The sequence below is a fragment of the Drosophila persimilis genome, unplaced genomic scaffold (assembly GCF_003286085.1).
Source record: "Drosophila persimilis strain 14011-0111.01,24,50 unplaced genomic scaffold, DperRS2 tig00000856-arrow-arrow-pilon, whole genome shotgun sequence".
Taxonomy (NCBI): Eukaryota; Metazoa; Arthropoda; class Insecta; order Diptera; family Drosophilidae; genus Drosophila; species Drosophila persimilis.
Window position 1 is genome coordinate 1 of NW_020825362.1, and position 241786 is coordinate 241786.

Genomic DNA, 241786 nt, shown 5'->3' on the forward strand with positions numbered 1-241786 from the left:
TTAAACCCATTACAAGGGTCCTTACCAGACAGAAGTTTCTCTTTGGCGACGGCGGCGGCGGCGGCGGTTGCCTTTTGCGGTTCTTCTAGATACTTTTGACAAATTTTCATGCTTTAATTTCTTCCTTTTACCTTTGCACTTGAATTTGCATATGTGTGGGAAAGAGACAGAGAGCTAGAGAGAGAGTCCTGGGCTAATCCTTGGTGAGCAACAGATTATCCCTGGCAATTGTTTGTCTTTTGATTTGTTTGTTATGGGTGCAGGACTTAAGGAAAACCATAGATATGTATGGCTTTTCACGAAAATGTGCCGCTGCTTGGATGATGCTCGAGGGGTTTCCTCGTTGCCTTGCCTTTCTTTTCCTTTCTTTTCCTTTCTTTTCGCCGGGTCCTGGGCCCCGGGCCCCGGGCCTCGCCCCTTTCTGGTTACAGTTTAATGCGTTCTAATGTATGTGACTTTTGGCAGGATTTTCAACATTTGCCGCCGCCAAAAACTCAAGTGACTTGCAGAATATCCTGTGACAATCAACGATCATCAATCACCGCCGCAAGAGGCCCCGCTCATGTCGGGCTACAAATATAAATATTTTCTGCTGAAATTAGGTTAAAGGCAGAATACCATCTCCATCTCCATCTCCAGCTCCAGCCAGCTCCAGTTTTTGGTTTTTACTTATGTCATGCCATCGGATCTGCAGATCTTTAGATCTGAATATCCGTAAGATCCATACAATAAATTAATTATAAATGCATTAATCAATGCCAAACGGACGCTGGGGATTTCTTTGACAAAATACTGACATGAGTTGGTCGTTCGTTTGCTTTGGATTTCAGTGGAGTGGATCGTCGATCGTTTTCGCGTCTCATTCTTTGAGGCGTTTGCGTGAAATGAAAACAAAAATTTAAAACACGTTTTCGCGGTGTAATTTATGCGTTCGATTTTCGACAGAAATATCCATACTCTGGAATGACGAGAGATGTGACTGTAGGGGAAATATACTGATGGGCTTTTAACTGAATGAAATGCGGCATTTCGATGGCCCAACTTTGACTTTTAAACAGTTTTCGAACTCTCTGCGGAGAGCATCTAAAATTCGTTCTAAATTTTGTGGCATCTTTTCCTTAAACATTTCTCAAATCGAACTTTGATTTTGATTGAAAGCCAACGAAAAACGAAACAGAAACGAAACAGAAACGAAACGAAACAGAAATTAATTTCCACCTTGCGGGCAACACAGATTCGATATCGAGTTCGATATCGAGTTCCAGTTCGAGTTCGTTTCGATTCGATTCGATTGTGTGTGGCGGCATGCAAATGAGATCATTGATCTGTTTTTGGGAAATCATATTTGACCCTTAGGGGTCGTCATGCCAAAACCACGAAACGAAAACAGAAATGTTAATTTTTCGTTTTTTTTTTCTTCTGTTTTTTTCGGTCACATGAAAAATGTGATTTTATTTTGTTCGGTTTTTTTTTGGTTTGTTAAGCGCGAATTTGAATTTAATCAAATTAATTATTGGATTGTCAATGGATTCCGATACGAAACTCACAAGAGTTTTGGATGTGATCAATTTTGGAAGAGAGTTACGAGTATGGATGGATGGATGGATGGGGGGGGGACGGACAGTGATAAATTGACAGATCAAATGACAGACCAAAGCCATATCAATCAGGCCTTTGATGCTCCACAAAGCTTCGGCTCCATGGCTCTAGGGCTAAAACCGCTCTTTATGGTCGAAACAGATCTAAATATAAATATTTTCAAACACACACAACAAAATACGGTCCCATCCCGTCCCATCCCGTCCCATTCCGTTCCGTCCCAGAACAGCTTCCGTTTACCATTTCCCCTTTGTGGCTGTGTCCCCTTTTCGAGTGGACAAAAGCCTCCGTTTGTTATAATTTCGTTTTGATTCTCCCTCTCTCTCTCTCTCTCTCTCTAGCTATAAAATTAGCTCTAAAAATGCCATATTTAACAATTGTTTGGTTCGGTTCGGTTCGGTTCGGTGGGAACCTGCCCAAAGTTGACATCACACATCCCAGCATCCCAGCATCCCAACATCCCACAGAGAAGACCCCAAAATACCGAAAAAACCGAACCGATTTCAATGTGTAATTGTAACGTCTTTGTCTGTGGTGTTATTAACACCTTTAAGCGCTCCAACCAAATGGACTACGAAATTGTTTAGAGTGTAGACTGTCGTCTTTTTGTTGTTGGGTGCCAAAGGTTTTTGACCGAAAGAAACCACCGAAAAGTAAAGAAAGGAAAAGAAAAGAAAACGGTGTTCTACAAAAAACAAAGCTTTCGGTTCACTCGTTCGTTTTTTTCGGAACACTCTCGGAATTTCGTGAATTTATGCATAATGGACATACATTAAATCCATAACATCACGCGGTTGGTGATGGGGGAGGGGGACGGGGGAGGGGGAGGGGGTAGATGGTGCTCCTCTGAAGATGCGCTGTGCTCTGGCATATTTTAGTGGGTCATAAATGGCGGCAAAGGTAAGGCAAAGATTTTTCACAGCTGATTGCGAGAAGCATGGAATAATGCCCGATGTCTGTGGGCCGAATGGGAGCCACAGTTAACGCGTTCGAGCTCGAGGGTCAATATGGGGATCGCTAAGAGCAGCGTCGAGACCCTTCTGAGTCTAAGAACAGTACCCATGTAGCCATGTAGCCATGTGGCCATGTGGCACCATCTAGGAACCAAAGTTCTGGGCATAGTAGTGCCCCTTCTGTGGAATTTAGAATATTTCCATCTTTAGACTAAATACATTTTTTTTTTATATTTAAATACATTTTATTATATATTTAAATATATTTCCCATTTTTGTATTACTTAAATATATTTTATTATATAATTAAATATATTTGCCATTCAAATTTCATATTTTTCACAAGAATAAAATTCAAATATTAACGACATACAACAAATATTTAACAAATTAAAAAAAAAATATTTTGAAATTTATAAATAATTATATTATAATTATTATATTTAATTTAAAAAAAATTCTTTAAATTTAGAAAAAATTATTTTATTATTATTATAATTAGATTTTAAAAAAATATTTTGAAATTTAGAAATAATTATATAATTAATATAAATATAAAATAGATTCAGTTATCGACTTAGGCTGGCCAGAATACAGTCGACCTGCCCAACAGACCTCCACCCCAGAGACCTGGACAGATAATTCCACCAAGTAATACCCCCCTCAAAATTCTTCGACCTTTATGACACGCATTTATTTATTTTTTTTTTTTTGTAATTGTATCTGTAGCATTATTTTATAATAAAAAATAAAAAATCCAATCCTAATTATAATAAAATTAAAAATCTCAGAACACAGTAGAAAAAACAAAAAATCGAATAGAAATTACATACAAAATTATTTATATTTAATTTAATTGATTAATTATTTAATATATATTTAATTTAATTTATATATTATTTTATTTATATTTTTATGGTGGTATCTATCACTCATTAGAGCATCTCCTAGTCGCTGAGGGGTCCCTCCTTTTTGCCCCCCTCCAACATGGCTATGTGAGAAAGCAGTAACCGTTCCGTTCCGATCTGTTCCGTTCCGTTGGGCTATAAAAAAAATACTAAGCACATCCCGACCCAGGAGGACTTCAGAGAACTTCAAAGTGGGGCGATGGTTGTGGCACCTGCACTCCCTCACTCCCTGAAATGAATCATACGAGTGTGTCTCTCTCTCTCTCTCTCCCCCCTCTCCCTCTCTCTATCACTCCATTTGAAACCATGACACGAAGACCCACAGATGAACTTCAGTCCGGGGCTGGCTTTTCCCCGAGTGCTGGAAAGAGGCGGTTCCACTGCGTGCCGACAATAAAATTATGAAAATGTATAAATCAAATGCACACGGACCCGCGCGCGCATTTGTAAAATATGTTTTCAATTTTCCATCCAGCTGGAATCCAATTTAATAGATAGATTGTTTCTCCTTTTGGCCAAGAGTGCGGGGCAGCAGGGGCGGCGGGGCGGCGGGGCGGCGGGGCAGCAGGGGCTGTGGGGCTGTGGGGCTGTGGTGCTGAACTTGACCCAATGATATTTAGTTACGAGTAGACGACACCAAACCCAAAGACAATGTCGGTTAAGAAAGTGCCAAAGTCAAAGGCAGTTTCCCAGGTTGCTGCCGGCTGCTGCTGGCTGCTGCTGGCTGCCACTTGCTAGATGGAGCTGACAAATGACTAAGGTCGCACCGATGCACCGAGTTTTGTGGATGCAACACACCCGTTGCTGCAGTCATAGCCCCATACCGAATGGGGCGGTTTCTGTTTGGACCGGGGCGGTAAGAAGGTCGTTGAAGTCGTAGCTGGTTCCAAAACTCTGAGAGATGCATCACACACAGCTGCTGCTGCTGCTGCTGGACGTCATCAGAGCCCGCTTGGAGCTTGGAGCTTGGAGCTTCAGCTTCAACTTCAACTTCATATCGAAGCAGGTGTTCCTCCGCTAACAGACGGACAGACGGACAGACAAAAGATACACAAAACCTCAACTGAAGCTGTTTGATGCGCACGAATTCCGTTTTTAGCTGAAGCTCAGAGTCCGTTCGAGGCTTTAGATTTTTTTTTTTTTCTACTGCTTCTTCTTCTTTTGTTGCAATAAAATTTTAATAAGATTTTTTTTTTCTTCTAGAATAACTCGTACACATAGCCATAGCTGCCACAGATCGTGATGCAGCTCAACCAATGCCCCACAGTGTGTGTGTGTGTGTGTGTGTGTGTGTGTGGCAATCAGCAGCTCCATTTTTGTATGCCACAAAACTCCGCCGCACTTTTGAAGGCTTTCCATTTTGATATTGTTTATCGAGTACGTGTGTGTGTGTGTCTCTTTCTTTCAGTGTATTGCTAATGCAAATTGTGCTAAAAACAAAACAAAAACAAAACGTTAAACGTTGTTAATGACAGTCCACGTCGTCGTTGTTGAGTTTTTCGAGCTGAAAAGATGGCGATGGCGATGGCGATGCACTTTGGGTGTGTCGATTGTTTGTCTAATAGATAGACAGAGGTATACAAAATACAACAAAAAAAAGTGCAAAAATATATATATATGTATGTATATATGTACTTTTGTTGGCATATTATATCGATAATAATTGCAAAATAAACGTTCAATCGAACGCCTGTGCGGTTAATTGTTGAATGTCATTAAATTTCCATATATTGTACACGTACAGGGTTTAATTTTCATATTTTTCGTCTGGCAGAGACGCCAGAGCGAAGCTAAGCTAAGCCACTCTGTGAGAGAGGCAGTCTAGTCAGTCTATGGGTCACAGTTTTCTTTATTCTACCCAAAATATAGAGCATTCCTTATGATTCCAGAACTATACCCCATACACTTTTGCTTGGGATTTTCTGTGGATCGCTCGAAGTATCTTTTGCAGTACAGGTCCCTAGAACAGATCATCTACAGAGTCCCCCTACCAACTACCATCTACCATCTAGCATTTAGCATGGTATTCTGTCTATCCCCAAACCCCATATGCTGCCGCTATGCCCAGGGCCCTTTTTGGGTAGCCAACTAAATCTTGTTGCTGTCAAAATTTGTTAGTTTTTCCCAAAACGTAAGCCTGTAATTAAGATACATTTGAGCCGGCCAGCGCTGGAGTCCTCCTCCGTTCGGATCTGTCCAAGCTGTTGACCCTCACGCTTGATCACTCAATTAGCCCTTGGTCCTGACCGCACACATAGCCAGAGGGGTCTCGTCTCCAGATGTTGCAGCGCCCTCAGCCGTCAACACTGGAGTATTAAAAATTTATTGAGCGATTGAACGACTGAACGACTGAACGACTGAACGACTGAAGGGTGTAGCACGGAAAAATTAAAAGAAAGGAAAGAAAAAAAAATACAAAAACCTGACTAAGCCGCAAAAGCGGTACAGGACTCGCACTGGCACTGCCACTGCCACAGCCACAGCCACCGCCACTCCGGATGATGGAAAGAGCGTGTGTCGCAGATTAAAAAACACAAATTGTTGAAAAAATAATAATACCGATACCAAAAATCATTGTCCAGTGGGATCTCGGGCCCTAAATAAGCAATAATATTTGCCCTTAAACATTTTGCACATTTAGAGCGCTCACGCATGTAATTAGGAAATAGGGAAAACGATCTATACAATCCATGCATGCAGCATGCCACAGATGCCAGAAAGAGAGAGCAAGAGAGAGTGAGGAGAGAGTTTATCCTTAAGCCCTTGTGCGTGCGTGTGTACTTAGCAAAGTCGTTGGATTTGGAAAATACGAGAGTGTACGAGAGTGCTGGAAAAAAGCCAACAAAAGGCTTATTTAAATATGCATTATTATCTCTATGCGGTTCTCGTCTCTCGTCTGCCGTCTCCCGTCTGCCGTCCATCCTGTATATCCTTAACCCTAAGTCGTGTCACATGTCAAACAATTAACCAGAGTTACGGGGCCCTGTGGAAACTTCCTGTGTCCAGCGATTAAAAGGAAGTTCTATCGTTCTCCTCGATTCGGTTTGGTTTGGTTTTTGGGAAATTTTCCTTCAAGAGAAACATATGGTCAGGGTCGGGTCAGTGGGATACGGCAATTTCATGCTCACTTTGAAGGGTACAGATACAGATACAGATACATCTACAGATACTCGTAAATTGTGTAGTTGTAGATGGATTCCTTTCGGTTTATTGATACAGTCATTAGGCTACCGATGATCATCCCTTGGGCTCCGCTGGCTCTTAATTGCCCTGAAATTAGGCTGTCATCGTCATTTAGTATAGACAGGCAACAAAACCAACAAAAAGATACCAAAGGAGTACGTACAGGAAACAACGCTGTGGGTCTCCCAAGGTCTTAGTTCCGTTTCGTATCGTTTCGTATCGTCAGCTGTTGTTCTCGTCTAGTAATCCCTAATAGTGCGATCATTATAATAGCATCATCGTCTATTTGCAATCAAACAAACTCACACAATTTTTCGTTGATTAATAAACTTGAGGGATTATTCATAAAATATAACCACAAAGCACTGGCACTGGCAGGGGGACTGGCAGTGGCAGTGGCAGTGGCACTGGCTGTGGCTGTGGCACCCAGCGAGAGAGTCGAGCTTCTTGTTAATGAGCTCCATCGTGATGAGTTTCTCGAGTGTCGAAGTTTGATGTCTGAGGTCATGCCATGAATTTATTTCCATCGCTCATAGATCATATCTCTGGCGGTGCCCCCAACACCTGCGTATCATCAGACGAGAACTCAAATTTCCGCATTCCGCTGACCCACAAACAAAACCTCCTCATGCTTCACTGGCACCTACCCAAATCAAAAATCAAAAATCCGAAAATCCAAAAAATTGTTGATATATTTTCCCTCTTTTTTTGTGCATAATAAATCACAGACTTTTTCTTTCTTTCGCGCGCTCCCGCGAGAAATGAGATGAGATGAGATGTGGATGAGATGAGATGAGATGTGGATGATCCCCGAGATGTGGATGTGGATGTGGATGTGGCTGTGGCTGTGGATGTGGATGCGGATGAGATGATGACTTGCGTGGCGTGGGAATTGAAAGCCAGCGAGAAATGGTTTCAATAATCAACGGAAAAACAAAAACCTAATCAATTAAAGTCTCTCTTATCATTGTGGTGCATCTGTCTATCTCTCTCTCTGTCTCTCTCTCTCTCTCTCTCTCCCTCACTGTCTGTGGCCCTGCGCTAACGAATTATATTTGATTTCTCGGTTGTTTTCTCGGTTCTCCTCTTGTTATTGAAAGTGTTTTGTTGTCCCTCACGAATTGCTTGTAAAACAAATCGAAATTTTGGAGTGAGATTTATTGAGAGAGAGAGAGAGAGAGAGAGAGAGAGATAGACAAAGACATACAAGGGGAAGAGTCGTCCAAAGGTATACCCTGTACAGTTTATTCAAATATTATTTTATGTGTCGCAAAAATAAAGGACATCAATAATCAAAGCTTGAAAATAAAAAAAAAAACAATAAAAAATAATAATATATTATCAAAAATATATCCAACGGCGCAACCCAGATTTTTTTGGAAGGGGGGATTCAGCAACCAAATTCGAAATTAAATTCATTCCTTAGAAAAATAAATAATTTTTACATATTATTTATAATATAATATTCCAAATAATTAAATTACATTAATTTTTATATCATATTTAGTCTTTTTAAATCGAGAAAAACAAAAATATATTAACGCAGGTGCACAATAAAAACAATAAAAAATAAATATTAAAAAAAAAAAAACAAATTAATAAGTAAAATAAATTAAATTTTCTTTTGAAATATAATTTTTATTTAACAAACGCTGATACAAAATAAATACAGTAAAAATAAATAATAATAAATAAACAATAAATTACATTTATTTTAAAATAAAATGTTTTTTTTTTTAATTATTTTCATTTTCCTTTACATTACTTTTAAACTATTATTTAAAATATTTTCTCTTTAAAAAAGGTTTAGTTTGGACACAGATTGAATGGAGGGGAACGGGCAGAACGGGCATGCCCGTGTGCTTCTTGCAATGAAGGACTGGGAGAGGGAACTGCGAGAATATGCAATGCGTGCCTCCCGAGGTGCCAAGGTCGAGGCCAGAGCGAAGCTCGTGGGTGAAAGCGGGAGGGAGACTTAGGAGGGCATCTCCTGCATAGAATTGTGTAGGCAATGCACTACCCCTCACAGGCCAGCGCCCATGGTCCAGGGTAGCAAACCTTTTTGTGTGCGTTGAGGCCATTCGAAAGGAGTTTTGTTTGATTGAAAATCCAATTACAAATCATTGACAGTTGCGTTGAGTTTGTTGTACTAATTTCAAGATCAGGGGGAGAGTTCGGATGGATGGATGGGAGATTGGTGGAGAGGAGAGGAGTGCAGAGGAGAGGAGAGACACTCATCAATCAAGAGCCCATAGCCGACAATCCATGCAAAATTATATCATGTGTTAAAAGTTATGACGGATCATCGGAGGTGTAAAGTGTCGTTGGTGCTGGCTCTGGGGATGGGCAGGGGCAGGGGCAAGGGGAAGGGCAAGGGGACGGGGACGGGGACGCCCGCCTCTTCCTTTTTGTGTTTTGCACAGCTTGAGTTTTCGGGGTACTCTTCGTCCACTTTTCCATCCATTACTCATCGCATTCAACGATTTCCGACTCACTCGCACTCGCACTCTCTCGCTCTCCCTCTCCCTCTCTCTCTCTCTCTGTCGACTGCAATCAAACCGATTTTTTCGATCTTTCGACAGACAGACAAAAGGATCGCTCAAGATTTTTATACATTTTTTTGATTCCATATTGACAGGCGGCATACAAATCGGCCGATTGTTGTTATAAATTAGCTCAAAAAGCCATGCACAATGCCCTCGGGCCATCCATCAATCATGCCCCAAGAGGAAGCAGGAGGAGAGCAGGAGGAGAGCATGAGGAGAGCAGGAGGAGAGCAGGAGGAGAGCATGAGGAGAGCAGGAGGAGAGCAGGAGGAGAGCAGGGCAGAGCCTTCATTCAGTTCAAAGACAGTTCGTTAAACTGGACTCCGAAATAAAACTGGAAAACTGGACTCTTTGGATCTGAGGAGGATATCTCTGCTCAAAGAAAGATCCTCCTGGCCCGAATCCGAACCCGAATCCGAACCTTAATTGACTTGGCTTGAACAAAATATTATCTGGCTTTGTCTATCGCAGTTTTTGTATGCTGTCAAAGCTCAATATCTGTGACTATCAATTGTTTTCGCATCTGAGTTATCTTTTTTAATTTCAAGCCACAGCTTGCTCTCTGACCCGGGTCAAAGTTGAGCCTCCCATACGAGTCTCCACTCTTGTGGCTCTGGCTCGGGCTCTGGCCATGTCGCGTGTTTCATTAGAGGCGACAAACAAACACAGTCCGCGCCTGCGTCCGCGTCCGCGTCCGAGGCTCTGCGCACAGATTTCCAGCAATGATCAGGCCAGGCAGCACATAGCATATTGTGACCTCAAAAATAACGAACGTGCGGTAAAAGCGTCGCCAACCTCTCAGAGAGGCTCTAACCTGGCCAAAAGCAACAAACACACACACACACACACACACACACACACACGGGTCTTGGTCCAGTCAGCAGCAGCAGGGGCTGCAGCATCAGAGGCAGACTCTTCCACTCCTCCTCTTGGGCTTTTTGTTTTTGCTTTTGCGACGTGCCACACCTGTTTCATGTAGTCAGGCGCTCTTCTCCAGCCAAGAACCAGCCACTGCGACTTGCACTGAGAGAAAAGATAGACAAGGGGAATCGTGAGACCGAATTTCGACGCATATCTCGGGTAATCTATGGATTCAGTGTCGGATTTCGGGTGTTTAATCCCATGCTAGGGCGACTTTTAGTGTGCTAAATATGAGACTGCGAATTGGTGACCCCGACAATGTGGGTAACCTTTAAATTTCAATCGAAATACATGAAATTTAATGAGATAAATAAAGAAAAAATCGTATCTCTACTTTCGATTGTCTCTACTTTGGTGAAAAAAAAATATTGGTGACCCCGAGATAATTTCCAAAGAATTTCCACAATTTATTTTCTGTCCGTGTAGCCATCGCCTTGTGAGAATTTCTTCGCTGTTGTTGTTTTTCGTTTTTTTTTTTTTGAGATTTTTGTAGGCAACAATTTTTGTTGGTCTCTAAAGTGACCTTAGAGCGAGGAGATCTGGCTCTGGCTTTGGCTCTGGCTCTGTGCTGGGAGCTCCTCTCTGTGCAAACGCATTTCTGATAATGATGGACTGTATTAACCGTTAGCCAAAACGCTGAAGCCGAAGACGGGGACGGGCCTGTGCCTCCACATGGCACAAGCATGTTGCAACAAGCCACGGCAATCAGTGGACATTTTCAGATATTTCCTTGGTGGGAAATTGCTTTGGAGATTTTTACTTACTCTCCAAAAAAAAAAAAAGAAAATCAAATGAAAAAAGAAAAAAACAAAAAACTTTGACAATCCGTTGAGGCTTTCACTCTCGGTCTTTAGTGTCGCGTCTGTCCCTGTCCCAGTCCCAGTCCCAGTCGCAGTCCTGTCCCTATGCCACAAGACGGACAGCCGGACAGACACAATGTTGAACTTGTCAAATGTAATCAGTTTTCCTTTCATTTAGTCTGACAATTACCGCCGCCAACGATGACGTTGACACATGGCCGCCGGCCCCGCCGGCCCCGCCGGCCCCTCCACAAGTCTCGACGCTAGAGGAATCAAAGAGACGTCGCAGACGATGTCCCCGCAGTTTTGTTGCAATTATCCAAAAAGCGCGCAACTTTTCACACGCAGACGATCATTGTCCGGACGTATGGCATTGCTCGAATGCTGGAGTCGATCGATGGCTCGGTGTCTGTCACTAATTACGGCTCATTATAGTGACCAAAGTGTAACATGTTGTCAGCTTTCGAGGACAACAGCAAACGCAACAAAACACTAAAATACCCAACTGCCGGACCAGCGACGAGTGGCAACAATTACAAGCGGCAAAACACCAGCGAGATTTGTGGCAGGATGGCTACAGAGGGTAGTCGTATACCCTAACCCGCTAGAAGGAATATTTCGAGGAAAACTCTTAGATATTAGGGCGATATTTGTGGAAAACAAAGGGGCAAAAACGTTTCGAGACGCGGCAAGGGCAGAGGCTCGACATGCACAACCGATATTCCCTCCGTAGCGCCGAAGACTGTGGCGTACGTGAAGTATTGTATCCTTCTTCTACTTAAATGTCGAGAGAAAGTCGAAGAAAATCCTTCGTTCAACCTATTTGACACCACATCCATTCCATATGAATCCATATCATTGGTTAATCCAATTTATGATATTTTCTTTCTGAATCGCTGGCTAATTGAGTTCCCACATTTGGAAAACTTTCTCATTTGTTTATGTCTCTGGCGTTTTATCGTAGAACATTCATTCTCTTCTATTTGCCATTACAAAAGTAATCACAAAGTTATCATGCCCCACAGACACACACACACCTAAGGCCCCAAGCTCCTGCGATGCGACGACTCGCGTGGCTCCTCCAAACATGCAAGCGGACTCGGAGTCGGAGAGGGAGATGGCGATGGCTTTTGAGGCACATCCAAACACCTGACAGTTGTTCGTTGGCGCTAGTCTCTGTCTGCCGTTTTGGTGTCTTGTTTGAGTGACCATTTTTGGGCACAATGACACAAAAGCAACAACAACAACGACGACAGAGGACAGAGGACAGACGCCAGGTCTGTGGAATCGAAAGTGCACAACAAAATAATTCTATAAAAATTCTATGTACGAATATGTGGAGTACGTGAAAGATCTTCGAGAGTCCACATAACAATTAAATTCTTCAAACTATGTCTCGAAAATTAGCTCCGATCGTTGGATCATTGGATCGTTGGATCGTTGGTTCCAATTGGAGTGTTTTTCAGCCGATACTCTCACTTGAAGGCACTTCAAGTCGTTGCCTACACGAATCACTTATCGAAAATCGCTCTGAACAAAAAAACCCTTGAGAGATCAGAGCGAACCCAACGATCCATTCAGAGTCGTTCAAAGTTCGTGTCAACATCATCAATTTTGATCAATATGGTATGGCTATATCTTTGCCGCTCTGCACCACTCGATAGCCCTCGCTAGTCCCCCACTGCCCCCCCCCCCCCCCCCCCCCCCCCCTCTCTGTATCTGTATGTGTCTGCCATTTAAACGACTCCTTTTGGCTTTGGGGTACGATCGTGTTTGGGTTCATCGTCATCGTCATCGTCTCGTATCGGATCGTATAGTCGACAAAAATATGGAAAATTACAATTATTAGGCATTTTGGCTTGTTTGTTTATTGGTAGGTGGTGTATTGAGGTTATCCGTACACTAAATGATACATCGATCGTTTGAATAGAGCGATCCACAGAGATCCAGAGAGCCAGCCATACAGCGATCGGGGGATCGAGAGACCGAGAGATCGGTGATCGTTCAATTGATTGCTGCCTGAGAGCGGCGCGCGGACAAGTGAAAATCTTTGGAGAAGATGAATGAAAATTGCTGCCTAAATGGTCATTGGACATGATCTTGGACATGGGATCATCCTATGATCACTTTCTTTTGGGGGGGAAAACCAGCAAACGTGAATTGCTACATGCAGTGGTGACATGTGAGCCGAGATGTGGGTCCAGGCTCTTGACCTAGCTGCATAAGCAATTATGATCTTGATCCCCTCCCCGCCACCGCCACCGCTCCAACTGGATCGAAGGTTGCCCCAAAGAGGGGGCAGGCACAGGCAGAAGTCTAGTTAAGTGACGCCCTAAGGCTGCAGCGAGAGACGACCCTGTTTTAAGTTTTATAAAAACTCATTATAATGTCTTATAAATGCACTTTTGGGATATCAAGTGGGATTTCTTCTTGATTGCCATGTGGGGCCATAGCCAGAGCTCTGCTACGATCTGCTGCGATCTGCTGCGATCTGCTGCGATCTGCTGCTCCTTTTTTTTTTTGCTCTGTGTGACTGGGATCTCGCTGGGGTCTTGGGTCTCCCATGCTCTTTCTTCAGCTCCATCGGTCCGGCTCTTCTCTGCTGCCCCTCGACTTAGACACATAGTTCGCTCAAGATCATAACATGACCTTTTGACTGGCAGTGATTTCAACGCCCACGCGTATAAAAACATTTCAGACAAATCCGAACGGAGAGGAGCCCGAGCAGGCCCAGACCTTGGGCTCTGCTTCATTTTTTTTTTGTTTCTTTTGTGTGTGTGTGTGTTTGTGTTTGTGGCTGGAAAATGGGTTATGAGAGCCATGGCTATCTGTTGGCTATCTGTTGGCCATTTCTTGACCATGGGAAATAAATTTTGTGAGGCTGAAAGGAATGAAGGACGTTCCAAGTGCCACATTTTAACACCTACGCAATGGCCAGGGGGTTAGACTTGTTGCACCCCCCCCCCAAGCCACCCCATCATGCCCCTCTTGGCGGAGGAATGCGTGCGGCTATAAATCGATAAACGGGTTGATGTGCCTTAGCCCCCCACCGCCACCTCCCCCCCCAAGCAGGAACTTCTTCCTTGTTTTTGGACGAAATGTTCTTTTAATTTACTTTGAGAATAGACAAGGCACACGCGATTGTTGCCACCCAACTGCAGCAGTAACCCACTGACAGAGCACCCCCTCCCCCCCCAAATTCAAAGGGGAAAAACGTGGCTTTGTTTGTTGCCAGGACAACGGCTGGTCGAGGGCATTCCAATGCAAAACAAACCGAACAAACCTGTGCAGCCCCAAAGGAATTTCAGTGTGCGGCCAGCAGTAGCCTTGGAGTGTTTGGAAAAGCTGACCTCTGAGCCATGAACTGAACCCAAAGACCAGCAACAACAAGCGATTGAAGAGGGGCAGGACCGGAGAGAGGGCAAGAGACATGATTACGGGTCCGGAATCGAGGCAAACACATAGGTTGTTGGACCTGAAGAAGCAGCAATGGGCCAAGGAGCGAGGTAGGGGCTTAAAGGGTCTGTGTTTGCTGTGTGTATCTATAGCCGTGTCCCTTGTCCTTTGCAGAGGAAATCGCACGCATGGATGAGATGTACCATCATCAGCACACATCGCACCACAAGATCGAACGCACCTCGATACGCACCTACTACTCGAATCTCGATCTGAGTCAGACCTCGACATCCAGCCAGTCGACGAGACAACGACGACGATTACCGCCCCAGCAGCAGCAGCAGCAGCAGCAGCAGCAGGATATGCACTTGATCCTGCGACAGGCACAGGCACTGGCACCAGCACCAGCACCAGCACCGGCACCGCCAGCGGACTACCGCGACAACGGAGGATATCTGAATCAATTGGAGCGCTATATCGAGGATCTCGATGCGGATGCCGATGCCGACTTTGAGGACGATGAGGAGTCCCTGTACAGGCGCACCAGAAGGGGCAGCTATGCCCCTGGGATGGCCAGCATGCGGCAGATGCAGATGGCACCGGCCCGGTATGTGGAAATGATGCCGCCCACGTCCCTGCAGACGGCCAAGGGAAGGATGCAACATGCCCAGCCGCAGCAGCAGCAGCAGCAGCAGCAGGGATACCATTTGCAACAGCAGGGGTATCTGCCACAGCAGCAACAGCAACAGCAACGTCTGAGGAGTCCCAGTTTGCCTTCGATTCGATGGCAGAGGGGGGTGAGGCATCAGGAAAAGGCGGCCAATCAACCTGGTAACGGGAACAACAACAACAACAACAACAACAACAACATTCCGTTGCCGAATGGCAAACCAAATGACATTGATCCTGGCAACGGGCCAGGCCATGCCCATCGATCCAACAATCAAAACAATAATCCTGGTGCTGCTCCAGGCATCGGTTGCCAGGAAGAGGACACCTCCGGGTATCTGAGCGACAACACGCCCCCCAAGAACAGCAACAACAGCAACAACAGCAACAACAACACCCACACGCCCGACATTTGGTTCAACGACGGTGCCAGCCAGATTGAGAGCATTAGTGGTGTGGGCAGTGCCAGTGTCGTCGAGGAGAGGGAGGCGGGTGTGGGTCGTCGTCTCCGCCGATCGATACAGGGTGGGGCTGGGGCGAACCCACTGGTGCCCCTCGGTGGGGGCAAGGGGAATGCATATGCCACCAAGGGACGACGTGTGGCAGGACAGGGCTACGAGCCGCTGGCGAACGATGGCTACCTGGCCGACGGGTGAGTAAACGAGTCCTTGGGGCACTGATGTGCGATATACATACATTTCTCTGCCTTCCAACAGCTGCTGCTACATGGCCGCACCGCCGAGCTCCTCCAACATGAGCATCAGCCGGGATGTGTCCACCTCGAATACCTACCAAGTGCAGATCCAGGGCGGCGGCGGCCACGGCCTCGGCCGTGGGGGCAGCGGCAGCGACTACTACATCCACGAGCAGCACGAGCAGCACGAGAGAGAGCGAGAGCGGGCCCGCTGGGCCAATCAGCAGCAGACGATGCAGATGCCACCGCCGCCTGGCTGGCTAAATCGTGGCATACACGATCTTAAGGATGGCAGCGAGGACGACGTCCAGTCTATGCAGTCATCCTCCACGTATTTGAGGGGACAGAACGCCCCCCTGGACGCCCAGACGCTCGCCGAGCGCATGGACAAGCGACGGAAGGCCTCGGAGTACCACAATGCCATCAAGAAGCAGCTCCACGAGCGGGAAATGATCAGGAAATGGGAGCTGGAGCGCCATCGCCAGGAGGAGCAGATCGAGGAGCAGCGCCTGCGTCGCCAGAAGCAAATGGACCAGGAGCGGGCGGAGTACGAGCGGCGGCAGCAGCTGGAGCGGGAGGAGGCGCAGCAGAAGAAGCAGCAGGCGATGCTGGACGCCATCGCCAAGGCCGAGGTGGCGGCCCAAATGGAGAAGCAACAGAAGCGCAAGAAGCCGCAGCCACAGCCACAGCCACAAAAGGTGCCCAAGGATGGACCGCAGGAAGGCGAACTGCTGCGAGTGCAGTCCGTGGAGGAGGAAGAGGAGGAAGAGGAGGAGGCCACCCATACACCACGTGGGGCACCGCCAGCGGCAGCACCCGCCCCCGCCCCCGTCATTGCGGAGGAAAAAGTGCTTATTGGAACGCCCATCAATCTGCGACGGACCGTCACGAAACCCATCAAACAGCCGAAGGGCGAGGAGGCCAAGGAGGCCAGGGAGGCCAGGGAGGTTAAGGATAATCTGGCACTCCTGATGCAGCCGGCCACCCTCATTCCCCTGCCCGTCACCAGCGACATTTTTGGGCTGCAGAATGCCATTGGGAATCTGCAGATAGCCACGTATTTGATGCAGCCTCCCCAACAGATGCCGCAGATGCCGCAGATGCACATGCAAATGTCACCATCGGCAGCCTCCTCCTCCGCCGTGGAGCAGACCTATTCGAAGGCCACAATGACCCAAAGGACAGACACCTCCATCTACACGGAGGATGGCTATCAGGCGGAGAAGGAGGAGGAAGAGGGCGAGGGCGAGGGCGAGGGCGAGGGCGAGGGAGATCCCGAGGAGGAGGAGACACTCACAACAGCCCGATCGGGTCTGGTCAGTGGCGGGTGCTTCTCCCCCGATTCCCTGGAGGTGGATGTGGCACACAGCGACAAGCTGGCACTCATTCCACTCCCCCAGCGACTGGCAGGAGGAGCAGGAGGGGAAGGATCTGCTGCAGCTGCAGCTGGAAGCAGTGATGTGGAGACCCAAACGGAGCTCCCGTTGAACTGCGATCTGTGTCTGTTCCACGACAACTTCTACAAGGTGCTGCTCAAGCGAGAGGTGTCCACCACGACCACCACACAGACCTCGAAGACGCAGACACAGTCGCCCAAGGAATCCTCCGCGTCGGCGTCGGCCGAGGCGGAAAAGGATCACGAGACGACAACCACAACAACGACCACCACCACGACCACCTTCAAGGCCAAGAGCAAGGACAAGGACAAGGAGAAGTGCCTCAAGAAGAGCCACAACAGCAAGGACAGGGACAAGATGGACGATCGCCCCAAGTGGGGTGTGAATCGTCCCATCGTCCAGTACGTGAAGGCCAGCGATCGGGATCCCTTTTGCCTGCGCAAAAAGAAGAATCATCCGGCCACGGCCACGGCCACAGCAGCGAGCAAGCCACCGCGCTCCCTGTCGATGGACTCGCGGCTGGACAGCGTGGCTGTGGATCATCTCATCCTCGAAGGGGACTCCCCGCTGGCCCCCGCCACAATGGAGCAGGAGGAGGGCGACGAAGAGGGCTTCCTGCTGAAGGCCCGCAACGTCTGCACGGAGATACTGCCCATCAAAACGGACGAGAAGGGCCGCATTTTCCTCAACTTTCGCGAGGCCAGCGCCATCATGAACGAGGACGAGATCAAGGATAAGCTGAGGCAAAAGTACTTCAATTTCGGAAGGATTCTGCCGCGTCGCAGCTGGGCCTCGGCCACACACAACGGCCTGCCTTTTAGTGCAGCGGCAGTGGTGGTCGGTGGGGGAGGGTCAGGGGCAGGGGCAGGGGCAGGGGCACCACCACTCCCAGCCCTCCCTGCCACCATTGTCGGGGACATGGCAGACGATTGAAGAAAAACCCCATGACTTAATGCGGGTATTCCAGCCAGGATCTGCTAAGGGACTGCTCTGGAGGCTACCAGTTTCTTTTTTTTTTTTATACCAAAATAGACACCAAAATGTAAGCCTCCAGATGGTAAAACCCCCAACAAAAAAGAAACAAAAAACACATAAAATATATATCGTATAAATTTGTATCGCCTGCACCTAGAAAAAATAATGTTTGAAATATTTAAACGTATTGTGGGGCCTACAGGACTCTTTCGAGTGGGGAATGGGTAGGGGGATGGGGATGGGTAGGCAGTGCCAAATTCCAAAGCTCCAGATTGTACTTTGTATTCAATATATATATTTTTTCCCCCTTTTTTTCGTTATATATAAAAAAAAAATGTTTTTTTAATTTTTCTTTTTTTTTATTAATATCTTATATTTTTTTCACTTTTGGATATTTTGTTTCTTCTTGTTAACGTTTTTATTTTTAAACATTTTTTTTTAAAATTTTTTTTAATTTTTGTTAACTTCTTGGATGTTTTGTTTCTTTTTTTTTAATTTTTGTATTAAAATTTTATATATTTTTTTTAAATTTTTAAAATTTTTTTAACCTCTTGGATTTTTTGTTTCTTTTTTTTCTTAATTTTTGTATTAATATTTTATATTTTTGTTTACTTTTTGGATTTTTTTTTTTCCTATTGTTACTTTTTTAAAAATTTTTTTTTATTAATATTTTATATTTTTTACTCTTTGCATTTTTTGTTTCTTATTGTTAACATTTTTTTCTTTCTTAGTTTTAAAATTTATTTCTCCTTCTTTTTTTAAATTTTTTTCTTGAGTTTTTGTTTTGTAGAAAAGGAATCCCCAGCCTTGAACTTATAATTTTTTTTTACATACTGTTTTTCATATTGCTATTTTTTTATTATTATTTTTAGTTAATTTTTTTTTCTTAATTTTTCCTTTTCTCCGATTTTTTCTTTTCTTTTTTTCTTGTGTGTTTTTTCTTTGGCTAGGAATCTCCATCCTTTCACTGAATTTTTCGCTTATCTAGAGCCTTGAACTTGGATGCCTGGAGGTCTATTAGCAACAATGTTGCCTGATTGTTGGAGGCAATCCCTCTCTGAAAGCAACAAATCACACGAAACTGTTGCGCACACATTGTTCACGGTTAGGCTGCTGCTGATCGGAGTTGAGCCTGGGTCTCCTGTCTCCACCGATCTCCTTTGGGAGTCCGAACCTCTCCGTTTTCTGTGGCTTCGGTTCGTGTTACACTTTCACACAACTCAAAATGTCGTATTTCACGCATTTTTACGATCGTTCGCGTAAATTTATGCGAAAAATCATAAATAACCAAGAAACATAAGCCTCGGCCCCAGCCCCCAGCCCCCCCCCCCCCTTTTGCTACCTCGCTTCCCTGCAATGCGACGGGGGACTACTCGTTCCAGAAGGGGCGTGGCATTCGGTTTTGTTCGAATGTGGGCGCTGCATATATTTCTGTTAATTAACGCATTTTCTGCACTGCGTTTCATAATCTATGAGATACAATATCCGTTTGCTGTTCTTGCGCTCTCGTGTGTGTTTTCTGCTCTGTTCTGTTCTTCTGTGGACAACAATGGCAGTGGAACAGGCAGCCCCCCATTTGAGGAATTAATTGCATGATTCTTATGCAAGTTCTCTAGCCCCCAACACCGCCAAAAAAAAAATCAACGAAATAACGAAGCCAAGGAGAGCTCAACTCCGAGTCCGCCGACAACAAGTTCAATGCCTTTTGGATTATAATTCTGACCTTAAGTTCAGTTCTTGACTTGCCGAATGGGCGGGGAAAGGGGGATTGATTGGGCAGGGCAGCCTACCCACTTTTGGTGGAGAAAATCACAAAAATTGAACAGGAACTCCATCTGTATCACTCGTTCCATCGCCATCTATTTTGTGTAGGGCTTATGATAGTTTTGGTCTCCAAGATCTATTGAAAGCCCAGCTACAGGTCTAAAGATATTTGATTTTATCTACGAGAACCATCTTTTCACAGATATATATATTAATTAACCATCTATTCTACGTTTCTGTTTGTTTTTCAGACTCGAAATGCCCAAAGAAGATATAGGCTTGAGTAGGTATCAAATACCGTCCAACTCCCCAAGGATTCCACGAGGGTAAGTCTTAGATATCGAGCCTGTTAATGGCAGGGTATCTGGACTTCGTTCTGGTTAACAAAAAAACCCCCCTCTAAGGGCAAACAAAGGCTGCACCAGCGACCAAATCCAAATGGCCTTCAAAAAGTTCTCATTCGTGTTCTAGTTTCACACCAAAAACTTGACAAAGAATGGCATGTTGCATGTCGCGTGGGGCATGTGGCATGTGGCATGGGGGGCAGCACCAGCAGGGGGCACTGCAAAATGCCATTTCCAATGTCACGTGAGTGAGTTTTTCCAGCCCCCGAGGGCGGCAATTGTTGTTTTGGAGTTTCTTTTTTCTTTTTTTTTTTTTGTAGGGCTGCCGCTGTCACCTTGAACTGAACGTATGCCAAAAAGCGACATCTGGACAACTGATTAATGACGTTTCATTAGAAAAGGGAAACCGTAAGATCGGTTATATGTATAGCTAACCCGTTAATGGGGAGACGGAGAGACGGAGAGAGAGAGAGAGACCCTCTTGAGAGCCGAGGGCGAGAGAGCGGGCACAAATAATTAATGACAATCGATGGAACAACTGATTTCAAGTAAAGATTCAAATCGAACCGTTAATTTGGAACACTTTTAAGGATGATTAATGACCGACATAGAACGGTGCCAGTGTTCCCTTGAAGAAGATCAACATTTTGCAACTGTTTTCTAATTGTTTATACTCTACCGAAACAGACCGACAGACAGACAGACAGACAGACAGACAGACAGTTTGCTTTGACAGTTTTTCTGCTGCTACTCAGGATTGTCTTTTTTGCAGTAGTCCGTCTTTCATTTGTCATTTCTGCGGTCACTTGAGGATCATTTGAGACCAAAAGACAGCTGCAGAATGCAAACTGCAACTGCAACTGCAACTGTTTTTTCTTTTTTTTCCTTTTGTTTTAATATTCAGACAGCAGTTTCAGACAGACACTCTTTCAGGGTTTCGTCATTACTTTTTGATGGACTGGGCATCGAACTGAAAAGTAGTTCCCTCCAAAACGGAAATCACATAAGCCACAAAAAACATAAACCATAAAACATTGGGTTTGATTTTTCCATGCACTGAATCAATGGAATGGCCATAAATTTAAGTACTACATATTCCCCATTCCCCATTCCCCATTCCCTATTCCAATGCCCATGGATATTTTTCTATTGGTTTATGGATAATTTATGAATGTCTCTCGCGTTCGAAATGTGAGCTGAATATTTAAAGGCCCTTAGAGTGCCCTTACAAATTTTCTTTTAATTTTCCATTGCGTTTAGTCTCTGTCTCTCTTTCACAGCGTGGCTGAGCAGCATATATTTTCGTACACAGAGTGGCTTGGCAATCAAAATACTGTTTCACAGAGTGGCTTAGCAGTCAATATTCACAGAGTGGCTTAGCAGTCAATATTCACAGAGTGGCTTAGCAGTACAGATTCTCTCACACAGAGTGGCTTAGCAGTCAGTCTTCTCTTTCACAGAGTGCCGTAGCAGTCAGTCTTCTCTTTCACAAAGTGACTTAGCAGTCAGTCTTCTCTTTTACAGAGTGACTTAGCAGTCAGTCTTCTCTTTCACAGAGTGACTTAGCAGTCAGTCTTCTCTTTAACAGAGTGGCCTAGCAATAAATATTCTCTTTCAGAGAGTGGCTTAGAAGTCAATATTCACAGAGTGTCTGAGCAGTACAGTTTCTTTTGCACAGAGTGGCTTAGCAGTCAATATTCTCCTACGCAGAGTGGCCTAGCAGAAACTATTCTCTTTCCCAGCGTAGCTTAGCAGTGAATACATTCTCTTTCCCAGCGTAGCTTAGCACAAAATATTCCGCAGGCCACCCTGATTGAAATCGAACAAATTTGATCATTTCTGAATCAGCGAATCTTTCGACGACCAAACGCTAGACATTCCTCTGGCTCTTCCATCTGTCTGGCAGCTGGACTGTCTCTCTCTCTCCTTCTCTCTCTCTCTCTTTCTCTGCTTTTTCTATGTCATGGGCCACACTTGATTAATTCCATAAAAGGATTACGCCGGAGAGTCGCCAGATGATGGCTTCCCCCCAATAGACGAGAACGGGGACTGGGACGTGGAATCTAGTTGCCGATGAAGTCATCAGCGTGTCCGAATATCCTGAGCAGGAAACTGACATTTATCACACTTTTACCTTTACCTTTTTTTTGTCGTCGTCGTCGTCGTCGTCGTTTGTTTTTTTATTTGCGCACACGTTCCTCACTTCCTTTCTGATGCCCGATGCCCGATGCCTGATGGCTTTATTCCGCTGCTAGGACAATATCCTGTTCCCGTTTCAATTGCCTTTGTCCTCGCGCTGGAGGGAGTTTTGTCTGCCATTCGCCCTGGGACGGGGAGCATCATTATCATAATTAATGTGACTTAATCAAGAATAATGTACGCTCGAGAAACAAAAAACGGAAGTTCCAGTTTCGACTCAATCAAGTTATGGCGAAGAACCCTTTCGGGAATTGCCTTTATTCTGGAGTAATGCGGTCAACCGCAGCAGTTAAGAGCGGGCTCTAGGGCCCTAGGGCGAGGGGTTGAAGGTCACTCGAAGGAAAGGCCTCCGCCTTGAGCCTATTTTGCATATTAAGCAATAAAATAGAAATTTTCTTCATCAAAAGATTTATGTAGCATGCAAAAAGCCATTAAATGAAGGCATTTCAAGTAGGAAGTTGATGGGAATTGGTACCATATGGGTGCACCCATATTCCAGTTGATATCTCAACCAGGATACGAGTAGTCCTGCTCCTGCTCCTGCTGCTCATTATGCGTACATTGTTGTGGCTCATACTCGCTCCCTGGGAGGCGACATTCGCATGAAACCAACGACAGAGGATCCGATACGATCCGCTACGATCCTTATCGATAGATTTGGGCTGCTGTTTCCTACCGTTTTCGGTGTGCTGCTACCGGGAACTACCCATCAATGCCCCAGGACTGGCCATTGTGTGTGTGTGCGTGTGTGTACATGTCGCACATGTTGACACATTAATGTGCCCCAGCGTTGCACGGCGTTGCAGGGCGATGCGTGTTCGTGTGCGCTGATCCTAATCAGCGTTACTAACTGGAATCGTGTTGAATCGTGTTGAAATCTCACAAAAGATTGCATTAATTTTTGGTTTGTGGATTTATCTGTTTTTTTTTTTTTTAAATGCGTGAAATGCGGGACTTCCTCACAGATCGATGTCGCCCCGGGGCAAGGGGGAACAGCCATCACGTCTGTACATCTGATCAACTGATGAATTCCTGATTGAATTGTTCATCAAGGGAGAGCGGGAGAGCGGGCGTAGGTACAGCTGCTACCAGAAACAAAAAGGCATAAACAAATCATAACAATTGCTAGATATACGAGTATATGGCTACAGCCCATAGACTCTGTCGTACAGCAATTTATCATCCACTAAACGGAGCCAAAGGACTTGGCCATTGTCTCTCTCCATCCAGAGCTCCTTTTGTTTCTGAATCTTTTCTCAGTGCTGTCTTTGGAGGTGTGTGCGCCCATATAAACATTAAATTTTATTTAGATGAGACTTCCAATGGTTTTCGAGTGTTCTCTCTCGCTCTCTGTTTATGGGTGTCCTGTCTCCCTCTCGAGGGTTTGTACCTCAATAAAAAATGAATCAGAGCATTCCTTTTTTTTTTTTTTTTTTCCATGTTTGATTTATTATAGGGTACAATCGATCGTAAATTTTCAACATTTTATAGGGATACATCAAAATCGAAATTCGACTTTTTGAACTATTTCATTCCCCCCATTCCCTTTGAATCTTGGTGTGTGGGGGGGGGGTTGGCAGGGGGCAACGTTTGCGCCTTCGATTAGCACCTGGGAATCGGGACAAACATTAGTCCGGGCGGGGCGACCAGGTTAGTCCAAATAAAATATTATTTGTGGCTTTCTTTGTTTTTGTTGTTGTTGTTGTTGTCTCTGTTTTCGTTTCGTTTCGCTTTGTTTTATGTGTCGAAAACCAAATTTTAATAATGTTAATTTGTAGCGTTTCATGGGATCTGAGATTTATGATGGTTTCTCCTCATCATCATCCCCCCTCCCCGTCTTTCTCTGCGGTCTCTGCTGTAATTATGCTAGTAAGTCAAACCCCTCATCCGAGTTAGAGAGCTCTGGGTTGGGTTCTCTTTCTCGTTTTTCATCGAAGCAAATAGGTGCTGATTGTTTTTTGGGGCTTTGGGAAACGAATGGGAATATGATTGGGATGGCTAAGGATCCATGTGAATTGAATATTCAAGCGTAGAACGGGTAATAGCCAGAGCTAAAGCTAAAGATTGGATCAACAGAACTATCTATAATGATAGATCATGCAGAGCAAGGCCAGGTGTTCAAGCAGCACAAAAGAGCACTTGTTTTCCCCGTATATATTCTCCGTGTCACCTCTGGGATCTGAGATCTGTTCAGGAAATAGGACACACTTCCTTCCCAGAGAACTCCACACGAATACCATTTTCCAGTCGCTTTCTTTTCGAAAATTAAATGAGATTAAACGTCTAACTTTAGTTCCAGTTCAACAATAATCCAATGAACATTAGCCATAGTCGATTATTAGTTCACACAAGCATAAAAAAAAAAAAGCAGATCTACCCAAACGTAATAACGAATCATTGAATTTTTATAACATATCCGTATAAATCCCGAAAGAGCCGTAAAAATATCATTAGTAATGGAAAATATGCGTAAATGAGGGGCAATCCAGCGTATAGACAGACTCGAAACGAAATCAATTTGCATATTTCGTATGACAAACGCTGTGGTGGGTCTCCCGTACCCCCCCGTACCCCCGTACCCTGTCGCCCCTCCTCTGTGGAGACACAGACTTCCGATGGCGACGGCGTGAACCGAAAAGCGTGTTAATTTTCACTGTGCATTTTATATTGCGGCCATATATATCGGACCCAGAGAGGCAGAGGTGGAGAGAGGACCTGTGAGAAGAGAAGAGTCGACTCGAGTCGAGTCGAACGTCTTATGTTAATAGGCGGATCCGTAGCAGCGGCAGCGGCAGCAGCAGCCATTCAACGCCCCGAAAGTTTCACCGCTTGAAATGTGCTGTAAAGTTGTTAATTAAAACCCAAGAAAACTACGAAAAACCAACCAAGAAAATATCCACCCAAGAGACCCCAGACCACAGATCCAGCAGTGGAGAGAGGACTGGACCACACAGCATCCAGTGGCTTGGACTTTTTGGGGATCTTTAGAGGTAGAGACCTGTTTGTGGCCAGCGGGTACCCTGGGTACTTGGGGTAGGGAGGGACTGGGGCGCCCTCTTCTCCCTCTATAAAGATTTCAGTGCTTCCCCCTAGCCGTGGGTATCCCTTAGTCCGTAGATCTATCTTGGGACTCTTGAAGTTTTCTGCGTTCCTTGTGTCGTTTTGTTATCGCTTTTCGAATGCACTTGCTCTCCGCTTGTGATATTTCATAATTTGAATAACTTTTTTTTTTTTGTATTTTTTGCGCAAACGGTGAATCGTACTCGTTTCTGTGATTGATACGGCACGGAATGGCACTCCTGCGGGTCACAAAAAACCAAATCAAGCAGGTTTCCGGTGTGTTGGGAGGGGGGTAGGGGGCTGGGGGGCTGGGGGCTGGGGTTATCAATCACATGTGTGTTTTGTGCGAGTAGCAGAAATATTCAAACGTTGTTCGAGGTGTTTTCTTGTTTCTGCCGGAGATATGTTCGAGTTGAAGCGCGAGTTTGACGGACTACTCGTACAGCCTGGCCCGAAATGTTAGTCATTAATTATGGCCAGCCAAAGATCTACGGCCAAATGATCCAAGCGATGATGAACCAGCGACTCATCATCGTCATTATTGACAGTTCCCCCCCTCCTCGCCCCTCCCCCCCGCCCCCCTAAAACATGTTCTTTAAACTTTGGCCTTGAATCGCATGGCGTTGTCTTTGGGGCTGGATGGGGTCTGGGTCTGGTCTTCGGCTATGCTATGAATCTTTTTTCAGATGCATCTAGTATCTACTCGGATTATTCACATTATTGTTGCTGTTTTGCTGATGGCCTGGCATTCTATTCTTGTGTTTTCCTTTTTCTTTCAACGCGTTGTTTATATTTAATTGCTTCAAAAAAAACAAAAAACAAAAACTAAAAACAAACTATAATTCTGTCAAGTTTATTATGAAAATAATTATAATGCACGCTTCTACCCCCTAAACTCCGCTCCCCCCCCCACACCCTCCACGTCTAGGAGTCGATGCCATTGTCTGTGTCTATCGTCTATCGTTGTGCGGAGATCTCTCTGTGTCTCTGTGTCTCTCTGTCTCTGTGTCTCTCTGCGCGAACAATGGTCGTGTCTCTCGTTGGCAGATTTAGCGTTATAATTACCTTCGGCAAAAAAAAAAATCAACAATTCTGTGTAATAGAATTTGTCCATTGGGTCAATGGGTTAGTGTTAAGTCATTTACATGGAAATTAACCAACAAAAAAGAACAACCCGCGCGGAAAGCGCAGTTTTTGACACAGTTCGGGGCGATGTTCAGGGAAACCAGCGTAAGCAGTGCTTTCACAGCACTTGAACCACTTGCCAAGGAGCGCAGATACGTGTCAAGCAGTGCTTGCCAGCAGATCCTACACCAGCGGAGTAGCTTACGATCATGGGATCATCAGAGACGAAGGAACAAGGCTAGATCGATGCGAAGTTGGACCTTCAAGGATAGGAAATGCCTTCCATCCTTCCATCTACAATGGGGACTCTCCACTCTCTGGTACTGCTTTACTTTCCATATCCCTGTTATTCTTTTTGTGGCCAACTTGGCAACCTCCTAAGAGGCTTAGGGATATGTCCCTCATGGCCTTTGTTCCATATGTATCTTTAGGAAGGGAAAACTGTCACTTATCTCACAAGTTGCCAACCTCAAAAGACCACAAACTGCTCTATAAATCTCCAGGCAGTTGCCACCCAAAAGAAATTTGTTCAAATTTTCAGCAAAAATTTGACATAAATTGTCTGCTGCCTGCCTCCTGCCCCTGGCTGCCCCTGGCCTCTGGCTGCCCCACCTATTTGCCACAAAATGTTTGACATTTGCGCAAATTGTGGCAGCTTGTGTTTCTGTTTTTGTGAATAGTTTTTGTGCGTTCCACAAATATATTTATGGTTGGGCAGCCACTCCCCTATGGCTGTCCCTGGCCCTCTCTTTGGCCCTGTCCCTGGCCCTGCTGCCCATTGTTTTCGCGTGGTTTTGTGGTTGCCAAAAGGCATTTGTCACAAGTCAAAATATTTATTGAGATCAACTGGTTTCCGACTGTGGTCAAGAGGGGCCTGCGAGTATCCTCTCTGTAACCTTAACCGAAAACCCCGTACACGACGACAACGACGACGTGTGCCAAAAAAATGCAAAAAAAAAGGGCTGCCAAGAAACGTTTCGACTGATAAATGGTATGAGCGTTAAATTTTGTCGCTTTTTTTCGTCGCTGATCTAGATAAATGCATTTGAATTTGCGTGTTTTATTAAGAAATTTATTAACAAACACATACAGAGAGTCCTCCTCCACACAGAAAGATAGGGATACGCCAGATACACCGATGCACAGATGCACAGATACTATAACCAGATCCAGTCGCCAGAATTGGTTTCTGGTGCGATGGGGCTCTGGCATTCCCCAGGCCCAAGGCTCCCCAGGCTTTGTCTGGGGTTTTCGTTATAAATTATGCACTTAAGTTGAGGGTGTATTCATTATTCGACTTCGTTTTGGGGAATTTCAGGCCTGTCTGTTCTTCATTTTTCAACGCCTGGCAGAAGGGTCTCTCCCGCTCTCTCTCTCTGTGGACCATCCACAGTCGTCGTCGCCATCGATGCCTCGGCTCTGGCTCTGGCTCTGACTCTGGCTCTGACTCTGGCTCCCTGCTGTGCCAAGTGACACTGACACTTGAGTAGATGTTTTGCGGTTGATAAAATCAAGAGCAAACAAGGTTGCCTTGCCTCCTGCCTGTTGTCGCTGGAGTGGAACAGTGGGACTCTGACGATCACGAGGTCCTTTCGCCGCATCGTTTTCATCGTTTTTTTCCTTTTCTTTTTTTACTAATGGTGTGACAAATTTTTAAACAAGTAATTTCTGCATGTTGTTTATGAGCATCGCAACGCTCGCCAAGGGGGGGATCCTGACTCTGACTCTGACTCTGGCTCTGGCTCTGAGTTCGAGTTCGAGTTGGAGTTCATAATAAAATTTATGAGCAATGCCCTGTTTTGGAATTGAAGAAATCAAAAGACAACAAAAAAAAAAAAAGGTTACACAACACACAAGGAATTTCAGTGGAAAGGAATGGTATTGCTCTCCTTTTTTTTTCTTACTTCAAATCATTAATTCCCCTGTCCAAACAGAACGAACCCTCTATCATCAATTTCTAGGGAAATTTCACTCCAGAAATGGCATACATAATCGTGGGATAGGGGATGGGCGATGGGCGATGGGCGATGGGAATATATATGATTATTGAGTTCCCGTTTAAAAATCGATAACAACTCATCAACTTTATGACAATCGATGTTCCAATCGACACCGAACCGATGCCTATCAGGCAGCAGCAGCAGAATAACGCTTCATTATACTAAATCATAATTCCATGATCTAGGGTTCCCTCACCGCATGCGGTGAGAGCAGAGACCACAGAGACCACATAGACCACAGACTACAGACTACAGACCACAGAGACCTCAACCTGTTGCGGCTGTGGAACGCAGCAGACACGACACGCTCTAAACTATCGCAAGATATGGGGCTGTGTGGGGGGCTACAAATGAAGCGCCATCAACTCTTCGTTTTTAGACATAAATGCTGCACTTTACTATATATATTATAGGGCATTATGAATGACATAGGAAATTTGAATCCCAAACTCAGAGACGAAACGAAACGAAACGAAACGAGAGACCTATGATCGTTGATCGTCGATCGTCGATCGTCGATCGTCTGGGCTGTCAATCTCCCGGGGGAAAATAGATTTAGAGATGGCTTCAGATGCGATGAAAGTACAATTTTCATTCAGAGTCACGGAGGAATGGATATTTCCAGGAGTATAGCAACATCAAGTATAGCTACGACTCAAGATTTGGTGGTCTTTTTCCTTATATTTCGACTCCCAGAATCCTTAATCCGCTATAGGTCTACAGGAAACCCATTATTTGGTGTACTAGCCACTAAATTATAGGTATTCTCGGGATAATTTTATTAATAATTATTGGGATAATGCTCAAGTTCAAGTTCTGCTTAAGACTCCCTAACTAATTCATTTAATCTTTAAATGCATATTTAATTGGATTTTTTCGATTTTTTATTTAATTTATTTAAAAGTAATTTACATTTTTTAATCTAGTTATTTTAATTTAGTATTTGATTATTTAAGCTTACTAAATAATTTTTAACAATTTTTTTTGGAATTTTTTTTTTTATTTAAAAAAAAAAATATTTTTTTATATTAATTTTTCTAATTTTTGTATTTTATTTTTTATCTATTTATTTTAACTAAATTATTTAATCTTTTTAAAATTAATTTTTTATGTATTATTTTTAATTGTTTTATTTTAAGTTTATTTTTTTTTTAAACATACTAACTAATTAATTTCTTCCCATATATTATTCGATTTAAAATTTTTATTTTTTTTAATTAATTTATTTAGTTTTGTTTTTTATTTTTGATCTATTTAAATTTATGTCTTATTTATTTAATTTTAACATATATATTTTATTGTTTTATTTTTAATTTACTTATTTTTAAATTTTTTTAGCTAATTCATTTATTGATTATTTTAAAGTATTTTATTTTCCTTTAATTTCTGAATTTATTTATTATTTTTAGCAATTTTTATTTTCTATTTTATTAAAATAGTTTTTTTTTCGTTTAGTGCACGTGACTCTCGAGTCGCGCTCACGTGATGTGGCCACCTCTGGGTGCCAGCAACCGATGCCAGCAGAGATCTCCATCTTTCAAGCTCCTCGTTACCTCCAAAGTTGTCTCATTTTCATTTTGTTTCTCTCCGTCTCTCTGTCTCGGGCAGGTCTCTTTTCTCTGTCTCTGTCTCTGTCTCAGAGGCTCTGTCTGTTTGTCGCGACATTGACGACTTTGTTGATAATTTTGATTTTATTATGTTAATAAAATGTTATGGTTTAAAATGTTCAACATTTCAGTCAGTCCGGACTCCGAAGACGAGGCCTGTGACTGAGACCAGAGCCAGAGCCAGGCCAGAGCCGGGCCAGAGCCAGGTGGTGCAGCTGTTGGTGGTTCTGTTGGTGCCTCCTGTCCACCGCTTATGTCGTCTGTGCATCATAACTCATTAGTGACAATATCTCTTTTCTTTCGTTGTGTGTGTGCCTCCGTGTGGGTTTACCTGATTTCGATAATTGTCATGTTCTCCCGAGATCTCTCTCCCTCTTTTCCCTCTCTCTGTCTTTGGGTCTTTCTGTTAATTGGATTAAATATCTACCCAACAATCGAAATATTTCGCATTTTGCCAATGGAAATCTGTTACTTGAAAATACATATGAGTATGCACAACATTCGATTCTGATTCCGATTCCGATTCCGAATCGTTACCGTTCTCTCATTCTTTGCTCATTATCTTTCGGTTCTGTTGCTGTTCTGTTCCCCATTTGCAGCGTTTTATGGCCCCATAGAGAGACCCATTTTGGTCCCCCCCGATCTCTGATGATGGCGCTGTGTTCGCTGTCATGTTAATAACATTCGTAATATGATTTTTAATTAGTCTACTGGTCTGCCCCAGACTGCTGCCCCCGCTGCCCCCGCTGCCTCTGCTGGCTCCACTGCCTCCGCTGCTGCGGACTGCTTATGGGGGGTCCCAAAAGGGTCTACGAGGCTGATTAATGCTGCATTTATTTTGATTATGGATCGCTTTAGATGCCAACTAATCGCTGGCTGTGTTTTCGGTTATGCTAAGTAGCTCAAAACGTTTTTGTCGGGTCTCTAGATGGAATTGTTGATTCTGAGATGGCAGAGTCTCACATTCTGTGACACAAATGGATCAATGGAGATCCCATCATTCTGTCTCTCTAATGAGGCAACAGGTTTAACCGTTCCCCCCGCTCCCCCGCTCCCCCTCTCCCTCTCTGTGGCTTATAAAGTTGTACTTCTCGGAAGAAGAAAAAATTCCTTAAGTCTTTTAATGGTATTTATGGTATTTACTTAGCCCGGGCTTTATCTTTAAGATACACCGTAGCCGAAAGACCTTCTACGCCCACTGTTTCCCCTTAAACTTCGACTCGGAGCGAACTCTGCTCCAAAAAAAAACAAAAAAAAAACACAGCAAAAAACTTTAAACATAATGCAATTACTTAAAACTGTACCATGGCCCCATGGCGGGGCCTGGGCTGGCTGGCTGGCTGGCTGGCTGGCTGGCTGGCGCACACAGTTTAAACAGAACACGCCCCCATCGACATCGACTGTGGCGGCGGCGATGGTTACAGCAAAAGGTCGGTCCCCCGTGCCCCCCCAATCCCCGACCAACGCCAACGTTGCAGTCTCCAGGTCTGGCCGGGTCTGCCACAGGTCCACTCTACTCCACTGGGAAGGAACAGGAAAAAAATCTCTCTCTTAATGTAGATCATCTTGCGGCGCTCATCGATCAGGCAGGAGGGGCGATTGTGGCGGGGGGTAGGAGGGGAGAGGATGGTCATGTGAAATCCATGAATTGCGGCAAAAAGAACCAAAAATTAAGTGTATTTTGATGCAATAAAAGCAACAAAAACACACTGAAAGGAGGAGAGGTGCCACAGAGGTGGTAGTCGACCCAAAGGATACCCTGGAATGCTGAACAAAAGCCCTACTTTTCCTCCACCTTGGAAGGAATCCAATAACAAAATACAGAGTGTTGTTCTCCTAGACTCCCCCCCCCCGGAGTGCTCGACTTGTAGAGCCCCCGAAACCATACTCCCCGCATTGGTTAAACCAATAAAAACCACAAAAATTGAATGCCTTCGAAAGACGCCACAGACACAAAAAAAAAAAACCACTAAAAGTGGGTGGAATAATGGGCGGCTATGCGAATTTACTCAGTGCATGATTATAGCGTAGATTACAAGAAGAAGAAGAAGAAAAAAAAAGAGTGCGCTCCAACCCCAAAAGCAACCACAACGCAGGGGAGGGGGAGGGGGATGGGGAGGGAGGGAGTAGGGAATGCAGCGGAGAGGGGGGTTCTGGGGGTCTGGCAGCGCCTTCTTTGGGTCGAACGTTGAGCGTCGGGGCAATATTCATAGAGGTCGTCCGTGTCGCGGCGGCTACATGAGAGATCATCATCTGCACCGTACACTGGATGCCGTTGCTGCGCCCCTCTGGTGCCTCATATGCTAAGAGAATTATAACAGAGACTGCCCCAAAACATCTCCACCGAGTGAAGTGCAGTGCAGTGCACTCTCGTGTGCCCTGGTGTGGTGTGTGGTTTTTGTGCCTTATAATTGCTTTGTAACCTTTTGGCAAGGCACAGCCGCACTGGGCCCACAGTCAGAGTTGGAGCCACGCATCTCCCAAAAACAAAAGAGGAACATTTTTTGTGCATTTTGTTTTTGTTTTTGTTTTCTGTTTTTTGTTGAGTACAAATTAATTGCTGCTTTACACGCGTTCCTCAGCGTCCATCGTCCATGCGAAATCATTCATCTGCTGCGGCGGAAAAACTACACATGCAAGTACTATGAAAGTACACTGAAAAAAATCGGGCCAAGCCACAAAGGGGGGAACGATTACAGGACCTGCTACTACACTCGCAGAAAAACGGCAAACCCACTTACTTTTTACTTAATTAAATATTCGGGTTTTAAATGGAAAAAATAGTGCAAATAAATGGAATTCCCATAAAAAATAATTTATTCTCAATATAAAAGCAATACAAAAATAAATATAATATATTAAATTTGCAGTAAATATATTTTAGCTAAAATTTAAAACATATTTAATTTCATTATATTTTATTTTATTTTTTTTTAATGTAATTTTGTTGTTTTATATAAAAATGAAAAATAGTGCAAATAAATGGAATTCGCATAGAAAATAATTTAATCTCAAGATAAAAGCCCTAAAAAAATAAATATAATATATGCAATTTGCAGTAAATATATTTAATCTAAAATTGAATATATGTACATTTTTTTATATAATTTTTTTATATTATATAAAATATTATCACAGATAGAAAAACCAAAAGTACAATTATGTTTTTTGATGTTATTTTTTATTATTTTAATTTTTTTTTAATTTTTTTTTTTAATTTTTGACTTTTTATTACTTTTTTTTTAGTATTTTCTAACGTAGTTCTTTTATTTTTTTATATAATTTTTTTATGTTATATAAAATATTATCACAGATAGAAAAACCAAAAGTACAATTATGTTGTTTGCTGCTATTTTTTATTATTATTATTTTTTTTTTTTTATTACTGTATTTTTTTTTAGTATTTTCTAACGTAGTTCTTTTAAAGTTAAAGGAAATTAAAATTTAATTTCAATTGGAAATATATATATTTTACATATCGAAATATATATTTAAATCCTTGGGTTTTCGCTGGTTGTACAGAAAACCCATCTATAACCCATCCAAATCATACCAAATCATGCCAGGTATACCTTTTCCACCTCTTTAACAATTACCAAAGCCTTTGGCACCAGAAGAGGATGAAGATCTATTGACAAATATCCCAAGAAATAAAGAAAGAATGTTCCCCACCTTCTTTGGCTCGTTGGATTTTCTCTCAGTGTGCTTTACTATTACAATTTGGCCACAGATCCAAACAATGTTGTTGTGGCCGGAGGAGCCTTGGTTTTGGTGCTCGCAGACAGCGGACTGGCGGACAGCCGGACTGCCGGACTGCCGGACTGCCGGACTGGCTGTCTGATCAAGACATTATCGATATGTTTTACGTAGTGGTCTCCGAGGCCTGGCTCTGGCCTGGCTCTGGCCTGGTCTGCTCTGCTCTTGGGCTCTCCCAGGAGAGAAATCCAATTAGCTGCGCTTGTGGCGGCCTTAGAGAAATGCCCCCAAGACGATGGACGGCGGACGGACGGGGGTCCACGCAGAGACATGCAAAAGGATCCAAGCCATGGCCAAAGCTTTAAAATTCAATTGTTGAACTACGCTTTTGTGGAGCTGCTGGGATCTCGGACTGAAGCTGGAGCTCGAAGCTGCGGCTGAGGCTGCGGCTAGCCAAAAAGAGATTAAATCGCAGCGGCGACTGGGGGAAAAAAGTCAAGTCTAGTCGGGGTCCAAAAGGAAAACACCGCCACAGCCACAGCTCCAGCCACAGCTCCAGCCACAGCGAACGCGAACCCGAACCCGGGTCTGGGCGCAAAATTATAATTGCAAATTTTGTGGCAAGTACTCGTCGCAGTCGTTGCCGTGGTGGAGTCGTATACGAGAGTAAGTGAGAGTGTGGCGGCGTGATAAGGCCTCAAAGTTGGCCTGATAGTGTGTGCCCCACGATGGCGAGATCCGCAGAGAATGGGGGTACGATGGAGTCCAAGAGGTTAATTTGTGCAGGCAGCAAGGATGTGACATTAAATGCCGCCGATTTGCATTCATTTTGTGCAGCATAATGAGCCCCCTCCTCCCCTCCTCGACCTTCCCCAGAGAAAAGCCATGAAAAGGGCTCCCAGAAATCAATAAATTCAGTTTGAACCGAAAATGTACACCCTAATCACAGTGCCTGGATCTCAGTGGCGAAGCGAAACAAAAGAGGAGAGCCCCAGGCATCTATCAAAGTCAAAATAGAGCGTAGAATCGGTAGAATCGGTAGAATCCGTAGAATCCGATGCACATGCAAATTGGCTCTCCGTCTGTCTGCTCCTGCCTTCATTCCTTCAGACCATGTGTTGACTTAAGTGCCACACAATTTACTACACTTTTGGCATGACAAACGCATGGCGAACGCATAGAACATTGTGTAGCGGCCCCAAGCAGTGGCATGGGAACGCCGAGGCCCCGCAATCTGTGGCACAGGATGGTCTGTCGAGGTCCCACAGGCCTCGCAGGCCTCACAAAAACTTGTAAAGAATTGCAGCAATTTTCTTCTTGTTAAGCAAACGTCACAGAACAAACCGCCCGCAATTGTTCCGCGGCTGTGGCTCCTCCTGGGCTCCGCTGCTGCCTGTTGCTTTGGCCAACGGACAAGACACATTTCGATCACTGTCAAAGGCTCTTGGCCCTCAAGTCGAGGCGGTGTCAATATTTTGTGAATTTACGCAGGCTCCAAGGCAGGCAGGAGGAGCACGAGGAGGGGCAGGCGGAGGGGCAGGCGAACGAGGTGGAGGCCTTGTTGACATTTTCCTACTTTATGGTCAAGCACTCGCTTTGCGGTTTGTTTTGGGGCCCCAACAAATTTGCATATAATAAGCCGCATCAATGGCCCAAACGCACACGATTTCTACACTGAGATTTTTCTCCACTGAGAGAAACGAAAGCCAAAACGAGCCAAAGGAAAGGTGGCTACTTTCGGGCATAGATTTCTGGCAGTGTTTTTGCTCATTTCCTTATAGAGATAGAGAGGGTGTACTAGGTGGAAGGAGGGGGAGTGGGGTGGGGGGGGCTGTGCCTGTTCTGTTTCGTCCTGTCACTTGTCAATCGAATCCCCGTACGGGAATAGACTTAAGTTTTCTGCGATATGTCTCATTTTCCATTGGATTTGGCAATGGCAGGTTCTCCTTTCAGCCATTCAGCCATTCAGGCTCTCAACATTCGGTCTGGCAGTCCCCCCAGGCCCCCCAGCCCCCCAGCCCCCCAATCGTTGTCGTCGTTTGGGGCTAAACGCATTTGCAAAATGCTTGACTTGGCATAATTGAACATCATTGATGGAGGAGTTTTGGAGTTGCAGTTGGAGCTGTGGATGTTGCAGACTGGAGGATGTACCCACAAAAGATCGAAGACGAGTCGACCGACCGACCACATGTTGACCCAATTCATAATCATGCTTAAACGCCGCCTGAACTTTCAACTTGCTCTTGGGGGCTCTCCTTCTCGATGCAGATGCAACATAATGCAGATAATCATGTTAATAACAATGGACCCAATGATGATTAGGCCACGGTATGGAGCAGGCAACAGGCAACAGGCAACAAGAGAGGGGAAAGAGTCACTGAATGCTCACTCAATGGATGCCCAATGATGATGATGGTAGCCTTTCACCAACGCCACATGAACCTGCCGCCAGGTCTCCAATCCCAATCCCAATCCGAGTCCCATGACCAGTCCATTCCCCCCCCCCCCCCCCATTCCCCTCCCCGCGTCGTGTGTCCGCTGTGCCGCGCCGCGCCGCTCAGAGCAAACATAATTTTCACAATCAGGCGGGTGAATCTCGATCGCCTGCCCTGCTCCTGCCTTCCTTTGGGGCGGCTCTCTGGTTGCGCTTTCACATGACTCATAACAAGCCGCAAGAAGCCCCAAAAAATGCAGGTTCCCAGAATGGAAATTCCAAAAAAAAAACCAACTTAAAGCCGAATATTGGAATGCTTTTTGAATGATATTTCCCACCGAAACTCTCTAAGAGTTCTCTCTCATTTAAGGTACATTTTTGGCCAAAGGAAAAGCCCAAACCCAAACCCAAATCCAATCCGAAGGTGAATGTCAGGTAGCTCCCCCCCTCCGCCCCCACGCCCCTGCAAGAGGGGCAACAAAGTAGCCATACCCTTTTGGCCAAGGTCTTATAAAGAGGCCTGAAAAAAGAAATTCTGAATAATTCGTGATCTGCAGGCGCAAAAAGAGGGTCACGTTGTTGTTGAAGCTGGCAAAAGCGAGGCTGCAGCATGCCTCCATCTCGAACCCAACCCCCTCTCCACCTCCCCCTCCCCCTCCCCCTTCACTCGTACGAGTATGTGGGGATCTTCTGCTGCTGCTGCTGCTTCTGCCCTCTGTCCAGGCCGCACGCCTGCACTCTAAACACGATTTCAAAATATTTCGCATAAATAAGTTAGTGTAACACACGAGAGAGCAGGAGCTCCAGCCCCAGCCCCCTCCCCCCTCTCCCCTCTCTCTCCTCGTTGCAAGCGTTGATCACACGTTCACATTATTTGATGATCGCACGATATGAGGCACTGCCGAAAAAAGGAAAAACCCAAAACGATGATGACCAGCGGGAGGGGAGGGGAGAGGAGTGGACTTCCTCTGAACCATGATATTTCCATACACCCCACAAAAAGCCCCACAAAATCCACAAAATCCATGATCGTGATAATCCATTATTAATGCCAATCAGCATATAAAAAAAACACACACACACTCCCCCCCAATGGCCAGACGGGGGGGGGGACAAAACATTGCCAAAAACTCTGCGATGGCTCCTCGGGAACTCTTCTGGGGCTCTGATCATTTCCTGGCCGCAGCAACCAGCAGTTCTTATGGGATAGTCCAACCGTCCAGAGATTCCCATCGATTATGATCGCTAACCGGCGCTTCTATTCACTCCACGCCGCTCCAGCCGGCTCCACCCCTCTCCACCCCTCTCCACCCGGCTCCACCCCGCTCCACCCCGCTCCACCCCTCTCCACCCCGCTCCATTCTCCCCACAACGACCATCGCCGCCCCGACCATTGACATGAGCAATTCGTAAGTTTGTCGCCTGCTGCTGCATTTTTTTTTTGGCTGGTGGGGGGTGGGTTGTGCAGGGGGGAAATTTGCATGCAACTTCTCCATTGGTGGTCTCCATTGCGGTTGTCATTATGGGGCAAGAAACAGGACCTCCCACATGCAGAAGCAGCAGCAGCAGCAGCAGCTCCTCGATTGTTTTGTTGCGGTTTTGTGCTACCGTTTGCCAGAACTTGGCTGCAGCACACAGTCCAGGGTAGCAAAGAGTGTGCTCGACTGCGGGCAAGGTGGGGGCGATCGCTGCCAATGATCGGAGATGGCTAGGTCTCCGAATAGATGCCTTTCGCTTGGACAGGAGCACCCTCTGCCCCACAAGGGGTACGCCCATAGTCGACTCCCTGTCGCTTTGGCGGGGCCCTGGGGGCGGGGTGTGGGGTGTGGGGGAGCCTTTCCTTGTTTTGGTCTCATAATTGTACGAAATTTAGTTCGCATGCCCTTGCGGTCGCTTGGGAGCAGCAGTGGCAGCGGCAGCGACAGAGCACTTTGGGGGCCCCCTCGCTTTCAATGCCTTAACGGGAGAACAATAAATGTTTTCCTTTTGGTTTTTTTTTGTTTTTGGGGAGGCTACTGTTGCCAGCTACTGTTGCTGCCTCCCCCCGGTGGGGGAATGGTGGAAAAACTTTCGCGAAATGAATGAAAACTTCAATTTTTATCGAGTGCATGGCTCATAATTACAAGAAGCGAGTGGGACAGAGAGAGAGAGAGAGAGAGAGAGAGAGAGAGAGGGCCCCAAAAAGCGGCGGTCCGCCAGCTCCCTGTTGCAGCCTCCTGCCACTGCACTCCCGTACTCCTGCACTCCTGTACTCCTGTACTCCTGCACTCAATATTCAATTTTGCATTTTACAACAAATGCGTGCCTTACCATATTTAGTTGGCGTGCAAAAATAAGCCAAAAACCGAGGCTACGGCCAAAGAGTCGATGCCTGAAAACTGAAGTTGAAGCTAAGGCCACAAAATGTTTACTGCGATGGTGGTGCTGCCGCTGGTGGGGCAGGGCAGTGTCGTCTCTGGCTCTGCCTCTGGGCTCTCTGTGTGGATTTGTGGATTGTGGATTGTGCATTGTGCTTATCATTTACATAGCTTAGCATTTTGATGACCCAAGAAGCAAACAGCCATAGCCATGGCCATGGAATTGATGTGGGGTGGTGGCAGGGGGGGACTGCCTCCTTTCTGGTAGCAGCAAAAAAATTAATTTCAAATTAAATTTATGGCGCCGTCAGGAAAAAGGAAAGCGGCGTACTCTCCTCCCTCCTTCCTGCTCCCACTTCGTGCTGGACCGCAACAAAGTGATTTATAACTGTTGGAGCTCCTTACTCGTACATCGTACGTCGTACGTCGTACGTCGTGTGTCCCCTCCCTCCGTAGCCTCGTAAAAGCCTCGCCGGAGAGCCGGAGAGCCGGAGAGCCGGAGACCCAAACGCACATTGTGACCACTCATCTTGTCGGCTATAAATGTCCAAATGAGTTTTCTGCCGAGTGATGCCCATCATCGGGGCGGCGGCGGCGGCAGGCGGCAGGCGGCGGCAGGCGGCACTCTGTTTTGTGGTCACTTTGTTGTCTCTGATCTTGGACTTAATCGTTTTGGAATTGCTTTATTAATAGAACAGAACAGAAATGCTGGCATCTTTTTGGGCCAAGATTTGCATAGCCCATAAGTAGATCCTCCAAATGGTAGGGTATTTCATTTGACCCAGGTTGAACCTGGGACTGGGGACTGGCAACTGACATGTTTTATGCTCTCGATGCTCTCGAGCCTGCAACCTCAGCATGACACTCTCTGGCTGATGTGCTGTGCTGTGATGTGATGTGATGTGATGCCTGCCTCCTGATGATTTAAGTGAATAATTGCCACACACTCACGCTGGCCACGAACAAAAACAACAACAACAACAAAAAGTTAAACAAAATAATTATAATAAAGAAAGACACAAAAAACTTGAAGCAAAAAAGGGGTGGGGGGGGGGGGGGGGATTGAGTACGGATGAGTACCACCGGAGTACGGATGATGATGACCGTCAGAAGAGCCTAGGCGCAATCAGGCCATGAGATGCCGCGATGCCGCGATGCCGCGCACCGCACAGCAATTAGAACGGAAGGCATCGCAGCAGCAGCACAGCAGCAGCATTACGAAGGATGGATATCTCCAGGAGGGGCATGGCCTCGCATGCAACATATTTAACACTCCCTTGCTGTGCTGTCCAGTGCTGTGCATTCCTCCGTTCGATATGATATATGTGCATGTGCATGTATGTATGTGTATGTGTGTATTGCGAGCGAACTAGAAAAAGCAGTCGTCGACGCATTGTCGCCGCCGCGGTCGTCGCAGCATTTACTGTTGCGGTTGGTGGTCATTTGCCTGCGGTGCCGCTTAAGTGATTTGTTCAAACCGAAGACGAAGACTGCCCCCCATAGGAACTCCCCACCCCCCCCCACCACCGGTGAACAGCGGTAGCTAGAGATGGGAGCAAAAGGAATAAAACCATTCTATAAAAGCAAAAGCACAAAAACAAAGCGAAACGACAGCCGAGGCTTAACGGCACGGCTCTGGCTCTGGCTCTGGCAGTGTTTCTGTGTTTCGTTCTTCGTTTCTTTTTTGGCTTCGGCAATTGTTTCGTGCCGACACGAAGCCCAAGAACGAGCAGAGCAGCGGCAGAGGAAGTGCATCATATTTGATATTTCGGCGCTGCTGCTGCGACTGCTGCGACTGCTGCTTCGAAAGCTTCTACTCTTTCTATTTTCGTTGTTGGTGCTTCCTGGGCTCACCTCTTTCCCTCTCTCCAGCCAGCGCTGTTACTGCAAAAGCAGGAGCAGAGCAATATTTACACCCAGGGAAAAAAAGGCGTGCACTTTGTTGGAGAGCAGAAACAGTAATGAGTCGAACGAATTGATTTAGAGGGCCTCTCGTCTCTATATCTAGGAACTACTGTGTTCCATTTACATTTCATTGAAAGTGTACGAATTTAAGCCAAATCCCGCACTGCTTGTGCCTGTACAAACCAAATCGACTTTCAGCAGAGTCCCAACTATAGATATTGCTACATATTTTCCTCCGTTTTCGAAGCACTCAAACCCATAAGGAGAGCATATTGCCACACAGATTCCCAGTCACGCTCTCATCTCTAGCAGCCCCCCGAAACAGCCCGAAACGATGAGGCTATGAGGAGGGAGGGGGACTGCACCTGGGACTTCATTAATATGTATGACTGTCCATGAGCCATAAGTCCAAACTGGACTCTCTCTCTCACTCTCTCTCTCTCTCTCTCTCTCTCTCTCTCTCTCTCACTCACTCACTCACTCACTCAGTCTGCTGAAGTGCAAACTGTTTAATTGCGGAATAATTGTTTTGCACACATAACCTCGCACCGTTCCAAAAACAAAATGAGACGATACGTGGGACTCGGGGAGTCGAGGAGTCGTGCAGGAAGGAGGATCAAGCCGCGTACCAGGCCATAAAAAGCATATTAAGTGCGAATTAATGACCACAAAAGGTTTTTTCTTCGAGCATAAAATAACGAACGAAAAACGGAGCACACACACACACTGCAGAAAAAGATTACGCCACCAGAGAGTCACCAGAGATTTGCTTGCTGGCGAGAGAGTCTGCGGAGGAATTGCAGCCTCCGGCGGTGATTAAGTCGGGGTTTGCCTCGAGTCAGCGGCAGCGGCAGCGGCAGCGGCAGCGTCGCTTAAGTACAGTCATTTAATTAGTCTTTAGTTTTAATGTATTTGTATTACAATTTATTAGCACTTATGGGCACAGCAACAGCACAGCAACAGCACAGCAACAGAAGATGAGACCGAAAACGAAAACGAAAACGAGGACGAGGAGGAAGTGTCATTACCATTAAAACTCAATGCTTGCAGCTTATGCTCGAGGTTTACGACTCTAAAGAGAGCGGGAGAGAGAGAGAGAGGGAGAGAGAGAGAGGGTGAGATTCCGTTCTATATAAAATATGCTCTGCCTCCGTTATGTGTTCGTAAAACACTCGTTTCTTCGTATCAATTGAGACAAGATCGCCCCACGATCGAATGATCAGGTTTGCCTTGTTTCCGATGGTTTTTCTTTGCATATTTAACAGGGAGTGGGGGGGTGGAGGAGATCCCCAATCTAGTGCTATACATTTCTTAAACGAAATCAATTCAAATCGCAGACCTTAACAGCTTTTCAAACGCGAGCTTGTTTTGTTTTTTGTTTTTTGTGTGTGTGTTTTTTTCTATAACAAATTCTTGCATTAATTTCAAATCAATTTTCTTCACAGCTTCGGCTCTGGGCCAAACAAAAAAAAAACCCCAAAAGACCGTCCAAGCCCCGTGAAAAGATTGGCTCGGGGATGGAAAACACACACAAAACAAAGGAACTTCATTGTTTCATCGCGACTGTAAAAAAGATTTATGCGTCCAAGTGAAATCATTTATCATGCTTAATTAAAATTGAAATGTTTACCAGGCTGACTTCTTCGCGGCCGTTTCGGAGGAGAGCCATAGGACAGCCGTAGAGCTACCAAAATGGGACTTTAGTTTCAGGTCAAGTTCTTTCTTTATTTTTTTCTCTGGGGAAGGGGAAGGGGAAGGGTATCTGGGACTGGGGATCGGGGACTGGGGATCGGGGACTGGGGATATTATTAGTTGCCCTGACACATTGTTACACAAAATGCATTTAACCGGTTTTCCTTCTAGCTCAATTCTCAATCTTCTCTCTCGTCTTTCGCTTCACAGCCATCGTTTCCCCGATATCCATTGTTTGGGTCCCATTTAGCGGTGCGTTTCCAATGCAAAGCGACCGTTTATCTTTTAATTGTAACAGTTTCTGGCATAAATTAACACACACACACACACACACACATACAGTACAGTGCGTGTCATAAATCGTGTTCGGCTTGACCATACAAAAAGCTGGCGACATTTCTTATTGATGATATCATTGGGGGAGATTTACATCATAAAAGGATTTTCAGCGGGGGGGGGGGGGGGGGGGGGGGGGGTCTGGGCTTGGAAAAAGGGTCACCTGTCCTGAACTAATCCCCGCCGATATTGGTTCTCATTAGAAACTGTTTCTTCTCACAGTAGCTCTCGGAATTGTGTCGTTGTTCTGTGTTCTATAGAGGGGTTTTTCTCTGAGACCCTCCCCCTGCTCTAGAGACTAGATCTGGGATAGATCTCAGAGGTTATAGCCTCTGGAATAACAGGATTTTGTGCACAGACTCCTAGGATGCGAATTCTGTGATCAATAATATATGGGTAATGATATTATCAACTAGATGGCAAAATCTGTTGTCAATTGGATCATTGGATCAGAGCCGAAACATTTCCATGGTTTTTAAATAGTTTAAATACCCTTTAATTCAATTAAAACCCCTAAAAGAGTACATTAGGTAGATTCCAAAAGGGTTTCCATGGTCTCATTGAATTTTTGAAATTTTCTATAATTTGTACAGAATATTGTTGGTTTTTTTTCTTAAGTGGTTCCTCGCTTGACGCCACCTTCTGTATTTGTATCTGTATCTGTTGCTGTGTGTCTCTGATTCCTCATAATTATTTTGTATAATCAATGGCTCATTAAATCAATCAGAGCAGAATCTATTCATTTGCAATGTAGATTTCGAATCAATCGTCGCAGTGCGGGGGGGGGGGGGGTGTAGAATTCATAGAAATTTATCTGCGAAATGCGAAAATCACACAACGCACACCGCACAGATACGAATACAAGTACAATTATTCGCTGCCCCCATTCAGCAGTGCTGTGTGTGTGTGTGTGTGTGTGTGTTGTATCGATCGATTCCACTGACTGTCTGTCTGTCTGTCTGTCTGAATGACTGCTCCCCCGTTAATAGAATTCTATGATATTTGCACATTTGCTTCTATATCTATATCTCTACCCTCTCTATCCCCCACCTGTACCTGTGCCTGTGACTGGGAAGGTGTGGTAGAGTGCCTCGGCTGTGCCACAAGCTACAAGCTACAGTTATTATTGAGTCTCTCCCTCGCCCGATGCCAAGTTAAAGTTCAATGATGTCATTACTCACTAATTCACACCTAAGTTTTGAATACTATATCTGTTACCCCCCACACCCCCACACCCCCACACCCCTCTGCTGGTTGCACTCTACTGCTCTACGGTGCACTGTGCTCTCTGATCGATATCGTATAAATATCTTTATTTGGCTAAATGAAACTCGTACTCGTAGTCGTACAGAAAATACAGAAAAATTTGTCTACCACCCGTGGCGTTGTATTCAACAAAATTTAGTTAATTGATTTGGAATTTCTGCCTCGTGTATCTCTTATTGTTTATGGCCTTAAGGTAGCTGTGACGTTGGCTGGCTGCTGCTGGCTCTGCTTTGTGATAAATAAAATATGAGTTCTGGCTAAGTTTGTTGCCTAAGTTATTGGTTTTTTGACAACGAAATGTCAATGAATTCGAATGTGAAAATCAGTTCAGCGTCGTAGATGGGGAGCCCCTCTGCTGAGGCCTTTTGTCTGCTGAGTACCTTTCAATTGTCTAAAGTCGAAACGTGGTCTGTTGTTTCTACGAATTAACACTTTTAGAGTCTCTCTCTCCCCCCCCCCCCCCCCCCCCCCCCCCCCCAAAAAAAAAAAGTTAATTTAAATCAATGCGCAATCTGTTAAGCGGCACCACTCGTGCGTTGCTGAAACAAAATGCCAATCGGAACCAACTCTCGTTGGTTGGGCTCCAAAAAGTGTTAAGTATGGGGCCTGTTACTTATTTTTGGGCCTCACTGTTTGCCTTGGCAATCAGTTGGCTGATAATTTTCATGTCAATTGTTGGCTATGCTGTGTTGTTTGTTGTGTTTCTCTGTGTGTGTGTCTATCCATCGATAAAAACTTAACAGGAGAGAAGACTCCTCCACTCCACTCCACTCCACTCTCCACTCTTTGTTCTCTTTGTCTTTCCCTCTGCGCATTTTGAGTTGCATTTTAATTATGTCTAATAGGTTTTTGGGGCTCCAAGTTTTTTTTTTTTGTGGATAGTTCCATTTAGCAGGCCGCGTTAGTTAGCTTACCGTTGGAGGCCTTTGGGTGGTCCCTTTCACACGGTGCTTGTCGTTTCTGCACACACACACACACACAGAGATCAAATGGGAATTACTATGGATATTCCCATGGATCCATCATCCCAAACCAAAACGAACCGATACGAACCGCGAGTGACCTCAAACCCAACATTCAATCATTGTACACCACCCACAAAAAAAACAGAAAAAAAAAACACACAGCTCTGTGGTTTGGCCATCTGCAATCACAACAACAACAACAATCGGCTAAGGCATGTAAGGCCAATCAATGAATAAACTTGGTCAATGGCTATAATTGCCCCTTGCCCAAGTGTTAATGCCTTTGGATCGGATCGGAATAACTATGGAAAACGTGATTAAAGATGCTCTATGCAAAAGCAATTGTATATCGTTTAAAGGGTACCACAGGCAATGATGTTTCAAGGTAAAACCCGACCAAAGTATTTCAGAAAGGAAAAGTATTGCTCCTCCTTTGAGGGCCTGCAGGAGGAGACCTTTGTCTGAAGGGTTACCCTCGCACTTGAACAGGGCATCCATTGGTCCATACACCGAGTGGCTGTACCACTTCCATGTTATTGAAAACGAATCACAAATCTTTGGGCTTTGGCTTTGGCTTTGGCAAATCGCTTTTCGCTGAAGCGCTTAATGTGGGAAAATATCGATGAAGCTGCTGCTGCCAGTCCCCAGTCCCCAGTCGCCAGCCTTAGATTTCGAGCTACAATTTCAGCTCGGGCTTCAATCTTCAGTCGCCAACGGTTGGGGGCATGCCCCACCAAAAAGCTTTGTCTCCCACTCCCAGAGCTCCTCGCTGCCTCGCTGCCTCGCCGACTCGCTGACTATTAAAATCGAAACTATCGTACGTCATGCATATAATTACAATTACAAATGTACAGTCACAGACATATCCAACATGCATTTTTATGCTTCATTTCCTGTGGGGCCTGTGGACATCCATGGCATGGCTTGGCATGGCTTGGCATGGCTTGGGATGGCTTGGGATGGCTTCGGATGGGATGGTATCGATTGTGGAGGAGCTCTTGGCTGCATATTAATTTTCGATGGTTTTTGGGTGGCTTTTGTTTGGCGGGGAGGCGCAAAGTGCATGTGGCGGCCATACGAAATGTGCATTTAATTGACAGAAACCCCAGAACCGGGGAATATTTTCATTAACAAAATACAGAAATACGAAAATACGAAAAGCAAAGGCTTTACAGTTAGCCATCGATCCGGTGGGCTTTAGCTTTCTTCTGACAGCCCGCGACCTGACTCCGACTCCCCCACGGACTCCTCCTCCTCCTCCTCCACCTCCTCCTCCTCCTCCTCCTCCTCCACCTCCTCCTGGCATTGTGTGTATCGTCGGCAAATGTTGAATAACTTTCATGTTCTGCCCGATTCCGATTCTGATTCCGATTCTGTTTCTGATTTTGATAAATGCCTTTGAACAGGTTTTGCATAAAATGATGATGTCTGCCGACTGTAGATCGAATTTGTTCTTTTGGCCTTTCAATTATTGGGCCTGTCTGTCACTCCCAACCCCCCCCAACGCCCCAACCCCCAGACTTTTGCACGTCCAGCATTCTGGACTCTGTCTTGTGTGTCTTGTGTGTGTGTTGCATGTTGCATTTGTGACAGGCGAACGCAATTATAACGTGACTTTATGAAGTGGTAATGAAGCCATTAGGTTTTCGGCTGCCCCCTCCCCCTCCCCCACCCCCCACAACATGGGAGTGGGCCCAACTTCTTCAATATTTACGACAGGAAATTGCGCTTTGCATTTGAAAATCGAAAAATATTTTCCATTCTATGGTTTTGTTTTTTTAAGTTTTATTGGTTTTAAATGATAGTTTTATGTATTTGAGCCATGGGAAGTGCTCGATGATAGATGATAGATTTATGCACGATTCGTGTTTGGATTTGGAAGAGCTTTTCGAAAGTTTTTCGGTTAGGATCTTGCCCGGGGGGACTACGATTCCCCACACACTCGTACTCGTATCCGTATATCTTAAATGTTCCTTGAGGTGATTTCGATTTGCATTCGTGATGGATGCGGTTCGGGTTTTGGAATTGACGAAATTGTTGGCCCATAAAATGTGTCAAAAACGGGGCATAAAATAAAACAATATGCAAAGAAATATTAATTTTAAAAATGATAAGCTATAAAAAAAATCAATTTCGTAAATAATGACCACATCCTCCATGGTATAAACGTGTATTTCATATTTTTTTTTAATCCTAATTAATTTTAATTTTTAATTTATTTAACTACAAAATTGTTTCCATGAGAAGAAAATTAAATTAAATATTTCTAAAAAGAGTTTGTACTCTAAATTAAAAAAAAAGTATATATACATATATAAAATAATATTAAAAAAATATGTATTAAAGAAATAAAAAAATATATAAAAATAAATAATAAAAAATCAAAAATCAAAAAATATAAATATAATATAAAAAAATATATAATAATATAATATACAAATTAATTAACTAAATATTTAGTTAACTAAAAATATTAGTTTTTATCGGTTTGGAGTAATAGAGATCATTAATTTATTTATTATAAAAATGATCCAAACACAAGGTTTAAAAATATCATTAAAAAGTTAAAGAAAAAAAAAACGAGAATCTCCTTTCGGGACGATGTATGGAGAAATATCTGTCGAATATCACTCGTTTGACCCGGAACCCTCTTTAGAACAATGAAAATCCCCCGATTGATCCACATTCCCATCGCATTTTCCCCCGGGGGAAACTTGAGCGTTCAATTAAGTCACTTCCGGGGGGGCAATCACATCGAATTCCACAGACGAATTCCAATCAATGAAGTGTACTTAATCGATACCTGGGATACATGATCCGGCATCTCGAAGAAATTTTCTCATTAAACTCTCAATTGCGATTTGTGATTGTACTTTTGAGTCGTTCCGTATGGATTTTTGCATAATTTGCATTAAAATGATTGTGGTTTTTACATCATGTCCAACAAGATCAAGATAGCCCGCTGATTCGTTTCTAATGAAACACTCAAACATCATCTGACACTGGAGCCAGCCCGTGGAAACGGAAGTCCCTCGGTCTGGGCCCTGGCTCTGACTCCCAGTCTGTGCTGTGGGGCTGACTGTGAGATGAACGTAATAACTTAATCATTACCATATAATGGCTATAATCAATGGGTGACTTCAGTGGGTGCGGTGGGGGGCGTAACCCGACAAAAGTTCAATCCCAAATGAGAGTGTACTTCCCAAAAGGAGAGGGGGGGGGGGGAGGGGGGCCTTAGCGGTGGGTTCTACCACAATTTTAACAGTTAGCAGGCAGAGAGAGAGAGTGCTGGCTAGCTGGCTGGCTGGCTGGCTGGCTGGCTGGCTGGCTGTCTATTTGTTCAGCCAAAACCGAAATGACCAACACTTTTAATGATCATAGGGTGTATGGGGATTAGACCGACAGAGGAAGAGGAGGAGGAAGGAGGAGTTCCTGTATTTGTTCACCATTAGTATTTGTTATTATTGTTATTACTATGTATTTGAATTGCTCAAGAAGCTCGTCGAAAGACCACAGACCGCTCTGTGCAGCTGCTTAGAAATTAGCCAAACTCTAACTGCCAGACAAATGCACTTTGTTCTAGACGGATCCTCACACCACATCACACACACACACGGACACCTTTGCTGGCCAAGATGCAGCCAAGTTGAAAGAGAAGCCGACGAGACGACAACTTGTGGCACAGAGGATGGTATGGCTTGGGATGGCTTGCCATGGACTACTCTGGGTGTTTGTGGATACCTAGGGATCGGGAACGCGTCATTGTTGTTTACACAATTATTAGGACAACAAGCTGCCGCTGCCACTGCCGCCGCCGGATCGGGACGCTGGGCCTCTAGTCCGATGCTGATGTTTGCCTTAGACAGCCACTGGCTGATTAAATAGCTCAGAGCCGACTTTGATTTTCAACAGCTCCTGCTTGTATGCCCACCAGGAGTCGGTGGGATGTGAAGATATCGGGGCATATACGGTTCTGCCACTCTGTGGGCCATTCAATGGGCATCTCTCTGGTCGATCCATCTCCATCTCCATCAGCATCAGCATCTTGCGTTCCTCGTTTGAATGAAGTTTGTTCTTTGGTTGTTGTTATTGTTCTGTCACGTAATGAGAAGGCAATTTAGGCACCTGCCCAAAATGAAAGGCACGTCTATTGATCCAACCGCAGCCATATTCCTTTCGGTTATTTTCTGTTCTTTTCTGTTCTTTTCTCTTGTTGTGTTTATCCAAAAATTGTGTGTGATGAAAGAACAACACTGGTAGCTGGCACTGGTCTAGTAGAAACGATTGTAAAATTGATTCATTTGCTCAAAATGTTACTCTCGGGTCGGGTCTGGGACTCATAAATGTTTTGACGATCACGATCCAGCAGCAGCAGCAGCAGACTCCCAAAAGATGGCTAATTGTGTATGCTAATGGAATGCAATTGTGTCAAAGTCCTGAAGTACCTGGTACATCATACTTGAGAGCAGGAGGCACACATTACATTACGTGGAGTTCAGAGTAGTACTCCGAGGCACACACACAACAATAAATGTATAAATTATTTAACATTGGAGCAGCAGAACATTGGCAGGGCCAGCATCGGGCGAGGGAGGAGCTGCTGTGGAGCGCCCCACGTATCCCCAAAAGATGATGCCTCTCCCTGCCAAGTCAGAGGTGAGGTAACCGAACCCCGTAGGACCGTATCAACTGGAACATGACCGATATTGTGGCGGGGCCAAAACAGTTATGCCCCTGCTTGAGGGTCCCTCTTACGGGGGGCCGGGTGCCAGGTCTCAGGTCTCAGGTCTCAGGTTCCAGGTTCCAGGTCTCGGGTCTCGGGTCTCTCTGGATCATCGATTAATGCCAATGCACATTTAATGCACATATTTGGCTTTTTGTGTGCCACTCGATTGCTCTTTTCATATCGTCGTGACGTACGTGCCGCGACCAAAAGTTTTCAGACTCTGTCTCTGTCTCTGGATCTGCAACTGCAACTGCAACTTCAACTGTTCCTCTTACCAACCTCCTGTCCTGTTCTGTCCCGTCCCGTCTGTGATGTTGTCATGTCAGGAGGTGATATAACATGGTCTGCAGTTATTAAACCACAACAGATACGAGCTGCAACGGTAGCTGGGATTACTCTTGTTCTTGTCTTTTTGGTGGTGAGATACTTTCCTATGGGCTGCAGAGCAGACTAGTGGGAGAATCTACTACTAAAAGGAGACATAAGTTCGATTCTTGTAGTTTTTCTTAGCTCCACTTTGGCGTCAGATGTTTTGGGATCTCTCTCCCCTTAGGGCCTGCTGGGGGCCCTTCATTGAGAGCATTTTTTCAGTTGATTTTCGATTCGCGAGAAACGCCACAAATAAAACGTCGAAAAGGAAGAAAAGAAGAACAATCCTGAACCGACGAGCGGCGAGCGGCGAGCGGCGAGTACCAGTACGAGTACGAGTACGAGTACGAGGCTCATTCATTTATGGCTAAGTCACGTTGGAATAATTTGTTTTATGTTAATCCTGAGCATGGGGCACATTGTAAGCGGAGTCCGCGAGAGCCGCCCGTCTTCGTTTCGTTTTGCAATGGAACTTTTTCTTTTACCCACTGCCACAGCGATTCTGTGTGTGTGTGTGTGTGTGTGTGTGTGTGCCCCTCAATGAATTGGAATTTAATTTGAGTATTTGCGCAAATACAAAATTTCCCAAATGCGCCAGCAACAACAACAACAACAACAAGAACGACCAATGACAACAATATCGTGGTGCCCAAAAAAAAAAACAAAGAAAAAGCCCAAAGGAAACACGGACCGGGCCCAAAGAGGGGAGACAATTGATGCCTCAGGAACCCCCGCTCGAAGAATGGCAGGTGGCAGTAGTAGTCGTATCCGTATCCTATAGATAGAAAGATATTGTATCTACTGCAGCACTCACAGTGCTGTGCTGCTGCAGTTGTTGTTTTTTTTTGGTGCAAATGTGGCCCGCACGCAACAATTTGCTACTGGAATTCCTTTTGGCCAGTACCCCCTGCCCCCCCCCCCACTCGCATTTAATGCCGACTTGGAGCTCTGGAGTTGGAGCTGGAGCTGGAGCTGGAGCCAGAGCCAGGGCCATGTAAATTGAGGCAGCAACTGCTTAATCGTGAGCGAATATCGAATATTGAAAGCTTTAACCCATTTTTGGACTGGGTCCTACAGTCGATGCACAGCGACGAAACACCACTGCCAAATACTCTTTGATCTCTGCATAGAAACCCACAGATGGGAGCCCAAATAACATGCGAGTAGAACCTCGCAAAACTCGAGATCTTTCCAAAATACTTGTATTCATTAATTTTCACTAATATCTTCATTTAGAAGGGCCCTCAAAGGGCCTCTGGGTGGCCTCTCCGGTGCTCTCTCCGCCTCTCCGCCTCCGGAAGTGGACGTTGACGCCCACACGTTCTCCTACCCATTCCGATTCGATTCGATTCGATTCGATCTTTTAAGAGGATTATGCCACTTTTAATGTGAGTGCAAAATAATGCCAGACAGCCAGACAGCCAGACAGTGTCCGAAATAAATTGAGAACTTAATTCCGGCGGAAATACCAAAAGGAAAACGAAAGAAAGAACAGAAAGAAAGAAAGGTAAAAGGGAAACGGGCATTTGCCATTTTATGGCCAGAGATGATCCCATAATTAGGGTGCCCAGAATTCGCACGGCACGCTCAATTTCCAATTGAAAATTGTAGCAGAGTAAGACATCAATTATCTGCAGGAGATCGAGGAGATCGAGGAGGTCTCTTCTGGTGGCAGGGCAAGGTGTTTTGTTTTTGGCAGGTATCCCTCTGCCTCTGCCGCTTGCCTCTGCCGCTTGCCTCTGCCTCTGCCTGTGCGTGTGTGGCCCTTGGGTTTGACCTTTGACAAATGAGTCGTGATGGATGGCAGGCCAATTTTTTGGCAGATCAGAGCCCAAGCGCCACACATTTTGATTAATTGGCGGGTGTGTGTGTGTGGGAGATCTTCAAAAGGAGTGCCATCTGTGGTCTGATTGATCGAAGAGGCGAAGAACCCAGAACTCAATAGAGTTCTCTTTTCCCCTGGCAAAACTTTCGAAATTCCAAATCGCAAACCAAATTGTGGCCTGTGCCTTGATTTCCAATAATAATAACGTTCGTCTATTAAAACTTCATAATTGTACCAATAACCAAACAAAAATGAAACGAAAAATGGCTTGGGTTTTGCAATCCCGAATGTAATGGGACTGGACGGGGGGGGGGGGGACTGTAAAAACTGTATCCCCAGAGTCCCCAAAGAAAAGCAAAGCTAATTGAGTAAACCAGACACGTATCGCAAATAAAACGATGGCACAAATGAGACTTCAATGGAGAGTGAGGCAAGCGGCAAGTGGCAAGCGGCAGTAAGCAAGAGGCAAGAGGCAGGAGGCAGTCAACAGTCGACAGTCGAATGGGAGATAGATATAGTAAGAAATCATATGTCTTATTTTGATATTTATGCGTATGCCAGAGCCATTTTTGGCGACCTAAGCAAATAGGGGCAGCCATGGAGGGGTGTGGGGGGGGCGACTTCCACTCTGTTCCACTGTGCCACTGGTTGGCTGGTTGGGTCATTGGCTCTTGTGGCGGCCTGGCCACTTTGCTCGACCCAAATCTGGCTTTAAAGTGTTGACCATAAGTGTCTGATTGTTTGTGTATCATAATACAAATCCCCCCCCCCCCCCCCGCAATGCCCCCGGCCCAACTGTAGTACCGATTCCAGTGCGTAAGTACAGTAGAACCAATTATGGATTTTATAAAACAAATGCGTCTTGCATGTTAATGAGGCATACGCGCTGTCTCGGATTCGATGGGGTTTTTGGTTATGTTCGTTCATCATTTCTGCCTCTGCTGCCACCGCTGCTGCCACCGCTGCTATATGGAATGGTGGCCCATAAATTTCCAAATGATTTACTTTAGTTTCGTGTGGAATTATTTGATCGTTTGTTGTCGTTGTCGCTGTCGCTGTCGCTGTCGCTGTGGCTGGTTGTCGACAGTCGTGGCTCGCTCCTCGGACAGCAGCGGAAATGTGATTAAAAGCATATTTTATATTTAGTTGTGGAGACACTCCAAAACTTCTACTCCTCTCATCCTCTTGATGGCTCGAAAGGCGTTCTCGTGTGCGTGCATCGCATGCAAATGGGTTGGAAGGACAGACACAGATACAGATACACGTAGCAGAGGCAGCGGCAGAGGCAGCGGCAGCGGCAGAGGCAGCGCCAGAGGGACAAAGGGAACTGCAGACAGATCTGCAGTGAAAAGAAGCCACAGCCAACTGAGGACGTGAGACGATCGACCCCCTGTAGCTATGAGTGTTTATGTCAACTGCAAGCCTGATGACAGCCATAATTCTGCTTACTCCCAAGGCAAACCAAGCCGAACCGAACCGAACAGACAGACAGATTCCAATCAGTGGCTGGCCCAGAAGAAAAGCCCCAGCAACCAGCAACCAGCCAAAGCCCACACCACAGATGAGCATTAACCAGGCCTCAAGGTCCTGTCTTGGCCTTAAATGGTGGCAGAATATGAATGAATATTGAATACTCTACGATGAGGAGACGATTGAAAGAGGTCTGATTGATGGGAGAGCTCTCTAGAAGACAGAAAGGAAGGCCCACACTTTGTGGCAAACGCTTTGACTGCCTCGCTATGACCCAAAGACTACAGGGTACCCCACACACAGGGTACAAAATAAGTGCAAAACGTCAACGCCATGGGCGCAAAATTGTTATCGCCATCATTTTCGGATATTTAGTGGCAGAGAGTGTTGTCGGCGACACTCGCCCGGGCACAGTCCGTCCGTCTGTCTGTCCATCCTCAGGCCTCAGCCTCAGCCCCAGCCCCAGCCTCAGCCTCAGCCTTAGCTCTGGCCTCTGCTTTTGGACGGTTTTGTGGTCACGCTACGGAAAACCGAAACGAAATTGTAGCAACGGAAGCAGGGCCAAAAAGAGCTCAAGAGCAACGGCAGCAGCAGCTCCCACGGTAGCCGGCTCCTGCCTCCATTGAGAACCTTTTGCCAAAGGCCAGGCGGCCAAATTACGCGGACAGAGAGTGGCTTTGGCTTGGTTTCGGTTTCGGTTTCGGTTTCGGTTCGGGCCAAAGTTTTTCTCATGGAAAAACAATGAAAAATGCTCTGATCTCTTCTAATTTTCGGGGGCTCTTCCTGCTCCAGTTCAAGAGAGAGAAAGAGACCCGCACGCAAGCCCCCAATTACGAAAAATATGGAAGTCCCACAAAACATCAAGAGTCTGTGCGGCGAGGGGGGGGGGGGGGGGGGGGGGGGGGGGGGGGGGGGAGCTGGCTGACTGACTGACTGCTCCCCAAACAGTTGCTGACATGTCGCAGAGCATTAGATGCAGATTGTGCAAGGCCCTCACTCGAAAATAAATCAATGACCGCCCGACCGCCCCGACCAACGCGCAAATCGATATACAATATTGGAAAATATTGTTATGGAAAATCGTTGCGACTTCGGCTTTGACTGCACTGCCCCCAGATGCAGATACTCGTCGTATGAGATGCAAACGAGATACAAGATACAGAATACAGACTACGGAATACAGAATACACATGTAGCAGTCAATGACTCACTCAGTTATTGTTGCCGCGATGATTTATCTGAGCGCAAAGTAGTTGAGGCGTTGAAATTGGGCGCAAATCGAATGGTACGAGTATCTGCGCCCCAGCAGCAGCGGCAGCGGCAGTGGCAGCGGCAGTGGCAGCGGCAGTGATGAGGGGGCTCCATCACTGCGATTGATGATTGGAAGAGTAGCAGTGGCAGTTGGAGTGACAGAGTATCAGTCCCAATTGCAGTCACGGAGTCACAAAAATAAACAATTGTAATTATAATACCAGAAAAAATACTGAAAGGAGTGCAAATTGATTCAAATACTTCAAAATACCAGAAAATACCATGGGAAAAAAATAATAAATAAAAGATTAAGATTAACATCTTAAGGGTTATAATTTAAAGTAAAAAATACCAGAAAATACTATAGGAAAATACTGAAAATACCGAATATTTGGATTTATTACTCCTTTTCACCTTTGTTAATATTTGCTTTTCAATTTTTAAAATACCAGAAAAATTACTGGAAAATACTAAAAAAAAAATTCTTAAAATGTAGAATACTTCGTCTTCCGCCTCCAAATACAATTTGAAATTGAATTTCCATAACACCAGAAAATACAAAAAAAAAATACCAAATACTTAGATTTTGAGTGCTTTTAAAACTTACAAAATAAAAACAAAATTGTATAAAATACTGAAAATAGCCCAATAGTTTGCGCTTTAGGTAGGAATGATTAATCAGAAAAAAGACCAAAAAATACCACAAAAAACTCAACAAATTAGTGAAACAGGAAAAATAGTACAGCCAATGAATATTGAATGTAAAGTGAATGAAATTGGCCATGGCCGATTGGCAGTGACATTTCCGTGGGTAGCTCCTGGTGCCTGCCAGGAGCTGGTGCCAGCTCTAATCCTCCAGTTATTGGCATTTTATGCATCGATCGTTCAAAATGAAGTCGCAGAGCCGGCGGTTCAAGACCCCAAGCCCATAAGTCACCATCGGGCCCAGCCAGACTGGCAGCAGGCAGCAGGCAGCAGGCAGCGGGCCGCAGTCTCCATCTCCATCTCCATCGCCGTCTCTCGGCTTTCGATCTGTGTGTGTCAGTGTTTGCTCGCCCGCCTTAATTAACATATGCTAACAAGTTGGCCATGCCGCACTTTGTCACTTCCAAGAGCTCGAAACTTCAGCCTCAGACAGAGCCAGAGCCCAGAGTCAGAGCCAGAGACCAGAGCCCAGAGCCAGAGGTATAGATAGATATACCCATGGCTATAGCGTCAAGAGCTCGTGGGGGCACTTGGTGGTGTTGGGGGTGGGCCTAAGTGGTTTTTAAATGAAATTAATTTAAATTTTTTCTTTGCAGCAAAAACGTTTGTGCATTGGCATTAAATTGTAATGAGATCATTGCCATTTAATAAATTTACTCACATGTCTATTTATAAGATATGCTATGCCGTGAACCCCAGCAAAAGGGTGTTTCCTATACGAAGAACCTTGGATGTGACTCATTCTTGGGATTCATTCAGATTTTGCCTGATTCCAAGATTTCATATCAAAAGACTTGAGACACAAACTTGATACTGATTCTCCCCCCCCCCCCCCCCCCCCCCCCCCCCCCCAATCCACCGCTAATCCATATGAAAAGATTACCCCCAATTACCTCACACATTGCCCAGAGTCGAGTCTCTGGCCCGGCCCTCCCGCCGATCTGCGATCCATCTGCCCCCTCCCCCGTGTGGGCTACCGGGCGCTAGTTCCGCTTTCCAGCCCCACAGAGCCAATGCCAGAGTGCTGGATGCCTGAAGCTGCTGCCAGTTTGAGATAGATAATAATAGATTTTCTCACGCTTGATATTTCAGCCACTGAATGACGTTAAACAATGTGTGCAGGCTGGAGATACGTGTACGAGAGGTGCAGCAGCCGGCCACACGGAGACGGGGCCGGAAATCAAGACCCAACGACGACGATTGTAAGTTTAGAAATTACGTGCGGCTGCCGTTGCTGGCGGGAAAAATATTAATAAGTTACAAAAGTACGGCAAAGTCTCAGCTAATATGTGTGTGTGTGTGTGTGTGTCTGGAACTATAAAAAGTCAAATGATTTGCATGATTTGGCATCATTTCACACCTGTAGAGAGAGGCAGCCCAGAGCTGCAGATCTGGCAGATCTGGCAGATCTGGCAGATGTTAGACCTGCCGTAATTATATGGTTGGGGGTTCGGCATCATCTTTGCTAAATTACAAATTACGAATTACGATTACTACTGTCTCAGGTTCGAGGTTCCAGGTTCTGCCTGGCAGGAAAGGTTCACAAATCAGACCCAGACTCGGCCAGGGCCTGCGCCACGAGTATATGGAATTTTGTATGCATTTATGGCACTTAGTCATGCCCAAGTGATTTGCTAAACTAGTTTAGTCGCCACAGCCACAGGCACAGCCACAGAGCCAATTCCCATTGGGTAATTCCAAACATTACGCGAGAAACAACAATGGCAACGACAGCAACGACAGCAACAGCAGTAGATATTAAAATTGAACTTTGCTGATGATCTGCCGACTGTGGAGGCTGTGGAGATCTGCTAGCCGGAGCCGGATCTCTCTGGATCCCTCTGACAATTGCTAATAACTAATTAAATGCATTTGCAGTCTCGAATCGAATCACTTATTGAGTTATTCAAATGAAATGCCAGCAATGTGTGGAGAGGAAACCTGATGCCTCGAAATCGTGGCCACATGAGGATGCCCTCGATCGATCGATCGATCGATGGGAAAGCCATCAATGGATTAAGATGTTTAGATAGGTCTAATGTTGGGCCATGTTTTTTCTCTCTTTATGGAAATTTCTCCCTCTGGCAGTTGAACTGTGACCCCGTCCCTCCCCCTCCCCCTCCCCCCACCCGCAGGCATGCCGTGTAGGCAAATTTGTCAAAACGGATTATCACCCATTTTCACTTGGCCAACAAGTTTGCTTCATGTCCAACTATTTAGGCGAACCCATTACCAGGAGGCTGGCGCGGGGCCTGGACGGCACACCTGATACGATACTGCCCCGAATGCTCATCTCATGAAAAATTGTCTTCGACACCCATGGGGCAGCCATGGGGGCAGACCACACCACAGCCGAGCAGCAGAGCACACAATGGGGTATTGGACTGTGAGACGCGACAGAGGACCGGATCCCCGGACACTCGTTGATAATTTGAGACACGAATGGACCAGCGAGGAGCAAGGCTGGGCGGGTGGGGCAGGGCCAAAGAGGAGGCTCGCTCTCTCTCTCCATCTCTCTCTCTCTGGCTGGGGCATATTCTCTAGCTGTGGGCTTAAGATGACATACAATCATATTAAAAATGGTCGGCCGTTTTATTTCTCTTGCAACGTTTTTCCAAGTGACCTCTCTGCTGAGCCTGAGCCGGAGCCTGAGCCTGAGCCTGGACCCCTCTGCTCTGCCCACCACCACCACCACCGCATTATTAATAATGCCCCCGGCCACAGTGGAGTCTGCAGAGCTCTTGAGAGCTTTGACCACCGCCAAAGCGAATTCAAATGCAGACTCAATGCAATTTTATTAACGCAACGACAAATGATCGCCGGAGACCTGGGGGAGGATCTCCCGGTGCTCCCCACAAACAAATGCTCTTTGTAAGGAGAGATCTGGGCAGCCGAGGAGACCCTATTAAAATTCGAAAATGTCGCGAGATCACTTATCGGTGGATGGGTGGCAATAAAAATGGTGCTTTTAAAAAACAATTTGGCAGGGGCCTCTCTCTGTCCGTACTATGTAGGAGATGTTGTAGGTTGCACGTTGCACGTCGCACGTTGCAAGGAGGAGTGGGGAGGGATGCTGTAATACAAGCCAACTAAATGTTTATGGTTCTCTCCGTCTCTCTGTGACCCTGTTTTATGATCTCCGAATTTCCCTAGGAATTCCTTTTGGACTGAGCTTCTGTCGGCTCTCAGCCGACTATCCGAAAAAGGTGCTAACCATGGCCTAGAGTGTACGTAAATAAACTTGTCGAAATGTTGTCTTCATTTGAATTCCCACATTCTCCCCCGCAGGGCCCACCCCACCCCGCCCCACCCATGGCTGTCCCCGTGTCTCTGTGCTCGGATCCCCCCATTGTTTAGAGTTTAATAAACGTCTAAATCATACATTTGTGAGGCATGTGCTAAAGACAAACGAGCAGCGAGCAGCGAGTCGCCAAAAGGCGACCGATGTGGCGGGATGTGGAGGAGGCAACATGTGGGAGTGGCATGGCGGCATGGCGGCATCGCGGCATGTGTGGTCTTCTATGCAATCAATGGAAAGTATATGACATTTTCAGATCTGAATAGCTGGAAATTTGGTGGGTGGCTGTGGGAGTCCACAAAATGGGCAGCCCAGGGGGTAGCCCAGGTTGGATAATTGGCATGCAACATGCAACACGACTCGAGAACAACTCGACAGAACTCAAGCCCCACACAAAACAAATCAAAATGTGTGCCGTTTCGGGCCATACGAATATCGTATGATTAATGCCCTGCCCAGGGAATAAAATCAAGATATCAAACCCGAGAAATTCTTAATAAAGATAAAGATACAAGTCACGGCAAGGGGCAGGAGGCGAAAGGCAGGAGGCCAGCGGCAGGAAGGATCTCCTCCTGTAAGTAGCTGGCCTGCCCCTGCCTCCCTCGGGGAGGGCCTCTGGGACCCTCGCATTCAAATCACGTACGGGGCGTGAGCAAACTTTAAGTTAGATTAATCGAAGGAGAAAGATGTCACGCAACGAAAGGATATGAGCATTTCCTTTTTTGAATTATGAGCGATTTCCGGCTGCCTTCTTGGCTAAATATGATTTGCAGGCGAAAAGCAACAGCCAAAGACCATTTGAAGACAATCAATTGCCAAAGAAGCAGCGACTGGTCTGTCCCCAAAAGATTTATAATGCCCTGCAATGCAGCTTATGTTTTGATTTATGCTTCAAGGATTCCTCTGGCCATCCTGTGCTCTCACTCCACTGCCGCTCTCCCGCTCTCGGGGTCCTGGGCCACCACCTACTGTTCCCTAAAACGAGACAATGAGATCGATTCGGTCCTGCAGCTCCCTGCAGCTGTGTCCCAAACAACATAAAGACATAATAACCTAAATAGATCACTTGTCCGGCTCGCACCTACCGTGTGCGTGGGCTCGTCCTGGGCAAGTGTCGAGTGTGTGGTCCTTCGAGGTCCTTTTCAGCGACTGCCCTGGCGCCAGTTTGACACTTTTTTGTGGTTTTACAATTGTACAGCACGGAGTCTGCGTCTGTCCCGTCTGGGTCTCTGTCTCTGTCTCTGTCCTTTTTCCCTGGAAATGAAGTTCGTTGCTTGAGTCTTTCGAAGGCATTTGAAATTTGTTGCTGGGAAATGGTTTTTTACACGTAAAAAGTAGAGACATATATATATATAGCCAGAGTACCCCACATCTGCCATATTCCATTCCATATTTATACGGAAATTCCTGAAGAAAAAAAAAACCCCTCAAGTAATGCAATTATTTATTATGTAGAGCACAATGCAAATCGATTCAGATTCCGATTCGGAGTCAGAGTCAGAGCCCAGCCCAGCCCATTCCCGTTTCTGTAGAACCCACATGATTCATCGCCCCCCCCCGCCCCACCCAGGGGCTTTGTGATTGCGGTTCATTGTCCACAACGCGACACAGAGGAGCCCCCACACTCGAGAGAGAGACGAGACCCCCACTCGAGAGAGACTCGGGAGTCTCTGGCTCTAATTGAACGACAACCCCTCCAACCCCTCCATCCCCTCGATCCGCAGCCAAAAATTAGCTCAAAAGTTATGCAGAAATTCCGAAACGATGAAAGAACAATATTATTCTTTGAAATATTTAAGCCAAGTGGCGGCTTAGGCCCTGCCCCAAAGCCACCGCGTTTACGCACAAGAAGGCCCCCTGAGGGCCCCCATTGAGATCTTGGCCAAATACTTGGACAAACAAGACCCAAAAAGGGCAAATAAATGCAAATCAAAAGTAGAATATCATTCCATTTTGTCGAATGATTAGTCAGGGAATTTGTTGTGGTTAAAACTCGTAGAGGGGCAGAGGGGGCAGTGGTGGGGGGAGGGGGGGAGGGGGGCCTTTACCTTAACACAAATGCCTGCTGGACGATCCAAACCGATCCGATCCGATGCGATCGATTCGCTCTGACAATTTCTGAAAATAACTTTGACAAATATTATGGGTCCAAGGGGTTGGGGGGGACGGGGCAGACCACGGCTTAAGGCAATTAATTTCTATAATAATTTTTCAATGTAGAGCTTTTTGGCACAAAACTTACTGAAGCATCGACAATAATACTTAATAATAATAATAATAACTTCCCCACCGACAACTTAACCCTGAAATACAGTGGGGTCGGTGGCGGGGGGGGTGGAGAGAGGGGGTTTGGATAGAGCAGGTCATTAACGAGCTCTCCGACCAGAGCACACTCGAACAATGAACAATTTCAGTTTCAATTTCTGTGTCACTGAAAATCACACAACTTCGTCTCCGACTCCAAAGCCAGCTTTGTAATTGGCGTCTGCTACGGGGGCTCTCTCAAGATATTCAGTGGAGGGGGTATGCTAAGGGAGGGGGGGTCGGGGGGGGGACCGGCTCTTTGGTCGTGTGCCTGGTTTTAGTGGGTGAAATTGGTTGCCTGACTTAATGCCTCTTCGAGTGACCTTCCGCTACCGAAATGTTGTTTAATAAATGCATAGGAAAAACCTTGCTGCTATCTGTTATTGCAACACACACACACTCGAAATATATGTTGTGGCACACTTCTGTCGGAGCGGAGGCAAGGCACTACTGCCTACCGTTCGACTCATTGAACTTAAGCACATGAGCATGACTCTTGGACGGACTGTCGACTGTCGACTGTCGAGAATGACACAGAGAACAGACCAAAGAACAGAACAGAACCGAACCGAGTGGCGGCCCTCTGCGACGTATTCTTTTGTCTTATTGTTTGGCGAAACTTTTCTGGGTTAATTTTCCATGTTTTTCAATACGAAATTTTCCAAGCAGATTTGCTGTCAAGGCCGGAATAATTTTCCACATCGCACAGACACAACAGACACAACAGCAGCAGGCAAAAGAACAAATTGGTTGGATAACCTCCAAGACACAACAAGAGGCTAAAGCACTTGGCCGGCCAGTCTTTTGGAACCAATCTGTCATTCGGTAATCCTTTTTCTCAGAATTCTCCTTGGAACATGTGCCAGCCGGAAGCCAGCCCCAGCCCCAGCTCCAGCCCCCCATCTGCCTGGGTCGGGACTTCCTTTCGTGAAGAATGAAAAACTCTGTGCCGCATCCTCTTCTCATTGTCTGAGGAGGGGTCCCAACAGCTGTGTGTGTGTGTGTGCAGAACAGAGTGTCCCCACAATTAGAAATTATTACCCTAGATATCCGATTGTCTTAACTGATTGTCAATGGCCATAAATTTATTGAAGGTGCACTCGCACGAGTGCATATGAATGGTGTGGAATGAATGAAAGAATGAATGAATGGAACGATGGTAAAGGCCATGGAAATATTAATGATACGCATACGAAATCAAAGCAGGGGCAGGGCAGTGGCAGTGGCAGTGGCAGTGGCAGCGATCGATCGTACCCCGGAGGCAAGTGCAACGCATTTGTTGAACAACTGTTGGCACTCTTTTTTTACGTTGTGTTTTCTGTTTTTTTTGTTGCTTCTTGTCGTCGTTTGTTACCCCATCATAGACCCAACGTACCCCTTAGACCATGGTCAAGTCATCATCATGGAAATGCCTGCTGTCGTTGCTGCCGGTCGCTGCCGTCGCTGCCGTTGCTGCCGTTGACTTAGAATACTAATTCCAGTTCAGGCCCTGTTCAGACTGTTCTTCGGGCCGGATGTGGTGACATTTGGTCGATCGTCTAGGGCTCTCTGTCTTTCCCTAACACAAATATTGGTGGCAATAAAAAGCTAATAACGAATATGGACAGGCTGGCTGGCCGTGTGACAAGTGGCTGTCCGTGGCTGGCCCATCAGAAAAATCGAGGATTTGTCAGGGAAACCCGGCACTAAAAAGGTATCCTTCGGGTTTCGAGGGTTTCGTATCGTCCCCATCCCTGGAGGCTCTCTCTGGCCCCCGTCTCTGGATGGTGCATTGCCGTTTAGCAATTCATAAACATGGCTCTAACACTGACGCCACTCGTCTCGGTCCGTCGTCGTCGTCGTCGTCGTCTCTCCGGTTTGTGGAGCACACACCGGGGTCTATTCCATCTGTATCCCCCCAGAAGGGAAGTAGTGCAGACAGGGCCTCGCTTATGTATGCAAAACTAGTTCTCGTTTTAGGGCCATGTCTGGGAATCGATTCGAGTGGACGAATCGAGGGAAACCAAAACCAAATGCAATACAATTTTGGGCCCAAGGAGGTGCATGGGGATGGGGGATCGGGATGGGGATGGGGATGGCGGCGGGGCCACGCATTTACACGGCCTGGAAGACCATTTTGCGTGTTCGACAAATTTGTAGCTGCGCCGCCTGTCGTCCACAGACCAGAGGGCCTCCCTGATCACGTTTTAATTGTACACAAAGCGACGACAACAAAATGTTTTGCTACTGTCCGACTGGCGGTCCGTCTGGTAGTAGACTGGCGCCTGGGCCGTGGGCTAATTAACATTGAGTGCGGGTGTGGGTGCAGGTGGGGGGGTGGGGACGGACGGATAGACAGTGCAGTGTGGGGGGGGGGGGGGGGGATGGTTGCCAACGATCCAAACAGCCTGGGGCTCTGTTCCCATTCACACTCCACGCGGGCCAAAACGTTTTACTTTCTTAAATCGTTTTTAATTTGTGTGTTTGTCAAATGGCAATGTGAAACCGATAGACGGCATTTGATAAGATCCCCCCCGAAGGAGGACAGAGGAGCAGCTTGGAGACTTGGAGACTGGTGGGGAGACACCGGAGGCACGACTCATGCAGGGGCAGGCCTTAAACAAGGATTAAATCGATGCTCTCTTGGATCTAAAGTCTTCCAGGAATATCTACCGATGTGTTGTATCTTTTTTGCTCTCTTCACGGGTCTCGTGTCACGGCCCCATCTCTGGCTCGGCTCGAGAGATCATTGGAAAGCGCTCTTTAGGGTTAGCCCCTAAAAAAAAAAAAGAAGAAAAGAAAAAAAGATTGTTATGCCTGGCATTTAATTGCCTTGTAAGTGAGGAGCACCGGTAGCAGCTTCTCATTGTTTCGATGTCTCTTCGGTGTTCGGTCTTCGGTCTTCGGTCTGCTGTTTTCGCTTCGATTCTCGCGTTGCACGCATTTCACAGGCCACAGGGAGACGGAGACGGAGACGGAGACGGAGACACACAAAGCTGCAACACAAAACAGTGGCTGCAACAGCAACAACAACAACAAATGGCATATCTGTCGGGTGTGTTCTGTGTTCTGTTCGATATAAAAGATATCGAGTATCGACGACTACTTTGGCTACTGATTTTTGCACCTGTTTAAATGCTTTCGATATTTGTGATCCCATTGATAATGGCCTGGACATAAAACTAGGATGCCATTTAACCGAACGAACCGCATGCCCCGAATGTTGGCCCCTGCCCCCTGCCCCCCAGCCCCCTGCCCCCCAGCAGAGGCTTGATTGCGGAAATGAGTCGAAAGCGATTCCAGCGAAAGAGCAGAGTGGAGCCTCTGCCACTGCCACTGCCACTGCCACATTTATTGGCACATTACCAAGGCACGCATCGAGGCACGGACCAGCAACTTGCAACAGTAGCAGGCAGCGGCAGTCGGGGGCAGGCAGCAGCTCTTAAACTCTAAATTATATATAAAGCACATGTCACGGGGCACATCCCTGCATACAAATGATGGCCAAATGATGGATTGGCCAACTTCTAGACAAGGCCCAGAGCAGACACCACAACGCTATGGCTAAGGGCGCGGCTCGCCAGTCAGTCGGTTGGGGCTTTGGAGGGCTAGAGGGTCCATAAATATGTCATTCGAGGCCCGGCTTTCGTCGAAGCTTGAACTGATTTCGGACTGATGCCCGATCCCCGTGCTCCCTTCCGCGTGTAGAGTATCTCGGAGTTTGTCAACTGCGGCTCTGCGGCTTGAATTATGCAAATGAGTTTTACCTTGTGGCATTACCAGAGTGCAGAGAGCAATTGCAATTGCAAAAGAGGTAGAAGGAGAGGGAGAGACAAGGCTAGGCTAGCCAGCACTTGCCCCAATGTATCTCAAGCAGCACTAACAGCAACAACAAATGCACAGACACAACAGACATGATGCACTCTTGGACCATGGTCAATAAAGAGACGAGGCCCGTCCGAGGAGACTGAGAACCAGAACAAGAACCCCTTTGATCTGCAGCCGCCTCCGAAAGCGGGGCCATTCATTGAAGTCGATTCTCTGACACCTCTGCCCGACGTCGGAGACCGACTCCGACTCTGACTCTGACTCTGACTCTGACGTCCACTGACTCCACTCTCAAATGGTCTAAAAGGCCGCGGCCATTAGCCAATATAACAGCCACGCAACGCGATGGAACGCAACGCAACGGAACGTTTTGTATTTTATCATGTCTACAAAAGTCAAAAAGCCATATTACATCATAGCCAAATGGCAGGTCTCTGGTAGATGAGATGGAGATGGAGATGGAGTTGAGAGATGAGAGATGCCTCTCAGATGCGATGCAGATGGAAATGCAGTTGGGATTGTGGTCGATGGTCGGTGGTCGGTGGTCGGGGGTTCGTGCCTAAGTGGCCTTTTGGGAAAAGTGTTCTAATAACAAGCCAAAAGGAGATGGAAAACTGTTTGCATTTGTCAAATACTCGCCCCGAAAAGGGTTTCTCCTCACAACTGACCGCCGTTGCCGCCGCCAGAGATCGATCGGAGATGGGGGCGTGAGGGCGATCGTGACTAACGTGAAATCTGCAGGAATACTGAGGATCGACTCGGGGAAAACTCTTTTCTCTGTGTGTGTGCTCTTGTCACGAGCTCCTCTGTCCTCCGCATCCTTTTTTTTTTTTCAAAATGTGTGTCCGGGCAAACAATGCAACACCCAGGAAGAGAGACAGAGAGACAGAGAGACCTCTAGAGCCGTTCTAATAAGCCGACCTCTGGGCCAGCGATCATGTTGTGCAAACAGGCTGCTTAGGAGAGCAAAGGCCCATCCCAACCCGCCTAACAAGGCCATGAAAGGAGTTCATTGTGCGTCTCGTCGTTGGCCGTTCGTCGGTCACTCTTTGAGTGTCATAAAACTGGTCAAAAGAGACGCGAACGCGAACGCTAAAGAACTTAAAAGCCAGCAAACAAAACGATGCGATGCGATGGAATGGGATGGAATGGGATGCCCTGCTCTGCATTCTCTGGGCTGTGTTGGCCGTGTGCTGCCCAGCTAGAGCAGTTAATTAGAATGTGAGGATAGTGTGGATAGTGGAGGATGCTGTGGGACGCTATATGGCATAGGGTTCCCTTTCAACAGGTATACCCCCCCACTCCACAGTCCACAGTCCACACTCCATTCCACCATCGATGGATGGATGGCTGGATGGCTGGATGGCTGGATGGTGTGAGAGAAGTGCGCTAGACAAACAAGCTGGAACCGAAAGGCGGCTTGATTGAGTGGCTTGCATATCGTATGCAGAAGGAAGGCACACGAAAAACTCTCTGTATGGAAAATCAAATCAAGTCACCAGCCGCCATGTGCCCATGTGCCCATGAGCCATGGATCCACGGAGTTATGGAGTCACGTCAGACTCCAGCTCATGGGGGCCCACCTCCTCAATGGTTGGCAGAGCCAAAGCCTTGGCAATATTTACCAAATGTCAATGCAAAAACGTAGAAGGTGCAATGCCCAAGAGTTGTGAAGAAATACGAGGAAAATAACGTAAACCAGGGAAAAGGGCAAGGGAAAACCCCATCATCGACAGCAAAACGAACAGAAAATGCCCTGCAAGTAGGAGGAATCCAAATCCATTGGTAAATGGCACTTTTCATCCATCTGGGAGTTTGTCACAGACCCAACGACTCGCACGAGGGTATCGTTGGGCCTTTTTCGAGAGTATAAATATCACTAAACACAGGCGCAAACGATCGCGCACGTTTGGTAATGGATCACACGATCTTTTCTGCAAAAAGAAGACTCGAGCCAAGTGCATGGCCATGGCCTGCCTGTGGCCCTGCCTCCGAGGAGTCTCTCTGACTCTTGGCCTGACTCTGGGTCTTCGCTCGGGGGTCTGGGTCTGGGTCTGGGTCTTTGGTCTGGCAACTAAAATGACATTGACAGTGACACTGCTCCAGCAGCAACTGCAGCAGCCCAAGCGATTGAGTGTGGAGTGCAGAGTGTGGAGCTTCCATTCGGAGCAAGCTCTGGGTTTTGGGTTAATACGTGCACTAAGCATATCAGTTAACCATACAATAACCGAGAGACCGGTGAGACCGGAGCCTGGAGAGGGGAGACCAGAGACCAGAGACCAGAGACCACAGACCACAGACCGAACCGTTCGCATAAGTGTTGCGAGCTGCTGAAGAAGCTTTAAGTGTCAGCTCAGGTGATTGCTGGCTGCTGAAGTGGAAGCTGAAGCTGGATGCTGGATGCTGTGGATAGAACGAGAACAAGAACGAGGGCCGGGCCGGGCTGGGTCGCACACGTTGCAATCGGAGCACAGAGGAGAGCCACGGCCACAGCTCCAGAGCCACATAGAAGAGATCTGTCCTAATGATGTCAACCCTTTCCACCACATGGACGCAGGAGGGGATTTTTCAGCTGGACAGCTGGCTTTGCCCCATTAGACTAATTTAACGAGCTGTAACATAAATTCTCCATCCATCCATCGATGAAAGGGAGGAGAAGGAGCCGAAGGATGAGTAGTATGAGGAGACTGCGGAGACTGCGGAGGAGGAGGAGCAGCTCCTGCTGCGGTGGTCGATCGGTACTGATCGCTGGATCGTGGGTTTTCCCACTAAAAAAAAAAGAAGAAATTTTTGTGACTTTTTGACTTCTTTACGAGCTATCAAAATCACTTGTGAGAGCGGCCAGAGCGGCCAGAGCGGCCAGAGCGGAGGGAGGCCTGCGTGAGGCCTTTAAATCTAATTTCGTTTTTTCAAAAAAAATAAATAAGGGTAACAAGATAAGACAAGGCACTAAAAACCAGCAACAACAGCAACAGCAGCAACAACAACCAATAATCAGGCAACCAGATACAGGGCCCATGAGCCCGATAAGGATCTCCTCTCCTCTCGGGCCAGGCCCGAACAGAACAGAACAGACCACAATCGAGAGTTGATTTTTGTTCAGAGCTGGAGAAGTGTGGTGTGGCGATGGAGTTCGTTAGGCGTTTTGTCCTCGTAAATGTTTGAGGTGCTGGATGCACAAATTAATATTGTGGATTGCGGTGTGCGGTGTGCGGTGTGCGGTCTCCTCTCCTCTGTATTCGCTGTCGGGGGCCAAACACACACAGCACACACCGTAAGCGAAGACAAAAGGACATCATCAAGCAACCAAAACAGAACAATGGGCAAATTTGTCGTAAAGAAGCAGCCACAGAGATCGGGGCACCAGAGAGAAAGTCCACGAAAGGATTTATGCAGCTGTAACAGTGTCTGGTTCTTGGGGTTAGGTCATTCCGATCATTACGATGATCGGGATGGCGATGATGATGAAGGAGGCAGAGGAGGGCGCGGAGGATGGTGCTGCTTTATCGTTGGCATGCGTATGCCTGACCTGTAAGTTCACTGGACACGCATGCGCCTCTGAAGTGCACAAGAAAGACCTGCATGACCTGGCCATGGATCGACCCACAGATTACCCTAGAACCAGCAGTGTTGAATGAATGTTTTCTGCTTGGGTTTTGGGTAACGTTTCAAGGCATATCTTTGCCATGTTTTGGGGGGGGGGGGGGGGAATGCCAAGGCAATGGCCATCCATCAGTCGACACTCTCCCACTGATATACCCATTCCGAATGCACACACAGGAATATCCGAATGAACGAATGAACGAATGAACGAAACAGATACCAGAGAACCACAAGAGACGACCAGACCGGATCAGGTCGTACCTTAATCGCAGCACTTTAATCGACACGCAAAGTTCGTTTAAGTTAAATAAACGTTTAAACGAGAACACGGCGCGCGAGAGAAGGGCAAGGGGAATGGCAAGGGGAATGGCAAGGGGAATGGCGATGGGGCATGGGGCATGGGGCAAGGCAATGGGAATGGGAATGGGAATGGGAATGAGCCGCAACAAAAGGCCAAGACAGAACAAGCGAACGGCATGCGCTACACGCAGAACTTGTCCAGGGAGAGACCCCAGAGAGAGAGCGAGAGAGAGAGAGAGGGAGGGGACTCGGGAGACTCGGAGGAGTCCAAGAAGGGCCCCCAAATGGACGAGGCCTCCGCAAATGCGTGCCCCGGCTGGGTGTGTACGAAATGTTTAAATTAAGGTGCATATCAAGTGCACCAGATCACTAATTACCAGCGCCAGCTACGGACCAGAGCCTCGACTCGAGGAATCCCTTTTGGCGTCCACCAGCTTTCGGATCTCGTGTGAGCCAAGCGCCTCCAGAGAGAGAGAGAGAGAGAGAGAGAGAGAGAGAGAGGGGTTAAAGGTGGCTGTATGGCTGTGGCTGTGGCGGCAGGAATCGAAAATCAATAAAGATGAGACCCAGATATTGGCGGGAATGCCATGTGCTATGTGATTTGCTCTGTTGTTGCTTTCGAGCGGCTTTCGAGTGGCTTTCGAGCGGCTTTCGAGCGGCTTTCGAGCGGCTTTAAGTGGGTTAATGTCTTGCTGGAAGAACAATGGAATTGTCCGTCAACCGATGGATACTTGGGATATCTTTTGGGTATAACAAATGCACCTAAGATGGCTGCTGGGAGAGCGGGAGTAGAACCCTTTCCTAGCTCTAATGGTCTCCGACTGGCATTCGCCGCCCATTCGCTTGACACATGCCATAGTTTGTTTTGACTATTTGCCAGTGATTTGTGGAGTCGAGAAGTCTCTCGAAGTAATTAAGGCCGCTACCGGACAGAGATGGGAGCTGGAAGCTGGCGATGGGAGATGGGGCGATGGGGATGCGGCGATGGGGATGACGTCTTGCCTTTCAGCGAACAAATTTCATGCAAATTTTTGCATAAACATGTTTCCATTATAATGTGTCAATAATAATATTTGCCATTATATTTCTACGAGTCTTTCAATGTGGTACGAGCCGTATATTGTTTCTTCCATTCCATTGTCAGTTCTTAAAATGCAAATTTCGAATGCCACTCCAAGGGGGGTGGCGGGGGCAATTATTTAATTTAATAAACATGTTCTTACGTCTCCTCTGTGGGAGATATACGATATATGCTTTGCATGCATTCATTTGAAAGCTGAAAGAACATTAGCATTAGCATTGCGAACGGTGATAAATAATTAAAAAGCGAATGCTGCTGCCGTTGCTGCTGCAGGTGCTTCGACTCTTGAACTATTTTTAAAGATGTGCTCAGTCGCCGTCCAAGTCTAATGTCTTTGTCTCTAGACTTCGCCTCGGAACTCCTCTATTAGTAATGCACCTCACAGAGGGCACCTCACAGACACATCGAATCACCGCTTGGTTCTCCTCTCACCCATCCATAAAGCATCTCTGGAAAGCGTTCTTCATGGGCTCTTGGCGCCATCCACGAGTATCGCTGGTAACATGATCCTCTAGCCCGCTTGTCTGCCAGCCATTGGGCCATCGATGTGGCGCCTGGCCATCGGCCTGGCCATCGGCCTGGCCATCGGCCCGCCTGCCTTTTTGACAGTCAATAAAATTTTGAAATGTTATACTTTTTGTTTCGATCGAAACCCCACCCCCACCCTACGGTTTTCTCTTTTTCGTTTGTCTAAATGGCTTTTTGATTGGAGAGAGATTGGGGGCCGATCGCGATGATGAGACAAATGAACCACTTTTTCAGCCACAGACAGACAGGTGGGGGAGCCCACAGCCCAGAGACCAGAGACCAGGGAACGGGGCGCCACAGATACGAATGATACTTGACGAATGATATCGATACGAGTGTAGCCCTGAAATCGGACTTAGCCCCGGATGGGGGCTTCGTCCAGAGACTTTTATTACATTTGATGGCTCAAAGACCAAAACCAAAGACTTGGACAACGAACTTGAATGCAAGATGCAAGATTTTTAAATGGTCTGTGATCCAAATAGACGAAGATTCTGGACATATCCTCTCTGTACCTCGATTCGGGATAATGAACAGTGGTCTACAGACTGGCTTGTAGAATCTGTCGCATAAATCCTTCACATTTATAGCCCCATTTCGTTGATTTGGAAAAGTTTAATGCCCGCCTTGCCTGGGGCCTAAAACATTTTTATTTATTTATTTTCCTTCAGTTTTTGTTTACTATGACTGTTTAATAAACTATAAAAATAAATTTAGAAACAATGACGACAAAACACACGTCGGAATGTGGATCGTCGGCGGTTGAACGCACAATGGCGTGCGCTGCCTGCCTCCGCCTCCGCCTTCGCCTTCGCCTTCGCCTCCACCTCCGCCCCCAGACCTGGTGGTGCCCCATTATGCATATTGATGATATGTGCCTGCTCCCCCTGGACTGTTTTGGATGGTTTATTGTCATCCGTTAAGGCGTCAACATTTCTGACATGGCCCGAAGAGCAGAGAGTCGGTTTAATGCGCCCGATTTTGCATCCAAGACATCCCAGAGATACACCCAACTCCGAAAGAGTCCTGTGCCTAGCTGCGCGTTGCCTCATTCATCATTCAACGCCGGATTGGATCCACTTAACGGGGCAGTCGGGTCCGTCGGGCCATAAACAAAGTTTTGGGCCCTGCTTCTGGCTCTGCCACTCTGCCACTCTGCCACTGACGGTGACTCCCTAATTAAGTGATTAAAATTCTGGCCATCAACGAGGCGTATGACTTTTGTATGTGTTAATATAAAGTTTATTATTTGAAGCAGCACGTGGTCGGGTGGTCGGTCGTCCGCCAGTTCTCTGCCCTGCTCTAGGGATGGCCAAACCGACACCGACACCGACACCGACCCGACCCATAGGCCTAATGCTCATGACCACAGCATATCAAATAGTAGAAGGCCCCGGCCGTAGAGGCGGACGACAAATATCTGTGCGTAACATTTGTGGCATTTATAATTTACAGCAATCCATCGATTGCAATGGACATCGGACAGGGGGCCAGGGGAACAGGGGGACAGGGGGACAGATGGACAGCCACAAAGGCAGGCACTTAACGGCCTGCTATATCGGTTTTATTATCAGCCATCGGGCATCGGTCGATCCCTCGATCGACTTGCAGCAAAATGTTGATTGAATTTATGCCAAAGCATTCGCTTGCGGCTTGGTGTTGCCACTGACAGACAGGCCACGCCCCTGTTTTTGGCCCGTGTTTAGAGTAAAGACACCGCTCGATCGGTCGCTCGATCAGATATATGTATGTTTGGAGTAGAACTGATATTGAAACAAGAATGGTGGCTGAATACCAAAGTAATTTATTAGCTTTGATCCTAAGAATGTGCGGTGGCCAAAGCACAGACTCGGCTGCAGATACATCCGATAGATAGCCATGGCCAGGGGCCTGACAGCCATACATACATATATATCGAAAAGGGGCATCGAAAGTTCTCCTTTTGGGCGCTACGACAACATCTTAATTATGAGACGAGCATTGTCCATAGAAAGATATGTTTTTGTTCAGAATTCCATCTGTATCTAAGATGCTAAGGAGAAGCGTATCTATAGATACTTTTAATGGAACTTATTCCATTTTTCCTCCCCAAAATAAATGTGAAACAAATTGCTGTGTAAATTTTCATAATAATTTTTATTCCTTTCTTTTGCATAAATTTAAAAGCCAATCTATATAGACATGTGTGTATGTATATAGTAACTAAGACTACAAATTACAATAATAATTAATAAAAAAAAAAATTACTTAGCACAAATTAAGATCGAGCCTTAAGGTTGACAAATTTCTATGTACAAATTTCTAGCGGTTTGTTTTTCTTCAGGGTGGGATTTTTCACTACTTTTGCGCACGATTTTTTGTTGTTTTTGGAATGCAATGGAGTGGAGAATGGATTGGATTGGATTGGATTGGATGATATCTATGCATATCTTATCTATCTATAACTCTTAGATACTATTAAAAAAAAAAAAAATTAAGATACAAAGATACAATATATACAATTTCTGTTCGTGTGGTGGGAAACGGGGGGGACAGGGGACGGGGGAGGGGGGTGGTACTTTTGCTCTTTCTGTAAAAATAATTTTTGGATTTGATCTCTCGATAGGTGTACGTGTACGTGTGTGTGTGTGTGAGAGAGAGAGTGCGATGCAACTATCTGGCTGTCTCTTTCCAGCAAACCAGTCTATCGCCATCCCTGTCTCTCTCTGTCTCTCGTGTGTGCGAGTGAGGCCCGCAAATGAAATTAACATTTAACAAAAAAAAAAAAATACACTAAAAAATCAACAACAAGTGGTTGGGGTGGGGGGAGGGAGGCAGGGAGGGGGTTACTGGAGCTCCTCCCACCGCGCTCTACCGATCCAACGATCCAACGATCCGCTTAGACGCACACAAAGATACCCCGCATCGCACTGGCCGCATTGTGGGCCACCGCAAAGCCGCTGCGTGCCGCCGCTGTGGCCGCCCCAAAGGGAGACGACACCACCGCCTCCTGGCCGCCGCCCAGCTTCTGCCGCTTGACGGCCTCGTGGTCGGACGAGGAGGAGGAGGAGGTGTTGGTGGCGATGGAGCTGCTGCTGCTGCTGGCGGTGCTGCACTCGGCCTCCAGCTGGTAGAACTTGCGGCGCGGCGCCTGCTCCTGCTCGTCCTGCAGGCTGCAGGCGTCGCTGTCGTTGAAGCTGTGCACGGAGCTGCGCGACGTCTTCATGCTGAGGTCCATGGGTCCGTCCTGGGCAGCAGCTGCTGGGACAGCGGGCTGCTCCTGCTGCTGCTCCTGCTGCTGATGCTGATGCTGATGGTGCACTGCGGTCTCTCCGCCGATGGAGCAGACGGAGACGGGCGACAGGGACTGCATTTTGGCGGCAAAGCTGAGGGGGCTGCTGCTCTGCGACTTGCCCATGGGAATGGGGCTGGAGTGGTGCGACGAGTGGTGGCTCACCGACAGCTGGGCGGTGGGGGTGGCCCGGATGGCGATTGGGTGGTGCATCGTCTGGCTGTGGTGGCTCTGATGGCTCTGCTGGCTCTGGTGGCTGTGGTGGCTGTGCTGGCTGTGGTGGCTCTGGTGGCTGTGCACGGACTGGACATCCTCCTCCTGCAGGCACACATCGATGGGCGTCTGGGGGCGAACGGGGGCTGGGGGCGAGGGGACTGCCGCCACACTGGGCGGTGTATAGCGGCTGTGCGACTCCACCGATCCGGCCGAGTCGACGCTCTGGCGGTGCTTGTACATCTCCTGGCGGTAGGCGGCATCCGCGGCCGCTGCAGCCGCCGCACTGGCGTGGTAGCCGGGGAAGAGCAGATGGGGGGGCAGCTGGAAGGCCGACTGGGGGGTGGCCATCATGCTGAAGAAGGGCAGGGCTGCTGCGGCAGCGGCATCGGCGGGATGGCGGGCGCCGAAGGGCTCGCCCAGGTAGCTGGGGTACCCGAGCAGGGGCATGTGTGGGTGGCGCTGCTGCTGCTGCTGCTGGGCCTGCTGCTGCTGCTGGTGCTGCTGGTGCTGGTGGTGCAGATGGGCGGCGGCTGCGGCCATGTCCCCGAACCCGGGGGTGTGTGGAGAGCCCACGGGCGAGGAGGTGACTCCGCCAGCGGACTGGACCTTGCCGGCCGCGGCGGCCGCCTGCTCGTGCTCCTGCAGCAGGCAGTGGATCTTGAACCAGTTGGAGCGGCGGCCGTACCGCGAGCCGCCCTTGGACATGCCCACGTTGTAGCACTTGCGGAGGCGGCAGGCCTTGCAGGTGGTGCGGTTCTTCTTGTCAATGACGCACTTGCCGTCGTTCTTGCACTCGCTGATGGTGCTGATGTTGTTGTACGATCTGCCGAAGAACGACTGCGTGGAGAGGGAGAGGGAGAGAGAGAGGAGATGCGGATGGTGTTCGGTTAGTGGTGGCCTCGACAAGGAGTTGGCGCGGCAGGAAGAGCAATTCATTCACTTTTGTCGCTCGATAGGCACTTACCTTGCAGCCCTCGCAGGTGAAGGCGCCAAAATGGAAGCCAGCCGCCGGTTCGCCGCACACTTTGCATGTCTGGTTCATCTGTAATTAGGAGAGAGCGTAAGGGTTCTGCGTTAGTAAGGGTTTAATCCACTGGTAATCCACATTGCGTTCGCCGACTGTCGCTGTCGCTCTCCGAACAGAACACTAACCAAGTTGAACACCATCTTGCCAGGGGTTCTCTGTACTCGGTTCTCGTTAAATCTTCGTTTATTTTGTGTTCTCTGAGAGAGAGAGGATGCTGCTGCTGCGATCTGTTCGTTTGGGATGCTGCTAAGCAACTGATGCCCTCTCTTCACGGCGCAGGACATTTATAGTACAGAAAACGATCAGAGCCGAGCCGAGCCGAGTCGATCCGTTCCGTTCGGATCCGATCCGATCCTCGAAGGCACCGAATGGCATTTTTTTACGACAGGCAAAAAACTTAAGCTGCCGGATTATGCAACCCTATGCGTTCATCTTTCAGAGTTTTTCTTTTTTAATTTTTTCGCGCTGCCCAGCCATAAAACCCAGGTAGCAGGCGGCTTTTCCTCCCTCTCAGATACAGTATCTGTTTTTATTTTTTTATAGATGAAGTCATTACCGGGTCAGTGCCGGGCCCTGTGCAATTTCCATTACATTTCCCTTAAAAAAATGCAGCACTCCCCCGACGTCCAGACCTTGACGTCTGGCCATAAAAACACATTTCGCAAGTCAACAAAAAGAATGCCAGAAGAAGAAAACAAAAAAACGAAGATAAACCGAAAATATGAAAATTCTGTTCTGTGTGTGCCAAAAAAAAAAAAAAACGAAGAAGGAAATGTGGAAAGGTTTTTCGCGCGAAACTGTAAAAAATCAAAGTAGTGCAGCGAAGAGATCATAAAAATCTGCTTTGCCGACGGGCGCGACCCGAGCACAAAGCACAGCAAAACACAGCAAAAAAACAACAAAAAACAAAAAAACGTGAATTGAATTCGATTTCCATCTCTCTCTCGCACACACACTCTCTCCGTTCATTCCCAAAAGATCTGCAACTGTGAAAACTTACCTTTATTTTGTTGTTGTGTTGCCTGGTTGTTGTTGTTGTTGTTGCTGTTGCTGAATTTTTATTTGGCTCTGGAACGGTGTGTGCCTTTTATTATGACTTTTTAATTGCACGTGTGGGCGTAAGCACTTTTTTCCACTTTTTCGTTGTTTTTTTTTGTTTTTCACTGAGATGAGTTTTTCCTTTTTGGATATTTCTCCGATTTGGTTTGGGTTAGCACTTTATCATGGGTTCAAAAAATACACACAACATTCGACAATTCGAGAATTCGACAACGATTTTCGAGAGGCACTCAACTCAACTCCACTACGTAACGCGCTCTGGTCTCTGGTCTACTCTTTCGGTGTGTAGTATCTCTGTAACTGACTCTTCGGGCCACTAGCTGCGACTGATTTCTGGCTTAAACCCGTCTCTGGCAAGAAGCATTTCTGTGTGTCGTGTCGCCCCTACTGGCCCAAACTCTTCAGCCTTATGTACACGCACACAGCCACAAAACGGAGCACACGGAGCACACTTTGATGAGCAGTGGAGTTTACCCGTTTCTCTCTCACTCGCTCTCTGATAAATCACGATCGCACAACCACCACAGCCACAGACACAGCCACACCACCAGCAAAGCGCAAAGCGGAGATCGAGAGCGGAACATCCGGAGAGCAATCGAAACTCGCACACACACACACACACACACAGTCGCGCTGGCTGGTCGATTGAGTGAAATGTTAAGCCGCTGTTCAGTCGCTGTTAAGCCACTGCTAGGCCACTGCTAGGCCACTGCTAAGGCTCTGCTGTTAGCTGCGGGCCCAGTGAATGAACCGTTTCTCTCTCCGCTCGCTCGCTCGCTCGCTCGCTCCCTCTCTCTCTCTCTCTCTGGTTTTGGTGGCAGCTCCATTTGCATTGCTCTGATATTATTCGTTATTCGGTTATTTATTAAAGAGACACTCCACTTCCACTCACAGGCCACACGCCACATGCTCCATGCTCCATGCTCCATGGCTAAGGGCGTCTGGAATTGTATCTCTCGCACTCACCGCACACTCACACACTCACACACTCGCAAAAGCTATTGACTTCATTTTTAACATGGGGCGGGGCCTTTCCGATCGCTCTGAAAATCGAAATGGTTGGAGGAGGCTTCGGACTCATGGATCATTGGTCATAAATATCAAGGAAACTCCGTCGGGGGTTTACTTGGAGGAAACTACGTTCCATCTAGATTTTGTAGTATATCCGCCCTATGAATCATCCATCGGAACCGCTTTTCCCCATCAAATACCCAATGGAATAATAAATATCCCCCTTTTACTACATTTCCCAGATGATCCCCTTTTTTGGCCATTTAAAATACCCAATAAACTCTTAATAACATACTAATTCAATATTTGGCCACAACTAAAGTCAATTTTCAGCTTCATTTCCTATTTTCTGCATACAAAAGAACCTTATGGTAGCACTTAACTCTTTTTATGAGAGCCAAAAAGGAAGTTAAAGGGCTACCTGTTCCACCGCACCGGCTAACCCTTTTATGAAGCCTTCTTCTCCTTTCCCTTTGTGTGTGTTAACCCTTTTATGGAACTGCATTGTCCCCGGAAAGGGTTCTGTTCTCCGAGTGGGAGAGAGCCTTGACTTTATAATTTACCAATTTATAGCTTGCAAGTATCTTTTCCGATGCCATGCTGCGGCTCTGTATCTCTCGATCTGGCCACATCCGAAGTACATATTTTGTGATGTAAAAAAGCATCGTTAGGATATGGTTATGGATATGGATATGGATTCCGGGAAGACTCCTTAGTTTAGTTTCGGTTGCATCAGCCGAAGGCGGAGGCTCTTCCAAGTAAAAAAAAGTGCCAACAAAGGCTTGCAAAAAAGTCACATCTAGAACCCTGTTCTCCCTCTCTCTCTATCTCTCTCTTTCCCACATTCTTAAGGACCTTTCCAGCGTGTTTTTTTTTCTAATCGATTCAATTTTATTGACTCTCTGCCCGGTTCTGGCTGTCTGTTTTTCTCACACACCATAAAAAAACGAAGCCGCGTTTGCGAAAATTCTGTTAAAAATCTAAAAAACACAAACGTTTTCGCGAATTTCCGCAAATGGGTAATTTTCCCCGAGTAATTAGTTAGCCCGAAAGGAGGGAGAGGCAAAGGAGGGGCATAAAACGATAGAAAGAAGCGAAAAAAAAAATAAGGACAATGTGACTTTAATCCGGTTTAATCCCCTGGCTTAAGTTTTTTGCCGCTTTCAGCCGTTGGTCGTTGGTCGAGACAGAGAGAGAGCGAGAGCGAGAGAGAGAGAGATGGAGAGTGCGCAACAAAAAACCAGCCTCTGGAGACGACGAGTTGAGTGTCGCGTCGGCGGACACGGCCACGGCCAGGGGCATCATCATAATTATGATCCTAGGATAATCTGCAGCTTAGGTAAGCTGATCCCGCGATTAGGTAACGAAATCGCGAGCTTAGGTAGCCACAAGAATTGCCCTAAAAAAGTAACCAAAACCGAAATCCGGAGACGGCCCGATGTCTCCGCTCGGCTGGCATGACAGACGCTCGGTCCGGGCCCGGGCCCGAGCCCGGGGCGGAGTCATAAAGTCAGACGACCGGCCTGGCCTGGCCCGCCCTGCCCTGGCCTGGTCGTAACCATAAAAAGTCGAGCAGCAGTTGCCCGTAACCCGCGCCAAAACAGAGCACACTTTTTTAAGTGGAAAAGGGATAAAACCGCTGCCCGATGCCCGATGCTCGCTGTACATATGTTGAGACCTTGAGACTGGTCCTAGGGCCCTCGGCCAGGACCTCTCATATAAAAAAGTCAATTGCTCCGCGGAGTTGCGTAAAAAATGACTTTCCGGGGAAAAGAGCGTCAAGGTCGCGGCACACGCGAACGCACACGGCTTTCCGCTGCAAGGAGGCTGCTAAAAAACGCTCACTGGCTAAAAAACGCAATAAAATAAAGCGTAGCACACACACGCACACAAATTTGCGTTGACTTTTTGACTTTTCAACTTTGTTTAATTGCCCAAAAGTCGTAAAAACAAAAAAAAAAACGAAAAATAACTGACGGAAACGTTGGCAGCCAGACAGCTACTAAATTATGGCAGGTAGCCCCACTAGGAATAGAGCCCCACACCCCCCCTCCCCCTGGCTATCAGGCCTGAAAATGTCAGAGAAGTCAAGACGTTCCGTTTCGAATTTACATAGATTTGATTGCATCATTTTGGCCAAATGACTGTATAACCAGCACATATCAATCACCCTCGGAGATCGGAGATCGGTGATCAGAGACGGAGACGGAGACGGAGACAGGCCCAGAGTCAAGAGTCGACACTCGTGTTCGCTCTCAAAACTAATTTGCATATTTTTGATTTAACAGCTCGGACTTAGTTTAGTCGGAAACAACAGCCGAAACCGAGAAGCAAAAACAAAAACCAGCCTAAACATTTTGTTTTTGCCAGCACCAACCCCAACCCCTACCCTGCCCCTACCCCTGCCCCTACCCCTACCCCTACCCCTTCGCTATTTTTATTGTTATTGTAATTATGTGTGAAAAATTAACATTTTGTCGATAGTATCCCTACAACAAGCTGGTCTTTGGTCCGTCAGATTAAGCCACGAATTCATCTTATTCTGTTCAAAGCTGAATGCTTGAATGGCCAATGGCCATTACAATTAGTAAATTGATGGCTTACAAGCCACAGATTTGGGCATAATACTTCAGATAAACCAATGAATCACATCACATCACACATCGCATCGCATCGGATTGCCTTTGAGTTCCAGCCTGTTTGAGATGTATTCATTATATTCGATGACTATTCAAGTTTCTTTTGAAACGAATACGAATACGAATACGAGTACTCGTTGTAAAAATAGCTTTTGAAGCAGAAAAGGCGGAAAATATTTATTGTTTACCACAGATTTTCCATCGGATACTAAATGCTTGGATCTATTATTATCTGGTCTTGTTTAGGATGTCTGTGGTATGTCTTGAAATTGAAAGGAATGGAATTCTGTACTCTCCATTCTTGTCTCTAGAGAGAGTTTCATTTTCTCATTGGTATTTTGATGGAATTTTAAGGTCAGGCTTCCAAAACCGAACGCAAAAAATCGTCTACCATTTGCGAAAAATTAGAAATTCATTTGCTGGAAGGAAGGCGCAAAGGGGGGGAAGGGGGAGCGAGAGCGAGAGAAAAGTCAATAAAACTTGTTTCGCTAATTTCTCATGGCACATGGGAGAGAGAAGGAGAGAGGAGAGACGGAGATAGCAGATAGAGATAGAGAGTCCTCTGCTGTATAGTATTTCGGTCTTTGATATGTGGTCTGTTCGGTTCCATCTGACAAATGTCTTGTGTTTTAATTGTGTTTCGGTAATGTCTTCATTACCCCTTTTGGTGGTTCTCTGTCGGTCTCTCGGTTGAAACTCGTTCCATGCTTTAATGGGCTTAGAATTTGGAGATATGAATGTTTTTTCTTTGATATATGGGCAGCGTTTTATTGATTCTCGCTGCGGGATGGTATGGTATGGAGCGTACGTAGTTGGTTTATCAGTGGATCGATCGGACAATTGGTTATTGTATTGGAATTATGAAATTATGCAAATAAACCGAATACGAATTATGATCGAGGGCTGGAGATAAAAAACAAAAAAAAAAAAATAAACACCGGGGTGGAAACGTTAAGACTTTTGGCAAATACTCGCCCAAAAGATTTATAATCGAGTGTGACAGCATAAATAATAATTACCCTACAATTATGACATTTGTTCGCGACTTTGTTCGGGGAATTATTCATATTTTCATATCATATTCCCCGAGACAGAGACAGCCATTAAGCCTTTGGGCCTTCGAAGTTCTCAGTTCTGATGGAGTTTCCAACGATTTAATGCCGTTCCAAGCGGCATTCCCACGGATCACACGGATCACACACAGATACCAGATACCAGATACCAGCTCGAAGATCGCTAACGATATGTTAATGTTGGCCCAAAGTACACGAGAGTACGAGGACGCGTACGAGTACCCACATGTTTAAGATTAGACTACACTGCTCTCCGTCGAGGACTGCGATTGGGATTGGTGCTGGTACTGGTACTGGTACTGGCGATGGCAATGGGATTGGCAAAACCCCCTAGCGGAAGTCGAAGCTGCGTTGCGGTTTCGTTGCTGCTGCGCCGCCGCCGCCGCCGCCTGCTGCGGGGAAATGCAACAAATTTTCCAAAGCGTTTCGCGGTTTTTCACACACTCTGCTCTGCGCTGCACTCTGCTGATCTCAATTAAATCCGCCGCTGGACGCTCGAGCTGTGGACTCTCTGGACTTGTTTGATCAGAGAATCCTGGCTTTGGAATTTTCACAAAGATTGCACAAGTAACAGCAGAGGGAAAGGATCGCTGAACGCTGATCGGTGACCGCTGATCGCTGATCGGATGACTGACTGCCTGGGGCAAAACATGGTCACCTAATCCACGTCTAATGCTCGTTAATCTATCGCAAGGTAAGGCCACCGGCTAGCCACAAGTTAAGCTAACTGGGAAAAAACGCAGTCAATGGACAGCCTGCTGGGAAAGTCCCCGTCCTTCAGTGACGCGACCAACATCTTGTGCCGTGCCCAAAGAACGCTTACTGCGAACTGCTCAGAAGTGGGATCAGGGATCAGGGATCGCTCAGCTTAACCAATATGACTTTGGCAATACCCAAAGACCGGGGATGTGGTCTATAAGATCGCATAATCATCGCACAGGGGAAGTATCCTCGGAGGAGAAGAGCCTCCCATTACCCATTACGGGTGGGTCTTCGCTTCGCCATTAGAGGAAGTGATCCATCCCTCTTCCATATTCGATATATTCGATTGCTGTTCCTAGCAGTTTTAGCATTTCTGGCACGATCTTCTGGTCTTGGTCTATGATTCCCACAGAAATTTCATCAAGTGCAAGACCTCACATTTATTTCCTGGAAAGCATATTACTCGTATAAATATGATTTCACTTATCAATTTTAATGATCGCCTATGGTCGCTATAAAAATACTTGACCGGATGCGTCCCCAGTCCCAGTCCCAGTCCCAGCCCAAGCCCCATTCGCCCACCCAATCCTCCCCTCACGCGTTGGGCAACAAGTGCAGTGCAGCAGGCAAAAGCAAACGCCCCCAAAAGCAGCGCCATCGTCATCGCTATAGCGCTGGTTGGGGCACTGAAAGAAAGAAAAACACTCAGTTATGCAAAGCGCATTTGTGCAACGATCGTCGGACGATTGACCATCGAACGAACGATCGTTTGGAATGGAATACGCCTTGGCATTCAGAACGCGCTGCATTTCCTGCCACTGCCCGTCGCCAGAGTCGCCAGGTCAAAAAACTCGCCCACACTTCATAGAGTAGAACCAACCTCCAGTAAGGGAGTCCACTGAACGTGGCCAGTGCTCGGTGCTCAGTGCTCAGTGCTCAGTGCTCAGTGCTCGATGCTCCATTGGTAGTGCCAGAGTTCGTCTGTCTGTCTAACTGTTATAATGCTTAATTAATTGATGTGCCCTTTGGCCGATTTAAAATGCAGCACAGCAGTGCATGGATCGGCCATAAAGACGTCTGGCTGGCGCCGGTGGCCAGAATTTAGGGGTTTACCCTTTTCGATCCGATGCCAGAGCCCAGACCCTAGACCCTAGACCCCAGACCAGGGAGGACACTCCATTCATGCCGATCACTGTTCCATTTCCAATTAGTTGCACGTTCTTGGCTATGCTAATGACTGTGTGGCAAATGCATCGAATGTTCTTCTTCGGCGTGGATTTTTCCACCTTATCATGTCCTTCCGCCAGCTTTTGGCCGATCGTTGAGGCGGCTTTTGCAGCGGCGCTCTTTGAGTCGCCTGAGTCGCTGAAGTCTTTGGTTTTTTTGACAAACTCACATGTCATTTGATTTTATGTTCACACGGGACAATTTATATGCTAATTTGCAGTAGGGGCCATCAAAGGAAAGGCGCGATCCGAGCCGTTGGACCGCCGGACTGCCGGACGGTTGACGCTTGATGAAGGTGTTAGAAACGTAATTACGTTGCATTTAAATGCTCAATTAGTGCGCAGACAACGACAAACGACAAACGACAAAGGCCCACAGTCGGGGCTCCCTTTTGAGAAGATCCATCCTCCTCTCCGACCGAGAGGTTGATTGGTGGAACCGCGCGCATGTCACAAACGACGCGAAACGAACCGCAAACGATGTCGTTCCAGTTGCACCTCCACTTCCAGCTCCAGCTCCACCTCCAGCTCCAGCTCCACCTGCACCTCCACCTCCACCTCCACCCACTGTGAAGTGTGGCTGCATAGCATCATGGCTAACTAGGAGGATGATGAAGGAGTTCCTTGGAAGTCTCTCTGCTCACTTTCTCCCACAATCGGAGTGGTGAGGTGGGGTGGGGTCCCAGTTCCATTAGGACTCGACTCTCCTGCCTTTTCAGGTCACTTATGCACTCCCCGTATCTAAGCGGCACTACGGCTCCACGGCTAAGTGGATCTCGTGGTTCGGTTCGGCAAAAGCCTTTTGTCCTCCCTCTCCACCCTCCCCCTGCCCCTCCCCCTCCCCCTCCCCGTTCCGATACCGTACACCGATTCGATTCGATCTCGCGGACTAAACTCCTAAATTATAATAAACGTGTAATCGTAATGTGTGCTTATGAACATAATCCGCGGGTGATTTCGCATGAATTAGCGATGCTAAATGTCAAATCGAAATGATATCAGTGCAGTTCAAAAGCATCGCCTCGACGTGGACGGTGGTCCACGGAGAGGAGACCGATCCCCGATCCCCGATCCCCAACCGGTCGGACGGTCGCTGCCATAAAAAAAAATGCGAAAAGGAAAATCCAATCCAATCCAGAGCCACATCTGAGTCAGCGATTGATTCAAATGTGCAGGCGAACGCATTTCGCAAATGCCAAACACACATAAAATCCAGAGTTGACTCTCTAGAAATTGTCCATGGTCCATGATGGTCCATCGGATGGTACCCAGTCCACTCTCTGGGGATGGGAATGGGAACGAAAGACTTTTGCACTTGTTCTGGCAGCCGTGCGGGTAAATAAAAACCAAATTTGCATAGCATTTTGTACACCAGAGCAGCCGAGCAGCCGAGCAGCCGAACAGGGACCTGACAAACTGGGGCTGCTCCAGCAGGCAGGTGGGTACACCTCCACCTCCATCTCCACCTCCCCCTCGACCTCGTATCCCCTCCTAAGGAGTAACATTTTGATGATCGCGTCAGACTTTTACGACACACTTGGGTGCTATTTATGCGGTGCATCTATAACCGTCTTGGGTGGGATATCGAGCATTCCTCCACTCGACTCCACTCCACTCCACTCCACTCGACTCCACTCCACTCTCGCACTCATTAGCCTCTACACTGGTCCGCGTCGGGTCATAAATATATTGATTTGTGGCAGATGCACCAGCCAACCGCTAAGCAACAACTGGAGTAGACTCCAGTTTAATGAGCCCGTGGAATGGGAATGGGAATGGGGCCGGCAGGCAGGCAGGCAGGCAGGCAGGCAGGCAGGCACCCAAGGAAGTCCGAACCCAGTTGAACTTTGACTCGAGAGGATTGGCTCTGGTGTTTAATGGCCATCGCTGGTCGTCAGCGGAGAGAAATGCATAATAATGGTATGCAAATCTTGTGAAAGCGATCGCCGCAAATTGAAAATCATATTTGTCTTGCCCACCTCGAACGGTATTACAATCAAAATGTGGAACAAGTTCAATCGAAACGCCCTAAGGAGGGGAGCCACAGCCACAGAGGCAGTGGCAGTGGCAGGGGCAGAGGCAGGGGCAGGGGCAGGGAAAAGTACTAAAAATTCAACGCCAGTCAGGGCTGAGGCTGGGGCAGAGAGGCAGTCCTCGAGATCTGGCCAAAAACCGCACCCGCACCGCCAGGGCAGCAGCAGCAACAGGCAGGCAATGGGGCAGGCAATGGGGCAGGCAGTGAGGCAGCAACCGAGGCACTCGTGATCATTGTTTGATGTCTGCTGGATTGTGCCCATGGATTTGTGGCCGTGTGGGTGTGGATGTGGCTCTGTTTCTCTGTGGGCTCGGGTGTCTGTAGGAGTTGAATGATCTTGTGCCACAGAGCGAGCAGCTTTCCCATGCCCCATGCCCCATGCCCCGAGACAGGAGACTGGAGACAGGAGACAGGCTCTCCCTCCATGCACTTACTTTTGGGGCAGTTTTTGGAGCACCCGAGCACCAAAACGATCAGCAATTAATGATCTCAGAAGTAGTTTATCTGCAGGCTGTCAAATCCCATATATATCCCACTGCCATTGCCACTGCCACTGCCACTGCCATTGGCACTGGCAGTGCCAGTGCCACAAAAGATCATCTTCCAAAAAGGAATTCCAAAGGTTTGTCAGCCTCTCGTTGGCCTCTTGGTCACCCGAGCTTCATTTGAACCCCTTTTAAACCCATGCCCCCCCCCCCCCCCCCATTCCCCCGTTCGACTGCCAACCCAAGCCCAGATCCAAGCCCAAACCCCAAGCCCAAACCCCAATGATAGCCACGATTCGATAAGTTTTTCTCACACACGAAACAATGAGCGAAACGAAGAGCACAGCTCGATGGAAAAATGGAAAGTCAGGGGCTCGCAGATCTCCGCAGAGATCGGCAGCGAGATGGCAAATATGTTATAGAAAATTGAGCACATACCGCAAATCGAGGAGGAGCGGAGAATCGGAGAAGGAAAACCACCGAAACATTTGCTCACTTTGATTTGTTTATTTCGATGCCACACGAAGCTGCCACGGATCTGCCCATTCCAATGGCACACAGCACACAGCTCCCCCCCCCGGGCACCCCCTGGTACCTTGGCTTCGGCTGTGCCTTTTCTTGGCCACAACTTGACCTTTCACTCGAATCCGAATCGGAATCCGCAGCTCCCTAGCTCCGATTTGCCGGAAGCGCTTCACCCAAAATATATCACCAAGCGAATATCTACAAAACGATGATTGGAGCACAGCTCCAGCTCCAGCTTCAGCTCCAGCTCCAGCTCCAGCTCTGGCCACAGATCCACACAACAATGAGAGGGCACAGCCACTCTGGCACTCTGGCACTCTGCCACACTGCCACATGGACGCGATGCGACTGGACATGGAGAGCAGTGCAACCTACGAGCATTTTTTGAAAATTTTCAAACAATATCTGTAAAAATAAAAACGCCCAATGCCGCCGACGCTGGCCATTGTTCGTCTTCGCCGCTGCCAATGTAATGCATTCGAGGTCCGAGAGTCCGAGAGTCCGATATAGTATACGTACCTCCGGGGCACTATTTCCTCGCCAACAATTGGCGAAGGAACCCTAGGAAGCCGAGAGTTTGTTCGGGGATCGGCAACTTCGAACTTGGCGAGCGGCAGCCCACGAGGAGGGTCAAATGCGGTTGAACTAGTTAAATCATTTGAATAATCACCGGGCAATCGGAATCGGAATTGAATTTGGGTTGAATGGGAACGTCTAAATGTTTGTCTGTCCCCCTCTCGCAGACCACAGAAGGACAGAAGGTGACCCCGTCTGCAGGGGGATGTCGATGGGTGGCTGGGCCTTGGTAAAGGATCATCTGGTCTGATGTTTCCCACATAAATATGCATCACTTTCCCCCCACTCTATCTAAATAGAGCAATCAGACATACCCATTTGTCACCCATTTGCTTGGACACTGCCTCGCCACTCACGGGCGATCGCTGCGATAAGATCAAAGTGAAATTCCAACAGATGATAGACAAGCTATGGCCTAACCATAAAATGCCATAAATTACTCTATTCGAATCGTATCGAATCGCATGGCATCGCATCGCATCGCATCGCAGAGAGAGAGAGGTATGGGTATGGCTATCCGATGCCAGCAATCTCCCCTCGCTGCTGCTGCATTTGAGGGGGCACCAACGTGCACTCCTTACAAATTATGTTTAATTAAAATTTCTGTATTAAATATGACACAATGCTCCGAATTCCAATGCGAAATGTCTACCCCAATGGACCGGGACTGGGGACTGAAGACTGAAGACTGGGGACTGTAATTATTATAGCACCCGTCCATCGTCCATCCGAATCTCTCGAGTCGAGGGCAGCATTTATGATTTTATTTTATTTATAAAATGCCCAACCAATGATGATATTTACAATTTTTCCCTGCGTTGCCTCTTTATATCAATTTTTTTTCTCTCTTTCTCTGTTCTGTTCAGTTCTGTTCTGTTCTGTGATGTGCTGTGATGTGCTGTGCTGTGATGTAGTTTTTTGTCCGCTTACATTTGTCGCATAGTTTGGATCTGTTCGGGTCTGGGAGCTGCCGTCCTCTGGCTTTGGCCCCTGGAGCAGGGCTCGAACGTTTCGCGCCCAGAGCAACAGCATCGAATGTCCATATCTGGTGTTATGACAAATGCTGTATGTAATTATTGCCTGTACGGGAGGAGTGCAGTATTCTGTGGCATTGATCGGAGGAGGCCTGGAGACGGACCTGCCCCGGCAAAAAGATATCAGAAATGTCGCATATTAATAACGCCCTTCCAATGGCGGAGAGGCAGCCAGCCAGCCAGCCAGCCAGCCAGCCAGCCAGCCAGCCAGGCAGGACACGAAATACGTTTTGTGCCTTAATTAACCCTTTTTAAATTGGGCATAATTAGGGTGGTGCGTCGGCCACTGGCAGAAAAAGTAGACCTACTTGCGGGCCGAATGCCCTTCTTCTTTGGTGGGGGCGGAGGGGAAACGCCTCTAGTTTCTCCCGGTGTAGCCGCCCATCCATCATCTCATCATTATATCATTCACATTCGTTAATATTTTTGAAATATTTTCGCGTAATTTCTTGATATCAATTTACACAGAGCCGCCCTTTAGACGTGGCCCATAATTATATCATTTCGATTGATCAATGCGCCCGTGCTCCCACCAGAGCTCCATGGGGCTGGTAGGGACAGCATGTATGTATAATTGGATGCCAGGCGTACCAGACGGGCCAAATACTGCAGTTCCGGGCAGTGTATGCCTCGGCAGCTCATTACCGAGGGCCCCAGTTAGAAGACTGGCAATCGGGGCAATCAGAACGATCCCCATACCGCGAGGGCGAGGGCACAGGCACAGGCACAGGCACTGGCACTGGCACTGGCACAGCGGGTGTGCCTCTGGTATAATGTATAATTAAAGATCTCTCTCTTTCTCTCTATATATATCTCGCGGGCGATACGCGTCCCCCCGGGGGCAACAGACAGGTGCAAGGCGAGGAACTACATTGGCCATCCATTGTCCGTCAGTTGACGATGATAAATGTGTCGCATGAGCCCAGACATAAATGGTTTGATTTGGTGGAAGCCATCCACCACTCCCCCTCCACTCTACCCCCCCTCTACCTATCGCAGAGCAGGCTCCCAGCAGAAGTCGTCATCGCCATCGCCATCGCCATCGCCTCGATACCGATATCGAGAGTATTTAAAGCAACTTTCACACTACACTCAATTGTCTGTTTTAGGGCCAAGAGCGCCCTAAAAGGCCAAAACACGCGCAGACTCAACAGGCCAGCAAAACGGGTGGAAAAAGATGATGAACCGCAGGACGTGATGGAGCACTTGGTTACCCAGTAGTAATCAGTTGTCAAAAGGACTGCGATTGGGTAGAGAGACTATCTTTTTTGGACCGTCAGAAGGCACATTGTCCTTTGCAGATACATCAATCAAGGCCCCAGCCCTCGTCCAGGGTATCATAACAAAAGCTTAGTAATTTTCCCTCAGTATTTATTTGTATGCTGCACAAATTTGGACACATGTTGCATACCAAAAAATGCACACAACGTAAAAGGATACTTTTTATGCCCCGATTCCCCGATTCCCCGATTCCCGATGCCGATGGCCCGAACCCGAGGCCCAGGCCAAACGCCAATAATTTATAAAGCGGACAATAAAATGTTATCAAACAAAAAATATACATAAATGTATGTGTGTGTGTTGGAGGAATACCACGCGTACGATGCGACAGACAATCGAGAGTCGACAGGCTGAACTAAATGCCGCACGCCTGCGCATGCTGAACAAGAAGCAGGAGGCAGGAGACAGGAGGCAGGAGGCAGGAGACAGGAGGCGGGAGGCAGGAGGCCGGGGCAGATGGACGGAGATTGCTTGAGGATCCTCCTTGGGAGCTCTGGGCCTCTCTGATGATATATGAAATCATATAACAGCAATCGGCAGGCAGTCAGGCAGGCAGGCAGGCAGGCAGGCACACAAGGCACACAAGAGCCACAGCCACAACAGAACGCATAAAGTGTGTGTTGTTTATTAAGCGCGCCGGGAAAATGACACAACAGCAACAACAGCAACAACAGCCACAACGATCGCTGGTTTGGGGCTTATAATTTATGGGGACTTCAGCAGGTTGGCTTAGAGAATTTGCCACAGTTTATTTATGAGGCAAACAGCCACAGCCACAGCCACAACGAGGCAATGAAGGAGAGCCATGCAGCACAATAGAAATGGAAATGAAGTCAATCGAGAGATCAACAATCGAATGCAAAGATGGAAATGAGATTGGCCATGTCAAGAAGTGGGCTAAGCAATCAATCTGACTGTGAATAGGCTCTAAACGGAAGGCTTTTGAAAGGTAATCAATGATGGCAACGATCGCCTCCAAGGATCTACGACGCAGGGAGGTTGCCTAGGAAGGCAGGCAGGGAGTCTTGGGAGTACTTTCTAAGAGATGGGATGGGGCATGCAAACCTATAGATCCCTACTTGATCAAAATGAACTGAAGGAAGGGATCTCTATTAGCTCTATCACATTACAAAGTGTGTGTGTGTGTGTGTGTGTGTGTGTGTGTGTGCCTTTGGAAACCCATTAAAGCGTTCCATATCTCTAAGTACCTGCAATATTTATGACTAATGATCAATTTCAATCACATTCCAATAAGTATTCTTCTATACCCTTCGGTCACATGATATCCGATCCGATCCGATCCGATCCGAACTGAGCCGCAAAAACAGCAACAAAACGGAATACGTAAACGAAACCCGAAAATTTAAATAATTCGCCGAGGCATTCAATCTATATTTAAAGCGAAAATTGATCAAAAAATGTGCCAGGCACGTTTCGAAATTAAATCATTTTAGTTGAGCATGAAGCCACGGCACGGCACGGCACGGCACGGCATGCCACGAAGGCTTTCTTGAAATAAAAACCAAAATAAAGCGACACAAAAAACAAAGAAAACGGCTAAAAATCGAATCAAATCTATGGCAATCTTGACTTTTAAATGATTTTTATAACACTTCTGCGGGTGATTTCTTCCATAAAAACAACAACAAACACGGGGAATGCCACGGATTTAATGGCGTGGCAAAAATTTAATGACACCAAATGCCCCAAACCCCCCCATTGTTTGCATTCTACGCCTCTTTTAATGGATTTTCTGTTTCGATTCGATTCTGTTCGATTTGGTTCGGATCGGCATGGGATCGGATCGGCATGGCATGGTTTTGTTTCTTGTTTGATTTAAAACGTATAAACGGGACCATAAAAAAAATAAAAACCAGAGCTAACCGGAGAGTGTCGTAGCCCCTGAAAGCGTGTTAAAAGTAGACTAATGGGTTTTAATTTTAAGCCAACGAAGCTCAAAGATTTTCTTTTTTTCTGTTTCTTGTTTTTTGTTTCTGCGGGAAAAATTCAAATCGAATAATTGAATAATTGATCGAGTGTGAGTGGATTTGATAAACTTTCTCCGACCGTCCCCCATTCAAAATTAAATCACTTTACGCACTTTAGGCTCCGCCTCGAGAGCGCCCCAAGATTCGGGCCCGGGCCGGGGCTTCGCGATAGGCATCTCTCGGATTCATTGCGGCGCCTTAACCAAACAACAATTTGCCCGTTATTGTATTTGTTTTTGTATTTGTATTTGTATTTGTATTGTTCAAGATACATTTGCGTGCCAATGGAGTAATTTACCACTTAACATATCAATTGTGCGGCTATTAATCAAACAACAGACGAGTCTGAGTCTCGGACTGGGACTGGGGACTGGGGACTGGGACGCGTAGATCGAGTCTCTCTGTCCGCTCGATCCCTGCTTTGATTTGTACGCATCGCTTGTCAAACAAGTGAAACAAAAGACGAAAAGATACAGAAGACAACGCACACAGATACCGCATACCCCATACCCCCATATATGTATGTATGTACGTACACAGACACTTACACATTTCCCATATCGTAAATGTCCATCAAAGTCTCCAGCAAGCAGCAAAGAGGCAAATCATAATAAGAGCATAAAAAGTAGAATTTTTAACACCTCACTCCTCCGCACTTGAGATCTTTTGTTATGCTCGGGACACAGTAGCCCCCCCTTTTGGGTCCCCCAATGCCCAGTGCCCAGTGCCCAGTCTGTGGTACCTCATTGGCAGTTGGACATCCCATCAGAGGGCGATCGATAAACGCTTCGGCGCATTCCTCTCGAGAGCCCCAGGGGCCCCAGGGGCCAAAAACTATTCCATTGAGGCTGTCAGATGACGCCGTCTAATTGCTTTTGTTTGCTCCACTAAGGTGCCTAACGAATTCGAGTGCTCGGAGAGCACACAGAAATATAACAACTCAATACGAAAACGAAACAAATATCTCAAACTCCTTGAAATGATAGATGGCGATGGCGATGGCGACGGGGATGCCAGAGAAGTGGAGGGAAAACACTTAAGCGCCAAAGTATATCTTTGATCTTTTGAAGAACTGACCCCACTCGACTGCTGCCGTTGATGGTCGATTTTTGGGCCAAAAGGTTTGCTTTTTTCCTTCACTTTTTTGTTGCCTTAATTTTGTTCTGGTAGTTCTGATGATCTGAAGAACCACACGCTCTGAAGGGCAGGTGAGGGAATAATGATTTATCTGGACTGGGGGAAACTGCAGATCGCCTTTCGGGACATATTTAACCAATTTCCATCTAAATCGAATCGCAAGCCGCTCAGACTTTTGCTTGAACTGTTCTGCTCACTAGCGCCGCCAGTGGGCATTTTGCGTACTGTCGGTATTCTCTGCGCCGCCGCCGAACTGCTTTGTTACGCTATTACAGTGCTGTTACTGTGCTGTTACAGTGCTGTTACAAGGCTGTTACGTTTTTACACCGCACTGGCCTGGCTGTTACGCTGCCAAATAACTTTGATTTATTTTTCTGGCCATATTTTCAGAAATAGTGAGCTCCAGCCGTACCTAGCAGCATGATGATGGTTTCTGGGATGGCACGGATAACGAAGAGGAGGACCTGGACGAAGAAGCAACAGTCACCAACCAGTGGCCAAATAACCAGTACTGGACTGCTCTGAGCGGTTCTAAAGAACTGCCTGCCCGGCCTTCCAGAAGTGGAAGTGCGTCAACGTGGATGGAAAAGTTTTCACGTAAGTAAACCACCAAGAAGATTCCCCAAAATGTAGCTCATTCACGGTTTCTTTTCAGCTGCAACTTGAGCTTCAGTTGGAGGCCTTGTCAACGCCTACAAAATGAGACCTGCTTCAACAAGCGTAGCAAGACAGAAGTAGTCCTTTCGTGGCTTCCAGGGCCGCCATGTTTGACTCCTTGGAGCAGCGGCGACCCCAGACGGTGCGCCGAATGTTACTACGAAGCAGATCCAGAAGCGGGAGAGAAGTAATCAGTGAATAGAAGAGATTTGAAAAGAGATCTCCCAACCAATTCTACAATTTCACTCAGCTATGCCGACTCCAAGAAAATGCTTCGGGAGGCTCGTCGGAAACTTAAGGAAAACCGTCGACGGAAGAAGTATCGCAAGCGCATTAAGAAGGCCCGTTTGGAGAAGGATTTTCTGTCGCAGAAGCTGAATTGCCTTTCGCACGACAGCCGGCACTGGCGCTCGGCTCCTCTATCCTTCTGTATATATGCCAACAACAATACGTACTCCTACCTGAGGACCGTCGCTGCCACCCACAATTATCTGTACTGCGAGCTCCCTTCTACAATCTGACCATAAGTATTTATGTCTGAGGATCTGCTGATTGATCTATTGAAAGTAATCCTCATATCTTCCCACTTTAGATCGCCTTAAGACCATGCCAGGTTACAGAGTGACAGAGTATCGTGCATCAAGCCCAACTGGTGACTGCCAGTCGAGGAGCTGCCGCCTTTCTAGCGTTGCATGCTATCCAAATACCTCAGGTGAGGTGAGTGGCTGGCTATCAGCTGGAGTGATTTCTCTAACCAACTTACGTTTCGCAGATGACGCATATGAAGGGGCGCCCCTGGAAGCAGCAGCCATAGCCACAGAAACAACAGTCCACGCAGGACATTAGCTATCTGATCCGTCTACCGCCAGACGAATGTCGAGCGAATCTGCACCCAGCTCTAAGTGGCCGTCCTCAACTCTTTCGCCATGTATCTGGACCTGTCCGGCCGCCAGTTGGATGTGCCGCAGCGCAAATTCAAGGTCTACTTCCTGATGCCCGGGGAAGAGGAGGCACAAAAGGTGGACCGGCTGATGGAGATCTTCTCTAAGCGCTACTGCGTCTGCAATACACGGTATTCGGTGAGTAGAGAATGCTCCTTCCCATTAGAGGATATCCCCCACTAATCAAATTTTTACTTTTTACAGATCTGAAACCCAGCTTGAAGCCGGAGAGGCGTATGCGCGTCGAGGACCTCATCAAGAATCTGCGGGGCATCGACGATTGCCACGACAGTGACAAGGACATCTCAGCAGGGGTATCTTCGAGCGCGTCAAGTCGGGCGAATTCAAGAAGGGCAGCGACCACGCCACTCATGCGTATCGTGCAACTAAAAACAATGGTCGGACCTGACGCACGTGTACCCTAAATATTAATTAAAAACATTTTTGTAGAGCCAAAACTACCAAAAACATAAAATACTAATAACGATAATAATAATAATACATAATAGCAATAACAAAACAAAACAAAATGTACATATATCAGAAAGCAAACGAAATAAAATTTCAATTAATTAAAATAAATAATAACAATGATCGTTTGATTTATAATTTTTGTATCCTTGGGATACTGGAAAAATATTTCCTTCGCCAATATGGCCCCATTTCCAGTAGCTATAGCACTAAAAAAAAATGGATAATAAAGGTCCTTGCTCAGGACATCGAAGGATCTCGACTGTAGGATGGAAGCCAAGCAGGGGAGCTCAAAATTATCCAAATCCGACGTTAATTACCCGATTTATTGCGTTTTATAACATTAAAAGGGCCATATCCTTATTATCCTTGATGCCAAACAATCGCGGATATTTTCCCAATTATAAAATGGTACGGCACGTCCAAATGGTATAGGAAATGGCAGAGAAAACGAGATATGTATGATTGGAGAACATCCTTGATCCTTGATCCTTGGGAAGGACCGTCCCGGATCAAGGATATTTTCTTCCGATCACAGGAAGCCGTCGCACGCCAGGATCGGCCTACAAATAACGGAGCAAAGAAGAAGACAACACTGGCCTGTTGTTTTTGTTGTCTTTGCCAGTTGTTGTACAACAACAACCGTCAACTTGCGGTCGCTCAAGTGGCCGAAAACGAGAAAATTTTAGACCGGGATACCAGGCGAACAGAAATCAGCAGAAGGCAACTTTAGCGAAAACACAATAAAGTGTTGCATACTTTTAGTTACAGAGCAAACTCGAATTTTAAAGCATAGCATACTTTTGGGGTTGGACGAAACCCAAGTCGCTTTCTGCTGATTTCTGTTGGCCTGGTATCCCAGCTCATTTTCGGCCGCTTGCCGTCGGACTTAGTTCGAAAATTTTCTTTAGCTATATCTCGACTGTTTATGGGCCGATCGGGGCGTGGCATGCCTTTTTGTGATCGGGAGAGTCCTGCCAACCGATTGGCACCGGAAAAAAGGACATCCCCTCCATCACGATTTTCGCCAAAAATCATGATGGTTACATCATTGAATTTGCCAAAAATCGGCCTCCTTTTTTTAGTCGAGATTTTGATGCCAATCGACAGGCTGGATCCTCAAGATCCTGGCAGAGTTGGTCCTTCGCCGATCTGGCCCTATTTAGCTGAGATATAGCCTTCCAAAGATTGCGATTTTCACATTATGCAAATACTGGTTTTTTTCTGCAAGCTATATCTCAGCTATACGGAACCCGATCGGGGTGTGGCATGTCATTTCGTGACCGGGAGAGTCCTGCCAACCGATTGGCACCGGAAAAAGGACATGCCCTCCATCACGATTTTCGCCAAAAATCATGATGGTTACATCATTGAATTTGCCAAAAATCGCCCCCCTTTTTTTAGTCGAGATTTTGATGCCAATCGACAGGCTGGATCCTCAAGATCCTGGCAGAGTTGGTCCTTCGCCGATCTGGCCCTATTTAGCTGAGATATAGCCTTCCAAAGATTGGGATTTGCACATCACGCAAATACTGGTTTTTTTCTGCAAGCTATATCTCAGCTATACGGAAGCCGATCGGGGTGTGGCATGTCATTTCGTGACCGGGAGAGTCCTGCCAACCGATTGGCACCGGAAAAAAGGACATCCCCTCCATCACGATTTTCGCCAAAAATCATGATGGTTACATCATTGAATTTGCCAAAAATCGGCCTCCTTTTTTTAGTCGAGATTTTGATGCCAATCGACAGGCTGGATCCTCAAGATCCTGGCAGAGTTGGTCCTTCGCCGATCTGGCCCTATTTAGATGAGATATAGCCTTCGAAAGATTGGGATTTGCACATCACGCAAATACTGGTTTTTTCTGTACGCTATGTCTGATCAGGGCCTTCCACGCCTCATCGCCATCGGCGGAATGTGCCGGATCGTTGGTATTCAAGGAAGGACCCCGGAAGGACATGCTACTACCAGCTCAGCCGCTAAATAGCCGAGAGATAGCGTATTTTAATTATTGCCATTTATTTTGTCATTTCGACATGTCCATCTCTGCTATTTCTTGTCCGATCTGGAGGTGCTATACCTTTTTGTAATCAGGGTAATCGCCCTCATCGTTTAAAACTAAATCGGTATCAAGGAGTATACGGATATGGCTTCGAGATGTTAGTTGGAAATTTAATTCAAATTCAAACTGTTCAGCGCCACCGAAAAGTATGCTGCAATTCATTGAATCCTCTGTTACGCTGCCACAGCTAGCTGTTACGCTGTATACCGCTACGGCTGTTAAGCTGTTACAGTTCGCGGGCTGTTATTCCTACATGCAATGAAATTGTTTTTTTCTACTGGCTGTCGACAGATTTGTGTGTCGTTTGCCCTGTTTGTAATCAGGACAGTCCCTCTGATTAATTGGAAATTATCTACAGATTAACGCTAGCCTTGATCTATTTTTCAAAGGCTTAGTTACTCAACGTTTCGTAGGTCTATTACAGTGCACTGTTAGCTGTTACGCTGCTAAGCAGTTGCGAGCTGTTAAGCGCGCTCATTGTTTGACTGTTAACAGAGCCTTACGTTACAAAATACGTTAAAGTAACGTAATGTTTTCAAATCAAATTCAAATTGAAACGAATTGCATTCTTTTGTTTGTTACTTAATTATTCACTTATTATTTGCAACATTATTTGTAAAGCAACAGCACATACATATACTTAGGTAAGTGTGTGTGTGTGTTTAATTTATTTTTTATTGTTTATGTATGTATGGTATGTAGCCATGTATTTTGGTTGAGGGGATCTTTAGTTCGTTAGTTCTTTAGGAAAAATTGCGCGCAATAAAGTAACAAATGTCTTGGGATACACATACAAATGCTTTATTTCACTATTAATATGTATGCATTTCCCCTTTGTATATGTATAGGTATTTATGTATGTATATGTATTGGTATTTATAATAGCCATATTATCATTTAGAAGTAAGCATACTATCTGTACAAGATCTTTCGTTTGGTTTTTGCTGAGTTTTTCGGAGAACATACAATAGAGAGAGAGGACGTTACATATGGCTTTCTGAGTGTGGCCCTCAATCGTCCAAGATGATGCTGAAAGGGATTAAGGGGATCATTAGTTGTGTTATTGTTGGAGACTCTTGTTGTGTATTTCAGTTGCTGGACTGGCTCACATGCGTTTCCTCAAGGACTTTCGCTTTCTGCGGAGCTTTTTGTAGGTGAATTTGCTCGGTGAGATTTTGTAGTCTCCATCGAATTCCAGTTCGAGTTTGATGAGATTTTGCAAATTCAACTGGCAGTCCTGCAACCAGTAGACAAACATGTATCAATACCATATCACCGTGGGAGTGCTTTGCTTACCTCCAAGTTCTTGAAGTGCCAACGTGAGTCATTGGGGGATGCCCCGTCGCTGGATAGCTCGCTGAGACAGGTGCGCATGATAGGCCAGCACTGGCAGCGCTTGTTGGTGATCTCGCAGCCCGGCTGCAAGACAATGGACTCCGCCTCGGTACAGTTGTCATGCGAGGAGGTCAGGGCGGTCAGGTGTTGCAAATCTGCGCAGAAATTAAGCCCCATTTAATAGTGGCCGCCCAATCGATGCAAATGCGGGGATTAATACACACATTAAATGTTCGTTAAGGCTTGAAATGAACTTTTGATTGTGGCAGCGCATTAACAGCGATTACTGTACCGTAAAGCGTTCAATTTAAATTAAAATTACGGCCTACTATATAAGGAGTGCGTCGCTGAACAAACTCCGCTTAGTGCGTACTGCGAACGGATATAAAAGGATGCTGTTTGCTCGTCTTGCCATTGGCTTCTTCATACTGGAGCTGGGACACGCCAGGGTTTGTTCGACGTCATCGAAAGGGGAGCAAAGAGCAAAGTGTAATCCCTTCTACGATTCCCATAGAACCACTATGAGATCGTTCTGAACAGTTTGAAGTGCCGCGCCGTGAAGGAGTCGGCGGTCAATGAGATGGCCTGCGTCCTGCATCGCAAGCGAACACCCATAATAGCGGCGCGCCTAAACCTGAGCGAAACCTTCCAGAACTTCGAGATACAATCGACGTTCGACCTGTTCAAGAAGGACAACACCCGCATGAACGTGGCCAGCCTCAAGATGGACGGCTGCAAGTACTTGGGCGCCATGTACGAGAACAATATCCTGGGCAAGCTCTTCAGGCGCTTCAAGACGTTCACCAATCTCCCCTCGGGATGTCCAATGCTCAAGGTACGTACTGTGCGACGTGTGTGCGATGAGTTGATTTGATTTGAGTTGAGTTGAGTTGAAACAGAGGCAAATGTGTGCTGGGAAAACTATTTAACTAATCGAAACTTCCGACCCCCTACCGCCCCGCTCGAAAGTCTCGAACAAAGACAAATATTTTCGTTTGCTCAAAATAACTTTTCAATAAATAAAAGCAAATATTTGTCAAAATTCAGCATCGACATTCTGCAGCTACCTACCAGTACGATGTTCTGTTCAGTCTGTTCCGTCTGTTTGCTCTGTATTCTCTGTTTTATTTCAAATTTCAACCCAAATTCCATCGCACATCGCACCGCATCGCCCAAGCTGCCCCCGGGGCGCATTACGACTAATTCTGCACCCAGACACGGAGCACAAAACACAAACTACACCAAGGAACCCTCGAACACCGAACTGATGTCCACCATTATGCTCGCATTATGCAGGGAAAACTGTACGAGATACGCAACTATACATTCCGATCGGACGAGTTCCCGCCCAGCGCGCCACAGGCCAAGTGGCAAGTGCGGACGCGGCTGCTGAGGCGAGCGGAGGTGTATGCGGATATATTATTGGAGGGCGAGCTGGTCTATAATACGTGATGTTACTGCATAATGGATGCGACTAAATACATATGCGAAAGAGCCCATAACCCATAACCCGTAGCCCCCCCTCGCTGTTTTTATGTCCCCCCCCTTTCTGGGCTCTGTGGCCCCGTGGAATACTCACCCATGCACACGCCCAGACCGCTGCTAATGGGCAGCTTGGTCACACACTGCAGGGGCGGCTCACATTGGCCGGAAAAACCGCCGGGACCGCCGCAGGATTCGCCCAAGGTCTTGGCGCAGATGCGACAACATCTGCGAATGGAATAGATGAATATACATACATAAATTAGAGTGCATATTAGGTAGGTATCCTACTAGCCTAAATGAATCCCAGTGGCAATTGATTCGATTCTGACTGGGCTTCGATAAGCGTTAACAATTAGTTAACACCCTCAATTGAATCGGGGGTTTAGCGTGGTTGCGTGACGCGAATGCGAATGCCGAAGGAGAACGCTGAAGGAGTGTACGTGACCCATGGATTGGCATTTCAAGAATGGTGAGACATCATTCGCGTAACTGTATTACTGGTAATTAGCCTCGGTGTGTTCTACAAATCACTTGAAACTCCAAAACAGGCCAAAAGCATCTTCTAAATGAAGCGAAAGTAAAGCGTAAGCCAACCCGAAAGGTGTTCTTTTTCATCTTTTTGGTATATTTTGATCAATTTTGAAGCAGATCCAAGCAGATGCAAGCATATTCAAGCAGATTAAAGTATATCCAAGCAGATCATAGAAGATCCAAGCAGATCAAAGCAGATGAAAGCAGATCCAAGCAGATCTAAGGAGATCCAAGCATATGCAAGCAGATCCAAGCAGATCCGCTGTACATCCGTTGTGCTTCAAAAAACCCTCTTTTGTTCAATTTTTGGCATTTAAAAAACACCAAGCTTTTGCCAACAACTTTTGAATAGTCCTAGAGATTTTACTCTGCATTTTAAATTTTAAATGCCTAATCCTTAAGCAGTAAGTACGATACCCAGCCATGTGACTGGCTATTTTGCAGCAAAAGCTCTACAAAATGAATATTTTCAGTCGTTTTGAAGTGTTCTTAATTTAGTAAGAAACGAAAATCCAGCTTTGTTCGATAGATTTTGGGCATATTCTATTTTTCCTTCGAGTTGGTTGGCTGTTGTAGCTGTTATACACAAATACAAACACTCATAAGACAGAGTTTTTAATATTCAGGATGGGAAGGTCATGCAATAAAACACAAGACTCTAAAGCTCTTGGGAATATATGCTGAGATTCCATTTAAATCTGCTAATAAATGAAACAAAACAAAAAAGTGTTCGCTTCTAAACTACGAATAAAGTTTATGGCCAACTATCTAAGAGTTCCTTGTCCATCGTTGAGGACTGCGTGTATGGTACAGATTTCCAGTAAGAAATCTTTGAAATCTCATTAACGCCGGCCCACATTCCGGCTGCATGGTTTTAAAGGCAAAAACCAGCATCGAAAGGGAGTCCTGGAACGCACTGCTTTTTGGATAATCATATAATTAAGAGGCTTCGGACCACCCAGCCACAGAACCGCACCCCCGGACGCACGCCCACACGCACCACCGAATGAGATAATATTTTGTTGGGGGTGGGGGGAATGCGGGTGGTGCGGTGGTGGGGTGGCTAAGTATCCACTTACTTGCATGGATCCCAGAGCATCAGGCCCTTGCCGGGGCAGTCGAGCGAGCGTATTACATCGCATTCCTTCGGATTGCAGTAGCATTTGAGGCCGTTCACCACATTGTTGCTGCCGCCAGATGCGGCCATTATCAGCAGCAGATAGCACCACAAGTAGATGAGGAACACGCTCACATTCAGGCGGCCAAAATAGCTTCCGTTCCGGCGCATCCTATGCGGAAGTTTGTTGGCTTTGTTGTACTGTTTGACTCCTCCCTGGCCTGCTCCCCCCATTCGGTGGGGCTCGGCTACTGCTGGCTCTTCTCCTCCTGCTGTTGTCCTTGTGCGTATATCCATGGCCCCCACATCCAGCGAACGACCGTCCTGCCTTCCTTTTCCACTTCCTTTTGCTCTTCCGCCCATTTATAGGCAATTTTTATTGTGCTTTTGCTGCGGGTCCTGCTCCTGCTGCTGCTCTTGCTCTGGCTTCTGCTTCTGCAGATGCGGATGCTGGCTCAGGCTCTGGCTCCGGTGCTGGCTGCTGGTGCTCTCGTTTGGATGGGGATCGGTGCTGGGTCCGACGCAGGCAATTTGCATGTTGACTGCAAAGGGCAAGAGCGTTGTTAAATGATTAAAAGGCCATAAACTAGGACTCCCACTCCCCCACTCCAACACTCCCCCATTCGAACGCCCTTTTGCGCCCCCCCTGTTGAAAATTGAAAAGTTGTTTTGCGGAAATCGGTTTGCCGTCTAATTTCATTAAAATTTCATCGCGCTGCCAAAAGGGAAATTGATCTGAGAGTGCCATATTCTGGCCATAATTTATTTAAATAGAAATATATTTGGGAAAATGCGCTGTAATTGGTTCGGGAAATGGAAATTTAAATGCTTGCCAGGAGAAAAAAAGTTAATTGAATTTAAAATATACAACATTTCTGCTAGCTATTGGAGCTACACTGCCAGAAAAATGGCATAGTAAAACGACAAAAAACACACCCATATTCAATTGAAACATTCGGCTTTTAAATAGAAAAAATAACGAAAGTGAATTCACTTTGATTTAAATTGTACATAAATGTATGGAAAAGTCTTTTGTATGTGGCCCATATTTAATCGAAATTTATGGGATATATATTTATTTTAAACACGAATAAAAAATATACGAACCACGACGACCCAACACTTTTGTATTCATTAGAGAGATATATTTATTTTCATATAAATGTCAATTTTCATTGGAATATTTCCACTCTCGGGGCAAATAAAATGGCATGAATATTTGGGGATTTTTTTGTCTCTATCAAACGCAAAGAGTAAAAAATAAATAATAAATAAATCCCCCCCCCCCCCAGACCCTTCGTTTCGTTCCGTTTCGACTTCTAATAAACATTAACTTTTGATATTGATCAGCTCCAAAATGCAATCGGAACAACAAATTTCGACTTAATTAACCAAAAAACAAGGTGGGGGAGGAGGGCACAGAGGGGAGAGATTGGGCTTGGGGCCAAAATCAGAGAGTGGAAAATGAACTCGTGGCCAAAAACCAAAAAAAAAAAAAACGCAACAACCGAAAATCGACAACCGACACAAAAAAAATACAAAAAACTTCAGAAATTAATTTGAGCGAATCCCCAAAAGTATGCCACATGCCGTCGAAAGTTGTTGAAAGCCAGAGGGAGACAGCGCCTGAGAGGGACACAGGGAAGAAAGAGACAGCTTGCGAAAGAGAGGGAGCAAGGGCGAGTGAGAGTGAGAGTGAAATGAAATTTGCTGGAAACACATGCCAAACTAATTTGTATTTAAACGTTTGATGTCGCTGTCGCCCTTCGCATGTCCCCAGCGCCCAGCCCAGCCCAGTCCAGCCCAGTCCAGCCCAGCCCTCCCCCCGGCAGCACAGCACCCATCGAACGGTAGTAGAAACTGCTCTTCGAGGGCCACCTTTGACGGTTTTCCCTTGAAATCAATGGAAAAATAATCAACTTTTGCTTTATGGCTCTTGATGTGTTTTTTGTTTTTTTGTTATTTCGCTCGGTGCCTGCACTTTTTGGCCAACTACTGCCACTCACTTTTGGCCAGGGGACACTTAATGTTAGTATTTGTATTTGTATTTGTAGTTGTGTTTTTCTTTTTTTGGTCGGTTGGTCGGTTGGTCGGTTGTCAACCACTTTCAATTGGGCATTCGATATTGTGTGTCGTGTATTGTTGGTGCTTTTTTGTCGCTGCTGTGACACTACCAATGCTCAAATGTGCATACAGTAACACACTCAAAAAAAAACATACACACTCAAAAAACATGCACACACGCACACACCTCGTTACACCTAATGACAGACGTTTAGGGCCACAGGAGGAGTAGTCGTCGCTCTTTATGCCGTTGTGGTTTTCCTTTCCTTTCAATTGTTGTTGTTGTTGTTGTTGTCACAACTCTCTGACGAAATGGACGAGGACGAGGACGAGGACGACTAGTTTGACGACGACGAATGATGATGGAACGGACCGCCACAAAATCTTATGAATTTTTCATGCGCTTTTGTCTGCCGCACGCGGCCATTTAAGTCGAGAGACTAAACTTAGTTGATATCGCCGCCTAGACCTTTTGCCAGTTAGAACGCAGGCAGCGGCAGCACAGTCGTGCCCGTCGCTATCCCGTCGTGGGATATTTCTTGTTTGTGTTATTTGTAAGCACAAAATATCCCAATGCTGCCGAGAGAGCGTCAGCGCTCTCTCTCTCTCTCTCTCTCTGGGCTTGCGCAGTGGCTGTTGAGCCTGGAAGGCAGAGTTATCAGCCACAACACACGCACACTAGCACCCACGACCGGGTTCATGCGGTGCCAAAGTACGCGATGTTCGCTACGCGTTCAAGGGAAATTTTCTCTCCGCTGTTTTCAGGATAGTTTTACGATTGTTCGATGGGAATTTAGTTGGGAAAGATAGTAAAAAGAGCAGAAAGAGTAGTATCCTTGGGCTTAGTTTCAGTCCAGTTTTGACTTTCAAAATGTCTACCCTGCAAAATCATATTAGAGGTCATTACAAACAGAATTCTATACAGATAAAACAAATATGTGCTTTAATACCTAAATTATTTCCCAAATTTATTGAAAGCTTAACCGATTGATACATCATTTCATGAACTTTGATCTGAAAACATAATAAAAAAAGCCAAAGAGTTCACTTTTTACCCCGGAATTTATGTAACGTAACGCCAGTAACCTGCGTCAGATGCTTGAAAAATGAACACTGAGTATTTCATTGTGCGAAAGAAACGTAAAACCTGAAAGGAAATGCCCATTTGGTACTACTTACATACGTAAATTTAGTGTGACCTTCGCCACTAGAGTTTTCCTATAACTTTAATGAGACTTTATTGAAAGTACAGGGACTTAAAGAGAGTTAATTCATTCCAAAATACTTGTAAAAATCAGCTGATTGTTGCATAAACATATATATTTTATAATATCTTGTGGCTAAGTACATTATGGCCTCAGATTCATGTAAAAATACCCTCCTTCGAGTTGCTGCCTTGGCCACTGGCATATCTCCTTTATCGCAAGAACTATTCCACGCATAAGCCTCCCACACACACACAGCACACACACAAACACACACACACCACAGCACACACACATACGGCACACTGGCAAACGAGCCACTAAAAACTCTTGACGCTGAATGGCACCGCGCGGCGGGTGAGCGGCGAACAAACAACGGATGCAAGAACATCCTTCAAAATATAAAGTCATTTCTGTTTATTATAATTACAAGCAAAGAGCTGTGGGGTTGGGGGGCGGGGCTGTGGGGGCTGTGGGGACTGGGGGACTGGGGAGCTAAAGAGCTCAAGAGCAGGATGCAAGGGCTTATGTCCCACTCCTCAGCCTCTTTTCGGCATCTTTTGGGACTCTTTTGGGGGTCGAGAGCCGGCAGAGATTGCCTCCACCGCCTATCAGCGATGCTGGAACGCCACGGCACGCCACGCCAGCATTTATCCGGGCTAATGGCCAATTTAAAAGTATGAAATTCTCGTCGTTTGTCTCTCATTATTGCTTTTTTTGGACCGAACTTTGATGATGAGGCCCGTGTCAGCTGCTAATAAGCATCGCTCTAAGCAATTTGCCTCCAATAAAAGCCACACACCGCACGGGCCTGTTCTTGCCACTGGCATTGCCACTCTGCCCCCACAACGCGTGCCTCTCTAAAAACAGACAGTGGCGGCAGGGGGTGAGGGGGTGAGGAGGGGGAAAAAACTTGCAACTTTTCCAATTAGCGTAAAACAGACGTTTGACTACAAAAGTACACGAGAGAGCGAGAGGGAGAGGGAGAGATGGAGATGGAGATGGAGATAGAGACAGAGTTCAAGTCCGAGCCTCCGAGAAGAGGGTGCCCCTCCCCCCGCCCCTTTGAACCACCCCACCCAGTGAAGAGGAATCCAATCGCAGAGTAAATGTTCCGTAAAACAACTGCGGACTGGGAGGCTTCCGCCGGACTGGCAACCGCATCGCATCGCATCCCCAGCCCATTGCAAACCCTACAATCCCATGGTACCATCCGATGGCCCTCCTCCTTCAACCAGATTTACAATTGAACAAAAGAGCAATCGGGAATTATGAGTGGGGCAAAACTTTTTCCACAACAATAACGAAAGAGAAGCCGGAGGAAAAAAACTTGCAAAAAAAATACATACCCCAAGAATATGAAAATATGGCTGAAAAGTGTAAGAAAAAAACCGAAAAAGAAACAAACTACAGAGCACCGGAGAGCGAGAGAGAGAGAGAGAGGGATCTGCAGATACCCTTTCCGATCAAACCAGCGAATTCCTCGAATCAATCAATCAGGCTTTGCCACAGAAATGCATATTTGGAGGATTTTCTACATAGATTTACACAAGAAACTGCTGTCCGGAGGCTCGAGGCCGGAGACTGGTGAAGAGCATACATTCAGGGGTAAAGTGCCGGAGAGCAGCGTGGAGTGGCCACGCGGGAAGGGCACACAAATATACATATATCGAGAAACTTGTGCGCTCGACTTGATGCTGCAAAAAGTAAATGTGCAACAATGTGGTGGGGCAGCTTAAATTGTAAGAGCATTCCCTCTGCCCATCCCCCATCCCCCATCCCCCAGTCCCCAATCCCCTTTGGAATGGTGCATTTCGGCTATTAATTCTTGAACAATTGCCAGAGGCAAAAGTTTGTCTTGCCGGGCGGCAGGGGCGGCAGGGGCGGCAGGGGCGGGTGTGGGCACACATTTATTTTCAATGTTTCATTACTTAACAACTTTTTGATGACAGTTTCATTGGCGTTTAAACAAAAATTGAAGTGTTCTCCGCATAAATGCCATATTTTTACATATTTTTTGGTTCTCGTTTTTCGAGTGCGCCATAAAACATTAAACACGAGAAAAACTCACAAAAGTTGGCTATGATGGCAGAGAGAAGAGGCTGCTGCGGCTCCGGCTGCGGCTGCGGCATCAAAACCGAATGAAAGAGGGAGCTGATAGACAGAGAGACAGAGAGACAGAGACAGAGACAGAGGGGGGCCTGGAATATGAAGTATGGCTTGTAATTCCCGTTTATAGTGAGGACTTTTCAGGCCACACTTGATGCCAAAGTTGTGCAACTTGCTGCAACGATTGCCAGCCAGATGATTTCTGAATCAAATTTTTGCTGCAGCTCAAACGAGAGCGGAGGCAAATAAATTAGGGGAAACTGCCAAGAGTAACATCAACAGAGAAATGGTACGAGTATAATGTTTTACTTTCAGTTTCCCAGAGCCGGCATCCATCAACGGACAGCTCTTAATTGCGAAACGAACAGAAGGAGGCAAAACAAAGCTAATTTTAGGTAAACATTTTAGATATTCCAGCCTTGGTCTGGCATTCATTCGGCATAAAGTTTCGGTATTTAACACATTGCCCATCGATCTGAAAGGTCTTTCACTTCCCGAATGCCCCGCCCTGCAAGCCAATCTTCTTTTCTCGCCGAGACTGTACCTAACATTCCTAGTCGCAGTCCCAGTGCAGCCCTGCAGCCTAATCCTCCCTGATCGTCGGGTGTGACCAGATCATCGTCGCTGCCGCTGCTGACCACCCAATTAACCATTCGCTGGAAATAAATTTGAATTACAAATTAATCCCAGCCAATCCCAATCCCAATCCAAATCCCAAGGAAAGCGAAAAGAAAAACCAAATTTACGCAACGCTCTTGCAATTTATTTTGAGCCATTTTTTAGGGGATTTACTTCGGGGTAATTTGCGTGGTGTTTTTTTTTTCACGCTTTCGAGGGTTTTGAGGGCTGCGGGGCTGCGGGGCTGCGGGGGTGTGGGGCTTGGTGGTTTGGTGCTTTCGGGTGGTGTGGAATGTCCAAGTAAGTAATTTGCCACTCGTCCATTTTAAATTACATTAGTTGGGAGAGAGAAAATGGGGACTGGGGTCCTTCTGGAGTTCTGGTCAAATGCATATTTCTTGTTTCAATTACTTTCTGCGTAGGGCGGGGGGAGGGGGGGGGCAGGGACTTTTTGGCGATGACGGCGTCTAAGCCCGCGGCGGATTCCGCAGAGGAAATGCCACCGCCAAAGTGAGTCCCCGGCAGACTTCTTGCAGCTTTCCTTAATGAAATTTGCATATAAATTGCAGGACCCAAAGTTGGGAGTTGAAAGTTGATTTCGATTATTTGATGGGGGGGGCGGAAGGGGAGTGCCCGCCGCCCCTGCCGCACCTCCCGTCCGTCGTCAGCCATTGTCTGGCTGCCATCTTTTCTCTCTCATTTTTTATGTTTATGTTTTTGTTGCGGGTGGCGGGTGGCGGGTGGCGGGTTGTTGTTGTTTTTTTTAGCTTGTCAAAATGTCGACTTGTTTATCTTTTACATGACGCAACACTGTGGCATCACCATCATCATCTGCAACGGTTCGTTGCATTTGCCATGACACGCCCCGCCACACGAACTGTGTGGCATGCCACACGGCCAGCGACGCGCACATAGCTGTAAAGTATGCAACGCTCCACACGCTCCACTCGCGCGCTGCATTCCAGCCGCTGCATTCCCCGTCCCCGTCCACGTCCCTGTCCACGTCCACGTCCCGGAAAATGAGTGAAACTAAAGCCGAGTGCCTGAGTGGCATTTAATGCACAATCCAGGACACACCGTCAGGAGCCCTGAGTCAGCAGGCAGGAGATAGGATGTAGGAGATAGGAGATAGGAGACAGGCGACGGGAGACGGAAGACAGGAGACAGGAGCCCCAGATAGCCGGGGATGATAGCAGCCCACATAGAATTTGGCTTATGTATTATATCGTATGATGCATGTACATTTATTCATGCCCCGCCTGACGACTGCACTCAACGTGGAGATATCCTGTGAGGGTCCGCATCCCCCAATGAAGGGTAGTGGAAGACTTCTGAGATATTGGGAAGGGCTTGGCGTTGCAGTTTTCACTGTCTTTCCAGGCAATCTCCACATCCGATTTTCATAGGGGTATTCCTCAAAATGCTCCTCAATATAATTTCAATCATTTAGTTGTTTCTCCAAGTATTTATTTTGGGTATTAATGAAAAATAATTTTTTTTTCTCGGCCAAAGAATATTTTTTTTATATTATTTAGTTTGGTTTTTCTACAAATCAATGTCTTTTTTAAAATCTTAAGAAACCTGAACAGATAATTGAATCAAATAATATCCCCCTCCAAATTCTTCGACCTTTTTTTTCATTTTTTTTCCTAACTGTTGACTATTATAATTATTATTTTATAATCAAATACAAAATCCAGGAGTTTCATAGAAATAAAATAAGTAAATAAATAAACTTTTAAAAATAATGATTATATAAAACTTAATATCAATTTCTTTAATAAATATTTTTATATAATTTAAGTAAAATAAAATTAGGAAAAATAATCTTTAAATATGTTTTGGTGAAGTGATTGTTTCAGAATGCAAATCCACGGAGAAACGATGGAAGAAAATCCAAAACTTGGGATAAATTAATAAAAAGCAAACCAGAAATCCGCTCAGGAATCATGGCCATATTTCAGGCCAGACAAAGGCCCTGCCGCCCCAGGCAGGAGTGAAGATAGAAAACAATGCCCTGGGGGGCCTGGAGGGGGGCCTGAGGGGACGGGGACCGCCCGGTCATCAAGTGTTTTTATTCGCATTCAACTTCAACTTGCCGGGGGGGCCTAATCTACCCCTGGAGGCCAGTGTTATGGCTAGGTGCCATTCAATATTTGCCAAAGGGTTGCCCTGCCACCCCGCCTCCCCGCCACCCCGCCTGCCTGCCTGGCACAAAATCTGCTGCTGATGCTCCTGGCAGCCGCTGCTGCTGCATGTAGCATGCTGTATGCCCCCCATCTGTGTGTGTGTGTGTGTGTGTGTGTGTCTGTGAGTGTAATATGTAATATAGATGCCATCTCCCATCCGCTCCTTTGTCAACCATGTCATATTTCATTTCGCACAAGTCTTAATACCTTATACGTATTACGTATACGTAATATATACGTATATGAAAGCACACACACGGAGAGCCGGAGAGCCGGAGAGCCAGAGACCCGGGGTGAGGCGCACCGACCACGCCGGAACACTTAATGTCGGGGCCGTTCCGTTGATTTTGCCAGCCACATGAAGCCGGGTCCGGGTCCGGGTCCGGGACTTCAGCAGCTCTACGGCTGCCACTGCTGGCTGCTGGCTGCTCCAGTTTCGAGCATGCAAATTCCGGGGCCGCCTCTTCATGCCTGGCCACACATGTCGGCCAGACTTTCAGCTCCTTGTCCCTGCTAGTGTTCCTGCTCCATCCAGGGCTCCACCTTCTTCTGGTTTGTCGACATCGTCTCATCGAGTCAATGAGCAAATGAAATTTATTTCATTATAAAACAGGCCACTTGCCCAGGAACCAGAAGGAGGAGAGGAGAGGAGAGGAGACCAGCGAAACCAGGACCAGACCGCACAAACATTTGTTTTAGCCTAAATGCCCCTTCAAGCCCACCACACCCCCACCCCTACCCGCACGCCCACGCCCACCGGCAGCACCGCATACCAGGGGCTGGCCGCAAGAAAATTTCATTTTGAAATATGCTTTCTGAAATTATTTCGCTCTTATATGACAGGCGGGTTGAAAGCAAAAATTGTAATATTAATTTTGTGTACAACGTAACGAAGGAGGGACCCGGAACCCGGCACCCGGAACCCGGAACCCAGGACGCGGAGGAGCCCAGGAGAATGCAGCGGAAGGAAGGCGACCTTTGCCCCGCCGCAACCTCCTTGGGAGTGGGGGAATGCGAATGGGACTGGGACTGGGACTGAGAAAACAATGAGCAAGGATTCCCATAATGGAATTTGGTGGTAACGGGCCTTCGGGGGTCGGTGGTACCATCTCCTGTCGCCCTGTCGCCTTGTCTCCTTGTCTCCTTGTTTCCTGTCTCCTGTCGTTGTCGTCAAAATGAAAGTCAAGGCGAAACGGAAGCTGCTCCGGAAACGGTTAGACAAGCGCAGGAAAGATGCTTCCCACAGAGCAGAGAACAGGGAAAAGAGACCGAGAGAACGATAGAACGAGAGAAAGATGTAGATCTTTTTGCTAACTTTATTATTGCATTTTAGCCATTGTGATTGTGCGGCGGAGAGGGGGCTAAGGGTGGGACTGGGACTGCGACTGCGACTGCGGAGCGATGGGGGGGGGGGGGGGGGGGGGTTCTGTGAGTGTGTAAAATTTGCTCCACTAAATTTGTTCGGACAAAAGTGTCGCCTGGGAATTAAGCTCATCAACGCTTGATGTTCTCCCATGATTCAAAGTCCCGTAACCAGAAAGGGAAAAGCCAGAATAAATACTAGATGCCACCCCTAGCCCTCTCCCTCTCCCTCCCCCTCTCTCCTCATCTCTCTGTTAGTTTTGCTCTGCTGTAACGGGTCTTAGATAAGCTCTCAAGCAGGGCATGGCAGGGGGGCGGGGGGGGGGCAAACAGGAAGGACAGAGGAGTGTGTGTGTGTGTGTGTGTGCGCGCGAGAGAGAACCAACTGAAAAATGTTGCAATAAAAACAGTAAAGCAGAAAGTAAGAACGAAATAGAAGTCCAAAAGAGATGAGAAAATCTGTTGTTGGCATTGGTTTTGGTTTTCTGCGAAAAAGGTAATCAAAATAAATGAGCGACGTTTTGCCAGCTCTGATGAAGAGGCAAAAGCCAAATGGCGAGAGACAGCGGAGATTGCGATGAGAAAAGGGGAAAGACAGACAGAGAGAGGGAGAGAGAGAGAGAGAGCGTTTGCTAAACCGCAAGAAAGCACAAAAATGCTTCGGATTTCGGGTGTTCGAAGCCTTTGATACCCTAGCAGTTACATCATTTCTATGGAGTCCATAGGATATCTCCTGCTATAAGGATGGTTATATCTCAAACTCAAACCTATATAGCATAGGATTCCATTCTTATAAAAAACTAGAATTTACCTTAAATGAAACCTTTGGTATTTCTACTTCTTAACCCAAAGACCGATTATTTGTATGAAATTAAGGATATATACACTTACATATATGTATATTAGAGCCCTGCCTAGGCGCCTTCGGCTCTGATGACGAGACCAGCTTCGTTCGGAGCCGAATCCCAATCCCTGATTCCAATGAACCGAACGAAGCGAATCCCGAATACCACCGAATCGATTGGGTTTCCCGTTCCTGCCCGGGGATCTATAGCATATATAATCCGAATCCAGAAAAGAACGACTTGTTTCCATAGAAATCAGCTGTTCGGCACACCTTCCATCTGTGGACTGCCAAGAGCCCCTCGAAGTCAGAGTATCCCCTTTGAGGGTATACAAATAACTCGTTGGCCTTAAATAATGACCCCAGAATGAAACACCGCTGGACAGGGAGGGGTCCGGGGACGGGGACTGTGGCGTGGCGTGGCAAGTGGAAAGCGTAATGTGCAAAAAAGGTACAAAAGATCTATCCTGTCTCTTGGCCAACAGTTCTCTGGAAAATTATGAATTGTTTGTCGAGCAGGTGGTGTCAGGTGCTTACCTTGTGCATCTACCCGTAATCACTTGGGTAATCGCTCAAATGCACACACAAAATGATGTTGAAATTTGCTCGTCGCGCTTTCTCTCGCTCTGCCCCTCGCTTTCGCTTGCCTACTTTCCAGTCAGCAGGTAGCAGGCACCACTGCCGTCGAGTGTCATCTCCATCATGGAGAGGGTCTTGCTTGGATGCCAAGAAGAGGAGCAAAAAGAGATATAGAGCGGTAGGGCGGTAGGGCGGGGGTGGCGAGGGTCTGAAGAGTAAGGAGTGCTCTTGAAATTTGTGTGACCTTGCGCGGCAGTATCTCTCTTGTTTGGTGGGGGCGGGGGGCAGGTGAAGGGAAATTAACTCTTAATGGATTTCATAATAAGCTCCTTCTTGGGTTACAATTTATATTTTGCTGAGGAAATCTATTAGCTGCAGTGAGGACTCGTTTGAAGTGACATCCAACCGAGGGAGGGGTCACATCCACCTCCCCTTATGCCAATTAGAGACTAATTCGTAACTAGTATCGAAACTACAAGCTCCTTATGCTCCCCTTTGTACATAATATACCATACATACCCTATGTGTATCCCTTATATAGATGGCGATCAAGAAACTTTGCCCTCAATAGTGGGGGAGAGGGAGCGAGAGAGAGAGCTTATTTTCCTTGAATTTCCTTCAATTCTCTTATGTTTTCTTCCCCCCCCCCCCACCCCCCAACCCCAACCTCGTTTTTTTCCTTTTCTTTTTGTATTCCTGATCCACTTTTCTTGGCTTTTTTCTTGCCGGCTTTCGGCTTTGTTTTACGCCACAAAGCACCTCTTCAACTTTTCCCCTTTTGGCTTTATAACTCACTCAAGTTTCATTCCAGCCATAAACTTCCTTTATCCCCCTCCCCCGCCCATCCTTTCACCTCCCCCCTCCACCACTCACTTTCCAGCATTAAGTCGAGTGGAACTGTTGATTTCCCTCTTTTAATTCCGCTTCACCTTAACGCTGTCAGAATACATCCGGGGAGGGGGGACCGGGCGTCCCGTCCCACTTAAACCCATGACTGTAACATTTATCCTTAACAATATCCTCCATGAGGCTCCGCCTACCACAAACAGAAGCTGGGAAAAAAAAAACTGTGACTTTTGCTAACAGATTTCATGACGCCTCAAAGTTTCATAGAGTTCCGCCCATAAATTATCATTTGGCAGCAACAGCAACAGAAGCAGCAGCCACGCCCCTACTTAAACGCCCTCAGGACACTAAAAGTCATGGCCTGGCGGGATGATTCTTTCGGTGTAAGAGGGGCTGCTGCATCGCATTATATGCCGCACATTGCCGCAAGTCGTTTTCTTATCAGTTCTTCCTGCGGCTTCCGATTTAGCCATCCACCCTACCCTGCCCCACCCAACCCTCTTCTGGGGGGCTAACATGGAGCTAAGTTTTTGGAGCCTTGGCCATAATGACGTTGCCACGACCAAAACTGAGACTGAAACTGAAGCCGACACGTTCTTTGGCCCCTTATCATCGTTTATTGTGTTGCTACATATTTTATTTTTTGGGCGACTTTTGCCAGCAAAAGGCGCAACAACTTTCGCCAGTGCCTGTGCTCGTTATTATCCTATTAGGATGTGACAGCGCCAGCACAGCAAAGTTTTCATTCACACAGACACACACAGACACAGAGACAGAGAGAGCGCCACACACACACAGATACGATGCTCGGTGTGGCTGTGACCCACATGTCGTATACATAACGCGCTTTATATACTTTTCGCCTTTGAGTCAAAGCCGGCTCAAAGACATTACAAGCTCGTTAAAGTGAAATCAATGTTGTTTTTGTTCTGTCCGTCCTGCCCCGTCCCCTCCCCTCCCCGTCCTGTCCTGTCCTTTCGTGTCCGTCCGGCTGTCCAGTTTATTTAGCTATATATTTTTATTTCATTATACGGATTTTGCCTGCCTCTTTGCTGTTATCTGCTGGCTGTTCTGTTTATGGGACAGCTACTTCCCGGCTAACTGACCATGAAAACTGTCCGCCAGAGAGGAGGACTGGCAGCAGGGACAGGCGGCAGGGCAGGAGAAATAAAGTTAAGCAAAATATACTCTCATTGTAAGACAATACTCGCACTGAAAGGGCGTCAAGATAGGGGACAAGTATTGCATTACATTTCTTCCTTTCTTCTTCGTTTTTTTTTTGTTCTGTTTTGCCAAAGTAATGGACATTTGGGGGATTTTCTTGGGGGTAAGAGAGCAATTTCAACAATTCAAATAAACGAATGGAGTTGGACTTTCAGTCTGTTACGGAATTCTGTTACAGTCATTGCAAATAACGCCGAAAGGCAACTATTCATAAATTCAGAATCGTGTTACCATTACTCGAGATCGTTTGGCGACGGATTACAGACAGAGACAGCCGGAATTTATGGAACCAGAACCGAGAATCGACGAGTACCTGTTTATGAGAATCAGAAGAACCTGCGCTATCTTTTCAGGAACACAAAATCAATCGTATACAATAATCGCCCGCTCACATTTCTGTTTATCAAAATCGTTCGAAAAACAATGCCATTTCGGGGAATTGTAAATCGCAAATAGCTTTTCATTGACTCTTAATTTGAGATCAAGAGATCTGTTAATATGTGAGTCCAATAATTCCAGCCAGTGCCCCTCGTCATTCCCTTGACATTGTTGCAACACAGAAGAATAAATACGAGTACCTACGAATCCGATTCAGAGATTACTCATTCTTTGGCAATTAGTCACCTGCGAGCGCACTTGTGGCCCGATCCGAACGGAATAAATCCATACATCTCTGCGCATACAAATGTAAAAAGATTTTTGAATTTTTGAATTTTTTCATGTGGTTTTTTTTTGTTTGTTGCATTTGCATTTTACATTAATCCGGTGAAGTGCTGAGGGCGTGGGCGTGGGCGTGGGCGTGGGAGAGGGTGTTGTCATGGGATTGTTCAGATTTGCATTTCGCACACGCCTTGGCCTGGAAATGCGGAATGGAGGCAACGATCTTTTACAGTTGCCATCTTTCTCGTTTCCCCGCAATTAATATGCGTGTGCAAGTGTGCAGCAGTGATCGATCGTTGCTGCAGCACCGATGATGCACGTGACGCGTGCGTGCGTGCGAGCGAGCGAGCGAGCGGGCGAGCGTGCACTCATCCGAAATTCCAGCTGCCTTTCCTGTCTCTCTTCGCTTCTACTTTTTGTGTTTGTGCAAATTTACGACCTGTTGGAAATGAATTTGTTTGCCGCCGTCGCGTTAGCGGCCGCTGATTTCGATCTAAGCTTTTAAGCTCTTTTCTCGAGAGAGCGGAGCATAGCGGAGCGGGAGAGAGAGAGAGAGCAGAGCAACAGATGCCGGCTAACTAACCGGCAAAAACCGGTGAGTGAAGAGAGTGCAGCTAAAACAAGAAAGGAAGACTGGCTGTCGTACGACGAGGCTTTTGATACCCTAACAGATCGATCGTTCTCCGATCGGTAAATGTTGGGCGGTCCTTGTCCAAGTCCAAGTCCCTAGTCTACAAGTAGTCAAGGGTTTAAAAATAGCAAAACTAAAGCGCTGCACTTGGAATGCGGGCCAAAAGAGAACCCAGAGCCGAGAGCCGAGCGCCGAGCGCCGAGCGCCGAGAGCCCGCTGCCCAACCGAGCCGATCTTCGCTGCACAAAGCTGCGGCTCTCTCCCCCACACGCTTTCTCTCTCTCTCTCTCTCTCTCTGTCTGCTTGGTAACGCATCATCGCGTCATCGCTCGAAGAGCTCTCTTCGATTGCTGGCTGGCTCGCGCTCTTTCGCCCGATCGCAAGCTTTAAATGTGTGCGGCGCAAGCTTGGGGGCTCAGTTTTTTTTGGCTTTCAACGCGTGAGGAGCCTTGCCAGCACCGCAGCAGCAGCACTAGCAGCACCGCACCGCACCGCACCGTAACAATTGCCGCCAATCAATTAAGTTCCGTTTAGTGATGCAAACACCGAAACTACTCGTATGCTATAGCAGAGGCCGTAGTTAAACAATCTCGAAGGGCGCCACGCAAGAAACAAATGAAAGGCATAAATGCAGTGAAGTGAAACAAACAAAAAGTAATAATCAAGTGAAAGAAACAAAACCAACAGAAACAAACAAACAAACAAACAACGAAAAGCATGTGAACAACAACAAAAAACAGCACAGTTTTATGCTCGAAAAAGAATTTACGTGGCAGGTGTGTACGGGGGAGCACATAGCTCCAGAGAGCAGTAGTGGCGGCATTCCACAGAGAGATTGTACATAATCTATATATTATATATCATATATTATATGGGTATGAAAACCGAACCGAAATCATTTTTCAAGTGTTGCAGGGCTTCGTTTCGCTTTTTGCTACCGTCGCCACCGTCTCCATCGTCTCCATCATTCGCTCTCTTTGTTGTTCGCCCGATTATATAAGCCGCAGCATAAAAAGTAGAAGGGTAATGTCGGTAGCGTTGCTAGCGTTGTTTGTTGGCCCATACCCAGGCAGGCACCGAGGCACCCAATATGGCTATACAAACAAAACCTACACACCGGCAGAGTACAGCACAGTGGGACATACACACGACTCTCCACTGTCGACTGTCGACTGTCGAGTCTCGAGTCCGTCCCGCGTACATAGATAAGATAGCATAGCTAATAATAGTATAACAAGAGGGAAAACTGTACGGAATAACGTCATTTATAAAATATTTATGGATTTTTTGTGTGTGCCGCCCGTTGCCCGTTGCCTGTTTTGTGTTTTTTCTTTTTTTTTGCTAATTTTCAATTCAATTTTCATTCAACAAGGTTTCCAGATGCTGTGCTTGTGCTTTATATTTAAACATTATTCACAGGCATTTGCTAAATAATAAACAAATTATAAATAGGTAACTTAATAAAAAGGCAAACGGCAAAAAAACACACACAAGATAAATAGAGAGACAAATAGTCTAAACAGACAGACAGACAGACAGACAGACAGACAGTCGTACGGACAGCTCTGAAAGCTTTTTGTACCCACCACCACCACCTCGTATGCTTTATGTATCTTTGTATCTGTCCCACTCGATCCGATCCGATCGGCTCTCCCTTGGCTACGTCTCCGCCTCTCGTCTCGCTTTTTGGCATGTATTTTGTTTACACTGCCACAAATCAAGGTTAAAAGCGTCAAGCGCGCAAATGGACAGAAATTAGTCGCATAGGTGGAAGTGAATTTATCGCAATGATCGAACAATTTGATTTCATTAGCCATTTGTGTCGGTGCGTCGGTGCTTCGGTGTCGCTGTCGGTTTCGTGTGCCCCACACACACAGATTCCCCCACTCGTTCCCGTTCCCCCTGGCCGCACACGCACGCACCGTGGAAGACTTATTACTTGGTAGCTTACCCGCAGAACTGGGGAAAGGGAGGGGGCAAGGGCGGCAAGGGCGGCAAGGGCAAGCTTTAAAGAAATGCCGACCCGAAATGCCGAAAAATATGAAACCAGAGCAAGTAAATAAAACACGAGAAAGCTTATGGGAGGCAATGGTGTCGAAGTTTATATACTCTGGGGAAACGTGCTAATGGATAAGGGATACTCCCACACATTGGGCTCTCGCTCGGGTGTGAAAGGATTCGGAATTCTGCGAACGATGCACAAAAATACCCCTCCACATGTCATATTTTGTGAGAATTATAAATCATCCGTTAATCAAATTTTGGCACGAACTGATTGCTGGAATGGGACACAAATGGGGTTCAATTTTTAAGCGCTTTTGCGTTGACGATTGGAAAGGATCTGTCTAGATGCAGTTTACTCAGGGTTGAGGCAGGATAAGGTTTCTTTTTGGCTATGAAGAGTCTCTTTGTATTTTGAGAAGAAACTCCTTTCGTTGTGCGAACTCTTTTGATTGTTGTTCCAAGCTGATCTCTTATCCAACCAGAACCTCTCTTGGTTGGGGATCTTTCCCTGTCATAACCCTATAACCTCTTGGGGCCATGCTCAAAACCAAAAAATAGAAATGTTGATGAAAGTTTAGCAGGTGATTGGCCAGGCCGTTCAACTGCTCTAGAAAACTTTGCAGACTCTCCTCCCACCTTGAAAAAAGGGTAGGGTACATATAACATATCTCGTACATATGAAAAGCGAGAGGCGGCATCCACGGACGGGCAATCAGAGGTCAGAGCGAGGCAAAGCAACTAAGAGACGAGACGAGACGAGACGGAACGACGGCTCCGACAGCCGACAGCCGACGGACTATGCTTTTGGTCCGAAATTCGACTCCGAGTTGCAATGTGTGGAAAAGAGATGGAAAGCAACAGCAAAGACAGGGAAAGAGAGCAACAGAAACAGAAAGAGCAAAGCTTCGGCCAAAGCCTCTCTTTTGGCTCACCCTTACAGCCCCCTCCTTCCCTCCCCCCCCGCACGACCAATATACCCTTTGTAATCATCGTCTTCATCTCTTTCGACCAACTCGCTGAGCCGCCTTCTTCTCTTACCCTTCGCCCGCATGGAGTACCATTCAAATCTCCGTTTTCTTCCCCCTCTCGACCATTCCCGATACCCCTTAGCGCTGCCATCCTCTCTGCTACCCTTCAACTCCTCCCCCCCCCGTCCACCCCTTCTTCCATTCTCTTTCGGCCATTCAGTACCTTTCAGCTCTCCCCTTCTTCCGCCGCTCCAGTAGCTGTTTAACTCCGCTCTCTCTCTCCCTCTCTACCACTCTCTTCTCCCGCAGTCAGTACCTTTCAAGTGCGGGCTGGAGCTGGGGCTGGGGCTGCTGCTTTCCGCTGGCTTTGGCTTTGGCATCGGCATCGGCTTCAGTTCAGCTTCTGCTGGCTCATCAAAAAAGCCAAAAGTTGTTGAACGTGAAATTATTGTACGCGAACACGAGTAAATAGCAGCGGAGCAGCCAGGCAGCCCCACACGAGACTGTATCTGTGGTGTGTGTGTGTGTGTGTGCTTGTATAAGTATTTATGCACACACACACACAAACACACACAGGCAGACATGAAGCAACTTTTGACTGGAAGGTTTATTTTTTTTCTTTTTGTATTTTTTGCATGTGTTGTTGCGACGCGACGCCAAGATAAATAGCAACAACACGAAAAGAAAACGGCAAAAAGCCGATGCTAGCGGCTAGCTCTGACACCGACGCCGACGCTGACGCAGACGCTGACGTCGATGCCAAAGCAGAGCAAAGCATAGATGCATCAGATTTCGCATTCAAGTGAAATTTATGGCAATCATAAAGCTTAACTTGCTTTCGAGGTAAAATATGATGAACAGCAGCAGCAACAACAACAGTACTAGCTACATGGGAAGGAAAGAGGGGAATAAACTGAAAAGTAAGCAGTGGAAGAAGGAGTAGAACAAGCAGTAGAAACATCACAGAAGAAGTACTCTTGAGAGAGAGAGAGAGAGAGAGCAGTGGAAGAAGCAGTTTTAAAAGCAGTTTTGAAGCAGCACGAAGTTAAAGATCAAAGCAGTAGAAGCAACAGTACTCGTAAAAGCTTCAGCGGAAGCACAACAAAAATGAATAGGCGAAGTAGCAAATGCAGAGCAGGCTTCAGCATAAACATAAGAATGTACGAAAATAATACGCATATTTTCGCTCTTCGAGTGGCATACCGTATGAATAGCACTTTAAGCACTTTAATAAACGGAAGCACAAGCAGTAGGAGCAGTAGAAAAGGCATCATCAGAAGCGGTTGTGTTAAGCAGTGGAGTGGAAGCAGAAGAGGGGGAAAACGCTGCAGCAATGGCAGAGGCGTCAGCAGAATAAACTTACAGTTAACATTTGGCATACGTCAGCATTTCATAGTTCAGTTGACGCACCGCTCCCGCTGCCGCTGCCGCTCCTAACCACAGAGAGAGAGAGAGAGAGAGCAGCAGTTATCGCTGCCAAGCTATTGCCCCACCACCCACCACCCACCGCACGTAGCAACAGCAACAACCCCGCCACCGCACAGGTCGCTGCTTCGATCGCGCGACGTAGGCAAGAAAAGCGCTGCCTCAGCGCATGGCTTTCTTGCTGGCTGCTGCCGCTATCAACAGATTAGTCATCTACACACTATGCGATTACCATACACACATGCACACAGATAAGCTGATATATTCCACAGATACAAAGACACATAAGGGGTAAAAGAATGCCCCAAAGGTATGTACATATGTACATACTATGTGCTTCCCCCTTCAGTGTGTACATTCATGCAGCGGGAACAAATAGAAACTTTTAATCAAATATGTACTTTAGATAGTTATAGATAGATAGATACATAGATAGAAATCTAGCCCACCCTAGAGTAGACACGTACCTGCACAAGATTCACTCAACCCAACGAAAGTGAGAAGCGAGTGAAAAGAGTGAAAACAATGGCCCAAAGGGGGAGAGGATGGGAGAAATCTGAGAGAAAACCAATCTGATAAGATCTGTACTTTTGCTGGATGCATCTACACCTGTGTGCACTTACGGCCTTTGTATCTTTCCATCTTCTTTTCTAAAGCGAAAGTGTGCGATGGGGCAGTGAAGGCAAGGTGTTAAAACAGGAAGCACAGATTACTAGATGTTTACCTTAGATATACTATGTACATATGTAAGATTGAATATCCAGCGAAAGTTCAAAGCAGATAAGATACGATCGGCACTTCAGAAAGTTCCAGATAGATAGTTACAATAGCTGAACGAAAATCTACGTAACAGAGGAAGCACAAATCTTAAGATGAGATAAGATCTGTTAGCTTAGATCAGCGGCAGACACCGATCCAGGTCACAGAGAACGGGACACATCGTAGGACACCTTATGCACTGGCTTGTCTTTCGTTTGGGTTCAGTAAAGCTGAACTTTTCATTGCTCTACTATTTCGCCATATAGCTGATGATGAATTCTTTCTTTCGAGCACTTCAAGTGTGTACTCAATGTGTTGCTGAACCTGTGACGGACGACCAGCAGGTACCTAGCCGGCTAGGCAGTACAATTCCCCGAAATTTCCATGAGCCCCATGAGCCTCGGTTTACAGAGTGTCTCATCGGGGAGCAGGGAGAAGGGAGGAGAGATATGCAGAATGCAAGACTCTCTGGCTTATTGGTTGTGTGACAACAGACAAAAGAAGCCCCAGTAATTAAAGCGGAATTCCAGGAACTCATCTACGAAATCTCAGATAAGATACGGCAGAACAGGCTGAAAGGCAAGGAAGATACTGCAATTTAAGCCAAACAAACACGGACACGGACACAGCCACAACCACAACCAGATGCCAAAAGCGATGCCAAACTCAATTTAAAGAGAGGGAGAGGACGGGAGCATCCATCCCATGTCCATGTCCAGGGATTCTGTCATCAGTCTCTGGTCTGGACCATAAATCTCCCGCCACCCTCCTGTTACCCGCAAAATGAGAGCAGACGGAGATACGTTTAGAATTTGATTGAATGAATGTGAAAAGCAAATCATCGTCCGAGGCATTCAATGCCAATACTCTGTAGCACACACGCAAAATTTGTTCGATGCGGGAGATGGCTTTACCTGTGGAACCGTCTCCAGTCCTCCCCTCCCGCCCCAAGCCCCATGCCCCATGCCTCATGCCCCATACCTCCTGCCTCATGCTACCGTGTGTTATTCTGGCTTTATCAGTCGTTCGTTCTTTTTGTTGTTCTTGTTGGATCTCTGTCCCTCTCTCGCTCCCTCTCTCTGTGTGCTTTCGGTGCACAAACATTTTTCAGTTGCGGCTCGCTCGCTCGCTCCCTCTCCCTCTCTCTCTCTCTCTCTCTCTGCCTGTCTTTTGTGTGTGTGTTGCCGGGGAAATGGGTGACCCCGAGACCCTCGTCGCGCCGTACTACCCCTCGGACGTACGGACGTACTGGCAGGCAGTTGGTTGGTCATTAAAACTACTCGCAGAGTCGAAAAAAAGGTTTCTATTTTTAGCAGTGATACAACAGAGCAGAAACCCCCAAACAAAACCAAAAACCAAAACCAGAGCCAGAGCCAGAGAGAACTTTTGCTCAATCAAATCGAATCTAAACGAAACGAACCGTTTTTCGGGGCAGGCACCTTTCGTTTACTCTTATTAACGCTTCCCCACTTCGGAGCTAGTGCCCACTACTGCCTTTGGCATGTATCTGTATCTGCACCCGTACCCGTATCCGTATCCGTATCCGTTACTGTATCTGTATCTGTATCTGTAGCTGCTCTGAATGCAGTATATATTTCATCAAATTTTTGTACTCGCAATAAATTCTCATCGTCTCCCATTTCTTTCCTCGTTTCTTTTTTTTTGCAGTTTATTTCGTCGCAGCTGAGATGCCAATTGATTTTGATTTTTGCAAATTTTAACAAGACATTTATATGATTTGATATCGCGACGAAGGAGGAATTCGCATACGAATTACAGCACAATTTTTGAGCAAAAATTCAGTGGACCGGACCGCAACGCACCGCACTGGTCGCACGGGGACGGGGCAAGGTCATATCGATTGTCATCAGCTACTGTCATTGCCACACACACACACACCCATACAGAGGCACACACGAGTCGCACAGAATGGCTAGCCTGCTGCACAAGCCTGGGAGGTGCTTGCACCATATGCTTATAATATATGGACTAATATTTGTATCCAGTGCAACGACACGTAAGTAGAAGAAACAGAGAGACATCTGACTCCGACTCCCACTCCCACTCCCCCTCCATGCATCTGAATCTGCTGAATGTTTACCCAAGAGTTATTAAGTGTCGAGAGAACATTTTAATTTATATTCGTGCTCACATATGCATCCATACATATGTATATACATATGTGTATGCACATATTTATTTATCGCACTTGTCGCTGTATCGTATTTATTGTCTGGTCTATTTGTTTATGACCTTATCAAATTGTATGAGTATCATCAGGTAGTTTAGCATCCCCTCCACGATGCAGAACAGCAAGACATTGTTCAGCTTGAACAGTCCACAGGCTCTAACCGCAAATATGTGCTCGGCATTCTTCAGGTACAGTCCGTAGTAGTGAAGCTGCAGAGATGATAAATCGATTAATGATCGAATGAAAAATCAAAGATATCTCCATTTTTGAGTGCTTTGCGACTGAACAGAAAATCGATAAAAGAAACGAATCGATAAATGAAGGATACCGCAAAAGTGGCGAGTGATAATCGATTAATAATCGAAGGAAATATAAAAAAAAACATTTTTCCGAAGCGTTTTAACTGCTTTAAGTAATTCGATAAATAAAAGAGTTATAAATCGATTAATGATCGAATGAAAAATCAAAGATATCTCCATTTTTGAGTGCTTTGCAACTGAACAGAAAATCGATAACATTAAGTAATAGCAAAAATCGATTAATAATCGAGAAAAATGTCACAAAGTTCAAAGTTCAGAGAAACGAATCGATAAATGAAGTATACCGCGAAAGTTGCGAATGATAATCGATTAATAATCGAAGGAAATATAAAAAAACACATTTTGCCGAAGCGTTTTAAGTGCTTTAAGTAATTCGATAGATTAATAATCGAATGAAATATCACAACAATTTGCATTTTTTAAAGTTTTGGGCGACTTTGGATCAGAGATAAGATGTGCCTACGATGTCTCCTGGATCATTTAATTTATAAAATCCCCTGATTTTACACAGATTCAACTCTCAGCGTTCGCTTTGATTTATCCATGAAGAACTTACAGTTTCATTGAGCTGTTTGACCGTGCCACCCGGGGGCAGGGCCAGCACACCACTCCTGAGTACCTCCCGGGTGTGGGCGAAGCGACGGATCATCCGATGAGTGAGGCATATGACCAGCACGAGATTGGCGAAGAGGCTCGCCACGAAGGTCATGGCGTAATAGTTGAAGGGGAAGGCGCGGTGGTATTTTCGCAGAATGAATTTGCTGTAGTGCATGAAGTATGTGAAGAACATATGCACCATGCACTCCATGGCCACCAGGCTCACAAAGCAGACAGCCTGGAGGCCGGTGAGCGAGCATATGGAACGGAAGAGGGCCAGCAGCTGGTGGTGGACGTGGAGCAGGCGCCAGAGCTCGAGGGCCAGCCACGTCTGCTGGCTGTGGTACAGCTGCTGACGCCGTCGAATGATGCCATAGCCGAGGGGAGCCCGTAGGGACGCGGCATCCGCAAGGAGCCTGGCCAGCAGTTGATTTGAATGATACCCCAGGTGGTCGAGCAGCACCAGGACCAGGACGTAGAGGCCCAGGGAGAGCCTCAGGATCAGTTGGCAGGCGTAGATGAACAGCAGGCTGAAGACGTACAGGAAATTTTCCCTCACCGCGGGGTCCCACGCCAGTATCTGGAGGGTGTGCACCGGCGACAGGATAAACACCCCGATGAGCACACCTACGATTAGCAGGTTGCCCCTTGTGGACAGACGGTCGATGGACTGCCTCAGCTCTGGGGTGTGCATCAGGCGCATCAACCGGCGGCGACACCTAAGCAACTGGTTCAGACACCCGACGATCTCCTCCTGCTTCGTGGTGTGGATGCAGACCGTGGCAAAGGCGCAGAGCAGCATCAGGACATAGCGGTTGAAGCCAATCAGCAGGAGCAGCCGGTTCTGGCGCAGAAAGGCCATCCGATGGTAGACCGAGGCGAAGGCGATGGGCGAGAAGCAGCCCACGAAGACGAGCATCGCATAGCCATGGATGCGCCAGTAGAGGGACTGCCGGACCCGGTGCCCTCCACGCGGCGTGGAGGCAGCCATCAAGCCAAAGACCTTGGCCAGTCCGTAGAGCACGAGCAGCGCCGCTATCGCCACTTTTCGTAGCCAGTAAAATGTCAAACCCGCCAACGACGACGACGCCATATCGTTGTGAATGCAACTGGCATTCTGTGCGGTGCGCCACAGAGAGTCGAGGACACATAATCGAATCAAAGCCAAAGGCAATGGCGCATTGGCGCATTGGAGCATTGGAGCATTGGTTACGCCAGCTATTAGCCTGATTGAATTTCATTTAGCCAAGGCGTTCACTCAGCCAGATATAATCTCTGGCTCTCTGGCTCTGTCTCTGACTCTGGCCCTCAGATATACACATGTAACACATTCAACGAGCAGTCACCGCCCACAACAAAAGGGTTTCATGGATACGATGGATATGGATGGATGGATGGATGGATGAATGAACGGGATGCACTGGGCAAACGTTTGACACACTTTGTAGCCTTGAAAGCCTACGCATTGCCTTCTCCTACGTCTTATGTCCAAATTTCCCATAAGCGAATGGCTTGCAGGGATTTTGAAAGTAGGAATGTCTCCATTGCCTGTGTCCCAGTTTTGGCCAGTGTAGGAAACCCTGCGGATAGGCAAACGCAAATCACATTTCAGTTAGATATTGCATCTGTTAGATACTCCAACGAAAATTAGGTGAAATCAAAGAGCTTATGGTCTGTGGCTTGCTCTCGACACTCTCTGTGTCTCTCTGAGTACAGTTTTGAGCAGCCAAATCAGTCAATATCCAAGTGGCTTTGCCCCATTTCTCTCACCTGTGAATGGCTGAAAGGTGAAACACGAAGGGGGCGCTTTGCTGTACCCCCGTTTACGGGTTAAGATGGATTCAATCTGGGATTCCAATCAATGTCGAAGCGGGCGAGTGGATCGGAGAGGGGGAGAGGGTTGGGGTTTGGGGATAAACTAACAATTTAAATTCCTGACACACTTCCTTTCGGTGTGCCATACGAAAGAGTGATTTCTGTGGCTCTGGCCACAGTCTGTATCTGTATCTGTATCTGTATCTTTTCCGAGTATCTGTATCTGTGGCGGCACCAGGAGTTGGGAAATAAAAAGCGTTGTACCTCGTTGTCGTTGGATTATTAAAAAAGTTTTTCGCTTTTTAAAGAGTTTTTCTCTTCCTCCCTCGCAATACCCAACCCCCAACCCCCGACCCCTTGATGTTTTTCATTCATGCTGCTGCTGCTGCTGCTACAAACACACATAAAATGCAAAACACTCGAGTGTCTATATGCGTATGGCGGTGTGTGTACTTTCATCCTTTATGAAAACTTTCCACGGGGCTGTTTATAAGTTTCTCACCATCAGAGAGGCGGAGAGGCAGCAGCAGAAGAAGCAGAAGAAGAAGAAGTATCCCCATGTATCCTACGGAGTACTCGCACAAGTTTGTGTGCGCTTTTGTCCTCTTCCTGTTATTGCCGCACCGCCACCATTCTGGCTCTTTTTGTATCTGACGGGTTGCTGTTGCTGCCGCTGCTGCTGCTGCTGCTGCTGTTGCGTCTCCATCTCTATCTCTATCTCTGGGTTGTCTGCCTCCAGTTCTAGTTTCGGTTTTGGTTCTGGTTCTGGTGCTGTTTCTGGTTCTGGCTTTATCTGAATAGGCAGCCAAGTGTGCGGTTTGGTTTTTATCTAGGTTAGGTGGCTGCTACTCCAATCCCCCGTTTCCCCCCCCCCCCCCCCCGTTCCCCCCGCTCGCCCCGGTCTCCTCGTCACCGAATGCATTGCCCTGTCCTCCATCTGACGGCTAATTCATTCACATTTTTTCGTGTTTCGTGTACTCTGTAGAACCCCCCAACCAGCCATAGAAGGGTATGCACATTTTTGCGAGGCAGCTTGCCCTCGAGGCTGTCATGTGTGTCCTGTGTGTGTGCAGGAAGATGCAGTTGTTCCCCAAAATGTTGTAGATTTTGCCCATATAAAAGTGTTTCAGAGCTTTAGAAAGTACATTGTAGAAAAATGCCCCAGGAAGTACACCTCAAGAAAAAATCAATGTGCACCGAAAGTGGAAAGTGTTTTTCAAAATCACTTCAAATCTCTCGATTCTATAATTTATTTAGATATTCCTAAAAACACTTTGAAATGTTGAAATCAAAGTGAAATATAGTAGTGTGTTTCTCTGAGTGTAGCTATGAAGATTTATGGAAATATGCATTATAAAGAGTAGATCTGCAGGATCTGCAAAGCCAGAGGCCACGTTTTTGAGGTGCCCGTGTGGCAGACATAGAGTATTCGCTCCGTCTGTGTGATGGGAGGCGTGGATCAGCGGCCTCACGAAAATCAAGTTGAGCAGCATTTAAATTGTTTGCATTTTTGTTTGTTTTTTGAGGCATTTCGGGGACATGCCTGCTCGTTTAAGTCTAACCTCCCGTCGCCGTCGCCGTCGCCGTTGCCGTCGACATTTGCCGAAACTTCAAAGTCAGATTGCGCACTCAATACGACAGCGAATGAGTGACCCCCCGACCCGGCCCGACCCGACTCCAATCCAATCCCAACAACTGTCCCAACTGTCCCGCTGATAACACGACAGCGAAAGAGCGAAAAGCGAATGTCAACGGAACACAAGACAAACTTTAATTAAATAAAGTGTAAGAAGTTTTCATGGGAGCTCTCCTTCAAAGCAGCCCTCAGTTTGGAGACCCACCGAGCCCCCGACACCCCACCGAACCACCAAACAACATTCTGTGGCATCAGCCGAGACTTCAAAGTGCAGGTCCAATGAAAATCGGATGAAAAAAGACCCCGAACCCCGAACCCGGGAAGGAGACGGCATAAAAAACTAAAGTTTTTAATATTCGAAGGAGAAGATGCTTGTGCTTAAATTAAGTCGATTTTTTTTCAAGCAGATATTTACTTTGTCCCGACTCTCGAACCCGTGAACCCCCGAACTCTCGATTGTTTGTTCGCTTCGAAATCGAGCGATAAAAAAGGGAAAAAGGAAGGGAAAAAACAAAAAACAAAAACGTCAAAGGAGGAAAATTTCCCATTATATGGGCGAGTGAAAATGACAAATTAACTTGAACAATGGAAAGCCCTTACCGTGCGACAGGGAAAAGAGGAAAAACTGTGTGGCAGAGAAAGCTTCCCGAAAATTCAATAGAAATGCTCGTGCAGGAAAGGAGTGTCAGGCGTAGTACTCGTATAAAATTAATGGAAAACCAAACACACACTCCACAGTCAACAATCAACAATCAACAATCGGGCATCAATAGAAGGAAACTTTAATTGGTTTACTGCGAAGAGGGTCCACTGTTCGGTAATGAATCACTTGCCGTAGATACTCGTATAACCAGGGGACCAGTCGTCCATCAGATAGGACTCGACCTTAATGCATTTGGTCTGCGAAAAAGGAGGAGGTTTCATGAGCATAAAGATATGGCAGATCCATAACATGGCTGGGAATTATAAATACTGGAGAAGTGGAAGGTTCTTTGTTCCTTTCTTTCTAAATGATCTTCCTCTGGGTTTCATATCTTATACCAGGAATATTGAGTCCCTTTTTGGACCTTTTGCAGGTGTCGATAAGGAAATGAAATATTTATCAAAACTCAGTTAAAGACCGAAAGGTCTTTAGTTGGCCTTTAGAATTTGGTTTCCTTCAAAGAGGTCTCTTAAAGACTATTAAGACACTTATGGCCCAAGGAAGCTAAATTAACATCGTCTCTATGGGGCCCCTCGAATCAAGCGATTTTCGGCACTTCAATTAGATCGTATTGTGGTTGCTCTTTCGGGAGAGGAGGAGCTCCTGACATTCCTCCCAGCATTCCCTGCCTCCTGCCGCCAACTTAAGCCACCACTAAGAGCCACCTTCATATTTTATTGACAAGCAAAACCACTAACGAGTCTCCCACATCTCTCATATTTCGTTACAGTCGACCTTCCACCGTTGCCGGATCTATGCGACTCAATTAAATGTCCGCCCGAGTCGGATATGCAGTGCCCGGCGGATAGCTCCGTACGCGAGACACTAAATGCCGTGGACCTCATTAAATGGAATGCGGTCGACACTGCCATCCACCCAGGAGCAGGGGCAGGGGCAGGAGCAGGAGCAGGGGGAGGAGCAGGAGTTGGAGCCACAGCCGTTGCCGTAACCGCTGTAACCGCAGCGGAGTCGCAGATGTCGTACAACACGAGCCTCATACCCGACGAGGCCTACGCCCAGTGCTGCCTGTCGAAGAAGTGTGTGTGCCGGACGTGCTACATACCGGACTGCGACACGGCTGCGGGGGAGGTTGTGGTGGAGGTGCTGCCGGAGGCGATGGACACGCCGGGCCAGTGCTGCGGGGAGTACCAGTGCCGGAAGGAGCCCAACTGCACGGAGGTGCGGGAGACGGACTTCTACTGGCTGCAGCAGTGCCAGCGCTGTCAGTGCACCTCGGGGGCACGCATCTGTCGCCAGAGCTGCGACGAGGCGGACGCCGAGAAGGTCGAATCGAATGCCATTTGCGAGTCGAAGAACCTCAACGAGTACTTCAAGGACGGCGACACCTGGCGGGACGAGTGCCTCGAGTGCGAGTGCGTCCGGGGGGAGCAGAAGTGCACGATATCCTCCTGTGGGAATGTCGACTGCCCCATCGAACGGCATGTCTACCTCAGGGACACCTGTTGTCCCGTATGCTGGCCCGAGGGCCATCCCATGCCACATGAAAAGCAAAAAGACGATGCGGATGTAGATGTAGATGCAGATGCGGAGGGAGGTGGCGATTACAAGGAGGACGATTCCATCGAGGAGATAGAGGAACAGCCTGTTCCGCCGCTGCTCCCCGAGACCACGCAACGGACCACAAGTTCGGTTAGTGCGGAGCTTCTGGCCAGCACCACCACCACCACCACCACCACAACGACAACGACAACAACAGCAGCCCCATCCACATCTTCCACAGCTGCCACAGCGGCCTCGCAGCAGCCATGCTGCCTGTGCTCCTACGAGCTGGAGCCCAAAATGGTGGAGGTTGTGGGCGAGAACAATGACTTCTCCTTCTGGCTGATGGCCTTCTTTGTGGTGCTCCTGCTGTTCGTCTGCCTGATGCTCAGCTCTTACATTCAGCACTTGCGTGCCAAGAAACGTTCCTACGATCCGGTCCCCATTCTGGATCATAGCATCTAAACGAACAGAACACTAAACTAAACCTTATTTCCGAGCACAATTTTTTTTTTTTTTTCCATTTGCTTGTAGGAATTTGATTATAAGGATCAGACTATGCTTTATTTCTTTGTCGAAAAAAAGGAATACCAAATACCCCCCGGGACTCGAACGAAACCCCATTTCTTTGTTTATTTGGTATTGATCTCATTTTAAATTTTCATTTAAATTTTTCTATTTTTTTTTTTTTTTCAAAATTTGCAAACAAAAACAAAAAACCGAAAAACGCAACGAAACTTCCGCAGCAACAAAAATCAAAAAAGTATTCTTATAAACAAAAAAAAAACAATAAATTTAAACAAAGAAGAACAAAAAAGAGTTACTAAAAAAAAAAAAAAAAAAAAAACACAAAGAAACGTAAATCCATAAATTGTATATAGGAGAAGTAAATCTTAAACGTTTTTTTTTTTTTTTGTTGATCTAAGAGAACTATAATACCAAAACAGAAGAGAAAGAATAAGTAGAAGGAGAAGGAGAAGAAGACGAAGATGAAACAACAAGAAGGGAGAAGGAGAAGCAGAAGATTAGTTTTTAGTGGTAGCTCTTAATTTAGGAAGTATGTGATATATATGCTAATTAGCTTATGGTTATTTTGTCAACACACGAAAAGAAAACAAGTATTTGCAACACCCACACACCAACACCATCCCATCCCCCGACGAGAGTGGGGAACACCCCGCCCCCCGCCCATCTACATATAGCTAATGTCATAATGTTGCCACATAAATGTATACTACCATATAAACAACAAGAAAAACATTATTTAAATTTATGTTAAAACAGAGAATAAAACCCAAAATTGGTATGCAAAGCGAGGAGAACCAATTAAAAAATCGATTGTCTCTCATTCATCGCTTGCTGAATAATTGTTTGCTGCAATTTGTTGCAAAGTTGAGCTCTTTTGTTTTCTCAACCTATAATTGGACCTCTACTAGAAGGCCATTTATCGATCAGGCCAATCGATTCATAATTCAGAAACCCAGAAGGCCCAAAAACACCTGGCTTTCGAGTACAGGGTATTCTGGTTTCAAGGCGCCCAAACAGTACTAAAGGCACCTGGAAATCTTGTATTTAAATCATTTTTGGGCACCCCATACCCATCCTCTCTAGATCCCCACGTACATTGGGATCCTTGCTCAACCCAAGAGCTCTGTCATCGATATGATTGCCATCAGAAGTACCACAGCAGAGCCGGTACGCATACAAAACTAATGCCCATGGAAATACTTTCTACAGAAAAAAATCAAAAAATCTGCCCAAAAAGTTTTGTATACAATTTTAAATGCGACCTTCGGAAAAAAGCAAACAATAGAGAGAGGAAGAGAGAGGGAGCAGAAGCTGGAGTAAGGGTCCTAAAGGTCGTTCGTTCTTTTTGGCAAATTGTATGCTAAGCATAATGTCATGCCATGATATGATTTATAATATGTAATAAGTTCCAGGCAGCCCGGGCCGAGGCAGCCGAGGCACCCAAACATTGAAGTGGGTAACATAAATAAATACATAAAGGTGCAGGCAGAGGAGAGGGAGTGCGAGTCGGAGTGGGAGTGGGAGTGAAGAAAGAGCCTCTGAAAAATACGAATATGCATGGGAATTGGGTGCTCCATCGCCATCGCCATCGCCATCCCCATGCCCAAATCCCTCCTTTGTCGACGAGAGGGCCCCGAACAATGTCATACATTTTGTTTAGATTGTTATCAAATGCTAAAATACCATGAATAAAGTAGTATATAAGCAAAAGGTATAGGTACTATATATACACGTATTTGTATAGTGCGGGGAGCGGTGGGAGTAGTTGAGTGGGTGGCGTAGTGATTTACAGAGGCATACACCTAATAAAAATGCCACTTGAAGCAGGGAGCGGGCGGCGTGGGCGGCTTGGGGGCGGCATGGGTTCACCAATCGCTTCGATACCGCTCTGAAAGGCAAAGGCAAAGGCAAAGGCATGACACCCAAACAGCCGGATCCGTCCTTCCGTCCATCTGTCCGCCTGGGTACACGTGTAACCTCCTAACGATTGCAGCCGTCAAACGTTTTGTATAAGGATAAGAGCTACAGGATGAAGAAGGCATCTGTATGTATAGGTATAGGTACAACAAAGGCACAACACAATAGACTTCAAGAGTTTTGGATGACACTTTGAGTTATTTTGTTGTTGATGCTGTAAAAACACGCAAGAGAGAGAGCGCAGTAGAGGGTCCCAGAGATATGCGATGGTAGATTTATTGGAGGCACAGCAAAAAGCAAGAAACGAGGAGAACGAGCAGAGACCCCAGCTAAAAAGCTTGCCTCGCGATAAGGACAAGGACAAGCGCCCACTACACAGATTTGCCTCTGAAGAAAAGTATACGAAAAAAGAAACCAGAAAATAAACAGGAGCAAAAGTATTGGAGGGAAGTATACAGTGGAGCGAAACAGAAACGAAAAGTATACTGTTGAAATTTATATCTTAGGCACACTCTACCATTCAACACAGCAATCATCGGGAACGACAGCAGGGGGAGGGAGTGGGAGAGGAAGGATGAGATAGAGGAGGAGACCAGAACTGAATCGAGTGGACAGCGAAAATAGTGAGAGGACTGAAAGGGCATTGAAAGGCATCCAAGCAATCAAATCCATGTCTCAAAAAGTGAATAGCTATTGCAAACATTGCACAAAAAGCCCAAAACAGAATGGAAAAGAGAGAGAGAGAGAGAGAGGGAGAGGGAGAGGCAGGCATGTAGAGGACTGGAAAAGAGATTGGCAAGTGCTGACAATAAATAGAAGGCCCGGACAGGACAGGACAGCACAGGACAGGAGAAGAAGGTAAAAAACGATGTAAAAGAAACTCTTTAATGTTCAAAGGGCGATGAAAAAACTATCAACCATCAACAATACACCATCTCCCAACAAAAGAAAGCAACTGTACCGTGGTGTAACTACCGATGGGCAGCACTTGAAGGCGAAGACATATTCCAGGAAATATTCAAGAATTAAACCACATAATAAAGAATAAATTTGCATAATTTACTCCATTAATAGAACTGTGACATTGTTCTGAATCTAAATGTTAATGGGCAGCACTTCCCAGCTGATGGGCAGCACTCAAGAAACGTAAAAGTATTCAAATAGGTCTTAAATGTATAGAAATATCATCGTAAAAGCTGAAATAAAAGAAGACAAAGGGTTAACAGCCAAAAGAATACCCCAAAACGTGTCCATTAGGGCTTTAGTCATGCTTGTCACTTGAAAAAGTTAGAATTCGTGGAAAAAAAATGTTAATAAATTACCAAAACTATTATCTTTAGTCATTCATGGTAATTATGCAGATGGTCATGTATTTCCCAACTTTTTATTTAGTTACATTCAAAGTCTAGTGGAAAAACACAAATTTGTGGCAACCGCGGCTTTGGATATCCTCTTTCCAAACTGATACGGGCCTTGACTTGAATTTCTGGTCAAATGGACTGCACTTAAACGATTCTCGATTCTATGCCATGGGCAGCACTTGACATTATACTCTATTCCATGGGCAGCACTTGACTGAATATTATGCAGCAGCCAGCATGACAAAACAACATCAAAGAGCCACATTAAACATTCCAGCCAGGAAGCGGAAGCCACTTGATTTTGGTCATGTATACATCTACATCTATCCACATATAATATATTTTAATGTAAGTGCCATCAATCCAGATCAGATCAGAGGCCAACCAATAGACGAAGCCACGCCAATTGTCACATGACAGAAATGCAAAGATGATTTATCGAATAAGGCAATCAATAAAAAGACATCAAAGAAGCCCCACACGAGGGGTACCCCGTATCTATTGATAGCTACAAATGACTCTGAGCTATCGTGAAGCTATGTATATCAGTACAGTATGTACATTGTGTATATATTGTATGTGCAAAAAGTGTGGCAACAAGAGAGACCTCAATCCATATATCAAAAGCACATTAGCTGAAATTTGAATTGCCAATTGCTTCACACATATAAAATACGTATAGATACAGACACACACAGATACAATACATGTATAGATACACGGATTGTGGGCAGTGGGCTGTGGGCTGTGTGTGCGGTTAAAGCGTACATACGGATGACAAAACCCCAAGCACATGTCAAAATTAAATAATGTACCGCACGATTGCTGACTCGTCCTGCATATTCCATGCCATGCCATCCCATGCCATGCCCTGTCGCACCGGCCGCCCGCACTGCCAGCCCGCAGGACTTGTAGACACGGCATTGGCATTGGCTTTTATTTGAATTTCGGTGCGTGCGGCTGTCACTTGTCTGTTACATTCGCCATGTAAACACAACCGCAGGCAATTTTGGCAATTTGCGTCAACAGGCGAAACACGGAACCGAAAGCAGCAGCAACAATAAAAAAGAGAGAGACCCAGCCATATTCCAACCCAATCCCAAGCCAAACAAAACCAACACCGAGGAGACAGTAGAGAAGAGCGGGTACGGGGACGGGGTAATACCCCCCGACAGCCAAGAGACAAACGTCTCGCCGCCTTGGCTTAAGCCGAGAGGTAAATATAAACCATGGGGGCCTTCTGGGCCTAGACTCTGCTCTGCTCTGCTCTGGTCTGGTGGGGGGGTCGGGGGCAGCAGCAGAGAGAGGGCTATGTAAAGTCGCTTGCACCCAAAAGAAAAGTGTTTGCTTTGCCACAGAGGCAGCAGAGTGCGAGCGGAGCGATGGGGGTGGCAGGGCGGAAAGAACAAAAACATGGCACAAAAAATTACAAAATACTCAACAAACACACAGGAATGGAGCAGATTGGAGATTGGAGAATGGCGACAATGAGTGAGGCTGTAAGCCATGGTTACCCTGTAATTGGTAGAGAAAATCCACAAGTTTCCAAGGTGAAAGCCAGAAAGCAATCAAAACCTGAAGCAAACAAACGAACAAACAAACAGAAAACAATCATGAAGCGATTATACACGGTCCCAAGGTCCCAACACAAAGAAGGGACAGAAATTATATGATTAAAATGATATTCCGCACAAAGAAGGTGCAGACAGGAGGAGAAGAGTGCTCGAATGTTAATAATCAAAAGTTCTGAGTGTGGGCAGCACTTCCATATATGTACCTTCCCAAGGGCAGCACTTCTATTTATATTCCTTCTCATGGGCAACACTTGTATCCCATTCCGTTGTATGGGTAATACTTTTATCTTTAATTTGTTAGCTTTTTGGCTTGACTTGACTTTATATTCTGTTGCATGGGTAGCACTAGTATCCTATATTTTTCTGCTGGAATGGGTAAAACCGTTATCTTATAAACTGCAGCTGCATCGATAGTACCCATACACCCCACGACCCATGTGCCTATTTTGCAGGGTGCCCAAAACGAAACATAAAATAAATGCCACAGATACAAAAAAAATTTGCCATGCCATCGCAAATATACACACAGACGCTATACAGAACGGGGCAGCCGGGGAGACAGGGGCAACAGGGGGGACAGTCGAGATATAAACCAACAAAAAGACACATACACATCGCCGAATATATATAGAGACATGCAGCAGTAATTTTATATATTATGTACACACAACACAATGTATAAATATTTGTGCAAGGTAAGCGGAATATTTTATATTTGTTGTCGCTTCTCGCGCTGAGCGGAAAAAGTATCCACCGAATGCGGAATGCTGAATGCTGGCACTCGTACGTATACGTAACCAATTGAAGATGCTTCCCCTCCGACTGGATATAGGAAATGGGTTTTGGGACTGGGACTGGGAAAGGTTATAGCCCTAGAGGATAAGCAGAGTTGGGGCAGGGGAACCTTAAAATCGGTTCGGCGTAAGCATCTGCATGCACCGCTAAAATAAATCAAGAAATAACATTTACACGTTCGTTTTATGTTGTATTTGCCACGTAACAATAAAAGACTCATACCCCCGAAAAAGCAGCTCCCACATAGACCAATTTTCACGTAAACACCCTCTAGACCCGCCCCGTTCCCATTCGAGTGGATGAGGGGACAGGACACGACAGAACGAGGACCAGGACCAGGACGGACTGGAGGAAAGCTGAAAGCTGCAAAGCCAACAACCAAGACAATGCCACAAAGGAATTATTTACTACGTGATACAACACTGAAGTCATTCCCGTATAAATGTGCTCTGGTGCTTTGGTGCCCTGCCCCCTGCCCCCTGCCAGTGGGTTTTTTTTTTGGTAATGGGAGACCGACGCCTTAGCACTGGCATGTGGCATGTTGGAACAGAGGGAGTGCATGTTGATCGGACGCCAAATAGTGATGGGAAATTTGGGTTTTGTTCGGAGCAGCGATGAAAAATCCGAATATTTCATAAAACATTTACATAATCAACAGAATTTCATGGCTATAAAGGGTTTACATCTCAATGGGTAGCACTTTAACAAGCGAAACTGAACCTGGCATCTGATGGGTAGCTGTTAATAGAGCCCTAATCGGGCACAACCGTGTAGAAGCAGCACCATAAAAGCTTAAATAAAGGGCAAAATATCATAATCCTACCATTTTAAAGGTTTGCAAAGCAAAGAAGACTTTAAGCACTTGGGCAGCACTTAATTTCGAATAGGCAGCACTTAACCTTATTATTCCATGTTCCATGGGCATCACTGTTCTACCTATTTTATATATAGAATGGTTTTTGTGGGGCAGAACAAATCTTTAGTCTTAAGGCCATCTGAAAGTAACTCGCGTCACGATGCCATCGCTAGATGTATGCTCTCGAGTGCTAAAGGGAGTAAAAGTACTATTAATACATAAAGAAAGCATTTCTCACCCATAAGCACAAAAAGGCCATCGCCATTGCCCATCGCCCATCGCCCAATGCCATTGCCATTGCCATTGCCATGGCTCCAGCAGATCAGGAGAGGACAGAACACAGCGCAGCGCACGCGGCGCATTAAGCAAACGACCGCGGCGTTTTTGTTTTTGTTGTTGTTGTTGTTGTTGTTGGTCCAGCTGCAGGAGCGCAATAATAAAATAAAATGCTGGTCGAAGGAGTGGGAAAATTGGCTTTAAGATGAGCACAAGACCAGATCCACAAACACCCGGCAGTGGGGAACAGTCGGGCAGCAGGCTAATCAGCTGTGCGCTCCGCTAAGTAAGTTTATTAGACTATTATTTTGAATTGGTTTTCTCTTCTTCTAGTTGGCTGGTGGCTGGTGGCTGCCGGCTGCCGGCTGCGGGCTCTTCTTCTTTTTATTATTATTTTTTTTTTTTTATTTGGGGGCCATTGTGTCTGTTCGGTCCGGTCGACTGCATCTGGCCGAGAGCCGTGCAGGCAGAGCTTCTAACGGCTCCCATTGTGAATCCCAGGCAATTGTTTTGCTCAATGGAGTGCAGTGGAGGAGTGCAAACGTGCTGCTGTGCCCTTGTGCCGCTGTGCAGTGCTGCCCATCGTAATAGAGTGGTGCAGTGCTGCCCATCATAATGCAGTGCTCAGCGGTGCAAATCGATGGAGAAAAAGCAACAAATCATTAATAAATAGATTGTAATTTGTTGAAAGTACTCCAATATTTATTGTAAAGGGAAATTCTATAATAATTCAATGTTTCATTGTTCCGCAGACCACTCCATCCATCCTTCCAGCCAATCATTTATGGCATACAGTGCTGTCCAGCGTAAAAGTTCTATAAGAGATCCAACGTTTTACATAATTGAAGCGACTGGTATTCAGCAGTTGAGTAAGCCACAGATCAATGGCATAAGAACTCATGCCATGAGACATGTGTGTGCTTATTCCGGAAGATGCTGATGAAAGTGTTGAAATATTTATCGCATTTATGAACTCTTTGTCTGCGAGCTGTGCTGTCTCCTACCCGATTTGCAAGACATCCGTTGACATGTTCCTTAGCACGCCAGCCACCGCTCAACGGGCGACAGAGAGGGGAATGAACTCAAGCAGAAAAAGTACACATACGAGTACTGGCAAAATGTTAACAAATTGTCAAAGTGTTGTAAATTGTAAATTTGCGACTTTCTGCTGGAAATATTTCCGCTCTATGCTCTATGCTGTCAAAGTGCTGCCCAGTGTGGCATTACAAACTGACAGAGTGCTGCCAATGGATTCACTGAAAGCTGAAATATTCCCCATTCAATGGAAAAAAGAATTGTATAGAAATAGCCAAGGGAAAGGAAAGGAAAGGAAGGGAGGAACGAATATCAAGTGGCTACCATACAAAACAGATGCCTGGATGACGTTAACCAATCGAATATGTACACTCGTACACTCGTACACTTGCAGGCTGTCAACCGAAGGCCGTATGGTAGTGTGACATCCAAACCAGTTAAAGGAAACAAAGATGAACACTTTCGCCCATAGACAGCCACTTGTCAGCTCTAATTGACAATAGAAACTGAAACGACAGGCAGTGGCAATGGCAGTGGCAGTGGCAGCAGCATCCGTTTCAGGGCTGGGCACCGCACCGCACCCGAAGGCAGTGGGAGACACTGGAAGAGACCCTTGTTGAAACTCAATCAAACGCCCACGTATTCAGTGAAAAGTTCAAACAATGAAGTAGCTGCCACTTTGCTGAGAGCTAGCCGAAAGTGCTGCCACTGTTGCTGATGATGCTGCCACTGGCGACGGGGCCGCTCCTTCTGCTGAGGCTGCTCCCCAAGTTAAATAGACAATTTTGCACACAAATCCATTTAATCTAGAGATAAATAACATTTAGGGCTCAGCTCAACTTCGTCACGTCACCCGTCCGTACCCTTCTCCCATTCTAAACAGGGCGCCATGTCGGTTAGACCAATACGCATCGCAATCCGCAGCTGCACTGAAAGAAAACCTCCACAGAAGTGGAGTGCACTGCCGAGTCACACTGGGAGAGAGTATTGCCATTGATTTCCGTTTCAGTATTGGAAAAGAGTCTCCCTAAAGAGTCTCTATATAATGGTTTTTATAGAGAACTTTCTTAATCCTTTATCCAGATACCATTTAATGCTTTGAGCATTTGAAAATTGAAGAACCTAGCTTGCTTTTTCTCTCAGTGTAACCCAACTAAAACCCTCAGAAAAAGGTTCTTCTGGGGGGCACTTAACGCACCCGAAAACTCTCATGCAGCAATGGCAAATGGCAGCCAACAGGCAGGACAGGCAGGAGAGGGCGACCCTAATGATTCCTTTTTCGGTAGCGTATATCCGTGCGGTCCGCCCACAAATGGCTGGCAAGGACCCTTCCCCTAATGGACCCTTCCTCTCCCAACTTCCCTTCCGTTTCATATCGATTTGTGTGTGAGGGGCGGCAATAAAATCCACTGTGATTAGGTTAAAACTGTTGACTTTCAAACAGGGCTTCCTGTCTGTTCGTCAGTCGGTCGGTTTATCCCTCTGCTACGACTGTATATCGCTTTGTACGTATACTCGTATCTGCTGGGTGTTTTGCCTGTTTCCATCGAGAGCAAATCAAAGTGGTTAACCCCTCGATGCTAGAGAGGAGCGGGACGGCACGGGACGGGATGGAATGACTGCTATCGGGTGACTCGGTAAATCGAAAGAGATAAAAATACCCGAAATAGCATTCAGTTTCAGAGCTGATGCTCAGCAACTGAAATGTGATTGTGTTTTACCCCATTCCTCTCTCTCACTCTCCCTGTCTCTCGGTCTCTTTCGCTTGTGTGACACTCATTTATTTAATGGTTTTAACTTCCAATTTTCCAATTGTCAGACGTGCTGCCTGGGTAGCCATTAACCAGGACCAGGACCAGAACCAGAACCAGAACCACAAAAAAGAGTAGGAGTAAAAGTGCCCCGGTGAAAGTGCTTTCGAATAGAGAGCAAGGGAGAGAGGAGAGAGAGAGCATAAAATGGAGGATAGGAGGATAGTTATGGCCATGGAATGGTCGGAATTGTGGTACTCTTCAAATGGAATTAGGCACGTGTTTGAATGTTTTCAGGGAATTACAGCAGTGATAAGCTTTCATTGAGCACACTCTAAGCTTCACTGCTAAGCCACACTAGGAGAGAGAGAGAGATCCCCATTCGCTTCCGACTTTTGTGAGTATTTCGTTGTCGGATTCGGGGCACCGAAAGGTGAGTCTTCGTTGCCTTTTCTTTCCATTTCGTTTGCCAATCAATTGGAATTCTTTGAAGCCTTCTAAAAGGATAATTTATTTGTTCAGGGAAAACTTTTGTTTGCCTGAAATGAATGTTTGAATGTGCAATTAGCAAACCCGCTAAAAGTTTCCCCATACCTCCAGCAGCTGCACACACATTTCAGTGAATAATGTGCTGATGCTGCATTTGATTTGTGCCACATAAGCGAAATAAAATATCACAAAAAAATACAAAAAAATAATAAAAAAAGAAGAGGAATAAAATGGAAATGGAAATGGCAATGGAAATGGGTAAAGTGCCCCCCTTAAGAGCTAATGAGTTTCAAATAAAAATAAAACGTGTGGCATGTGTGCCCGGGCAGCAGCCTCTGATTGCGGGCGGAGGGGGACAAAAGCTGGGATATAAAATGCAAAATCTGTAGGAAAATAACAACAACAAAAACAAAGCGAACAAATGAACAAAATGCCACCACAGTAAAGTTTACAAATGCAAATAAGATACTAAGCAAAGAGTCAGCAGGCAGCCAGCCAGCAACAAATATGTCATAACAGGATCCAGAGACAGGGACGGATATAATAGAGAGAGAGAGAGATACGAGAGTATGCAAATGAGTGGGGAAATTGAAAGTCAGAATGGGGCGAAAAGCACGAGAGCACAAGCGAAAACATTTATGAGCGTTTCGTCTGTTGTTGACTTTTACAAAAGAATTGTAGAATATTTTTTAGCCATACGACAGAAATATTGCCCCTTCTGTTGGCAGGACATCTGAGTGGGTGTCGGGGGGGGGGGGGGGGGGGGGGGGGGGAGGACATGTCTGTGCTCCGAGCATACACATGTAGCGACAAGCTGTAGCTCAAACACAGGAAATGTAATTTGCATAAGAATAACACCCATACAGACACACACAGAGAGAGCAGGGAGGGGAGGGCGGAGGTAGAGGAGAATTGTGTGGCTGACAAGATAGAGAGGGGCATATGGCACACATATTGAAGTGTAGTCTATATAGCAGGGCAGGGCAGGGCAGGGCAGGACAGACGGCGAATGGCGGATGGCAGGGGCTGTCCTGAAGTGTCCTTTAACGAGATTTGCATCTCATCATAATAATGTAAATGACGTACAGTGTCCCAAAGCACACAGCAGAGAGGAAGAGGAAGAGCAGAGAGGGAGAGCAGACCGCGGGGGAATAACCAAAGGGTAAGCAACGCGGCTCAAACACAACTTGGCCTGGCCCGAACGGCTATTCGTGCCATGAATGGCCCGTGGATGGCTGTAATCATCATTTCGTTGGATTACATATCGCAATGCGCGCCCATTCACTTGGGATTTGCATCGCATCGAAGCAGATTCAATTAGCCTTAGCTTCAGCCCCCAATCTCCTGGGCAGCCAGTCCATTCATGCAACAGATAGGCGGCTAAATCGATTTCTGGGCTCAGGGTTTGGACATTGGGCAGCACTGGAACGGGCCTAAAGGTAAGCCATGGCCTGCTGCAAGGGCTGCACTCAAGACTTAAAACAAAAGCAACTGACGTCGGACAGCACTTGAGAGACGAGTCGAGAGGTAAGCGATAACGTTATCATATCATCTGTGCTGTCAATGGGTAGCACTCAAGACGTTAAAGGATGGGCAGCACTTATACATTTGATGGAAATGCGAAGCACATGCAGTGGCCAGGTGCCTTGATGAGTCTTTGGGCATCCTTTTGGGACCATGTCGATGCCAGATGCAGACCATGTCCGCATATTATTTGTAGAGAGAAAAGCCCCCTTGGAGGCGCAGAGCTGATTGAGTAAATCTACTTACGCTGGATTGGAGGAACCATCAATCCGCCGAGAGACCCAAATCAGACATGGTAGTCCTTGACATCATTTATAAACTCGCAGTTATTGTGAAGTTCCAGGGGTAATTCTTCGATTTGTCTGGGTGATTTTTGTTCAAAGCATTACCTTATTGATGACTAGAGCTGTCGCAGGGAGCAGCACAGTCGATGTGTTGTGTGTTGGAGGAGTTTAAACCCTTTTACTTCTGGACCACCACCTTCGGCAGGGCAATTTATTTTGCCAACACTCTATGCTCTCGGTCTCTCGCTCGCTCTCAAACTATCCGATCCGTCAGGACAAAGTTTTGTTTCGAGGTTTATGTGTGCTGTGTGTTGTGTGCTCCATTCATCCCATCCTTTGCTCGAAACCACGTCCAATGGCCCAACCATGCAGGCAAAAGTTCAGCACCCGAAAACTTCTCTCGAGTCTAACAAATTCAATTTGTCAGGCTTGGCGCGCGCTTGGCGTCTCTCGCTCTTCCTCTCTCTCGGAGTGCGGCTAATCCATTTACAATTTCAAAGTAAACAAACAAAATGTATCCCCGGCACAGGCACAAGCACCAGGAGGAGGCGCCAGAAGTAGCAGCAGGAGCACGACAAGACATTTAGCCCACACTTCAGTTTGTATTTCCAATGAAAATGCAATGGAAACTTTTGCGCCAACTGAGAGTTTATGCACTTTTGCCGTCTACTCCCCCCCGGCCAGCCCATTCCTTGGCCAGAAACTGGCATATATTTGTCCCAATATTTTGTGGGAATAGTTTGGGAATCTCCAAGGAACTTAAGGCTCCTTTAAAGTTGCATTTATTGAATGGGGAAAAGCAAAAGCTCTGCCACTCACCTTTTTGGCCACTGCCACTGCCACAGCCATTCGGTGGGCAGTTTTCCACTTGGTCTGGCAATCTGGAATTGTTTTTCCCAGACTTATGTTCTTAAGTCGATTTAATCCTTGATTTATGAGTTTTAAAAAGGCTGCCCTGCCCCTGTAAAATGAAAAGTAGAACAAATAGTAATTGCCGCACACAATTTTGATTGTTTCTGTATCGTTTTGAGGGGCATTTAAACGGCTTCTCGTCGAGTAATAGCCGCTGGATAATTCAACAAATTTAAATTGCTCACAAAATAACGAAAACTAAATAACGCGCATACGCCCCCGGGCCCCAGCCAAGGGCCAGGCAGAAGGAGCCCTGGAGTTTACCTGAAAATTAAATTCGAGGATTTTGCATCCAGGCAAGAAATCTATATATAGATACAAATACACACACATATATACTACTCGTTTGTGTAGGTGGATTTCCCTGTATAGCGTCTCGTGTACAGCCGGCGGCAGCGGCAATTTCTTGAACAAGAACAATTTGTGAGGCTTCTGCCTGGGTTCAGCTCTCACGTAATGAGCATAAACTACAAGGCACCAAAAGGCCAACACTCCCACACACACACACACACACACACACACAGAGAGAGAGAGAGAGAGAGAGAGGGAAAGGATGGACTGGAGAGTGAGCGAGAGAATATCGCGCTGCCGTGCACATAATTGGTGCAAAAAGTTTGGAAAATTATCACGGAAGCAAAGCCGAAACACGTACATACATCAGCGTCAGCGGACGCGAGATGGCATAATGTGGGAGGGTCCCTTACCCTTACCCTATCCCTGTACCAGTTCCAGGAGCCAAAGGAAGAACACCTTGAGCGACCCCAGGGCCTGGCCCAGGCACAAATTTATCGAAGCGGAGGCGACTGTACTAATCCCACCGACCCTAATTACTCATAGAGCCTCCTGTAGGTTCATCCCCATGTAACAATTACCAACGCCCTGGACCGGTTCGGTTCGGTCCGGTTCGGTCAATGCTTATCCCCGAAAAAAGCAGAAACCGGAACAAGAAAAGCGGAAAATGTTTCACTTTGTGTTAAACTGAAGAGTTTCCGCTTTCGGTTTTTGGGTGCCGGGCAATTAGGAGCCAGTGGAAGGATTAAAAAGAGGCAAATGCAAGAAGAAGCCCAGAGCTGATTACACTCCGATTACGGTTTGTGCACGATGGGCAGCACTGACAGTCGCATAATTACAAAGAGAACAGAACATGAAAATGGAGATGCGGATGGGGAGGGGGATGGGGATCGGGATGGGGATGGTGCGTTGGGTAACCGGAATGATTAAGTGGAATGGGCGAAACTGTCAAAAGTACAGTTGCCATGGCCCTGGGTACACTGGGTGTGGGTGTGGGGAAATGGGAAGATAATAACGTAAAGGGAAATCAATTATCTTTACTCCTACATCACTCCATCACACGCACAAACACACATCCTGTGATGTGATTAACAGCGGAAAAACGAAGAATAAAACGAAAGGTGGAGCGCAATCGATATGTTTGCACAATACTTTTGCAAAAGCAATTAATTATACAAAAAATGTTAAGTAATTCTATATCGAATCAATCAAGTGCTCAAGCTGATGATGGTTTCTGTGCCACGTTTAATGTGGCACTCAATTTCCGTTCAATATTCAAAAGATGAACTTTGGATGGCACCGGGCGGACACAGCGGAAACAGCGGAAACAGCGAATCATCGAGAAGGATGGGTAGCACTGCGTGAGGGAGGAACAGTTAATAAAGAGCTTTAAAATAGTTTTACTATAAATTCACTTTGAAATTCACGTTTATTTTCATTTAATTTACAATGGAAACCAACTGGTTTTTCATTATACAATATTTGTGTGTTTACCAACTAATAAAAAGCAGAAACGTTTCACTTTACACCCCACTGGCAAAGACTTTGAGCCCCCGAACGGGAGAGTGGAACACCTATTAAAATGTGTGTGGCCATTAAAAAGTTTGTTTCTTCTATGGCAAAAACTCTTGAACCGAAGAGCAGCAGGAGGAAAAACGACCAGAGGCCAGGGAATTTCCCTACTCGACTGGAGTAGAGCTGCTGTTGTTACTGCTACTGATTCTCCTGCTGCCTGGTGGCTGCTGCCTGCCACTGCCACCTGGGCTGGCATGGTGCGATGCGAGTGGCAACTGAAAATACGTTTGCATATGAATTTTTCAAAATGTTTTTTGCGTTGACCTCGTTTACGGGTCAGAGCGGGTATGAAAAGTTTGCCCGTACAAACTAAATTGCCGCCTGCAACGCGAAGGAACGAAATGAAAGACAAGCGCAACGGGGACCATGGTCTGGATTCTGGGCTTTGAGTTACTTTTTTTTTCTCCCCCCCCAAAAAACCCACTCCCCTCCCCTCAGCCCGTTTTTTCAATGGTGTGGTGCTGTGATGCTGCTGCAGCATATTGAAATGCGATTACAGTCCTCTGGTCTGGTGGCCTGCTGCCTGGTGCCTGCTGCCTGGTGCCTGGTGGATTCATGTTCATTAAACATGCATAAACACACACTCGCAGAAGAGCAAACGCAAACGCAAACACCCGCTGAAACAAACACGATACGAGTGCCAGATAGAAGAACATTTTTGGGAGCAGAAGCAGCAGCAACAGCAGCAGCAGCAGCTGTGTCCCAAGGCACTTGTAAACAGTTTAAATTTTCAAAGCGATGTGCTAATTTTAAATCAATTACATGACGTGACGACGACACCCAGCAGTGTTACCCCATCCGCATCCCATGTGTCCTGGAAACAACAACAGGCTCGCTCTGGCATTGACACTGCCATTGCCAGAGCCATTACCAGTGCTGCCCATAACAATAGGCAAGTAATCGTAATCGAAAATGCGTACAAGTCGTCACACACAGAGAAGTTTTTGGCAACAGTTGGTGTGCAGAGTTTTTGTGGATTTACTTCGAGAAAAGTTGTAGCCAATACGACGCCCTCTATTCATTTGCCTTATTTCGAGAAGGAAAATGTAAAATGTTTCGCATTGAGGAGACAAAAAAAAACAAAAAAGACAACACAAAATACATAGTATACTCGTATACGAGCATGTACTGGAGTACAAGGCTGTCGAAAACTTTTGTTAGTGCTACATTTGGCGACAACACCGCACCGACAGAAGCACCAAATTGAAGGCAGCTGTCTGTGGGCTGTGGGCTGTGGGGACTGAGTGCGTGGGTGGTTTCTTATTGGGTAGAAGATGAGGTGGACTTAGCCTCCTAAACTCAATTTCAGTTACCACACTCACACACACACACACAAAGGCAGAGACAGAGATAAGGAAAGAGGGAGAGCAACAGCTTTCGCTGGCACTGAAAGAAATTCGGGGGAATTTAATATGGCGAGAGAGAGAGAGAGAGAGGGTGGGGGGGAGAGGAGGGAGAGGAGAGGAGAAGTGAATAATGTATGAGAATTCATTGGAATTAATTCTTATTTCTGTGAATGGAATGTTTTTTCACAGATGATTTGTCCTGTAGTTGTATAATATTTAAATTGTATACCCCCTCGCCATGTCCTTAAAATATCTTAAATATTCCACTTTGAGTATTTTTACTGCAGCTTAGGGACGGATTGGATTGGATAGGATATCCACTATCCCGCACTCCACCATCCGAGTGTACGACGGATTCAACAGGCCCCATATCATGCTGTCTCTGTCTTATTCTTTTTATTTGACTTAAATAAATACATTCAAGTGAATGGGCATGTGTGTGCTTGTGTGACTTTCTTTATGGTAAAAAGTTTGAGGCCGACGCCAAAGAGGAGTCGAGTCGAGTAAATATATGTTTATACACACACGCACACATGCAGGCATTCAAGTACGTATGTATGTACATATTTATTTGTGTGTGTACATATATGTATGTACATAATTTAGTGAACTTGAAACTTGCCTCCGCGAGAACTTTCGCCCGTCCTTTTCGTAAAGGATATATGGATGTACACACATGTCGTGTGTATGTGTGTGTTTGTGCATATATTTGTATATCGAATGTAAAGGAGATGGCTGAAGTGTCACTCCCCCTCCATACAAACAAGGGCATCAGAGAAAGGAAAGACAGGCAGGCAGACAGACAGACAGACAGACACACACAGAAAGAAAGATGGCGTGAGTTGTGAGAGAAAGACAGAGAGGAGGATAGGGAGCCAAGAAATTTTATGCTAAGTAATTTATATAGAAACATGCACGACACACACATAAAAAGCACTGCATGTGTGTGGGTGTAGTGTATGACAGCAGCAGCAGCAGCACAGCACAGTATCAGCTTATTAAAGATTTAAAAAAAATTTCCCCTTGCATTGCAAGGAAGCGAGAGCAGGAAATTGATATGCACTTACCGGTCACACGGAAGCTGAGAGTGGAAGACGGAGCGAGAGCGAGAGCGAGAGCGGGACACAGAAAGAGTCGTCAGAGGGCACAGCCGAAGAGTATGCTAAGAATAATACAGTAAATTCAGCTGGCTAACGGTAAACTCTAAATCGTGGGAGAATCGCCCGAGGTGGTACGTATGTATGTGCATGTGTGAGCGTGCTGATGAAGATCGAACAAGTACAGAGGGAAACACCAAGAAAAAGAGAGAGAGAGCGAGTCTTTGTTTTGGCAGCTGTGTGCGGCCAAATTGAAAGAAAATAACGGAGATGGAGATGAAGAAGGACAGGCGGTCAAAAAAGAAGAGCACACCAAACTTACAAAGAGGAAATCAATTTTCATTACTCCCCCAGCCAACGCACTTCATTCGTATCGAAGCGATTGAACAATCAAAAGTAACAGTGATAAAGCTGTAATCAATATTTAATTTAATGAAGATGATTCAATGTAGCCTGTCATAATTGCACGAACATCAAATTTCCTTTTTGATTTATTACTTCTATTTGCAGAGTTCCATTTAATTTATGTGTGTCCCAAGTTTCAAACACGCTGAGGCATGCCCTTTCATGGCGGCTCTTTTTGCCGGCTCATAAATTACAACAACAACTAAGCATACAATCGCACATGCAAGCAAACATGTGTGCGTTTGCGTCTATGTTTCGTACTCACCAACAAAAAAAAATGAACCCTTTGACCGCACCACTTCTATAATTCACAAGGCCACACACTGTTTTTCCACTGCATCAATCCACTAAAAGCAATTTCATTTTACTACACTTATCAAACGCTTCACGGTACATAAAACTTCGAGAAAATAATACGGCTAGTCAAAAAAATGGCAAAGCACTAAAAATGACCCACTGGCAAGCTGTGGGCACGGAAACAGCTGATGACTTTGGCGGGCAATTCAAATTTCATTATTATATAGTTTTGTTATAAATATATTTCAACTCTACTCTTAAAAGCTGCCTGTAAACTAGACTTTTCATTGATTATAGATAATTAGCTGCCGTATTCGATTGGGCATTTGCTTAACGTCCTGCGGTAGTCATTTTGCTGGGCAATGGGCCTGCAGAGCGCTTGAAAACTATTTTAAAGTTTTCACTAACTGTATAGTCTTCCTTAAACACAACGACCAGATTCAATTCAAACTCTGGAAGAGATCAAACTAATTAGTATGGGAATTTCTAGTATAGCGGCATCGTTTCATACCAATTTTGAAGTTTTTTGTGAGTAGCGTGGGGCAAGTGAACAGCCGCGGAAGTACCATATAAATGGGAAGTTCCAGCTTGGGCAGAACGTTGCCATCGGCGATTTGTATGGTCTGGATCTCGGTGGCGTCCTTGGAGTATCCCTCGTCACAGCCACACGTCTCCACCCGCACCAGTTGCATGTCTATCGATTTGATGGCGGCCTCCGTATGCTGCACCATAATGCTGCCGGTTATGGGCATCGTTACGCACGATTCACTGCGATCCAGACGACCCGTGATGAGAAACCGGGGCATGGACAGGCGCTCTTTGGCCGTGGCATTCTTCTGCAGCGAGTCCGGACTCAGGCTAAAGGGCACCGCCCGCAGTGAGTTTTCGCTGAGGCCCGTCGGCTTGTATTGCACACAGAACTGTTGGATCTTCGTCATGGATTTGCCCAGAAAGTTCCGCTTGACGGTGCACTGCAGCTGATAGTTGACGTTGATAAATACTCCGTGATATGTCTCGTACAGAATGCGGGGTTCCTTGCGGCAGACCAGGGGCAGCTCGAAATGGAACTCGGAGCGACCGGCGCTCAGCTTCCCCGGGGCAGATAGCTCGAGATTATTCTGTAGCAGATTAATGGGCTTCACCGAGTTGTAGAAGGCATCAAATAGACCCACTGTTTTGCTGCTAAGTTGTAAATTAACGACTCCCTCCAAATACAGAATGATTCCTTCGTGTTTTGTCTCGGCGCCGCACTGGAACTGCACGCAGCCCAGCAGCATGTCCTGCGGGAGAGATGCAGGGTTGGAGGGTATGCGCAAGGAGTACTTATTTCACTTACATTTTCATAATAGACTTTGTTTTCGCGTTTTAATTTGATTTCAAAGTTAAAACTCATTTTTCTTCAGCGACTGCCGAACAGCTGTTCTAAGAAAGTTGGCAGCACGGCAAACCAAACAGCTGTTATTTTCAACAAGTTGGCATTTCTAAACGATAGACGAAAACAAACGACATTTTACATAAGTATTTAAGAATAATTTAGAATATTTTCCCATAAATACAAATGCCGCGTAATCTGAATGCAGAGCGCGATAATCCCTGTCTAAAGGTATGTTTATAACAAACAAAATACAATCCCTCTATTGAACAATATCCCATTTACAGGAGCAGGAATTGTCGTTCAAGTGCCTCAACAAAAACAACTTTGACCGCGACAAGTGCGAGGTTTATTTTGCAAATTACAACAATTGCAAAGAGTTTTGGGTATGTTTATCAAATAAACTATGATTCGTATTTACTTAAATGATATTTTCTTTTAGAACAAGGTACGTGCGGACCGCCGAGGCAAGGGAATAGCTCCATATTTGCCGCCACTTGAAGAACGCGATGCCATCAAAGCGGAATATCTGAAAGCAAAACCCTCACAAAGTTGATAAACGCTCATTTTTCTTTTGATTTTTTTATATATAATGTAATTATATAATAACAAATTTAGCTATGGCTGTGAATAGCATCTGCTCCAACAACTTTCAGAGGGGACAGAGCCACCTCGAGCATGGCCGCGGCCAATTCCATTTCCACCGATTGCTTGGGATCATCTACGATTAGAAGCTTCAGCTGGGGCAGACGGTACAGGCAGGAGAGCCCATTAGTGGTTACTTCAGTGCCAGATAGGTCCAGGACTTCCAGACGTGGATACTCGCCACCTGAAACCCGGTCCAGGCACCAGTCATCAAAGGTTTTCACATTGTGAAATGATAGAAACTTGAGCTGGTCGAGGCAGCGCAAGTTATCCAATCCCTCGTAGTAGAGCGTCATGTTGTCGCACCGCAGGGCCTCCACTTTGTACCCAGGATGGAATTTGTTGGGCAAACTAAATTCCCCATCCTCGCCGGCCCGATGCCAGCGGGGATCGTTGAAGAACTTGGCGGCACCGCCGCGATATAGTATGAAATGGGCTGCAGCCAGCTCTGCGCCCAGAATCTTGTGCCGCTCCGGTATGAACTGTTGCATGTGGCGCTCGATCTTCTCCTGGCGATTCCCCCACCAATCCTTTATTTTCGTGGGCGACAGGTCAATGGGCCGCTGCATCATTACTATAAAATCTGACGTCTGCTCGGAGTTGGAGAACAGTTTGAGCTTGCTGTTCCAATCCTCGGGCCTGTCTCCGATCGGTGTGCGCCACTTCAGCCTCTGCTTGTCGGTGGCAAGCTCCTCGCGAATCCTCCTGACCGTGTGGCTTACTTCCTCGTTGGGCTGCGGCTCTTTGGTGGGCAGTGTGGCGGCTAGGCGGTGCCCTTGGCGCCCCACCAGCGACGCCAGACGTCGCGACATGCCGTGCAACATTTTAAAAGTATATTTTCTTTCAATAAATTTGACAATTTGCGGCCGAAAGAACGTTGAAAATAGCAGCTGACGCAACAGCTGTTCGAAACAAACGAGCCGAGTTGGCAGTGCCAAGCGTGCGACGCCATCTTTTCTTTAGCGTGAAGTTTCACATTTCCACACGACACAGACATTGCTAAAACAAAAAAGTAGAGTTCCACCGAAAAACAAAGTTAAATATACATAAATGCCGACATACTGTCAGCGAAGAGATTAAGTTGTAGTTCAGCACGCATTTTGCCAAGCAAACGCTGCGAAAGCTGCTAAAAAATTACGTGAATCCGCCAGGCCAGGCCAGCCAGCTACTTCTCTCACTGGAAGGGCAGCAGAGCAGTGAATATATTCATTGAACAATTTGCGGACTGTGGTCACAAGATGGTCAATTCATCTGGCAGCGAGGATGGCCAATTGCGTAGCCCCACCGATGGGCACTATCACAGGTGTGTATATAGCTAGGATCCCTTTACCCGTAGTAATAGTGCGATTCATGAAAAATTGTTGCTGCATACACACACAGACAGACACACACGCGCTCACAAAGCCAGGCGTACATCATATACAGTGTCTGGTGCTGGCAACTTGGCGGCATTTGTGCCAGCAAAATGTGTACAACTTAACTGTTTTTCTTCAATGGAATTCCACAGTTGGCAGCACTGACCATCCTTCTATATACTATATGCGTGTGTGTGTATGTGTGTGTGTGTGCGACGGGTGAAACAATTTTTTACCAAGCATTTTTTGTTGTATCTGTTTCTACATGCTAATTCTACAAAAATCTAAAAGCGAAATTGTAAATTGTAAAAAGAATACACACATAAACAGAAAGAATCCCTACCTCCCCCCCCATCACCCTCCTTTCGCGCTTGTTTGCTAACCAAAAAAGATAAACTACCAAAGAAATGAAACCAAAATCCAATTATTGATGATAACAATTACTGAATCCTTATATTTGTTGTACCATTTAATTGACTTGACTTTTTTCATTGCAAATAGGCCAAAAAGTGTGTACTTGTCCCAAGACCGAGGCGCGCGATGGCCATCAACAATACCTAATAATAATAATAATAATAATAATAATAATAATAATAATGCAAAAAAAAAACAAAATATAATAGTTAAAAACAAAAAAAAAACCATAAAAAACGTGCAAGAAAACAAGAAAAAACGAAATTTGAATTTCAAAAAATAATGCGCACCCGTCCTCCAGTGTAAAAATGCAACGGCAGAGAGAGAGCGAGCGAGCATCTTCTTCAGGGCAGGTGGAGAGCGAAACCGAAATGCGAATACGAGTCTTCTCAAGCCAATGCCCAAGCCGCAACCAACGCTAATCGCTTGCGCTGACTAATAAATGCATACCAGTGTTCTGTACAGAGATCTATCTCTCCGGATCTCGTATCGTGTGCTGCTGGCGGTAAATTGTAATTGTAAATCAAATCAAATCAATCAACCACACAATGAAACTATTGATGAAACTTTTGAACTAATTCCTCTTTCCAAGTCCCCGCAAGTCTCCAAGTCTCAATATCTTTCCGTGTCTCTCCTTCTCTCTCTCTCTCTCCCCATCTCTCTATCTTTTTGTCTTTTTGTCAACCGAAAAGCACAGAACAGAACAGAGCAGAAAGATAAAAGATCCATCCCAAATATCAGAGTAGCAGGTGGTTGCGTGCAGCTGCAGTCCGTGTGTAAGTCTCGGGTTTACATTTTACAGCCCTTGGGAGTGTCATTGCTTCATGGAATAGTTTCTATCAAGCCATCAAGTCTGTCTCTATCCGTACCGATCCTGTGCCCGGGGGAGAGCGGAATTCAGGTAAGTACCCCATGTTGATTGATTGCACTCGGTGCTCCTCAGAGTGCTGTGCTCCTCCATCCAGATGATTCTGGAGAAGCCGAGTAGCGCCGAGATGATTGCTTCAATTAGAGTTGCACGAATTCCGCTTAAAAGTACTGCACACAAGTTTTTTGATTCTAATCTCCAAAAGAATTCCAGAGCGAAGCGTGTGGACACTCCATCACCACCATCGCCCTCGCCATCGCCGTGAGCTTTGGAGCCCCCAAGGGCACTGTGTAAAATGTAATCCTCATCAGCATCATAGACTGCAGCAGCAACAGCAACACCCAACAGAACAGTAGCAGCAACAGGCAGCGCCAGCGTCAATGTCAGCCACTGGGTCGTCCAGCAACTCGCATTTCGCATCGGAAGATCGGGGGCAGAGCACTTAGCATGGCGTCATAATTGTTAATTGTTTCTCTCTTGCTTTTAGCGGGGACGAGGAGCACGATGCCGATGCCGATTCACTGTACATACAACCGCCGCAGGCCAGCCACAGGGAAGCCACTGGCTCAAAGCGCGAATCAAAGAAGAAACATTCCCGCGAGCGAAGGCGCCACAAGGAAAGAGAAGATGCTGGAGGAGCAGAGCGTGAGCATCGATACGAGTATAGGGCCAGGGAGGAGCACTACCATCACCACCATCATCCACGCACCAACAACAGTGAGAGGGGAGCCGTTGCGGCAGGAGTGGGAGGAGGCTATCCCAAGCATCACCTGAGCCATGCCGCCTATCACTACCCACAGCCGCCCCTGCCTCCACCACCGCCGCCATCAGCACAGGGCTATGCCCATCACCACCATCAGCATCACGCGGCCATGCATTTGAGTGGGCCCAGGGTGGGTGCTCGAGGGGATTACCATTCCTATCCGTCTGGCGCTTACCACGGCAGCAGTCGGCATGCCCCCGACTATCCCCTCGAGGAGCCGCCCAGCAGGAGAACCAGCAAATATGCCGAGAGCAAGGATGCGGAGAGTCTCGAGCAGGATTTGCGCTCGCGTCTGCTGAAGAAGCGCCACAACTACGTCAAGGATTATGAGACGGAGGAGAACTATGAGCATCGCAGGGAGAGTCGCAAGGAGCGCGAGCGTGGGCGCAGCCACAAGCAGCGGCACGAGCGTGTAATCGAGCTGCTGGACAGCCCAGAGCTGGAGCATCAGACGCAGCACCACAAGTCCCACCGCAGCTCGGTCAAGCCGCTACTCAGGGAAGACGCTCCGGATGTCAGCCGGCGAAAGGTTTCCGTGGAAGTGGATCCGGAGCTGTTGGCCAGAAGGGAGAAGCTCCTTGCTGCGGAGCGGGAGAATCGCCAGCGGAAACAAACGGCTCGGGACGAGCTGGAGGCACGCCGAGAGCTGCTGCGCGAACGAAACGAGCACAGCGATGCCCTCAGTCCGGCGACAGTGGCCGCCAGCGTTACGGCTGGCCTCAACATTGTCAAGCGGAAGCAGAAGGCGTTGGAGAGCGACGAGCGGGACATCAAGTACAAGAAGCGAAGAAAGCCCAGCGTTGAGGAGGTGCAGGTCATCAGGGACGAGGAGGATGAGGAAGAGGATGCCAGCGAGGAGAGCGATTCCAACGAGGAGGAAGATGATGACGAGGACAGTGCGGAGGAGACCGACACCGATTCCGGATCCAATGAGAGCGACGAAAGTTACGAGACGAAGAAGAAGAGCAAAAGAAAATCATCGGGCAAGCCGGCAGAAGACGAGGATGAGATTCCTTTGCCCGATAGCCCATTGAGTGTCGGCGAGCTGTACAAGTCGCCCAAGGGCCAAAGGTCGTCACGCTCGCGCTCGGCAGCGAGCTCCAAGAACAGCTCCGATAGCTCCCAGTCCAGCCGCAGCAGTCGTTCCCGCTCCAAGAGTCATTCCCACGACAGCAGCATGGACGAAGACGAGGAAGATGGCACTCATGACAAACATCAGCGTTCCCCCAGCACCAGCACGCGCAGCGAGGAGCGTGGCATGCCCCAAGCGGCGGACGAGAAGCCCCAAACGAGCGAAGAGAAGGCGGCCACAGCCAAACAGCCGCTGCGATCGCTGGAGGAACAGACGCCGTGCGACGACAAGGGCATACCGCTACCGAACTACTATCCCGGCGTCCAGGGATGTCGTTCGGTGGAGGAGTTCCAGTGCCTCAATCGCATCGAGGAGGGCACCTACGGCGTTGTCTATCGCGCCAAGGACAAGCGAACCAACGAGATAGTCGCACTCAAGCGCCTCAAAATGGAAAAGGAAAAGGAGGGCTTCCCCATCACCTCCCTGAGGGAGATCAACACGCTGCTCAAGGGCCAGCATCCGAATATTGTGACCGTCCGTGAAATTGTGGTGGGCTCCAACATGGACAAGATCTTCATTGTGATGGACTATGTGGAGCACGATCTCAAGTCTCTGATGGAGACGATGAAGAACCGCAAGCAGAGCTTCTTTCCGGGCGAGGTCAAGTGCCTCACGCAGCAACTGCTGCTGGCAGTGGCCCATCTGCACGACAATTGGATACTGCATCGGGACCTGAAGACCTCCAATCTGCTGCTCTCCCACAAGGGCATACTGAAGGTCGGCGACTTTGGCCTCGCACGCGAGTACGGCTCACCGATCAAGAAGTACACCTCGCTGGTGGTCACGCTCTGGTATCGGGCACCAGAGCTGCTACTCTGCTCTCCGGTCTACTCGACGCCCATTGATGTGTGGTCGGTGGGTTGCATTTTCGCCGAGTTCCTTCAGATGTTGCCCCTGTTTCCAGGCAAATCGGAGATCGATGAACTCAATCGGATCTTCAAGGTAGGCTATAGAAGGTTTTTCCCATGGAAATCCTGTTCATTGATGTTTTTGTTTGTTTGCAGGAACTGGGAACACCTAACGATAAGATCTGGCCTGGTTATACCGAGCTACCCGCCGTCAAGAACATGCTGAGCCAGAACTCACAGTTCACCGAATATCCCGTGTCACAGCTGCGCAAACACTTTCTGGAGAAGACCTCCGATATGGGACTGTCGCTGCTGCAGGGCCTGTTGACGTACGATCCCAAACAAAGACTGACGGCTGATGCGGCCCTGAAACATGCCTATTTCAAGGAGCTACCCCTACCCATCGATCCATCCATGTTCCCCACGTGGCCGGCCAAGAGTGAGCTCGGAGCACGCAAGGCGCAGGCCTCGTCGCCGAAACCGCCCTCGGGTGGCTCCCAGTTCAAGCAACTGGGCCGGGATGAGCCCATTGCGGCCGTGAACAAACTCTCCTCGGGCATTATCACGGGCAATAAGAAGAGCCACGGTGGATCGGCCGCCACTGCTGCCGCTGTGGCTGCGTCTTCGGCCAGCAGCACTGGCTTTGTGCTGCACGCAGGACTCACGCAACGCCAGCTGGCCATGGGACCGGGATTCAGTCTGAAGTTCTGATTCGTCAGAGGTCCGAGATACGAGGTCTTTGTGTTTTTTAGCCAATTATAATTACGAGTAACTGTTATGTATAGTTAGAATGTAAGTGAAAAACAACAATTCGTTTACTGTATGTGTAAAAATATTGTTCCATATATAATTTAAAAGCCATACAAAAGCCCACACGCGCATCACCTGTAACTTGAAACTTATCTTATAAGGGGGGAATGGGAATACTAATGTTCTCCAGTGCAGTGCCGATGCTTAAGTGGACCAGAGGTAGAAGTACGTGCTCTGCCACTGTGGAATGTAGTCCTTCAATGGATCCGACACCATCTTGGCCAGTGGCACCGTGCGGACCAGTAGGTCGAGCAGCCTCTCCAGCCTCGTCTGCGTGTAGCTCTCATAGAAGGGGGAGCGTACAAGGAAATACATGAGGTTGATGCATCGCCTGCTCAGCTCCAGTTTCTGTTGCTTGGACATCAGGTGTCTGCGCTGGCGATACAGATGGATGCTGTACAGATCCACCGACAGGGCCACCATGTACTGCTTCCAGCTGCGGCGCCCGAACAGGCCCATTGCCGCCAAATGGATGAGGGGCTTGGAGATGTACAGGTACTCGGCGGTGAGCAGCTGGCGTGGCACTTGCGCCTTGGCTGCCTCGTTGTTCTCCACGTGGAGGTTGAAGTCGCGATACTGTATGGGCGGCGCACCCTCCACCTTCCGGATGATGCGACCCGATCGCTTCAACTGGAAGGTTACAGAGTGCTGGGATTGGATCACATTGGCATCGTCATTGGCGGCGGAAGCGCCAGCCGCTGCCGTCTTCCGCTGTTTGCCGAGGGCCCGCCTGTTCAGCGAGGCTATGGGCGGTGAGGTGATTATATCGGATGTGGAATGTCGCAAGATAAACAGTCTTCCTGCTGCCTTGAAGACCTGTATGAGCGCTATCAACAGCCACTTGCCGGTCTGGCCGAACAGCCGCCTCGCCGATATCTCGATGAACACCTCGCTGTACTCGAGCGTCGTCAGCGTGACCTTTAGACGATAGCAGAGTTTGGACTGCAGCCGGAGCATCGAATTTTCCTTGGCACTGCGTTCCCCGTCGATGATCCGATCGTTATAAAAGACCAGCATATTTGACAGGGTATATACCAGCTCGGAGAGCACATTGGAGGAGGATATCCGACCTGCAAAACGGATTTCAAGTTGCATCATCATCGATCTCCAAGAACATAACTTTCTTCTTGAGTACACAAATACCTGCTATAAAGTACGACACCCATTTGGCTGTGGTCTCAAAGTCGCCCACCACATCCGGATTCCTGGCCACCCATTCCTCGTAGGCCTTGAGCATACCCTTTAGCTTGTCCATTTTTTGAAAAATTCGTTTGTTTTCCACGAAGGAACTAAAAAATAAAAGTACGATTACCTTAATCGTAGGCGGCTATGGCCGATGTGGTATTTTTACAACGCGTTAGGGTGACTCTGCGGTCGCTGAAAAGGTGACGCTAAAAAACCTAAGCCAAATTTCAATCATTTATTTGCATAATTTGACAAATATCTTCAATGGCAAACATTTGTATTACATTTTTTTACCTAATTTTTCTATTTTTGTTCTTCATTTGTTTGGTAATTCACCTCAACGAAAGCACTTGACTTATTTTTGTGACGTCATACATAGTAGGGCAAGCAATAGTTTCGATTTGGCCCCACCTCATACTTATTTCACTATAGGCTTTCAGACAGAAATACTGCGACTGATTTTTGGGTCCCGGGGTTAAAGGAAAACAACAAAATTGAATTAAAAGTAGATATTAAAATGTCCAGCAACAATACGGATACTGGGGACACAACCATTATGGCCACCACCAGCACGTCGGTGCAGGATTTCGGTGCCGGCGAGGAGCTGCTGCAGGAGACACCCCGTGAGTCTCTGGTAAATTGCACCCGTCCCCCTTGCACTTTGGCTTTGTCTAATCTATAAAATAATCCGTTCAACTATGTAAAAGATAACCACTGCTGTGAGCTTTCTACAAAACACCAAAGTGCGGCACACAACGCTTATCCAGAAGCAACAATTCCTACGGTCCAAAGGTCTGACGGCCCATGAAATACAGTTGGCTTGCGAGAGGGCCGGCGTTTTTACCCAAGATCCGAATAATCCCAACACGGTTATCAACATTGGCTCCCAGGTGCAGGCTCTGCAACTGCAGCCAACAATTTTCGGCCGCATACGTGAGATAATCCATTCGACGGCCCTGTTTAGTGGGGTCATCTATGCGGTGTACCTGTTCTGGAAGGTGAGTTGGGAGTAGGGTGATTCACAGGCAATACAGAACACTATGGCTGACCCATTGAATCCTCCAATTCGAACAGAAATTCATTGCGCCATATCTGTTTGGCAAGCCCAAGAGGAAGCCCGTGGAGGAGGTTTTGGAGGACATCGACAAAAAGGTCGAGACACGCACCGAGGACCTTAACAAGGAGATCTCTGTGGTCAAGGACTTGATCACCAGCCAGCAAAGGGATCACGCCCAGCAGCTGAATCGGGAGTTTAGCAACTTTCGCAGCGACTTGGATGCCATCAAGGGTCTGCTGTTGAATCGCAAGCAGTTCGCCTCGCCCGTGGCTCCAGTGACAGTGCCATCCATTCCCGCCTGGCAGTTGGCCAGCTCGCCGCACCATCATCATCTCCACAGTCCGTCGGATGACAATGAGAAGGGCGACGATGCTGGCTCCGGCTCTGGCTCCTCCGAAACCGAGGTGGTAACAAAGAACAGCGACTCCAGCCTGGAGATCATGTAGAGAGGCTCGCCATATGGCCATATGGACTAATACACCATATAGATTAGCTATATAGTATGATACTTAGCTGCAACGTTTGTATATTGAATTTCCCCCCTTGAATGCCTTTGAGACTTTTGGTTTGTTTTTTTTTCTTTGCGTTTATAGCCATTTAAGTTTTTCTTTATACGAGTACACGCTCTCCAAACAGCTAATCCATATCCAAGAGGTTTACACACTCACTCACACACTTATGCGATACGATGTCTATATAATATAATAATAATATGTAATAAAAAAGGTTTACATAACAGATTTGAATCGAAAAAAAATGTTGTTTAATTAAGCGCAAAAATGCTTTTTGTTTACGATACGATACGGATACGGATACGATGCGATACGTGGTGTGTATTGGGGTTTGGGGATCTGTCATATTCGTTTAATAAATTTCGACTTAAATGTTAATTGATTTCTATAAATTTGTTTGCCGAGTGCTACATTCTATAAATTGGCTAAATTCCCTTTAGTTGTGTGTTCAAGTGTTCTGCTTGGCTTGCCGCGAGTCCCTCCGAGGCCTTCAGGGAGTTTAGAGTTTCCATCGAGAAATCGAGGAAAGTACCAACCATTCGAAACTCTCTGGAGATCTCGGAGCTGTCGGACCATACCAAATGGTTGTCGTTTATTGTGCGGGTGCGTAGGTGTACGTAGGTTTCATTACAAAATTTTGGTTCTCTTGCGCATTCCACATTCTGCATTCTGTTTCTTCTACTTACTTTAGCTTTAACGTACGTTTATCGCCTTGGTACACGTGCGATATTCAGTATTCAGTATTCAAATAATTGTTTGCAATAATTGTTTAAGGTAAATGTATCCTATATGTTAATAGTCTCACAAAAGATTGTTTTAGGGGCTTTAGAGTTCGTTTTCTGTATATGTATGATTACAGTGTGTTGGTTTATTATTTGATGCTCTTGTATCAGTTTCTGTTTTGTTGAATGGAAAACCATTTTGCAACGCCCCCCCAAAACAAGGATGGGAAATCCACGTACCATACCCATGCCCCACACTACCCATACTATGTATGCATCGTTACGAGTCCTTTCTTCGGGTAGCTTTGTTTTGGGGGGACTATAATTACTACACGCATGCTCTCATGCTCTCGTACTTTATGCTTGTAAGATAAACGACGGCCAGGCCGGTGTCTATCAACTATTTCAACTTAAATATAACATATTTACACTTAAAATGTATAACTTGTTGCTTGCCCTAACACTGAACGGATTGGGTATTGGGGGGTGGGGACATCCCGGCAGCCGAATGCCAAGAAATTGAAAATGTAAAACTCATCATCAATATAGATATAGGATTTAGCATAGCGTAGAAAAAGTGTATAACAAGATAGATAGATTCTTCGGCACTCAGCGTGGTGGGAGCCGTCCCCCAATTACTCATTGTTTTCCTCATGCAATATCCCCTAATATTTATCCTAATTGAAGTAAACACAACGGTTGTGGTACTTAGCCCAAAAGTGCACAGATAGTATAGAAAAAAAAAAAAAAATAGAACAATATGGATACTCGTATTGAAGTAGCAGGCTGCTGGCTGCTGTCTGCTGGCTGCTATCTGCTGTGTGCTAAGCCTTGGCTTTTCCTTGCCTTCTAGACAGCCGAATTGATGGCTGCCTGGGTGGTGGCTGAGCTATTGATGCTGGTCGCCTGGCCAAATGCTGAGGCAGTGCTTGCCGCCGAAGTGCTGGCCGTGGCCGTAATGCTAACAGCAGCCGCTGTTGCCGAGCTCCCGCCATCCGGATAGCCGCCGGAGGCTGGTGCCGGGGAGAGCGACATCGTGGACGATGAGGGCGATGAGCAGTCACTTTGTACACTCATTGTGGGCGAGGCAGCCACTAGATTGCTGCTGTTGCTCGTATTGCTTATGGTTGGCGGGAACTGCGGCGGCGGATTCCCAGTGGGCGTGTGTGGCGAAAGTGGCGTCAGAATGGAAGAAGATGAGGCTGGGGATGGGATGCTGTTGCTGCTGCTGCTGGCGCTCGTTGTAATGGCTGTGGCATTGCTGGCGCTGCCACTGTTTGCTGTGCTGGACGTTGTCGGCGTTGATGCCGCCACTGTGGCCGCTCCCGATGTCGATGATGGGGGCGTGGCCGCTGGCGATTGCTGGCTGGGATGGCTGCTGGCCCCAGCGGCGGCAGCCACTGCCATCCGTTCACGCTCGCGATCCCGCTGCGGCCGGAAGGCCTCGCGCAGTGCCTCCACACGATTCTCATTGGGTCCCCAGCGTGCGTAGCCGGCGCTGTTCTGCAGCCAGACCACCTGGGTGCCCTGCATGCACTTGATAAGCACTTCCGATCTGTACGAAAAACAATTAGTAATTAGGAATAGTTCTTGCTGCATCCGGAGGAGTCCGTGTGTATGCTTACTTCTGCAACATATGCTGGTAGCCATGCCTGTACTCGTGGGCCATGCCCAGGACCACCATTGAGCGGCGCTTGTACATGCTCTCGTCCAGCCTAGATATGCTCTTCCATTCGGGCACAAAAACAATGAAGCTAAGAGGGTCAAGAGAACGTAATGTATTTTATGTTCGAGATGGGGAGCTGGAAACACCCTACCTCAGCGGTTCCATGGTATCGGTCAACAGTTTGTCAATATGCACCAAGGAAGCTTCAATCAATTCCTCACAATGTGGAGGATTCACTTGGAAGGACCCCGACACGGGCTTAAACTCCAAGAAGGGCCTGCGGAAATCAATCATACATATATTGTGGAACAGTAGGAAATGAAATGTGTGTAAACGCACCCTCGGGACCCGAAGTAGGCATCCGTGTCCGCGAACGCGGAGCAGTATTGCCGGAAATAGGAATTGAATGGCGAGGCAAAGCATTCAAAGCTGACACCGAAATGACGATGAAGGCACTCGAACACCGGCACTGGCAAGGCCGCCTGGGTGATCTCCGCTTCCTGCGAGGAGTTCAATGAGTTGCCCAGGAAGGTCTGGTACCGCTTCAGCAGGCACCACACGCGGCCAATGAACAGATCGAACTTCTTGTCGTCGAAGCAGTTGTGGCGATAGAGCTGCTCCAGCTTCTGCAGATAGGTGAGGTTGATGTACTGGGCATCCGGCTGATTGATGGCTGCGGGCGTATACTTGATGATCATGTGATCGCGATCCTGCAGATATTCGATGGCCGGCATGCGGGGCGAGGGCACTGCAAACTGGATGGGGTAGCACCATACCTTCTTCAGGTGCGGCGGCGGCGGCGGTGGCGTGGGCTCCGGTATGCCATGCTCCTTCAACAGCTGCAGGTGCCGCTCACGTATCTTGCGGGAATGATCCGCGGACAGATGGTAGATCTTGACGCACAGCGTCTCCACCGAACTCTTGACCGTCTCCACCAGATGCGGCTCGCACTGGCGCTTCAAGTGGGCCAGGCGATCCTGGAAATCCTCATAGCTGGCGCCCACAGTCCGCCGCAGCCACTGGAACGTGTCCTCCACATTCCACTTGACCACCTTCTTCGACTCGGGCGGCGCTGATCTGGACTCGATGATCTGCTTGGCCGCCTCGGCGTACCTGGAGAGCTGCTTGCGAGCATCCCCAGTGAACTTGGGCTTCACCAGCTTTATGGGTATATCTGCCATGATCTCGCGGTACATGGCGCTGGATATCTCGGGCTTGCAGCTGCTGGGCAGCAGCGGATCGCACCCGGTATCGATCACCTTGCGCTCCATCAGCCAGCGATTGAAGGAGTCTCTCGGCGCCTTGATGTTCTCCCTGCGCATGCACAGATCCTCGTACGTTTTCAGCAGTTTCATGCTTAGGGCTGCTCTCAGTGCCTCAACCTCCGGATGGGGCTGGGGTAGCAGTGTTGGCGGACGCTCCACAATGACCGCATTGGTGCAGACCTCTAGGTCCCAGGGTCCGGCCAGGACGAACTTTTTCATGGGTGGTCCACCGCCCCCGTGGTGCTGATGCTGCTGATTCGGATGGATGTGCATGTCATCAGAGGGCCTTCGCTTCAGATGGTGGTGGTGCTGCTGCTGCTGTTGCATGTGTGGCGGAATTGGCGTGGCCCCGCCAGCATGGCAAATCCCCAGGGGATCCGTGAGAGGATCGAACGGTCTCGTGCCGGGCATTTCCCACAACGACTCGCCCGTGACCTTGTTCCAGTAGTACGGACGATTCTCCCGCTTGGACCAGAACTTTCGCCAGCCCTGGTTCACCAGTTCGGCAGTCAATTCCTCACCGTAACCACCCGGGCCCGGACCCAGCGTGGGTGGTCCTTGCGGGGTGTGGGCCATGCTCTCCAGCGGCGACGGAGCGTGCGTCTTTGTCGGCGTTGACGGGGAGGAGCAGCTGGCCACTGGCGAGCTGCCGGCACTCATGTTGTGTCCACCACCAAGGGAGGGTGGTGCATCGCTTAAAATGGGCCCCGTCACCGTCGGCGCTCCAGCCGTCGGCGAAGGCGACATATTGTTGGAGGCACTCGCCGTTAGCTGGTCCCAGGCACTCTGTGAGGCACTGCTGGTGGCTGGCGGAGTCGGCCCCAGGGGGGTACCCGTGGATGCAATCACGGATTGCGGCAGTCCCGCGCCCGTCCCCGGCCCCAGATTGTGTATATTGCTATTGCTGTTGTTGGCTGCCATCTTGTGGATGATCTGAGAGAAAGGTAAACAAAAATAATACACATATGTTTACAGTTCCATCGGTCAGAGAGAGAGAGAGAGAGAGAGAAAGAGCGAGAGAGAGAGATTGAGAATAACTTAGAGAGAAAGAGCGGAAATCAAATGAACAGTGATGTCAGCTTTAGCATCTCGCAAACAAAACTAGCGGGAAAAATGAAAAGTCTCAAAAAATAACTTGTTCATTAAAGTTTGCATCGTTAGATTATTAATAGAACACGGAAAAACAAGGACTAACTTAAAAATGGCTTTTTTAAAACTGTATTTATTCACCAATGGTCGAGAGAGAAGAGATGCCCGAGGTGATATTTGGGATGGGAAAAGTGCAAGTGCCAGAGTGAAAACTTCAAAAATTCCTTCGTCAATGAATGAGTACATGGAGACTTAACCTCGTATATGGGTCCCGTAACTAGGAAAACCGAACTTAGGAAAATGAGATTCAAAAGCGCGAAGAAAATAAATTTTAAGGCAGACAAGGGCGGATGGCCATCTATTTAATATGATTTTCTAAGGGGAAAATAAAGATTATTTACGAAGTTTCTACACAAATTATAAGCGGGTGATGTTCATTTGTCAACTGGTATATTATTGTATTAAAATATACAAATACCCAATAACTTATTCCCACAAGATATCCTATGCACAAAAAGAGAACGAAAAAAAATAGCCAGATCTAGCTAGAAAAAAGCCATGCCAGCACAGCACCAGAGATAATGAAATGAGTGCACGTCGAAATCGAAGAAAAACGGCAACCACCAAAGAGGCGATAACTGCCGTTACGGCAGTCGAAACCAGACTTTCAGCGAAGCGAGATCGCTCAGGGCGGCGGCTGCCACACAGGGGAACGTGGGAAGGTTGTGAAAAAATTATTTAAATTAATTTTGGAATGAAGTCGCGCGACATTCTACCAACAAATGTGAGAAAGATTTCAGTTCTCTTCTCAGCGCATTTTGATTTTGCGCTCCACGTTCATACGGAAAACCGTCGGCACAGAGAGACGGCGCGCATGAGCGAGAGAGCCAGAGAGCGACGGCGAAGAGAGCGCAAAACCAATGACAACAACTCTCACACGAATGAGAAATCAAAACAAATTGCAAAAGAATAGAGATTTTCTGCCTTTTGCCTGGGTTATGTGTATATGTTTTGACGAGCGTGTACCTTAGCGTATGCGCACCGCCACAAGCAGAATAAAAACTATATAAAATTATTTGCTGCACACACACACACAATGAAGAGAAGGCATTATGCACGCCGTAAACAATTGCACATGAGCTAAAATACAACAAATTACACTTTGTTTCGTGGCCCCCGATGGCTACGTCATAGCACAAAAATAATGGCGCGCTTTTTTTTTATACACATCCAAACAAAATAAAATTGCTAAAATTAAAGGAAAAAAACAGTCAAATGGGTTTGGATCGAACATCGTTTAATCTGAATCATTCGCAGGAGAAGCATAAACAGGAGTATAGTCAAAATATACAATATTCTAACTGCAACGAAAATTTCTCTACACTTTCTTTTTTGCACCCACAGGCAGCACATCAATATTTTCCATTTTATATACGCCTGCTGCCTGGCATCGTGTGGCCGTACTTTTGAAACGCCATTAAATGCCACAAAACTCACCTATTTCCAACTATCCTATTCAGATAAACACTCGCTACGTGTTTCCAAACATTTAGGCGTATTCTATACGTAAATATTCCCGCGATTTTCTATGGAAATTTATAAATAAATTCTTCTCAAATTCTTTTTCAGGCGACCGATACTGGGAAGTCGATTTGAGATGGCCTACGCAGCGATAGGTCCGCGATGGTATCGATTGCGTGGTATTTTTTACATATCGATTGCACAAACCAAGGATGGACTTGAATAATACTGAACAACACAAGATATCTTGTGAAATTTTATTCTAAGGGTGTTGGAATGTGTGTAACAAAAATAAATAAGTTACTCTATATTTAGTTGATCGTCTGCAATTTAAGGCAAATTTCTATGCTAATATTGAGATCTGGCTTGTATCTGTTGATCAACCGCAGCAAGTTGAACTTTTTCGCCTTCGAGTTGTTGGACTCCAGCTCGTACAAAGTCGACAGATTAACCAGCAGGCTCTCGTTCAGGGATCTCTGGGGATTCTGGTTAATGGCATGCTCATACAGATTAATGGCATCCTTGAGCTTCCCAGCGTACAGCAGGCACACTCCCATGTTGTTCAGAATCAACGTATTGCCAGAATCCAAGTGCAAAGCCTTTTGAAATATGAGGTACGCTTCGGGAAAATCGTTTTTGGCCACTGCTATAAGGCCCTTGTCCATAAGGTCCCTTAGATCAGGCGCAGAGTTCCTGTAAAAGGAATATAATCAGAATACATTTATCCATCTATGAAATATTCAAAGCTTACATTTCTCGCAGTCGCCGGGAGACGGCAAACTTTTGCTCCGCCCCAAAGATATCTCCGATTTGCAAATAGATGCGACCCCAGGCCGAGTACAGAGATCGCTGGTCGTCCTTGCTTAGGTTCGAGCGTTTCAACAGGGTTCCATCCATTATATCATCAATCATACTGAATTTCTTCATCTACACGTGTGGGTTTCATTAAATTATAAATGTATGTTCCATGTAAGCCCTTGGGACTTACCATCAGGCCACAGTTTATAATGGAATGCAAGACCCTTTCGCACCGCTTTTGCCAGAATTGCTCGGCCGTCTTGTTCTGCATCTGTATATAATGCTGCTTGATCTCATTGCTGGTCACATGCAGTTCCGACAGCCTGTCCAGGGCTACGTGGGGCTTTCCCATGTAAATGGGCAGCTCGGCGAGTAGCAGGCGGAACGAGAAGCACGCTATGGATCCACTTTTTCCATTGTACATCTCGGGATAGAAATCGTAGAACACATCCGGGGCTGTGAGCTGTCCAAAGGGTTCCGCTTCGGTCTGCAGCAGCTCGAATTCGCCCAGCTTGGCCAGCAGCGCCAGGCGAGTGAACCACAGCTGCAGCGAGTGAGGGGAATGCTTGGCTGGCTGTCCAGCACGTCCATAGCCCTGACCATAGACCGTCAAAAGTCGGCCAGTTAAATTGACTGCCGTGCGGAGGCAGCCTGCATGGATTAGGTTCCTCAGGCCCCGCTCGTCTTGGGTGACATCGTCCACGCCCAGGATCTTCCGGTTTGCCAATTCAGCTTCTCCAAGGTGCTGGGTCACTGCCACACTGATGGGATCGGGCTGAAATAGGTGGTAATAAGGTGGAAAGCTCTAACAAGATTCTGTATCTCACCGACCAGATCGTGTTGTAGGTGTATGCCAGGCATAATCAATTTACTGTGGTCATTTTCTCGGGGCAGCTCCCACAAATTACGGACCTCGTCGGTAACTTTGATGGGCTCCTCTAGCTCAGGTGTTTCCACAAATTCGGGAGGTTGAAAGAAACCTGTGAATGTGTTTGACAACATATTGTTGCTGGTGCCACTGACAATACTTTCTGCTGGTATCTCCTTGGACTTGGGTTTATTCGTCAGCTCATCAAAAAAACTAGGTGGATCATTAGCAAAGTATTCGCTAAGATTAGATTTACTTGACATTTCTTTCGCGTTTCCTATACTAATATGCTGGTATGTTTCTGGTATTTCGAGAAATAATACCAGGAAAAACAGCCTACTATTAGAATATGGCCAAAACAATATCGATAGTATCATGATAGTAGCAAAACCATGACATGGATACTATCGATAGTGCCCTCGATGGCTTGACACCTCTAATTTCAACAAAAAAACAACCAAAAAACAAACAAACAATCAAAATAAAATCTTTCCCAGAACATGCCTTCAAACAAAACCAGTTAGTGTATACGCAGAACACCTAAGATTAATCAGGATTAAATATTTTGTATGTATATTCGCAGCAAAACCACTTAAATGGCATCGGAAAGTTACAACCATAAAGAAATGGAATGATGAGGAAATAAAATCTATGCTAACATACATCTCTAGGCACGGCAATATCGAGGTAACCATTATCCTCAACCGATTCAGACTTGAGCTTTTGAAAACGACAACAATCATTTCATAGAAGCCCACGGCAAGAAAGTACTACACGAAACTGATAGAGGAAACCAAGATAAGCGGCTCTTGGAACACATTTAAATGCAAGCTGAGATATCTAAAGGGTACTCTACAGAAGGCCAATACCTGGATGAAGACGAAAGGAGCAGAGATTGATGATCCCGACAGAGTTAGAGGTAAACTGATTACTTACCAAAAATGCTTTTTGTGATAACAATTTGCAAATGTTTGCAGAGACCTTGCTGCAATTGTGCCCGCACTATGATCAGCTGGTTGACATGTTTGGCGCCGATTTCAATTTTGAATCTTCCATGAGCAATAGCGCGTGGAACACCGACTTCAACCATCCGCGCGCATCGATATTCAGCAACGACGACTCCCTTAATGAGGAGTATCTGAGATCCGAAACCGAATCATCAGTGGATCCCATTGACTGCTCTGATTCCTTATACGAGACTGAGCTACAGAACCACCAAAGTAGAATCGAGGAAAAGACCATGGACCATGGTTGCCCTGCTGCCAAGAAGATCGATGAGCTGAACTTTAAGGAAGCCATTCTGCAGTTGGAGGTGGAGAAATTCCACTGGCTCAAGGAGAAGGAGCTGAGAAGAATGAAGTTTGAGGAGAAGAAATTGGAAACAGCCGTTGAGCTGAGAAAGCTCGAACTGGAGCAGGAGGAAAGAATCGCGCTGTATGAAATCAAAATGAAATATAAGGATAAATAGACCCAAATCAGACCTCCCCCACCTGCTATAAGTATTACTAGGGCAGGCATGTGTAAATATAAGACTAGCTTTGTGGCAATACACGCAATACTTACTGCCTCTATCGTTCCACTATGTACGCTTAAAATAAATAAATAAAAAACATATTTATAAACTATTCTGGAATTCGGATTTATTAATCTATTGCAATTATACTCGTACAATTCATTCATTTTACTTATTAGGTTTTATTGTACAATATATAGAGCAAAAAAAAAGATTATTCTAAAGCTACAGATTATGATGCCATTTGATGACCAGTTTTTCATTTGCTTTTGGTTTTTTTTAAACATAAAAACGCCGTATTTACAAAACAATGGAACGAGCCCCCTCCGAATGGTTCAAAGTTTATTGCCCATTGAAAATCGTCTCGGGATAATAGCTGGGGGCGTTGAACATGCGCGGGAAGCCATTCCCATCCAACTGGCCCACTGGCAGCACCGACATAATATCACTGCAAAGAACGAAAAGGAAAGGGAATATATAGTTGGTACGCACATACAAGCACACACAAATAAAAAAGGGAAACACATTTAGTCCACTTGCTGGTGAAGAGAAGTGCGAGAGTGAGAGCTGCAATTTGACGCCCAGGGAGAAGGCGATCAGCCAGCGGGGAGTCGACGGAGCGGTGCGGCACATGCTACACGCATGCGCTGCGTTAGGGTCACGTCCCGTCCCCTAGCCTCTATAAATATGCACAGGACGGGCCATGGACCCATGGACCCATGGACCCATGGAAGGAGCTGAGCTAAGCTAAGGGCAAAATTGGACATAAAACACGCTCAAGTGGCATTTTCGGTCCGGAGTACAGAACTGGACGCGCAAGTGTTTTACGGTCACTTACGAGTACAAACGATTTTTAATGCCAATTTCCAAAACAATTGATTATATTTTGTTCCCAGTTTTCCCATTTCTTCTGGGTGGAACATACTCAAGTGTTGAATGAATTGTTTTACGAGTTATGTGGAAATGGATTGGAATGGAATGGAAGGGAAAGGAAAGGAAAGGTTCCATGTATGTACCCTATGACAGGGCAGAAATGCTACAGATTCAAATAGAACTAATTCCATATCAACTTACGATCGTTGCTGGGGCGTACGGTCCCGTTGCCGGCGGTTCTTGAACCAATTGGAGACCTGGGTGAGCGTTAGGCCCGTCTTCTTGGCCAGCGTTTTCTTCTCATCGGGCGTGGGATAGCGATTGGTCAGATAGCAATCCTTTAGGGCATTCCTCGACTTCTCCTTGAAGCAATAGACAGTCTCCTCGCCATCCCATATTGTCTTGGGCAGGGGGTATTTCTTTCTCAGGCGATACTTGTCCACCGCTCCCAGGGGACGACCGCGTACCTTTTCGGCCTCTTTGTAGTGGGCCTTGAACCAGAGATTCTGCAGATCCACATGGTATTTGATGGAGAAGCAGTGCGTCTCCAGTAGGTTGTAGAGTTCGTGGAATTGTCCCAGATTGTAGGCGACCATGGCGCGGGCCCGCAGCACACTCTCGTTCGTCTTGAAGAATTCGCTGGGCGGCAGGCTGCACAGGAAGGTGGTTAGCTTCTCGATGTCGCCCTTCTGCTGCAGGGCCTCACACATGCATTGGATCTGGGGATGGGTACAAAATGATGATTACCCGAAAGCCTCCTCATAGAAACGTTCAAGTCCTCACCTGGTCTGTGGAGAACTGCAGCATTTTGGCATCGATGGGGAAGTTGCCCACGGCGGACATGTTGTGGCCAGCCGTTAGATTCGATATGAGGTGTCCCCCGGTGACCGGATTGCCACCAAGACCGCCGGCACCACCTCTCTGGAGACCGGCGCACAGGGAGTCCGTCTTCGTATTGCCATTGAGATCGCCCAGAGGGCCGCCACTGACGCCATTCTCGAACATAATGCTGTTCAGAGTGGGGTAATGTGTGGGCGTGGTCGAGGCCGTGGGCGGTGGGGACTTGTCATAATCGTTGGTAATATCCTGAAAGCGGCGCTCCAGCAGATGATCCTTCTCCGCGGCCTCGTACGGCCCAAACTTATCCAACTGCAAGACGGTCTTGCACGAGAGGTTGCCGCGATAGCCTGGTCGGGAGGGGGTAAGCGAAATCATGCGGAGAAATTAGCTCTTTTGTCGTTCGTTCTCACGTGCCATTTCGGTGGGCTGGTCGGTAACCCCCCCACACCCCAGCCCACCCCACAGCCCCACACATTTGGATGTGACTAATCATCAAATAGCCGACCAAAACGATCGTTGTCTTTCGACACCTTCGGACGGTGACGGAGACGGGGACTGTATATCATATCGAGACCAGAAAGAGACATCAAGCAAATAAATAAATCCGATATGTGTACATAAATGTAAGTGCATATATGCCAAAGAAATATGTATGTGTATATGTGCATGCATACATATACAGATATGTAATACATAATGCATTTGATGGTACATTGGTTTAGGCCACAAAAACGGGCTATGAATCAACGAATTCTGGATGGCCTACAGCCTAGAGCCTACAGCCAGCAAAGAACAAAAACTTGTAGACAAGGAAATGATTTGAAAAACTAAAAACAAATTGGAGCCCACCCATATGCCCATATTAATGGTATCATTATTGGAGTGCATATACCAACGTCATCTTCTGTTCTATAAAACCCACTTGTGCACTACATGCAGTCCTCAAAACTTTTGTAATATTCAGCAAATTGAGTAGTCCAGGCTTTAATTGTTTATGCAGCGCCTCATTGACGCCTCTGTCTACATAGGGGTAATACGATATTGGCCGTCTCTGGTTTTCCGCACTGATCTGATAGGACTGGACATTGTATAACTAACCGGGATTTGGCAGGAAGAGCGATCCGTAGGCCATGGGAGAGCTGAGATTATCCTGTTGCGCCGCCGAATGGTCCGATGAAGTGCCGCCGGAACTGGTCGAGTCCAGGTCCCCGCTTATGGACGCTGACAGATTGTTTGTATCCATATTTTTCTCGAACATTACGCTAGTTTTCTATTAATTTGGTTTGCGTATGATAACTTTTCACTTTTGGGGTGACTATGGGGTTTTTCGGGCTATCAATTAAAGCACTTGATTGATTTTCCTTAATTCATAATTTTGTAATATTTGGTATTTAAATACTTTAAACTTTAAAAAAAAAATCACTTTGCATTTGTATCAATTTTCTATTGATTTTCTGTACACTCTTTTATTTTTTGCTTGTGCAAAGAACTTTGGGATTTCGTTGGGGAGATCCGTTCTCTCCTGACCGTCTTGACGCGTTCGCTGTTCAAAATCAAATGAAATGCAAGCGGAAGAAGCCGTGCATGGGGAATCCCAGGCCTGGCCAGGGCAGGGCAGGCAGGCAGGCAGGCAGGCGGCTGTGTGCTCCGTTCCATTGCCGTTCGGTTCGGGTTCGGGTTCGAGTTCGGGGCTGCAGAGCGCTGACTGGTTGTTGAGCAGGCCAATTTAGGGGTGGATTGCCTGTGCCGTTATCCTCGGCGTAAGAGGGCGTAACCTCCGGGCAGCCATTTTGTCGTTTGCCAAACTGTTTCTCTGCGTGTGTGTGTTATCTAACGGCGAAAAACATTGAATTTCATTAAGAAACAAACATCATGACCTCATTAGAATCGTGTTTACGGGTAGGGGGGTGTAGATACGTATGTATGTATGTACATGGCATATGGTATAGGGTATCTAATGAATGCCCGTGTGCAGTTTCTTGGAATTTACATCAAATTTCTATGACATTGCTTAATTTTTGCACCGAGTTTCTGGCTGTGTTTTGCCGTATTTTTTGCATATAAAATGCAAGATATATCCACGAGTGGAGTATATAAAGTCGAGTCTCGGTCTCTGTCTCTGTCTCCGTCTCTGTCTCGGTCCCAGACCCAGACTCAATGCAATTTGATTCCCAGGCGGAGGCTGGGATTGGGAAAAGAATGCTCGCTACTTGCTGCTTGCTGCTCGATGCTCGATGAGGCTCTGCCTCTGCCTTTGGCTGCTCATCTAATGGGATCAAATTTCAATTACAAAATTCCTCCTCTCCTCCACTGCTGCATGCAACACGAAATGGTGCGATAAAGTAAAATGAAATAAAACTGACATGGACACAAAGGTGACAATCCATCCACAAAAAGGCTAAACAATTGCGCTGCCGTTGCCGTTGCCGTTGCCGTTGCCCCCAGGAACACAAAACACAGAGACACACAGACGCACAAAGCCATACAGAAACAGGAGCACTTTTCCAGTTGTTGCTGTTGAAGGGAATTCATTAGGCATCAAATTAGGAGGGTTGACAATTTCGTCACACTCGACGCAACGCAGTCCCAGGTCTCAGGTCTCAGGTCTCAGGTCCCTGGTCCCAGAGCACAGATTTGTCACAGGCAGGCCGGGGGGGAGAAGGGGATGCTCTGAGCCCTGGCCTTTTCACATTTTTCACATTGCGTGATCATCGATTCGCCGGACGGGGGAGAGGGGGGACAGAGATTACTGCAGGTGTCGATACCGATTACAGATTACTAATTTCGATATTTGAGCTTTTGTTGCTGCCTGGCAACACCCCCCTGCGATGGGGTGGGCGAGGTGTGCCCTCTAATTGACCGCAGGAAAAGGATTGTGAATTGTAATCGCATCCCGGCTAATTCCATTATTAAAATCACGTGTCAGGACTTACGGGCCGTCGCGACGGCAGAGCTGTCGGCCGGAATCCACCCAAAGCTTTTTGCATTACAATTATTATTTGCGCTTTGTTTCGTTCTGGACTCCCTTTGGGCTCTGGGCTTTGGCCTGAATGGAAATGCGTCTTTCGGTTCGTTCCCACACTATCGTGTTTGGCTGAGCCAAGCAGATTTTTTCCTTCGAGTGTGTTTGGTGTCTGCTTCCCAAATACTGCAAGCGCATGCATGCAAATTGTCTCGCAACAAATAAATGGACTTGAAACAATTTAAATGCACTCCGAAATCGCGGACAAAGATAAGAGAATAGTCGTGGATACGATAAGATTCACATGGAACGAAGAACTGCGCATACACTGGCATGGCTGTTCTATCCATCGATACACAAGGTCGTCGAAAAGGTATATAAAAGGATTTTCATTAATTTCATAAATTAAGCCCGGGTCCCACGCAGACGCGCAGCTTTCCTCCTGCCCAGCCGACCGAGGGGCGCTGCCGCATGTACATGAATATTCGAGGAAAATTCGAAATAAACCAAGCATGCATTAAAAATTACATCGAAATATTCGATGATTTGAATTTGATACTGATTCATTCATTCCCAAAACGAAATTATAGAAAGTAGGATAAATATTTGTGAAAGAAAATCTAGAAAATTTTCAAAATTACTTACGAACAATGGCAATAGAACGCAAAGTCCCCAGGAGTAAGCCCCGCAGCTCTGTTGCCGCACGCCGTGTCAAAAAACCCAACCCAGTACGTCTTCGCAGTCTGGGGGATCTGAAGGAGTCGGAAATGATTAAAGTGACATCCGCTCTGAATGCAGCAGTCAATCTGGCATCGGCGGAGGATAATTTGAAGAAGAACTCGGATTCGCCATTCTGCCTGCCCGACGAGGCAGAAATGTTGCGGAGAAAACAGAAGATGCGCCGTCGAGTGGCCACCGCCATGAAGCTGCTGGCGCTCGTGGAGCGCGGCTACGTGGACAGCGGCTTCGAGCACACAGCACCTGTTACTCTCTCAGAGGTTCCGGTCCGACGTCGTAGTCGTAGTGCTACCACTGCCACCATCGATGCTGCCAGCAACTGTCGCATCTGCGGTCGTCCCATGCCTGAACAATGGTAGAGGAACTGTCGCCGTACAAACCTCCAGAAATTGTTTGCTATGGTATGTACATACAGGTTTATAAGTGTCCATTGTAGCAATTGTACAGCTAACAGCCATAATTTCCTTGGTTTTCAGGTGGCCATCAAGCTTTGCATACTTGTAGTTGTTCCGAATAGAAGTGAAATACATATGCTAAAGTTCAATTATAATTATTCGTGTGTACTTACCTGTAGAAACTCATAGATCCGCCACCCTACAAACAGGCAATAAACGGCAATGACTGCACCATCAAGTGGCCCATGCCAGGCAGAAAGGCAGGAGACCGACGGGCGCTGCCGCATGGCGAGTGACGCGAACCAAACTGAAATATAGAAATATATAGAAGCTAACCTAACTGAAAGAGCTAAGCATGCATTCTAAATTGGAAATACTAATGCTTACTACGAGAAAGGTATGCTAGCTATTTTAAAAGAGGAAAGAATTAGTAGTTGATATTATATACATCATAAGACCTTACTACGAGTAAGGTATGCTAGATATTTTAGAAGAGGAAGGAATTAGTAGTTGATATTATATAGAGCCTAAGACCCTAAGCCGTTCATGCAGAGATTAATTCGAGCTACAAAGCGGAAGGCATAAAGGTATATACATATGTAGTTTCTAGTGGATCTAATAGGAATCGTGAGGTAAGGGCCATCTCAACGTGTTGCCCTTGATCAAGTTGTGCATAGAAATCACACCAAAAATTTTTCTGCGATTAACTAAGGATGGGAAGTTTTATTAAGAGAAGAGATGTATATTTAGTCAAGAGGAAAATATCACACTTTCATTGCAGTTGCCGCCAAGCAAAGCAGGAAGTAAGAAGTTTTTTTGGACTGATTCTAGACGGTCCTGGTGTACCAGAAACCAGAGAAGTATTATACAACTTTAATATCAAAATAAGACAGAACTTTAAAGCTATTTTGCTTGCACGAAATCGTGATTATACTATTTAATTTGTGTCTACATAAATTCCTTATTTTGATTTACTTCCTTGCATTGAAAATGAGGCATCCTTTCCTGCCACTTCATTCTGGCAGTACTTATCTTAATCCATACATCCTTTGGCTACTTCCATGCTCAATACCTAATGTTCGTCTCTTATTTCAGGACAGTTCCAACTTATTGCATCACTCAGCATTCCATTGTATGCAATGACCCAATCGCAAGTACCTGGAAGTCTCGAAACACTTGGGCTATAATCTTCAACTATTACTCAATTTCCCATGCGAAAATCCCTAAAGTTCCTCTCAAATTTGTATATTTACTCATAACTTCTTGCATAACCATTTGCGGCTGGCCAACCCATCGTTTTCCCATTGTGTTCTACTATTGTGCCCATAGACATAGACGACTGGCCACAAATTGCTTAACTTCTCGCAAAGATCCAGACAGACAGACAGAACAGAAGAGAAGAGAACCCACTGATATTTAGCAAACGTCATGGTATTAGGATTGTTGCGAAGAACCTGCCCGGTTAATCCTACAATTCCAGTTCACAGACCAGACAGCCAGAGAATAGAATGGAAAATAGAGCAGCAGCCCAGAAAACAGCTTAACAGCTGTAATCTTGAAATTCCGAACAAAACGTTTTGTAAAGTGTCCCGGGATGTTGTCACCTTGTCGTCACGTTGTTCCTTTCCCAGTCCCCGGCCCCGACCCCGAGCCCGACCCCGACCACGTCCCCGTCTGCTCCCATTCATGAATACAGTCTGCACGGATGCCCTTATCCGTCTGTCGATCACACAATAATGGGTAAACCGAGGTATAATACGCGAGTCTGTACTGGTGACTGGTAGGCGGGTAGGCGGGTAGGCGGGTCGTCGGAGCCCTCAGACCCTAGAGGTTTCTATATTGCGTCTGAAGAGGGTAAATGATTTTCGCACCTTGTGTTTCGATTGTTGGATTGGACATTGGTTGTGGGCATTACTGAAAAACGATATTATGTATTTATAGAGTTATTGTGACACTCCAATTAATAATCATCGGTTTGCACTGATCAGCCACGAAGAAAATAAGACAAATCAATCAATGCTGCAGGAGGCTCATTAATTTCAAACATATGTCGAGATACAAACAAATTTCCACAGCTAATTGGGGGCAGAGGTAGAGGCAGAGTGCCCCGTTTCGTTTCCCCCATTCGGAAAACCAAAAGGGGTGCCATGGGCTGGGATGGGATGGCATGGGATCGTATCGGATCGGGTGGGGGTGCATGTGCATGTGTAAGATGATCCTTTGACGGCAACTAGCCACCTCATTATTCTCATTAATGAAAACTTCGTGCCGTGCGGGTCTCTTCTTTCCGCAAAGCAACTATAAATCAAATAAACACACAGTCTTTTCTTAGGTTTTCCTCCTCCAGCTACATATTTGCGCCTTATACCTGAGCTTTTCCATTCCATTGATACCGTTGATTCCATTTCTGATATTTCTTTTCCAGATTTGAATATGATAATTTGTTGGTTTGCTTACTTCCTGAATAAGATTCCGATTCCGTGGAAAAGTGAAACTTAACTGGAAAAAGGTAACCGAACGCCTTGATAGCCATCGTTTTTGTAGATCAGTTATATTGATTCTATTTTGAGTGCAGACAAGGCAAAATTCTTTGGAAAATGGCACAGTGAAAATGGGAAATGGGTGTATGGGTGAATGGGCGAATGGAAAGGGATAATCAAGAGATAGAATCATTCATATTTCGGGTACACAGATGCTACTTTGAAATGCCATAGATCCATGGCCTGCAGATCCCTAACTGGTTCTGGTTGAAGCCTGCCTTTGATTGACCACCGAATAGAGTTTTAAAATCATAAACCCAAATAAAACTCTCGTGGGACACAATTAGTATACGTTTTTTTTATGATTTTATTTTAGACATATGCTTCCCCCCGTCGTCCTGGTGGACCGACCACAAAATGAGCAAATAAATCATAAATGTTTCATTCGCCGTAATTGAGCCTCGCCTCGCCTCGTCTCCGCACAAACACCCTTAAGTCCCACAATGGACCGCCGCGGAGGGGGGTGAGGGAGAGGGTGAGGCGGTGCTGGCTGTCGCTATGGCCACAGCTACGGTGCTGTGGAACAAGAAAACAAGAAAAACAATGTAATCCGATCCACGTTCGGAATGTGCGTAATTTTGTGTGTAATCCTGTAGAGGGAGATGGGAAGGGCGGGAATGAGAAGGATATGTACATGTACCCCAAAGTCCTTTACGGGGGTTGGTTGCTGCGCCAGGCCAGGCTCCGCCCACCTACCCCTGAAACGTCTGGCAATGAAACACACACGCACAGGGAATGAAACGAAAAACGGAACACAATTTAATGGAATTTAAAATACAATTTAACATAAGAACATGGAAACGTGGAAAAATCAAACATCTTTGGATAATCGTCGGGCAAGGCGGTTGTTGACATCGATCAGTCGAATGCTCCCGCATACAGTGGCCAGTGGCTTCAGGAAATGTCCGAGGCCGTCACCCAAAGGCTCCGTAATGTCACGCATGGAGCAGAGGATGTTGTACACAAAGATCAAAGGCGGCTGCAGGAAACCATTGAAGAGCGTGGTCAGCACGGGCTTCAGCAGGTAGTCGGAGGTCAAGTGCAACAGGCCCACAATGAGGGTGTTGACCAGGGAGTAGAGAACGAATCGGTAGCCCTGCAGAATGAAGGCCACCACAAAGGCCACGACGATGTGGAGGAGTCCGAACAGCTCCGCCCAGAAGTGGGTGGCGTAGGTGGTGGCCCGGTCGGCCAGGACAATGGCATTGATCCTGGGATGGGTGTCCGTGGTGGTCAGGTAATCTGCACAGCCGTGCTCGAACGGATAGATACCGATGCAGGTGTGACGCGACTCCTCCTTCTTGTTCCAGTTCGGCTCGGGCAGATCGTCGATAATGCTGTGCGAGTGCTGCGGCTGACACTTGCACATGTTGTCCAAGGAGTACATCAGGCGGTTGACAAGGCCTGTATTCATGGGATGCGCCTGGGATGCTTTGTTCAACTTTGCCCTCTGGGGGACTCTGGCACGACCACGAAGGGGAACAAAGACGCGGGGGCGCCTCTTCGAATAGCGCTCGAACTCAATGCGCTCCGGCTTTTCCTTCCCGGTGCCCAGCAACAATTTCTCTGGTTCGGCCCGCATCTTGTACAAAGCGGACGGGGAGCTGTGGTCCGAAACTGTGGTCTCTGTCAGTTGATCATTTTTGAACGCGTTGTATTGGGTCTTGATCTTGACATTTTGGAAAATGTCAGATTCGCTGGACATTTCCATGCGGGGGCGGACCTTCTTGAGTGGAGACTTTATTTTGGCTGTCACACCCACGTGATGGACTCCAATCAACATGGATTTTGAGTTGGCGCACTCTAAGTCGGTCGATTCGGACATTTTGCTATTCAAGCTGCTGACAACCATTCAAAACTAACTGACAAATCGATTTCGATATTGTTATCGTCTGGCAGGAATTCAAAAGAGAGGGTGACGACTCTGTCAATATGAAATGATTTTTAGTTCTGTGCCGGAGAATAGGAGAATTATTTCAAAACAACAATCAACAAATTCGGATCTCGGCTCTAAACTTGATATGTTCAAACTAAAAAATACAGGTATGTAACTGCCGAAATTGGCCACTAACAGCAAATAAATACTACCCATCGATAATTATAATCGCGGGAATATCCAATCCAGTGTGACCGTTTACGGCATTATATTCTTTTTGGTATATTTTGAAGTCGAAATGGAGTATCTTTGTGTATATCGGTATTCAATGGTATTTTTACCATTTTATAGCTTATAGAAACTTCACGCAGGTTTTTTAAATTTTTGCCCTTGTGCTTCCATTGTATTTAATTTCCAGTAGATTTTATTTATATCCTTTCAAGCAATTTCACTTTGGCGCGCAGCTTTACTCTCCAATTCATGGTATAAATACCCGGGTAGGATTTGCTCTCTTTGTCGTTGTGGGATGACCTTTATGCTTTGACCTTCTTTGTTGAACCCTTATTTTATACACAATTGATATTATGAAATAAATTAATCAATCGGATACAGTTATGTGTCTGAGAACTGAAACTCTGAAGCTCAGCTCAGCTCTAATATTAAACCGAAAATCAAAATCGAGGAATATGCTCTCCGATCATGGACAGAAAACGATTAACCCATTGACCAATGGGTTTCATAATAAACTCCACGAAAATTATTAATCTTGAAGAATAGTAGCGCAGTTCAGGTGAAGAATATCGTCGTCTTTTGGTTAAGTAACGAAAAAGGATAGGATGGACCTACAAGAGTAATTATTATCAATTCCGCGGTTTAACTAAAGTTTTTCACCTGTTTCAATTGAGGGGGTTAAGTGGGTTAAGTGGATAAATCCGCGGTCACATTGTGAAACTTATATATTTAACATACCGGAACTTTTCCAGAAAAAATTCACATAGTAAATACCATTAAGGGGTGCCTTTTATTTATTAATCTCACCAAGCATTAGCCTTAGCTAAATTTAGAACCGTTTAAATGTTTTCATCGGCTTGGCGCAGCGTGGCTACCAATATAGAAACCCAATTGACTGCCGCCTATTTCCGAGGTTCGTCCAACAAATTGCGATTGCAACTCCGGATTGCGATTCCATCTGGTGCTGGATCAATACGAAGACGATTTCTGGCTGTTCCTCCCGTCTGTCAAAGTCCCGTCAACCGTAATCTATACATACTCGTACATTTAATGTTTAATCTAATCTCTGGGCCCTAAGCTTTTTTGCCATAGTCACTGTGTTTAGTTTTTGTTTTGTTTGCTTGTTGCACCTCTGTTTCCTCTATCCCCGCCATGCCATGTGCTATAACCCATTCTCCGTCTTGTTTCAGTTCAGAAACTGCGTAAAGTTGGTCTTAGAGGCATGCATAGCACATTGGAGGACGTCAAGCTGGAGAGCATGCAGGTGAAAATCCTGCCGGCTCTGCAGGACAATTACATGTACTTGATTGTGGACAATAAGACGCGCGAGGCAGCTGTGGTGGATCCTGTGGACCCCGAACTGGTCATCAAGACCGTCCAAGAGGCGAATGTGACTCTCAGTAAGGTGCTGACCACCCATCATCACTGGGACCATGCCGGTGGCAATGAGAAGCTCGTCAAGTTGTGGGAGAAGGAGTTGGAGGTTTATGGCGGAGACGATAGAATCGGCGCACTGAACAAAATGGTTCGCCAAGATGACAGCTTTACCATTGGCAGTTTGAACGTACGCTGCCTCTCCACTCCATGTCACACTACCGGCCACATTTGCTATCATGTGACCGCTGGCGATGGAAAAGGCGAGGGAGCTGTGTTCACTGGCGACACTCTATTCCAGGGCGGATGTGGCCGCTTCTTCGAGGGAACCCCCGAGGAGATGTACGACGCCCTGTGCACTAAGCTATCGGCTCTGCCGGACACCACCAAGGTCTTTTGTGGCCATGAATACACATTGCAGAACATGAGCTTTGCCCGCCACGTGGAGCCCGATAATGAGAGTATACAGCAACGCATAGAGTGGGCTAAGCTTCGACGTGCGTCTCAGGATCCCACAGTCCCCTCCACCATAGGCGAGGAGAAGATCTGGAATCCGTTTATGCGTGTCCACGAAGCATCTGTCCAGAAGCATGCCGGAGGAGCAACCGATCCCATCGTAACCATGGGAAAGTTGCGCAAGGAGAAAGATAACTTCAAAGCCTAATTGATAAATTTGAAATGTGATTATTGGATTTTTTTTTTGAATAAAATGGTACTGCACAATATACATTTTTCCGGGAGCACGCACCTGCAAGATACAGCTGATGCTAGGCAGAGCAGAGCATGCTGAGGAGCAGCGGGTGTTACGTTTAAACTGAATCTTATGTATTTTTAATACACTTATCTTCTAGCTATTGTGCTATACGTGTACATTATTGCAAGTATGAGATGAGAAGCAGTCTTCGGAGAGAGCGAAAGAGAGCATCCGTCTCGCGCCTGTTGCATGTGAAAGGAGGCACTAGCTTTCGCCATTGGAATACAGAGGATACAGAGAATACAAACTGGAAAAGCCACTATACACCTAAATGGGAAAAAAGTGGACAAGATGTCGGCCAGCGTTCTAATTGGGACTCAGCGGAATGAGTCAAAGGCGAGCAGCGTAGATCTACCAGAAAAGTTCGACGAACAGCAGACTGGCAGTGGTACTCGTCTCCACAGGCACAGGCCTTTTTTATGTTTATATCTAAAAATCTATATATATGCATATCAGTTATAATAAATCAAAGCGGTATCCAAAAAAGCCAATAAACGTAATAGTTTATTTAATTTGAATTCCATTTTGAATAAACCGGGATCATCGCAAACACACAGCTGTTCCCTGTGAAATCGATACACATATCGATTTGCAAATGTCATTTTGACATCCAATTCGCATTCAAACAAAAATGGCGGTAGTCATGTCCCAATGAGATTTAAAAATTGCATTGCTTTTGCCACAGAAATGGATAAAAAAAATCGGAGAAGTTCGGTGAGTTTTGTTGAACTCTTAGTATGTAGTCGAATATTTATCAAAACATTTGAAGCTGCGGCGGCAACCGCCAACCAAAGAAGACGATCAGACAGCGACATCTACAATGCAGAATTCCATGCTAAAGCGTCGTATCAGCTTTAGTGGCAAGAAGTCCGTGAGGTGAGTGCATGCTCTTAATTCGTATAATTTACTGAAACAATACTGTTCTGCTTCACAGGGTGTTCGTGAATACAGAGGAGCCTCACTATTGGGAAAACTCCTACGAATTATCGGATTGCACCAATGGCGAAGACAACAGCAAAGAGCAGGCACCAAAAACCGGCCCTAGCCGGCAAGCGCCGACAGCGGACAAGGAGAATGTGCATATTGACATGACGTTGAATCTGAGGACGAGCATCGATGTGCCCATGTTCCCATGCGAAACGAATCGTAATCGCCCCAATTGTTCGGTGCCCCGCGAGTCACTATTTGCCGAGAGCTTCTCTCTCTCCTCGATTGGACGGGAAAAGCTAAAGGACACGCTGTACAGCCATCGAATTACGGACAAGACCATAGATCTGATGCAGATCACATCCAAAGTTGGGGACGACTGCTCGTTGGATTTGTCCACGCTTAAAAAGGAACATATGAAAGGACAACCAACGACATTTGTGAGTGATTCCTTAATGGACATCACGCCACTGGGATTCGTCGATCCAGTTGCTGCTTCTGTCCCCGTTCCAGTAGAAAAGGATAATGATAATCCTGTACAGAAATCGTTTAAGGAGGTGGAAGAGTGCCGAAAGGACAGCCAGAGGCAGGGAGATATATCCTTTGACTGTGACATTAATGGTTTGTTGTTTCCTCTCTTCATTTGAACTGTTCATAGTAAACTTTCTCCCTCACAGATTTCAGTGCCAGAGACCGAATGCCGTCGAATGGTTCCTCCGATACAGACTCCAACAATAGCACCATCAACTATCTGGGAGACGAGTCTGCTCTCATTCCATTCGACATGATTTCTGGGAATAACATCAGCAAGAAGCTGAACTTTCGTCAGCTGAACGATGACCTGGAAGCGGGAAAGATTAAGGTATTTGCGAACGGCCCCAGGACCCCGACCACCGATCCCAGGGCCAAACAGAAGAAGTTCTGGCATGGACTGGATGAGGATATTGATCAGGACCAGCAACATAAGGACATCAACATAAGGAGCATTAAGCCGCGTGGCCCTTTAAATTTCAGTGTGAATATGACTATGTCCCCCTTGGCACAAGCAACGCCAGTGGCAAGGGTAGTGCCATTGCCGAGGGAAAAGCTGAAGATACCGGATGACAAGCGCAAGTATCGACTCTCGCAGGCGGATGAGGTGATGCTAGACAACACGAACTTCCTGGCACATGCCAAATTGGGTGATGAGACCCAATCCCGGAATAGTTCCAAGATCTTCACGAGGAGAGAGACAACATATGAGAGCTTGGAGCTCGATGTGGGTCTGCCCAACAGGAGCAGCAGCTGCAGCCAGAACTTCCCTCCATCCACCATGCAGGAGGCAGCATCGAAGCACTCCAAGCCCAGACAGACCATTCATCTGCCTGCGAAAATGGAGCAGGATGTGTTTCAGGTGGAACAAGCTGCTACCGCCATCCCTCCAGGGCGCTCCTCCTCCTCCTCTGCCAGACGTACCTTGAACCTGAACGAGTCCATGGACCAAGACATTGTCGAGGAGAAAGCCATAGTCACCCAATCAGAGGTTAACGTCATGCACAAAGGCGCCAAATCGAAACGTAGAGAGACTTTGCTCATGGAGGAAAGCATGGAAGAGGATATTATAAGTCCCCTCAAGGAGCTGCATCTCAAGGCAAGTGCTCCTCCCAAGGAAAAGGAGAAATCTAAGACCCGTCAAACTCTCCACTTGGCGAAACCGTTTGAGGAAGACGAAGCCCTCCCTCGGAATGCTGCAACCACTGTGGCCATAAGGAAAGATAGTAAGCACCTGGCTGAAGCCGTTCAGGAGCATCTACCAATGGCAAATCATAGATACAAAGCTCGGCAGACTATTCTTCAGGCGGAGCCAATAGAGGAGGATGTCACAAGGAAAGATTATGAGCACCTGCCCGAAGCAATTAAGGAGCATCTACCAACGGGAAATCATAGATATAAAGCTAGGCAGACTATTCTTCAGGCGAAGCCAATAGAGGAGGATGTCACTGGCCCTGGGGCCACAAGGAAAGACTATGAGCACCTGCCCGAAGCGGTTCAGAAGCATCTACCAACGGGAAATCATAGATACAAAGCTCGGCAGACTATTCTTCAGGCGGAGCCAATAGAGGAGGATGTCACTGGCCCTGGGGCCACAAGGAAAGATTATGAGCACCTGCCCGAAGCAAGATACAAAGCTAGGCAGACTATTCTTCAGGCGGAGCCAATAGGGAAGGATGTCACTGCCCCTGGAGCCACAAGGAAAGATTATGAGCACCTGCCCGAAGCGGTTCAGAAGCATCTACCAATGGCAAATCATAGATACAAAGCTCGGCAGACTATTCTTCAGGCGGAGCCAATAGAGGAGGATGTCACTGGCCCTGGGGCCACAAGGAAAGATTATGAGCACCTGCCCGAAGCAAGATACAAAGCTAGGCAGACTATTCTTCAGGCGGAGCCAATAGAGGAGGATGTCACTGCCCCTGGAGCCACAAGGAAAGATTATGAGCACCTGCCCGAAGCGGTTCAGAAGCATCTACCAATGGCAAATCATAGATACAAAGCTCGGCAGACTATTCTTCAGGCGGAGCCAATAGAGGAGGATGTCACTGGCCCTGGGGCCACAAGGAAAGATTATGAGCACCTGCCCGAAGCGAGATACAAAGCTAGGCAGACTATTCTTCAGGCGGAGCCAATAGAGGATGATGTCACTGCCCCTGGAGCCACAAGGAAAGATTATGAGCACCTGCCCGAAGCGGTTCAGAAGCATCTACCAATGGCAAATCATAGATACAAAGCTCGGCAGACTATTCTTCAGGCGGAGCCAATAGAGGGGGATGTCACTGGCCCTGGGGCCACAAGGAAAGATTATGAGCACCTGCCCGAAGCAAGATACAAAGCTAGGCAGACTATTCTTCAGGCGGAGCCAATAGAGGAGGATGTCACTGCCCCTGAAGCCACAAGGAAAGATTATGAGCACCTGCCCGAAGCGAGATACAAAGCTAGGCAGACTATTCTTCAGGCGGAGCCAATAGAGGAGGATGTCACTGCCCCTGGAGCCACAAGGAAAGATTATGAGCACCTGCCCGAAGCGGTTCAGAAGCATCTACCAATGGCAAATCATAGATACAAAGCTCGGCAGACTATTCTTCAGGCGGAGCCAATAGAGGAGGATGTCACTGGCCCTGGGGCCACAAGGAAAGATTATGAGCACCTGCCCGAAGCGGTTCAGAAGCATCTACCAATGGCAAATCATAGATACAAAGCTAGGCAGACTATTCTTCAGGCGGAGCCAATAGAGGAGGATGTCACTGCCCCTGAAGCCACAAGGAAAGATTATGAGCACCTGCCCGAAGCGGCTCAGAAGCATCTACCAATGGCAAATCATAGATACAAAGCTCGGCAGACTATTCTTCAGGCGGAGCCAATAGAGGAGGATGTCACTGGCCCTGGGGCCACAAGGAAAGATTATGAGCACCTGCCCGAAGCGGTTCAGAAGCATCTACCAATGGCAAATCATAGATACAAAGCTAGGCAGACTATTCTTCAGGCGGAGCCAGTAGAGGAAGATGTCACAAGGAAAGATTATGAGCACCTGCCCGAAGCAAGATACAAAGCTAGGCAGACTATTCTTCAGGCGGAGCCAATAGAGGAGGATGTCACTGCCCCTGGAGCCACAAGGAAAGATTATGAGCACCTGCCCGAAGCGAGATACAAAGCTAGGCAGACTATTCTTCAGGCGGAGCCAATAGAGGAGGATGTCACTGCCCCTGGAGCCACAAGGAAAGATTATGAGCACCTGCCCGAAGCGGTTCAGAAGCATCTACCAATGGCAAATCATAGATACAAAGCTCGGCAGACTATTCTTCAGGCGGAGCCAATAGAGGAGGATGTCACTGGCCCTGGGGCCACAAGGAAAGATTATGAGCACCTGCCCGAAGCGGTTCAGAAGCATCTACCAATGGCAAATCATAGATACAAAGCTAGGCAGACTATTCTTCAGGCGGAGCCAGTAGAGGAAGATGTCACAAGGAAAGATTATGAGCACCTGCCCGAAGCAATTAAGGAGCATCTACCAACGGGAAATCATAGATACAAAGGTCGGCAGACTATTCTGCAGGCGGAGCCAATAGAGGAGGATGTCACCCCAAGAAAAGATTATGAGCACTTTCCCGAAAAGAAAGATTATAAGCACTTGGCTGAACCCGTTCAGGCGCATCATGTGTCGGACAGTAGATATCGTTCGTCGAAATCTAGGCAAACCCTGCTTATGGCAGAAGCCATCGAGGAGAATCATTCCACTGCATACCATAGTTTAGAACCGAAAATATCTCAGGAAGTCAGGGAAAAATCTGTGGCCTTTGAGCCCATCAATACTCTTCCACTGTCGGAACTCATTGAAGAAAGTAAGGCAGCACTTCGGACGTCTAAAGCCCGCCAAACTCTGCCCTTGGCCGCTCCCATGGATGTAGAGGGGGAGGAGCCCCCGACAGAACCACCTCTCGAGGAGTCTACAAAAGTGGCTCCAAGTCGTGGCTCCCGAGCTCAACAGACGTTGATCATGTCGGAATCTATGGAAGAGCAGGAGGAGGAAGTGGACTTTCACAGTCCCATCCAATCAATAAGAACTCATCCGGAGCTCCTTCCAATCACACCCATGCTGAGACTAAACGGATCAGGGTCAGTTTGTTCCATGGATGAATTTGAACTGTTCGAGGAGGAGAGCAAGCAGGCGGCTACGCCTCGCGGTCCGCTTCAGAAGGCGTCGGTATTGCTGCGGAAAATACGCTCCATGGGTGAGTCCATGAAAATGAGTTTCGAGGAAGATACCTCAGGATGTGGCACTCCTATACGGCACAGTGGAAATGCCAAGCGATTATCGGACCACCTCACGCCTAATCTGCCAGAGGCCAAGAAGCGTAATACCCATCTCCTTGCGGACAGTAAAACGGAGCAGGAGATGGAGATGGACATGAGTGTTTCCATTAAAGAAGTGACGACAGCGGTGGACAAGAACTGTGACCTTATCTTGCGGCCGCAACGCCCCGTATTGGAGCAGAGACCCATCACTATTTCGGATGTGTCCGCCTACTTCCAAGCTCAGCCGTGCAAGGTGAAGAAGAAGCCGGCTGAGAGTAAGACAGAGAAGGAGGACGAGGAGAAGCGCGACACTTGCCCCAGGTATAGTGGAAGCTCCACAGATCGTTCGTTCAAGAGCTACGAACCCACAAACAAGAGATTCATCAATCTATCCGGTGACACGAACTCTTCGACTGCCCTAATGGGTACCATCAATGTCGATGAAATGGAGACTAGTCATATAGATAAAGTTCGGCTCAGTTTGGTCTCCACTCTGGCTGATGAACCGGACACAGATGAGGAAGCACCAGTTGAAGGCGCAGCGGCACTGGCCAAACAGCCTCAGCCAGAGCCGGAGCCTGAGTCCTGCCAGGAGCAGCAAGCGAGCTCTCGAGTGGTGGCTGCTGGGTCCAGCGCATCCTGTAGGAAGTGCATGAACTGCAGGAGATCCCTGAATGAGACAAGGCTTAGCAACGACTCCTTTGTCCTGCCCTCCCAGCCCCAGTGGGATCTGACGCGGGAAATAGAAATGCTGCGACGCGTAAGAGCGAGGCCCAACCTGGATGATGTGCACAAGTATTGGGAAATGAAAGAGCAGGAGAGGCAGACGATCGCCCTGGAGAAAGAGCTGGACAGCTCCAGCGATGCGTCCGATGAGGAGTTCAGCGAGTGGGACGTGAACGAGGTGATGGCGGGATACAACAGGAAGATGGAAAGGTGAGATCCATTGAAATACTTTTTACAGGCATCCATTTTAACCCGCTCCGCACCCTAGATTCAAGCGCAACCTGGCCGATAAGCCGGACATTTTACAGCAGGCTCTCGTTCGATTTGAACCAGTGGAAACGTTCTTTGATCGCTTGGCTGGCCTGTTGACCGAGCAGCAACCCAACTGGATATTTGACTATCAGCTAAAGATATCGCGCAAATTGATCTTCACCCATCGACTGCTTACCACATTTCGCCTGATTGTTGACTATGAGACAGTGGACGACTTGGAGACTGCTATAAGGGTATGCGCCCTCAACGTGGAGCAGGCCACACTCATTTTCCCACTGCAGAGTTGGACAGCGTTTGAGCATCTGCTTGACTTTCAGCTGCAGCTCAAGATGCCAGTGAGTCACACCGACTCCATTGAGGGGAGCAGCGTGGAGGCATTCGCACAATTTCTGCAACGCACAGATACAATTTGTGTGGACGTACTACGCACATTCCACAAATTGTTGAAGGTTCTTACAACCACAAAGGCGAGTCTTCTGAGGTAAATAAAATATACATGGACAGTCCATGATTTCCTTCCCCCCGTGTGTCTAAAATTACATGCTCTTCTTCTTATTAGGCAGGGGAATCAAATGGTTATAAAAAAGACTGTGCGCAGGCGTATTGAGGTGGATACACGTACGGCAATTGAGAAGACCGATTTCGTAATTGAAGTTGCCAATGTTGAAGGAATTTCGTTCAGAGATATTCTGCACCCAAGAATACATTTCTTCAACGAAAATATTCAGTATCTGCCAGTGGGAGTGGCTTTCTTAGAAGAATTTCTAGATCATCCTGAACAGTATCTCAAAACTTAATAAACCTTAAAGGTATTAGAAACAAAAACATGGTTTGAAAACAAAAAATTTAATATATATTGTTATTTTTTAATTTATTGCTTGTTATCTTTAGCTATCTATTTCATAATTGTTAAAGGTATATTAAAGAACATAGAAACTCAAATCGTGCTCCCCCCATCATTTATTCAACTGCATTGCATTTATGTCCTTGTCACTCATTTCCTTTCAAACTTAGGCGCACAGCTCTACTATCTAGTCAATAATAACGTTAGCCGTTCACCAATGACCTTTCTGTTTTGAACTTCTTTGCTTAAACTTTATTTTAGACACTATCCAAGAAAAAAGAGTGCTTCAAATTAGCCAGTCACGTAGAAAATTTATCAATCAATCGGATAAGAGAAAGGTACGGAAGTCCTAGCTAGCTAGCAATATAAAATCGAAGATCAAAATCGAGGAATATGATTTCTGATCATGGAGAGAGAATGATTAACCCATTGTTGACCAGTTATTTAAATATACGCACGAATTTTATGAAACTTCACGAATTTTAGCGCAATTCAGGTGAAAGATATCGCTGTTTTTTTAAGTTCAGAGGAAAGATGGCATGGATCTACCAAAAAGATGTAAAATCAGTACCATTTACCTCAAATCGTTAAATTGTTTAAATAGAGGGGGGTTCAGTGGCTTAATTTCGTTTTTGTCAGACCGTATATTTTTTCGCTAAGTGCAGGTCACACTGATTTTCTTGCCACCATGTCTAGCTCACACACCTTGCAATTTTTTCATAGTATTATCCAGTATATTTTAGGTCGCGTTATAGGCTCACCCTCTTGTCGAATGCACCAATGTAGAAACCGTGCAGAAATGCCATTTAGAACCATGTCCCAGACCACATCGAATACTAATTCGCGATCACCATCTCGGAAAAAATAATGTTAAAAAGTTGATAACGGAGGCTTTTCACACTGGCGCTTCCATGGGGCTTATATTAAAAACAAACGGGCAAACATTTATGAAACGTACACAAACGCACCACTCCAGGTGTCGCTTTTAGGAATTACATTAAAATGTAGTTAACATGTTTGCAAGCGTGTAGTTATTGTGTAGTTACCATGTAAAGAAATAAATGTAATGGAAATTGTTGTTGACCGTTTTTTCTTAAACCTTCTTTTATAAACAATACAATTAAAATGAAAGCTTAAATTTAAACAGTCTTGTAGGAAATTAATTAAGTAATCGGTTTAAATTATGAGTTCAAAGCTGAGGGTCTTAGCTCGCTAGTAATATTCAACCGAATATCAAAATCGAGGAATATGATGCAACTTGAGTACAAATAATTCGCCAGTATATTCACGGTATATTTTAACATTTGTGACGTAGTTTCGGTATATTTTTGATCGATAAATATGTGGTCACACTGATCCCAACCTTACTTTTTCATTTGGGATCCCCAAAAAGCGATAAAAAATCGCGATTGCTTTAGTAATAGAGCGAACAAATTGTAAGAAAAGACCAAGTGGTTACTAAATAGCAGATTGGCGTTGGAAAATGTCTTGCGCCGCAACTTTGTCTGCGGCTAAAGACACAACAAATGCTGCAAATGCCAGCGGAGCACCAACGTCGGGCACCTCATCGACAGCAGCTGTGGGTGTGGTAGTGAGCAGTGGTGGTGCTGGTAACGTTGCAGCGGTTGCAGGTGGCACGACGGCGTCCACAGCAGCAGCTGGCGGTGGTGCAAGCGCCGGTGCCAGCTCAGCGGCTGCCGTCGCCAGACGCTTCTCCATGGAGGGCGTCGGGGCACGGGTCATTCGCGGTCCGGACTGGAAGTGGAACAAACAGGTGAGGGGAGGGGTCGGGGTCAGGGTCAGGTCGCCCAGCAAACACTCTCAATTGTGTTCAATTGAATTAATTGCACGATCCGCTGCGATCGATGCTCGCTCTGTTTTCGCACAGCCTCAACCACTGTGCGATGACGAGATAATTTTCAACCTGCCAATTCCCCGGGAGATAGCCCCCACCGATAGCCTAGAGGCCTGGAGGCAGGGCGACTAGCGACAAGCGGCTGCCTACCCTAACTGTTAGTTGCGATAATGCACTTCAACTGCAATTTTCGCATCGTAATAGCCGTGGGTTTCGGTTGCAATTAGAGATCGAATCAAATCGAATCGAAAGACTGTGTGACTCATTCTCTTTTTCCCTTTTTTGGTATCTACCCCGATTCTAGGACGGCGGCGAAGGTCACGTTGGCACTGTCCGCAACTTTGAGTCCGCCGAGGAGGTGGTCGTTGTCTGGGACAATGGCACCGCTGCCAACTACCGCTGCGCTGGGGCCTACGATCTGCGTATCCTGGACAGTGCTCCGACCGGCGTGAAGCATGAGGGCACCATGTGCGACACCTGTCGCCAGCAGCCCATCTTCGGCATACGCTGGAAGTGCGCCGAGTGCATCAATTACGACTTGTGCTCGATTTGCTATCACGGCGACAAGCATCATCTGAGGCATCGCTTCTATAGGATTACGACACCGGGCGGGGAGCGCACAATGCTGGAGCCGCGTCGCAAATCGAAGAAGGTGCTGGCCAGGGGCATCTTTCCGGGCGCCCGTGTGGTGCGTGGCGTCGACTGGCAGTGGGAGGACCAGGACGGTGGCGTGGGACGCCGCGGAAAGGTGAATGAGATCCAGGATTGGTCCTCGGCATCGCCCCGATCGGCAGCCTACGTCATCTGGGACAATGGCTCCAAGAATCTCTATCGCGTTGGCTTCGAGGGCATGGCCGACCTGAAGGTCGTCAACGATGCCAAAGGCAGCAATGTCTATCGGGATCACCTGCCGCTGCTGGGGGAGAATGGGCCCGGCAAAGGACCCCACGGCTTCCAGATTGGGGATAAAGTCACTGTGGACTTGGACCTGGAAATTGTCCAGTCCCTGCAGCACGGCCACGGCGGCTGGACAGACGGCATGTTCGAGTGCCTGAGCAATGCCGGCATGGTCGTCGGCATCGACGAGGATCACGACATTGTGGTGGCATACAACTCTGGCAATCGGTGGACCTTCAATCCGGCTGTCCTCACCAAGGTCTCGTCGCCGACCACCGCCCCACCAGAGTTCCAGGTGGGTGACATTGTCAAGATCTGCTCGGATGTGGAGAGTATCAAGATACTTCAACGCGGCCACGGCGAATGGGCCGATGCCATGCAGCTGACCCTCGGCAAGATTGGACGCGTCCAGCAGGTGTACCACGACAATGACCTCAAGGTGGAGGTGGGCAACACATCCTGGACGTACAACCCGCTGGCCGTCTGCAAGGTGGCCTCCTCCACGGCCGACGGCAACTGTGCCCCGGTCATACCCAGTGGCGAGCGGCTTTCGGCCATTCTTAAGAAGCTATTCGAACCGAATATCTCGGGCGATGCCACCGAGGAGTTTGTCAAGGCGGCTGCCAATGGATTTGCGGTGAGTACAGCTAGAGCTAGAGCGCATTTTTTGTTACCCCCAGGCAATCCGAAGCTAATCCTTGCCGATCCTTCAGGCCCGCTGCGAGGAGTACTTGGCTGGAGCTGCTGCTGGACAACAGCCCTCCACATCGAGCGCCTCGCCCAGCGCCGCTGGACCAGATGTGAATGTGAACGGGGTGTTTGCCGGTCACACGGCCCTCCAGGCAGCCAGCCAGAATGGTCATACCGAGGTCATACAAGTGCTCCTTCGTCACGCCGTCGATGTGGAAATCGAGGACAAGGACGGCGACCGGGCCGTCCATCATGCGGCCTTTGGTGATGAGGCGGCTGTTATTGAAATTCTGGCGAAGGCTGGAGCCGATCTGAATGCGCGCAACAAGCGGCGGCAGACCTCCCTCCACATAGCCGTCAACAAGGGGCACTTGAATGTGGTGAAGACGCTCCTTACACTTGGGTGTCATCCGAGTCTGCAGGATTCCGAGGGCGATACGCCGCTGCATGATGCCATCTCAAAGGAGCACGATGAGATGCTATCGCTGCTGCTGGACTTTGGGGCGGACATCACGCTCAACAACAACAATGGCTTCAATGCACTCCACCATGCCGCTCTAAAGGGTAATCCCAGCGCCATGAAGATACTGCTAACCAAAACGAATCGCCCCTGGATTGTGGAGGAGAAGAAGGACGATGGCTATACGGCCCTGCATCTGGCCGCCCTTAACAATCACGTGGAGATCGCCGAGCTGCTTGTGCACATGGGCAAGGCCAACATGGACAGGCAGAATGTAAACCTTCAGACGGCCCTCCATCTGGCCGTGGAGCGGCAGCATGTGCAGATTGTCAAGCTGCTCGTGCAAGATGGCGCCGATCTGAACATACCCGATAAGGATGGGGACACGCCCCTGCACGAGGCACTGCGCCATCACACGCTCTCGCAGCTGAAGCAGCTCCAGGATGTGGAGGGATTCGGCAAGCTTCTAATGGGCCTGCGCAATGCCAACAACAAGAAGGCGTCGGCCTCGATTGCCTGCTTTCTGGCCGCAAATGGAGCAGATCTGACCCTCAAGAATCGCAAACAGCAAACGCCATTAGATCTTTGCCCAGATCCGAATCTCTGCAAGACCCTCGTCAAGTGCTACAACGAGCGCAAGACCGATGACTCGGAGTTGCCCGGAAATGTGGCCGGCACCAGCCTGAATGCCAGAGCCAGGGCAGCAGCTGGTGGTGGTGCCAGCGGCGGTGGTGGAGGCCCCGTGGCTATCATGCATCAATCGTCTTCGGCCAGCCTGCCGCCAGCTCCAGCGGCATCCGCCTCCGCGTCGTCTTCATCGTTCGGCCTGAATGGCCTCAACTCGGACATGAGCCAGTCCCTCCACGTGGAACCCTCGAAGACCGGGGGAACCAGTCTGGAGGAGTGCATGGTCTGCTCAGACGCCAAGCGGGATACGGTCTTCAAGCCCTGCGGCCACGTCAGCTGCTGCGACACGTGTGCCCCCCGCGTGAAGAAGTGCCTCATCTGCCGCGAGACGGTCTCCTCACGCGAGAAGATTGACGAATGCATGGTCTGCTCCGACCGACGGGCGGCCGTCTTCTTCCGCCCCTGCGGCCACATGGTGGCCTGCGAACACTGCAGTGTTCTCATGAAGAAGTGCGTCCTCTGTCGCACCCAAGTGGACGAGATGCTCTCCTTCAGCCTCTGCTGTGGCGGCATTGGGCGGCCAGAGAAGGTCACATCTAACGCCGCAGTCTCTCAGCTCATCTGCCAACTGCCGGAAGTTGGGGAGAAGTTCATGGAGGCATCGGCCATACCATGCGTGAACACCTCTGGCCACAGCGTAGCCATGAACAACACGGTGGTGACGCCTGTGGCAGGCAGCAGCAATCAGTTGAATAGCCAAAACAATCTGCTGGTCGCTGCTGCGGCTGCTTCCTCAAATCTCGCGGCTGCCAGTGGCATGGTGGCCCCATCCAATGTCAACAATTTCCAAATGGACGATGTGCAGAAGCTCAAGCAGCAGCTGCAGGACATCAAGGAGCAGGTGAGAGTCCGGCAAAGCACATCTACGAGTGAGATTACTAATCCTATTGTTTCGTTTGATGTTTTTCAGACCATGTGCCCCGTTTGCTTTGATCGGATCAAGAATATGGTCTTCCTGTGTGGCCATGGCACCTGCCAGATGTGCGGTGACCAAATCGAGGGCTGCCCCATCTGCCGCAAGACGGTGGAGAAACGTATCCTGCTCTTCTGAAGCCGAAGCCCCTTTCCGGTTTCTCTCGTACTATATTCCGCGCACAGGTCTTCAATGGCACAGGATTAATAAGTATTAGGATTATATACCCCTTCCACACACACTCACACATATATATACAACTATATATATATATCTACACAAATATCTCTTCTATATATCGATATCGATCGTCTTATAAAGAAGAAAATATATATTTTTAACAAATATTCCACCAATACGCCGGCCTCAAGCCATGCCTTGTTTAAGCGGAAATACTCTTGCTCTTGCTGCTGGGCTCCTTGTCCATCAGGTCCTTGAGGATGTCCTTCTTGGCCTCGAAGTAGTCGCGGAACCACAGAATGTGATCCTTCTTTTCCTGGGCCGTCACGTAGGGATTCTTGGAGAGACCCACGCAGACGAGCTCCATGAAATGCCGAATGGGTCCCCGGCTGGGACACCACCCCTCCAGATGCTGGTCGAGAAAGATGTGCTCCGAGAAGTCCACATTCACTTCATCCCCCCAATCCTGCTCGTTGTCAATGGGGAAGCGCCAGACCTTGCCCTGCTCCGTCCACAGGACCATCTGCTCGAAGTAGTTTGCCGGCGGATGGGCGGCATGAAGACTGAGCTCGCGCTCGCTCAGCTGCGACCAGGTGGAGAGAATGTCGTCTGAGATCGGCAGGGGTTCCTTGAAGATGCCCAGAGGCTCGCCGCCAAACAGATTGACGCTGCCCGTGAAGGATTCGGCTTCGCGCTTTGTGTGCCTCTGCGGGCGCTGTTGATATCGATCCGAATGCTTCGGGCGCGAGGCCAAGGTGCGTCGCACGTACTCCCCACGCGTCTGCTCCGTCTGCTGCGGCTGCTGGCGACGATCGATTTTCATGCCCACAATAAGTTGGCTGGAAGGAGAGAGAGAGAGAGATAGAGAAAGAGTGAGTAGGAAATAATCTCAATGCGGGTGCATTCCAATCACCTCAGATTAAGCTCCTTCTCTGGGGCACCTCCTCCGCCGGCTGCCGGATCTGCCGTCTGTGCTTCGCCCGACGCCGATGGCGGAGCTTCTGGACCATGGCCCAGCAGTTTGGCCAGTAGCTCGGATTCTGTCTGCTTTTTGTCACTCTCGCTGGTGCCCAGCATGCTGGCAATGTTCTTGGCTGCCGTTAGGACATTTTTTGATGCAGCGTCCTGCTTCAAGGCCTCCTTGCGGCGACGATTGGCATCGCCAGGACGGGGAAAATCTGCAGCCGACATTTGGTCTGTGGCCTGCATGCTGCCAAGCAGGCGATTCAAGCGTTGGGCGGCTGTCTCCTCTGGCTTTTTGGGTACCTTTTTCCTGGGCTTTTCATCGTCAGAGGAGGAGTAGCCGCCGTCGTCGTCTTTGGACTGCGAGGAGGAGTAGCAGTTGACCAATCCCACGTTTTTGTAGACAGCCGGCAGCAAAGACCTAGAGGGAGAACAGAAAAGTTTATAATTCGCAGAAGATGATTAGATCCAAATTAAAGCTTACCGTAAGCTCAATCTCTGTGAGCTGCGTATAGCCAACATTTAAGCCAATTTCTTTGATAACTTAGCTAGAAATTAAAGCAAAAAGTCGCTCGCGTAACAACAATAGCCAAGGGCTGCCGGACCGGGATATATCGGTATGACTATCAGCGCAACGATGATTTTAGCTGCTCGTACGTTTCATTACACTGGCACATCTTCTCTCTTTTTCGTGGTGGGATGAAGTTTTGTTTAAACCTTATTTTAGATACAATCCCATACAGGGGAGTCCTTAAAACCAGCCAGTCCTGTAGAAAACTTAGACATCAATCGGATAAAATTATAAATTCAGAGCTGAGAATCCTAGCTAGCTTGTAACATTAGGCCGAATATCAAAATCGAGGAATATGCATTCCTATCATGGACAGAAAACGATTAACCCATTCTAGACCACGACCATTGTACACTACACGAAAATAATAACACATGAAGAATTTTAGCGCAGATCAGGTGAGAGCTATCATGGTTCAGTAAATATAAAGGGTGGTTCCACAGAAAGGAATTTACATACAGTATTATTTTCCACCATTTAGCTCAAGTAGTTCACCTGTTTAAATATGGGGGGGTTCAGTGGGTTAAGTTCGTTTTTGTTACTTTTTTAATACAAAACTCGACCGCGACACACCAGTGTCCACGCCGTGTCGCCCGTCGCTTCAATCTTGATTTTTTTCGTCCGTGCACGTTTTGTTTTTATTAATTAAAAAATTAGATTGAATAAATAAAATGAAAACGAGCAATACGAAGGCGAAAAATTAAGGAACTAGAATCAAATAACAGCAGTCGAGGAGTTGGGCCTGCGTGTGTGTTATTGTGTGGAGTTTAGTGTGAGTGTTCGTGTATGTGTTTATAAATAAAACGCTCAGAAGCTGCGTGCGAAAAGCAGACGCGAAGAAAAATAAAAAAGAATGAGCAGCGGAAAAGAAAGTGTTTTTTAGCATACGATACGAAAAGGAATATCAATTTTTTAAAGTGCAATCTGTCCGCAGCGAGAGGTGAATATCAAAGGGGAAAAACCATCAAAGCCATTTGCATTCTGAGCCGCAAAACGCTAAGCGAATGGACTGCCAAAGCGTAATTGTAAAATTCCACTGTCTGGGGCAGCCGCACAGCCTGCTGTTGTGTGCGTGCCAGTGTGTGTCTGTGCGATGTATATAAATTAATGTATGTGGTGTGGTTGTGTGCGTGCAAGTGTTTCTATATAAAGAAAACATGGAAGTTTCTCAAGAAAATTAACGAGTGCGAAAGAGAAAACGTAATTATATTCGAGTGATTTTTTAATGATTGCCAACCCACATCGTTGCAGCGTTTCCCAAGAGTTCAACCTGCCAAGGAGACCGAATTGAGAGAGAGTTGCAACCTTTTGCCAGCCAGCCAGGCAACATCCAAAATTGTGTGCTTAAATGGATGCAACATCAATAATCACACAAGTGTCCCGCGATGATGAGCAACTGAATGTTTATCCCAGCTATCCGAATGATAAAGGTGAGCAAAAAGAAAATCACAAAAAAATAATACAAAAATAAGAGCGAACGCATTGTAGTCGTCGTCGACGTCTCCGTGAGTCATCAATAATCGAAAGGCGTCACAACAAAGACGATGAAATCGGCCCCAAAGGACACTTGTCCCCGCACCCCAGTGACCTTTCATATATGTACATATGTATATGTACACATGTATATATGTATGTCGGCCCCTTTTTGGTATTCACTTTTTTTTCTCTCTCTCTATATGTCTCTCTCCCCATTCGCTCTTCTCTTGTCTACTGTGAATGATCTAACCACTTGCTAGCTTCGTTTGTAGTTATCGAATTATTTGCGACGCAGTTGCAACTCTACCTCTCGCTTAACCCCCCCGCCTTCCTACCAGCCCGTCACCCACAATCCCCCACCTTCCACCTGTAATCAATTGATGACGTCTTTGCCATGCGTGTGACGTCATGGCCTTTGTAGAGTGCACGAAAACCTTTTCTTTTTCTTTCCCCTTCGCATGTTTACTTTCGGAGAAGCGCGCGACCCAAGTCCAACAATAGAAACCGCCAATTAAATTGCACAGCAGCAGGGGGAAAAAAACGGAAAAAACACTGAGAAATGCTTATAAAAGAGGAAAACCGGTATGGAGAGGAGTCCCACAACTAGTTTTATTTCTTATTTTTCTAGTGATGCAAACAAACAAACAAACAAAAGCGTGAGACGAACAAAAAAAGTGTAGCTTAACGGTTGCGAGAATGAATGAATGAATGAATGAATGGTGTGAGAGACAGATAGAAAGAGAGGCTCCACCACACTCTTGCTGTAAATATAGGGAGGGAGAGAGCTTTACGCGACTATGAAAATCTGAGTGCAGTGGCGGCGGGGTGGGGCCCGAGTGCAAAAACCGCGATGAACGTCTTAAAGTAATAACAAATTTAATCTAATCTGCGGTCGCATATGTGCAAACCATATATGTATGTACATATATGTTCATATAGTATATATGCACATACGTATATAGAAATCTATATGTTTGTACGAATTGCGGTTAGGTGTTAATTGACGTCTCTCTCGCTGGCTGCTTTGCCCACTTTTAATCGGCGGGGCTGCCAATTTGGCGCAAATGAAAAATATTTTCTTTCACTTTACCTGTAACATCGATCAATATGTCTTTTTTCACATAATAACTTTGGTTCAAAGCTGATTTCTAGTTTGAATCAAGTTCCCATTGCAGTTGTTGGTTCCAAATAGGGTCTTTGGGGGCAGTTTTTCTCATCCATACTTGTTGAGCTTAAAGCAATAGACGGCGAGACGGAGAGGCAGAGAGAGAGAGAGACGTCATCACAGCTGTGTTGGCCTGTCCAGGCGTGCGTGCGTGTGGGTGTGAAGAGCCCAGCATTAGAAGCAGAACGTACGACCGGCAGAGCAACAGTTGAAATATATTTTTCCTTTTTTTATACAAAATTTCAGAGTGGGTGCCACCACCACCGCCTAAGTGCTTTTGCCTCACCGTGTATAAATATTTATATATATATATATACAATACATAAGTATAAACCTATCTATATGGTTTTTATGGGCAACGCTCTCGTAGTATCTCATTTCTCGCTGTTTTAGCTGTATTGCTGTGATTTTTCAATTTTCTCAAGGTCTTTAAAGCCAAATTACTCACGCACACAACCAGCAGCCCCAACGACACCCATATTCCCCACAAACACACAGAACGCACACAGACAGAGCGTTTTCCCCTTTTTTTTTAATTTTGATTTGTTTCACTCTAATGCCCTTTATTCCCCATCCGCCCATGCTCGAAAAGTTTATCATTTTATTCATTAATTGGCAGATCTATAAATAACAGCAAAACGTTAAATAAACGAATGCGAAACACGGGTTCAAAGTGCTCGGGAGCACAACGCATAATGGAATGTATCCAAAATTGAAACGGAATGGAATCCATGGAATGGTAATGTAGCGGTGTCTTCCCCAGTTATTTCCAGTTATTGGGTGTCATTTACCTACTTTCATCCCGAGAAAATGTATACTCTCTTTTGTATTAAGCGTATCCCAATGTCGACCTGCTACAATGCTTTTCGATTCACTAAACAGACACACAACAGATGCAGAGTCCCGAGCACTGCAAGGCGGCATAATTATTGAACAAAATGAAAAAGATTATACATATGTATACGGATTGTATGAAGATTGCGTGCAAATGATTTTTCGATGGCCTCAGGGGCTAAGTATTTCCCCACATATACGATATAATTAAGCAATTGTTTCAAAGAACTTTTCTTCTTTTCATCAAATCGATAAAGGTCAACCACAAGTTCTGTACATGGAGATTTTATCTCTATAACTGATATGATGTGGGGGGGTTCATTGAACCACATTCTGGGGGTTAAATAAAGGTCCAACCCCCAAAAAAAAAAATGACAAAGACCAGAAATGTGGATGCTGCAATGCTAAGGGAGTTTCCCCTTTGTAGGCAGGTGTTTCTCTAGATATTCAGACACATACATATATCACTATTATATCACGTGCCATTTTGGTTTCGTTCAGCTTTAATGCCGAGCTGTCCGATGTCTTGAAGAAAAAAGCTTCATAAATATGCTGAAGGTCGAAAATTTGTGGTTTGTCGTTGGAGTTGGCTCCGAGAATGATATCATAATGTGGCCTGGCCCCCTCTCCTCGAGATAACAAACATTTTGATTAGATAAGCGCTGTATGTATTCGCTCTTGATTTCATATGAATTTTTTGTTGTTTTTGCTGATGGCTTTTTTTTTTTTTTCTTTTTTTTACTTTAAATTAATTATCAAATGTTGCCGCTGACTCTGCCCCTACTCTGCCACTCTCTGCCCCTCCTTATCTCACGACAAGACCTTGCCCGCCAGCAGAAACAGAAGAAACTTGTCAAAAAACAAATACATATACATATAAATTATAACAAAAGAAAATCTTTCGAATATTTTTCAATGCCGCGTTCCACATCAGTGGATATACATGTATTTATGTAATACACATACAAATATACAGATTTGTCTGTTGTCCTGTGGGGATTCTCAATTCCATTGACGCGTAAGGCCGTTTAACAGTCTGGCGGAGAAGGATTTACATTTGCATAAATTAATGCAGCGGTCCTCTTCTCATTTTGCATAAATCTGTGATTTAATCTCTCGTATTGCTTTACAAAAATTGTGTTTGTTGTCGCTTTGAAGGGAAATTGCTATTGGAATTGGTTATGGGAATGCCCCCCAAAAAATGGCTAGCATGGAATGGAACTGCATAGTCCTTTAGTAGTTATTTCTAGTAGATTCTTCTATGCTGAATGAACTAAACTGCGAATGTCCTCTCCTCGGAAATTTATGACCCTATTTCGTACATTTAATTCGCTTGGCCTGCTCCGCATATTTGTGCCCATATTTGGCTGTCTATTAAACAAGAACCTCGCAGAGACATGACAGATTGTTGCTCCAATAATGATCTATAAATATGGTCATCTAAATATGTCGTCTGCGGAAAAAGAACAAAAGGAATGCGATGGGGGAGAGCACACAGACACACACACACATACACACACATAAGAAGAACAGCCCACGCCGTACAGTCAGCCGAAGCGTTCTTCAACAACACAGTTTACTTGAAACACCTTAAAAATAGGCCAAAAGCCTATTTGAGTGTATGATGTGGATGGATGTGATGTGGGTTGGTCGCCCGTTGTCGGGTTGATTCGATAGGTGCTTGTTGGCGGAGGTGGTGTGGGCCTGACGAAGGTGTTGCCTGCCCGCATCCATCAGAGCGACCCAAATATAGATGGGGGCGGGGTGGCTGTCAATAAAATTAGCAAGGATATACCCATAAACCTATGTATACCTATACTCGTACCACAGAAGAGTTTCAACAAGTTGAGGGTTTCTTTTCGTGGGGGGTTCATTCTCTCCCGCCGTCTCATTCGCCGTCTTCCTCCCCCGTAAAAGCAAAGGGTTGAGAGGGTAATTACATGGATGCCAGACGCTGGGAAAAGAAAAGCTTTCATTATGCTGCCAAAGCAGCAGCAGCAACAGCTACAGCAACAGCACGCTCATAAAATATTCAAGTGCATTTGCACTTCAGTCGGTGTTTGGCGGGTAAGGACGGGGTGGAGAAAAACATAGAAAAACATTAAGAAGAAAAGAAAAGAGAAACAAGAACACAAAATAAAAAAAAAGCTCGTCGTCACATCCTAAGCTTAGTTTTCACTTGGCTAACGGTTCAATGAACCGTTACGTTTGGCTTAGAGCTGAAGAAGAGCTGTGAGGCGGGCAGGCAAGCATCTCTTGTCCCTCTTGTGCTACTGCATTCCATTACGCCCAGAAGCTCCTTGCCCAACAAAGCACCCTCTATTTCTCTCTCTCCCACTCCCTCTCTACCTCGCCCATACGGTATATCGCTGCACTTGAAGCTTGTTTTCTCTGCTAAGTGATGTTTGACTGCTGTTTCCTTTTGTTGGCACACAATGCAAATGGCGGACGGACTGTGGCCGACCTGCCAGCCCCTCGCGAAAGGTGGCGTCTGCTTAAAGGTCAACCTGTGACCTTCTATCCAATCTATCTCTCTATCTACAACCAACTATCTCCCCGTACCTCTCTAGCCAGCTCCTTGTGTGTGTGCTTTTGCATGCAATTATAGCAATTTCCCATCGATTAAACGCATGTTGTATGCGAGGCACACGCCCCGCAACCAACGCCACCCCCATCCGTACCCCCCGTACCCTTCCCCCCACTGTTGCTTTCGGCCTTTGACTTCTATTTTTAAACATTTTCGCACAAATAAACACGAAAAGCAGACTATCTGCATTGCATGTAGTACTGCAGTATTAACCATCAGATATAGAAATCGGAATAGACCTATATTTGTTCTATGCTAATTTTTAGCCACACACATACCGAAATGTTTATGCCTTTATGAACTGAAAATCCGTAAATAGTAATCCAGCCAAACCAACAAACAACAGATACAAATGGAAGGAATGGAAATATATATATATATATAAATACAGTATACAATATATACGTTCGAGTAAATGTGGAAAATAAGTGGGCGTTTTGTGTGCTGCGGCGTCTTAAATATAGAGTCAGTTCGGAGAGAAGTTTTTATGGAAAGGCTGTGTGGAATTTGTATTTAAATTGATGGAGCCATTAGGAAAATCTTAAGGAATTTCTATATATGCATATGAACTTGATCGGAAACAGTTTAATAAGGTATTTCTATGTAAATATATGAACTTGAACCGTAATTACTTGAGGCGGGAAGTCTTCTGTTTAATAGAAAACAGTTTAAGAATGGATATGCGAAGGAATATCCATATAAACAATTCAATCGGATCTTATTTGTAATAGAATATATTGTGGAATTTATCTTATTTTGTAGTTCTAATATAATTCTAATAATAATCCCCTCCCTCTGTTATCCACAGACGATGTGGAACGCTTAAAGCCACAAAAGCGAGGATTTATCCAGTCCCTGCTCTGCTGTTGGCGACGAAATCGAACAAAAACCAATCAGAATGGCACACAAATCGATGGCTCGACTACACCGCCACCTTTACAGGACCAACAAAGGTACCTACTACCTCAGGTTAGGCTCACCGATATGCACAGAAAGTGCATGGTTATCGACTTGGATGAGACCCTAGTGCATAGTAGTTTTAAGGTGAGTCTCCCCTGCCACCAAATATTAGTGCAAATATGCAAATTTAATTGATTTGTCCTTTGGTGTTTAGCCCATTCCGAATGCAGACTTCATAGTGCCCGTGGAGATCGATGGAACCGTACATCAGGTGTACGTTCTGAAGCGACCGCATGTGGATGAGTTTCTGCAGAAGATGGGCGAGTTGTACGAGTGCGTTTTGTTTACAGCATCACTAGCCAAATATGCAGATCCCGTAGCAGATCTGTTAGACAAGTGAGTGGCATCACTGGAACGGAAAGGAAGACGTATTAATACAAAAATTACTCAATTTTGAATTGCAGGTGGAATGTGTTTCGTGCAAGACTGTTTAGGGAATCGTGCGTTTACTACAGGGGTAATTACATTAAGGATCTGAATCGATTGGGTCGTGATCTGCAAAAGATTGTCATTGTTGACAATTCACCGGCCAGCTATATATTTCATCCAGATAATGCAGTAAGTAATTGAAACATGGAAACACATTCTAGATGCCTATTAATTGGCTATGTTTTTGTCTGTTTAAGGTTCCTGTAAAGTCTTGGTTCGACGACGTCACCGACTGTGAACTACGCGAACTGATACCGCTCTTCGAGAAGCTAAGCAAAGTTGATTCCGTCTATTCGGTGCTCTGCAATTCAAATCAGCCGCTGAACAATCATCAAACGAACCAGCACCAGCTGCAGCAGCAACAGCAGCATACACAGGAGCTGCAGCAGGCACCCAATCAGCTACAGCAGCAGCAGCAACAACAACAGACCATCTCTGCCACGACAGTTATTACACAGGCAACAACACTGTCTGCCCCGACCATGCTGCAACAACAGTCGCCCAGTCCGCCCAGCCCACAAAGCGAGCTGCTGCAAAAGACGTAACATCAGTGGGAATTAATGTTTATAAATATATGATAAACGTTTATACATATTAATACAAGACCAAGCAGGCATATAAGCAAGCAAACAAACAAACAAACACGCCCATGCCCATGCCCATGCCCACGCCCACGCCACAACACAACACAACACACCACACCACACACGTCACTTTTCTCAGACCCTTTCTTCAGTCTCATCTCTTATCTCTTATCTACCACCACCGCTCGACATACGTAGGCTTAAGGCTTCTTTTTATATACATATATATAATATATATGTTTTATAATTTTGATGAAAACCAATACCCACTACTTACTTACACATTTGTTATTTATTCTTGTTTTTTTTTTCGTTTTGATTTAATTATTACATTTTTATTGTGTTTGAAACGATTGCTAATCGCTGGATATGTTGTTCTGCGTGCGTGCGGGCGCGGGTACCCCATAGCGGGGGTACACTAAAGCCCAGGCATCAGCATAAGCCCCATGTATAACCTATTCCCCAGTCCACCCAATAATCATTGATCTTTTTATATACACTCTATATATGTAAATCTGTAAGCGTATTTAATGGACAACCAACTGAGCAAGCAAAAAGATTTAATAACAAATAACATGGAAAAGAAAAGAAAACAAAACAAATGAAAAAAAAGAAAAAAGATGATTAACTATACATATGAGCAGAGAGATAAAATCAAATTCAAAATAGCATATATTTATATATATTTTTTATTAAAAAGAAGAAAAACAAAATGAAAGAAAAGAAAAGGAAAACATAAGAAAGAAAAGAAAAAAAAAACTTAAAAGAAAATATTTAATATGTGTACTAAAAGAAATTTATATATACAATACATATATATATATATATATATATATATATATATATATATATATACTATATTTAAGGCATGTGTCTACACATGCGTTCGTAGGCACTAAGGCATGTATAATGTATAAATATTTGGTATATTTATTGATAGATCGTTTATGCGTGGACCTCCCCCGCTGCGCTTCCTGCCGCACGCCAAATGGTAGGAGTTGGTGGTCGATCGGAGATGGCTTTATGGATGATGGTTCTGATTCAGAGGCTGGTTTCCTGAAATGTCTCTGGCTGGCGGTTGGTGGTTGGCGGTTGACGGTTGTTGGGGGCCCACGTATAAACGAGTTTTAGTTGCAGTGCTGGAGGGGAAAAGGGGATAAGATAATGATATCTGAGATCTGTAAGGCATCTAAAAAGTCTGCGGCGCGACCGTAGTTAACCGAAACATACGAATTGCGCTTTTCTGTGGCACAAAATCGGGAATTTCCATTATATATGATGATATTTTTCGAACATGATCCCTCTTTCCGTGAATTGTGAATTCTTTTCTATCAAAATCTTGATGTAAAATCAAATTCCTGTCTTTGTGCCACGCCCAAGCTCAGTTTGCAACACTTTTTCTAGGCTTAAATGATTACACATACGAGTATATATATATATATTTTAACCACTTTATGTTAGATTTTTTCCTCCATTTTCCCCCCCTCTCCCTCTCTTATCAAGTGCGCTTATGAAACGCATTGCAATATATACTTTTAACCAACTTTTCGGTCCTAACTCCTCTACTTTCTCTGTGTGCAAAACAATGGAATATGAAATACCTAAAGCTTCTTTCTACTCCGACCAAATACAAATCATACATACATATATATATGTATATATAGTATATAGCATATATATATATTGAGCTCAAGCTGGCCACGCCGAAATCCCACCTGATACATATATTATATATATAGACAAAAGACGCTATTGCTATCCCCCAGACATTATCCAGAAACAGACACCCACACAGACCACAGTCCAGGACGAGACTCTTCCTTCAACGTTCTCTTCTCTATACGCATATACTATATCTATCTATCTATTATCTATCTATCTATATCCTTATATATTTCCCAAAACTAACCCAACAATTTTTTTCTTTAGTGCATAGGCCTTTGTGTTTTTTTTTTTAATTTGCTATAAAACTAAAAGGTAAAATAATAATGAATGAAAGCAAAATACATACATATATACAAAATTTGGCACGTTGCAAACGCGCGATATTCTCATATATTGTTTTGCAATCGAAGCAAGTAATTTTTTTATGTATACATAAAGCAAGAATAACTATATATTGTATATCATTTACACCTGCTAAAATGCTAAAATTTAACGATACGATGGATGTAAGAACGGATTCAGCTAATCACGAAATCTAAGTGTAAAATGCGATCGATAATGTGTGTGTTTTAATAACTGCATATACATATATATTTAAATGTTTTACTTTTAATAAACATAATTCAAGCAAAAATCACACAAAACAAAAAGATAAAACCACCAGTCAACTTAATTTATCATAAAAAGGGACAAGAAATTCTATTTTTAAAAAATGAGCCTATAAATGCATCAATGTCGACAACAAAAAACAAAAAAAAAACAAAACAAAAAATTAAACAAATTTAAAATCTACAGAATATTATGTCATCAAAACAATAAAAAACAAATTAAAACCCAATCTTATCAGAGTTTTATTTTTCTAGATTCACGAACGGGAACGTTGTGAGCCGTGGAAAGCGCTGCGGCTCTACTTTCTACCCGGTACTCAGTCAGTACATTTGTGAGCCCATGATCGATGTATTTTATACTATATACATAACTCATGTCGTTTGGTATCGCCCTTTCTGAAACGGGAGATTTTCACATACTATATTTGATGTTTTTAATTTTTCCTTATATTTCTTGCTTACATCTGTCTCTTTCTATTTCATTTCTCACACCAACATCATCCATTTTATGTCGCTCCCTTCCGCCAGAGAGGGAATGAGTAAGGAGGAATGAGTGTGGAAGGCGTTGCGTCGCCACGGAGATATCATTTGTTCCTTCTGGCTATAATACTGATCCGATCCGATCAAGATTCGGCAAACAGGTAGATATGGTCATTCTCTATGATTTCTTGTATCTTTAAAGTTGTGGATGCTATATTTTGTGGGCGGGGCGAAATATTGAAATACCCTTGTAACGGTGTGATACTACAGGACTGTTATTGACTCGGCTATTTATGCTGATCAGAAATATATAGTGCACACGCTATGGGGTCGGAAACACTCCCTTCTGGGTGTTACACACATCCACTTTCAACACAAATCGAAAGTACCCCTATTCTTCGAGTACCAGCTATAAAAATTCGACTCATCTCTCTCGCTGTCATCTCTTAAGCTAATAGAAGCGGCATCCTATAGCTAATAGCGGATGGATTATGCATCACAAGAGTAGAACCTTGAATTGAATTGTTTTTTCTCATTGTTTATTTTCTTCATCAATACATTTTCATGTAGAATTTCTGAATTCAGATAATGAGAATATTGATAGTCTACCTACTGCTTGAGAATTATGTAGATTTTCCATGGGAAGTCTCTATAGAGGAAGTGCTGATTGTAACCAAGATTATAGGATAAATTACAATCGCGAAAAGCTGTGAATCTCAAGCAGATAATGTACCCTATGGGATTCGATCCCCCAAATCCCTCCGTTTCCAGAAGTTAGAAGATCAACACATCCGTCATTGTTTGTTTTTTTTTTTTAGAATTTCCATGTTTTTTGTTGTTCGAATACGGAATAAAGTTTAATATTATTTAAATTTGTTTTTAACGCACATTGTTACACATACATACATACAGACACCTCGTCGGGCTCACAATTTTCATCGGTCTACACACTATTTAATACATTCACATTTATATATGTATATAAAGATATATAGTGTATATATATCTCGTTTTATTCTTGTATATATGTATATGTATATATTTGTCTTGAACTTAGCCGCTAAACTAAAGATGTAGGCAATGGGGCTTTGATTTTGGCCATTAATTGAGGCCAGAAAGCACTTAACTCGATTATTAATGCGCCTTGAGGTTGGGGCTTGATGTTAGTACTGTACTTGTTTTTTCTTATTTGTAGTCTTTTCAAAGCTTTTACCAAACGAGCGCGAAGCATATACAAAAATCAATTCTAAACAAATAACTTTCATAGCAAATCGCACTGTGATCGGCGCTCCATCATCATCTTCTGATCGTTTGATCATCATCGACGTCGTCGACGTCGTCGTCGTCCTCGTCATCGTCGTTTTGTATAATCTCAAATATAAAATACATTGAAAAAGTTATTGTGTTTTTCTATACCAATATTTTCTAGTACATACAATAGTTGAAAATGTTTTTGTTTGTTTGAAGGATTCAACAATAGATTTGCTGCTGTAGATATCGTTTGAATTAATTTTAAATGCATTTAAGTAACGTGTTGCGAAACAGATCGTTATTTTTGCGTGTTCTCAGGTTGCTGAAATTCATCTTTTTCCCCGTGTAAGAGTTGCATACATTAGAAATATAAATATTTAATTTCATAGCTACATATATATATATATAGATATTGGTATATACGCAATATTTTGTATCGATTTTGTGGCTGCTGTTGCACTTAAAAAATTCACTTAAATGATTTTCTGACTAGACTAGTGCATTATTTTATTAGAATTGGATCGCATTTAGAATTTGTTATCCAAGTATGCTAGGGGCCTTGGGAGTCATCGATTGATTGTAAACTTTTGTGGTGGTGGTAGCCTTCCCATATGCGAAGTTTCCACAAAATCTAGAGAGCCTGTCCGCTGTTGCAGTCCCCCAATCGAACCAAAATACAAATACCCAAATAAATTACACTTTGGACTAAAACTTTACATTTTCCTAATAATTTAAGACTCCACTCCCCCCCCCAGAGAGGGAAACTTCGCACAGGTTTCAGCCTCAGAGAGAATACAAATGGATTTTTGTTTACCTATTTTTCTTTTTGTTTTTTTGCTTGCTTGAGATATCTACTCGTATAAAGTTCTTTTGGTGTTCTCTTTTTGTTTTTGTTTTTTGTGGTGTGGTGTGCGCTTTACAAATTTGTCAATATCGTATGATTTGAATTGGAATCTTGCATATTGCACGCTTAAAACAATATTCTGTTTTGATTCGTTTTGCATTTATGTATTAGATTAGGTATTGCATTTGTTCGGTGTTTCTTTTCATACGTTTTCTTTTGTTTGCTTGCATTTCTGTTTCTGTTCTGTGTTTTGTTTGTTTTTTTTTTGGTATTACAAATACTTGAGAGGGACAAAATCCGTGTCGGTTCGCGTATTACTTTCAGCTTATTATCGAAGTGTAGTTTGTGTGTAAGATGCAGAATTAATATGCAGAAATGTACAGAGTAATTACAGTAATACATTCATTAATATGTACGTATGTATGTGGGGGGTGGGGCACTCCCCCCATAAACCACTCTCGTCCATCCAATATCCGATATCGGTCGGCAATGACGCTTCTGTCTGTCTTCTGGTTTTGTTTGTAGAATTCATTTGTGAATCATTGGTTCTATTTTTTGTTGTATAGTTTGCAGCAGAGCGTACCAATCACAAGGGTTTTCCGGAAATCATACGGGATGGGGATGGGAATGGGGATGGAGTTTGGGGATTGGGGAGAGAAGAAGCTGTTGCTGTTTGTTTTCGAAAGCAATTCCGTTGTTAGACATGCGCTATGGGCATTTGAAGCGTCTTCGCATCCCGATAGGACTTATCCTACACATACTGATGATCCCCACCCATCCCGTCCGGGCAGTCAACGCTGAGCAGCGGCTCCTTCTCGATGGTCTGATGCACATGGGCATCATAGTCGTAGTAGTTCATCCAGTCCACACGCTTCGGCTGCACCAGGCCAAAGCAGCTGCACTCCAAAAAGTCAATTAGATTCTGTATGGGGCCGCGCGTGAACGGGCTGTGTCCGCCCTTGGCCTGGAAGTGACGATAGCGACCCCGATTCATCCGCTCATTGGTGGTCATGCCCAAGCAAATCACCTGATATGTCTGGCAAATGGTCAGTAGAATCACCCAGGACATGTGGAGCAGGGCATTGCCCATCACCCAGCCCACCCAGGCATTGCAGTTGCCAATGGCCCGCATCGCCCCAAGGAAGTCTGCAATGATCGTAATGGTTTAATCGGAAGAGATGGCTGACTGTTGACTCACCATCAAAGTGCACATTGCACTGATTCACGTAGTACTTGGAGCCGCCATACAGCATCCAGACGCACATGATCAGGAGCATCCAAAGGAATCCCATGAAGTAGCTGTGATTCTTCAGCCCAATGCAGTTGCCCACCCAGGGGCAATGATGATCGAACCTTGCCACACATCGATCGCATACCGAACAGTGCTTGGAGCGTATGGGTCGCCTCACCAGGCAGCCGGAGCAAAAGGAGGCGGGCTCAAAACCAATGCCACCCCGTTCCGATAGCTCAATGATGGTCTAAAAGAGTTCCAAGAGTAAAGGTGTAAAGGAGAATAGGAAATGGGGACATATTTCAGAGCTCTCACCTTGAATCGCTGTTCCCTGGTTGGTCGGATGATGCCCGGATCTCCCTTCCACGACTTTAGGAAGCACACCCACAATATCAGGGAACAGATGAGGAAGCATACAGTGGCCGTTAGGGAGACAGCATCATCGATATACATCAGCCAGGTGACATAGAACCACGCCTTGGTGGCCAGGTAAACGCTCAACGGGAGCAGAGCCATCAGGTGCTCATCGAAGAGGGTCTTGCCAATCGTGTGGAATATGCCGTACAAGCAGCCGAGCAGGAAAAACTTAATGATATACAGCGTGTTCAGGGTGAACACGATCCCTGCCAGATAGAAGGCGGTAAAGGGGCAGGCCACCATTGACCACCATCGCAAGCGTTTGTCGTGCCGCAGCTTGGACACCAGCGAGCGTCGCTGCTGTGAGGTGAGCGCCGCCTCTCGCACGCGATCCATTACCTTGGCCCCGATCCAGATGGCGCCCGTCTGAGACTCGAGCATCGTGAGCGGCGTCTCTCCCCGCATATTGGGCACGTCCAGTGAGGCCTTCGACTTGAGCACCAGTGTGGAAATGGCGGTGGCATTGCGTGCCAGGATGGCCCAATGCAAGGCCGTGTTGCCATGCGTGTAGTCAACCATGGCGGGATTGGCTCCAAGGGTGAGCAGCAGGCGCACGGGATCCAGGGCGCAGACCTGAATGATTGAAAGTGGGTCAAAGGTCAGATGAAGGGAATGCCAGAGAATCCAATCCACTCACCTTCCATGCTGCCCACATGAGAGCCGTCATTCCTCCCCGATCCTGTAGATCTGGATCCACCCCCTTGGCTATGAAGTACGCCACCAGAGCGGTGTGGGCGAACTGAGCTGCAATGTGTATGCAGGAGCAGCCCTCCGCATCCCGGATCCGTGGATCGGCCCCGGCGGCCATGAGCAGGACTACGGCACCCAGATGGCCCTGTCTGGTAGCCCAGTGCAGGGGCGTGGCATTCAGCTCACCCCCAACGGCATCAACGGTGGCGCCCTTCTCCAGGAAGTACCTGATGATATCTCGTCGATTGTTGATCGCCGCCCAATGGAGGAGAGTGACCGTCTCGCTATCCGGCTGGTTCACATCCCAGCCAGACTCGACCAGCTCCCGGACCCTGGCTATGGCGCCGTACTGGGTGGCCTTAACGATATCGAAGCCACTGTAATCGGGCTCCACTGGGGCGGTGGGTGGTTGCTGGGCAATCAATGCCGACTGCCGTTCGTTATCGGCCTGATTGCCTGCTCCAGGGACACAAGAGCCAGTTGTGGCCGCATTGCAGGCGCTTTGGTACATGATTTGCGATTATTGCTCAAAATGTGATTCACTTCGATACGACGTTCGTAACATTAACCATCCCCCTCCTTCCAATGCAACGCGTGCGAGAGAGAGACAGTCGGCAGAGAGAGGAGAGAAGAGACGACACCCCCACCAGGCGATGGTCGGTCGGGTCGGACAGGTAGTTCACGCTCACTGCCACCTTGTCATTTCAGTTACTCCTGCAGCAGCCGCTTTTTTTTCCTAATACGAACCTCGCATAGGACATAGGACCACACGCGAAGCTAAATTTATTTATTTACACGGCTATCGGGGGGAGGGGGGCTATTAATTTAATGCGTTTTACATCCAGTGTGACCGCGGACTTATCGATAAGATATACGGTGTGACCCTCAGAAATATACCAAAATATACGGTCCCAGTGTAAAAATATACCGTAACTATACTGACGAATTATTTGTATTCATGCCATCCTCGGTTTTGATATGCGGTTTAACAACAGCTACACACTTAATTCACATTTGCTGCATATGAACTACATTATGTAGTTTCAAAAATGGTTGACCTTTTTTTCATATGAGCCCCATGGAAGCGCCAGTGTGAGAAACCTCCGTTATCCAGACGCTCAGAAATATACCAAAATATACCGTCTCATTTTCAGAATACACTGTAAATATACCGATGAAAAAACGAACTTAGAAACCTCTTAATTTAAACTTGATAACAAATTTAGTTAAACCGCGGAATTCCATCCTATCCCTATCCTATCATATTTACTTTCAGCTGGACTACGCTAAGATTCTTAAATTTTCTTCATCTTCTTGAAGTATATATTAATAGGCACTGGTCTACAATGGATTAATCATATTCCTTGATTTTGATATTCGGTTTATTATTGCTAGCTATCTTGGTCTAACCGCAGCTAGAAACGACTAGTTACTGCATTCATGAGTCTAAGATGACAAACATTTCCTCAATTATAAAATATCCTTTTCCTAGGGTATGCTGAGTGTTACGAAGAACTGCCAACAATTGGCCGTTTCCCAGCACTGTTTGGCAGTGCTTAAAGCCCGCCTTATTTTTTGGCATCAATCTGCCGTTCCATGAGTCCATGAGTTTATTCATTTATTTATTCACATAGACCATTTATGATGGACGCCAAGCGTAAATTTAATAGCAACACCAATGGCCAGGCCAAGAAGCCCAGGTGAGAGTGAGCGTAATTGCGAGGTGGTGAAATGCACAGTAAACCTTCTCTTTGGGCCCCAGAAATCCCGACGAAGATGAGGAAATGGACTTCGAGGCCGAGCTGGCGGCCTTTGAGAACAGCGAAGAGCTAGACCAGACTCTACTCCTTGGCGAGGGACCCGAGAATCAACAGACAAGCGAGCGGTGGTCACGGCCAGCACCTCCCAAACTGGATCCCAGCAAAGACAACTTGGAGTTCCAGCAATTGGATGTGGAGAACTATATGGGCCAGCCGCTGCCCGGCATGCCCGGAGCCCAGCTGGGACCCGTGCCGGTGGTGCGCATGTTCGGTGTCACCATGCAGGGCAACTCCGTGTGCTGCCATGTGCACGGCTTTTGTCCGTACTTCTACATAGAAGCCCCAACGAAATTCGAGGAATATCACTGCGAGAAGCTGCAAAAGTCGCTAGATCAGAAGACCATAGCCGATATACGCAACAACAAGGACAATGTCCAAGAGGCAGTGCTGATGGTGGAACTGGTGGAGAAGCTCAACATCCATGGCTACAACGGAGACCAGAAGCAGCGGTACATCAAGATTACAGTGACTCTGCCACGGTTTGTGGCCGCCGCCTCGCGCCTGCTCAAGAAGGAGGTGATCATGGCCGAAATCGATTTCCAAGACTGCCGCGCCTTCGAGAATAACATCGACTTTGACATACGCTTCATGGTGGATACTGGCGTTGTTGGCTGCAACTGGATCGAGCTGCCCCAGGGCCATTGGCGGCTGAGGAGTGGTAACAGCAAGCCGCTGCCTGAATCCCGCTGTCAGATTGAGGTGGATGTGGCCTTTGACAGGTTCATCTCCCACGAACCCGAGGGGGAATGGTCCAAGGTAGCCCCCTTCCGCATCTTGTCCTTTGACATTGAATGCGCTGGCCGAAAGGGCATCTTCCCCGAGGCCAAAATGGATCCAGTAATACAGATCGCCAACATGGTAATCCGGCAGGGCGAACCAGAGCCCTTCATCCGCAATGTCTTCACACTGAATGTGTGCGCTCCGATCATTGGCAGCCAGGTGCTGTGCCACGACAAGGAGACCCAGATGCTGGACAAGTGGTCCGCGTTTGTGCGCGAGGTGGATCCGGACATTCTCACCGGCTACAACATTAACAACTTTGACATACCCTATCTGATCAATAGGGCAGCCCACCTGAAGGTGAAGAATTTCGAGTATCTGGGCAGGATTAAGAACATACGATCCGTGATCAAGGAGCAGGTGCTGCAGTCCAAGCAAATGGGTCGCCGCGAGAACCAGTATGTGAACTTCGAGGGCCGCGTGCCCTTCGATTTGCTATTTGTCCTGCTGCGGGAATATAAACTCCGTTCGTACACCCTTAACGCCGTGAGCTATCACTTCCTGCAGGAGCAGAAGGAGGATGTGCACCACAGCATTATCACGGACCTGCAGAACGGGGACGAGCAGACACGGCGCCGCCTGGCCATGTACTGCCTCAAGGATGCGTATTTGCCACTCCGCCTGCTGGAGAAGCTCATGGCGATAGTCAACTACATGGAGATGGCCAGGGTAACGGGCGTCTCCCTGGAGTGCCTGCTCACCCGCGGGCAGCAGATCAAAGTGCTCAGCCAGCTGTTGCGCAAGGCCAAGACCAAGGGCTACATAATGCCCTCGTACACGCCCCAGGGATCGGACGAGCAGTACGAGGGAGCCACGGTAATCGAACCGAAGCGTGGCTACTACGCAGATCCCATATCCACGTTGGATTTCGCCTCGCTGTACCCCAGCATAATGATGGCCCACAATCTCTGTTACACCACCTTGGTGCTGGGGGGAAGCCGGGAGAAGCTCAGGGAGAAGGATGGCCTGCAGGATGAGCAAGTGGTACGTACGCCGGCCAACAATTACTTTGTCAAGTCGGAGGTGCGACGAGGTCTGCTACCAGAGATCCTGGAATCCCTGCTGGCTGCCCGAAAGCGTGCCAAGAATGATCTGAAAGTGGAGACAGACCCATTCAAGCGCAAGGTCCTCGATGGCCGCCAATTAGCACTGAAAATCTCAGCCAACTCTGTGTACGGTTTCACCGGGGCCCAAGTGGGCAAGCTGCCATGCCTTGAGATCTCTGGGAGCGTCACAGCCTACGGCAGAACCATGATAGAACTGACCAAGAACGAGGTGGAATCTCACTACACCCGGGAAAATGGATACGAGAACGATGCCGTTGTCATCTACGGCGACACGGACTCTGTGATGGTGAATTTCGGCGTCAAGACTCTGGAGCGGAGCATGGAGCTGGGCAGGGAGGCGGCCGAGCTGGTAAGCGCCAAGTTTGTCCATCCGATAAAGCTGGAATTCGAGAAGGTCTACTATCCCTACCTGCTGATCAACAAGAAGCGCTACGCAGGATTGTACTTCACCCGGCCGGAGGCCTACGACAAAATGGACTGCAAGGGAATCGAGACGGTGCGGCGCGACAACTCTCCGCTGGTGGCCAACCTGATGAACTCCTGTCTACAGAAGCTGCTCATTGAGCGAGACCCCGACGGAGCCGTCACCTATGCCAAGCAGGTGATTGCGGATCTGCTCTGCAATCGCATTGACATCTCCCAGCTGGTTATCACCAAGGAGCTGGCCAAGACTGACTATGCGGCAAAGCAGGCGCACGTGGAGCTGGCCGCCAAGATGAAGAAACGCGATCCGGGCACAGCCCCGAAGCTGGGAGACCGCGTTCCCTATGTGATCTGTGCGGCGGCCAAGAACACGCCGGCCTATGCAAAGGCCGAAGATCCGTTGTATGTCCTAGAGAACAGTGTGCCCATCGATGCCACTTATTATTTGGAGCAGCAGCTGTCCAAGCCGCTGCTGAGAATATTCGAGCCGATCCTAGGGGAGAAAGCAGAGTCCATACTCCTCAAGGGAGAGCACACACGCACCCGCACTGTGGTCACGTCCAAGGTGGGCGGCCTGGCCGGATTCATGACCAAAAAGTCAGCCTGCCTGGGCTGTAAAACGCTGATGCCCAAGGGCTATGAGAAGGCGTGCCTGTGCCCGCACTGTGAGCCACGGATGAGTGAGCTATACCAGAAGGAGGTGGGTGCCAAGCGAGGGCTCGAGGAGACCTTTGCCCGCCTGTGGACTGAATGCCAGCGCTGCCAGGGATCGTTGCACGAGGAGGTAATCTGCTCGAACCGCGACTGTCCCATCTTTTACATGAGACAGAAGGTACGCATGGAGCTGGACACACAGGAGAAGCGTGTGCTGAGATTTGGACTGGCCGAATGGTAAATTTGTGGTTTGTTTAATCCTATAATTTAATAATTATATTACTAGAAGTTATTACAAAGTTCTTTCGTTTCGTTTCTTGGATTTCTCTGTGCAATTTGCAAGTTTGAAAAAAAAGCTGTAGACGAATCCTTAGCTGGCGACGCTTTGGATAAATATTTTTACACAGGGGTAGGGCTGATAGGTGGCGGCTAAGGGGCTGAGGATTGACTTGCGTTACGAGAACTATTTACGACTCTGCAGAGTGTTGGATAGCCAGTCCATGGCCTGGTCGAGGCCTTCGCCTTTGGTGGCGGATGTTTTGAATATTTGAAATGTGCGATTTTTAAGGTTCTCTAGCCCTAACGCATGATGCACCTCGGCCACGGTCATGCAGCCCTCCATGTCCTGTTTGTTGGCCAGGACAACGAGTATCGCTCCGGCCAGCTCCTCCTCCCGCAGCATATACAGCAGCTCGTCCTTAGAAATGCCAATCCGATCACGGTCCGCCGAGTCCACCACATAGATAATGGCATCCGTGTTGCTATAATAGCAACGCCAATACGGTCTGAAAATACCAATAACAATCACGTGGTTTTATCTCCGTTTCCACTCGTCTGTGTTTTATCTTTCGGCTGGCGCATACTCACCTAATACTTGTCTGTCCGCCCAGGTCCCAGACCTGGAACTTGAGGTTCTTGTATGTAACCTGCTCAACGTTGAAGCCAATCGTGGGTATCGTTGTCACCACTTCGCCCACCTGCAGTCTGTAGAGGATGGTCGTCTTGCCAGCGCCGTCCAGCCCCAGTATCAGTATGCGCATCTCCCTGGAGCCAAGCAGTCCGCGAAAGTAGCTTAGCACCCCACCTGCAAACAACAACAGCAAACAACAATTTTTATTTTCTACGACATGAAGACGAACGGACGACTCATCGTCACCGGCCCCCAGATTTTTTGGGGATGGTGATTCTCTGTTGCTGTCCTGTGTGGTCTGTGCTTACCCATGATTAAAGATCAACTTTATCTAGTGCTGGCGCTGCCTCTAAATGCTTAAATGTTTAACCTAAATAATTGTATTTATTCTACAATTAAATATAAAAAATATACGAAATAATCTTGTTTTCACTTTTTTGTCAGAATGGTTCAGGTTTTGGTATTCACTGTTTACGTGAACATGACGTGTCATGGCATACGTTCACAGTGAGTTTATAAAAATATTATTAAATGGCAGTGAAGTTCTTTCAATTATAACTGAACATATTGACAGTTTTAATAATTATGTGCTAATTAATAATAATAAATAAAAAATAGCATATTTTCTACGGTTATAATTTATTTGAGATGAACATATATTTGTATTCATTTTTAAATTGCAAAACTATCACAAACTGTAACTGTGACTGCGACTGTGACTGCTGTGAAAGAACTATTTCTTGCCGGCTAGCAGAGTTGACACCCCTCCAAATGGTTTAGGTTATGGCATTCACCGTGAACATGACGTGTCATACGTTCACAGCTATAAAAATTATTGTAATTTACAGTGATATTGAAGTTCTAAAAATGATATATTAATAAATAATAAAATACAAAATTGCATATTTTGTATGTTTGTAATTTATTTGATATATAGTATATATATATATATATATTTTTTTTTTTGCATTTTTACATTGCAGAACTAATTTTGTAAAGGTATATTTAAGAACAAAGGATATAGAAAGATATATCCATACGCTGGTTTTTTCAATTTTCGCTATCTCAGATCGGGCTTCCGTGCGTCATTTATTCCAATGGATAGCTTTAAGTCCTTGTCGCGCATTCAATTTCAAACAATCAGGTTTTATATACAAATAACTAATCAAATGCACGAATAGACCAACAAAATGCAATCTAAAACAAGGCCTTTATTAATTACATTTTAAAACAGCTTGGAAAAACGGTTTCTTCATATATATCAACGAAATAGGGTATACCTGCGCCCAAACTCCGGCTGACGTGACAGTTCACACTCACTTACGGCGCATTCCACATTCACTTACGTTGCCACTGTTTTTTTGTTGACCTTTTTTGTTTAAACCTTGCTGCTCAAAATACAATAAATGGGAGCACTAAAAACTAGCCAATCTTGTAGAAAATTTATTCATTAATGGCCTGAAATTATATGGGCAAAGCTAAAGGTTTTTGTTGGGCAGCATTATTCAACGGAATAAGGAAATTGAGCAATCGGAACGATTTTTCTCTTACGTTTTATTGCTTATAATTTATTTGACCATTTTCGCTAAAACCTTTTTTACGCAAAATGCAATAAAAGCAAGTGCTTAAAATAAAGCAGTCAGGTAGAAGATTGATTTATAAATCGTATAAAATTATGTGGAAATGGTTAAAGTTTTTAGTTCGGCAGCATTATTCAACGGAATAAAGAAATTGAGCAATTGGGACGATTTTTCTCTTACGTTTTATTACGTTTAATTTGCTTGACCATTTTCGCTAAAACCTTTTTTTACGCAAAATGCAATAAAAGCAAGTAGTTAAAATAAACCAGTCGGGTAGAATATTGATTCATAAATTGTATTAAATTATGTGGGCATGGCTAAAGGTTTTAGTTAGGCAGCATTATTCAACGGAAAATCAAAAACGAGGAATATGTAAAATATAACTTGAATTCGTCAGTATATTTACGGTATATTTTTATGTATACTTCTCAGAGTCGGACCGTATATTTCAACGGTCACACTGGAGACGTCCGCCATTTGCTGTCGCGTCGTTCGAGAAAATTGAAAAAAAGTGAAAAATAGTGCTAATAGGTAATATTATTGTGGCAAAATATTGCTATTCGGTGATTTGTTTAGTGTATTCCAAGTGGGACACAAGTTCTAGCAACTAAGTGGGGTTTATGTGACCGGCTTGTACCATTTGTGCAAAGTCAAACACAGACTGCGCAAAAAGTGTGACAAAAAAGCGAGTGAAAAACAATGATGCGATTAGATATCCCTCGGCTAAAAGATTCTGATATTTGTTTCAAACAATGCAATGTGCAATAACACACAAATGTGCATTTAGCTTCCACTTTTAGGTGTCGGTGCACCAGCTAGTTTTGTAATATATTCGGCGCCCTCGCACTACCCCCGCACTACCGCACAGGAGACCCGAAGTGAAAATGGCCTCGCCCTCGCCGGCGAACAGTCCCATGCCGCCACCACAGGCGCCCAGCCCGATGGCACCACCCTCACAGAGCCCAGCACCCTCGCCACATAGTCCGTACCCGCATCAGCAGCCGGGGCCGCCACAGGGACCACCGCCTGGAGCACCGCCCCACATGCAAGGGCCCCCGCCACCGGGCCACCCAGCTGCGTACGGACATCCGATGCAGCATGGACCACCAGGACAGGGCCCACCTCCGCATCATATGCCGCCACATCATCAGGGAATGAGTATGTTCTTGATATGCCACACACTCTTCTGTTGTCCATCACGCATAATCATTTTTAGTTTTCTCAAAAGGTCCGCACATGGGAATGCAGATGCCGCCGACGGGACCGAATATGTCGCCCATCGGATATCAGACACACGGAATGCCTCCCAATGTAAGTTTTGAATCCCCGCTCCCCCCGGGATGAGAGCAATCAACATCTTCGCATGTACTACTCGTATATGGCGCGAAAATTGTTTTATTGTTTATTATCTCCGCAAAACGCCGGCAATCTCCAAAAGCTCCGCACACAACAGCGAGCTTTCATGGGTATCGAAGCTCAAGCTTTTCAATTTAGATATTTTGTTGCAAACAATTTATTGTGGAATGTGATGCTTAAATTACTTTTTAACTGCCACACCCCCCACCGACTCCTCGAGGTCGGCCTTGCGCAACAAATCTTCGATTTCCTTACGCAACGTCTCTGTGCCTGCACAGATCAGATCTGGCTTCATGATGTCGAAAGGTCCGCCAAATGGATGAGTGACCACGCCCCCAGCTTCGCTCACTAGCAGGGAACCAGCAGCACAGTCCCAGGGATACATGTCCTCAATGTAGAATGCATCTAGATTCCCAGCTGCCACCATGCACAGCTCATCCACCACACAGGAGTAGGCCAGCAGGCTAGAGGATAGAGAGATAGATGTATAGAGATTCGGATAATAGGGTCTCTGCCACTCACCGTCTGGCATTCAGTCCCACATGGTAGATCCGTTTGATGTGCTTGTTGGCCACAGAGTGGACATGCAGCAGTGACACTTCATAGGCGACATTGGCATCCTTGATGCTCTCGCAGTTGCTCACACGGATCGGCTTGCCATTGCAGAAGGCCCCCTGCCCCAGCTTGGCTGTGAAGATCTTCTTCTGGGCGGGATTGTTAATGACACCCAGCACGATCTGTTTGTTGATGGACAAACCGATGGAGACACAGACATGAGGAATTTGTTTAATGAAATTGGATGTGCCATCGATCGGATCTATAATCCAGGTGGGAACATCCGTTAGCTCCTTGGAAACATTATTATTCTTTGCTGTTTCCTCCTCGCCAATGAACTTGTGATCCGGATAGCTGGCCAGTATCTGCTCCATGAGAAAATCCTCGATTTTGTTATCGTAGTCGGTGACCACATCGTAAAAGTCCCCCTTAATGGAGACATTCTTGCTCGTGCGCTCGTAGCCCTCCATCAGGATCTCACCCGCCTGAACGGCCAGTGGATAGATGAAGCTGAACAGCTCTTCCACAACATCCGATTGCCATCCTGCTGCCGACTGCGACATTCTCTGTTTCAGTAACTGATCTTGCGATGTAAACGAGGCGGTGCTTCGTCGCTCAGCTTGCGTTGCCAACTAATCAGATATGCACGATACGAAGCGATAGGCCGCCTGGCTGGGTTGCTGGGTGGCTGGATGGCTGTATGGCTGCCTGGAAGTGGTGTTGTATGGGGAGGAGGAGCTTTGATTATATTTAGCAGGCACAATTGTCTCCCAGCTTTGATTGTTTGCTTCTCGTTGGCTACATTGAGTTTTATGATAGCCCGAAGCTTGTACTCAAAATTGGCATCTCACCTGTCCCAGTGCTTGTTTTATCTCAATTTGTTTGTTGAACGTACGTACGTACGTACACAAATATTCGCTTTTTATCTCACAGACAGTTGTAAAACCAGTTTTTATCAGACCCCCCGTCCCTCCGTAAGTTCGTTTCCTCTCGTATCTGTCGTGAATGATCTTTTCAAACTGGAGGCTACTGTCATTTATGGAACAGTAGAAATGGAGAGGCATCGGGCTCATCTTTTGTGTACACTTTATTGCAGTATGCTCACTGGAACGTATATTCCGTAATCCGATCGGCCTCCTTTATCAACTGGATCACGTTCTGGGCCAACTCTTCGGTGCAGGCGCAGACACAGTCCGGTTGCATCACCTCGAATTTGCCGCCACTGGTGTGGTAGATCCTGCCACCCGCTTCGGTGAGGATTATGGCCCCAGCGGCCAGATCCCAGGGCTTCAGATTCTCCACATGATAGGCATCACAACGTCCGGTGGCTATATAGCAGAGCGTCAGAGCTGCACTGCCCAAACTTCGAATGCTGATTGCCAAGGAGGGCATTTCGTAGTAAAATATAAATAGGATAGTACGGATATATGGGGAAACGAGATCAGAGACTTACGCAGTGGCATTCGATCCCAGCTTGAAGAGACGCTTCACGTTCTGGTCCCGCCCCTTAGCCACAACGATTAGCGACATTTCATAGCCCACAACAGCCTGTTGGATCTGCCAGAAGAGAAGATATAAGAGCGCTAGTCAGAGTGACTGGATGATCTACTCTTATCTATTACTCTCTTCGTCGCTACCACTCACCGTGACTACCTTCGAGGCTACGCTGATGGGTTGGCCATTCAAGAAGGCTCCCTGACCCTTGCGCGATGAGTACAATTCATTGGTCGCCGGATTGTAGATGATGCCCGCCATCAGCTCCTTGTTGATGGCCAGGCCCACGGAGATGCAACAGTGGGGAATTTTGCGTACGAAATTGTTGGTTCCATCGATGGGGTCTATGATCCAGGTGGGGTCATCGGTTAGCTCGGCTTGATCCAGCGATCCATCCAGCGCTTCTTCGCCAATGATGCGGGACTCGGGGAAGGCCTTGAGCAGACCAGCCGTGAGAGTGGCTTCGATCTGTTGGTCGTAGACGGTGACCAGGTCATAGAAAGCTGACTTCACATCGTAATCAGTTTTGGGCTTCAGAAAACCCTCCAGGAACAGGGGACCACATTGCTTGACCAGCTCCAGGGACACTTTATAGTATTCCTGGAGTTTTATTTCACTGATTTGGTGGTTACTCATGTCTCTTCCGGGCGGGCACTACCAATTTTTCCATCGCAGCAGCTGTTGTAGCAAAGCTTTTTGTGAGCTTTTCCCCAGAAATTCCAGTCCAAACTTGGAATGATAAAGTTTTATTTATTTGAATGTTTACTTTAATCTGTGCTCGCTCTCTCGAAGAGTCTACATTTTTATTACAAACGATATATAATGTTTTGTTTTTTTGTGTCGCCGGACTCTACTTGAATGTGTAGCTCTTTATCTGATTGGCCTCCTCGATAAGACTAATCACATTCTGGGCCAACTCCTCCGTGGAGGCGCACACGCAATCCGGCTTCATCACATCGAATTTCCCGCCATTCGTATGGCAAACGGTGCCCCCGGCTTCCGTGAGAATAATAGCACCGGCAGCTATGTCCCAGGGCTTCAGATCCTCCACATGGTAGGCGTCACACTGGCCGGTGGCCACGTAGCAGAGGGTCAGGGCGGCGCTGCCGAAGCAGCGCGTTCCGGTGGCATTGGAGGCCAGCTTGTACAGACGCTTGATATTCTTGTCCCGAACGGCAGCAGCGTGAATCAAAGAGATCTCGTAGGCAATCACGGCTTGGTTGATCTGGAAGAGAGAGGATAGGATACAAAGAGAGAAAGAGTTGAGAGGAGAGCTTAGAGCTTTTGTGCTGTGAGAGAACGACGCTAATCAACGCTAATGCTCTCTCTCTCTCGCGCGAATGCCAGTAAATCAAGGTCGCGCGAGGGAGGGAGTGAGGTGAGGTGTAGTGCATGCACAGTTATTTTGTGATTTTCGTGTATCTTGTTTGCGGGTTCTTGCTATTCCCATTCTATATTCATTCATTATATAAGCTTTCTCTCACCGTCGTCACTTTGGATGTGCTTATCGGCTCGCCATTGAGGAAGGCGCCGTGTCCCTTCCAGGCGGAGAACAGCTCATTTGCCGGCGGATTGTAGATGACGCCCACCACCAGCTCCTTGTTGATGGCCAGCCCCACGGAAATGCAACAGTGTGGTATTCTGTGTATGAAGTTCGTGGTGCCATCGATGGGATCTATGATCCAGGTGGGGGCATCCGTCAGTTCCGCCTGCCGCTGCGAGGCCGCCGACTCTTCCTCGCCAATGATGCGGGACTCGGGAAAGGCCGCGCTCAGTCCCTCGGTGAGAATGTCCTCAATCTGCTTGTCGTACACGGTGACCAGATCGTAAAAGTCCGACTTGACCTTGAAGTCGGTCTTCGCCTTCTGGTAGCCCTCCTGCATGAGGGGTCCGCACTTTAGCACCAGTTTGAGGGCCACATCGTAGTACTCCTTGAGCTTAGTCTCGCTGACGGGGGGGTTACTCATTGTGATGGCTGCGGCGGCTGCTGTCGTTCAACTAAAATGCCATCGTAGTTGTGTGGGCTCAAGAACAGATGTAAACTGCAAAGCTCTTCGGCCAGAAGCTTTTTCCATTCACTAGAACTTTGAACTTTTGCCAAAAGAAGGAGAAGGCAGCAACGATAAGCGATAGAAGATAGAGTTGTTCTGCACCGTCAATGGATTGTGGGAGCAAACAGAAGTGCCACTAAGATGGATTACCATCGCAAACAGAGATCCGAGTTGCTGTCAATGTCATTCCATCTTTCGGAGTTTGCCCACAGATATATCAGAGGGGGAGTGGGAGGAGGAGCAAACAGATCAGTGCAGATCTGTGTGCTCCGCCTACATTATCTCTGCAAAAAAGAGCTGTTTACAGAGAACAAAGCAGAGAAGAATGATGAAGGCAAAAGATAATTAGAGGAGCTAGAATGATGATTGGCCACATTTCGCATAGTTTATTCTTTTTCCAACAAAGATATTCATTCACTATCGCCACCCCCCACATGCTTCTCCTGGTCCGCCTTGCGTATGAGCTGCTCGATCTCCGCCCGCAGGGACTCGGTGCCAGCACATATGAGGTCTGGTTTCATGATCTCAAAGGGGCCGCCATAGGGATGGGTTACCACACCGCCAGCCTCCCGGATGAGCAAGTAGCCGGCGGCACAGTCCCAGGGGAACATGTCCTCGATGTGGAAGGCATCCAGATTGCCGGCAGCGACCATGCACAGGGAATCCACCACAGCCGAGTAGGCCAGAAGGCTGGACAAATGTAGAGAATAATGAATGAGCAAAAGGAAGATCCGTTGGGTCGTGTGCGGCACTTACCGCCTGGCATGCGATCCCACGTGATAGATGCGCTTGATGTGCTTGTTGCGGATCTTTGGGGCGTGCAGCAGACACACTTCGTAGGCCACATTGGCGTAATTTAGATGCTCGCAGCTGCTCACGTGGATGGCCTCGCCATTGCAGAAGGCGCCCTGCCCCAGCTTGGCGGTGTATAGCTTCTTCTGGGCGGGATTGTTGACCACTCCCAGCACGATCTGTTTGTGGATGGACAGGCCAATGGAGACAGAGACATGGGGAATTTGTTTGATGAAATTGGACGTGCCATCGATGGGATCAATGATCCAGGTGGGGGCATCCGTTAGCTCCTTGGTCACATTGTTGTTCTTGTGCGTGTCCTCCTCCCCGATGAACTTGTGGTCCGGATAGCTGGCCAGTATCTGCTCCATGAGGAACTCCTCTATCTGATTGTCATAGGCGGTCACCACGTTGTAAAACTCCCCATCCTTGAGGGACACTGCCTTGCCCGCGTTCTCGTAGCCCTCGAGGAGTATTGCTCCCGCTCGCACTGCCAGCGGATGGATGAAGGTGTAGAGCTCCTCAATTAGCTCCCTGCTGGCCGCCATCTCTAATGTCTGTTTGTCTCTTTATAATTGTGCCTGTATCTGTTATCTGAATTGTGTGTCTGCTGCTAGAGAGATTGCGCTTCGTTCTGGCTCTGTTCTGTTTTGTTCTGTTCTGATTTGGCTTCGAGTGAATCAGGCACTGGAAGCATCCAACGGCCAGCAGCCGGCAGCCAGCGGCAGTCGAACGGGTTTTGTGTGACTAAAGCTTTTTCCCTTTATTTGCTTTTGAATTGAATTTAACTTTTATTTATTCGGAAAAGCTCTCGCGGATATGAACCCCAGCTCTCAGTCACTAGAGACAATAGCTAATATCAGATCTCTCTCTATCTCTCTCTCATCCATGCTCTCGTCGTGCTGCTTGCAGGCACCTGGCACACAACCGTGCATAGTCTCTCCGGGTGGACCCCCGGGCGGACCACCGCCGCCAGAGCGCTCCAGCCAGGAGAATCTGCACGCCCTGCAGCGGGCCATCGATTCGATGGAGGAGAAGGGACTGCAGGAGGATCCGCGCTACTCCCAGCTGCTGGCCATGCGGGCCACCTCGAAGCACCAGCATTTGAATGGCAATCAGGTCAATCTGTTGCGCACACAGATCACTGCCTACCGGCTGCTGGCGCGGAATAAGCCCATATCCATGCAGATGCAGCAGGCGCTGCAGGCGGCCCAGCAGCAACCGCCGCCAGGGCCACCGATTGGGCCACCGGGCACGCCTGGTGGACCACCGCCTGGTCCGCAGCAGCAGCAACAGCAGCATCCAGGTCAACCGCCAGTTCCACCTCAGCAGCAGCAGCAACAACAGCAGCAGCCGCCGCCAGTCACAGGAACGCCGCCGCAATGCTCCACACCGCCTGCCACTAGCCCGTACGGGCAGCCAGTGCCCGGCCAGAAACTGCAGGCGGTTCCTCCACCGCCGCACATGCAACAGGGCCAGCCTCTGCCGCCACAGCCTCCGGTGGTGGGAGGACCACCGCCCCAGCAGCAGCCGCCGCCTCCGCAACAGCCGCCATCGCAGCAGCAGCAGCAGCCACCGCCGGAACAGCTGCAGCACCAGCTGCCGAACGGAGGCAAGCCACTGGCGATGGGTCCAGCTGGCGGTCAGCCGCTGATTCCACCATCTCCCATGCAGCAGCAGCAGCAGCCACAGCAGAGGACAGCTCCGCCTGGCATGCCACCCGGTGCACAGGTGCCTCAGCCAGGGGGCCCACCGCGGCCTGGAGCCCCGCCCGGCCAGCATCAGCCGATGCCCAAGCCCAATCGAGTGACAACCGTGGCCAAGCCGGTGGGTCTGGATCCCATCACGCTGCTGCAGGAGCGGGAGAACCGCATTGCGGCCAGAATCTCGCTGCGGATGCAGGAGCTGCAGCGCCTGCCCGCCACCATGTCAGAGGATTTGCGCATTCAAGCGGCCATCGAGCTGAGAGCCCTGCGGGTGCTCAACTTCCAACGGCAGCTGCGCATGGAGTTCGTGCAGTGCACCAGACGGGACACCACCCTGGAGACGGCGCTGAACATCAAGTTCTACAAGCGGACCAAGAGGCAGGGTCTTCGGGAGGCACGGGCCACCGAGAAGCTGGAAAAGCAACAGAAACTGGAGGCCGAGCGGAAGCGGCGGCAGAAGCATCTGGAGTTCCTGGCTGCGGTGCTACAGCACGGCAAGGATCTGAGGGAGTTCCACCGGAACAATAAGGTGAGTGAGAGGGCGAGAATGACCATTAAAATGTCGGCTAATCCTTGGTATAATTCCCATTTCAGGCTCAGCTGGCGAGGATGAACAAGTCGGTGATGAATTACCATGCGAATGCCGAGCGTGAGCAGAAGAAGGAGCAGGAGCGCATCGAGAAGGAGCGCATGCGGCGCCTGATGGCTGAGGACGAGGAGGGCTACCGCAAGCTGATCGATCAGAAGAAGGACAAGCGACTGGCCTTCCTGCTCTCGCAGACGGACGAGTACATCAGCAATCTCACGCAGATGGTCAAACAGCACAAGGACGATCAGATGAAGAAGAAGGAGGAGGAGGGCAAGCGCCTGCAGCTCTACAAGAAGGAGCTCCTCATGAGCGGCGAGTACATTGGCATCGATGAGAGCAGCATTGTGGCCGACATGCGGGTGAATGTGATCGAAACGTGCACCGGCAAAAAGCTTACCGGCGACGATGCCCCCATGCTTAAGCATTTGTATCGCTGGCTCAGCATGCATCCTGGCTGGGACTGGATAGACGATGATGATGATGGCAGCGGCATTGGCGGTTCCATGGGTTCCATGGGCATCAACGAGGACCACAAGCCAAAGCTGGAGGAGCAGCCGCAGCAGTCAACCGAAGATGTCACCGACAAGTCGGCGGCACCACCGCAGCCGGGCGATGACGGTCCCAAGGATCTGATGACGCAGGCCAAGGTGGAGGACGACGAGTACAAGACGGAGGAGCAGACCTACTACAGCATTGCGCACACCATACACGAGAAGGTGTACGAGCAGGCGGCCATCATGGTCAACGGCCAGCTCAAGGAGTACCAGATCAAGGGTCTCGAGTGGCTCGTCTCGCTCTACAACAACAACCTGAACGGCATCCTGGCCGATGAGATGGGCCTGGGCAAGACCATCCAGACGATTTCCCTCGTGACCTATCTGATGGACCGCAAGAAGGTGATGGGTCCCTTCCTGATCATCGTGCCGCTGTCCACGCTGCCCAATTGGGTGCTCGAGTTCGAAAAGTGGGCACCCGCCGTGAGCGTGGTCAGCTACAAGGGCAGCCCCCAGGGCCGCAGGCTGCTGCAGAACCAGATGCGTGCCACCAAGTTCAATGTGCTGCTGACGACATACGAGTACGTGATCAAGGACAAGGCGGTGCTGGCGAAGATCCAGTGGAAGTACATGATCATCGACGAGGGACATCGCATGAAGAACCATCACTGCAAGCTCACCCAGGTGCTGAACACCCACTACATAGCCCCGTATCGGCTGCTGCTCACGGGCACACCGCTCCAGAACAAGCTACCCGAACTGTGGGCCCTGCTCAACTTCCTGCTGCCCTCCATCTTCAAGTCCTGCTCCACCTTTGAGCAATGGTTCAATGCCCCATTCGCCACCACCGGCGAGAAGGTCGAGCTGAACGAGGAGGAGACCATTCTGATCATTCGTCGTCTGCACAAGGTGCTGCGCCCCTTCCTGCTGCGACGCCTCAAGAAGGAGGTGGAACACCAGCTGCCCGACAAGGTCGAGTACATCATCAAGTGCGACATGTCGGCGCTGCAGCGTGTGCTCTACAAGCACATGCAGAGCAAGGGCGTCCTGCTCACCGATGGCTCCGAGAAGGGAAAGCACGGCAAGGGTGGGGCCAAGGCCCTGATGAACACAATTGTTCAGCTGCGGAAGCTGTGCAACCATCCGTTCATGTTCCAGGCCATCGAGGAGAAGTATTGCGACCACACCGGAGGCCATGGCGTCGTCTCGGGTAAGAACGAATCCTCAAAGCTAGCATTGTTCATTGTACTCAAATACTGATCTCTAGGTCCGGATCTATATCGCGTGTCGGGAAAATTCGAGCTGCTTGATCGCATCCTACCAAAGCTGAAGGCCACCAACCACAGGGTGTTGCTCTTCTGTCAGATGACCCAGTGCATGACCATCATAGAGGACTATCTCAGCTGGCGCCAGTTTGGATATCTGCGCTTGGACGGCACCACCAAGGCGGAGGATCGTGGCGAGCTGCTGCGCAAATTCAATGCCAAGGGGTCGGACATCTTTGTCTTTTTGCTGTCGACACGCGCCGGTGGCCTGGGTCTCAATTTGCAGACCGCCGACACGGTGGTGATCTTCGATTCGGATTGGAATCCCCATCAGGATCTGCAGGCGCAGGATCGTGCCCATCGTATTGGGCAGCGCAACGAGGTGCGCGTGCTCCGCCTGATGACGGTCAATTCGGTGGAGGAGCGCATCCTGGCCGCGGCCAGGTACAAGCTGAACATGGACGAGAAGGTCATCCAGGCGGGCATGTTCGATCAGAAGTCGACGGGCAGCGAGCGGCAGCAGTTCCTGCAGACGATCCTGCATCAGGACGACAACGAGGAGGAGGAGGAGAACGAGGTGCCCGACGATGAGATGATCAACATGATGATTGCCCGCAGCGAGGAGGAGGTCGAGATTTTCAAGCGCATGGATGTCGATCGCAAGAAGGAGGACGACGAAATCCATCCGGGCAGGGAGCGTCTCATCGACGAGTCCGAGCTGCCCGACTGGCTGACCAAGGACGATGAGGAAGTCGAACGTTTCCACTATCAATACGATGAAGACACCATTCTGGGTAAGCCTCTCTTTCGCCCCCCCCGCTTTTAAGGGAAATCTCTTGTAACCCAGGTACGACGCTTTTTTCTGTAGGTCGCGGCTCGCGCCAGCGCAAGGAAGTGGACTACACGGACAGTCTCACCGAGAAGGAGTGGCTGAAGGCCATCGACGAGGGTGCTGAATTCGAGGAGGAGGAGGAAGAGGACGATTCCAAGCGAAAGCGTCGCAAGCGCAAGAACCGCAAGGAGGAGTCCGACGACGATTCGCTCATCCTCAAGCGTCGCCGACGCCAGAATCTGGACAAGCGCGCCAAAAAGCAGATGCACAAGATCATGAATGCCGTCATCAAGGTCACCCAGGATGGGCGCACCCTCTCGGAGCCTTTCATGAAGCTGCCTTCGCGTCAGCGGCTGCCCGACTATTACGATATCATTAAGCGGCCATTGGACATCAAGAAGATTCTGCAGCGCATCGAGGACTGCAAGTACGCGGATCTCAATGAGCTGGAGAAGGACTTTATGCAGCTGTGCCAGAATGCCCAGATCTACAACGAGGAAGCCTCGCTCATCTATCTGGACTCGATTGCTCTGCAGAAGATCTTCGTGGGCGCCAGGCAAAAGGTGACGGCAGCCGCCGATGCCGCTGCTGTGGCCTCCGGCGACAATACGGGCGAGGCGCACGGCAATGGAGGTGGTGGCTCCGACAATTCGGACAACGATGACGATGATGGTGGGGACGATGGCTCCGACGATGAGGAGATTGCCACCACATCGGCGGCGGCGGTGAAGATGAAGCTGAAACTGAACAAATCTCTGGCCAGTGCCCCCTCAACGCCCACCCAACCATCGACGACCGTGAGCAGTGGTGCGGCCACAACATCCAAGAAGCAGACGCGCCGCAAGCGGGCACAAAAGAAGTACACCATATCGGACGACGATGACGATGACATGGACTAGCTGCCGCTGGGTCTGTTCTTCAAGCGTTCCAACGTGGTTCAAGCGTTCGATGTCAGCAATTTTTAGTTAGTTTTTAGTTCCCTGTTCCCCGTTCCGCTTCCCAGAATATGGCTATGGGAACTGATAGAGGAAGCTTGACTCTACCAGTTTTCACACCCATCTTATCGTCCATCTGTCTATCTATCTACCTATCTATCTGTCTGTCCTAGAATAAGCACAACCCCATAGGCTTTCAGTTTTAGTCTCCTTTTGTCGATGATTCATTTAGTACCAAACGTTCATTCTCAAACAGCAGTACTATACATATACAGATACATATACATATAATTACTATAAATAAATGCATAACTAACATATTTCTAGAGCAAGTAATGGAAATATTCGTCGCACAGATCGTGGACAGAAGTGGCGCCGGTGCTGGCACCACACTCCTCGTCGCCGCTGTCATTACGCCGCAGTGGAATCTTGTGGGCATTGGCATACAAGTCCTCCTCGTCAATGTTTGTATCGTCAGATTCTGTAAATGGAAATGGATGAGTGCTCAGTGCTCGTCTGCTCAGTGGACTGGAAACGTCACCTCCAATCAGCACCACCGCCAATCGCTTACCTCTGTACTTGTGCTTGCGGCCGAGACGCACCTTGGAGCTGGACAGCACCGCCTCATCGCCAAGATCCAGCTCGTTCTCCTGCGATCTGCGCGAGTAGCGCACTGGCGGGGCCAGGAACCAGTACGAGGCCAGGATACTCTTCAGTCCTGGCATTTGACGGAGCTCGGAGAGAATCTGCGGCTGCTTCGACAGGGCTTGAAAGGATCGCAGCTGCAGCGTCACCGGCTGAGAGGTGCAATTAATCAGCCTTATCACCGATTTGGCAGCCGTGGAGCAGACCATGGGATATATGCGGACATCTGGATCCATGGGCACGTTGGTATAGGCCACGCCGAGCGCTCGCCGATTCAGATAGAACTCCAGATGGCCCCGCGTCCGGTCCAGCTGGACACCGATCAGACAGCCCTGGGAGAACTTCTGGCCGTAGGGCAGCTGCTCGCCGCAATGCTGCACCTTGCCCGAGTAGGAGAAGCCCCAGGACTGGGCATTGGTGCCCAAGGCAGAGACAAAGTGAAACTTGAATTGCCCCAGATTAACGCTCTCCGTTCCTATGCCGAACATCTATGGGAGAAGGGGGGGAGATGGGAAAGGGAATCGGGATTTGAGTTTAATAATTGTTTACATTGAACTTTTGTGCGGTGCGGCTTATCAGTCACATAGTTGGGCTGTGGCTTGTCTAGAGATTTCCTCATATGCACTCTTCTCTTCCTCTGTGTCTTATCTTATCAACGCCCTGCGCTGTGCATTTTAATCTGTAATCCACAAAACGGGTGGAGGTGTGGAGTGGAGCGAGACCAACAGAAGCCAGAGTGTGCTATTTTGAGGCCTTCCTATCAGCGACTTTGACTGACATTCATCTCACCCAACTAGTTGTCAGGCCAGGCGATCTGGGCATCTGGGATTATGCTTCTCAAGACTCACCACATCTGTGCCGGCCAGCGCTGTGATGACGCGCATCTCCCAGAAGTGCACCATGCCCGACTTCAGGGGTCGATCGCCGCGCACTATCGCTGTACCCTGGCTGAAGGTGGGATGGAATACAATGTCCCGATCACTGATGAGGGCGTCCGACTCCTCGGATGGATACCACTTCCAGGGGCGGACATTGCCCTCGATATCCTCACCGCATCGACACTTGACCAGGTCGGGGATAAGGCCCTTGTGGTTGGTCACTTCGATACAGTTGGGGAAGGTGCAGTCGCAGAAACCTGGCGTGCAGACACCCTCCTGACGGGCGGTCAACATTCTCGTTTATTGATATTGTCTCTGATATTTATGGCACCAATCATGCATTACACGCGTGCGCTTTTTGATCTCGAACAGTCTGTAAACGGCCGACGTATGTTTCCAGTCTAACCAGATCGGGCCCTCCTTATATATAATGTTTTTAAGTGTAAAAACGATGCGCTGTAAAACTGTGTGTTTGTTTACTTTTTTGTGACCCATTGAAACAGCTGACGAAATGCGTTAGCAACACTGGCATGTAACTCATGTAGAATGCATGTAGATAATTAATGTAGAAGTACCATACCGGTGTGTTTCTTCGTAAAAACACAGTTTCATAGCATCAAGCTTTGGTAGCAGCCACCGTTGGTAGTTCCATTGCTAATAGCTACACAGGAGCCAGCTGTGATATATTCAAAGATCCCATATCGATGAACGTTTTATACGCGGTACTCACAATTTTAAAGATAAGAAAAAAACCGAGTGGTGGATAAGGACTGTAACACTATATATAGTTATTTATTTAATGCTGCAGAAGGAGAAGCACCCCAAGCTGCGTCTGGGTAAGAACGAAACGATCTTTTATTTGAATTCTTCAATGGGAGTAGCTTCAGGTGCAGCTCCAGCTCCACTTGTGCCCATTTAAAGACTTGCCTCAACTTATACAAAATGCAAAAAAAATATTTATTGCTGCAGTTGGTAGGTTTTTTGTAATCTCCTCGGAGCTGTATTCTGTGCAGCTAATGCTTCCGCTTCTTGCCTGGTTTCTGTGGCTTGCCTCCTTTGGCCGCTGGTTTGCCGGAAGACCTTTTGCCTGTGTAGGTTTTGCTATTGGAGCGGCGTTTCTCCTCCCATTTGATTTGCTTGTCGGAGGATTTGTCCTTGTTGTAGACGGCGTTGCTGGTGCCCTGTCCCTTGACCTTGGCCGTTTCCTCCATCAATGACGAGAACTCATCAGCAGCTGCAAACAGCGAGGACATATCTGCAAGGCGGAAAGATAAAGGAAAAGAATACCAGATGAATATCGGATCGGATCGAAAACTGTACCAATCTTACCGTGGCTCTGTTTGAGGGTCTTGGCGAAGCTGCGTCCATCCACCATATTGACTTCCTCCTTGCGGGATTTCTTCGACTTGGGCGGCGAATCCTCATCGTCGTCGTCATCATCGTCTGGGCTCTCGGGAGCGTCGCTGGAATCGCTGTCATCCTCTGCATCGGAGGCTTGGTCGCCTTCAGAAATTGAACCCGCATCGTCGTCGTCACCATCATCATCGTCCAGGGGCTGCAAGTCAATCGAGCCAGTCTCATCGTCGGACTGATCTCCGCCAGCGCCCGACACTTCGTCATCTTCATCCTCTTCACCCAGATTATCATCGCCCCAGTCATCGTCGATCTCGTCCATGTCCTCCTCGTGCTTATCGGCCCCCAGCTTCCTCTTTTTGTCCTTTTTCTTGGACTTCTCAGACTGCATCTCGCCGCCGAGCTCCTCGAGGAAGTTCAGCTCATTCTCATCCTCCTCGGCAGCGGCGCCCTCTTTGAACTTCTTGCCAAAATACCCATCCAGATACGCCTCGAACTCGTCGTCATCCACCTCGCCCTCCTTCAGGTACTCATCGCCCTGCTCTCCATCATCGTCCTCATCCTTCTTTACCTCCCTCTGCTTCTTGCTCTGGGCCACAATCTCCGCCTGCCTGCGCTTATGCTCCAAGAAGTTGAGAATAAACATCTCGTCCTCCGTGCAGTTGGCCTTCGTCAGCGACTTGACTGGCTTGCCGCGGCCTCCTTGCGCCATATAGCGCTTGTGGGCCACAGCGGCGCTCTCCGCCTGGGGCGCATCCAGCTTCTTGGGATTTTTGAAGGCGAAACGCTCTAGGAAATGCGGCAGTCCGAAATCTCGCAGAGGATCCCCATAGTAATCGATGCGTTTCTCTGCGGGTGATTAAGCTATGAATTAAAAAAAACAAAGAGAGTCCCTATTGTTACTCACGCTCGAGGATCTGTTCGGCAAAGACCTGGACCGTGGGATGGTAGTGCTGACGCAGAAGCAGCAGCTCATGGCGCAGAGTGTAGGCAGCTCCCGCAAAAGCGGGCACACGATGATACGGATCGTATTTGCAGGAATCGATATTGACCACCTTCGACTTGACAGCTTCCGTCTTTACCTCTGGCTGTAGCTCGTCTGCTTCTTCCTTGACTTCGTCTTCGGCATCGCTGCCAAACCTGTCCAGGTCTCCATCCTCTGGCAGGACTGTCTTTAGAGAACTCACTTCATCGGTGGCTCCAATGCCTCCGATGAGCTCCTGGCGCATGCGCAACAGCTTGTGCAGGACAATCAGACAGCCGGCGGCAATTTGTGGAGGTGCGTAGAGTGTCACCTGGAGGAGACGCTTCACAAAGGCCTGGGCCCTCGCCACATGGCTGTCTATGTGGATGGCACGGTGGACAATGTGGAGGAGCTGTGCCGCCGTCTTGCCGCCCACATTGATGAGGTTCAGGTCCAGCAGCTTTACGTACAGCGCATTGTAGAATCGATCCGATTTCTCCGTTTTAACTGTGACCAGTTGCAGCAGGAGGCCAAGGGTCTGCACTGAGACACGTATGTCGGCCAAGTGGACGAGTCGGTAGATGGTGTCCTGCATCTCCTTGTTGAGCAGCTCCCCATCGCTGCCCTTCGCAGGCTGGGCCTCCGCAATGGCCTTTTGCAGGCACCTCAAAATGGCCTGCATGGTGCGGTTGTTGACGGCTCCCTTCTGGACGAGGACTTTGAACAGGGCAAAGCATATGTTGACCAACTTGGTGCACACCTCCGGACGTCCGGATGGCGCGATGCTGGACAGGAAACAGAGGGCAAAGTGCTGTGCCCGCTCCGAGATATTGTTGCGGAAAAGCAGTTTCTCCGCCTCGGCCACGATGACGCCGCACATGTTTGGGTGGCGTTGGGCCACATCGCTGAGGTGATGCAGCGCCTTGGAGGCTATCTTGGCAATGGGATCGCCCAGCTTGTTCACCAGCATCGTGAGCAGCATTTGTTCCTTCTCTGGGGCATACGAGAGGAGTCGTGCCGCGGCCACGATCGAAGCATTCTTGTTGTGCTCCTGTCCCGTCTGCAGACCCTGCATCACATTCTTGAGGAACTCATGGTACTGGTCTTTCAGCTCGTTCTCAAAGTACCAATACGAATAGATGCGACGCTGCTGCTGCTCGCGCAGCGTATCGTCTTTCCGCAGCTTCTTCCAGTCTGCTCCGCGTGTGTGTATCGAGAGCAGCTTCCTGTTGGGCGGCAAGAGCACCTCCTGCCACAGGTCTGTGAGTACAGCGATCACATCGTTGCTGGCCTTGTTGGATATCTTGCAGAAGCTTATTAGATTGGACAAGGCTTCCAGGTTGCCCAGGGGATTGCTGGTCACCAGCAGGGCCCCGGAATTGGCTCGATCTTTGGCTGTGCCCTTGTGGAGGGCCGTTTGCAGCCAGCGGACATCCGAGGGATTGCCTGTGGGGATAAGATTCGAGTTACAGGAGGGACGATAGTAAATGGAAATGACTTACGCCTGTTAAATGTCGTCTTATCCGTCTCGAAGGCATTCTTGCAGAGATTGAACAACTCCAGCTGCTCGTTGTCCTTCATGTCCAGCACCTCCTCGCTGCTGGGGTAGTCCGGATGCTAAGGACGGAATGGAGCCAGGATTTATAACTTGCTTTTTTGTTATGGACCCAACATACCACTTGGTACCACTTCTTTTGAGACTCCTCCTCCTCGTCAGCCTGCGACTGGTGTTTGCTGCGCTTCATGAAGCTGGCCTGCTTTTCTAGCTCGCCCTCACTGTCTTCTTCGGAGTCGGAGGCCTCCTTCTCAGCTCCATCTTCATCAAACTTTATACGCTGCGGCTTCTTAGTCTTATCAGCCGCTTCGCCGTCATCACCAAACTTTATTTTCTGGGGTTTCTTGGCTTTTTCGAAGCCGTTTTCCTTTTGGTGGTTTTTCTTCCACGGTTGCTGCTCCTCGACTTCGCCGTCATCGCCGAACTTTATTTTCTGGGGTTTCTTACCACCTTGGAAGCCATGCCCGTGCTCCTTTTGATGGTTTTTCTGCCAAGGTTTCCGCTCCTCGACTTCGCCGTCGCCGTCATCGTCAAAGGTAATTCTTTGGGGTTTCTTCGCCTGGCCATTGCGTTGTTGTGCCTGGTGCTGCTTTTTTGGTTTCTGTGGGCGCTCCTTTTTGTTTGGCTTGGCCACGGCCTCTCCTGCATCGTCGAACACAATTTTCTTGTTCTTCAATGGCCCGTTTATCTGCACACCTGTAGCCACTGCTGCCGGCATGTTTTTAGTAGGAAATTAGCACAGTTTAACCATTAAAATAAAACCAACTGCAAGTAAAACCAATCGCACGTGTATTCAACAATTATTTGCCAATCGCTGCGAAGCGCCCGAACATATGCTTCAGTGCAACTCTGCTTAGTCTGCTATCGTTTATCGATTCCTCTGTTTCGCTGTCAGCTGCTACGGGGCGAGCGAGAAGGAAGTACAAAAACCAAGCTCCGTTTCGCTGTCGCGCATTTTCAATCGCAAATTAAAAAAGGTTCAATCCGTGTTTTATTGCATCTGCACTGGAATATAATTCTGAAACAAGTTAATTTTCAAGTGGAGCAGAAATTGCAGTTATCCAATCGATTCGTTTGTGAGACCGAGTGGCTAACATTATTTTGCGTTGCTGCTTTTTCGTGCATTTAAATTTTCTCATACGCACACAAATACACCACTGTGCACACAGCAACTGCAACAATACAATACAGATAGAAAATTGTGCAAAAACGTGTGACGACAGCGGGGGAGGGAGCTGGGCGTGCGGAAAAGTAGCTGTTGAAAGCGGACTCATTGTTTTTTGTGTGGTGCTGTGTGTGGCGGCGGGCGCGCTGCTCACTAAATTAATATTAAAGTGTTTTCTTGCTTCATCCGCGGCGGCGATGGCGGCATCAGCGTAGCGTCGTCGTGATGGCTACTTTTCGTATACAAATTCAACAGCGCTGCCAGCTGCTCATTTGGCGAGGAGTGTAAACAAAGCAACGTACGCACACGAACCCACACACACAAGCACCCAATCTCACAAAACACCAACGGCGGCTGTGACGGCGACGGCAACGTCTGCGTCGACGTCCTTCACCTTGCGCCTGCTGCTGCGGCTGCCTGCTTGGCTGGCTCTCGCATATTGAATTTCACATCTCCAACATCATTATCATCGTTCATCGTGGTCTCTTTTGTCTTGGGCAACCTGTTCCAGTCCAGACAGGAAGTTTAGCAGAGTGCAGCAGCCAACGGAAGCAGCAAAAAACGCTTCGCTGCCGCCGCCGCTGCGGCCACTGTACTGCTCCGCAGCTGCAGCTGTCTCTCAAAATCAACCGAATTTGCACATCTGCAGCTTGGGTGAGTGTCCAGCCATCCTTTATACCCTCGGGAGTGGAACAAATGTTTCGAAATACGCGCAACAATAACAATGCCAACGCAACTGCTGCGATTTTTTGGGGTGGGATCGCTAACGAATGACATAGTAAAACCTGCTCTCAATGGGGCGTTGTTGCTGTCCGACGCATCCGCTATTCAAATTCAAGTTTCCGCCTGAACAATTACTCAAACTGTCGTCAACCACTAAGCGTTGTGTTCCAAGTATTACCTCGGAATGGCAGGGGCATGGGCTTGTAACGTCTGTAATCAGTTGACTCAGTTACTAAAAATACACACATAAAGGTCTTTCCAGTAACAACCATAACTGCTCACGCCTTTCCACATAATCCGATCCGATCCCCCTGGGCTGCTCAAACTATCTATTTCATTCCCCCGTCTCCACCTCCGCTTGCCTGCCGCCTGCCTGCTTATCTCTCTATAAATAAACTCCACTTGAGCACGCGTCAGAGTTCAAGCTCTCACCCATATTCCCGTTCCGTTTATCTTTTGCCCTGACACACACACAAACACACGTGCACACACACACACCGCAATTCCCGCCTCATTGACAGCAGCAGCAGCGACGTCGACCGCAGAACTGCTCTGTGCAATTCCGATTCGAATCACGCTGCACTCACTGTTTTGGGAGGTGACGCCGTGTGGAGCTTTGGCTTCGAATATTCACTGTGTGACGTCATGTATGCATTCATTATTCCAAAGCATTATGCATTTTCTGTTTTGTAAAAAGAAGTGGCGATTTAATGAACTTTTTAGTCTCACATGTGTGACGTCAGCTCAAAGCAGCTCGCGTTCTTGCGCCACCTTCTCAGTGCGAGGGCATTGAGAATTGATATTTCCCCAAAAGCGTATTTTGCGAGACCTTTCCCGGTTCTGGCCGACAGAACACATAGTCTATCCTTATCCCAGCTTATCGTGGAGATAGTTTTCAAATTTTTATATTTGTTTTTGTTTAGAATATGGCCTCGCCTTCCGTCGTCGATGGCGGGCATAGCGAAACGGCCTGGTTGGAGGATCTGCTGCGCGAGGTACAGCTGGAGCAGTTCCTGGAGCGGATACGCGACGATCTCCAGGTATCGCGCCTGCCCCACTTCGACTATGTACATGACGAAGATCTGGTGCGGTGTGGACTGGGCAAGCCCGCCATACGACGCTTGTTGGAGGCGGTGCGCAAAAAGAAGGCACATCAGTGGCGCAAGAATATCCTGTCCAAGCTGATTGGTGGCGGCAAGCAGCCCTCGTCTAAGAAGCAGGCCTCCGCCACCCGGGACTCGACACAGGGCAATGGCACGCAGCTGACCTGCCTTATCCATGAGAAGGACATCACCATGGGCCTGAAGCTGGGCGACGGCTCCTTCGGGGTTGTGAGACGCGGCGAGTGGAGCGCTTCGCCGGCGGGCAAGGTTATACCGGTGGCCGTGAAGGTGCTAAAGTCGGATAATCTCACCCAGCCGGGCATAATCGATGACTTCTTCCGCGAGGTGCAGGCCATGCACGCCCTGGATCACTCCAATCTGGTGCGGCTGTACGGCGTGGTGCTGTCCCAGCCCATGATGATGATCACGGAGCTGGCCGAGCGGGGCTCCCTGCTGGACACGCTGCGCAAGCAGTGCCGGCACACGGCTCTCACCCACATCTGGAACTGGTCCGTTCAGATCGTGACTGGAATGGCATACCTGGAGCAGAAGCGCTTCCTGCATCGCGACCTCGCCTGCCGCAATGTGCTTCTGGCCGCTGGAAACAAGATCAAAATCGGAGACTTTGGCCTTATGCGCGCTCTGCCCCAGGAGGACGACTGCTACGTCATGTCGGAGCACAAGAAGGTCCCCTTCCCATGGTGTGCCCCGGAATCGCTGCGCTTCCGACAGTTCTCGCATGCCTCCGACACTTGGATGTTCGGCGTGACCCTGTGGGAGATGTTTAGCTTCGGCGAGGATCCCTGGGTGGGCTTAAATGGATCTCAAATCCTAAGGAAAATCGATCGCGAGGGCGAGCGTCTGCATCAGCCCGATGCGTGTCCGCCGGATGTCTACGCCATGATGCTGCAGTGCTGGGACAAGACCCCGGCAGAGCGTCCAACCTTTGCGGCCCTCAAGTGAGTAAAAAGTGTTTTACAGATTCCAGGGATCCCAGTTAATCCCCCTTAATCCTTTGCAGAGAATACCTGGTCAGCATGTCGCCGCCGCTGATGCGAGCCGCGCGCGTCTTTCACGACTCGAAGGGGCTGAAAATCGAGGCTGGCGATATCATTGCCATCATCGATGGACGGCCCGAGCTGAAACTGATCAAGGGTCAAAACCAGCGCACATACGAGATTGGCATCTTCCCGAGAAACTTGCTGGAACAGCGCAAGGTGGCCTCTACCGGCGATGTGGTGATGCGTAGCAGTGCCGGCAACGGCTCCCCGTTCGGCTTCTGCTGGGGTGGTGGAGCCGGGGCCATCGCCAACGGAGAGGAGCGTCAGCGAAAGTGCGCCTCCCTGTCGAACCAGAGTCATGCCAAGGAACGCAAGTCAACGACCAGCAAGCAGTTTGCCTACAACAAGCTAATCAACGATTCAGCCGGACTGCAGCGACGCAATGCTGTGAAGCAAAAGGGTTCTGTAGGGAAGGCTACAGGTGTGGCAGTTGGTGGTCCGCAGCGTCCGCCGCCGCCGCAGTTCCAGCAGGAGGGAATACTCGTTGATATATCGCCGGAGGTGCGACCCCTAGGAGCCGGAGGCGACACCTCATCCATGCAGATGGACAGCTCCTTCTGTTTACTGGATGCCCCCATAGATGTGCCCACATTCTGTGACGTCGAAGGATCGCTGAATGTATCACCAACATTTTTCGATGACCAGGCACAATTCGAGTTCGATCCAGCCAACCAAACTGCCTCGCCGGGACGCCTGCAGCCGCCTCCATACCAAATGCCGCCCACTTATTCCAACACGATGGAGTTTGCCCAGAAGCGGGAGCTGCACCAGCAGCAGTCGACGCCAGTCAGGGAGCGGGATCCCTTCGACACCAGCAGCCTGGAAAGATCAGTGACACTCTACTCGAATCTAAACCAATCTCTGGGGGCGGCCCAGTCGCCGGTCCCCATCTATAATAGTCCGTCGGTGAGGAAGAGCCTCTTTGGCGGTTCCAGCTCGAATAAGGAGAACATGCCTGCCCTAGAGTCGGCAGCCATGCAGTTGAATCTCAGTAATCTCTCGCTGGAAAGGACCGAACCAGTCACCGCAATTGCCAGTCTCCCCGTGGAGCTGTTGCCAGAAACACTGGCTCCTGCCCCTGAGAGCGTATTGTTGGACAAGTCATTCATTGCCGAGCTGGAGAAGGACATGTACAGCAATGGCCAGAACAGGGCCCAGGAGGAGTACCAACGCAATTCCACGCAAGTGTATGCCAACAAGGATATGGTGTACAAACAAAATCTCACGCCCCTCAAGAACGGATGCGCCACTTCGAATCATTCCAGCCCTTCGTCGAATACTTCGCCCAAGCAGAACAACGTGGAGGCAGCCGCGGCCGTCGCATCCACCCAAAGTGTGGTGAATCGCATCTGGTACGAGCAAGTGGCCGCAACGCCTTCGGAGTACTACGCCCAGCCGCCAGCAGAGCAGGCAGAGGAGCAGTTATATCAGAACCATCTTCAGCAGCAGCAGCAGCCCGAGACGAACCATTCGTTCGTGGCCATATCCAATCGCGTGGTGGCCCCAAAGAACAATGTGTACGCCTCTTCCGCCTCGCTCTATGATGCAGTGGCGGCCAGCACTGCTGGATCAACCTACTATGGACAGGTACCAAATGGCAGTGGGCCCGCGATCTACGATGAGGTCACTCTCGATGATTACCTTCGACCGCATCGACCAGCTCCCCTGGCTCCGCCGCCGCTCTCAGCCCAACAAATCCACAGGCGGATGGAGAAAATGCGCCAGCAGCACCTCCAGGATCGGGAGGGAGCCCACCAGCTGTACGCCCCCGTTCCCTCGGACTATGGCCGCGAGCAGGAGAAACTCCAGCAGATGCTGCAGGAGCTTGGCAGCGCGGCCATCGAACAGGAGGTGCGCAATGCGCTGCGGGCAGCCGGCGGTGATGTGTCGCTGGGCACGCGCCACTACAAGATCGACCAGCTGTCGCGACTGGGCGTGGCCGGCAGGGGTCAGTGCGAGCAGGCCCTGCAGCAGAGCAACTGGAGCCTCGAGGTGGCTGCGGAACTGCTCCTGCAGACGACCAGTGCTGGCTAGCCAGACAGCCTGTATCAGTGTAGTTTAGCTAGCTTAGTTAATGCCTCAGTGCACAGACCGACAAGCCGCTGCAGGCCGTGTTTTAGTTCTTTTTTTTTTGTTGCTGAATGCCGAATGCTGGGAGAGATCTCGGCAGAATCTGTGTCTAGTAATCTAGTAACTATGTCTCGAATCTTTGTCAAAATACTCCTAAGTGAATGCACGAAGCAAACACAATGTCAACGACTGTATGATATATATTATTTTATGTAAGCGATCGATCATATGAAATGATTTTATAAGTGTTATATTCAACGACTGCATAACCCAAATGCAAAGGCCACAAGAATTATTTACAAACAGGCGAAAGTGAAACGAAACAGGATCGGGGCATTAATGTGAATGTATGCAACCATTTGTTTTTGAATCAAAATAAAGTATATCTAATTGTTACAAAACAAAGACCGATTTGAATTTGGCGCCAACCGGTAAGAGTTTCGAGGCAACTTTGAGTTGTTGTCATTTGTTTTGTATGAGCCTGGATCGGGATTCCATTAAGGATTAAGGATTTTCGGATCACACCACAGCCATAGCAGCCACAGGAGCCGCAGCTAAATATGATCCTTGATCAAGGACTCTTCATCAGGGACATTTTTCTGATCAGAGAAGGATATGGCATTTTTGGTGAGGATCCCATCAAAACAAGGACATCTTCCGATCACAGGAAGCCATGCCATGCTCCGATTGGTCGCTATATTCAAACAAAGCCTCCCAATGGGCGAAACGAGTAATTTTCATCTTCGAGGCACCAGGCGAACAGAAATCGCAGAAAGCCACTTTCTGTTATCTAACATGATTTGTTTGCCCTTCGCTGTTATTTAACATTGCTGTTAAGTGCCCCCAAAACATGCAAACTTGTTCAGATTATTTGTTTTCTTTAAAGTGAGTAAAGCAGCGTTGCATTTTGTGTGTCATCCCAAAAGTATGCTATGGTTTGTGTATTCAGTAAAATGGTTTAATATGAATAAAATACGCTCCTTTTTTTGCTTTCTCCTCTATTTGTGGACGGAGATGGGCGGGCCCCGCCTCTCCTGATCGGGACAAATATCCTTGATTGATTGGGATGCATATTGCATGAAGGACGATCTTTGAAGAGCGGGAATCGGATCGCCTCGTATGTGCCTGTGCTGCAGCCCAACCTCCCTGGATAATGAGCCCTACCCACTGCCAAGTGAACATTCCCGAGGATCGGGTGATTGACACGTCAGAACCCACCTGTTCGCCATTTCGTGTACGCTGGCTGTTTTGTTTTGTTGTTTGCTGAAAATTATCCACAAATTAAAGCATTGCACAGTCGATTTCTGTTAAAAGAACAACTATTTATTTTCAACAGGGGACAGTATTCAAAATAGATCATTTAAAAGTGTGTAATAGATGTATATGCATATACTCGTGTGTATATATGTATACTCTGGCTGTAAATACATTTAATTAAATG

General features: G+C 47.1%; 34 protein-coding genes and 1 long non-coding RNA gene across 66 annotated transcripts; 16 read left to right on the plus strand and 19 right to left on the minus strand.

The window, feature by feature from the left end:
• Positions 1-14242: 14242 nt before the first annotated feature.
• LOC6601850 lies at positions 14243-17999 on the plus strand. The gene is made up of 3 exons (XM_026993522.1): positions 14243-14416; positions 14481-15627; positions 15692-17999. The coding sequence occupies exons 1-3, from the start codon at positions 14341-14343 to the stop codon at positions 17997-17999; spliced, it is 3531 nt and encodes a 1176-aa protein (XP_026849323.1). The 5' UTR covers positions 14243-14340.
• Positions 18000-72593: 54594 nt separating this feature from the next.
• Positions 72594-74875, minus strand: LOC6601853 (zygotic gap protein knirps). The gene is made up of 4 exons (XM_026993531.1): positions 74698-74875; positions 74510-74587; positions 73495-74382; positions 72594-73440 (listed from the first exon to the last, which is right to left on the minus strand). The coding sequence occupies exons 1-4, from the start codon at positions 74854-74856 to the stop codon at positions 72937-72939; spliced, it is 1629 nt and encodes a 542-aa protein (XP_026849332.1). The 5' UTR covers positions 74857-74875; the 3' UTR covers positions 72594-72936.
• A 16876-nt stretch (positions 74876-91751) lies between these two features.
• On the plus strand, positions 91752-93446 carry LOC6601821. Its single transcript, XR_003409206.1, has 6 exons — positions 91752-91940; positions 91999-92187; positions 92251-92527; positions 92593-92717; positions 92773-93079; positions 93146-93446. It is a non-coding gene; the product is annotated as an uncharacterized LOC6601821 (long non-coding RNA).
• Positions 93447-96298: 2852 nt separating this feature from the next.
• On the minus strand, positions 96299-146670 carry LOC6601823. Of its 3 annotated transcripts, XM_026993536.1 has the most exons (7): positions 146471-146670; positions 141399-141540; positions 99903-100482; positions 98387-98517; positions 96769-96962; positions 96582-96709; positions 96299-96501 (listed from the first exon to the last, which is right to left on the minus strand). In XM_026993536.1, exons 3-7 carry the CDS (start codon positions 100301-100303, stop codon positions 96483-96485), a joined length of 873 nt encoding a protein of 290 aa, XP_026849337.1. In that variant the 5' UTR covers positions 100304-100482; positions 141399-141540; positions 146471-146670; the 3' UTR covers positions 96299-96482. The 3 variants fall into 3 exon arrangements, with proteins under 3 accessions (XP_026849337.1, XP_026849338.1, XP_002026889.2); XM_026993537.1 differs by lacking the exon at positions 141399-141540; XM_002026853.2 differs by lacking the exons at positions 141399-141540; positions 146471-146670 and adding an exon at positions 102192-102312.
• On the plus strand, positions 97200-98259 carry LOC6601824. Its single transcript, XM_002026854.1, has 3 exons — positions 97200-97256; positions 97322-97642; positions 98104-98259. The coding sequence occupies exons 1-3, from the start codon at positions 97200-97202 to the stop codon at positions 98257-98259; spliced, it is 534 nt and encodes a 177-aa protein (XP_002026890.1).
• LOC6601827 lies at positions 121096-128833 on the plus strand. The gene is made up of 2 exons (XM_026993534.1): positions 121096-121444; positions 127420-128833. The coding sequence occupies exons 1-2, from the start codon at positions 121357-121359 to the stop codon at positions 128652-128654; spliced, it is 1323 nt and encodes a 440-aa protein (XP_026849335.1). The 5' UTR covers positions 121096-121356; the 3' UTR covers positions 128655-128833.
• Positions 121666-123628, minus strand: LOC6601828 (putative gustatory receptor 77a). The gene is made up of 2 exons (XM_002026858.1): positions 122495-123628; positions 121666-121827 (listed from the first exon to the last, which is right to left on the minus strand). Exons 1-2 carry the CDS (start codon positions 123626-123628, stop codon positions 121666-121668), a joined length of 1296 nt encoding a protein of 431 aa, XP_002026894.1.
• Positions 146671-146726: 56 nt separating the features above from the next.
• Positions 146727-147870, minus strand: LOC6601829 (Down syndrome critical region protein 3 homolog). The gene is made up of 3 exons (XM_026993535.1): positions 147839-147870; positions 147014-147782; positions 146727-146954 (listed from the first exon to the last, which is right to left on the minus strand). The coding sequence occupies exons 2-3, from the start codon at positions 147777-147779 to the stop codon at positions 146833-146835; spliced, it is 888 nt and encodes a 295-aa protein (XP_026849336.1). The 5' UTR covers positions 147780-147782; positions 147839-147870; the 3' UTR covers positions 146727-146832.
• A 174-nt stretch (positions 147871-148044) lies between these two features.
• On the plus strand, positions 148045-148505 carry LOC6601830 (coiled-coil-helix-coiled-coil-helix domain-containing protein 7). The gene is made up of 3 exons (XM_002026860.2): positions 148045-148105; positions 148162-148260; positions 148317-148505. The coding sequence occupies exons 1-3, from the start codon at positions 148061-148063 to the stop codon at positions 148428-148430; spliced, it is 258 nt and encodes an 85-aa protein (XP_002026896.1). The 5' UTR covers positions 148045-148060; the 3' UTR covers positions 148431-148505.
• On the minus strand, positions 148430-149364 carry LOC6601831 (distal membrane-arm assembly complex protein 2). The gene has a single exon (XM_002026861.2). The coding sequence runs from the start codon at positions 149341-149343 to the stop codon at positions 148489-148491; it is 855 nt and encodes a 284-aa protein (XP_002026897.2). The 5' UTR covers positions 149344-149364; the 3' UTR covers positions 148430-148488.
• A 199-nt stretch (positions 149365-149563) lies between these two features.
• LOC6601832 (serine/threonine-protein kinase PITSLRE) lies at positions 149564-154772 on the plus strand. The gene is made up of 3 exons (XM_002026862.2): positions 149564-149822; positions 151644-153993; positions 154056-154772. The coding sequence occupies exons 1-3, from the start codon at positions 149758-149760 to the stop codon at positions 154608-154610; spliced, it is 2970 nt and encodes a 989-aa protein (XP_002026898.1). The 5' UTR covers positions 149564-149757; the 3' UTR covers positions 154611-154772.
• Positions 154714-156003, minus strand: LOC6601833 (peroxisomal membrane protein PEX16). Its single transcript, XM_002026863.2, has 2 exons — positions 155853-156003; positions 154714-155779 (listed from the first exon to the last, which is right to left on the minus strand). The coding sequence occupies exons 1-2, from the start codon at positions 155962-155964 to the stop codon at positions 154854-154856; spliced, it is 1038 nt and encodes a 345-aa protein (XP_002026899.1). The 5' UTR covers positions 155965-156003; the 3' UTR covers positions 154714-154853.
• Positions 156004-156351: 348 nt separating this feature from the next.
• LOC6601834 (peroxisomal membrane protein PEX14) lies at positions 156352-157505 on the plus strand. Its single transcript, XM_026993576.1, has 3 exons — positions 156352-156528; positions 156602-156892; positions 156969-157505. The coding sequence occupies exons 1-3, from the start codon at positions 156412-156414 to the stop codon at positions 157395-157397; spliced, it is 837 nt and encodes a 278-aa protein (XP_026849377.1). The 5' UTR covers positions 156352-156411; the 3' UTR covers positions 157398-157505.
• Positions 157506-158294: 789 nt separating this feature from the next.
• Positions 158295-163778, minus strand: LOC6601835 (phosphorylated CTD-interacting factor 1). The gene is made up of 5 exons (XM_002026865.2): positions 163703-163778; positions 160191-162049; positions 160003-160128; positions 159811-159939; positions 158295-159740 (listed from the first exon to the last, which is right to left on the minus strand). Exons 2-5 carry the CDS (start codon positions 162035-162037, stop codon positions 159035-159037), a joined length of 2808 nt encoding a protein of 935 aa, XP_002026901.1. The 5' UTR covers positions 162038-162049; positions 163703-163778; the 3' UTR covers positions 158295-159034.
• A 240-nt stretch (positions 163779-164018) lies between these two features.
• On the minus strand, positions 164019-165655 carry LOC6601836 (trafficking protein particle complex subunit 12). The gene is made up of 4 exons (XM_002026866.2): positions 165356-165655; positions 164715-165299; positions 164478-164653; positions 164019-164419 (listed from the first exon to the last, which is right to left on the minus strand). Exons 1-4 carry the CDS (start codon positions 165653-165655, stop codon positions 164038-164040), a joined length of 1443 nt encoding a protein of 480 aa, XP_002026902.2. The 3' UTR covers positions 164019-164037.
• Positions 165656-165867: 212 nt separating this feature from the next.
• LOC6601837 lies at positions 165868-167017 on the plus strand. Of its 2 annotated transcripts, none has more exons than XM_026993532.1 (4): positions 165868-165911; positions 165976-166079; positions 166143-166311; positions 166370-167017. In XM_026993532.1, exons 1-4 carry the CDS (start codon positions 165893-165895, stop codon positions 166858-166860), a joined length of 783 nt encoding a protein of 260 aa, XP_026849333.1. In that variant the 5' UTR covers positions 165868-165892; the 3' UTR covers positions 166861-167017. The 2 variants fall into 2 exon arrangements, with proteins under 2 accessions (XP_026849333.1, XP_026849334.1); XM_026993533.1 differs by having other exon boundaries at positions 166146-166311.
• Positions 167018-167090: 73 nt separating this feature from the next.
• On the minus strand, positions 167091-170163 carry LOC6601855 (homeobox protein SIX6). Its single transcript, XM_002026868.2, has 4 exons — positions 169717-170163; positions 168562-168965; positions 167980-168497; positions 167091-167353 (listed from the first exon to the last, which is right to left on the minus strand). The coding sequence occupies exons 1-4, from the start codon at positions 169874-169876 to the stop codon at positions 167248-167250; spliced, it is 1188 nt and encodes a 395-aa protein (XP_002026904.2). The 5' UTR covers positions 169877-170163; the 3' UTR covers positions 167091-167247.
• A 2026-nt stretch (positions 170164-172189) lies between these two features.
• On the plus strand, positions 172190-172868 carry LOC6601856. Its single transcript, XM_002026869.2, has 2 exons — positions 172190-172719; positions 172795-172868. Exon 1 carries the CDS (start codon positions 172231-172233, stop codon positions 172675-172677), a length of 447 nt encoding a protein of 148 aa, XP_002026905.1. The 5' UTR covers positions 172190-172230; the 3' UTR covers positions 172678-172719; positions 172795-172868.
• Positions 172869-176053: 3185 nt separating this feature from the next.
• Positions 176054-177093, minus strand: LOC6601857. The gene has a single exon (XM_002026870.2). It carries the CDS (start codon positions 177076-177078, stop codon positions 176065-176067), a length of 1014 nt encoding a protein of 337 aa, XP_002026906.1. The 5' UTR covers positions 177079-177093; the 3' UTR covers positions 176054-176064.
• Positions 177094-178185: 1092 nt separating this feature from the next.
• Positions 178186-179461, plus strand: LOC6601858 (hydroxyacylglutathione hydrolase, mitochondrial). Of its 3 annotated transcripts, none has more exons than XM_026993528.1 (2): positions 178186-178384; positions 178551-179461. In XM_026993528.1, exons 1-2 carry the CDS (start codon positions 178204-178206, stop codon positions 179396-179398), a joined length of 1029 nt encoding a protein of 342 aa, XP_026849329.1. In that variant the 5' UTR covers positions 178186-178203; the 3' UTR covers positions 179399-179461. The 3 variants fall into 3 exon arrangements, with proteins under 3 accessions (XP_026849329.1, XP_002026907.1, XP_026849330.1); XM_002026871.2 differs by having other exon boundaries at positions 178188-178273; XM_026993529.1 differs by having other exon boundaries at positions 178256-178273; positions 178556-179461.
• Positions 179462-180157: 696 nt separating this feature from the next.
• Positions 180158-187075, plus strand: LOC6601859. 25 transcript variants are annotated; one of them, XM_026993569.1, is made up of 8 exons: positions 180158-180202; positions 180258-180364; positions 180423-181036; positions 181093-182270; positions 182388-182413; positions 183965-186181; positions 186240-186725; positions 186804-187075. In XM_026993569.1, the coding sequence occupies exons 1-8, from the start codon at positions 180176-180178 to the stop codon at positions 187039-187041; spliced, it is 4893 nt and encodes a 1630-aa protein (XP_026849370.1). In that variant the 5' UTR covers positions 180158-180175; the 3' UTR covers positions 187042-187075. The 25 variants fall into 25 exon arrangements, with proteins under 25 accessions (XP_026849370.1, XP_026849372.1, XP_026849373.1 ...); XM_026993571.1 differs by lacking the exon at positions 182388-182413 and adding an exon at positions 182622-182652 and having other exon boundaries at positions 183970-186181; XM_026993572.1 differs by lacking the exon at positions 182388-182413 and adding an exon at positions 183324-183354 and having other exon boundaries at positions 183970-186181.
• Positions 187076-188558: 1483 nt separating this feature from the next.
• LOC6601860 (E3 ubiquitin-protein ligase mind-bomb) lies at positions 188559-192777 on the plus strand. Its single transcript, XM_026993520.1, has 4 exons — positions 188559-188862; positions 189248-190477; positions 190554-192518; positions 192588-192777. Exons 1-4 carry the CDS (start codon positions 188572-188574, stop codon positions 192726-192728), a joined length of 3627 nt encoding a protein of 1208 aa, XP_026849321.1. The 5' UTR covers positions 188559-188571; the 3' UTR covers positions 192729-192777.
• An 86-nt stretch (positions 192778-192863) lies between these two features.
• LOC6601861 (28S ribosomal protein S31, mitochondrial) lies at positions 192864-194298 on the minus strand. Its single transcript, XM_002026874.2, has 3 exons — positions 194218-194298; positions 193684-194154; positions 192864-193609 (listed from the first exon to the last, which is right to left on the minus strand). Exons 1-3 carry the CDS (start codon positions 194253-194255, stop codon positions 192973-192975), a joined length of 1146 nt encoding a protein of 381 aa, XP_002026910.1. The 5' UTR covers positions 194256-194298; the 3' UTR covers positions 192864-192972.
• A 658-nt stretch (positions 194299-194956) lies between these two features.
• Positions 194957-202598, plus strand: LOC6601862 (carboxy-terminal domain RNA polymerase II polypeptide A small phosphatase 1). 2 transcript variants are annotated; one of them, XM_002026875.2, is made up of 6 exons: positions 194957-195244; positions 195556-195734; positions 201175-201410; positions 201481-201662; positions 201731-201884; positions 201953-202598. In XM_002026875.2, the coding sequence occupies exons 2-6, from the start codon at positions 195653-195655 to the stop codon at positions 202298-202300; spliced, it is 1002 nt and encodes a 333-aa protein (XP_002026911.1). In that variant the 5' UTR covers positions 194957-195244; positions 195556-195652; the 3' UTR covers positions 202301-202598. The 2 variants fall into 2 exon arrangements, with proteins under 2 accessions (XP_002026911.1, XP_026849347.1); XM_026993546.1 differs by having other exon boundaries at positions 194957-195076.
• Positions 202599-205979: 3381 nt separating this feature from the next.
• LOC6601863 (palmitoyltransferase Hip14) lies at positions 205980-210338 on the minus strand. The gene is made up of 4 exons (XM_002026876.2): positions 209473-210338; positions 208734-209408; positions 208386-208665; positions 205980-208333 (listed from the first exon to the last, which is right to left on the minus strand). The coding sequence occupies exons 1-4, from the start codon at positions 210034-210036 to the stop codon at positions 207939-207941; spliced, it is 1914 nt and encodes a 637-aa protein (XP_002026912.1). The 5' UTR covers positions 210037-210338; the 3' UTR covers positions 205980-207938.
• A 798-nt stretch (positions 210339-211136) lies between these two features.
• LOC6601864 (DNA polymerase delta catalytic subunit) lies at positions 211137-214568 on the plus strand. The gene is made up of 2 exons (XM_002026877.2): positions 211137-211225; positions 211288-214568. Exons 1-2 carry the CDS (start codon positions 211167-211169, stop codon positions 214508-214510), a joined length of 3282 nt encoding a protein of 1093 aa, XP_002026913.2. The 5' UTR covers positions 211137-211166; the 3' UTR covers positions 214511-214568.
• LOC6601866 (ADP-ribosylation factor-like protein 1) lies at positions 214508-215562 on the minus strand. The gene is made up of 3 exons (XM_002026879.2): positions 215488-215562; positions 215137-215353; positions 214508-215054 (listed from the first exon to the last, which is right to left on the minus strand). The coding sequence occupies exons 1-3, from the start codon at positions 215489-215491 to the stop codon at positions 214733-214735; spliced, it is 543 nt and encodes a 180-aa protein (XP_002026915.1). The 5' UTR covers positions 215492-215562; the 3' UTR covers positions 214508-214732.
• Positions 215563-217235: 1673 nt separating this feature from the next.
• LOC6601867 (ATP-dependent helicase brm) lies at positions 217236-229004 on the plus strand. 2 transcript variants are annotated; one of them, XM_002026880.2, is made up of 7 exons: positions 217236-217290; positions 217547-217917; positions 217976-218070; positions 223920-225242; positions 225308-227006; positions 227064-227855; positions 227930-229004. In XM_002026880.2, exons 2-7 carry the CDS (start codon positions 217644-217646, stop codon positions 228790-228792), a joined length of 5046 nt encoding a protein of 1681 aa, XP_002026916.2. In that variant the 5' UTR covers positions 217236-217290; positions 217547-217643; the 3' UTR covers positions 228793-229004. The 2 variants fall into 2 exon arrangements, with proteins under 2 accessions (XP_002026916.2, XP_026849345.1); XM_026993544.1 differs by having other exon boundaries at positions 217988-218070.
• Positions 218249-219430, minus strand: LOC6601868 (inositol monophosphatase 2). Its single transcript, XM_002026881.2, has 2 exons — positions 218638-219430; positions 218249-218579 (listed from the first exon to the last, which is right to left on the minus strand). Exons 1-2 carry the CDS (start codon positions 219231-219233, stop codon positions 218297-218299), a joined length of 879 nt encoding a protein of 292 aa, XP_002026917.2. The 5' UTR covers positions 219234-219430; the 3' UTR covers positions 218249-218296.
• LOC6601869 (inositol monophosphatase ttx-7) lies at positions 219740-220815 on the minus strand. Its single transcript, XM_002026882.2, has 3 exons — positions 220315-220815; positions 220124-220227; positions 219740-220042 (listed from the first exon to the last, which is right to left on the minus strand). The coding sequence occupies exons 1-3, from the start codon at positions 220798-220800 to the stop codon at positions 219772-219774; spliced, it is 861 nt and encodes a 286-aa protein (XP_002026918.1). The 5' UTR covers positions 220801-220815; the 3' UTR covers positions 219740-219771.
• Positions 220926-222165, minus strand: LOC6601870 (inositol monophosphatase 2). Its single transcript, XM_026993545.1, has 2 exons — positions 221649-222165; positions 220926-221389 (listed from the first exon to the last, which is right to left on the minus strand). Exons 1-2 carry the CDS (start codon positions 222129-222131, stop codon positions 221015-221017), a joined length of 858 nt encoding a protein of 285 aa, XP_026849346.1. The 5' UTR covers positions 222132-222165; the 3' UTR covers positions 220926-221014.
• Positions 222571-223680, minus strand: LOC6601871 (inositol monophosphatase 1). The gene is made up of 2 exons (XM_002026884.2): positions 222972-223680; positions 222571-222905 (listed from the first exon to the last, which is right to left on the minus strand). The coding sequence occupies exons 1-2, from the start codon at positions 223553-223555 to the stop codon at positions 222626-222628; spliced, it is 864 nt and encodes a 287-aa protein (XP_002026920.1). The 5' UTR covers positions 223556-223680; the 3' UTR covers positions 222571-222625.
• Positions 229005-229098: 94 nt separating the features above from the next.
• Positions 229099-230770, minus strand: LOC6601874 (SPRY domain-containing SOCS box protein 3). The gene is made up of 3 exons (XM_002026887.2): positions 230322-230770; positions 229400-229961; positions 229099-229309 (listed from the first exon to the last, which is right to left on the minus strand). The coding sequence occupies exons 1-3, from the start codon at positions 230643-230645 to the stop codon at positions 229152-229154; spliced, it is 1044 nt and encodes a 347-aa protein (XP_002026923.2). The 5' UTR covers positions 230646-230770; the 3' UTR covers positions 229099-229151.
• A 345-nt stretch (positions 230771-231115) lies between these two features.
• Positions 231116-234993, minus strand: LOC6601876 (uncharacterized protein F23B12.7). The gene is made up of 5 exons (XM_026993538.1): positions 234345-234993; positions 234171-234285; positions 232612-234114; positions 231681-232553; positions 231116-231606 (listed from the first exon to the last, which is right to left on the minus strand). The coding sequence occupies exons 1-5, from the start codon at positions 234939-234941 to the stop codon at positions 231365-231367; spliced, it is 3330 nt and encodes a 1109-aa protein (XP_026849339.1). The 5' UTR covers positions 234942-234993; the 3' UTR covers positions 231116-231364.
• A 947-nt stretch (positions 234994-235940) lies between these two features.
• LOC6601877 lies at positions 235941-240750 on the plus strand. Its single transcript, XM_026993530.1, has 3 exons — positions 235941-236042; positions 237035-238173; positions 238236-240750. The coding sequence occupies exons 2-3, from the start codon at positions 237038-237040 to the stop codon at positions 240307-240309; spliced, it is 3210 nt and encodes a 1069-aa protein (XP_026849331.1). The 5' UTR covers positions 235941-236042; positions 237035-237037; the 3' UTR covers positions 240310-240750.
• The last annotated feature ends 1036 nt before the right edge of the window (positions 240751-241786 follow it).

Excerpts from the sequence above, each read along its gene's own strand:
- LOC6601850 (XM_026993522.1), top strand. The coding sequence starts at position 14,341 with ATGATTACGGGTCCGGAATCGAGGCAAACACATAGGTTGTTGGACCTG. Across the intron at positions 14,417-14,480 it reads GCAATGGGCCAAGGAGCGAG|AGGAAATCGCACGCATGGAT; the intron begins GTAGGGGCTTAA and ends TGTCCTTTGCAG. Across the intron at positions 15,628-15,691 it reads GATGGCTACCTGGCCGACGG|CTGCTGCTACATGGCCGCAC; the intron begins GTGAGTAAACGA and ends GCCTTCCAACAG.
- LOC6601853 (XM_026993531.1), bottom strand. The coding sequence starts at position 74,856 with ATGTCCTGCGCCGTGAAGAGAGGGCATCAGTTGCTTAGCAGCATCCCA. Across the intron at positions 74,588-74,697 it reads GCAAGATGGTGTTCAACTTG|ATGAACCAGACATGCAAAGT; the intron begins GTTAGTGTTCTG and ends TCCTAATTACAG. Across the intron at positions 73,441-73,494 it reads CCCCCACCGCCCAGCTGTCG|AGCAGCAGCCCCCTCAGCTT; the intron begins GTGAGCCACCAC and ends GGCAAGTCGCAG.
- LOC6601824 (XM_002026854.1), top strand. The coding sequence starts at position 97,200 with ATGCTGTTTGCTCGTCTTGCCATTGGCTTCTTCATACTGGAGCTGGGA. Across the intron at positions 97,257-97,321 it reads TGGAGCTGGGACACGCCAGG|AACCACTATGAGATCGTTCT; the intron begins GTTTGTTCGACG and ends CGATTCCCATAG. Across the intron at positions 97,643-98,103 it reads CGGGATGTCCAATGCTCAAG|GGAAAACTGTACGAGATACG; the intron begins GTACGTACTGTG and ends CGCATTATGCAG.
- LOC6601823 (XM_026993537.1), bottom strand. The coding sequence starts at position 100,303 with ATGGGCGGAAGAGCAAAAGGAAGTGGAAAAGGAAGGCAGGACGGTCGT. Across the intron at positions 98,518-99,902 it reads ATGCTCTGGGATCCATGCAA|ATGTTGTCGCATCTGCGCCA; the intron begins GTAAGTGGATAC and ends TTCCATTCGCAG. Across the intron at positions 96,963-98,386 it reads CGGTCTGGGCGTGTGCATGG|ATTTGCAACACCTGACCGCC; the intron begins GTGAGTATTCCA and ends ATTTCTGCGCAG.
- LOC6601827 (XM_026993534.1), top strand. The coding sequence starts at position 121,357 with ATGGCTAGCCTGCTGCACAAGCCTGGGAGGTGCTTGCACCATATGCTT. Across the intron at positions 121,445-127,419 it reads TGTATCCAGTGCAACGACAC|TCGACCTTCCACCGTTGCCG; the intron begins GTAAGTAGAAGA and ends ATTTCGTTACAG.
- LOC6601828 (XM_002026858.1), bottom strand. The coding sequence starts at position 123,628 with ATGGCGTCGTCGTCGTTGGCGGGTTTGACATTTTACTGGCTACGAAAA. Across the intron at positions 121,828-122,494 it reads TCAAACAGCTCAATGAAACT|CTTCACTACTACGGACTGTA; the intron begins GTAAGTTCTTCA and ends TCATCTCTGCAG.
- LOC6601829 (XM_026993535.1), bottom strand. The coding sequence starts at position 147,779 with ATGCTGCTGGGCTGCGTGCAGTTCCAGTGCGGCGCCGAGACAAAACAC. Across the intron at positions 146,955-147,013 it reads CACAAAAAACTTCAAAATTG|AGTTTGAATTGAATCTGGTC; the intron begins GTATGAAACGAT and ends GATCTCTTCCAG.
- LOC6601830 (XM_002026860.2), top strand. The coding sequence starts at position 148,061 with ATGCCGCGTAATCTGAATGCAGAGCGCGATAATCCCTGTCTAAAG. Across the intron at positions 148,106-148,161 it reads GCGATAATCCCTGTCTAAAG|GAGCAGGAATTGTCGTTCAA; the intron begins GTATGTTTATAA and ends TCCCATTTACAG. Across the intron at positions 148,261-148,316 it reads ACAATTGCAAAGAGTTTTGG|AACAAGGTACGTGCGGACCG; the intron begins GTATGTTTATCA and ends ATTTTCTTTTAG.
- LOC6601831 (XM_002026861.2), bottom strand. The coding sequence starts at position 149,343 with ATGTTGCACGGCATGTCGCGACGTCTGGCGTCGCTGGTGGGGCGCCAA.
- LOC6601832 (XM_002026862.2), top strand. The coding sequence starts at position 149,758 with ATGGTCAATTCATCTGGCAGCGAGGATGGCCAATTGCGTAGCCCCACC. Across the intron at positions 149,823-151,643 it reads ACCGATGGGCACTATCACAG|CGGGGACGAGGAGCACGATG; the intron begins GTGTGTATATAG and ends TCTTGCTTTTAG. Across the intron at positions 153,994-154,055 it reads AACTCAATCGGATCTTCAAG|GAACTGGGAACACCTAACGA; the intron begins GTAGGCTATAGA and ends GTTTGTTTGCAG.
- LOC6601833 (XM_002026863.2), bottom strand. The coding sequence starts at position 155,964 with ATGGACAAGCTAAAGGGTATGCTCAAGGCCTACGAGGAATGGGTGGCC. Across the intron at positions 155,780-155,852 it reads GGTGTCGTACTTTATAGCAG|GTCGGATATCCTCCTCCAAT; the intron begins GTATTTGTGTAC and ends TCCGTTTTGCAG.
- LOC6601834 (XM_026993576.1), top strand. The coding sequence starts at position 156,412 with ATGTCCAGCAACAATACGGATACTGGGGACACAACCATTATGGCCACC. Across the intron at positions 156,529-156,601 it reads AGACACCCCGTGAGTCTCTG|ATAACCACTGCTGTGAGCTT; the intron begins GTAAATTGCACC and ends ACTATGTAAAAG. Across the intron at positions 156,893-156,968 it reads CGGTGTACCTGTTCTGGAAG|AAATTCATTGCGCCATATCT; the intron begins GTGAGTTGGGAG and ends CAATTCGAACAG.
- LOC6601835 (XM_002026865.2), bottom strand. The coding sequence starts at position 162,037 with ATGGCAGCCAACAACAGCAATAGCAATATACACAATCTGGGGCCGGGG. Across the intron at positions 159,940-160,002 it reads GATACCATGGAACCGCTGAG|CTTCATTGTTTTTGTGCCCG; the intron begins GTAGGGTGTTTC and ends TGACCCTCTTAG. Across the intron at positions 159,741-159,810 it reads TACCAGCATATGTTGCAGAA|ATCGGAAGTGCTTATCAAGT; the intron begins GTAAGCATACAC and ends TTTTTCGTACAG.
- LOC6601836 (XM_002026866.2), bottom strand. The coding sequence starts at position 165,655 with ATGTCAAGTAAATCTAATCTTAGCGAATACTTTGCTAATGATCCACCT. Across the intron at positions 165,300-165,355 it reads TACACCTACAACACGATCTG|CCCGATCCCATCAGTGTGGC; the intron begins GTCGGTGAGATA and ends CACCTATTTCAG. Across the intron at positions 164,420-164,477 it reads TCCCGGCGACTGCGAGAAAT|GAACTCTGCGCCTGATCTAA; the intron begins GTAAGCTTTGAA and ends TTCCTTTTACAG.
- LOC6601837 (XM_026993532.1), top strand. Across the intron at positions 166,080-166,142 it reads CTAGGCACGGCAATATCGAG|AAGCCCACGGCAAGAAAGTA; the intron begins GTAACCATTATC and ends ATCATTTCATAG. Across the intron at positions 166,312-166,369 it reads TGATCCCGACAGAGTTAGAG|AGACCTTGCTGCAATTGTGC; the intron begins GTAAACTGATTA and ends AAATGTTTGCAG.
- LOC6601855 (XM_002026868.2), bottom strand. The coding sequence starts at position 169,876 with ATGTTCGAGAAAAATATGGATACAAACAATCTGTCAGCGTCCATAAGC. Across the intron at positions 168,498-168,561 it reads TGCAGTTCTCCACAGACCAG|ATCCAATGCATGTGTGAGGC; the intron begins GTGAGGACTTGA and ends ACCCATCCCCAG. Across the intron at positions 167,354-167,979 it reads CGTACGCCCCAGCAACGATC|TGATATTATGTCGGTGCTGC; the intron begins GTAAGTTGATAT and ends CGTTCTTTGCAG.
- LOC6601856 (XM_002026869.2), top strand. The coding sequence starts at position 172,231 with ATGGCAATAGAACGCAAAGTCCCCAGGAGTAAGCCCCGCAGCTCTGTT.
- LOC6601857 (XM_002026870.2), bottom strand. The coding sequence starts at position 177,078 with ATGTCCGAATCGACCGACTTAGAGTGCGCCAACTCAAAATCCATGTTG.
- LOC6601858 (XM_026993528.1), top strand. The coding sequence starts at position 178,204 with ATGTTTTCATCGGCTTGGCGCAGCGTGGCTACCAATATAGAAACCCAA. Across the intron at positions 178,385-178,550 it reads CTGTCAAAGTCCCGTCAACC|TTCAGAAACTGCGTAAAGTT; the intron begins GTAATCTATACA and ends GTCTTGTTTCAG.
- LOC6601859 (XM_026993547.1), top strand. The coding sequence starts at position 180,176 with ATGGATAAAAAAAATCGGAGAAGTTCG. Across the intron at positions 180,203-180,257 it reads AAAAAAATCGGAGAAGTTCG|CTGCGGCGGCAACCGCCAAC; the intron begins GTGAGTTTTGTT and ends AAACATTTGAAG. Across the intron at positions 186,726-186,803 it reads ACAAAGGCGAGTCTTCTGAG|GCAGGGGAATCAAATGGTTA; the intron begins GTAAATAAAATA and ends TCTTCTTATTAG.
- LOC6601860 (XM_026993520.1), top strand. The coding sequence starts at position 188,572 with ATGTCTTGCGCCGCAACTTTGTCTGCGGCTAAAGACACAACAAATGCT. Across the intron at positions 188,863-189,247 it reads ACTGGAAGTGGAACAAACAG|GACGGCGGCGAAGGTCACGT; the intron begins GTGAGGGGAGGG and ends CCCCGATTCTAG. Across the intron at positions 190,478-190,553 it reads CGGCTGCCAATGGATTTGCG|GCCCGCTGCGAGGAGTACTT; the intron begins GTGAGTACAGCT and ends CCGATCCTTCAG.
- LOC6601861 (XM_002026874.2), bottom strand. The coding sequence starts at position 194,255 with ATGTTGGCTATACGCAGCTCACAGAGATTGAGCTTACG. Across the intron at positions 194,155-194,217 it reads TCACAGAGATTGAGCTTACG|GTCTTTGCTGCCGGCTGTCT; the intron begins GTAAGCTTTAAT and ends TTCTCCCTCTAG. Across the intron at positions 193,610-193,683 it reads GAGAAGGAGCTTAATCTGAG|CCAACTTATTGTGGGCATGA; the intron begins GTGATTGGAATG and ends CTCTCCTTCCAG.
- LOC6601862 (XM_002026875.2), top strand. The coding sequence starts at position 195,653 with ATGGATGCAACATCAATAATCACACAAGTGTCCCGCGATGATGAGCAA. Across the intron at positions 195,735-201,174 it reads CAGCTATCCGAATGATAAAG|ACGATGTGGAACGCTTAAAG; the intron begins GTGAGCAAAAAG and ends TGTTATCCACAG. Across the intron at positions 201,885-201,952 it reads TATTTCATCCAGATAATGCA|GTTCCTGTAAAGTCTTGGTT; the intron begins GTAAGTAATTGA and ends TGTCTGTTTAAG.
- LOC6601863 (XM_002026876.2), bottom strand. The coding sequence starts at position 210,036 with ATGTACCAAAGCGCCTGCAATGCGGCCACAACTGGCTCTTGTGTCCCT. Across the intron at positions 209,409-209,472 it reads TCATGTGGGCAGCATGGAAG|GTCTGCGCCCTGGATCCCGT; the intron begins GTGAGTGGATTG and ends TCAATCATTCAG. Across the intron at positions 208,666-208,733 it reads CCAGGGAACAGCGATTCAAG|ACCATCATTGAGCTATCGGA; the intron begins GTGAGAGCTCTG and ends GAACTCTTTTAG.
- LOC6601864 (XM_002026877.2), top strand. The coding sequence starts at position 211,167 with ATGATGGACGCCAAGCGTAAATTTAATAGCAACACCAATGGCCAGGCC. Across the intron at positions 211,226-211,287 it reads GGCCAGGCCAAGAAGCCCAG|AAATCCCGACGAAGATGAGG; the intron begins GTGAGAGTGAGC and ends TTTGGGCCCCAG.
- LOC6601866 (XM_002026879.2), bottom strand. Across the intron at positions 215,055-215,136 it reads GGCGGACAGACAAGTATTAG|ACCGTATTGGCGTTGCTATT; the intron begins GTGAGTATGCGC and ends TGGTATTTTCAG.
- LOC6601867 (XM_002026880.2), top strand. The coding sequence starts at position 217,644 with ATGGCCTCGCCCTCGCCGGCGAACAGTCCCATGCCGCCACCACAGGCG. Across the intron at positions 217,918-217,975 it reads GCCACATCATCAGGGAATGA|TTTTCTCAAAAGGTCCGCAC; the intron begins GTATGTTCTTGA and ends AATCATTTTTAG. Across the intron at positions 218,071-223,919 it reads CACACGGAATGCCTCCCAAT|GCACCTGGCACACAACCGTG; the intron begins GTAAGTTTTGAA and ends TGCTGCTTGCAG.
- LOC6601868 (XM_002026881.2), bottom strand. The coding sequence starts at position 219,233 with ATGTCGCAGTCGGCAGCAGGATGGCAATCGGATGTTGTGGAAGAGCTG. Across the intron at positions 218,580-218,637 it reads GTGGGACTGAATGCCAGACG|CCTGCTGGCCTACTCCTGTG; the intron begins GTGAGTGGCAGA and ends TCTATCCTCTAG.
- LOC6601869 (XM_002026882.2), bottom strand. The coding sequence starts at position 220,800 with ATGAGTAACCACCAAATCAGTGAAATAAAACTCCAGGAATACTATAAA. Across the intron at positions 220,228-220,314 it reads TAGCCTCGAAGGTAGTCACG|ATCCAACAGGCTGTTGTGGG; the intron begins GTGAGTGGTAGC and ends CTCTTCTGGCAG. Across the intron at positions 220,043-220,123 it reads CTGGGATCGAATGCCACTGC|CATTCGAAGTTTGGGCAGTG; the intron begins GTAAGTCTCTGA and ends CTTGGCAATCAG.
- LOC6601870 (XM_026993545.1), bottom strand. The coding sequence starts at position 222,131 with ATGAGTAACCCCCCCGTCAGCGAGACTAAGCTCAAGGAGTACTACGAT. Across the intron at positions 221,390-221,648 it reads GCACATCCAAAGTGACGACG|ATCAACCAAGCCGTGATTGC; the intron begins GTGAGAGAAAGC and ends TCTCTCTTCCAG.
- LOC6601871 (XM_002026884.2), bottom strand. The coding sequence starts at position 223,555 with ATGGCGGCCAGCAGGGAGCTAATTGAGGAGCTCTACACCTTCATCCAT. Across the intron at positions 222,906-222,971 it reads GTGGGATCGCATGCCAGGCG|CCTTCTGGCCTACTCGGCTG; the intron begins GTAAGTGCCGCA and ends ACATTTGTCCAG.
- LOC6601874 (XM_002026887.2), bottom strand. The coding sequence starts at position 230,645 with ATGTTGACCGCCCGTCAGGAGGGTGTCTGCACGCCAGGTTTCTGCGAC. Across the intron at positions 229,962-230,321 it reads CGCTGGCCGGCACAGATGTG|ATGTTCGGCATAGGAACGGA; the intron begins GTGAGTCTTGAG and ends CTTCTCCCATAG. Across the intron at positions 229,310-229,399 it reads CCGCAAGCACAAGTACAGAG|AATCTGACGATACAAACATT; the intron begins GTAAGCGATTGG and ends TTCCATTTACAG.
- LOC6601876 (XM_026993538.1), bottom strand. The coding sequence starts at position 234,941 with ATGCCGGCAGCAGTGGCTACAGGTGTGCAGATAAACGGGCCATTGAAG. Across the intron at positions 234,286-234,344 it reads AAAAGAAGTGGTACCAAGTG|CATCCGGACTACCCCAGCAG; the intron begins GTATGTTGGGTC and ends TTCCGTCCTTAG. Across the intron at positions 234,115-234,170 it reads TAAGACGACATTTAACAGGC|GCAATCCCTCGGATGTCCGC; the intron begins GTAAGTCATTTC and ends TTATCCCCACAG.
- LOC6601877 (XM_026993530.1), top strand. The coding sequence starts at position 237,038 with ATGGCCTCGCCTTCCGTCGTCGATGGCGGGCATAGCGAAACGGCCTGG. Across the intron at positions 238,174-238,235 it reads CCAACCTTTGCGGCCCTCAA|AGAATACCTGGTCAGCATGT; the intron begins GTGAGTAAAAAG and ends AATCCTTTGCAG.